This window comes from Tiliqua scincoides, chromosome 4, assembly GCF_035046505.1.
Source record: "Tiliqua scincoides isolate rTilSci1 chromosome 4, rTilSci1.hap2, whole genome shotgun sequence".
In the NCBI taxonomy this organism is placed as follows: domain Eukaryota; kingdom Metazoa; phylum Chordata; class Lepidosauria; order Squamata; family Scincidae; genus Tiliqua; species Tiliqua scincoides.
The window spans coordinates 175,005,732-175,294,089 of NC_089824.1; the positions used below are offsets into that span (position 1 = coordinate 175,005,732).

General features: G+C 44.3%; 3 protein-coding genes across 9 annotated transcripts; all 3 read left to right on the top strand.

The window, feature by feature from the left end:
• The first annotated feature begins 9,336 nt into the window (after positions 1–9,336).
• ATP2B4 (ATPase plasma membrane Ca2+ transporting 4) lies at positions 9,337–196,486 on the top strand. 3 transcript variants are annotated; one of them, XM_066624900.1, is made up of 22 exons: positions 9,337–9,549; positions 96,918–97,510; positions 130,084–130,281; positions 147,082–147,339; positions 148,200–148,325; positions 149,672–149,797; positions 154,590–154,625; positions 157,265–157,426; positions 159,157–159,371; positions 160,058–160,300; positions 161,971–162,212; positions 164,900–165,134; positions 168,208–168,387; positions 168,942–169,029; positions 169,286–169,392; positions 170,175–170,366; positions 172,223–172,436; positions 174,430–174,641; positions 175,591–175,698; positions 177,452–177,634; positions 181,379–181,495; positions 193,657–196,486. In XM_066624900.1, the coding sequence occupies exons 2-22, from the start codon at positions 97,315–97,317 to the stop codon at positions 193,957–193,959; spliced, it is 3,741 nt and encodes a 1,246-aa protein (XP_066480997.1). In that variant the 5' UTR covers positions 9,337–9,549; positions 96,918–97,314; the 3' UTR covers positions 193,960–196,486. The 3 variants fall into 3 exon arrangements, with proteins under 3 accessions (XP_066480997.1, XP_066480996.1, XP_066480995.1); XM_066624899.1 differs by having other exon boundaries at positions 181,379–181,577; positions 193,657–193,776; XM_066624898.1 differs by lacking the exon at positions 181,379–181,495.
• Positions 196,487–220,313: 23,827 nt separating this feature from the next.
• ZC3H11A (zinc finger CCCH-type containing 11A) lies at positions 220,314–249,772 on the top strand. 5 transcript variants are annotated; one of them, XM_066623502.1, is made up of 18 exons: positions 220,314–220,446; positions 227,236–227,289; positions 229,345–229,550; positions 230,700–230,819; positions 231,174–231,297; positions 233,074–233,277; positions 234,799–234,921; positions 237,133–237,213; positions 237,620–237,721; positions 241,535–241,597; positions 242,023–242,118; positions 242,735–242,800; positions 243,207–243,710; positions 244,596–244,672; positions 245,614–245,926; positions 246,716–246,888; positions 247,215–247,279; positions 247,753–249,772. In XM_066623502.1, exons 3-18 carry the CDS (start codon positions 229,497–229,499, stop codon positions 248,009–248,011), a joined length of 2,424 nt encoding a protein of 807 aa, XP_066479599.1. In that variant the 5' UTR covers positions 220,314–220,446; positions 227,236–227,289; positions 229,345–229,496; the 3' UTR covers positions 248,012–249,772. The 5 variants fall into 5 exon arrangements, with proteins under 5 accessions (XP_066479599.1, XP_066479597.1, XP_066479600.1 ...); XM_066623500.1 differs by having other exon boundaries at positions 220,314–220,441; positions 226,900–227,289; XM_066623503.1 differs by having other exon boundaries at positions 220,314–220,441.
• Positions 249,773–255,915: 6,143 nt separating this feature from the next.
• SNRPE (small nuclear ribonucleoprotein polypeptide E) lies at positions 255,916–262,219 on the top strand. The gene is made up of 5 exons (XM_066625421.1): positions 255,916–256,053; positions 257,187–257,213; positions 258,805–258,867; positions 260,877–260,955; positions 261,968–262,219. Exons 1-5 carry the CDS (start codon positions 256,000–256,002, stop codon positions 262,021–262,023), a joined length of 279 nt encoding a protein of 92 aa, XP_066481518.1. The 5' UTR covers positions 255,916–255,999; the 3' UTR covers positions 262,024–262,219.
• Positions 262,220–288,358: the final 26,139 nt, after the last annotated feature.

A 288,358-nucleotide genomic window follows, 5' to 3' on the forward strand; every position in this document is an offset into this window, starting at 1 on the left:
CGTTGGTGCTGAGGTTGGATTTGGCCTCCATAGGCTGGCGTGAGTCCTCACTCCGGCCTAGCAGGCTCTTCTGGAGGTGCAGGCATTCCTTACAGCATGTTTGCAATGCCCCTCAGCCAACAATCCAAGAGACTTTTACCAGGCTGTTAGTGCTTAGGATTGTTTTCTCAATGTAAACGATGATGCTTCGCTACCTTCCAAAATTTTCACTGATCCAGTCTTCCCAGTCCACTTCCTTTTTATTGAATCAGCCCTCCTAGTAGTAGATACTTCATACAGACCTCATGTGGTTCAGAATACATGTACAGTCATATGCATTATACATACTTCAGAACAAACATACTTCAGCCCAGCTACACCCATCCATCCATTCCAGGAACATTTCACTGTCTTCTCTTCTGATGAATAGGTTCAGGTCACATGAAATGTGGATGGCATCACATGAAGTCGCTTTCCACTCTGGCCTTCTGTGTAAAGGTTTTATTCAGAGAGATCACAAGATAGTGAGAGTGTATGACCTTCTGACCTATTACATAAAGTTGACTGAGGAATCAGAGAACCAGTTTGGACCAGCTTGTTCCTTTACATGTGGCTCTGACAAATGGCTGATATTTCTGAGGCAGGTGAGAATCCTCTGCTGTATCCCCTTAGGAACTGCTCCTTCAGGCCCAGGACTGCTGTGAGTCCATCCAGGGACCCTTGATCAGTCTTGATGTGTATTTAAGGCAGACAAAGGGCCATCCTTTGTCTCTGAGCTTCAAAGCACTGCTCCAGCACCAACCTCAGTGGCTCTCCTGAGACTCATAGACATACTATGGAAATAAGTTTGCACTCCTGCCTCTTCCCATTCTGATTTAACGTTATGAAGGCAAGATTTTCACAGGCATAAATGTGGCCCACTCATCATGAAAAGTTCCTTTGTGCCCTTGCCATTTTTCTCTTGGAATTCTCAGCAGTTGGGACCTGCTATTATTGTTATTAACAAATAATTACTGGCTTCATGTGCAGTGATTCCTTATCTGAGATCAGTTTCAGGTGCTACTGTGATTCAAAGGTCAATGGACTATTATATTTACGAAGATTATGGTCCACACATTGCTGTCTGAACCTTTTTCAATCAAATAAGGAATGCAGAATCAAAACTGACCATGAAGTACAGCACTGTTGGCCCATCAGTTTTACAAGGAAAAACTTAATTTTCCCACTGAAATGAATGGGACTTTAGTTTTGATTTTGACCAGAGAGTACCAGAAAGATCTTAAGGTTACAACTGTGATCTTATGCACACTTAAGGGTGGAGGATAGGGGAGCATGTGAGATGGGTAATGAATGAAGAATGGAGCAGCAGTTGAAAGGCATTGCTTAAAATTTACACAGCCTAATGTCCAGTCCTTGAGCCTGTTTACTCTGATAGTTTACTTTAGTTTGTGTTTGCACTAGAGATTTAGTTTAGCTACTAAATTAGAATGTAACATACCAGACAGAGTTTTCAGTTGTTGGGATGTTTTCAGAATGTTATCTGGGGATAGCAAGCTTTCATGGAAAAGAATAGGAAAATAGCACTTTTCCTGCAATCCATTTTAGATTCATTTTATGAAGGAGTGCAGTGTTTTCAATCTCAATGGCTTCATTTACCTACAGATATTTATGTAAAGGCAAATATGTCCTCACCCATGGCATTCATCAGAATGTTACCATTACTTCTTTCAGTATTATATAAAAAATCATGGGTCATCTAAATGGCCCATCATTTCCTTGGGTTCAATTGGAGCAGGCTCCTCTAGCACAGACAATCAGCAGTAAATGCAAGTTCAAAATGTTTTGCACATGTAGTCTATGTTTGTTCTTTTATTTCAGTGATGTTTTAAGCCTATCATGTGGCAATTCTGAACAACTGAAAGGTAGAAGAGGGTAATTTTGAATTGCATCAATAAAGGTGGATTTGCATTCATAGTAAAATCTTGATATGCTTTTTCTGTCATGAACAAAAAATGTGACAGGGCACATTAAGCAGCCAGCTGTCTACTCAAGGAATATAGCCTTGAAAGATATAAAAGATGGGGAGATAGAAATGGGAGACACTGGTACAAGATGTGGAGGGCTTTTGTGTCATAAGGGAGATGAACAAAATTGCTCTTGAGTTTTGGAACTTAACTGCAGTGTGTACACTTGTGCTCATATCTATATGATTGTCTGTGCCTATTAGCTTCATCTAAGTTGGTGGGAAAAGTAAAGGGTGATATAAAAGACTGGAGACCAAACTAGATGAGACAATAGAGATCTCTGGTCAAGTCTCCAGTCACTTAAAATGTTTGAAGAAGGAAGTTGTAGGAGAGGGTGATTTGGTCAAGGTAACCTTGACCAAATCTTGAGCTGTAACCTGTTGACTGGCAACAGGATACAGGTATGTCTTGTGTGCTTCCAGAGATATCTGGTAGGCCACTGTGAGATAGAGGCAGGTGGATTAGATGGGCCCTTGACCTAATTCAGTAGGGCTCTTCTTAGGTTCTTATGAAGGCTGAGAGCGGGAGGATTTAACCCATTTTTCCCATGAAAATTTTTCCCCCTTTGCATCATTAGAGAAATGGTTTTCTCTAAGGGGCAAATAACAGCTTGTGGGAGGGGATTCTCAATGGGGAACAGCACAAGAAAAAGAAGTTAATCCTTCCTCAATTGGCTTTTTGCAAAAAACTAAAGAGACAGGAGATTCTGTCACAGATCTCCCATCATCTCATCTAATTTGGCTTTGATTTAACTATGCCACCACACTACTCCCACTCAGATCCAGACAGACATTCTAAGTAAAATGGAAGCTTTACAGCCAAAACTGAGTGAGGCAGAAAACAAAATAATTCGTATGCATTTTTCTTCTCGTGCGTGCTGTTGCCAACACTGCTCCTCCACATGTACACGTGTGACCTACACGTGTCATGTGCTCATAACTAAAATTGGGGACATTAGCAAGCAAGAGGTCAAATCTAGCAGTGTGACAAGGTTTGGGATCCTTGACATGGATGAGCAGTGCAACCAATCTCAAAGTGCCTCAAAAATTAGGCTAATGGTAACCACAAGACAGAGCTTTTCAAAGAAGATAATGAGTTTATTAAAGAAATAATCTTTTGGGGGAAGAGAGTGAGAGAGAAAAAGAGAGAGATAAAAAAGGGGGGAATCACCTACCCTAGTCTGCCGGTTTGCTTGAGTGTGAAGTCCTTGAACAGCAAGGCAGGGCTGCAAAATTCCCAGGTTGAACAAACTCCGCTCTGTTCCTGTGTCTTGTCTTGGCTCTGTCCTTGTGTCTTGTTCCTTCTTCTTGCTGTGTTGACTAGTCTGTCTCTCTCCTTGTATCTTGTGTTGACTAGTTTTTGTCTTGCCCCTCTCTTCTACCTTGTTCTAATCTGCCTCCAGAGCAGGAAAGTTATATGACTTTTAACAAACTAAACAAATATCTGCAGGACAAAGGAGTTTGGAGAGCTTCTTGGGTGATGTATTTTGGGCTTCCTAGCCTTGATTGAGTCAGAAAAGGGCTTGATGGCCCATCCAGGAAGTTTCTACTGAACAATGGTGTGGCAAGGTGTGTTATCTCAGGAAGAACTTCTTGGCCTAGGGTCTGAAAGGGAACTACCCATTTGGGCCATTGTAATTCAATTTAACATTCCCAAAGGACTTGTTCTTGCTAGCTATCCTTTGCAGACCTCAAGCACCCAGATTTAATCAACCACAGAGGGGCCTTTTCTTGGGAGCCAGCAAAATCTCATCCCTTTTGCACTTCAGGGAGGCCTGCCCTACTCTGAAACCAAGATGGAGTCAGTTTAAACTGGACATGTGTTTGGGGAAAGAGGGTGTCTGTAACACAGGTCATGCTTAGGGCAGTATATGTTCGCCCTTGATTGGTTATGATACCAAGGTTAGTTCCAAGATCTGGCATGGCTGCCAGCAGAAAGGCTCTCTTGCCAGGATCCATCATCAGACAAAGGCCAGTGGCTTCCTGGCTTCTTTTTTCTACCATGAGGACAAAGGAAAAGTTTCTAGATAGAGTCAGAGTGTGTCTGACTCTATGGCTATGTGCCTTTGTGCCTCTTCTGTGAGCTTCCTTATATGGTAAAAACAGCAAAACAGGGGAAAGGAGAAGGCTTTGTCTCCCAGGTCTCTAACCACATTTAAATAAACCATCCTAGCTCCTCATTTCATGCAATGACTTTCTGACACATTAGAGCCCTCTTGGATAGGATAACATTAGAGCCCTCTTGGATAGGAAAATATTGGTGACTGATGTGCAGTTACCCTTTAAGAGTAAAAGAAAGCCAACAATTGCTTTCAGAGGAAAATTTAACAAGTTTTCCCACTCTTGAAAAATTTGCATTTTCACAGCCTTGGCTTGCTCATGTGGGAAGAGAGCAAAAGAGATAATCCAGTCAAGCTGACTTTCCCTACTCCCAATCCAACAAACTAACAGCATCATCATGATGCTGCTCTCTAGTGCTCATTTTGGTCCTACCAGAACTGGGTGGTACAGTGATGGTGGAAATAAGATGCAGCAGCAATGTTGGTATCCTTCAGTCTTGGAAGACTATGGTATCGTGCTCTGAATGGTGGTTCTGGAACAGAGTGTCCTCTCCAGTGTGCAAAGCCTAGGTAAAGTAGATATGGAGGATAGACTGTTTCCCATGCAGCAAATCACGGTTGGTTCCAGCGGCGTCGCAGGAGTTGCCAGAACGTGACTGTGTTCAGCCATGAACTGTCTCAGGGACTCCGGCTCCGGATTTTGCCTCGAGGTTGACTCCTGAAGCCTTTTCCATAACTGGATGTAGCCACAAGGCAGTGGAGGTTTGGGATCAGAGTTTTCTTTCTCTCAGATAAGCTGCCTTCCCAGGCTAAGGTCCCATCTACCCAGTGGCTGTTTAGTAGCCTCTTATGACAAGTACAGCCAAACTGAAGGCCTATTTTTATCCCCAGCCCCCAGGGGATGCAGCAGCAATAGTACCAGGAATTTGCCCTCTTGTTCTGACCAGGAGGAAGAGACAGTAGATGGAGATGTGGAAGGGGGCCCACTGAAGGTATCTTTCCCAAGGTCCTCCAAATCTTAGAGCTGATTTGGCTGTGACTTGAGCAAGGCTCAAACCTCTGGAGGTCCCATTTGATTAGCAAGCTGTACCTCACCTAAAAACCATTTCACACCTCTCATTTAAAGATATACCTGTCCCTTGCTCTTTCCGGGCTCCTAGAGGGTCTTCTTTGGGCTCCAAGAGGGTCTTTTTCGGGGGAGGGGGGAAAGAGGCTGGAATCTAGAACATGGTACATGGTTTTGGCAACATGTTTTCCTTTGGTAACCCAAAGTCTTAGACCAGTGATTCCCAAACTGTGGGTCACAATCTGATTTTTGGTGGGTTGCCAAAGAGAGATGAAAGATCAGATACCTAATTGCCTTAAGTCCTGAGGCTATTCAAATATCTGATACTGTAGCTCAGGGATCTCTAAACTTTTCAGCCAAAGGGCCACATCAAATATCTGGCATGGTGTTGAGGGCGCGGGGGGGGGGAATTAAATATAAAATTTAAATAAATGCATTAGAGATGGAACTCAGATGAATGACTGAAATGAATGAATGAATGGGCTCAAATGTCCAGGATTTCTCCAAGCACCAACACAGCCCAAGAAATAAAGCACACACACTTAAATGGATCCCCATTTCCACACCCCACAAGCACAACTCTGGTTGTGTTTGGTCAACTGGGCTAGAGGCTCTCAGGGGATCAGAGGTTGGCCGTGGGCCGGACGGAAGCTCTCTGTGGGCCGCATTTGCCCCCCCTGGGTTTGGAAACCCCTGCTGTAGCTGCTAATTACCCTGCAAAGAGCTCAGCTCCTGCAGTTTGCAAGCCTACGTAAATATAGGCAGATAAATGTTTGAGGCTCTTTTATCTGGTTATTATTATAAATAAATAAAATATTGTTTTCTAGATCACCTATTTTTTTAAGTCTGTTAAACCTAAGCGGGGCCCAATAGAGTGTTGTTTTTAAAATGAGTCCTGGTGCTAAAAAGTTTGCACTGTGCTAGACATTTGCAGATGGCAGGTCTGCTTCACAGCACAAGTATCTATAGCTGTTTCCAAAGCTTTGTAGAAATATCATTCTGTCTACCTACAGTGTAAAAGGCTCATTTTAATTAATTTTTCAAAATGTTTTTTTAATCTCCCCTCCTCCGCAATCATGTCTTATTTGCTTGCTGCTTTGCCTTAGGTAGGAAGGAACATGGTGGGCTGAAACTAAGCCGGCAGCTCCACCAGCAGCAGACACTGCTGGTCTCCCCCTCCCCCTTTTTTCTAAAGCAGGCTTTCTTCAAAAGCAGCAATGTTTTAATAAAGATGTTTTAATATAATTGCCAACAGGCTCATCCACACACAAGCAGAGAACACCACCAAATAGCCCTCTTACAGTCCAATCCTATGCATGTTTACTCAGAAGTAAGTTCCATTATAGTCAACATTACAGCAACATTAAGGGGAATAATAAAAGCTTCTTCAAATATGTTAGAAGCAGGAAACCCGCCAGAGAAGCGGTTGGCCCTCTGGATGGTGAGGGAGGGAAAGGGGAGATAAAAGGAGACTTAGAGATGGCAGAGAAATTAAATGAGTTCTTTGCATCTGTCTTCACGGCAGAAGACCTCGGGCAGATACCACTGCCCGAACGGCCCCTCCTAACCGAGGAGTTAAGTCAGATAGAGGTTAAAAGAGAAGATGTTTCAGACCTCATTGATAAATTAAAGATCAATAAGTCACCGGGCCCTGATGGCATCCACCCAAGGGTTATTAAGGAATTGAAGAATGAAGTTGCAGATCTCTTGGCTAAGGTATGCAACTTGTCCCTCAAAACGGCCACGGTGCCAGAAGATTGGAGGATAGCAAATGTCACGCCTATTTTTAAAAAGGGAAAGAGGGGGGACCCGGGAAACTATAGGCCGGTCAACCTAACATCCATACCGGGTAAGATGGTGGAATGCCTCATCAAAGATAGGATCTCAAAACACATAGACGAACAGGCCTTGCTGAGGGAGAGTCAGCATGGCTTCTATAAGGGTAAGTCTTGCCTCACGAACCTTATAGAATTCTTTGAAAAGGTCAACAGGCATGTGGATGCGGGAGAACCCGTGGACATTATATATCTGGACTTTCAGAAGGCGTTTGACACGGTCCCTCACCAAAGGCTACTGAAAAAACTCCACAGTCAGGGAATTAGAGGACAGGTCCTCTCGTGGATTGAGAACTGGTTGGAGGCCAGGAAGCAGAGAGTGGGTGTCAATGGGCAATTTTCACAATGGAGAGAGGTGAAAAGCGGTGTCCCCCAAGGATCTGTCCTGGGACCGGTGCTTTTCAACCTCTTCATAAATGACCTGGAGACAGGGTTGAGCAGTGAAGTGGCTAAGTTTGCAGACGACACCAAACTTTTCCGAGTGGTAAAGACCAGAAGTGATTGTGAGGAGCTCCAGAAGGATCTCTCCAGACTGGCAGAATGGGCAGCAAAATGGCAGATGCGCTTCAATGTCAGTAAGTGTAAAGTCATGCACATTGGGGCAAAAAATCAAAACTTTAGATATAGGCTGATGGGTTCTGAGCTGTCTGTGACAGATCAGGAGAGAGATCTTGGGGTGGTGGTGGACAGGTCGATGAAAGTGTCGACCCAATGTGCGGCGGCAGTGAAGAAGGCCAATTCTATGCTTGGGATCATTAGGAAGGGTACTGAGAACAAAACGGTTAGTATTATAATGCCGTTGTACAAATCTATGGTAAGGCCACACCTGGAGTATTGTGTCCAGTTCTGGTCACCGCATCTCAAAAAAGACATAGTGGAAATGGAAAAGGTGCAAAAGAGAGCGACTAAGCTGATTACGGGGCTGGGGCACCTTCCTTATGAGGAAAGGCTACGGCGTTTGGGCCTCTTCAGCCTAGAAAAGAGACGCTTGAGGGGGGACATGATTGAGACATACAAAATTATGCAGGGGATGGACAGAGTGGATAGGGAGATGCTCTTTACACTCTCCCATAATACCAGAACCAGGGGACATCCACTAAAATTGAGTGTTGGGCGGGTTAGGACAGACAAAAGAAAATATTTCTTTACTCAGCGCGTGGTCGGTCTGTGGAACTCCTTGCCACAGGATGTGGTGCTGGCGTCTAGCCTAGACGCCTTTAAAAGGGGATTGGACGAGTTTCTGGAGGAAAAATCCATTATGGGGTACAAGCCATGATGTGTATGCGCAACCTCCTGATTTTAGGAATGGGTTAAGTCAGAATGCCAGATGCAAGGGAGGGCACCAGGACGAGGTCTCTTGTTATCTGGTGTGCTCCCTGGGGCATTTGGTGGGCCGCTGTGAGATACAGGAAGCTGGACTAGATGGGCCTATGGCCTGATCCAGTGGGGCTGTTCTTATGTTCTTATGTCCCAGGTAAGTGTGGCTAGAACTGCAGCCCTAGAGGCCAATCCTTTGCATGTCTACACAGAAGTAATTCCCCTTATAGTCCATTTATATAGTCAAGTCCCTTTATGGGCTTACTCCCAGGTAAGTGGATAGGATTGCAGCCTTAGAGGCCAACCTTTGCCTGTCTACTCAAAAGTAATTCCCCTTTTCGTCCATTTATATAGTCAAGTCCCCTTATGGGCTTACTCCCAGGTAAGTATGGATAGGATTGCAGCCCACAGCAGCCCCTCGTTAGCGCTCCATTGATCATTAGCCCAAAGTTTTCTTTCTTCCCCTCCCTGCATACAAGCAAGCGGGGGAGATCATGCCGAGAGGGCCAACCCCTCCGAGAAGGCAGGCAGGCGCATCTCTCCTTCTCCCCCTTAAAAAAGCCCAAGTAGGCAGGGGCAGGGCCTGCGGAACGCCAGGCCACCTTAAGAGAGTGCCTCCTCCTCCTCCTCCCGCTTCCTCGAACGGGGGTGAGTCTGGCAGGGCTCGGCAGCGTGTTGCCATGACAAGCATTTTCTTAAGCTCGGAGCAGGAGGCACTCAACTTGCAAAGAGCTCGGCTTTGAACGGCGAGGCGGGGCAGGGCAGGGCAGAGCCCTTGCGAGGGGCCCGCGCGCGCGCCTCTGCGGGTGAAGAAAAAGCCCTCTGGCTGCAGAGCTCTGGCGAGAGAAGCCTTGAGCCGGGCAGGGCGGGAGCGAGACGGGCCTCTCCTCCACCATCCCCGCTGCAACTCCCTGCAAACTTTGGGAAGGCTGCGGCGAGGCACGGGCAGGAGCAGCCAGCCAGACGCTCTCGAGGCTTCCCCCACCCCTCCCGTCCTCCTCCTCCTCCTCCCTCCCTCCCATGGAAATCCAGGGGGTTTTCCCGGCCTGTGGAAGACTGGCTCCCAGTGGAGGCGGAGGGAAGGCGGCAGCAGCAGCAGGAGCCGCCGCGGCAGCAGCCCATGAAGCGCAGCTGTAGCGCGCGAAGCCCACCCTCGCCTTCCCCGCCAGCGAAGCGAGAGCTGCCAACTTGGAGCGGCCGGGCGGGCTGCGTATCCGTCGGCGCTCGAGAGCCTCTTGCTTCTCCTCCTCTCCCGCTGGAGGGGCCAAAGTAAGGCGCCTTCCTCTTTCCTCCCTTTGCACGGGCGATGCCGGATTTGTTTGTGCGCTCTTGCCGGGGCTGGAGGCTGCCCTGCCCGCCCTGAAGGATGGGCAGCGCGGGGAAAACGGAGGCCAGCAGAGTTTCCAGGCTGCTCTCCGGGCTCGCTGGGAGCAAACTTGGAGGGAAAGGGCGCAGGAGGGCTGATGGGGGGGGGCGGCTGGAGGCGTCCTCCCTGCTTATCTGGGAATCCACAGGCCACTGGAGTGGGTGTGGAGGTCTTCTGAAATACTCCCGACCTTATTTACTTGCAAGCAACAGCCCTGCGGAGGGAGCGATCTGGAGTCCCCCCCCCAGCTATAATTAGCTATGGAAAATTCAGGGAGTTCCCTGCGTCGAGTCTTTGTAAGACTGGGGCTGCAATCCCAGCCACACTTTCCTGGGAGTAAGCCCCACTGACTATAATGGGACATTTCTGAGTAGACATGCATAGGCTTGGGCTCTAAGGTTGCAATCCCAGCCACACTTTCCTGGGAGTAAGCCCCACTGACTATAATGGGACTTACTTCTGAGTAGGCATGCATAGAATTGGGCTCTTATTTGTTTAGAGGGGTAGAAAAAATAAAACTATTAAAGTATATACTCAGAATTCTGTGTGTGGTTAGATTGTAGGATGAAAGTTGAATTCCTGTTCGTGTGTTTTGACTAATGTCTGCAGTGGTAATATGGTTGTTTCTGGGTAGTTTGTCTTCATCATAAAATTATTATTATTAGTGAGAGAAGAAATAGGCTGTTGAATGACTTGGTTTCCCAGTGTGGATTTCTGTGATCTTTTACTTCCTGATATGAAGTGGAACTTTGAAGAGAGCCTTCCTCCTTGTTGCACGCCCAAAGACTGGGTGGGAGTGTGCCCTGCCCCCTGGGTTCATGGTGGTGAATCGCCGCTTCAAGTCTATACCCCCCCCCCCCATTACAACACTTCTCCGTTAGCAAAGGTGGTTGGGGGGGGAGAGGAGGAGATTCGGATTCCTGGGCAAGGCGATCGTGCCAGTGTGCGGCGATGGCTTCCTAAAACGGAACGGGGGTGGCAAAGGAAGGGGAAGGAGAAGTATTTCAGGTCCGCAGCTGTGCCCGGTGGGGCGGCGGCAGCAGCAGCACGCGGGCTTAGGCGTGGGCAGCTGGCGCTTCAAGGACAGCGCCGAGCACATGGGAGCCTGCTTTAGCGAGGATCTGGGTGGCGGCGTGTTTTGCGTTATGGGGGGGGGGGGAGAACGTGCCTGAACACGCTGCTGGAGTATTTAGCGGGCTGTGCACAGCCTCCTGGGCTCTAGCACAGTAACCTGATTATTTACCGGTCTGGAGCACAATACTGGGTCTGTGTGTCACCCAGAGGGCCGTTGCATTTGCAGAGGGGAAGCTCGATCCCTCCCTCCCTCCCTCCTCTTGGTCGTCCTCCCCTGCAGGGTCTCCTGCTCCGCGCAAAATGCAGAAGAAGGGGAGTGGGTGGACTGGGAGGAAGCTGGAGAAATGCAAGCCGATCAGTCGTCTATAAGGGGCGCGGCAGGATGGGGAGGGTCGAACCACCCAGCCGCCTCTCCCCCTCCCTATTCACGGTCAGCCCCAGGGGAAAGGAAGAGCTTCGGACAACATGGGCGAAGCGGGGTGGGGGGGGGGGTGCGGAGGTCCGTTCCGCCACTGCAGGGATAGGCGAGGGAAGGAGGGGGCTTCTTGCGGAAGAGGAGGGGGGAGCCTGCATAGGGTTGGACAAGGGCGAATTGATCAGATCCTGGCTGGATCTGGCGGGGCCAGTTCTGCTCCAGAGGGCTGTAGTGGGCATGCCTGGGGGGGTAAGTAGGGACAATGCTTGCATAGCGTGAGCAGGTGTGGGGGAAAAAGTAGGAGGGGGGGCAGGCTTGGAAAACTTGTCCTGCTGCCCTGGGCACCCATCTGACTTCCACGCCCTGCCGTGCCCTCATCCACTGATGGCTCTCTCTCTGCCTCCCTTGTGGCTCCTACAGAGTCCCCCACAGACAGCCACAGGGCAGTGCTGATCTTCCCCCCCACCCCCTCAGCCACACAGATGAGAAGAAGGCACCATGTCTCCACTGAGGATGCATTGGAAAGGGAAAAAAATGTGCAATCCAGGTAGCTTTGAGATTTAAAGAGGAAGCAGTCTGCAATGTTCCCCCCCCCCCAGACTTCCTATGCGTGTTTACTGGAGTAGTAGGGGATGTGTGCAGGAGGACATTGTGAGCAAGGCTCTGTGGGTCTGTTATATGCAGGGGTGTGGGACCTGAAAGAGACAAAATGCTCCTGTGCTGCTTTATCAGGTTTTAGGCTACTTTCCTCCTGGTAAAACCACAGAGAATGATATTTGCTACAGCAGCAGCAATGGCCTTTAAGCTACAATTTTGCAGATGTTTTTCCAGCAAGAGTCACTAGACAGGGCAGGAAAAGTTTCTCTAGGGTTGCAAATCCTCTGCATGCTTACTAGGGAGTTGATCCAGGGAGTTTGAAGGCAGCAGCAGGACTCACTACCTCTGAGTAAACATTCCTGAGATGGCGCTGCACATGCTGTTTTCTGCTCACCATAGAGCTCTTCGCCCTATCTCCCTCCCCCTCCCTGACAGCTGACGCCAAGAACCCCTCCTTAGGGAGAAGGTGCAGAAATCCCTGCAGTCTGACACTGCTGATAATCGGAGCTGCCAAATGGCTGCATATCTGTAGCAGATGGAAGCACCCCCCTGTTCTTCCCCCCTCCCCCATTAGCACCAAGGCAATCCTGCCTGACTTCCTGCCAGTCTCCTGACAGGTGGGAGAAAAAAAAGCACAACCTTATTTGGGGGAACTCCCATCTGTTGGTGAATTTGTGCTGGGGAAGGGACAGTGTGCAAAAAGTTTCTTTCCTGTCTCTTGTTGCTACCCTCCCATGTTTAGGGCGTCTACCTACCTTTGCAGTCAAGTGCATACACTCTCTCTCTCTCTCTGAGATGTGGTCTCCTGGTGCCCATCAGTTGATGGCCTGTGTGACAGTCTACCATGACTTGTGCCTGCCTCTCTGGGGCCCAGAGAAGAGTCCATCTCCATGATGTGTTCAGTCACAAAAGGCATGCACCTTTCCTCCTGCAGAGTGCTACAAGAGGAATTTGTAGTGCTGATGCAGGCTAATCCTTAACCACTGCTTCAAATGGTACTATTCAGCCCTGCCTAATATCACTCCTTCAGTGTGCAGTGAGGAAAGGAGGCTGCAGTGCCTCTGTGTTTGTGTAATATACAGTGCAAAGGAAATGATGAACTATCTTCATACACATGTCTCTTGGTGGGTATCATCCGCCCCCAAAGATCATCCCCAGCACTGCTGCTTGACTGAATGCAGCAAGGGGCCTTACACATGCAGGAATGTATGTGTCACTGAGCTATACTCCCTCCTGGTGTGGAGCTGTAGGTTTTGGCACACTTAAGGTGGGGTAGGTCTTGAATGCTGAAAGCTGTTGCAAACCACAATTTGAGATTTTGAATCTAGGTTAAGCCCTTTCTGCCCCATGTTGCATATATGCAACAGGGATCAAATGTGTACACCTGTGGACTGGGCAGAAATTGGTTAAAATGAAAGGGGATGTGGCTGGTCAGATTGAAGGGGCAGAGTCAGTGCCAGGAGGACAGTCAAGAAATACATGGGGCATTTGGGTAGTCGGCTTGTAGTGTGTGGGTAGCATTTAGGATTTGGAAGGCTCTTGGGATGCTGCTGGTGTTCTACTCTGTCGGGGTCGCCAAACTACAGCCCAGGGGCTATATCTGGTCCGCCACAAGATTTTGTCTGGCCTGTAGCAACTTGTTTTTCTGCCAGAGGATTTGCTATGGTTTGACATTTTTACTTGTTATATATCACTTCTCAACTTAAACATGGCATCGTTTCTTTGTAATTGTCACGTTTCTCTTTTGTTCGGAATCATAGCATGATAATTACAAGAAAGATCCAAATAAAACTTATTCATTCATTTAAATTTCATTCATTTATAAAACTGGTTTTTTTGGCCTGCAAAAATGTGTAAGATATATGATGTGGCCCTCTTACTGAAGAGTTTGGAGACCCTTATACTATGTGATGCTCTATATATGGCATAGTGCAGTGGTTTCCAAACTTCTTTGACGGGCAGCTCTCTTGATCTACTTGGTCATTGGCCATGATTCCTTCTTTGGCTACAATCCTATATGTTGTGTAGGGCAGTGGGTTTTTTGTGAGGACTGCACAGCTCTCCTGACTGGTTTCTGTGCCTCCTCTGGGAGCCACGGCTCACATTTTGGGAATCACCGGCCTAATAGGTATCTTGTCAGAGTTGTATTGCAGCTCTCTTGAGGTTTCTTTTGAGTGGGATTTTGCTGTACTTTAGCAATCTTAGGGCCCAATCCTATCCAGCCAATGGGCATACGCTGTATTCTGCAGTGGGGGGCAATCCTGGAGGCTTCCTCTAGGTATGGGAACATTTGTTCTCTTACCTCAGGTATGTGCTGACTACATCAGTGCTGGAAAGTTGAATAGAACTGGACCTTTACTCCTCTGTATGCACCAACCTACAAGATTAAAATGCGGGGGGGGGAACCCCTCAGTAATCCCCAGGGAGTATTGCACTCTAAAGTCCACAAATCTCTTAATTTGAGAGAATGATCTGTTGTTATTTTAACTGGGCATAGCATTTAAGCATTCATCCTGTGTCCTATTGAGTGTCTGGATTCGATTCTGCAGAGGAACCCTGAATGTAACTGTGATATTTTGTTCACAGCTCAAAACAAACAAACAAGCAAACAAAAAGTTCCATGTTGATTTTTAGACATATAGTAGATAAGAGTTGACACAGTAATAAGACTGAATATTTTAAGTTCCACTTGAGAGATACCAGCAGAGCTGCGGGTAATGGGGTGTTCTCTTAATGGCAAGATACAATTTCTTAACTTTGGAGTTGTGGTGAACTGACATTTAGCAGTTCCTTCTTCCTAGCTTTGCCTATTGCCCTCAGTTTCACACTTGATCTTTGATATTCACCCAGTGGCCTGGATGGAAGTGCAGGCTTCCACTTCTCCTTCCCAGGAGGGTATGTCATCCCTCTCCTGAAGGAATTCCACACTCTATTTAAAGAACTGTGGAAACTGCTCAGATCTCCAAGACATTTTTAAAATACTTGTCCTTGATATATACCTAATTTTAAACCACACAGGAAGCAACCAATATATCCAGAAGTGAGAATTACACCTTCCTGGGAAAGGTCTTCCATTCAACAATCACCTAAACCCAATTAGGCTAGTGTGCCTCTGTTTGTATGCAAGAGGATCTGCCACAAGAGTTGCTGCTGTGATGATTTGGAAAGTCCATGTCTTGAATCTTCAGAACAAAGCAGTGTTTTCTGGCTGGCAGTTTGGCTGGCCCCCTGTTTCAAATGTTATGTATTTCCTTGGCTGAGTTGATCATACAATGGGTATCTGTCACTATGGCATCCCTTTGCTAATTCATCATGAAGAAAGGATCAATGGTTATCTCTCTGGCAACAACCAGTGTTGCGGAAAGTGTCACAGCCACAACTGGTGACTTTTTTTTGTTTTTGCTTTTTTGCACAATCTGTTAGTGATTGCTTTACAAGGAGTTGGCACGGTCCACACCACATCCCATGATCTGCCACTCTTTGTTCTGATTAGCTTCCAAAAATCCTCTCCTCTGATGCTTGTACCTCATTCAAGAGATGTAAAGAGTCACAGGCCCAGTTTGGTGAATTACTATTACCCCAGTGGTTGTCTTGCTGCTCTGCCTCCTTGATGATTGAAGGAGGCATCTTTCTTTTTAGATGATGGTGAATTTGCATATGGATTCAGTGTTAATGTTTTTGAAAGCAGCTGTCAAAGCCAGCCACTTTTTGAGCACCTTTCACATTTCAACTCTCCATCGAGTTTTGGAGCACAAGTTTAAAAACTCTGCTTCAAACTGATTGACAATTTGTTTTGTTTGTATCTTGTCCAAAAAGTTCAGAGTGACATTTTAGTCTCGCAACAACCCTCTGGGGTACTTCAGGATGAAAATTACATAGGGTCCAGGAAATGGTCTGAAGGTGTATGAAGTACCTTCTATTCATTGTTGATAGTAAGAGCCATAAATTCGCTGAAGAGACCTGACTGGTGTACTTTCTTGTATTGTATTTACAAGTCTCTTGTTACCTTGTAAGTTTCATTTGTTGAAGGATTTATCTTTACTGCTGTGATAAACCTGTTGTCATTCAATATCTTAATGTTACTGTAGCAAGTGTGATCTCTACTCTTCTGGATGGGAAGATTTCAGACTTTCCTTGGAGGACTGTGTTCAAATAGCATTTAAGTCACAAATGCACTTCCTTCTTTCAATAATAGCTTGCTATGCATTCATAAGGGATAAAAGAAGCCCTGCTGGCTTCTGCCAAAGGCCCACCTAGGTTAGCATCCTATTTTTCACAGTAGGCCACAAACTGCCTCTTAGCAGGAGATGTGACCATATTGCCAAAGAACCTAGAGGTAGTACTTGACATCATAGCTAGCAGCCATTGATAGACTTGTCCTCTGTGACTTTATTAAATCCTCTTTTAAAATCATCAGGATAGCGGCCATTGCTGGTGGCAATAGATTCTGCATACTAATTATGTGCTATATGATGAATTGCCTCCTTTGGTCTATTCCAGGGGTGCCCAAATCCCGGCCCTGGGGCCACTTGCGGCCCTCGAGGACTCCTAATGCAGCCCTCATAGAGCCCCCAGTCTCCAATGAGCCTCTGGCCCTCTGGAGACTTGCTGGAGCCCACACTGGCCTGAGGCAACTGCTCTCAGCATGAGGGCAACTGTTTGACCTCTTGCATGAGCTGTGGAATGAGAGCTCCCTCCACTGTTTGCTGTTTCACCTCTGTGATGCAGTAGCAGCAGCAAAGGAAAGGCCAGCCTTGCTTTGTGCAAAGCCTTTTATAGGCCATGAGCTGTTGCAAGACCTTCATTCATTCATATAAGTTCATCTTTAATATATTCATTTATGTAAACTTATGTAAATTTACTCAAATTTTAAATGTAAATTAATTATTTTCTTCCCCGGCCCCCGACACAGTGTCAGAGAGATGATGTGGCCCTCTTGCCAAAAACTTTGGACACCCCTGGTCTGTTCCATATCTTCCTTCAGAGGCAACCCAATCCTAAACTGGACTGGGCTGCCAGACATAGATCTTCATGAAAATAGAGTTCTAAAGTGGCTGTTAAGGTCTTAGAGCACTGCCTAGAGAGAGTTGGGACCTGTATGAGGGACCTAGCCATGGTGATCCATGCCATAGTGACATCAAAATTAGACTGTTGTAATGTACTCTGCTTGGGGCTGTCCTTGAAGATGGTTTGGAAACTGCAGTTACAGTAGAACCTCCAAAGTTGACCATCTCTCTATATTTACCACCTCCTTAAGTTGACCTAATTTTCACAGTATGGACGACACTGCATATACACTCTGGGAGACCAACCTCTCTATATTGACCACCTTCGTAAGTTATATCTTGACCACTTCGGCCATTGCACAGAATATTAATTTACCCTCCGTAAGTTGCCCAGTGAACGCTAACAAGGAAGCAAGACCACAGTTAGCAACATCAAAAAATGTAAAGATGAGTAGTTTGAGAGATACAGTAAGGAAAACAGAGGCCTACAGCAGAAAAGAAAGAAAACTTCGCTTGATGAAGTAAATGAAGCTACCTTATGCTGGCTGAAACAAATGAGGGCAGTGAACGCCAGAATCTCAGGACCAACAATCCAAGAAATTGCTAAGAAGTTTGCACAGGAATTCAGGGTACAAGATTTCCAAGCATCAAGTGGTTGGCTTGAAAAATTTAAACTGCAACACAAGATCTCCCAGAAAGTCTTGTGTGGTGAGTCAAATGAAGTTCTGGCAGAAGTTGTTGAAGACTTTGCAAGAGGCTTCAGAGATGATGACATTTTTAATGCTGATGAGTGTGGACTCTTTTTCAAAGCAATGCCTGATAGAAGCCTCATCGTGAAAGGTGACAAATGTAAGAGCGGAACCTGCAATGAACCTGATCCGGAAACAATATTCCAAGCAATATTTTCCGAAGTACAGCCCAGCAGAGAAGTGAAGGACACACCTGGGGAAGAAGAAAGTGAGGACGACATGGACGCAGAGATTCCAAAGGAAGGGGATGTTGGGCATCTGATAAAACAGTTGAAGTCATATGCCGTGAATAAATATCCAGGCAAGTTGAACGGGATAGCCAGCATTGATAGTGCATTCTCTTCTTAGCTTTACACAAAAAAGAAGAAGCAAACCAGGATTGACTCTTTAAAAAAATAATAATTCACATACAGTATATGTACTGTATATAATTATAGTACTGTATATAGTATAGTATATAGTACTGTACTGTAGCGTATGTAATTCTGAATGCATTTTTTCTATATCTTCACTGTATATATTTAGGTATGATATCTATAATAAGGACTCTGAAAATATTATAAGTACAGTATTACATAATTTTCCGTATGTTGACCACCTCCCTATGTTGACCAATTGCTCCAGTCCCTTGGGTGGTCAACTTAAAGAGGTTCTACTGTAGTGCAGAATGCGGCAGCCCATGTGCTTGCTCAAGATTGGTGGTTCAACTCTGTTGGGCTGCTGCTCCAGTGACTGCACTGGCTGCCCATTTGTTTCTGGGCCCAATTTAAGGTGTTGGCTTTTACCTATAAAGCTTGGGGCTAGGGTATTTGAGAGACCATTGTATTCTACACGATCTGGCTCTTCCTTTATGGTCGTTGGAGAGGGCACTTTTATGAGTGCTTCTGCCCATGGAGGTGGGAGGGACAGCAGCAAGGAATATGGCCTCAGTGGTGGCACCACTGTGTTTTGCTCCGACCTTGTTTTGGATTTTCTTAGTTGTCCTGCTGAAGCATGCCTTTGGAACTGCAACAGAAGGCATCTGTCTCCGGACCAGATCAGACAGAAAGCTCTTCATCCTCTCCAGACTGAGAGCAAAGTCCAAAGTCCAGCTGAAATGTCCACGTGACTTCCTGTCACTGCCCACTCTGCCAAAGTTTTAGCAAGGCCTGCCAAGCCTTTGGACTGACAATCAGCCTGAAGAAAACACAGGTCATGATTCAGGATGTGAACTCACCCTCCCTGCATTACAATCTCTGCGCATGAACTGGAGGTTGTCCATGACTTCATGTACCTTGGCTCAATAATCTCTGACACTCTCTTGATACTGAGCTAAACAAACGCATCGGTAAAGCAGCTACCATGTTTTCCAGACTCACTATGGTCCAACAAGAAGCTGACGGAACATACCAAGATCCAAGTCTACAGAGCTTGCGTCTTGAATATACTTCTGTGCTGCAGCGTGTCATGGACTCTTTGCTCACAACAGGAGAGGAAACTGAACGCTTTCCACATGCGCTGCCTCCGACGCATCCTTGGTATCACCTGGCAGGACAAAGTTCCAAACAACACAGTCCTGGAACGAGCTGGAATCCCCAGCTTGTATGCACTGCTGAAACGGAGACTCCTGCGTTGGCTCGGTTGTGCCGTGAGAATGGACGATGGCCGGATCCCAAAGGATCTCCTCTATGGAGAACTCGTGCAGGGAAAGCACCCTACAGGTAGACCACAGCTGCACTATAAGGACATCTGCAGGAGGGATCTGAAGGCCTTAGGAATGGACCTCAACAGATGGGAAACCTTGGCCTCTGAGTGTCCCGCTTGGAGGCAGGCTGTGCAGCATGGCCTCTCCCAGTTTGAAGAGGCACTTGCCCAACAGACTGAGGCAAAGAGGCAAAGAAGGAAGGCCCACAGCCAGGGAGACACACCAGGGAGAGACTACATTTGCTCCTAGTGTGGAAGGGATTGTCACGCTGTTCCAGAACCACTTTTCAGAGCGCGATACCATAGTCTCCCGCGACTGCAGGATGCCGATGATGATGGTGCACCAGCTCCATGGAATTCTCTCCCTCTTAGTTTATGAACTGCTCTATCCTGGGAGGCTTTCTGGCATTTACTTTAGCCTTTTAAGTTTTTTATATGGACATTTGGGTTTTTTATGCTGATTAGATTTATGAGAAATTTTTAATTGTCTTCTGCTGGTTTTATCTGCTTTTTATCGCTCTTGGCTTTTAATGAGATTTTTAACTTTCTCATTGGGCGGTTTTAGGAGCTTTTAATATTTTTATATACTGGTTGAGGCTCATTATTTTCGAGGGTTACCTGGATGGCAAAAAATGCACTATAGCACATCAATTTAAAAAACAGCCTTGCTGACCTTTGTGATGTAAGAAAGAGTCATTAAGACGACAATCCAACAATCAGTCTCTCTCAAGCTGCTTAGGATGGCTTCACTCTCTTTGCCTCCCTTCACCAATGCAAAGTATCTTTCTTTCAGTGCTCAGGGGGAAGGGAGGGCTCTTGGACTTAAGCTGCCTGAAGAGAGAATGATTGATGGATTGTCAGCCTGCTGCCCTCCCTCTCTTGCATTCTTAAACACTGTTTTCCTTTAATTTCAGGGGCACTTCTCATTGCATTGACAGAGAAAAATCTATGGATGATTAGGTTATATCTGCAATCACTTGCATGACTGTTTCCCTACAACAATAAAAAGCAGTTTTTTAAAATTGTGATTTTAAAGGGATGCATTTTTCTCCTCCAGGGATCACAACATCCCTTCTCATTTGCAGTGGCCATTGGTGTTGAGCCAAATCTAACAAGGCTAGACCTGTATATTTTTTTAAGAATTACAATGCAAATTTTTAAAAATCATATTTGAAAGATACTTTTAATGCCTTGAGGGAGACAAAGCAGGGTATAAATTTGTAAATAAACTCAGTTGCAAAATGACTGCTGATGAAGTGCAGAGTGCTCCATCAGTGGCCATTTTGGGAATGCTTCCACAAGAAGTGGCAGCGCTCCCTGGGATGTCTCTGGACATCACAGAGCAGGTGGGATGGGGAGGGGAGCAGAACAGGGGTTGGGAGGCTGCAAGAGGGGGTTGATGGTGTGCACCAGATCCTAGCCTCCCTTTTGGCAGCCTCTACACCCCCTTTCTCTCTGGACTTGCAGGTCCAGAGAGACCCATTGCAGAGTGGGAGACTTACAGAGAGGTAAGGGGATTTTATTTCCATTTCCCCTCCAAAGGCTTCTGATCTGACTCCCCTCCCAAGTGGATACAGCATGCAACTGTGCCATCCTGCAGGGGGTTAGGCTGGGAGGGAGAAATAAGATTGGGCTCTTTGTTTCATTGAGCGACCCCAGCTCTAGTATTTTGTGTTTAAGAGAAAAACTTACCTCTTTCCACATCATAATGAATTCTATAAGTCTTTTTCATGTCCCTCCTTCAGTGCCTTTTTCAGCCTAAAAATTCTCCAGTGCTGTAGCCTTTCCTCATAACAAAGGTGCTTCAGCCCCTGATCATTTTGGTTGCTCTCTCTTACATCTTTTCCAGGTCTGCAATAGCCTTCTTAAGGAATGGTAACCAGAACAGTTCCCAGTATTTCACTTGCACCATAGACAGCTGGAAAGTGCCTTACACCTCCGGAATGCTCTTTCCAGTGGTGCAAGCCTCCAGTGGATTGAACCATAAATGTTCTGAAACTCATTCTGGATTATCCAGGATATTTACACCCTTTTGGGATGCTTTGAACTGAATCTGGATGCTGCACAGCTCCTGCCAGCATTCTCCCCTCCGTGATGCTTTTAAATGCAGGAGTATTTAAGATCAGCATGGAGAAACCTGGCTTAGCTTCTTTAGACAGCAAGTCTACGTGTTGAGAATTTCCTTGTCCCTTGTAACATTTTCACAGACCTCATGGGATGTTTCCCTTTGGCTTGTTATTGCTAGCAACGTTTAAAAGGTCAGATCCTCAGAACCTGTTCAGTTCTTTCCCCCTCTTGATCTTCTGTCAGTGGTTGACAGCTTCCATCCTGGGTGTGCATAAGTATGGAGGCACCATAGCATGTTTTTAGGCTTCTTGTCTATTGTTGTGATATGTTTCTCTTTTCTCAAACCCCTTGTCACAGTAATTTATAATTTCCCGATTTCTCATTCTGTGGCTGTCTCCCACAAGGTAGGAAATGGCTATTATCGTCTTGTTTAAAAAATTACAAACAAAAAGAATTTCAGTGGTATAGGAAGGTCTTAGTGGCCTTCATCAGTAAGCCGCCTGGTTGAACTTGAGACTCATTCTATTGCAGCTGAATTGTCTCTTGCAGCCTTTGCGATTATGAAGTTGCATATCAAAATTGGGGTGGAATTTGGATTTATGTCTTAGCTTTTGGAATATTAAGCTCTTTCCTCTGAAGCTCCTGCCTCTTTTCAATTCCAGTCCTTCTGCTTTCAGAAATATCCAGGATGCGGCCCATCAGTGTACTGCCACAGGCTGTTGTTCCCTGTGACAATGAATAGAGGTTGGATAGAGGAGGTCTATCAATGGAGTTGATAGACGGGGCTTGGATCAATTGTTCCTTCCTTCCTGCTGCTTGTCCTCATTTGCACTGAAGGGCTGGAACCATTGACATGATGGGGGGGTCAAACTCTGAGCCAGTTTTTCTGTTTTCAGAAATATTCAATGAATGGAACAAAACTACTTTTGCTTGTACTTCCTAAATCCCTTTTGTCTTTATTGATCTTGTGCGTTGTGGCATTGTCAGAGTTTGAAAGCTTGTTATATTTGAGTCAGACTTCTACAAACTGCAGCACATTAGATAGGTCTTGGCATACCATCCCAGCAAACTGGATTTCTAGAGCAGAAGCACCCAACATTCACAAACCAATTGAAATGTTGGCTGCACTAGGAACCCCACATTACTTTATCATGTTATTCCCGGGCTTTGATTTCAGTGGGTCAGGAGTTGGACTTGGAAGATCCAGTTTCAAATTCCTGCTCAGCCATGAAGCTTCCTGGGTGACCATGGGCCAGTCACTATCTCTCAGCCTAAACCTACTCACAGTGTTGCTGTGAGGGAGGAAGGAGCTATGTATACCATGCTGGGCTCCTTGGAAGAAAGGTGGTACAAAAATGTGTATAAAAACATTTAGCTGTAGTCAGGATAATAATTCAGAGGGGGGGATAAATATGTGTATCCATCTTGTAGGGTTGTGCTGGATCTGGATCTTAATGCTGGTAGGAAAAGTCCCATTTTTTTAAAACATCCCAGCTTTTTTCCTCTCTATACTAGTGCTGGAATCTCTACTGTCCTTTTTTTTTTTCTGGAGCAAAAAAGACCAAACTGCTCATTTATGGAACAGTGTAATTCTTTAGTTTTGTAAAAAGCTTTGTTGCCAAGGTTAGCAGATAAGAAGAGGGTGAGATTTAGAAGGAGGGAGGTTTCAACCACCCTTAAGTTGCAGAGAGGAAGGGATAATATATACTCAGTACCTCTTCTGAATGCCTTAATTGCTACATAGAGAAGACTCAAAAAGAGCCACCCATATAAGCTGGAGATGGATGAAGAGAGACTGGTACCTGCTTGGCTTTTGAGGTCATTTCAAGTACAAAATCAGCCATGACATTTAGAGCTCTCTTTGCTAGGATCTCGGATGGGGGGGGGGAAAACCCCATTAACGTGCCTTATTTATTTTACCCTTCCCATCATTCCTCCAGGTCCAAAACAAGGCCCAAAGATTGTGGAACAAATTTCAAAATGCAAGTCTTAGTTCTGCAGGAATTATAGTCAAAATATTAAAGAGGGAGACCTTTAGAAAATACAGTGTGTGTTAATGTAGACTTGCTTGACAGAAAGGAATTTGTCCACGGCCACCTCCTTGGCAGGGAGGAGGGAGGGTGAAAAAGTGAGACTTTCTAAATAAGGCCCATGTTGACTTTAAGCCATTTCTGCCCAATACTTCATATATGCAACAGGGACCAAATGTGTACACCTGTGGGCTGGGCAGAAATGGGTCACACCTGTTCTCAAGTTTCAAAGTACTATACTTGTGCCTTAGTGTAAAATGCTTCGTATATCAGTCTACAATGTACATACATCAGCATTGCAGGGATGTTGTAACACTGTGATGTGTGACCATTGGCTGAGCCAATGATTCCACTTTCCAGGCAGATACGATACTTGATGCTTAACTTATGGGAAGCAGGAGGGGACCTGGACCCTTACCTTTTTTATACCTCCTCTAGCTACTGTTCTTAAAAGGCTATGGGGGGCATGATTTAACTGAAACTAAGGGGAGATCAGAGATGAGGTTTGTGGATTTCAATAAGGGACCCCTTCCTCTCTCCCCATAATTTGAGCAATGGGTACACTATCCAAAACAAATGGAGAGCTGCAATCCTTTGAACATTTACAAAAGTCAGTCCCAATCAGTGGCGTCACTAGGGTTCGCGTCACCCGGTGCAAGAGGCCAATGCGTCACCCCCATGCAGTGGGCGGGGCAACATTCCAGGTGGTGGGCATGGTGATCTACCATCGCCCTGCCCCCACTGGTTTTCTGTCTGTACCTTTTGATAGAATAAAGATATTTCAGCGCAGTTTGTTTCATTGCATTTTGCATGAAATTACACAGTGATATTTATAACATGATGGTATTATTTTTACAAAACTGTGATTTTGGTCATTAGTAGTGTCACCTCCCCCCCCCCCCCGGTGTCAACTTACTAACACCTTATTGGAGCAGTTTTCAAACTTTTAGCACGGCGACATCCTTCTCGTGTTTTTTGGGCACTACGTTCATTGGATCAGGACCGTTCTGGTGTTGTTGGATTCCTCTTAGCCTGCCCTTTCCCATGGACTAAAGCAAGTTTGCCTACTCAAGACTAACTGCACGATACGGCTAGGTTTCACTTTCCATAGGGCTCCATGCATTTTTGTTTTCCGGTTCTTTGGCCATAACTTTTGATAGAAAGGAGATATTTCACTCTGGTCTTTTGCATTGCATTCTGCTGGAAATTCTGCTTCCAGCGGTATATAACATGATGGGATTGCTCCTAACTACGGCGATTTTAGCACTTCACCCCCCCCCCCAGTGCACATCACCCAGTGCAGCCCACACCCCCCTAGCAATGCCACTAGTCCAAGTAAACTGAATGGGACTTACTTCTGAGTAGACATAGGATTGTGCTCTAACTTAAGTACTTGCAGCACAATCCTATGCATGTCTAGTTAGAAGTAAGTCCCATTTATTTCAGTGGGGCTTTCTCCCAGGTCTGTGTATAGGAGTGCAGCCTTATTTGTGTGGCTGTACTGAAAGACAAAAAGGAATCAAGCCACTTTTGCTTCCAATCCAATAGGTGTGATAGCTGGGGCGATACCCAGAGTCATCTACTATAACTTCAGTGGTGTTCTATATTCAGAGTTGGGCAAATCAGCACTGTTCCTAATACACTGTAGTACCATTCTAAAGCAACACATTTTTATTTAGTATGTGAGGTTGTATTGTCATAGGCTGCTTGGTGGTGGCCCTATTCCTTTTAGATGGTCAGTTCATGATCCACCCACTCCCTTCATCACCCATCCACAGTTCTCATTTACTGTTATCTGTGTACTATGTAGCAGCTCTGGCTGTACTACTCTACGCTTGCAGTAGTGCTAAGTACGCATTCTGTTTTTAACTCTTCAGAGTTAAGAGCTTGAGTAGGGCACCAAGATGCAAGGGGGGGGGCACCAGGATGCAGATCACTTGTTGTTTTGTGTGCTCCCTGAGGCATATGGTAGGCCACTGGAAGCTGGACTAGATATAGATATATATAGGAAGCTGGACTAGATAAGCCTTTGGCATGATCCAGTGGGGCTCTTCTTGCGTTCTTATAGGAGTGGGTGGGCAGAGGCTGAGCAGTTTAAACTGGGGGAAAGGGTGTAGGCAGGAAGGTAGAACACCTTTTTCTCCCCTGTTCATGAGTTCTGATCAGCTTTACAACCTCCTGCGACTGCATTAAAATAAAACTCTCTGAAGAGCCAGTGATGAATCTCCTGCATAACATGTAGTTTGGCTTGTAGTCTGTGGGCCTTGTGATGTAAGGTTTTTCCTTCCAGCACTTCTCAGCAAAGTGTGCCAGCTGATGACACTGCCTGCTGAGATGTTCCAATGTCCATCCATCACTTTGTCTGATTGGTTATGATGAAGCTTTAAATGGATGATGTGTCCTTGGAGAGCCATAGTAATAGCTTATCACTCTTTGCTTCTATTCTTCTGGCAGTGTAACTGAAATGCAGCTGTTGTGCACATGCTCCTTGCCATGAGTGACCTAGCATGACCCAGCAGCGTGGGAGATGTAGTATTAACCTAGTTTTGGCAGATAGGAAAATATACTCCTTTTCATGCACCCACCCAGGTTCATGGCACATAATGTAGGCTTGGTTCGGTCTGGGCTTTGTTGAAAACATGCAGGAGGGGTCTGATCCTGCCTTGAGGGTCTCTCCAGGGGCAGAAAGTTGGTGTTAAAATCTATCAATAAATAAAAGTTCAGTCCACAGCTAAAAATATTTCAAATACCCTGGTTGAAGAAGACCCATATCTGAGATTCTAGCAAGAATAGGTCTAGATCAGTGTTACCTAATTGTGGGTTGTGACCTGACTTATGGTGAGTCACAGCCCTCCAGGAAGCCTGAAGGCATTATGGCATATGATGAGGAAGCTGCTTCTGGGTTGTGCTAGCATATGGCCACTTCATTGGCTGCATCACACTGCATCACATGTTGGATTTCAGGGCAGCTTCCTGGTAACGGTGGACCCACAGCCAACTGAAAATCAGGTTGCAACCCACTGGTGGGTCATGACACACAAACTGGGAATGCATCATGTTACGTGGTGCAACACAGCCAGCGATGCAGGCCACATGCTGGCACAACGTGGAAGTAACTTCTGCGTAACACACCTTACAAACTGCCAGCTTCCTGGACTTGTCGGGCCCGAGACCCACTGCAGACAATGAAGTGGGTTTTGAAGTTAAGAAGTTTGGAAACCCTGGTCTAGATGAATCTATGACCTGATTCACTAAGAGTCAGGTTTGTAAAGCAGGAGAACAGAACTTGGAGTAAGAAAATGCAGACTGATGTTGTGTTAGCTTGGGAAATCATAGGAGGAGTACTGGGAAAAGTATTGCATCAGTGGTGTAGGTATGTGTTGCAGCAGCTTTGAAGTGTTGCCACCTGCTCTGGGCCATTTCCAGTGTACCATTTTTCTTCTATGGATTTTCCTCACAGGATTATGTACCTGTGACAATGTAACACTGGACTGCAAAATGATTTTTTTTTTATTCCAGCAGAAATCTTTCTTTTTTTCCATGGGTGGTGGTCTTTGGAAGAGAAACACTATGCCTGAACTGGTCTTTTTCATCCAAGTCTTTTCAGCAATTGATCATGGATTGCCCCACATGACTATTCAGCTTGCAGAGCATTAACTTTCAGAGAAATGGAGACCTGTTCAACTTGATGAAAGCTTTCGGTATCTGTGCTGTCATCAGAGCAGAGGGGATTGTGTCTGGGAACCATGATGGGAATGATCAGATGGCAGTCTTGAGATGAAATGACAAGCTGTTGGAGCAGCAGCTCTGTGGAACTGAGCACATCAAAAGATGGTCTTTGAGGCATAGGAGGAAGTAACATACTAACTCAACCACCTGAGCTATGGAGTTAAGTATTATTCCAACAGTGGGTAAGAATGGTTACAGCAGAGGACATATGTGGGATAATCAGCATCCTTAACTGTCTTTAAAACTTACTGATAAAGTCTTGTTCAAACCTTGGATGCAGGAGATATTTTCCCTCTATCTTCCCCAACTTGCAATTATCATAAGACTGGAAGCTGCTCAACCTATCATTCCTATAGCAAGCTTGACTAGACCCCCTTTTTGGCTGCCTTCTTGAACATTCACAGGTGATGTACTGATCAGGTAGAGATCAGGTCATGGGAGCTGATTTATTTGGCATACCTGGCCATGGTTTTCCAAAACTGAGCTAATAAAACTTCTGACTTTGATGGTGTTTTAATTAGCTGTGTTTGGCCTTAATGTCAGAGGATAACAAAGTTTCCATAGGTATACAAGCTGCCTGTGTTTTTCTTTCTTTCTCCTGTTCCTACAGTGAACAAGCACTTGGCTAGAACAAAAAAGGAGATTTTTGAGTAAGAGTGAGTGAGTGGCCAACTCTGTCTGACCTCTCATTCTGTTTAGTGCGAAGAAAAGAAGATTCTGTGTGATGGCAGATTAAATATTAATAATATTGATGCCGCCTGAGGTTGTTATGGTCCTTCACTGGCACAAACTACATCTAGTAGCGTTGGGCATCTGTATTGTGGTCCCCAGTTGTCAAGCAGGTACACAGAGGCAGGCAAGTTGATGCTGCTTGCTCCAAGCTAACTGGCAGATCAGTGGGTAAGCTGGAAGTAGACCTCTGGCTCCCTGACCTTGATGCAAAGTAGGATCCCCAAGAACTGCCTGATGTGAATACTTTGGGCCCCCAAATTCTAACTGGTGATTGTGATATTTCAGCTGCATTGACCAGAGTTTGTTTTATCTGGACTATCTCTTCCATACTGAGAAAGGATGGTTGTGTGGAGTAGTTGTGATCCATTGATTTAAAAGATTTATGTCCTGCAATTCCCATGCCGAAACAAATGCCCAATAAGCACAAAATGCTGCTGGTATTTGGTGGACGTTAATCTGTTTTGGAATAAACTATGTACTTATCAATTTCCTGTTAAACATAACTATTCATTCAGATTAGCTACTAAGGGCAGGTATTTGCAGTGAGTAGAATTTGCCATCAGGTGACCAGGTCGAGAAGTTTTTTTGTCACCTAGAAAACGGATATGCCTAGCACAACAATAGACCCCTAAAAGAAGAAACAAAAACCCTTTTTATTAAAAATAACCTTTTATTTATTATTTATAATGTACCTCAGATTGGCATGTGTTGAAAGGTATGCTAGTAAAAATGTTTGTGGGCTAGTAATTTTTGTGGCTTAGTTGCTAGTGTGTTCTAGGGAATGGGAAAGTGATGTCTAGTGCCCTGAGCACAAGGATGATTAATGTTACAGATACATCAGAGATGGGACAGCAATGGTACTATTATGACCAAACTCGCATGTGATGTGGGAAAATGAGTCCCTGGATATTTTTTTAATTATTTAAAAGCATGGCCCTTGAGTTAGATTGGATCAGTAGTTCTGGAAGAGGTTTTGGAAAAGAAAATCTCTTTTCTCTCTGCCATTTAGCTAATCCAGATCCCCCAACTGTGTGTACTTCTCTCCCCCCCCCTCCATGGGACTATCATTAGCTAGGGGCAGCAATGTCAGTAGGGAAAGCAGCATGGTTTTGTAGGATGCTTAATGTTTTGCACCAATGGATTGTGATTTTAATTGGCAAGTTGCAAAGGGAGGGGTTACATCCCTTCCTTTCCCAGTGCTGTGTTCTCAGTCTAAATCAATTATCCACATCTGCTAGTCACATTAAAAAAAAATGGTAAATGCTTTTCACAGATCTTCTGTTGCATCTAAACTGGCCCTTATATAGGAAGGTTGGAAGGTACTTACTGAAGTTGTAAGGCCCTTATATAGTCTGAGCATGACTTGAAGAATGAAGAAGGCATGCTCTGCCAGCAGGGCTTCTTGTCACCACATTAATACAGTAACTAAAGTTTTGTGGTTCGCCTCACAGGATCTTGGACTTTGAAGTCTTGAGATCTCAGTATTGTTGCTAGCTGTGGCACTGAACTATTCCAGCTCATTGGATGAGTCACATCACTTTATCTCTGTGGTCCCAAGACTGCTTCGTGCGCCCCCCCATCATTTTCGTTATTTCTTAGTACAGTATTTATATTGTATTTTTTTCCCGGGGCAGGGACAGTGATGTATGCATAGTGCAGCATAACAAGCCATTCATTAGAAATTATGTATTTTGCAGCTCTATACACTGCCACATTGGGTTTAACAAATTGCCGCACTTCAGAAGAGAGGGAAGGAGCTGTTTGTTCTGAGAATTAATCCCTACTATTGTAAGGCATAATAGGCTAGTGAAGAATAAAGCATCCTTTTGCAAGCTTGTAGTTAGCCACTTGCTTGCTTATCCAGATGAAGGAGCATTTCTTTTTAGTCTACTAGTCTGCCTACCTCCTTTCTGTGCCATACGTGAGTGTGCTGTCATATTAGTGTGTGGTGTGTGGGCTTTAACCCATTTCTGCCCAGCCCACTTGTGTACGCATTTGATCCCTGTTGCATTTATGCAGCATTGGGCAGAAATGGCTTAATACTCACATGTATGTCTGATACAAAAGTGGGACAGATCTAGATGTTTTGATTCATGGCTTACACGTATGCAAGTGATGTGTACTTCTGCTTTCCTGCTTCTGATGTAAGGTGTGAAGGAGAGACTTGTGGAGTTTGCCTATTGCTAAGACCAAGTTCACATCATAGAATTCTTAGCAGCATGAAAAGCTACTACTAACACCACTGAGGAGTACATACAAATGAAACAAACACAGTGCAAAACCAGTATGTCTTCTGCACCTGTTTGTTGGCTTGTACCGGTAGGACTACTTCATTCACACATTTTCTTATAGTGATTGTCAACCAGTGTGATGCTGAACATTGGTGTGTGGTGAATGGTCCGCAGGTGTGCCACGGGAGTTTGGGGGAGGGTCATTTATTAGTAAGGCCAGTGGGGGATATGAGCCCTCTACCGGCAGCATGGCGTGCTCTGTTAATTGTAAAAAAAAAAAACTGATGGTGTGCCATGACATGAGAGAGGTTGAATGTCAGTATTATAGAACAGGTGTGCTCAAGCCCCAGCCCAGGGGCCACATGTGGCCCTCAGTGACTCCCAATCCGGCCTGCAGGGAGCCCTCAGTCTCCAGTGAGACTCTGGCCCTCCAGAGTCTTGCTGGAGCTCGTGCTGGCCCTGTGCAACAGCATGAGAGTGACTGTTGAACCACATGTGTGTGCTGTGGGACAAGGGCTCCCTCCACTGCTTGTTTTATGTCTGTGATGCAGCAGCGGCAGTGAAGGAAAGGCCAGTCTTGCTTTGTGTAAGGTCTTTTATAGGCCTTGAGCTATTGCAAGACCTTTATTCATTTATGTAAATTCATTCAAATTTGAAATGTAAATTAATTCTTCCCCCTTCCCCCAACACAGTGTCAGAGAGATGATGTGGCCCTCCTGCCAAAAAGTTTGGACACCCCTGTTCTAGAATAAAGGAATATGGGTGGAGCCTATTTATCCGCATTAGTTTCATTCCCTGATTTGGCACAATTAACAAAAAATGCGTTGTGCTAAATTACGCAAATACACTGCAGCCTGACACTTCCGGATGAAAGGAAGCTAAGGCAACTGTTATCAATCCCCTCCCCTCCGTACTCAGCCCTCCCCATTGCCAACTGCCTGGCTTCTTTCACAGTTGGGATCTGGATCATAGAGTCCAGCCCTATGCGTTTCTACTCAGAAGTAAGCCCCATTCCAGTCAATGGGGCTTACTCCCAGGAAAGTGTGGAGAGGATTGTAGGCTATACCTCATGCTTTGCTTGGTGGGAAGGCTTGCTTGTGTCATGATTGCCTGCACTATCTCAGTGGGGGGGGGAATTTGGCAAACACCCCCTGGGTTTTTTAAAGCAATCCCCTCTGTTGCTACCACACCTGCCCCTGTGTGTGTGTGAGAGAGAGAGAGAGAGAGAGAGAGCTCCACCTTGCTGCACTGTTCTGGCTGCAGAGATTGCCTCTTTGCTGGCTCAGGGGTTCCAGGGGTGTTACTGTTCCTTTGCAAGGGGAACCTCGTCCAGGGCTATTTCCCTGCCTGGGTGAGGCAGAGCCTTTTTGCAGTGTTTTGGGCTGCCTGGAAATGGAGCGAGATACCAGTGCAGGGCAAAGGAGGCAAAGGTGTGTGTGACCCACCCCATTCCTGTTGAGACAAATCGGCAGATAAACAATCCCTGGGTAAATAGGCTGTACCTGTACTCATTTTGCATCACAGAATAGCAGTCTCCTCCTTGCCCTGTGAAGGGGGTTTAGATCGGAAGTCTCATCTTGAACAACTCTTGGTCATTCATTACAACTGGAATTCTGTCTCCTTGAACAGAATGGTGCTTTTATGAATTTTTTTTCTAGATACTTTTTTTACTAGGCTAGAGAAGGGGAAAAAAGTACATCTGCCCTTCCCAGCACAGGACATGCAGCCTATGCCAACCCCACCAGTTTTATCAGGACCATCTTTGAGTGGCTATATGTTTTTTCCCCTCTGTTGTCTGCCAGTGATGCTTGGTCTATGGAAACAGTGACATTCACAGTATGTTTATTAGGACACTGAGTGATAGCAGCTGCCAGGAATGGTAAGGAGCTTTTTGAATTCTTAATCTATGAGATTCTTTTATGTTCTCCAAACCTCCCCCCCCCCTTCATCTCCTTCTGACGTTTCTTTTAAAAGAGAGATTGGGACAGATTTTTCATATGGTGTAAAATAATGCACCTCTCAAGTCTCCGCTGATTTAAGACTTATGTGATCTAGCCCCTTGATGCCGTGGTGAGCACAGTGTGCATTCTCCTTGAAGTGTTCTTTGTAACTCAACACAGGCTTGCTTTCCTGATGTCAGTATTTGTATTTATTATACAGACTAGAGGGCTCATTGTGCCTTGGTGCTGCAGAAAGTCATAAGGGGAGGGAGGTAAATCTCTTTAACAGCAGATCTAAATAGATAACAGGTGTTCAGAAGAGAGAAGTCTTATCCCTGATTTACATACAGAATAGTTGAATGAGAGGGAGGAAGGTAAGCTAGGTGACCTTCCCAAAGTGTGATTAAGTCACAGATAGGGTAGGAGCTGAGCCTTGAGAATTGTCCTTGCTAACTGGGCAGGGAGGCACCATTTTAAAGTGGCAGATCTCTTATATTTAGCAGAAAGAGAGCAACTATCCCTATTCAGCTCTGTGCAGTGTCTCTTCTAGTGGCTGTAGCTGGCATTTCTTCTGCATCTTTTTAGGTTGTGAGCCCTTTAGGACAGAGCTATTCAAACTGGGGTGTTGTGATGCCCCAGCCTGACAGCTCTGGCCTCTGCCCCCTTAAGGGGTGGGGGTGGAGGGCAGGCAGTGATGTTGCTAAGCAGCCTGTTGGGGGTGCAAGGAGCCCTGTGCGAGCTTCTGCAGGGCTCCCCAGGGTTCCAAAAGTGAAAGTGGAGCGATTGCACTCTACTTCTGCAAAACCGGAAGTGGAGCGTGATCACTCCACTTTCACTTTTAGAAGACTGGGACGTCCTACAGACACTTGCTCAGAGCTCCCTGCGAGGGGAGGGCTGCAGCAGGGACTGGTGAGTACATCCCAGTCCCTGCAGCCCCCTTAGCCATGCAATCCTGGGGATTGTGTCGCTGCCTTCCCCCTGCCTCCCTCCCCTCCCCTGCAAGGACTTACTGTGGTCCTCAAAGTCCCTAAGAGTTTGAAAACTGCAGCCATTAGGAGATAATTTGTTTGTGTTAATTTATTGCTATGTAAACCTCTTTGTGAACAACTTTTTTGTTGAACTGCTTTATATAAATATTTGTAGTAATAGTAATAACCAAAACAGTCTTAAGATTTCAGCATAAATCTGTGGATTAAAGCCCATATCATCAGGTGCATGAAGGGAAGTTCCCAGCCCCTTGAGAATTTCACCTCAGGCACCTGGTGAAGTTGACTGCAGTTCCTGAAAAGTTTGTGAAACTAACACAGCTGCACCCTTGGAAGTTGAGTAATAGTTGAGTAATCATCACTATGGCTTTACTTAACAAAAAAATTCTTTGTTAGCTGCCTTGTGTAGTGAGGCAAAGGCTATCCACAAAGGTGGTAACAATGCAAGTCCCTTAACCATTTAGAAGCCATTCAAAAGCAACAGTGACATGGAACATCTATTAGGGGCCCAAACCTATGCCAACAGAAATGCCTCCTTTGCTGTCCCCACCCCCTCCTGGCCCAGTCTGCCCTTCCTTGCCCAGAAACAGTCCTTCCAGGCTGCCGGCACTCTGAGGCTGCAATCCTAACCACACTTACCTGAGAGTAAGCCCCATTGAACAAAATAGGACTCACTTCTGAGTAGACCTGGTTAGGATTGTGCCCTGAGTTTGTTTGCAGCACACCTGGAGGGTTTTGGAAAGGGAGGGGGGAAGTGATGAATTTGCAAGAGGGGAAGACTTTGTTTTTTGTGTTTCTGCTAATTGCAAACTGATGCAAACTGAGACCCAGAGACTGTTTGGCTGGGATTGTGCCTTTTGTCTTACAATAGCAACCAACAGAGTAGCCCCCCCCCCCAAAAGGAGGCAGGAGAAAAAAGAGGAATGGCTGAAAAGGAATGGGGATTTTTTTATTTTTAATCAATTTTTGGAGACAAAGCCATTAAGAGTAGCTCTTTTTCTTTTTGAAGGGGGAGGAAAAAGAGAAGGGTGGGGATCCTTGGTTAAGCTGACAGACCCCAAGCCTGTGTAGGTCTACTCAGAAGTAAGCCCCATTTGAGTCAATGGGGCTTACTCCCAGGAAAGTGTGGAAAGGATTGCAGCCACACCCAGCAAGATTACAACTCACCCCAAAGTAGATGGGGGGCTGCTCTCTCTCACGCACACGCACACGCACACGCACAGCATGCAGATGCCACCCCTGTTCCCCTCAGGCAAGAAGAAGGGATGCAGGCTGGGGCATTTGGACACCCCCCCCACTAGGAGCAGGCTGGCTCCTTCCTTCCCAAGCAGCCTTGACCAATCCCAGGATGCCCAGGGTGAGGGGCACACTGGGAACTGTAGTCCTTGGGGCGAGGTTGCACATGGGGAGAGCTCCATGATGAGATGCTGCAACCTCTGCCTGCCCAGCCAGCCTTCTCTCCCACCTCCCCCCACCATGTTTCACAAGCCCTCCCAGCCTCACGCTGCCCCACCCACCTCTTCACAGCTGCAGAAAAGCAGCAAGTCAGGAGGCAGCACATGCAGCAGAGCAACTGCAGCCACCTCTCTCCCCAAGATGCCTGGTGACGCCCCTGGAGGCTAACCACACCTCACTAGGGAGGCTGGATGCACAGTTTGAATACCTCAGCCCCAGGGGAATGATGATGGGATGTCTAGATTTCTTCATCTCACCAATTCAAATCTTTCCCTTGTCATTACTCACTTAGTCAGCTGTCTTTTGGCAGCTTCAGCAAAACAAGCCTGGCAGCTGTTGCTGACTTCTCAAGGAACTTCTGGTTTGTTAGCCAAGGGCCAGCTTGTTCTTAGAGATGGACATAACCTCTCACCTTGGGAAGCGTGTCATGCATAAGGGTAGGGAGATCTCTAGCCAGCATCCATTCATGCTCTCACTATTTTTGGAGAGAGGGAGAGACAGAGGTAACTCAGGCTGCTAATTGCTCACTTGTGTATTACATATGTATCTTGTTTTTACTTCCATGATGGAACATAAGACGGATTCTCAAGCAGTTCACCCAGGTACTAGCCAGATGTAGACTTGCTTAGCTTCAGCAAAGTTGGCACATTATGCTTAGGCCATGGACATTTTTGTTTCCCAAATGAATGGAACCCAATATGAATGGGGCCATGGAACAAATGGATGGTCCATTTTCTGAACGCCCCCCTCCACTCATTGCCATTTACTTTTCAGACATATAAAAATAAACACTTTGTTGAACTGGAGTGCTCTGCAAGAGCTTCTGAGGCGAATCTTTCTCAGGAGCTCTTGGTGGTGGCCATTTTTTCACCCTTATACCTCAGGTCATAACATAATCGGGGGCTAATGTGAGTAAAAATAAACATGGCCACTGTCAGGAGCCAGCTGCACCATGTTGCCCATTCATTTGGAAAACAAAACTTGCAGGCCAAAGCACACTCTGAGTTTTATTTTGTGTGCCTGTAACAAAAACAAATGAAAGTAACAATGGAATTAAGATAACTGGAAATTTAAAACAAAGAAAAGGGGGAAACCTTCCCCCCCTTCACATGGTAAACCTTCAGACCATATCTTGGGATCTAGCTTAAAAAGTGTGGAATGGAGAGTCAGAGTGGAACTGGTTTTAAAAATACGTAATGGTGGATTACTTAAGAACATAAGAACAGCCCCACTGGATCAGGTCATAGGCCCATCTAGTCCAGCTTCCTGTATCTCACAGTGGCCCACCAAATGCCCCAGGGAGCACACCAGATAACAAGAGACCTGCATCCTGGTGCCCTCCCTTGCATTGGCATTCTGACATAGCCCATTTCTAAAATCAGGAGGTTGCGCATACACATCATGGCTTGTACCCCATAATGGATTTTTCCTCCAGAAACTCGTCCAATCCCCTTTTAAAGGCATCTAGGCTAGACGCCAGCACCACATCCTGTGGCAAGGAGTTCCACAGACCGACCACGCGCTGATTAAAGAAATATTTTCTTTTGTCTGTCCTAACCCGCCCAACACTCAATTTTAGTGGATGTCCCCTGGTTCTGGTATTATGTGAGAGTGTAAAGAGCATCTCCCTATCCACTCTGTCCATCCCCTGCATAATTTTGTATGTCTCAATCATGTCCCCCCTCAAGCGTCTCTTTTCTAGGCTGAAGAGGCCCAAACGCCGTAGCCTTTCCTCATAAGGAAGGTGCCCCAGCCCCGTAATCATCTTAGTCGCTCTCTTCTGCACCTTTTCCATTTCCACTATGTCTTTTTTGAGATGCGGCGACCAGAACTGGATGTGGTGATCCACATCCTGTGGCAAGGAGTTCCACAGGCACTGGGTGTCCCAGAGGCCACACACACTTCTGCAGAGGGCTCACGCAGTGGCAGGCGCTAGCTTTATACCCCTAGCTAGCTCCTCCTCCCTCCCTTCTTGCTGATTGAAAGGGGACTGGTCTCCCATTCTCGGCATCACCTGGCAGTACAAAGTTCCTAACAACACAGTCCTGGAATGTGCTGGAATCCCTAGCATGTATGCACTGCTGAAACAGAGACGCCTGCGTTGGCTCGGTCATGTCGTGAGAATGATGATGGCCGGATCCCAAAGGATCTCCTCTATGGAGAACCCGTGCAAGGAAAGCACCCTACAGGTAGACCACAGCTGCGATAAATCTGCAAGAGGGATCTGAAGGCCTTAGGGATGGACCTCAACAAGTGGGAAGCCCTGGCCTCTGAGTGTCCCGCTTGGAGGCAGGCTATGCAGCATGGCCTTTCCCAGTTTGAAGAGACACTTGGCCAACAGTCTGAGGCTAAGAGGCAAAGAAGGAAGGCCCATAGCCAGGGAGACAGACCAGGGACAGACTGCACTTGCTCCTGGTGTGGAAGGGATTGTCACTCCCGAATTGGCCTTTTCAGCCACACTAGATGATGTTCCAAAACCAACTTTCAGAGTGCAATACCATAGTCTCTGGAGACTGAAGGTTGCCAACAAATGGAAGAGAAAAGGTTGCTGATGGGCCTAATCTACTCTGTAGGCTCCTGAAAGGGGTGCTTGGATTTGCCTAATGGGGCTCTTATCACCTCCTAAAGGACAATGACTATGCTAATTTGCCTAATTGCTAAGTTTATGACTATGCTAAGCTAAATTGCCCTGGCTGTCTAGGAAGGGGCCCTTCCTAGCCTCCTAATTCTCTTAGGCTGGACTGTTTTTTAACTTCAAGCAGCTTTTTATTTGAGTTTAAACTGCACTGGTTTAAGAGTTTTTTGGGCTTGGCAGAACTTACACACTAAAGGTTTAAATCCTGTTTTGCCCTGTTTATAAAATAGACAGCAAGTGTACTTTCTCTTCCTATTACCCTCTTCTTTGTTTAGTTTGGGCTCTAGCTTCCTATCTAAATTATACCTCCTGCTTTTATTAAGTGTGCATCTTTATTTAAATTATTTAGTTATTGTTCTAACCTACTTCTTTCTGTTTTTCTGTGCTTGCTGTTAGGACATGATCCTTTGGATCAAAAAGCTTTCTTCCTATCTCTTGCCCAAAATGGGAGTATGTGGCATCTTTTAATCTTCCACAGATAGGGGTGCTTGTTGGCTCCTTCAGTTCCCAGATCTAAAAATAAGTCAGCTGTCCTTGGGAGCTAAGGGAGCGGGTATCTGTTACCACCAAGCCAGCCCTGGGGCTGCTTTGCCTTGGGGGTGGAAGCAGCTTTAAAAGTGACTGCATGGAAACGAAACAGTAGGGGTAGGAGGGCTGGAGGGTAAAATCCCTAGTTGAAGGCTGGTGAATATTTTTGTGCTCCACATTTGGTCTTGGATATTTGTTTTCTTTTTAAGCTGTTGATGCTACCTGTGGTGACCTTTGCTCTTTCTTTGAGCCTGGCTTAAATTAAGCAGTCATACTTCCAAGTCCAATCTCCAGTTTCAGGCATGAGGTGGTTCATTTTGGTCAGCAGGACATCTCTGGGCATTTAATGACTCTGTGATCAAGTATTCTTGTACCCAGAGTTCTACCCTAGATCATCCTGTCTAGTTTGGCCCTCGGCTTTGAGAGGCAGTAGATAAAATTTTTGAAAGAAATGTTGGGTGTAATCGTGTGATTGACAAAATTGTTTATGACCGGAACATTTCCAATCCCAAACTGTAAACTGTTATGTTCTAAAATGTATTGTAAAGCTGCCAGGCGTCATTATTAAAATGGGAGGGGTGTAGACTACTTCTTTTTTGCACTGAAAATGGGAATTTTCAAGTTCACGTTTGAAAGAGTTAGTGTTTGCTTCAGATGCTTCCTCCAGTGCCCTTTCTTCTTCTCTAGTTCCGCTGTACGCTTATGTGTGTTCGTGGGCGAATCATTTCCTCTTGCTTCACAGTTGTCAGGACTAATGCCACATGGAATTATTTTTTTGATCCATTTATTTGACTTGCCCATGCAGCATTGGAACCCATGTAAGGCCTTACACAGATTGTCAGATACATGCTCATGGAAAGAATAAGCGCTTTATCTTAGAATTTTGATGAAATGTGCCACCTGAAGTTCTGTGAAGCTTCTTGGTGTTCTGAATTCAGTGATATCTGTGGGGGAAAACTTTGTCAGTAATCCTAATACTACTTAGCATTTGTATGACATCCCGAGATCTTCATGTGAATTTGTAATCCTTACATCAACCAGATAAAGTAAATCAGTATTAGTTGTCTACTACGTCTGTAATATGGGAATAAAGACTGAGGAAGTGGTTTGCATAAGGGCCACCTGTAAGTTCATGGCAGGTGAGATTCAAACCAGGGACTTTCTGATTTCTCACACAGTCGTCTACTCACTCTGCTACATCAGCTCACTATCCAGGTAATCTGGCCATTTTTCCCATTTTCACCATAGTAAGTTGCGTGCAAATCAATTCAAGAACATGTGATTCAGCATGGAAAAATACGGGGCCACCTATGAACCAGGGAGCAAGGTTGATTTTGCCACTTACGTCTAATTTTGCAAGCAAAGTATTCTTGTGTTGACTTCATTTTGCCAGATCTCTTGTCAAAGGTAGGAAAGATGAGCTTCAAGGCATTATCTGAAGGCTAAACTACACATGGCTATAATGGGACTAGCTTCTCTTTAGTCAATAGGAGATATACTAGCCCCCCCCCCCCCACAGTATCAGCACTATGGTGAAGGGCAAAAGAACTTTAAGCTAATCTCAGTCCTAGGCCTTGAAGAACTTGACCTGGTTGCTACCTCAGAAAACACTCCTATACCAGTTTTCACTGGTAAAACAGCTTAATCATCTTAAAGGCTTTCTGAAGAATAATCAGGTTTTTCACTTGATATCTAAATACACAAACAAAATCTAGCCATCATGGGGAGGAAGGTCCAAAGGACTGGCACCACCACTGAAAAAGCCCTGCCCCAGAAATGCTTTCCACTCTGTACTAGATGAAAGTACACAAAGCAAGCACCCAACAAAGTATACAGGAGAATATGGTCCTTTGGATAGCCAGGTACTGATTCACTTAAATCAGGGCTTTGCAAACTGGGGTGCCACGTCGCCCCAGCCTGTGGGCCCTGGCCAGTTTCACCTTAAGGGGCGGGGCAGCCTGGAGGCAGGCAGCCACAGGATCCCCAAGATCGCGCTGCTCAGGGGGGTTGCAGGGGCTTGGCTGCACATACCTGAGCCTCCTACAGCCTCCCAGGGGTGCAGGGAGCCCTGCGCAACCTTCTGCAGGGCTCCCTGCAGCTTTGAAAGAGAAAGCAGAGTCATCACGCCCCACCTCCGCTAAAGCGGAAGTGGAGCGTGATCGCTACACTCTCACTTCTGGGGATCGTGCTGCTGCCTTCCCCCCTTCCTGCAGCCTCCCCCCGCCCCCTCAAGAACTTAGAGTGGCTCAAACTCTCCAAGAGTTTGAAAACCACTGACTTCGATGCAGAACCCAGCTGGGAGAAAGAATGATTGCTCGGGGTTGGCACTATATACTGAACCTGGAAGCCCCAACTATTGGGAGGGTGAAGGGTCTGTCCTTCGAAGCAGTTGGACAGGATCATGAACGCCATGTTGGCAGATAGGTGGGCTTTCGGCAGTCCTGTGGTTATGAGCTATAATACACTGCTCAAAACAATAAAGGGAACACTTAAACAACACATCCGAGATCTGAATGAACGAAATATTCCTATTAAATACTTTGTTCCTGACATAGTTGAATGTGCCAACAACAAAATCACACAACAATCATCAATGGAAATCACATTTGTTAACCCATGGAGGTCTGGGTTTGGTGTCATACTCAAAATTGAAGTGGAAAAACACACTACAGGCTGATCCAACTTCGATATAATGTCCATACAACAAGTCAAAATGAGGCTCAGTAGTGTGTGTGGCCTCCACGTGCCTGTATGACCTCCCTACAATGCCTGGGCATGCTCCTGATGAGGTGGCAGATAGTCTCCTGAGGGATCGCCTCCCAGATCTGGACTAAAGCATCCGCCAACTCCTGGACAGTCTGTGGTGCAACGTGGCGCTGGTGGATGGAGCGAGACATGATGCCCCAGATGTGCTCAATTGGATTCAGGTCTGGGGAACGGGCGGGCCAGTCCATAGCATCAATGCCTTCATCTTGCAGGAACTGCTGACACATTCTAGTCACATGAGGTCTAGCATTGTCCTGCATTAGGAGGAACCCAGGGCCAACCGCGCCAGCATATGGTCTCACAAGGGGTCTGAGGATCTGTGCCACCCCACACCATTACTGACCCACTGCCAAACTGGTCATGCTGGAGGATGTTGCAGGCAGCAGAACGTTCTCCTTGTCGTCTCCAGACTCTGTCACATCTGTCACATGTGCTCACTGTGAACCTACTTTCATCTGTGAAGAGCACAGGGCGCCAGTGGCGAGGTTGCCAATCTTGGTGTTCTCTGGCAAATGCCAAACGTCCTGCACGGTGTCGGGCTGTCAGCAAACCCCCCCCCTTGTGGACGTTGGGCCCTCATACCACCCTCATGGAGTCTGTTTCTGACCGTTTGAGCAGACACATGCACATTTGTGGCCTGCTGGAGGTCATTTTGCAGGACTCTGGCAGTGCTCCTCCTGTTCCTCCTGGCACGAAGACGGAGGTAGTGGTCCTGATGCTGGGTTGTTGCCTTCCTACAGCCTCCTCCACGTCTCCTGGTGTACTGGCCTGTCTCCTGGTAGCGCCTCCATGCTCTGGACACTACACTGACAGACACAGCAAACCTTCTTGCCACAGCTCGCATTCATGTGCCATCCTGGATGAGCTGCTCTACCTGAGCCACTTGTGTGGGTTGCAGACTCTGCTTCATGCTGCCACTAGAGTGACAGCACCGCCAGCATTCCAAGGTCACCCAAACATCAGCCAGAAAGCATAGGGACTGCGAAGTAGTCTGTGGTCACCACCTGCAGAACCACTCCTTTATTGGGGGTGTCTTGTTACTTGCCTATGATTTCCACCTGTTGTCTACTCCATTTGTGCAACAGCATGTGAACTTGATTGTCAATCGGTGTGACTTCCTAGGTGGACAGTTTGATTTCACAGAAGTGTGATTGACTTGGAGTGACATTGTGGTGTTTAAGTGTTCCCTTTATTGTTTTGAGCAGTGTATGTCAGAAGAGTGGCTGCAGAGAAGATTGTGTTGCAGTCATTTGGGAGGTAAAAACAAGGCTTCTATGGGAATTGGATCACTGCAAACCTGCTCTTTGAGCAACATTGTGTATGAACAGATGGCCAGTGTTGCAGAGGCATGTTAGGCTCATGTTAGGGCATGGGTGCGGCCAGAGTCTCAGGAGATGTGCCTGCAAATACTTTTACTTTTGTTTAGAGTCAAAGAACTCTCTGGGGCTTCCTCTCAATCTGACAGATGGAAGGACTCAGCCTTTGTTATGCCTGAAGCTGGTGTGGCCCAGATTTTGATGAAGTAAAGTACTAATGAAACAAACAGAAAAGGACAGGAAAACACTGCCTCTCTTGGATGTCAGCAGTCAGCAACAAAGCCAACATTTCCTTTTGGCTACAGCAAAAACTCCCAATGGCTTTCTCCTTGGGCTAAGAAGAGTGTTTGCAACCTTAGTTGGCTGGGTTTTTGAGCTGTGGCACATAGACCAGCTGTCTCCCTGACTGTGCACCATGTGAAAAGGAAGCACATTTTGATGAGCTCTTGGTGCTGCCACTCATTCACAGCTGTCATCCCCCACCCCTTCCTGCTCATTAGGCCCCAGCTTTGAAGCCTCTGTTGGCTTCTTTAAGACTGGCTTAAACCAAGGCTGATATATATCTTCTTCATTGGTAAGTTTGTCATTGGCTGCATCAGTGTTGTCTTGATGGCAGGGTGGTGGAAGCTCTGCACTGTAGATACCTACCTGACAGAAACATAGTGTTGGAGAGGCTCAGATCTCAGCCCAACTAGTTGCATTGCCTTAAGGGCATGTTTCTAGGCTTTCTGATATTTAGTGCTAGCTTTTTTTCCCAAAACTCGGAGCTTCAACTTTCTCATTGGAGAAGATGGTTATTCTGGAATTAAAATGTAGGGTCCAGAAACCTTCTGACAGATGAAAGGATGATTCCGTATTTTGAATGCAGGGCTTTAGGAGCTGCGGGACCCCTTTAATTTTGCAGGTCCCGCCTCTACTAATTTTTAGCTCTTGAATGGAGCCAGACTAAGAAAAAAAATGTTACTTCTATGCAAGTGGATAGGACTGCTGTACCTTTATGACTGTGCAGAATAGGCACCTTGGAGGTCAGCAGGAGGGAGGGAGCACGTGCCCAGCTCTCAGTGCTCCCTGACTCTCGCCCTTCACCACTACATCCACAGCAGTCTGCTCTGGAGTGAGACAGGGAGAAGGCTGGTGCTTGGAGATGCAAAAGCAGGTAAAGAGAGAGGTGCACAGGCTGCCATCTGCATGACACCAATTCTGGCCCAGTTGCAAGCAGCGGTATGCGGGAGTTGCTTCTGAACGATCCTATTTAGGCCAGTTGGAAGCAGTGATGGGCAGAAGGGCAGTGTGGGGCCCAATTGGGTGAAATTGCCCGTTGTCTAAAAGTCTGCCCTGTTTGTAAGTTAGTGTGGCACATGTAGCAATTCCTTAAAATCATTCTGTGTAGCCTTGATTAAGCGTGGCAAAATGGGAGCTGTAGAAATCCCTGCCACAGGATGATCCTGAATCTCTACAGTTTTAATGTGTTTGTTGAGAAAATGAGGAGGCAAGGCACATGTGATTTGATTTCTATCAGTAACCATGTTTTGAGGGGACCATACTTCTGTTGCACAGATTCTGGGGGTTTAACTGGTTTTGCCAAATTCCCTTTCCACACTTGGTTTAGAGAACTTGTGGTCACTTGAAACTAATAAATTCCCCCTTCTTCACTCAATATAGCACTAATCCTGCAGAAAGCACTGCTGGACCCCACCACTAGGGTAGCTCACCTGTTCAACCTGCAGAGTTCCTTCTTCCTCCACTCTCTCACCAGCAGCTTCTCCAGCTTCATCTTAGTTCCCAGCAGCTCCCGGGTGTGGCAGCCACACACCAGTCTCCAGTAGTCTCAATTCATTCAGTCCATTTGTCAGTATGCCTGCCTGCCTTCCAGTCTCTCCAACCTCCTTCCTATTACAGCCACCAACTCTCACTGCTCCAGGTACTGCTTTTAACCCTGAGGGCCTTGTTACCTCCAAGTGGCTGCAGTTGTGCAGCACACTCACAGCAGTCTAAGGCCCTGGTTTTAACCCTAAACTGCCCAGATCTGCCAGGGCAAGGGGCCACTGTTGACACCTCACCATATCTCCTTGCACAATCTTGTGCATTTCCATCACAAGTGGAATACCTGGTGTATACACAGGGTATTGTTTTGGTAATGTGTAAGTGTTTAGATGTAGACCTGAGCTGGGCCTGAACTCCCAACTGTTTTTGTTAATTGTTTTGTTAATTTCCAGTGTTATTGTTTTAATGACAATTTATAAACCACTTTGGACATTTGCCCTGGGAAGGCAAAGGCAGGATATAATATTTTTAAATAGATCAATAAATATGCTGATAGATCTACTGAGCTACTGCCAGCACAAGGCCCAAAATGCTGTGTGTGGGTGACAGTGGCCCCCAGAACCTCTGTCGCTGCAAGTAAGTTGGCAGTGGGGCACGATCAGTTCAGGGTTTGGGCTGGGCTGAGGCTGGGAGGGGAGTGGATCATGACAGCACATCCTGGGCCCACCTCCAGAGGCTCCTTAGACTTATACCAGCCAAAGAGTTGGCGTAGGTCTTAGGAGACCTATTGGGACCAGGCTGCCTGGTACCCAGCCAGCCCATATCATATAGTGCACACTCTGGGCTGACCCAGATTAGGCTGATTAGGATATAGGATTGGGCTGAAAGATGCTTTTACAATATGCTGTGGGAATATATTAAAATTGAAAAGGCATTAACATACTTATATGCCGCCTTGAGCATTTGCTTCAGCCGGGGAATGACAGAGTAGAAATGTTTTTTTAATAAGTAATAAATCTAGTTAATTCACAGCGAAGCTGGCAGGAACTATTCTGTTAAGTTTAAGGGACTTTTGCCCAGTATTCCTGAAGTGGAGGGACCTCACCCTCTTAACTACTGCCAGCCTCATCGGTCCCACCCTAGCAAGAAGCTCTGTGGAATTATAGTTTCATAATCACTTGGCAATGCCTGAGGTTGGATCAAGGCTTTCTCTGAAAGCTGTGAATTAATGCTTTATAGTTCTAGCTCATTAGTTAAAATGGGTAAGGATAAACCTCAAATTGTATTATAGAGCCAAAAGAGGGACTGAGTGCCTCTGCAGCCAAGTTTTTGCAACTTTATTCACAGATATTAGTAACTTTTTCATGGCAGCCTCTGTTGTGTTTCCTTTTGGAACTGTTAGTTGAAAATATCTGTGTTCTGCAGCACCACCAGATACTTCCATTTCAGGGTCATTTTAGTTTGTTGCCCAACCCAAGTATTTACAGAAGTCTTATTAACTGTGGTTTGGTTTCAGTTATGCTTATTATAATTAGTCTTGTGTCATCTGGATCAGGCATGGGCAGGCTTCAGAACTGTGGGTTCAATTGTGTTTGTGTCTTTTATTAGAACCTTGATGTCCACCAGCCCAGGTAGTTTGTAAAGTAGTTTGGAGCCAGAACTAGATGAAAAACTGTGGCTCGGGAATGGAACCAATATCCTACTATATATTATATGAGTCGTTCTTTGGGTTAATGTGTGTTTTGTACATATCTAGATTTAAATGACTACAAATTGAAGATTCAAATAGCCTAATTCAGTGTTTCTCAAAATGTGGATCAGGACCCTATAGGTGGGTTGTGAGCCATTGGGTCACCATTCATTTTAGTGTGTATTTTTAATATATTAGACTTGATGCTAGCATGGTATGTGGCTGCATTTGGGGAAATGTTACAGATCTGTGCTTTTAACAGGCTGCTATGTATATGCTTTTAACAATAATAGGCAATGGGGCTTAGTCCCAGGTAAGTGTGGATAGGATTACAGCCTTTAGGATGTTTGAGGAATTTTTTTTAAAAACAGATCAGCAACTGCTTGGGAGGGTTAAACGGGCTTTTCTTTAAGTTTAAAAATGTTTTTAAAATATTCTTATTGTAAACTTTTAATTTAAAATATTTACTGAATTGATTTGATTTTGTTGCATGGGGGGGTGTTAAGTTTTCCTGCTTGATGATGCCACTTCTGGCCATGACCATCACTTCCAGATTAATAACATCACTTCCAGTGGATCCAGACAGATTGTCATTCTAAAAAGTGGGTCTTGGTGCTAAAAAGTTTGAGAACCACTGACCTAGTTTTTTAAAGGCTTTTTGGTTGTTGCTACAATTCAACAGTTTGGAATCTGTAATCTTGCCAACTACAAGATTGCGTCAAATTATCCACTGATCTACCCTACACAGTCTATTCTAAACCACAGCATGGGGAGCAAGAGAATCAGGTGCCAGGTACTTCGGTTTGGGTCACTAGTGGGGTATCCATGGTATCACACATGGCCGTATGGTGTATGACATTGCATATGAATATCCTGAAAGTGCATTTAGCAACCTCTTGCAAATTGAATTGCAGTCTGCTCTCAAAGGAAGCCAGATTGGCTTGGCACATCATGGGTGGTGTCTGTAGTACAAAAATGATGGCTGGAAAACTACGTGAGTGTCAAAATGGAACTCTTCCTGTGCCTATACATGTCTTCTGCTTAATTTTCACACTGCAGAGTCTCTTGTGGTGCTTGCTTTGGAACACAAGCTATACAGGTGTACCAGCACCTACGCAGAGGAATACACAACCTAAATAGACAAGACAAACAGGAGTTGTGATGACTTGCTTTCTCCTCCTGAGGCATGGGTTGTGTACCCAGAGGATTTAGTTTATATACTGGAACTTGACACTCAGTTCAGAATTCTGTGGGGGCTGCTGAGTAACAGATGATTATTGGGCGTGTGATGCCCGATGCAAAGGTATTGTCACAAGTTTGAATACAGATTTGGAAAATGGCAAGTGGTCGAATTGCTAAATTTATCTTTCCCAAGGTTCTGCCATCATATCATCATTATTTACAAAGTTCTGTTTTTCACTAGGGAGCAAGAAAGACCGATTTCACATAGGCTGCAATCCTATCCACACTTACCTGGGGGTAAAGCTCCATTGACTATAATAGGTCTACTACTTCTGAGTAGACATGCATAGGATTGGGCTCATATACTATAGTGTGTGTGTGTGCGCGCGTTCTCCTTACTTGGTAATAAAACACCTGTGCTCTTAGGTGGAAAGTGTGAACAAGTGTCAATACTACACATATTGGGAAACCAGTATACAGTCATGTGTCACGTAACGACAGGGATAGGGACTGGCCCCCCATCATCAAGCAAGGCTTGACGCAATGCGAAACCTCTGCAGGCAAGATGTTGCTCTGCTCCCTTCACCTCTGGAGGTTTGTCTGAGCTTCCCGGAGGCAGCATGCGCGTTCTTGCTGCCTCTGCAAAGCTCAGACTGTCAGCATCGCACGAGAGATGTGACTTTCGATTTCACGGGGGGGGATGACTGAAAATTGTGTCTCTCTTGTGAGCAGGGCAGTCCGAGCCTTGCAGAGGCAGCGAGCAGGCGTGTGCTGCCTCTGGGAAGCTCAGACGGGCCTTCGGAGGTGAGCCCTCGGAGACTTGGGGTGTGCGCCCCGCGACGGCCATGTGACCAGCGGTGGTTGTCGCATATGCGATCCAGTGTTGGCTGGAATGTCGTTAAGGAGCACACACTTGTGTCACAGTATGTCAGGGTTGGCCTGAGACCTCCTGGAACCTGTGGTATCATGACACATACTGCCCCCCTTACCTCAGCTTGTCCCACTCCGTGGATGGAAAAAGGAAGAGGAGAATGCAAACAGGATGAGCAAACTGAAGCAGAAGAGGAAGTGCGGAGGAGGAGAGCAACAGGCTAGCTACTGGAGCCTCTTCCAACCCAGGGAGTGGGAGGTGGGGGAATGGAGGCAAGCAGATGGTCACACCCTTGCCCATCTGCTGCCTGAGGCAACTCCCTCAGTTGGAGTCATGGCTGGTCTAGCCCTGCAAATTTGTCCTTAAGCAGGAACAAAATCAGGCGTGAACTGGATTGTTGTGGTTGTCGACAAGTGAGATGATAAAATGTTCCCACTGCCTTGGTGGAGAATGCACAGGGCACATGTGCGCAATTAACTGGGATTTTATTAAGCGCCTTCCTGTCACTGTGAACAGGGCTGGCTTAAGACTTCCGGGAAACCGGAGGTGAGGTGCCACATGTTGCCCCCTTCTTTTACCTGGTGATTTACTAGCCTCTCCTTTGCCTTTCTCTCCTGTTTTGTTCCTCTTCTTTGTTTTTTCCAGTTCAAAGAGTGAGGGGAGCAGCAGCAGCAGCAGCAGCAGTGGGTGGATGTAGTGGGTGCCCCCAGCCGGTCTGCTGCCTGAGGCAACTGAAGCAGCTGCCTCATCAATACAGTACATGCCAGTTTGGACATAATCGCCCAGCCAGTAGGCTAGTGCGCACACTGGGATTTCCTTTTTAAAGACATTGGTCCTAAGACATTGTGGTCCTTGGGCCCAGGTTGCCCTCCTCCTGGCACCCATCCAGTTAACTTTCTGTGATTGCTGAAGGTGTCATTGGACTGGGGAAAATCTCATGTTCCTGGTGCCAGAACCAAAGTTGTTGGAAGATTCAGCACAGACAAGAGGAAGAACTTTTTCACAAAATGTGTAATTCATTCTTGGAATTTGTTGCCACGAGGTATAGTGATTGCTGCTAGCTTTTCCAAAGGGAGGATAGATCTATTAACCACTCTTTGTCATTGCAGCTGAACTGAACCTCCATGTTAAAAGACTTTATACCTCTCAGTACCTGATTCTGGAAAAAAGTTTTGTATGTTAAATTGCTCCATGTGACAGCTATTGCCCGTGCTGCTCTGTTTGAGCAAAGTGACTCACCAGGTACATGGGGTGGGTGAAGATGTTCTTTGTTTTTGCTTTTACTAGATGACTATAAACAGACACAAAGACAGCCTTACAATGGTATTGTGAAAACTGCCCCATCCATGTGATGAGCCTCTTCATGAAAAGAAGCTTATACAACATGTGAACAGCAGCCATATGGAACAGACATAGACTGCATTACTTTTTCGACTTGAAAAATAGCCAGAAGTGGCTAGCGGGCCTCAAGCATGCTAGAAGCACATTTCTAAAACAAATGACAAACTGCACAGAAATACACAGAAAATGGTGTTGAATTCAAAAGCATATAGGTCTTTACCATAGAGATGCAGTGCTGGAGTGGCATCACCTTGTCGCCGTATAGAACCATTACAACGGAGGTGGCCATGTTTTCTAGCACCGAGCTCACAGGAAAGATGCTAAGCGTGGGAAGCATGCTAGAAGGTGAAAACCAAACTCAACCCTAGTGTGCTAGAAGGAGGGGGAAAAAGCTGTCTAGTGTTGGAAGCTGAAAAACAAACCCAGCCGTAATTTGCAACCCAGCCCTCCATCTTTCCCCTCTCTGCTTCCCTGGGCCATCTAGTCACTTTCCTTCCTCCACTTTGTGTTTTGTTTTTGCCCTGTTCTTTCTCCTCTGAGGCCCACCATCTGCTGATGATCATGCTCATCATCTCCAGATGCAGGACTGCTCCTTTGGAGAGGCAGCTTGGATCTGTTGCTAGTATGTGTGGCTACTTTGTGTTACAAAAGGCTTACATTTAGCAACCCTTGAGTCTTGACAAACAAAAAAGGGTGGGGAGGGTCATGGGGGAACATTGGCAACAATTGTCTCTCCTCTTTTCAGCATGTGTTTTCTCTTTCCTTTTTCTGCTGTGCCTCTGCTGGGTTTCAGGCAGTGAGCTTTGAAGTCTTGGTGTCGCTGCCGCAAGCTGCAGTCGAACGTGTAATGCATCAAATCCCTGCAGGATGCTGCAGAATGCACTGACTTGCTGCAGTGCGCAACATCGCAGCACAGGGCGTGTCTGTCTCCTGCATTGCACGAGTTCCCAGTAAGGCTGCAATCTGATAGCTGTAAAATTTCAGTGGTTCTGGTGACAGCCCGTGAAAGGATATGCTCAGAGAATGCCTCTTGCTTTCAATTGGGGGCTCTGGACTGTCAAATTGCTACCACATGTACTCATGATCCTGTTTTCTTCTGTACTTCTGTGGATGGCAGTTTGATTTATGGGAAACCTGTGACTCATGTGTCTCCTTTTTTTGGTCTCAGGTTTATGGCTGCTGTGGGAATGGGCAGGATTGAAATAGCTACAGAACTTTGGGAGCTGTCTTGAGATCTTGCTCCATTGCTTTGAAAGTGGAACTGAAAATAACGCATTGGGAACATCAAGCAGGCATAATGCTGTTTTCACAAAGTGCTTTATGCTAGCCAAGGGAACAGCTTTTCTAATACCTTGTGCCCCTCCTTTCCCCTCTCATTCCCATTAGCTGCGGATCACCATAATAAGCTTATCCATTCATCAGCGTCCTTTTACATGGACATAACATCCGTTTAGCATCATTTCTGGCCCAGCTTGGCTTTACTAGGGGGCCCACGCCAGCAGGGGCTTAGGAATTGCGCACTTTTAGAGTACTTCCTCATGTAGACTGAGTGATGCCTTATCCACTTTCTTACATAGGAGGTGTCATGGATAGAATGCAAATAGATGGAGTGAATTCAAAGGAGGACTTTTCATCTTCTTTGGATGCAGTCTGCTGTTCTCTGTGTTTTGAGTCTGTGCAGCTTTTGAAGTTATATGAATTTTCAGGTTTTGCAAGTCTTCACCCTTTCTGTTCTAAATATAAGAACTGGCATCTTTCTGACATTGTTAGTATTGATGACTTTGAAAACCTCTACAATAGGGTACCTATGATCAATTGATATCATTGTAGGGTCAAAGGCAGGAACTGAGTTTGGAACATCAGATCCAAAATCTCTCTCACTTCTTGAATCAAATGATTTTAGCCTAAAGAGTTTGCATCTTTAGGGGAGCACCATAATGTTCAGGTGTATGCCTTTAAATGATGTATATTTCACCTAAAAATGTAAAGGAATGCAGCAAAGCCATGTCTGAAGAAACAAACACCACCCTGTGTCATACAGGTACACTTTCTCAAGGAGCTGGAATTGGCTGTATATTCACTGTTGAGTGTACATGTCATGTGTGAGAGTGTTCTCAGTTGGATCATGGGATTCAATTAGCTACTGGAGCAGAATAGACTTGCCAAGCTTGTGTCATGTGTGGAATCAGACTTGAGGTTCTTCCAGACAGACCTTTGTTTGTGGTTTTTGTGCAGAAAAGGTATAGTGGTTACTAATTTGTGAAACATGGTCCATAAACCTAGTGCCTGCCACCATGTGAGCCTCTCTGCAGAAGTGCGCATGGCCTCTGTGAAACCCAGTGCCTCGGGAACAAAGTGCCAGGTAAGGCACCGCGAGTTTAGCATCTGTGTGAGTTCAGCAGCAGGGCGAGGAAGCCAGGGCCCCAGTTATCGCCATTTCTCTTCCCTTGAGAAGAGGGCTGCTAACCAGTGTAGGGTTTTTAAGTACCCCTAAACAAAAACAAACAAAATAAAAAAAGCTATGCAGTCAGACAGCCAGCAGCAGGGTGGGGGCTAGCCAGTGTTCTGCATCGAGTGCAACATGTATGACTATATGCCTCTGGGGCATAAATCATGGGTGTGTCCTCAGTGCAAGAAGCTCTAGGGACTCAGGCAACGTGTGCGCTCCCTTGAAGCCTTGGTGGCTGACCTGGAGAAGCAGAGGCAGGCAGAGAAGGACCATGGGAGACTTCTGGGGACAATCAAGCTTCGTCCCAACCTCAGGCGTGCAGCTCCTCAGCTGCCCAGGTGGGAAGTCTCGGGGCTGGAGGACATCATCCTGGAAAGGAGGGAAACAATCCCCTGGGGAGACCCCTTCTCCAGGGGACGGGCCTGTATCTGAACACACTCAGGATACTCCTTGGCGGGAGGGGGGGGGTCGGGCTTCTTGTAGTGGAGGATTCAGTTATTAGAAACATAGAGAGGGGGGTTTGTGGCGGATGTGAGGACCACATGGCGACTTGCCTGCCTGGTGCAAAGGTTGTGGACATCACTTCTTGTCTAGACAGGCTGGTAGATAGTGCTGGGGAGGAGGTAGCGGTTGTGGTGCATGTTGGCACCAACGATGTGGGCAAGTGTAGCCGGGAGGTCCTGGAAGCCAAATTTAGGCTATTAGGTAGGAAGCTGAAAGCCAGGACCTCAAAGGTAGTGTTCTCTGAAGTGCTACCTGTTCCACGTGCCTTTCAGAAGGTGTTCGACACGGTCCCTCACCAAAGGCTACTGAAAAAACTCCACAGTCAGGGAATTAGAGGGCAGGTCCTCTCCTGGATTGAGACCTGGTTGAAGACCAGGAAACAGAGAGTGGGTGTCAATGGGCAATTTTCACAATGGAGAGAGGTGAAAAGCGGTGTGCCCCAAGGATCTGTCCTGGGACCGGTGCTCTTCAACCTCTTCATAAATGACCTGGAGACAGGGTTGAGCAGTGAAGTGGCTAAGTTTGCGGACGACACCAAACTTTTCCAAGTGGTGAAGACCAGAAGTGATTGTGAGGAGCTCCAGAAGGATCTCTCCAAACTGGCAGAATGTGCAGCAAAATGGCAGATGTGTTTCAATGTCAGTAAGTGTAAAGTCATGCACATTGGGGCAAAAAATAAAAACTTCACATATAGGCTAATGGGTTCTAAGCCGTCTATGAGAGATCAGGAGAGAGATCTTGGGGTGGTGGTGGACAAGTCGATGAAAGTGTCGACCCAATGTGTGGCGGCAGTAAAGAAGGACAGTTCTATGCTTGGGATCATTAGGAAAATGTACTGAGAACAAAACAGTTAATATTATAATGCCGTTGTACAAATGTATGGTAAGGCCACACCTGGAGTACTGTGTCCAGTTCTTGTTGCCGCATCTCAAAAAGGATATAGTGGAAATGGAAAAGGTGCAAAAGAGAGCAACTGAGATGATTACTGGGCTGGGGCACCATCCTTATGAGGAAAGGCTATGGTGTTTGGGCCTCTTCAGCCTAGAAAAGAGATGCCTGAGGGGGGCGACATGATTGAGACATACAAAATTATGCATGGGAAGGATAAAGTGGATAGAGAGATGCTCTTTACACTCACATAACACCAGAACCAGGGGACATCCACTAAAATTGAGTGTTGGGAGGGTTAGGACAGACAAAAGAAAAGATTTACTCACTGTGTGGTTGGTCTGTGGAACTCCTGTGGAACTCCTTGCCTCAGGATGTGGTGACGGCATCTGGTTTGGATGCCTTTAAAAGGGGATTGGGCAAGTTTCTGGAGAAAAAATTAATTACGGGTTACAAGCCATGATGTGTATGTGCAACCCCCTGATTTTAGAAATGAGCTATGCCAGATGCAAGGGAGGGCACCAGGATGAGGTCTCTTGTTATCAGGTGTGCTCCTTGGGGCATTTGGTGGGCCGCTGTGAGATACAGGAAGCTGGACTAGATGGGCCTATGGTCTGATCCAGTGGGGCTGTTCTTATGTTCAGATAACATTGCCCCAGCAAGTGCTTCTGTGGCAGGGACATCTCAGTTTCTCAAGGCTCAAAACAGCCTAAAGTCCCATTACTGAGATGCTCCTCTACTTTGGAAGCTCAAAAACATTTACTCCAAAATAAGTACTCCTCCCCAAGTCATCATTAGGATAGGATAAAGAGCTTCTGTAGTGGTTTGTTTTGTTAGGCTTATCAGAATGGAGTAATGCTTCCCCATTATGTCACTATGGAGGAAATTATTCAGGTCCAGGTAGTTTTTTTACAAGACACAAGTAACTTTTTATAGTTGTGCCCCAAAAGATAAATGACCCTGCTCACTTGTTAGTGAGGCCCCTTCTAAACTAGTCTCTTTTACATTTAACAGGAAGAGAGCAACTGTTCCTGATCACCCCACCATGGCTTGATCTCTCCCCTATGGTCCAATGGTGTCTCCCTTGTGTCTTTTTAGATTGTGCCTATCCTTGCTTTATCCCTTTGCCACTGTAAGCCACTTAGTTAACTCTTGTTTTTTGAAAAGCTGTGTCTAAATGTATCTTCTAAGTGATTTTGGTATAATCATAATAAATAATACCTGGGATTTATACAGTGCCTTTTGATGTTTAATGCACTTCAGTTTCATTTCTTCCAACCTGGCAACCTAATTCTCACAACCATCTTGTAAGATAGATCAGTATTACTATCATAGCACAGATGAGAGGAGACTTGGAGTGACCTACCTAAAGTCATTTTGTAGTTTCACAGCTGAGGAGTGAGCTTTGAACCAAGGACTTCTTAGATCACAGCTCAACACCAACTCCTACATGACACCGGTTTCCCCCACTTTTTGATAGAAGTCATGAAATTGCGCCCTATAGGATGAGCAACCCCTTTAAGAGTGAAATGTCTGTCCTTTACCAGTATTGTAAGCACTTGAGATCTTCCAAATAACAAGATGCAGTGGGAACCTCTAAGAAATCTACCAGCGCAGTCACATCATAGTAGCCCTTGGCTGTGACTCTGGCTGTGGATCCCACATAAAAGTGAGTGGGATGATATCTGCCCTACCACTTTCAACAGAATTCTGCCTCATGTGATGTGATGCACCAGTTTTATCATACTGGGTGGCATTTGCAGCTGAAAATGGGAAGGATCACTGCATTGTAAAGCATTGTTGTGCTGCCCACATTGTAGGATGTCTTTTAACACAGCAGGCTGGACATGACAGCAAATTTAGACTTCATTTTGATTATTGATTTATTATTAGATTCCTTTACCTCTAGGACAGGGATGCCCAAACCCCAGCCCAGGGGTCACTTGTGGCCCAGGGGGACTCCCAGTCTGGCCCGCGAGGAGCCCCCAGCCTCCAATGAGCCTCTGGCCCTCCGGAGACTTGCTCGAGCCTGTGGTGGCCTAATGCAGCTGCTCTCAGCATGAGGGTGACAGTTCGACCTCTCACGTGAGCTGTGGGACAAGGGCTCCCTCCACCGCTTGCTGTTTCACGACTGTGATACAGCAGCAGCAGTGAAGGAAAGATCGGCCTTGCTTTGTGCAAGACCTTTTATAGGCCTTAAGCTATTGCAAGACCTTCATTCATTCATATAAGTTCCATCTCTAATATATTCATTTAGGTAAATGTATTCAAATTTGAAATGTAAATTAATTCTTTGTGATGTGACCCTCCTGCCAAAAAGTTTGGACACCCCTGCTCTGGGACTTTGTACCTTGTTTCTGACATAGGCTTAAATGTGCCCTGTGCACTGGATAGCTGCTGTATATGTTCAGGGATTACCATGGACCTGCAGAAGTAGACTTTGTATGAGAGAGCCCCCAGTTGCATGCTTTCCATTCTAAGAAATAAGACCAGTGATATTATGCTTGAAGCAACTTGTTCCTAGAGATTCGTATGGAATATCTGAGAACAGAACTTCCACTTTATACATGGGATTGCTATTACATCTTTTTTTCCAGCTATACTTCCGGCAGTTTTGAAGCTCTTGCTGAGCTTGGTCTGTGCTTTTCTCTGCCCTTCACATTAGATTAGCAGCAGAAATGGGAGAATGTGTCAGAAGAGCATTCTGTTTCCCCACAGCTGTTTGATTGAGATCAGTGGGAATGATGCCAAAGGGCTGTGAATCTTTTCCTTCTAAAGTATTTCATGTTTGTCCCTAGATATGCTTGTGGCATTTCATGTCCAAGGAAAGTGAGACTTCATTTTCTGACCCCCCCCCCCTTTTTACAACCAGTTCTCTGCCCACTAACCTCCTGGAGAATCCATTCATTTGTGTAATTTGTTCAGCTGTCTTGTATTCTGTGACAGTAGAACCATATTTTTCTTGTCATTATATATTCATCTGTCTGGTTTGCTGACTAGGGATAAACTGGGTTTACACTTTTTTTGTTCTCTCCCAAGTATAAAATTTAGACATGAGCATACTAAGGAAAGGAACTCAATTGCACGAGTAGGATGCTCATACCATGTTTGTCCCACCCTTTTCCCAAGCAACAAAGAATACAATGCATGCTTCTACCACCCCTGTTTATATCCTCACAAACTACCTTCTGTGTAGGTTAGGCTGAGTGACTGTCATTAATCATTGAAGTCACTCAGTGATTGCTAAGTGAAGATTTGAACTCATATTTCCCTAAATGAATCTGAGACACTATCAACCATACCACATGGTCTCTCAAATACACAAACCTGGATTGCTGTAGCAGTTCACTTCACAGTCATTGCAATGTCAATAAATACATTTTCTAGAGGGAACTAATATTTTTTTACTGGCAGAAAATGTTACATATTGAGGGCTTGGACAATGCAGAAGTCCTTCTGCAGAAGTGCAGCTAGGAAGAAAGGCTTGTGGACTATGCGGAGTAAATGAGAAACAAATGCACAGTGATTGCACAATAAACTGTCTCTACTGAACAGGCCTGTTTCATTAGGTTTCTGCTTTGCTTCCCCTAGTAACAAGACGAAGAGTATTGGTGCCTGTTTTATGGTTTTTTCCCAATAGTTCTAACTATTGTGTAGTAACTGCTGCCCATAACACTGCCATTGTTGCCCAGTGTCATATTCACAGGTATAAGTATTGGTACAGATCATCAAAAGGCAACAAGAGTGTAATTACAGCTTCATATTGGATGGGTGAGACCACTATCTGTCATGATCTCCATGTGTTGTTACATAAATTCTAGACTCCAGATACAGCACGGCAAACTCCGTTTGCTTCCCTTGAGTAGTATTTTTGGTGCCAATGGTACAGAGGAACAGGCCCATTGCCTCATTTACAGTGCAGTCCTATGCATGTCTACTCAGAACTAAGCTCCATTGTTTTCAGTAGGGCTTACTACCAGGAAAGTGTGCATAGGATTGTAGGGCTTGTCATTTGTATTCTCCCCACAGAGAAATGTGAATCTCTGAATCTTCTGAGAATGCTCTTCTAATTTCTGGGATTTCTTCATTTTACTTACTGTTTAGTTGCTCCTAAGGGGTGGGCAAACTTTGATCTTTATCATGACTGAGCTGCAGTACATTGCTATTCACAACCTAAACCAGTGGTACTCAAACTTTGAGGCAGCTTTACTCCCTCAGTAAGTCTTTGTGGGGGAGGGGCTAGGGCAGCAATGCAATCCCCCCAGGATTGAACTGCTAAGGGGGGGCAAGGGGAGGTGCTTGTCACTTATTTTTTAGAAGGCAGGGCTGTAGCAGGCTGCAGGAGGTGTGGGGAGCCCTGTGCAGGGCTCCCCAAGGCTTGGAACTTTCACTGAAATAGGGTGCAAAGTGTCTCCTGCAAAACGGAAGTGCTTTGCACCCGCTTTCAGGGAAAGTTCCAAGCCTCAGGGAGCACTGCGCAGGGCTCCCCACACCTCCTGCAGCCCTGCCTTCTAAAAGTGAGAAGCACCCCCCCTCGCCCCCCCAAACGGACCTGATCCTGGGGATCGCTTCCATACCTCTCCCCTTCCCCCGCCCCTTAAAGGAACAGGGGAACCTTTACGCTAACTGGTGGGTCACGACCCACCAGTTTGAGAACCACTGACCAAAACTATTGTGATCTCCCTTTACCCAGACAATAATCTCAAGCATTTCACGTGGGCTGTAAAATGTTGACTCAATATTTCATCAAAAGTCAGGAAAGAAAGCCCAGTTTTGATGATACAAGCCAGGCTGGTGCACCAAATTCTGAATAACAGTTCGTGAGTACATAGCCCTGACATTCAGTAACAGCACCATCAGCCCTGATGGTTTGCTAGCAGAGCGACCTGGTTTCGCTTGGGTGGGGTATAGGTCAGAAAGGGAGATAGCAAAGCCTCTTTCTCCTTCCTTGTTCTGTCCAGCTCCTATCACCATACTGCTAATCTGATGGCTAAGTACTATACTGCCAAAAGTTGCAGGTGGGAAGGGTGCTGTAATGCTGCTACAGCTCTCTTTCTCTGCAACAGTCAGTCAAGAAATGACATGTTTCTATACCAGAATAGAGCACTGTGGGACAGGAGAGAAAGACGGATGCAGAGAAAGGTGATGGATAGGCGAAATTTATTTGCAAGTCGGCTGCTCCTAAAATGATACTTGTGCACATCAGGAAGATATGAATCTCAGCTGTCCATGCTGGGTCAGACTGCAGGAGGGACTGAATATACTGAACAACCCCCAGTGTCCTGGAGCAAGTGGTAACTGATAAATGTATGGTTAAGTAAGGGGAAAAAGCTCAACAGGAGCTAGTCAATCCCCCAGAGATAAGTCTACTTCAAGTGCAACATTAATAATCATCCTGAAGCAAAGCTAGTCTGTTTTGCAGTAAATGACAGCCAAGCATAATATGTATACACCTGGACCCTAAGATTAAAATTTCTTTCTATTCACTTAAACAAAAAAAAAAAAAAAACTGGGCATGCCTATTATTTTTCTGTGTATTTTCACAGCCTCAAATGATTGTCTCTTTCTCTTTCTGCCTGGATCTGATCCTCCAGGGCTATCATAAGCTCAGCTTTGCAAGGTTCTAATTTAGCCTTCGTCCCAGGGACTATTCTTCTCATAACTATTGCCTTTCGGTCTTGTACATGCGTCTTTTCTCTCCCGCCCTCCCTTTAATTAGCCTTCTTACTGCATGGAACAGTTTGCAGTTATATATGGAAAACAGCCTACACTTTCCCAGGAGCAGGGCTTGCCGGGAAGGGAAGCGGGACTAGCAACAAGCTGGCTCTCTGGGAGAGGAGAGTTCTTTTTTTCCTATTGCGTTCACTTTTGGCAATTTTGTTTAACCCTTGAGGAGGCTTGAGGAAGAATTTAAAAAAATGCAAGTCTCCCATCTTGCACTGGAGAATTTCAGCAGAGAAGCTGTGAGTTCTAAACAGTGCTTGAGCTGGCTCCCTTTTCCTGATTTAACCACCAGTATTTTGTATTTGCTGTCCAGGATCTGAAGCCTCTGATTAGCCTCCCCCCCCCCCCACACTGCATTTTGTATATTGAATTGAAGGGATTTGGAATGTAGTGACCCAAGGGAATTCACAGTGACAGATATGAGATTTCAGATTGGAGTTTTGTTAATGCATTGAAACCCCAAAGTCACTTTGGACTTGGAAGCTGATGTGTGCCTTTTTATTGTATCCCCTGGAGGTACCCCATATGGAGTAATAAAGATCTCTCTTTGTACCAAAACATTCACCAGTGTGTGAGAGACATTTTGCCGTCTGATCCATGAAGAATATGAATACTACAGACTCCAACACAAAGCTTGGCTTTCTAGAATAAGCTAGAGAGAATCGCAAGAAGAAGCTGAATGTCCCAGATGCTGCTTGTCAGACAGATCTGTGTGCTAGCGGATCCCTAGAGGGTGGCCTGTTATCCATAACAGGACTGTCTTTTAGTAGTAATTAAGGGCTGCTTCATACAGTCCCTTTTCCCCCTACATAAACTGCTTCTGGGTAGGGGGTGGGTGGGAAAAACACAATATCTACACTTAGAAAATTTGCACATGGTGGTTGCAGACATGTAATCCATTAAATATATATGCTCTGCATGTGCATTGGGAAAGCCACAATAGCCAGCTTTCCATTACGCTTAGGAAATGCACAGTATGTACAGTCATCAGATTTGATGACCTGTGGAAACATTTTATGATTTTTCCTTGATAGATGTCTTCTTCCATCTTATTCCCTGTTAGAACTCTAGATAGTGTTCATTAAAGGGCAGTCTTCTAGTAAGGCACTAATCAGATTCAGACCTATGCATAGCTTCAGCAAGGTCCCTCCATCATGTGCTTCCTTTCATCATGTTCTATAGACATGTCCTATGTAGCAAGCATGTGTGAACTAATCTTATACAGTCCCTTAGACTTCAGGATCTTTTCTAATATAATACCATTCCCCCATTTTTTTAAACACACCCACTGCCTTTCTCAAAAACCTTAGAAGCAAAATATGAACTAGAACAGGGGTAAACCAGAATAGGAGCCAGGGCACAGAGTCAGTCTATCTGCTCTTTGGTCAGCAATACATGCAGCCTTTGTGTACAATGCCACCATCCTCTGTTCCCCCTTTCCAGAGTCGAGAGATGGTTCAGATCCCCTTGGTTTCCTACATAGTTCGAAGTACAACTTTGAGGATTGTAGATATAAGTATTGTTATCCAATGGAACTGATTGACATGAAATGTAGGATAGACAAAAGGATGTACTTCTTCATACAATTAGGCTAAGGAATTCATTGTCAGGAGATGTGGTGATGACAGCTAGCTTGAATGGTTTAAAAGGGAATTGGACAAATTCATGAGGACAAGTCTATTGATGGTGAGTAAGCATGATGGCAATACTCTGCCCCCAGGTTCAACAATAGAATGCCTCTGAATGCCAGGTGCAGGGGAGCAGTGGCGGGAGAAATATGCCACTGTTTCTGTTTGTGGGCATCCCAGCTGCATCCCAGTCCCAGGGCTAGTTTTGGAAATAGTATGCTGGACTGAATGGCCCTTTGGTCTGTATCAGAAAAGAGCATTGTGGGGGGGGGGAGAAAGGGATGGGTGGAGTGCAAGTAAAAAGGACTGCCCTTTTTTCCACTTCAAAGAGCGTGAAGGGTGAATAGGGTGAATATAGGGTGAATGTTCCTATATGAACGTTTCCTATGTTCTTATAAAGCAGGATTGGTCTGCAGTTCTGTATGCACTTTCATGGGGTTAAGCCCCATTGGGCACAATAGAACTTACTTCTGAGTAGATGTGAATAGACTTGTGCTGCTAGTAACCTTAATGGTGGGGTAAAGAAACGTACAGCCTCTATGCTTAAGAACCAGTAGTGGACCTCCCATTATGCTTGATGGGGCAAATGCCCCAGATGCAAGCCTTTAGGACCCCGTGGAAGCTTCTCTGAGGCTCCCAATGGAGTCAGAAACTGTGCTTCTGTTTTTCTGGAAGCACAATTTAAAGCCTCAAGAAGCTTCCCTAACACAGTCTATGGCTGTGGGAGGCTCCATGAACCTCAGGTGGGGAACAGATTTACATGCGGGGGGGGGGGCAGCGACATCACGTAGGGGGGCCCCATCACAGACCTCTGCCCCATGGTGTGAGGCTGGGGAGGTCCGCCACTGTTAAGAACCAGCTACTTTAGCTGTAGTGATGACAGAGACGAAAAGGAAACCAGACTTTGAACCACTTGAGTCCCACCTCCAGGATCTCCTACAGGGACTTCAGGCTGTCTTGTGGAGTAGGAAGAAACAAAGTATGAGGGGAGGATGTCCTACTACATCTCACATAATTTTAAAGCCAGTCATGGCATGACACACAAGCAGATCATGCCGGATATGGAATCTCAGCTCATTTAGTTATTCCTAAGGACGGACAACAGGCAGGAAAGACCGACAGCGTGCCACTGTCTCTCCCAGTGGGAGTGCGGCTGGTGGAACTCGACAAAAATAAAAGAATGCCTAAAAGGGTAATTGGACATTGATTACTCCAAGGAAGGAAAACATTTCAAGTGTATCAAAGCCATTGCCAGGGAAACCTTTGATCATGCAAAGCATTTCAGAGAAAGGGGGTTTGGAGCTACATTTTTCCTAGCAGAGCTTTCTCCTATAAGCAAACAGAGCAAGAGTGAACAAAGAGCCATTTTCATTTTTTTGTGCAATCCCATATGACTTTTCCATAGTCGAGAAGGCTATTTTTGTCACAGTTTCCATCTCTAAAATGGGAATAACATTTATTACCTCATTTCTTTTCTCTCTGCAGGCACATGTTCAAGGCAAGTGGCTATCCTAGATCACTTACTCTAAAATAAACATGCTTGGTCTGGTGGATGCGGTGTGTGTCAAAATCCAAGCTGGAATGCCATACAGGATCTCAAAAGCCTTCTGTATTCATCCCAAACAGTCTTTTTTACTCTCTTGATGGCACAGGCCACATTGTGACTCAGGCACAGGCCTGTTCTTTGATGAAACATCTCGAGTCCAGGCGCCTTCCAACTACTGCAGCAGGGTCAAAGCAATTAGTGGGAGGAAATAACACAGCCTGTTTTTAAGCCCCCCAGAGAATTTCAAACTAGGAATCCCCTCACCCTGCTGCCAAAAATAACTTAGATGTGATTGTAGACTGGCAACATCAATTCCACCACCATTCGGAGTGTTTGGCCGTTGTCTTTTTTTTTTCCTTTCCTGCTCCTTACATTTGGCCTCCTTGCAGCATTTGATTCTGTCTCTGTTCCACTCCATGCTTAAGGCTCTGCCCCTATTCAAAGCTGTTGCCTGCTCATCTCTGACCTGAGAGTTGCCAGGTCTTTCCAAAATCACTACACCATCCTAGCTACATAACTTTGAGAGGGCTCACCTTTAAGGGCTGGTGACACTTCCCAAAATACTGCAGACATTCTCCTGTGACTATCCACAGATAAGTCGAGGGCAGGTTTTGGACCAAAAATCATGGAATGTTCTGTGACCCTTAGATAAGTTGGGGGTTAAACTTGGGGGGGGGGGTCTGACTATAGTTTTGTCTGAATTTTGCCAAAGGCCAGACCCTGAAAAATAACCTACCAGTAATTGTTACCTAAGAACTGTATAGTCTCAAATTTATTAAAAATATAGTAAAAGATCATAATATACATTTTTGTTCTTTTTAAATTCTGGTCTGTACAACCTTTTTATAAACACTGTCAGAGTAAGTGCACTGTAAACAGCATATTAGTAGAACAGTAGTTCCCAGCCTGGGGTACATGTACCCCTAGGGGCACTCAAGAGAACCTTTAGGGGTACTTGAAAAATAATTGAATAATGGCAGAAAAAGGCAGGTAGCTCCAGAATGCCTTGCAGGGCCAGCAAGGCAGGAAGGGAGGTAGCTAGTTGATTGTGAAAGCCCCACCATTAGCTAGTTTTTGATCATAAATTCATTTATGAATCAGTGATTGAAAGCCAGCACAGTAAAAAAAAAAGCTGAAATGTAATATGGAAAGTGATCAATCACCAAGAATTTCTCAGGACATTTCTGGTGCAAAACGGTGAAAAGGCAGTCTTCAGTTCTTCAAATAGAAAAGAAGAGAAAATACTGTGATGAATACATGAAATATGGGTTTTCATATAGAAGAGATGATGGCTTTTATTATTCATATTAATTACAAACATTTAGCTAATATAAGGGGTACAGTTATCGAATGGGCTGCCAAGGGGTATGCAAGTGAAAAAAGATTGGGAACCACTGCAGGAGAGCCATTAATCAAATCCTTCTTTAAGGTGCCTGGTTGTTAAGCCAGATGCTCTACATATAACATACAACACATAACTGGGAGTGTGCAGTTCAATTAATAGTAGAGAGACAAGCAACAAGGCATTACAGTGAGCAAGAGCAGCTGCATGTAGTTGCAACCCTGCTTACCCAGATGTAGACCCACTGCTTTCCATGGGTGTTATTCTTAAGTAATGGTGCACTGTATTGTAGCCTGGAACTTTGTTTTCAAATGGAAACGAGGATGACATCCTGGTGTTTTCAAAAAACAGACCTCTGCAAAGTAATTGCAAAATGGAAGGAGGCTTGCTTGATTTAAAAGGAATCCTTTAGCAGGAAAATAAAAGGTTAACTTTGACTGAAGCTTTACCCTGGAGGGTTGCCTAGGAGATTAACAGCCCTCTAATTATCTCTGCATTACTTCTACAGCTTTGCTTGCAGAATTTGCTTGAAAAGTCTTTACAGAAAGCCCTGACCAAGCTGAGATAAGGCAAGATCATGATCTAAGCTTGATTTATTGGCAAAAATTTCTCGGTGAGTGTAGTTGTGTTTTGTTACCATACACAGGCAGTGAAAATTCATAAGAAGCTGCCTTATATTGAGTTAGATTCTTGGTCCATCTAGCTCAGCTTTATCTGCACTGACTAGCAGTGGCTCTTCAGGGTTTCACAGAGGAGTCCTTTCTAGCCCTGCCTATAGAACCCAGGACCTTCTGCATATGTGGCAGGTGCTCTATTGCAGAGCTATGGCTCCTCCTCATGTGGCAGCACAGGGTGGGCATGTGCTAGAAAGAAACGATTGACTGTGACTGCCTGCCGCTTATCTACTGAATGACTGGAGATGTGATTTGGAGTAACTGATTTTATCTTCTTCTGCAGAAATACAGGGTATTTAAAAAAATGTTTCCACATTTTAATGACCTCACTTCTTGTAGAAAACCTGCAACACTTGAGGGAAGCATCTGAGGGAACATCTGAGGGAAGCAATTGGAGTGATGTGAGGAACCATCCCAGCACATATATTGGTGGATGTTTGCAGATCCCTTAGTCAATGATGCCAGCAGTGTATAGACACCAATGGGGACCATTCCAAGCACTCAATCTAATTCATTCAATTAATTAATCAACTAACTGGGTCAGGCAACTTCTTCTGTGTACACACTATGCAGTATATGTGTACGTTACAGCATTATGGATTTGATACTGTAAAGTGTGTGTACATTTTTTTGAAACTCCCTCTAGTTGGTTAAACAAAAGGAAGGCAAAAGAGGTCTACTTATAGCATGGGAGTATCGCCCATGGAATATCAAAATGTATTTTTTCTACAAAGCATGCATTGGGTGCCAGTTGCAACAAACCAAGAATCTCATTCACCAAACCAAGAATCTCTTTAGGCATGCCGAAAAAGAAGAGTAGTAGTAGCAGTAAGTAGCAGTAAGTAGCAGTAGTTGTTGTTGTTGTTACTAACAGTATTTATATACAGCTTTTCAATGGAAAGTTCACAAAGCGGTTTACAAAGAAAATCAAACAACTAATGGCTCCCTGTCCCAAAAAGGCTCACAATCTAAAACAGGGGTGCTCAAACCCCGGCCCAGGGGCCCTTGTGGCCCTTGGGGGGGCTCCCAACCTGGCCCTCAGGGAGCCCCCAGTCTCCAATGAGCCTCTGGCCCTCCAAAGACTTGCTGGAGCCTGTACTGGTCTGATGCAACTGCTCTCAGCATGAGGACAACTGTTTGACCTCTCACCCGAGCTGTGGGACAAGAGCTCCCTCCACTACTTGCTGTTTCACGTCTGTGATGCAGCAGTGGTAGTGAACAAAAGGCTGGTCTTGCTTTGTGCAAGGCCTTTATAAGCCTTGAGCTACCGCAAGACCTTCACTCATTCATATAAGCTACATCTCTTATAAATTCATTTATGTAAATTTATTCAAATTCAAAATGTAAATTAATTTTTCCACAGTATCAGAGAGATGATGTGGCCCTCCTGCCAAAATGTTTGGACACCCCTAATCTAAAAGCATGCAAAAGAGCACCAGTAGACAGCCACTAGAAAAGACAGTGCTGGGGTGAGGAGGGCCAGTTACTCTCCCCCCCCTTCCCGCTAAATAAAAGAAGAGCACCCACTTAAAAAGTGCCTCTTACCCAGTTAGCAGGGGTTCTCCAATAGTTCTTACTGGAGTTACTACTGGAGTAGAATGTAGGCTGAAGATGATTTTTGCAGAGTGCAAAAATGAATGGGCAGGTGGGAAGCTGAATGGAAGATTCTGAATGCAGGTTTTCAAACTGAGCTTGTTAGAACTGTCATCCACTGAGCAAACCGGAGTTCCTGTTTCCAAACGTACAATGAAACTTCATCTAATAACTGCTTCCCCTGGGATTCTTGTTCCTTTCTCCTTCTATGAACGCTCTTCCTTTCCAGCGCTTTGATGGATGCCTTGTGGGGCAGGGCAAGCTCATTTGCAGGATATTGGCTAAGCAGTGTGGAGAAGTTGGAGTGAATTACTTAAACCAACACTTACAGCCCAGTCCTTACTAAATCTCCCCCCCCCCAAACAATGGAGCCGCACCAGTGGAGCGGCAGGGGCAACCCAGAGGTCTCCTCGAAGTTAGAGAATTTTATTTCCATACCTTTGGGCAAGCCTCTGCTACCCCAGTGGGTCTCCTTGGATCTGCACTAGCTATTTTGCTTGTGCAAGTCTGAGGAGAGTAGGGGAGAGGAAAATGGGGCTAGGATCCAGCAGAGCCACTGGAACCCACTCCCCATTCCACCTCCTGTCTGCCTTGTCCCTGCCCAGAAACTTTCCTGTTACTGGTATATGGTTGACTAGTTCTTTGAAACCGTTCCTAGTAGCTCTCAAACAGAGACACTCTCTATTCCACCCACCTCCTACCCCTGCTGCCAGCTTACTTTACCTGCAAGAGGCCTCCAGCATCACTACCATTTGCAGTGACAGATGCAAAACAGCCACTGGCAGCATGCTGTGCACACAGCTGTATGGCCATTTACAACCAGAGCTATGCTCCGCTCTTGTAAAAGGCAGCGCAGCCCTAGGTTGGATTGGGATATTTAATGTATTGGGAGGATGCAGCCATGTTGGCATCCTTCAGTCTCGGAAGACTATGGTATCGCACTCTGAATGGTGGTTCTGGAACAGTGCGTGAAGCCTGGGTAAAGTAGATATGGAGGATAGATTGTTACCCATGCAGCAAATCCCCCCTCTCCACGTTGCTGAAATGGTCCAGTGGAAAGGCAGAGGCCAATACAGTTGGTTCCAGGGGTGTTGCAGGAGTTGCCAGAACGTGACTGTGTTCAGCCATGAACTGCCTCAGGGACTCCGGCTCCAGATTTTGCCTTGAGGTCAACTCCTGAAGAATTTTCCATAACTGGATGTAGCCACAAGGCAGCGGAGGTTTGGGATCAGAGTTTTCCTTCTCTCAGATGAGCTGCCTTCCCAGGCTAAGGAGTCCCATCTATCCCGTGGCTGTTTAGTAGCCTCTTACGACAAGTACAGCCAAACTGAGGGCCTATTCTTATCCCCCAGCCCCCAGGGGTAAAGAACTGTATGCAGTACCGCTACCGCAATACATGCAGTTGCCCATTTGAACCATTTTTAATCCATTAGAGGTGTAGTTCTTGTGTGGTCAGGTCCGTAGGTATTCAGAACCTTCACAAACATGTCACATAAATATGGAATGTGGGTTGTGGTGCAGAATTCAGCAGAGTGAAAACTTTAAACTCTTTTATTATTAAAAAAGTAAGTTTCTAATGCTGATGGTTATGAAGGGCAGCTTGAAAATGTTTAGAGCAGTGGTTCTTACTCCTTTAGCACGGAACCCATTGTTTAGAATGAGATTCTGTCAGGACCCACCAGAAGTGATATCATGATCAGTAGTGACCTCATCAAGCAGAAAAACTTTTAACAATAGGCTGCAATCCTACCCACACTTACCCAGGAGTAAGTCCCATTGACTATCATTGTTAAAAGCATCTTCATAGTAGCCTGTTAAATGTACAGGTCTGTGACATTTCCCCACATCCAGTCACTTACCAGGGTAGCATCAAGTCTAATATATTAAAAATAAAATATTGAAATGTATGGGGACCCACCTGATATTGACTTGTAATTCACCTAGTGGGTCCTGACCCACAGTTTGAGAAACATGGCTTTGGAGCATTTCTAGTGAATTGTCAGTGGGCTAAGCAGGACCTCCTCTGTGTGTGTGTGTGTGTGTGTGTGTGTGTGTGTGTATTTTCCTTAATGTGTCCATTTTGAGCTACAAAGCTTTGTTTTTGTTATCACAGATCTTGATGATTTTTAATCATCTTATAAATACTTGATAAAGAGACAGTGGGAATTTGAATTGTGAATGTGGCAGACTGATTTCCTTTGCCAGTACAAGAACATGATAATGTTTTGGCAGGTTTCCACCATGGTAGCATGGTAGAGTTGAAGTGGCAAGAATGTAAGTATGAGCATGACTGCAACAAAAAATACTTGGCACCAAGGAAATTACAACAGTGTATTGGTTATAGAGAGAGAAGGCTCAATTGCATTGAAATTAATAGATTTTAGAAGGGAAAGACACAAGAGAAGGGTCTTTCTTGGTGCCAGAACCACTCTATGTCTTCTGCTTGGCACTTACATCTTCAGGTGTACAGGCAGATTTACTTTTGGGAAAACTCCTATATTTGAAATCCCAGTAAATTGGCAAGATTATTCCCAATAGGAGGTCATGGAACCAGTTTTTCCTAAAGCTATCCAAGAATTCCTGTGTTGTGTGATTGTTTTTCAAGGGGTAGAGACAAGGCATGCACAATACCTTTCTATGTTGTTGCAAGAGTGTCTGTTCAGTGGAGGTGTAGGGAGAACTGGCTAATTGAGATGGGGGGGTGTTAGGGGTCAGAAAATTGTGTAAGGTCTGAGGCTTAGAATGACAAGAAACCATGTGTCTCTGTGTGAATAGAAACACGTTTTTCTCCCTGTTTCATCATATTAGAATTCAGGATCATCCCATGGCATTGATTGGGAGGAGATCTGGGACAGATAAAAAGAAGTACTTCACACAGTGGATACTGCCATGGGAAGTGGTGAAAGCCACTTTTGTTAGGTGCCTTAAACAGAAAAAATAGACAAAGGCATAAAGGCAAGGCCTGTCAATGGCTGTTAGCTATGATAGCATCTCCAGATTCAGATGCCAGTTGCAGGGGTACTACGTTGCTTGCACCTGAGCTTCCAAAAGGTGCCTCGGTTCTCATGGTGGAAACAGAATGTTGTTCTGGTCCAGCACAGCTCTTCTTATGCAGAGTGGAGACAGGTGGGATAACAGCAGCAGAAGGGCTATGTGGTAGTCAGGGGACCGGAGGTTTCCTGTAGCTCAACCCTCTATTTACAAGCATTAATTGTTTTTAAGGGAAATCTTGATTTCTCTTCTTCAAAGGGATTAGCCAGGTGAAGGCTGCTCTCCCCCTTGGGCAGAGGTAGCAGAAGTGCCTTCCATCCCAGTTATCCTCTTGTGTACATGTGGTGTCTGTGTCTGTCTGTGCCCATGCAGGGTATTTTAGACTACTAAGAACTGCATACATAAATGCAACTATGCATTTTATTTATGTATTTTATTTTCCTTGCTTTCTCTAGTGGTGTCTCACTTCTATTTTGCATTGAATATTTTTAAATGGATACTTGATGGTTGCTCCCATCTGTTGTGGGAATTTTTAAAAATGAGAGGGCAAATTATGGAATCCTAAATAAATAAATCTTCTCCAATGATGTACTTTGTTACATTTAAATCACACCTGGTATATGGTTGACTGGCTCTTTAAAACTATTTCTAGTAGCTGTCAGCCAGAGTCACTTTTCTGTCTCTGTTGAATCAGGATTTCCCTGCTGACCTTATGAATCCAGAGAAGGGCTCACGAGGCTCAGTCCAGGCCTGCCGCAAGAGAGCACGGGATGGCTGAGTGATGGAGGCTGGGGAGACTTTTTTCCCCTTTCCTGAACTGTAAAGCTGTTTCCTAGACTGTCAGTCTTTCCATGTATTTTTAATGCTGTCCTCGCTCTTGTCCTTTTCTCCGATTCACTTGTGATAACTGAGTAATACTGCATGCCAGAGAGCTCACTTGCTGCATCACTTGTGTTCCCAGAAGATAGATCTTCCTGATCCAACATCAAAAGGAGGAGAGGCTGTTTCCTCCCCCCCCCCCAATTCTCATCCCCAGTGACCTAGCAGCTTGCAGATGGCCCCACGTGCTGGCTTGGTGGAAACTGCTGGGAGCAGCCCATCTGTCGGGCTAGGGGAATCTCTCTTCTTGCAGAGCTCACTGCAGCCTGCTGTATGACAATCCCCTTGAGAGAAGGAGAGAACTCCTCGGACTTTGACAGAGTTCCATCTTTGTGCTGTAAAAGGAAGCAAAGAAATGCCCAGTCAGTTTTTCTCCCCTCCCTTTGCATGAGTCAAACATAGGACTAGAAGCAACAAACAGAAATACTTCAGAGCTCTTGTCCAGGGGTTCAAGCACACTTTCCAAAACCCCAGTGGGGAAGACATTGATGACTTCCTTTATTTATTTATAATATTTATGGCCCATCCTTCAAGTAAAACCTCTTAGGCCAGCTTACAGAAATTAGTAAAATCAGCAGCAATAATAAAGAAATCAAAAAAAGATGAACCAATAAAAAAGATTGGCAGCCTAAATTGATCCAGTAAAACAAACACACTGTTATTCCTGGGCAAATAAACTAGTTTCCATCTAGTCCCAGAATGAGTACAGAGTCAGTTTCGGGTGGATCTCCTTGCAGAGAGTACTCCACAGCCAAGGTGCCACCACAGAAATGGACCTTTCATGGAGTAAAACTGGAGCAGGGCCTTGTGGCAGCTCTCAGTGCCTGGCAGGTTGATGACGGGAGTTCCTTATTCCCAAACCTTAGAGCTTTAAATATTATGTCTGACACTTTAAACTGGTGGTGGTGCACAGCTGGGTCTACTGTTTCTCCTTATGAATGGACTTCAAGAAACTTGACCCTTGAAACAACAATTGTCTGTGGCTGTCAGAAGCTTGTTTCTCATTTAGGCCCAAACTGGAGGTGGTAGGTCCAAATCATGTATCAGAAGTGGATTGCTTCCAAATCCCTGCAAAGTGAAGGCAGAGGCAAGGTTAAACTGCAGTGTGAAGGAGCAGGAGAGGTGAGCCAAACAATTAACTTATCTTCTTTCCCTATTATTTTTGTTGCTGTTTTTCTTCCTGTGAGGCTTTGTGACTGGAAGTCATCTTCATGTGGAGAGGAAATGGCTAAAAAGCAGTAGGTTCAGAGAGAAATTCATGGATTTGGGAAGTTTCAACTGTTCCCACATGTGCTGAGCTTGGATCTCATCACTCCTTGGTTCATAGGGCTTTGGTACAACCAGAGTAGATTGTTGGCCCAATCCTGTCCAATTTTCCAGTGCTGATGCAGCTGTGCCAATGGGGTGTGCACTGCATCCTGTGGTGGGGAGGCAGTCACAGAAGCCTCCTCATGATATGGGAACATTTGTTCCATTACTTTGGGGTTACATTGTGACTGCACAGGTGTTGGCAAGTTGGATAGGATTGGGCCCTGTGCTGATTCTAGTTCAGATCTTCACAGCTTTCCAGATAAGCCCCATTTTTTCAAGAGAGGATCACATTGTTACAGTTCCTTTTGATCCTATCTCTGTGACCACCTGTCGAAATAGTATGATGCAACCGGCATCTGTGTTACCTGTCTGAAAAGAAAAGAAAAGTCTACTGCTGCAAGCCCATGTTTGACTTAAAGGTCTTTCAAGCAAGATTGGAAGCCATTTCTGAAAACTTAATCCTTGGTGACCTTCCCAAAGTCACACAGTCAGTTGCAAGAGGTGGAATACAATGTAGTCCTGTGTCTTTACCAAAGGGGTAAACTTTCCTCCCAGATGATAACTGCATAGCTCTCCCTGAACTTTTGGCCTTGGACAGATTCCTGAAATGATACCAGCATTAGGGAAGAGAAGATCACATTCAACTGCCTTTATATGCCTCCTTCTCAGTTACAAAGCATGTGTTTTATTTCTAAACATTGCAGAAAAACCCAACCCCCCCCCCATTGTCATCCTTGCTGGTTATTTGCTCTCCTCGACAGTGCTGCACAGATGAGTCAGTTTTGTGTGTTCCTTACACCCATGTGGTCTGTAATGTCTATATAGCCTGTATTATTTGGTTTAGAAAGATTTGTGTACACTTTCTGGTCTCTCTCTTCTATCCTCTTTGATAGATGGCATATTAGGGCACTTGACTTATTAGGGCACTTGACTTATTAGGGCACTTAGACTTTAGGGCAGGCATCTCTGTGAGTCACCTATGATGGTTTGATCCTCATAACCGAATGATTCCAGACTTGCACCCATTTTACAGAGGTTTGTACAGGATAGCAAAATAATACAATAGGTTGAAGCCTCTCCAAGCGTATTGTCTTTGCTCCCTGTGGGATACTCTCTGGTAGAGAGATAAGAAGATTTTGCCTTATGATTTGGCTGTAACTAAATGACCTGTGAAGTGTGCTTCAGTTTCTTCTGTCTTGAATATGCATTTTGCATCTCTTTTCTCCTTCCCCATTTTCAGATTCCTGCTGTCTCCTTTCACCCTCACACTTGGCCTAACTCACTGCATTGGTTGGATATTAATGCCTGACTTCATTTGAATTTAACATTTGTAGATGAATGGAAGGCATGGAAAAGTAAATGGGTGGACTAGGACTGCACAGGATCATTCTGCATCCCATAAATGTTTCACACTTTTGAATAGATTAGAGCTGTTGGGTGGTTTTCCTGGGAAGTTCTGAAATGTCCTAGTGGCATGGATTCCTTCAACATGTGATAATCTTCAACTTGAAATGTAATTAAATAATACATAGTGTTTACTTTGCACATCTCAAGTGTGCAAGAGACTTCACATACATGATGTCAACAGCCCTGCAAGAGAAGTCAGTATTTTCCCCATCCTGCAGGTACAAACTGTGGGTTGTCTAAGCACAGTCATCATTAACTCTGCATGCTTGGGAAATGAATCCATTCTGGGTGCGGCCAAGGGCAGAGAAGCTAATCTACCAGTCACAGGTTTTTCTCTCAGGGTTGTTTTCAATATGGGCAAAATGGGTGGGGCTCATGCTGTCTGACTACTTGGCCTGTGCCCAGGTTGGCCTTGGATACACTTGGAATTTTGTCTGTTGAAGTCAGAGCTAGTCCTTTAGGCTCTCTTCAGTGTTTGTGCACTAGCAATAAAACTGCTAGGTTTGCTCAACCTGTTGAGTACCTTATGCTGTGTCTTCAAGCAAAGCAGTTTATACAGATGTGAAGGAAGGACAATATCATTAGCCTCGCACCAAGCTAGCAAATACATTGCATTGTTCTTGTAGGATCAGGATAAGAACCAAGAGCTGTCTGGAGTTGGGTTGCCTCTAAGAAGCAATCCCTCTTTGGTGGAGCACATCTCATATATAGGAGTCCCACGTTCAATACTCTAGCAAAAATGCATCCTGGGTAGCAGGACTGGAAAAATGCTCTTGTCTGGGACCTTGGAGAGCCACTGGCAGTAAGAGAAGATATTGCTGGTCTATACAGGTCCAACCTTGTTATACACGGATTTGAATGGCCACTGCAAATGAGAAGGAATGTGCTGATTCCTGGAGAAGGGTAAAAAATGCATCCCTTTAAAATCACAGTTTAAAAAACTGCTTTTCTTACTGTTTTAGAGAGACAGTCATGCAAGGGATCATTCCATTCTTCAGCTGAACCAGGCAAAGGCAGGGTGTCTTTTGCATTTCTAATTGTTGACTGCCGCTCTACAGCAGTAAGAATTGTTCTTCAACCACAATTGTAAAGGGATGCACTTCTTAGTTTTTTAAAACTGCTTTTATTTAACACATTTTATGGTATCAGCAGGGAGTCCCAGAATCAAACCCCTGAGGATGTCAAGATGTTATTCCATTAGGAGCAATGGAGGGGCAAGAAACCTGGAAGTGGGTCTTTAAATCTATTTTTCCACTGATTTTTTTAATCCACTGATGTTTTTTATCCACTCGTGGTTCTAGAATGGAACCCTAGTAGATAACGAGGGGCAACCTGTATAGGCTAATGGTCAGACTTGGGGTTGAACTATACATGGCACAGGAGTTCTATGATTGGCTCTTCTGATTTTCTTACATTAGCTTAAAAGCAATGCCTGGAATATATGTGTATCTGTGTCTGTTGCATTTTCTGTGACAAATCTCAGAGAGTATCCGTGCAAATCCTTATACAAATAGTTATGACTCATGGTACTTCAGCCTGCTCTTCTTCTAGTTAGAATCACTTGACCTGTGTAGTTTGTGGAAGCATGTAATTCCAGGAAGGCCTTTGTGACAGGTTAAACTAGCTGTGTAGCTTCTACTGCACATACAAGAGACCTGTAACTTGCAAAACTAGTTCTTGGTTCTCTAATTGACCCATCTGCTGGTAATTGACCTGTAACAAGGATATTTCAACTTTATCCTAGTCCGCCTCCTTTTGAGAGGAAAATCTCTGAGCTGTTGCTCGGTGATACAGCATCTTTGGTTCTAAAGCAATCTCAAGTGGCAAGGCTGGGGAAGACCAAATGTGAGATCATTGGTAGTGGTGGCAGTAGCTAGACTTCTGCTGCCAATCAACCAAATGATCTCTACATTTTCCCCCCTAACAGTTTGTTTGTTCACACAAAACCGACTTTGTATGTGACTGCAACAGGTTGCAGGAGGTGCGGGCAGCCCTCCGCAGCACTCCCTGGGGCTTGGAATCTATAATAGAAGTGGGTGCAAAGCACTTCTGTTTTGCAGAAGGTGCTCTGCACCTGCTTCTATTGCAGGTTCCAAGCCTCGGGGAGCACTGCGCAGGGCTCCCCACACCTCCTGCAGCCTGATACAGCCCTACACCATGCCAAGTAAGTCACAAGCACCCCCCTCATCCCCCTTAGTGACGCAGTCCTGGGGATTGCGTTGCTGCCCTAGCCCCTCCTCCGCAAGAACTTACTGGGAGGAGTAAAGCTCCCTCAAAGTTTGAGAAATGCTGCAGTAGAGAGAGATGGATAAATGGGACGATAGGGTGGGAAGTGGTTTGCTTGAGACTGCACAGTGATGGGTTAGTCTTAGGTAATCATTGGGTAATTGTGGTAGGAATTGAATCTACATCAGGGGTGCTCACACTTTTTTGGCTTGAGAGCTACTTTGAAACCCAGCAAGGCCCGGAGATCTACCAGAGTTTTTTTTACAATGTTCGTGCCATCATAACATATAACATTTATGTGTACAATGTATGTTGGTGTATCTTGAGCCCCACTGAGTATAACAGAACTTACTCCTGAGTAGACATGCCTAGGATTAGGCTGTGAGGCTGCAATCCTAGCCACACTTACCTGGAAGTAAGCCCCATTGAGTACAATGGGCCTTACTCCCAGCGTTTCCTCCCAGAGGCACCTGAAGGGGGGGTCGGCACTCCGCGATCTCCTCATTTTGCCTCGCGATCTACCGGTAGATCACGATCCACCTATTGAGCACCCCTGATCTACACCATCAGCATATTGGCCTGGTTCCTTTTTCCTTGACCCGTATTCCTTGCCAAAAGCTTGTTCTGAGTGAAGTTCAACTGCTGTCCCCAAACCATCCCTTAGTCCCAAGCTGTTCTGAAGACTAAAGAGTGAGATTTGGATGATTTATGGCAGACACTTGGAGAGACATACCAATGCCTTAGATGGAAAAGTTTTCCCTTACAACCTTCCAGGAGCTCCCCCAACTCCCTCCCCCTCCCACAATTCCTTGGCCTGCTCCATAATGCAATCTCTACCAGGAAAGTACCTTGAGATGAAGAGGCTAAAAATACCCCACACTTAAGAAGAATAAACACTTGGAAGAATAAACCAAGTGGTTTTTTTTGTTTTTGTTTTTTTTGCAGGGGGGGCTGCCTGCACCTGAGTGCATTTGCACCATCTAAGACAGGTGCAGAGAATCTGTCTGATTACACTCTGTTTAAAAGCTGAGTCCATTCTTGGAAACAGGGAACCGTTTGTGAGCATGGGAAACTTGTTGCAGATGGATTTTTTCCCCCAACATGCAAGATCACTAAACCATTGAGCAGAAAGTGTATTTTTATTACTCTGTGCATAAGCACTTGTACTTTGTTACAATTTCAGTCACTGGATTGTTTCTTTGTTTAAAATCCCTTGGGTCACAAAGTAGTGTTACAGGAAAGGTTTGCTTGAAAAATAAAATCCTAAAGCACTTCTGTTTTTTATTATGTGACATCTTGGGACAATCTATTTTTCCCTGTTTCCATATGTGTATGTCATGCTGTTTTTAACAGGTATGATTATAAGGAAATCCATCGTTCAGTATCTCCCTTTGCCATTTTTCCCCTTTCCATCTCCAAGGAGAGCATTGCCTCCACACACACATCCCAGTGGTGTATATTAATGTAATGAGCCTTAGTTCCTGCTTTTGTTGTTAGCTCTGCATCTGCTTGGTATCTTACTGGTTGGAGTGTAGTTCAGCAATTTGTTCCTTTTGCTTGTGAAGCAAAAACTCTGTACTGGGGAAAAGAAAAGAAGCAAAAATCTAGGCTTTTGTGTCTCATAAATGGGTTCAGACAGAAGGGTTATTGTCAATCTGAAACAACTAGGATTGCGTTTGGCTATATACAATGGATCAGCTATAGCAAATGTGGGATCATGCCAGGATCAGGGCCTTTGGCCCTTCCCAGAGAATACATTTACTGGGCAACAGATGTATGTTTGCTTCTCATTTGATGTATGGGATTCTTTGGGGGATATTGTGCATTTGTATGACTTGACTCCATAATATGGTGGGAAAAGATGATATATCAATTTTCCCAGCCAGCAGGGCTGTTATAACTAGAGTGCTGTTTTCTAAGTGTCACAGTATATTGGAATCGCGGAAGATCTGGCGAGGAGGTAGATGTGATGTCAGCAGTGGCCCCTTTAAGGATAAGGCCTGGGCATCCAGCAGAGTGTGCTGTACAGCTGCAGCCACTGGAAGGCAATAGGGCCCTCAGGGATATAAGGAGCACCTGAGGCAGGAAGGGTTTGTGGGTTGTAGAAGGAGTGCAGGTTGGAGAGGAGACTGACTTGGCTTATTGAATTTGGAATCTGACTGTGGACTGTGACTTGGCTTAATGACTTTGGACTTTGTCTTGGATACTCTGACTGATTTGACTGACTAGCTGGAATCTGACCTTGGACTGTACTGTGACTCAGCTGATTGGCTCTGGACTCTGATTTGGCAACTCTAACTGATTGGACTGACTTACTTGGAATCTGTGGACTGGGACTGGACTCTGACTTTTGCTTGCTGTACTTGTGAGATTAACAAGGGAAACTAATCAGCCTTAAGCGGGCACAAGGCCCAGTGGGGAGGAGCTGTGGCAAGACACACAGGCACGCATTGGATAGTGCCCATGACATCCCTAATAGTGAGTGATGCAAATTTCTCTCTCTAATGCTTATGCAACTTTCTGATATTTTGAAGTGTTCATCCTTTTTCTTATGAAATGTGAGTACAAGTGTACTGGTGTCACTTAAGTGCAACAACACTTATGTAGCCCTTTACAATATTCATCAAATAAAGGGAAAACACCAACCTGGCTCTCCTTTCCCTGCATCAAAATTCCCTTCCATTTTGTAAACCATTTTTCTCTTTAAATAATGTTTCATATGAAACATTGTTTGTCCCTAATCTTCAGCATTGCTGCATATATCTCCTTTGTTTTGCTTTTGTTGTTGTGAAAGAGATTATCAGCCCTGCAGTAAATCCATAGTACATCCTATTCGCTATGTAGGAACAGGATTTTATCCTGCGTTTACTCTTGGATCAAGGCTACCATAAATCTAGTACTAAGGGGGAAAGCACTGGAAGCTTTATAGTCTATGTATGCCTTTAAAACAACCCTTAAGGTAGCTGACTTGTAATAATCCTGCATTATAGTTCTAACTGAACCCACACACAGGTGCATCAAACATGCGCATGTCACTATTTGAAGCATTGACTGCTAGTGTCCTCATTGTGCTTGTTTTCTCAGTCCCAGGAAGCTAGTCTTGACCTGCAGTTTCCTCATTTTGCTTCCTCTTCAAGCATTCCAACCATCAGCTTTTCCTTTAGCAAGGAGTGTATCAAAGTGCAGAATTGTTTTTATGACCAAGCCCTGATTGGTCAACAGACTAGGAGGAAGTCCCACCTGGTGCTACCCATTCTCCTATTGGCAGAGAAGCATGCTATTAAGAGGAAGTGCTGCAGGCTGCTGACTGTTGGTGTATCTGCATGGAGTTTGCAACATGTGGGGATTGATGTCATCATACTTGGACTATTATCTGACAAAAAAATTAATTGGTGAGCTAACATGTGTACCTTTACATTTCAGTTACTGTGATGAGATGCACGTCAATGGAGAGAGAGCAGATGCAGGTTGTAGGCAGGGAAACAGGCAGGGATCCAGAAAATAAGTGAATGGGGAAAGGGGTGTGTCTGATTAGTCCGAGCCTTTTCTATGTATCCTTATGCAGACTGTCTAAGGGCAGGTGGGGAGGGGCCAGCTGTCTCTGTGGGTAACTTTCCATCTACTGTAGTTGGCTGGGCTACTTTGTGTTGATATATTTTGGTCCATGTGATTACATGGTGCTTAGAAGTAGAATCTCCCACGTGTCTGTCTGTTCAACTAGATCACAGCAGCATGTTTGGAGTAAGCAGCAGGCTAGCAGAGGCTGATTCACTGACCTGCGAAGCAGACGCCTTGCCCACTTCCTGAGAGTGTTTGATGTATATAGTTTGTGTTCTGTCTCCTTACTACATGTGCATTGAGAAGTGTGTATGTTGCATTGACAGAGTCAGTCTGCACTAATGCAAATTCAGGAGCCAAATGCAAGTATGATATGCTGTGTTTCATTAGTGCTGCGCATGGATGGAATTGGGTTAGGTGCATTGGCAGCTTTGATGTTAGTTTCAGCATTTCCTTCTCCTGCCCATGCTGCGTTGTTAGGGTCAGAGAAGAACATTTGCTTAGCTTTTAGTCCCCCTCCCCAAATCTCTCATTAGAGTTCAGTCAAAACGGGGGGAGCAAGCACCACATTAGCATTGCATTGGTGCAGACCTGATCCAACTCTCACCATGGAGTGGCATTTTATTTAATCCTTGAGTTCGCTCTCTGATGTGTTGGTTAGAATAAGACAAAGGATGAGACATGCTTGCATTTGTGCACTAACTTTAACAATTCCGGAGAGTGTGCATGCACACACACACACTTATAAACCTTAAAGGGGCTTCTGGCACATTAAAGGCAAATAGGCTTATTCTGGTATAAGCTGTGGTGAGCTGGAGCCCACTTTGGCAGGTGTAAACCAGTGGCTTCCTATTTGTGTTGTAGCAGCTGCAGACCCTGCACATTCAGCCAATGCTCCTCCTTTCAGAGCATGGCTACCACTCATCAGTGCATTCCGCAGCAGAAAGATGCACTCGGAATGGGCCCCACCTCCCTCCCACTTGGATGGTAGGCACATATTAGAGTGGCACCAGCCTGAGAATGGTTAACACAGGCACCACAAACTTGCCTGAGTCACACTCCCAACTCCAGAGGACCCAGAAGGGAGAAACGGTTGCTGGTTTCTGGCTGGAGGAGGCGTTGGCAGGAAAACCCATGCAGGGTGGAGTGCTGCACTCCTGGTTTTTTCCAGCTTTCCATCACCACCAATAAACATTCTTAGAGGGAGAGAACGTTGCACTTAAGTGTGCTTCCTATGGTAACAGCTCACCCTTCCCGTTACCGCCTCTCAAGTTGCAGCTCGTCAGAGGAGCTTATGGCTGGCAGGGAGGTGTGTAGGAGTCAGCGCCAAGTGGGAGGTTGGGAATTTTAATTTGATCTGTTTCCTAGCTGCCTTTGTTCCTCCCTCTTGATGCTTTTGCTTTTGAGGGCAGTGGAGGGTGGTGACAGGTCTGAGGCTGGGGAACAAGCAGAAGGGCCAGGGGCTGCTGCTTTCCTTCAGGAAAAAGCACACAGAATATGCTTCTCAGTCTGATCAGTGCAGAGGGGTTTTTTGTAATTAGTGGGAAGTTAATTCAGAGGAAGAATGGCTCGTGACACTGGAGCAAAAGAGGGACAGTAGCGGCTTGAGTTTGGTTCTCCTTAGCATTTGGCAAGTTCTTTAATTCATATACTTCTCTCAGGTTGTCACTGTTTGCCTTTATTCTTCTTTTGATGCTTTATGTTCTTTTGACAGCTGTACATGTTACACAGCTGCAGATAGCCCAGAGATGGGGGTCTTTCCCACTGTGGTTTCTCCAGGCCAGGAGAGGCTGCACTTGCTTTATTTCTGCTTCTCATTCTCTCATAAGGTCTAGAAATCCCACTGGGGAAAATGGTGGTTGTTCTATTTTCTCAGGAGTCAAATAGTGACTTTTAAAACTCTTCCTGATACACTGTAGTGAAATTATTGCCAATGGGTTATTGGCAGGTAAAGGTTATGAAGACACTGCCTTGTGGGAGGTTAATCTTGAATCTAATTTCTAAGGTGTAGAAGGGAGCAAACAAAATTATTAGTGGGCTGGGGCACCTCCCTTTCAAGGAAAGACTAGGACTCTTTGTGGTTCTTCAGACTAGAAAGAAGGCAGCTGAGGTGGGACATGATTGAGACATATACAATTATGCATGGGATTAATAGAAGGAAGTTCTTTCCCCTCTTACACAGCACCAGAACTAGGAAACATCCAATAAAGTGGACTGGTGGGAGAGTTGGAACAAACAAAAAGAAATGTTTTTTAACCCATTGAGTAATCTGTGGGACTCCTTCCCATAGGTTGTTGCCAAGGCAACTGGCCTAGATGCATTTAAAAGGGGATTGGTCAGATTTATGGAAGAAAAGTCCATAGGTTACAGGTTATGTAGGTTATAAGTTATGAGACTGTATGCAACCTTCAGGTTTTAGAGGTAGTCTAAATGCCAAATGCCATTTGCAAGGGAGTGGCAGCAGGATCAGGTATCATGTTGTCTTGAGTCCTCCCAGAGCCTGAACTATATGGGCCCTTGTTATGATCCTGCAAAGTTCTCCTTGTGTTTTTATGTTCTAATTTTAATTGTTAAAAATCTCTACTCTGCTTTTTGACCCTAACAGAGGCCTCCAAGTTGGCTTATAACAGTCAAATAAAGCACATCCTTCCTATAATATCAACTTAAAATAAACACACATGAATGAATTAAAAAAAACAAACCACCATGACAGCATGACAATTCAGTCAATCCAAAAAAGCAGGGCAGGGGTGAAAATTCATGGCTGGGTGAAACTTCATGTCAGATGAAATGCCTAGTGAAACAAAGTTTAACCTGCTGGTGAAAAAAGCAATAGTGAGGGTGCTAGGTGGGCCTTTTGGAATAGGAACAATTTCATAATAAGTGCCACAACTGGAAAAGCGCTGTCAGTAGATATGCTTTGAACACAGTGCTTTTCTTTACTGCTGGGATTATATGAACACTTTTGGAAGTCTTCCCTTGCACCAGAGTAAGGGCAAGTAATGTAGTGTTTGTTGTTTGTGCTTCACGTGCAGCTGTAAGTCACCAGCCTGTCGTGTTCTTGATGATAGTTCTCAGGTCTTGCTTGCTGAACAGGGGTTCAGTTTTTCTGATCTCTCAGTCCTCCTGTGAGGCAGACTGTTTATTTCTATTTTATAGAAAGGGATCTAAAGCTGAGAGAGACTGAATGAGTTGGCCAGTATCAAGGAAGAAAGCTTTAGAAACTTTGGTTTACTTCTTATTCACAGATTACCAGATGAGGTTTCAAGCAGCCCCCCCACCTGCCCTCAAACCTTTCCCTTGCTTATGAATCACATTTAGCTGAATGCACTATATTTTGTGCTGTGAGCAGGGTCTGTAAAAAGGTTTGCTGTTTAGTGGTGGTGGTTTGCAGTGCTTCAGTTGTGGTGTGCCATCGGGCTTTCCTCCATTGCTGACTAAAGAATGATGTCTCTTTAGGCAAGCAAGGTGTGGAAACATGGATCTTTTTCCAAAGGACAAAGGGTGTGGTGGAAACTGAGTTTTGCACAATGGTCAATGGAGAAGCCAACAAGTATGAATAAGGAAAAAGGGGTCAAAGTCCTCTTAGTAGCAGTGAAAAGGATGAGGGAACTGGTTGGCTGTCCTCGTTGCTTCATCTTGTAGCTTGTAGAACGTGCTTAGTCACAGTTTCCTTCCACAGGCACCAGCTCATGACAAGAGGCCCTCTTCGATGTTGCTCCAAGAAAAAAGAGCTCCAAACATTTCTCATTAAGGTCCTGTTGAGGAGGGCATTTGAGCTTCAGCAACCTGCAGGCAATATCAGAATAGAGGGGTGTGTGTGTTGCTTTTGAAGAGAATCCATTTCATTGACAAGAGGAGAGGACAAGAGGAAAACTTTTTTTCCAGTGACTGTAATGGAGCAGCTAAGACTGCAAGCTGCAAAATCCTGCCTTAGGCTACAATCCTATCCGCTTTCCTGGGAGTAAGTCCCATTGACTATAATGGGACTTACTTCTGAGTAGACAGGCATAGGATTGGGGTCTCCATCAGAAAGGTTTAAAAGTAACGTGCTCACTTGGTATCCTGGCAGAATTATACAGGAGGTCCATGATTGGATGTCCTGAAATGTAGTTATGGGGTGGGGGCTCCGAATGTGCTCATAGCAGCAGCATCGAAAGCTGTCTTCTGCCGAGTAAGACTCATGGACTATCTAGGCCAGCACTGTTTATACTGACCAGCAGTAGAGCTCCAGAGTTTCAAATGGGAACCGTTCCCAGCTCTACCTGGAGATACCTGGGATTAAGCCTGATGCCTTCTGAAGGCAAAGGTGAACTTTTTGTTGAAAAAGTGACATATCAATAAATACAGGCGGGCTCCCCCATATCCATGGGGGATCGGTTCCAGGGACCCCCATGGATACAGAAATGGTGGATATGGGGAACCCTATCTCTGTACCCTCCTGCGTGCCACTGTGCACCCTTTAACATAGTTTTAGAAACTTACCATCATGAAAATGATCTTCCTTATACAAGTCGCTATTAGCATTCAAGTTTATAGTGACATTAAGGCATTAGTTTGGTGGATTAAAAGTTAAAAAAAATTGAAATTCATAAATGATTAGAGTTGTCTGTGAACCAGTACAAAGTAAAGAGCTATTTTCTACACCACAGCAGGTGATTGGTACTTAAAGGCATTATGGACTTGTGTGGCATGTTTTAAAATATCAGGCCAAGCTATTTATGGACCAGAAAATTGCAGGTTCCAAACTTGCCATACAGGAGGAAAGTAGAAAAGCTGTCATCACCTCTTTCCTCTTGGTCCTAGGTTGCTTTTTTTATCTGTCCAAATCTACCCCTTTTAAATTCTCTCTGGCAGCTGTATCTTCCTTCCCTTCCTTTCTGCCTGCATTTGAGACGGAAGGCAACTGTCTGTTTCTCCAGGAATTCCACACAATTGCGGGAGACAGACCACTCTTTTTGCTGCCTTCTCTGTGCATTGCTTCAGTTCTGCCCCCCCCCCCCCGGTTGTTCCTTTAGTCAAAAAAGAAAACACGATTTCAGGATGAGGTTTGCGTGCAGTGAAGTGATGTAGGCATCTCTTCATGTTTTTGTCTCAGATGATCCATCCCACCTCTTAGAACCCCCGCCACCCTGAGCCAGGTTCCAGCTGATCCTCCCCTCCAGTCTCTAATTGTGTGGGAACTGTGTGGAACTGTGATGATTCGGCTTCTATGCACCTTCCATTAGTGTCTCTTGACACGTCATAAATAACACATACCTTTCTGGGCCTACTAACCCAGAGTCCCATGCCACTATTAGCCAGCTAGGAGAGGTTAACCTATCTTGGTTAGCAGCACACATGTGCATATATGCACACAGTGTGCCATGACAGGGTATGTGTGTGCTGACTGGGGTGACATGCTTGCTCTGGATGTTGCTTGCTTGCCTGCATGCTTGGATTCAATATGAGAAAAAGAGGTTCTGGTCCCAGGCATTCTTTAAAAAACTTTGAGGTCCAGATGAATCAAACCTTTTCTCCCTCCCTCCCTCCCTCCCTCCCTCGGCTCAGGCAAACATCCCACTCACCTGCTTGGCTGTTCCATCTGAACAGGAAGTGCCTGTGTTCTCAGCTGCGCTGCTGAGTTCCCCTTCCCATTTTGATTTTTTTGAGGAGGTTGGACCTGCTCTCTCTGCTTTGATTACTTCACCTTTTGTGCTCTGAGAACTTAATATGACAGGCAGTTATTAAAATGCAAACACATGGTGGTGTGAGCTGCAAGTGCTGCCAGTCTTGAGTTTTCAGGTGGGTAGTTTTAACTTTAGTTGTGAAGGGAAATGGTTTGTGGGGGGTGCTTGTTCATGAGCATCCCTACCCCTCTGCTGCCCACAAGACCTAAAAAGCTTCAGGATGCTGTTGTGGCTAATGCACTGCCATTGGGCTACTTAAATCAGTTTTCGCTTTGCCCGTAAAAATGTGCGGTGCAGAGGGAAAGCTTGTCCACTGTTTCGTAGCTCAGCCAACTGCTCTCCCCCCACCATCCGCCTTTTCAATTATTCTGCCAAGATAAATTTCTGTCCAAAGCTGTAATCTCTGATATGCAGCTTTATAAACTAACTGCATATGTCAGGACTTTGCTGGCCTCTTATTAAGCTGTGGGGAAAGAGTGTGCAGAGCCGGGAGAGCGTTGGGTTGCCATTTCTCCTTCCATGCTTTCCTAGAATTCTCGCCCTGTCTCTCAGATATGTGCTTGTACACCCACTGTAGTCTGAAAGGTACAAAAATCACAGCAGCTGTATGCCAGAGCCCAGGTTTAGTCTGCAAGTGACATTTCTGTGGTTATGAGCAGGAGTTGGAGTATCCAGCTCAGGGAAGGTGCTGAAATGTAACTCAGGTGGAACAATGTGGAAGGGATGTTTCCTTATCTCTAGTCATAGAAATGTGATGGTGAGCCATGTTTTCTCAGAGCACATGGAGGCACGGCAGTATGTTTCATAGTTTCGCATGAAAGTTTCACTCTCAGTCAGAATAGAAATAAATAGATTGTATTATTGTTGTCAGTAGCAACAATGTACAGAATAAGGAACTAAAGAATGGTGAACTGGGATGGGGCACTTCTCGATCTCTCTTTCAGCAACAACATGTGCACCAAACCAGGAAGGCAGTGCCAAGGAGATTTAGCATTCTGTTGTATATAGATCTGAAGCCCCCCTCCCCCACTGTTTTGAGCATGGTGTGCTCCTGTGTGGACTAGCAGTGATTGGCACTCCTCATATGTAGATTGTGGGTTACCTGTTTTCACTCATAAAACATAGCATCTTGAAAGTAAGCTTGTAGTATGAGTAACTGAGTAAGTGGGGAAAGCTATCATGATTAAAGTTGCATGTATTTTGTGCCTACAGGTTGAATCTCATTATTTGCGAGGGTGTGGTGATGCACCACTGCCCCGCCCACCTTTTTTTTTTTGCTATAACTTTTGATAGAATAGAGATACAGGTTGAGTCTCATTATTCATGAGGGTTCCGTTCCAAGAAGTCAAGGTGGATGGCAGAAAACAAAAATTGATTTGCACTAAAACAAATTTGTTAAAAAAAAAGTCCCTTTGATCTGGTGGTTTAAAACAGCCATGCTAGTGCTGACCTTTTGTAACGCACACAGAGGCAATCAGTCTCTCTCCAGGCGCTTAGGCTTCACTAGGAGGCAGCAATCCCTTCCTTCACCAGGAGCCACAGTGAGGGGGAAAGAATGGAGGAGGTGATAATTGCTGCCATTTAGCCTTCTTTCATGTACTCAGGGGGAAGGGAGAAGTGAATCCTGGAGAGAGAATGATTGATGACTTGTCAGACGGCTGCCTTCTCTCACATTATTAATATTGTTTTCCTTTAATTTAAAGGGTACTTCTCATCAGCGTTGAGACAGAAAAATCTGCAGATTCCCGCCCCATGAAAAATCCGCGGATAATTGACTTATACCTGTAATCACTTATTGCCTTATACCTGTAATCACCATAACTGTCTCTCTACAACAGTAAAAAGCAGTTTTTTTAAACTGTGATTTTAAGAGATGCATTTTCCCCCTTCTCCAGGGATCGGCACATTCCTTCTCATTTGCAGCGGCCATTCCTATTGAGTCAAATTCATGTATAAAAAATCAGTGTATAACAAAGTTGCACCTGTATTTCCCTTTCTTGCCTTGACTGAATTAATAAAAAAGCAAAAATACACCATGAGACAAAAATGGTAATAAAGCAGTACACAATAATTTAGGTAATATGGTGAGAATCTTTCTGGAAAATGATTGAAATGTGCACATTTTGATGTGTGACATTTCATGTTGATTCCAACTGGTGCTTAATCTGAGTCAATAGTCTGTCTTTTAACAATGACCAGGTATATACCACAGGGAAGTTCACATACAAAACATTATATCAAAATACATGCCTTGATATTCCCTATCATTGAGCAGTCCAATCCTAACCTGTACTGGTGCAGCAGAGCTGCATGACCTGTTCCAGCTTAGGAACAGGCTGGAGGTCTCCTTGGTATAAGGGTTATTTTCCCCCTTATTCTGAGTAATACCCCAGCTGCCCAAGGGGGTTATTTGAATCAGCACCAGTTGTTTAGCTGGTGCAAGTCTGTGAAGGGGGCTTCCCGCAAGGCCCAGGCTTCCACTGATTCCACCCCCCCCTCCAATTTTGCATCCCCTGACCAGAAATACTCCCTGCCTCCATTCCCTACCCAACCACGACAAAATTCTGCGCTTTGCTTACCTTTGTCAGCAGCAGGGGGTCAGGATACATTGTCAGTGGAAGGGCGAGGTCTTCCACCGGTGCTGCCTATTCAAGTAATTGAAAAGCACTTAACCGGGCTGTTATGATAGCTAACGCTGGCACGGCAACTGCTATGCCGATGCTGCCAATTGTGCTGTGATTGTCAGAAATCTACTGTCTCTAACATGGAGTCTCTGCCAATATCTACAACAGATGTATACAGTAGTTCAAATATTGTTCAAAAATTATTTTAAAAGTCATTTATGATAATAGCTCTTGTCACATCCTGTGGCAACGAATTCCACAGGCTAATTATACCTTACATCAAGTATTACTTTGTATTGCCAATGCTGGACACAACTGAGAATCTGCCTCCAGTGCTAGTTTCTATTCTAGATAGATCATTAAATTCAAGTCATTGCCTCTTTAAAATAATTAGACGAATGTCAATTCTGTGTCATCCTTATTCATGTCACTTTTGTTCCTGAGACAGGCTGGGACTAAGAATCTCTGAAGTGAAATAGACATGAAATTAACATGCGTTTCAATATACCAGAGAGGTATTGACACAGACCTTCAAACCTTCCGGTTAAATATCTGTGGAAAATAATACTGGAATCATCTTTCCTGTTTCTGACTTTTTAAAAAATTTAGATTGTGCTGCTGAATATATAGACTAGGATTATAAGGCTGATAATCAGTCTGCTGCTGTGAATCTTCCCATATAGAGAGCTGGTGTAGCATAGTGGTTAAGAGACTGAGCTGTGAATTAGAGGTTCACCTGTTAGATTCAAATCTCACCTCTGCCATGAACTTAGTAGGTGTCCTCAGGCAAGCTGCTTTCCCTCAACCACAGATCTTCCCTGACTGGCAGAGGCTTTCCAGGGTCTTTTCCAGCCCAAGGAGGAGATGCCAGAGCCTGAACTTGGGATCTTTTGCATGCAAAACTTGTGTTCTGTCATTGAGCTCTCATCTCTCTCTGATACATTTACAGAGATGTCCAATCATTGCATCTTTATTGGATTTTGTGGATCATTCAAAATGAATGTTGGAGTTCTGTTCCCCATCACCAATCCTGCAACAGGAAGAAATGCATCCAGGACAAAGTGTATGGTGTCTGTCCTTTGCTTCTCATTTGAAAATGAGGCCTCAGCCAAAGAGGAAAAGTTGAGACCCTGTGGTCACAGCCCTTCCCCCTTTTGTTTTTGAAGCCCTTGCATGGCTACTGAATGTGAGGTATATCTTCTGCTAACCCAGCCTGCAGATTCAGTGCAGGCAGAGAAAAAGTGAGAACGGGGCACTTTCTCCCATAACAGTGAAGTCTTCAACACTGCTTCTCCACATGGTGTTTCTCGTATCCAGAAATAACTCTCAGAGGTAGCACTTAACACATCTCTCTCTCTGCTTTTTCCTTTGCTGTGTTGTCTTTGGTGCTTGGCTTTAGGCGCTCTCTCTCTCTCTCTCTCTCTCTCTCTCTCTCTCTCTCTCTCTCTCCTTCCTTCCTTCCCCCCCCCCCCCCAGTTTTTGACAAAATAACTTCTGCAGAGGTGAGTCAACCTTGCTTGGCACTCAGATATGCCGTGCTGAGTGCTAATTAAAAGGTGTGATGGGAGCCTTGTAATCACTCTGTATAAAATACCATGATTTGAACTGGGTAGGAGAGTATCATTGCCCAAGATTTTCTTTTTCTTTTTTAGAAAAGGTCTGTCAGGAAGGTCTCATTTTGTAAACTCTCTTTCAATTCATTTTTTAATAAGTGTTTTGGGTTTTTGGAAGCACCCTTATGTTTAAGTGCATTAACCACAATCTTCAAATCTGCTTCTTGCTGGGGGAATGCATTCACGCAGTAGTTCATGACTCATTATGCTGTTAAGGAAGAAAACATTTGGTCAATGGCAAGGATGCTTCCTTTTTGGGACTTGCTTGCAGCTTGTGTGCAGGTGATTATGTGATTGTTGTGCATGTGCATTTTTGTGGTGGAGTTGCACATAAAGCAAAATACAAGTGTCCAAACAAGGTTATATGTAATGATTTGTATGCAGTTTGCATGGTAGTTCCTTCCTGGAGGTGCTCCTTGCCTAGGAAATGCATGTTTGAATATCTTGTGCTGATATGAGGTAGCTAGAAGAGCAATATGATCACGTGGAGCTGTCCTCTAATGAGTCAGACTTTGTTCCTTCTAGATAAGTATTGTCTCCATTGATTGCCAGGGGCTCTTGAGAATTTCAGATAGAGGTCTGTCCCTTCCCTTCCTGGAAATCCCATGGGCCTGGGACTTTCTGTATGCAAGCTGTCTTTCCCTCCTGTAATAAGTTTGAACCCCCAAACTCCATCTTATGCATGAATGAAACATACAAAAAGTAACAGTTATCTACCACTGTCTCATCAAGCTTGGCCCTCAGTTCCACTATCACGTTCTTGAAGAGTAGCCATGGCTCCCTTTTTTTGAGCTTGCAATTTTAAAAAAAATAGTTGAACTCGAATGTACACTGGTGCAAGTGTTGTCAGGATGAGACCCACTTACTTGGGACACCTGCCAGATCACAGCTTGAGTTTCTGCCTACAGGCTGGTGGTGTTTGACAGGGCACAGAAGTGTCTGGCTAAGTTCCTGAGCTGATCAGATTGCTGAAAGAAGGTACAGAGGGAAAAGAGGTTGTAATATATCTGCTGTCCTGAGCTTTGGCAAGCAAGTGCCAGGAAGGGTGCTAGGCATGGCTACTGAATGAGTCCAGACACATTTCGCTGGAAGCTCCCATTGGGTGCCAAAATGAATAGAATAGTTGTCTGTGCTTGATCTCTGCTCTTTGATCTCTGACTGGTTGTGCCTGTTCTAACCACTTTCATCTCTGAGAACGATTATCTTATCTAATCTGTCTAAAGGTTTGTGTTGTACTGCTTGACACAGCATTTCAGCACCTCCAGTTATTCAGGAAAGTGGCTCGGTTTGATCTGCACAGAGACAACTGAAGAAAGTATATCACTTTCTTAGTGTGGTCTCTTGGGCATGGTCCAGTCCTGGACTTCCAAACTTTCATTCCTTTTGTGTGCATTCTATTGCACATATTTCCTTCTTAGAACTTTTGGCCAGAACAACTTCATCTGTGAATATAATTTAATGAACCCACAAATACCACTTTTAAAAAGTAACATAGCCTGTACAAAAACATGTTCTTATTATGCATGTACTATACTTCAGAGCCCCCCTGCCCATTTGAAAGCACTTTGGACTCTGCATAGTTCCAGAAGTCTATGGACAGGTACTATAGTTTGCCTCTGTCTTGGGCATTGATCCCCTTATAGGAAGCTAGGCAGGGTGCTGCAATTATGGGGTGCCTTTGTGCAGGTTCTAGCAGAGCAATTTGCGCATCTAAGTTCCAGGTGTGTGAGCTAAGCTGATTTTTGGTTGGGTGGACTGAAGTTCTTGCACCTCTCATAACAGGGATTCTCCCTATTTGGCTTGAGCATTGAGCCAAACCAGCCACAAACTAATAGTTTCCTTTCATACTGTTAGCCCGCTATCTGGGCTAAGTCAATTTCCTGGAGCCTCAGTTTCTAGTTCCTCCCTGGCACTTGTCAACAGTGGTTGACAACTCAAAAGTATTGGGTCACACAAACATGATACTAAAGAAAGAAAGCAGCAATCTCTGAAGAAGGCATTGTTCTATCACATTCCTCTTTACTTGCATGAAAGGAATGGTAGAAGAGGAAGCAGAGACCACGGACAAAACTGCAGGGATGCGATGATGGTGTTTGATCGGTGCCTTCAGAAGTGACTATAAATTAGTCAGGTGTGCCAATTTGCTAACCATATGTCAGTTTGGAACTGCCCCATCCCTCTGCTCCCGGACAAGAATAAAAGGTTTTAAGAAAAGGTTGCGAAACCTGTCTTAAGAAGCAGTAAAGTAGATAAATTCTGTGTTCTGTCACCAACATGGACTGAAATGGACATTATATGTGGACGGATGCATTGGTGGGTGTGATCACAAAGATTTGAAACCACTTAGGGAATGTCAAATGTTATAGACAATAGTTACTAGCGTCTAGGTTGCAGATGCTGTAAAGATCCTGTAAAGAGTGTGCCTTTTTTCCCCGTTATTGCCTCTTTTTCCTACTACAGTGACCATGTGCAATCACTACATGCATTGAGGATTTCAGAGGTAGTCAGACATGTTCACTAGTGCAGCTATGGAGATGGAGCCATAACTCAGTGGTAAAGCACATGCTTTGCATGCAGAAGAACCCAGGTTCAGTCCTCTAGGCATCTCTAGGTTCAGCTGCAAAATGCCCCTCCTGAAACTCTGGCGAGCTGTTACCAATCAGCGTGGGTCATAATGAGCTTCATATATTCATAACTTGATTTCCAAGATCTAGGCTACTGCAGTGCTGGGTTATGCCACACCACACTATTTCACATGCCTCACAGATCTGATTCTTGCCTCGTCAGAACAGGAAGAACAATTACTGTTACTGTGAATGTACATATCGAGTGTCAGGAGTGCAGTAGGTCTCCTATCAAACATGAACTGACATAGCCCCTGCCCCATAAAGCTTACATTCTTAAGATGGATGCGCTAAGGCAGTGGGAACAGTCTGTGACTAACAAGTGAAATGGTCTGGGAACAATGACAGAGGAGTGAGATGAAGGTGAAGCTAGATTTCTGTGTAGCAGTGAGCCACCTCTGCCTGTCTTCTCCTTTGTATGTGTGCAGCCTGACCTGCTGCATGTTGATTCAGAAGTAAGTTCCTCTGTACTCAGTAGGATTTCTCCCAAGTCAGCATGCATAAGATTGCAGTATCAGTTGCATGAAGACTTGTGGGAAAATAACTTCTTTATTGTTTAATTTTTATGATTTCTATAGAAATGAACACAAAATCAAACAGAACAGCTCAAAAATAACTTCTGCAACTTCTGTCTTTGTATATTCTCTCACCCTGCAACCCACAATCTTCCCAGGTAGTCATGATGAATGACTTCATCCTAAATCCTTCATCCTAAAACAGCTGAGTTTTCCTTTCTGCCCCTCTGCTTGGCTACTTAGTCCTTCAGTGCAGAATCCGATGCTTTCAAATCTCAACCCTTGCACTAGTCTGCTACTCCTCTTTTCGGACTGAAAAAACGATGGCACCCAGATGTTGTCATTTGTGCTTCGGTTCTGCATATGTTAAGGGACTTCCCATGTTCCAGTGAATGCATGATCTCCGCCTGGCAGGACAGAGGTATAATGCAGCCGTTTATTATTCTGGGCAGGTTCGTCTGCAGCACTGCATCAGCCATCAATTTTCATCAGCTCCTTGCTCCCTCCTCCTCCACACCCCATGGTTGTGTGCTCATTCTCCTCTACACCCCCTCCTTGCTTCCCCTTCTCGTTTCTCACTTGGCTGAACTCAGAAATTGTAAGGAGAAGAGTGTGTTATGTGAGTAGGTGAATGTGCTGTTTGGGGAGAGGCTTTGGCTGCAGTCCTGAAGGGCTCAGTAGAAATGAGGAGACACTGGACAAACAGATGGGCATAACTGGGGGGATTAAGTCTTTGAAATTTCATCTTCCCATTCTTCTCATTGTTTGAAACCTGAGCTTTGCAGAGCCTGATTTTTTGCAGTACCTCCCTTGCTGCATTGTCTGCTTTTCCCTTGTGGGGACCCCGGGCTTGGCCCTTGGAGCTATTCTAGATTTAGGAAGTACCTGAATGGGAGACTGTCTGCAAACTCCATGAATGCCACTTTCAATTTCACTGCAGGAAAAAGGCAGAATGCTAAATGAAATAAAACTAATTCCCCATTTGAAATAACAAAATCCTGTGACAAAATAAAATCCTTTTATTTAAAGAATAAAACCCATTCATTTCAGCATAAGCTTTCATAGCCAACAGTCCACAGGACTCTCTGTTGTGTTTGCTGCTGTAAACTAACATGGAAGAACCCCTCTGGAAGTTGCTTTCATTTTGAAATGAAGCCTTAATGTGTCTTACAGTTCAATCCATTGTAACTGCCCATGCAGCGATGCAGTGTCCACTATTGCATCCTGTGGGGGAGTTTTGGCCTCTGGAGGCCATAGCAGCCCCACCTGCAGAAATACAGATACGACAATCCTGTTAAAGAGACTGTGAAAAGCCAGGCTATGGAGAAACTTGCCTGCGCTTGAATGCTAAAGGTCTTGTGGAGTAAAAGAACATAAGCCTGCGCTGAGTTTAATTGGTTGATTGACAAGAGGCAGAGTAAATGGGCAGAGAGGCCATATCCTTGCATGGTCCCATGGATGAGAGTGCCCAAGGGGAGAGGATTCCCCAGCCTCAGGCAGGGAACAATTGATTAAAAGCAATGTATAGTAATGGGAATATTTTGTATATTTGAAACAATGCTGCCCCCTCTTTCCCATATGCACTGCCCCTCTTTCCCATATGCTGCCCCCTCTTTCCCATATGCACTGGCCTAATTATGGCTTACTGAATTCAGGTCCAATAGAAAGATTGTATATTTCTCTCTCTCTCTCACACACACACACACACACACACACACACACACACACACACACACACACACACACACACACACACACACACACACACACACACAATAAATCAAATCACAGAACTCTGAATTTTCAGTTCGGCTGACTTGCATTTCTATATGTGTGAAGCACCAGGATCACTTTTCTCATTTGTTCTAATTGTGATGGGATTTACAGCCTTAAGAGGTTGGTCCTGCCATTAGATTTGAGTGATCACATTAGAGTACAGAAGGTGCAGGGGTCTCTCTGGTGTGCTGGGCTGTTCTGCCAGCCACTCAGTGATTTTCTGTTATTATGTAAGCCAACTCTTCTGTCTTCCTTTTTAAAAAGTAATCTCTGCTCAGTGCTTTAAATTAGCATGCTAACCTTTGTGCAGCAGAATCTGATACTGTACATTTTTACTTGGAAGTAAATCCACTATGCTCAGTGGGGTTTACTCCCACAAAAATATAGTTGTAAACTTAATTCTAGAAAGTCTAGATTTCAGTCCATGTGAATTCAGTACTGCATTACTTCCAAATTTTTTTTCCTCACATGTATAGAATTCAAACTTATTCAATTGTTGAATCCTCCAGTCCATGCAAAGACCAGAAATTCATGTTGAAATGAATATTATAGCACATTTCCTTATAAACTTAACAGTCAAGAATTCATTGCTTAATCTTGTTTTGAAATACAAACCCAAGCATTTCATAAAGCTTGGTTTTTTCCCTCAGGTTTTCACCAGGTTTCCCCCCCCCCCTCAGTCTCCCGCCTTCCTTTTGTTCATAATTGTCCACAAGTTGGTAAATACCTTGTTTGTAGCAAAGTGCAAGAAATAATGAGAGAAGTAATAATGAGTACATTGGCAAAGGCTGTAAGAGAGGATGGCAGAGAAACTATTCCTCAGAGCTCATTGGGGTGACCTTGGGCCAGCTCCTTTCAGCATAACTAAACTGGTAGGATTCTTGGTAGGATAAAATGGTCCCCATTTCGACCTCCCTAAGCTCCTTGGAGGAAGGGTGACCTAAAACTATAAGGCAAGTATGCTAAACAGGTTTTTAAGTTAGAGCAGAGATTTTGGGGAATCTAAATCCATTCTTCGTTATCTGGCCATAGGTGAAATTATTTGTGTTTGGAGTCTTGGAGGATGGACATCCCTGAATATATTTTATCACGTTACCAAGGCTGACTGGTCTGGATCTGAGATGTGAATGCTTTTGCCCTTTTTCATGCTTCAGGAATGACATATTGAACGATAGGTCTATCAAAGCTAGATTTTTGTACAGAAATCTTCAGGGCCTTAAAAGTTATGCATCAACTTGGGTGTGGTCTTTTACTTCAAGTTCTAGATCCAGAACCTAGCAATTCCTGCATGAATAACTTTTATAGAGTAATTGAGCCTCACATTCTTGGGTTTAGGGGTTCATTAATCAATCTGGCTCTGTGCGCTTAAGTTCCTTGCTGTCTTTTCTCTAATGAGCTTATATTCTAAGAAGCAGGCTCTCAAGTCTTTACTATCCTTTTAGGGATCTAAATAAGATCATGTCAAGTGCCACTTTGGGATTATGTTAACAGAAATAATGTATCTGAGCATGGGCTTGTTTGTTTTGTTACAGACAAAAGTGCTGTGTAGTATGCCAGAGTCTGTGAAATTGCTATGCACAGAATAAGTGCATAAGTGCAGTAAGAAAGAACAGACATTCTGGTCACTGCAACACCCTCTATAGTGGCATCTTGGGCAACCGCTTCAGTGTGCCAAGTGGTATGGCCAGATCCAGCTGGGAATGCTGTCCTGGTGATCTCCTTTTCACCTCCTCTCTGTCTATTAGCTTGCTGCACAGACAGCTGACCCTGAACACTGATGCAAAGGCTAGAAAGCTTTACTTGGAGGCAAACAGAAGTGAATAACTTTTTCTTCCTCTAAAACCTGTTGTTTATATTTCCCTTCTCTCGACCTGTGTCAAAGGAATCCCTGGAGCTCTGGCTCTGAAAGGGAAAGGCATCTTGCTGTTTGGAGCAGGAAGATAATGATAGGTGCCCTGCAGGCTCCTCCAGGGGTAATTATGGATTCCACCATCACAGTATTAATTAGCAGCCTTTTTCTTAACCTCTAAGCTCTCTTCAGAAGATGTTATTTGCTATTAAAGAAGGAAAAAAATGAACAAGGAAAAAAATGAACAAGGAACAATCTCCCACTGCCCCTCCCCAACACTCAATTAAACCCCTGCTGTTTAATAGCATCTGTCTTCTTAGCCTCATACCATGGGAAACTTGGATGCCTTTAAACATAGTTACTACCTGCACTTCCTGGTTTGTTGGCAATGAATCAGCTGGATACAAATGCATGTGCAGTGGAAATCTGTTCCTCCAGTGATCCCTTCAAGAGTCTTAATGGTAGGACAGCTGCACCCATTACATTTTATCCATCTCAAGCAGCTATTAAATGCACCAAAGCCGTGCCAGACCGGGGGGGGGGGGAGGGGAGAGTAGCAACCTCCACCTCTCAGTAGCCTTTGAAAGTTTTCCTAAACAGAGAGGGTATCTTTCTCCTTATATTCACTGCCAGGACTGACCCACCTAGGAGACTGACTGAGGCAGTTAGCTCAGGCACCAAACTGACAGGAAGTACTCATGTTCCTGCTCCTCCACTTCCCCCTCCCCTTTTCTGGATTGGAAAAGGAAGAAGAGGAAGTGTGAAGGAGAGGAGAGTAGGGAAGATCTAGCCCACCACTCCCTCTCCTCCACACCTCCTCTTCTATTCCTTCCCCTCTTCCTTTTCCAATCAAGGGAGTAAGAGGAGCTGGTGCATCTCCAGGAAAGGAAGGGCAGCATTTGGCACACTGCTTCAAGTGCAGGGACCAGCCCTGTGTGCTGCCTTGAAATCTGCTGCCAAGAGATCTGCTGATTTTTTTTTTCCAGTTTGCCAGAGTGTTGCCTCTTAGGGTGAGGCTAAGGTGGGACTCGGGCTGCAGGTAGGGGATCAGGGCACCCCTTGGGAAGTGTGGCAGAGCCTTAAAGGAGGGAAGCCCCTTTGTACCAAAGGCAGGTAAACCCCCAGGTACTTTACCCTGCCAACTGTATGGTTGAAGGGATATCGTGGCCTAGAAAAATTCACTCTCTTCACAGAGATTTGGCTCAGGAGGAGTTTATTCTTATTGAATCTGCTCTGAGCAGGGGATTCTGTCTGAAGGACAGCCCTGCAACTTGCCCTGTTGTTCTCAGGGCTGAGGAGGATGTGACTAGGGAGTGTAACAGTTTGTCTTTTGAACATTTCCTTACCCCCCCCCCCAGTTCCTCCAACATCCATCTGTTGCAGTTTCCCCTTTCTATCTTCCTGCAACTGTCGATTTCCTTTAGGCAGCTTGTCATTTGCCGGTGCTGGGTGCTTTGATATGGGGTGGAAGCTGCTCATTAACTCATGTTTATGTCCCTACCTCTCATCCAAAATAATGACTAGGAGACTGATGCCTTCAAGGCAATGGTACAAGGCAATTTGCTTCCGAGTAAACATACACAGGGTTTCCCTGTCAGCTCGAAGTGTAAAATGTGATGTCAAAGGAATGCATTTGATGTATCTGGAACAATTCCAGAGAAAGTTGCTAGTTCACTTAGAAAGAAAAGCAAGCTGTTCTGGTCCAAACTGTGTAAACTTGGTATACCGATCATGTACAAAGGACTCCCCCCTCCCCCCTTTTTTTAGAGCAAGGAAGACATGAAGGAGTGAAGTGCTGACCTTTCTCCAATGACTTACCACCCCCTCAATCTCTCTCTCTCTCTCCTTCCCCCCCCTCCCCATGTCACATTTTCCCCAGCCGGGTTTTGCTACCAGAAGTGAGACTGACTGGGAGATGAGTAAATGTGGGAAGAGCCTATGGGGAGTTAAACAGCAAGCATGGGGAGGACCTGTCTTCCCTCATATGTCTACCCTCATATGTCTACCCCTTCTGATCTAAAAATTAGACTTATTCACCCCCATTTTATATGAGGTTGAGGCAAATCTCAGTTTAGATAAACAGAGCTGCTAATGTGGAGCTTACAGCATCAGACAAGCTGGATTCCAAACAGGTATTGCCCTGTTAGTTTTTATGAAAATAGGGTTGGAGGACAAGAACGCATGTAGCATTTGGGAATATAGGCTTAGGAACTAGTCATTATGTAGATGAGAATAAAGGAAGGTAATTGCCCAGTAAGCGTGAATGATTATTGCGGGTTGTCTTCCAAGAATGTTGACTTGCAACAGACTTAAATAGGCCCCAAATATTGGGGTCAAAATAATCCCCCTACTTCCTTCAGCTGGCTCTGGCTTTTAGATGTCACCTGGCTTTAGATGAAACCTGACACATCTTTTGCTGGGGAATATCCTTGCTAGGCTACAAGCTGTAGCCTTAAACATGAACAGAGAATTAGTACCGTTGATTGAGACTCTTGCTCATCTCCCTCCCTCCCTCCCTCTCCCCCTCGTCATTGCTTCAAGATTTTTTTCCCCCTCCAAAGTGATCAGGTAGGGATGAAATTGGGCTCGGAGAGACACCCTCTGAAACAGCTGTTAGGATGAATATACCGAACAATTCATCCATCACCACAAATTTTTCAGGGTTATCACTGCTTGTAGCTGTTCAGATTTGGAATGCTGTGCATAATGTCATATAGTGGGAAGAAAACATGGGGTATGCATTTTTAAAAGAAACAAATGTGGGCACACGAGTATTACTGGCATTTCTCAGGATCCTGTGTGAGACATTGCTGGTGAAAATGTGCAGCTGCCTTTGCCATTTGGCCATTGTGTTCACAGATGTTTGTATTTCCTTCCCTGACAAGGTCCTTTCATTAAAACCCACTTTTAAAAAATGGATATAGAAACCAAGATTTCCAAGCAGTTTGTCCTTAAAGATGGCTCCTCCCCCGGCAACTTCCCAGTGTTGATATTTGCACTGTCACTCCTGCAGCCTTTGTACTCTTGTGCATATTAGACTTCCTCTTGGGCCTCTTATTAACTATAATTTTTGTTTCAAATCCTTGTCTTGCAGTTTTGGTTGAAGACGGTATCCAGGGAACCCACCTCTTTCTCTGGGAGATGCTTGCTGGTTGTTGCTAAGGTCGCTTCCATGGTAACATGTGCATCCTGTTTACACCTTCATCTGAAGAAGTTGGACTTGGCTAGTTGCACCAGTTTCACCTGGGGAGCTGCAGAAGGAAGTGTTTTCCCCGCCCCTTCCTGAACCCTGCCATCTTACCTAGGTTCCTCCTCTTTCCCTGGTGTTGCACCTGGCACCCTGCAGGCCGTAGAACTGGGCTGTTTTGTGTATGGAGCTCTGAAGTTTGCACTGCCTGCTGTGATTTCATAGAAGAAAAAGAGAACTGAAAAAAGTAGCATACAGCAATTTCTGTGCTATTCCTACTTGAACACACTTGGTTTTTGTCAAGATGACGAACAACTCTGCAGATCACCATCCTGGGAACTCTGTAGCTGAGGGCAACCATGAGGGGGACTTTGGTTGTTCCGTTATGGACTTGCGGAACCTCATGGAACTTCGCACTGCAGAGGCCGTCAACAGAATAAATGAGACCTATGGGGGAGTGCATAATATTTGCAAAAGATTGAAGACTTCACCGGTGGAAGGTAAGGGGATGCATTGCCTTGGTGGAGAAATAAGATTCCTTGGACTCTGGAGGACTGGACTTTTGCTGTAGTCATGCATGCCACTAATGAATCCTCACTCACATTTTCTTGATCAGTCCTGAGTTTATAAATCTGCTGTCAGGAGCCTGTAACCTGCACAAAAGTTATACGATTTGGCAGCAAAGGCCCTCTTTCTGCCTTGTCACAAAGCTAATTTGTTAGACAAATTCAGAATAGTCATGCAGTGCATGCTGTTGATGAAGAAGGAAAAGCAACTGCTGGAGTAATTTATGTGTAGAATGAACCTTCACTGTGTTGCTTAGGGCCCAGTTCAACTCCCACACCCACCTATGCAGCTTTGTGAAATGATTACCTGCATCCTGCAAAGGGGGGGGCTGTTATGGAAGTCTCCTCTAGGTAAGGGAATATGCATTCCTTTACCCAGGGTAAACCTCTGTGGTGCAGGAGCATCTTCTCAAACCAGTGTCAGCAAAATCACTAGTGCAAGTCCTCATGGTCCCATGCTGCAAGATTGGGGCCTGGGAAGAGGGTTAGGATTCAGAGGCCGCTGCTGCTGAACCCACCCTCTTCTCAGGCCTGATCTGCCCATTTCCCCACACCATTGCCTCCATGCCCTGCCAGAGTGAGCCTTTCAGCTGCCATAAGGCAGCCCGTGCTGGCAGAGCACTAGTTGGGATGGCTAGTCAATAGGATTAGGCTGTCCTTTTAATGCATGTGTGTCTTTTAGGTTCACTCTGAATCTCTGCTCTCAGGAACAAGAACAAGCCAATTCAATTCATGGCAGTTGCTTTTTTCCCTTTAATCCATCACATCTTTTTACTTGCAACAAGCAAGTTGTATGACACTTTGTTGTGAAGTGTGACTGCCAGTGTTTTGCATGCCATGTGGATTCAGGTGATAGTGCAAAATCAGCAGATTCTGCTCATGCTGAAGAAATTGCATCATCACCACCTTGAGCAGAGAGCAGTCAGGGGCTCTGAGAGGAATTTTATCAGGGTACAAAGTTTCTTTTAGGCCCTTTTGCAGAGGGGGAGGGGTGAAACAGAGCAGTGGAGGGTGGTGACAGGCAAGCAGAATGGGGGCAGGGAGGGGCAAAACAGGATAGAGGAGGGTGCAGACAGCTGGAAAAGTTTTTGGAGCCCAGGTCTACCCACCCATGTGGCATTGGCAGCTATATACTGTAATTTGGAAAACCAAACACACTCCTAAAGTCTCTTTAAAATCTTTTAAATATAGAAAATTAGCATCATCATATTTAGGCTCACACTAGAATGGAAAGTATCCTGTGTGTACCAAAACTTGCTTCTGCAGCAGCTGTAGTCCTGCAGCTGTGTTCCTGAGCTCCTATACACTTCTTCGTGGTAAGCAGATCAGCAAGCCAAACAGCTACTGTAGCCTACCAGTTTCCTTTCAGATTTGACACTGTATTGAGGAGTGTCATGTATGCATTCCTTGGCCTGGCACATGTGGTTTGCCAGTAGCTATAGCCGAATGCTCGTGGAGTGTCCCCAGCATCCCATGCGGGCAACAAGTCTGAGTAGATTGGAAAAAGTAAGATCCCAAGAACTTTCTGGGCCCCCTCCTTTGGCTCCTGGGCCCCCCTTTATACCCTGGGCCTGGGTACAAATTACCCCCTTGACCCCCCTCTCCTAGGCCCTGGGAGCAGCCCAAAGATTGAAATAATGAAGAGGCTGCCAGAAACTAAGTGAGTTATGTGAATGAGACTACAGTCACAGAGTCAAAATGTTTCTTGGGTTTATTGCTGTTCTTGGGATAAGAAATGGAAATGGTAAGGCTGAGACTTCCGTAACACCTTAAAGAGCTGCATGCAGTATAAACCTGTGACCAACACTGTTTTATGCAGACCTTTAAGATACCTTGCTTGGTACTTTTAATTGCATGCTTTGCCTTTTTAACATTCTTCTGCCATGCACTAAAACTGGAGCATGCAAATTAAGAGCACCAGAAGATTATTTTAAATAAATAAATCAAGGCCCATCTAGTCTAGTATTCTGTGACCCACAGTCGCCCACCAGCTGCCTCTAGGAAGCCCACAGGCAGGAGAGAAAGGCAGCTTCTCTTCTGCCATTGCTCCCTTACAATTGGTATTCAGAGGCATACCGCTACTGAACTCTCAGTAGCTTATAGCCTTCATGACTAGTTGACATTGATAAATTCTTATCAGTCCAATCCGAACCTGCACTGGTGTAACAGGCCACACGCCCACACTGTCTCCAGCACTGGAATTGAACAGGCTGGAGGTCTCATTGGGTAAGGGAACTTTTGTTTCCCTTACCATGTGTCAATCCCCAGCCTGCCCAAATGGAACTACTCGATTCTGTGCCAGCAAAATCACTGGCGCAGTCTGAGAAGCCCCATGTAAGGCATCCAGGCCCAGGAAGGGGTCAGGATATGGTGGAGACCTCCTCCGCCAATCTTGCCCCCTCCCGGGCCTGATCTGCCCCTGTTCTTCCCTCCCCTGCCCAGGAACACCTCCTCCCTGCCTCTGCTCTGTGTTTCCACTGCACAGCACTATTCTTACCAACTCCTGTGGTCCCAGCTCTAGATCCAGCACTGATGGAACAATGCAGGCTTTCCTGTTGGCATTCCCTACTCCCATGTTGTCGCAAATGTGCGTTATGGCATGTTTGCGGCAGTGTCGCTAGCCCCGAATAGGGTTGCACCATAGTTCTCTTTTCCAGACTTTGAAAAGCCCTTTTGAAGTCAAATTTGAAAACCAAACTAGTGGGTGAAAATTTTTAGAGGAACATGGAAGGTTGCAGTATTTCTTTCTTTAACCTGAGTGATATGCCTGAGCCTTAATCCCCAGGATCTTTGATGCTTTGAACAATTTATGTTGTTTAAACTGGTGGTAGGTTACCAACCTGAGTAACCTGTGGGATAGTCCCAAAGTGGGCAAAGCATTCATGTTTTCTCTGTAATCGAGCTGCCAGAATTCAAATGCACACCATTTCCACAGGCAAACTTGTACAGAGTTCTGTTTCTCCATCTCTGACCTCAGAGATCTAATTTTAAAAGTGTTAATGCATCTGGGGAAAAGTATGTTCATCTGGGCTGTGATTAATGATCGTCAGCAATACTGACAAATGCCCTCCTCCTTTGCTTTGTGGTGCTGCACAGGAAACCTGTAACTGAAGATCCTAACAGATTGTAAATGTTCATGCAAGCAGTAGGTTGGTGGCATTATTGGTGCACTGCATAGTAGCTATACTTTTAATGCAAAAGAATGTTTTGTGCACCTGTAGTACAGTTGTCCAATTTGATTGTGCTGATTTGAGCCTTCCAGCCATGTACATCTGACTTAAATTGGCATAGATATTATAGCATAGACTGTACTGTAAACTGTACCAGTTTGGAAAAGGTCAAGAGTCTCTACTTCAGCATACCGTGCTCCAAAAATGCAGATGATGATGATGATGATGATGATTAACAGTATTTATATACTGCTTTTCAACAAAAGTTCACAAAGCAGTTTACAGAGAAAAATCAAATAAGTAATGGCTCCCTGTCCCAAAAGGGCTCACAATCTAAAAGATGCAAAACACCAGCAGACAGCCACTAGAAAAGACACTGCTGGGGTGAGGAGGGCCAGTTACTCTCCCCCTGCTAAATAAAAGAGGAGCATCCACTTGAAAAAGTACCTCTTACCCAATTAGCAAGGGTGATTAGCAAGGCTAACCTGGTGGATCACCAGATGGTAATCTGAATCAGAGATTGTATTTATCCTTTCTCACAGCAGCTTGTAAAATCTTCATGTCTTATATGAATGCATATAGGCACAAGGTAGCTTTTGCAGTGAGGTTTAATTATATTTTGTACTGTTCTGCAAATTCACAAATCCTTATCAGGAGGAGAGAGAATAGAAAATACAATCCTTGCTTATTTGTGGGCCAATGCAATGGGTACTGAGAACATGCAATTGTGAAGTTCTCAGCAAGAGAACAGTTTGATGGGAGGCAAGAGGGAACACACAACGGTGTTGTAACTAGCATGGAAGGACGTGATGGGGATAAATCTCATATGCACGCTGAGTTGACTGGGTTTGGGTTTCCTCTTCAAAGCTGAAATTTTGTAAAATGTGGAAAGTTGGGTCTACCTCTTGCATGTTGAGAAATGCAGAGCAGATGATAAAGGACCTTTTTTCAATTGGACTAACGAGTGCTGAAAATGCTAAATTTATGCCTTTCAGTTATGCAGAGTTGTTCATCAGTCTGGAATGAAAAATCTGCAGGCAGGCAGTAGTTAGGGAAACATCATGACAGGTCCAGGAAGGCTCAAGCACTGCCTTAAAGACCCTGGATAAAATGCGCCTCCATGTTTTTTGTGGGAACATGATGCCTATCACTATGGACATTCCCCTTACTTCCTCTCCCACTGCCAAATCTGCAGTCATGGGAAGGATCCTCCTGCACTGACATATTTTAATTGAGTGTTGGCAGGAGAGGAGGTAAGGAGAGACCAGTCATATTCCTGATCAGAAACAGGATGGTCACTACCTTCATTTCTAGCTCTGTGGCCTGGATTCTCCACAGAAGCGCCAGAAGATAAACCATATTTCCATCTTCTTGCTCACTGTCCAAGGAGAGTGAATGAAAAGAGGACAGGGCAATGACTGGGTAGTGCAGTTGGAGGAGGTGACCTGTATGCACAGGGTGCAAACCACCACCAACTTACCAGTTTGCTGCTTGCCACCTGAAGTGTGTGCTCTGGTCAGCCTCATGACTGGACTGCCTTTGCATGATGGCCTGGCTCAGAAGCACTGAAATGTTTTTCCTGCCTTTTTCCTTTGTTCTTTGTCTTGAGCAGCTTGTCTGACAAAGAATCCTATTAATTGTGAGACGTGTGAAATCCTTCAGCAAGAGGGAACCCAAAAGGAAAGCGGTGACCTTGCTCATCTGTGCTTCTTGAGGGAAAGGATGGCACTTACCCTTCTAGGAGAGCACTCAAGAATTCCTAGGAGGGGAGGCCACAATTGCATTCAGAGGAAGCTGGCTAGCCCTTGCCAGTTGTCATGCAGCAAAAGGAGTCAACCAGTGTGGGATGGCAGCTGCACTAGGATGGGTGAGACGCCGACATCCACCCTTTTATGTGCTTTGAAACTTGTAGGTTATTATTAGCTCCCTTGTTTCATGGTGTAAGCAGTGGATTAGCATATTTCACAGCTGCAGTTGGGAACAGGAAGTGGCAAGGGAAAGACAATCTAAAGTTGTAATTAGAGAAGGGGGGCTAACCTGGTGGAAATGCCAAATGTGGATTACAGAGGCATGTGTTTCCTCTGCCAAGTGGTGAGCACATCCAGCTGGGGGTGGCCCATTTGATGAGCCACGGTCCAGTAGGGCTGCCTCATCACAAGAGCAATCCAGGACCCCCTAATTCTATTCAAATGAATAATCACTTTGCATTTCTCTCTATTATTGCTTTAGAAAGCTCTTGTTCCAGGCTGGGGCCGAAAGAACTGTCTGGCCAAGTATGACATGGGTACAGGTCAGATAGGAAATGGTCAGACCCACAAAGAGCCTAGGACATGAGAAGATGTAAAAATAGGCTGGAATCCTAAGGCACAAGGCTCATTGAGGGCCAAGCTAGATGAACATGATGCTAATCATATCGTTTGACCTTTAATTTTTTTTAACTTGTGGCAGGGGGACCCAACTGGAACTATGGTAGGGAAAGAGGTATTTTACCCCATGCTACCGACCCCATAGTTGTTACTTGTATTGGGAAGGAAGCTGATATTGCTGCCAAATGGTCATCTGGGCTGCAGAGGAAAAGGGTTAAGAATCCCTGACCACAGTCTTGGTCAGCCCCATCCGAGTGCAGCTTCTAATTAAAGTTTAAAAAATGGAATGGAAAGGAAGTGTATCTGGAATGACCCTGATAAGCAAAGAATTTGGAGTGTTCCAGAACTAGTATGAATCTGTGACTGTGGTTCTCACACTTTTAGCACTAGGACCCACTTTTTAGAATGAGAATCTGTCAGGACTCACTGGAAATTATGTTGTGACTGGAAGTGGCATCATCAAGCAGGAACGTTTTTAACAATCCTAAGCTACCATCCTAACAATGCTTACCCAGAGTAAGTCCCATTTACTATCATTGTTGAAAGAATATTTATAGTAGCTTGTTAAAAGTACAGGTCTGTAACATTTCCTCAAATGCAGTCAACATACCAGGGTAGCATCAAGTCTAATATATTGAAATGAATGGGGACCTATCTGAAATTGGCTCACGACCCACCGAGTGGGTCCCGACCCACCATTTGAGAAACACTGGTCTATGGTATTAAGTTTAAGCAATCCCATAGAAAGAGGTGTGTGTGCCAACCCACCTCCCTGAAGGCTGCCTCCCCTGGAGTTAAAGGGGCAACTTATTTGCTACGCAGGACATGCACTCCGAGAAGGGCTGGAATGCTTTCTCCCACCTTGGGCTTTGTGTGGTTACGGAGAGCTTCCCCCTGGATGACTTGTCAAAGAATGGGGCAGACCTTCCTCCTCAGGACCACTGGTTGGAGGCCTATCTGGCCCCCTAGATTCCCCTCCTCTGTAGAAGTCTTTAGCAGGACAGCTGCTTCACTGACAGCCTCCTGTGGTTGGTCAGAATTCGCTTTAAGGGAAGACTCTTTCTTATTAAACTTTGTACTGTGGCTTTTCTTAAGGGAATCAGATCTGGAAAAAGAAAGGCACAAGGGGAGCTCAGTGGATCGCAATTGCCCTGACAGTTCCCTCTATTTGCCCTGCAGCTGCTTGTCCTTGTCTCAGATGCAACTTCAAGAGTCTGGGTCCTCTGCAAAGGAACTTCATTGGACTGTGCTGGAGCTCTTTGCTGTTTGTGCCAGCTTGCTCAGGAGAAATGGCAACTGGGCCAGGCAAAAAGCTTAGGAAGAGTGTGAAGGGAAAGAAGTGACAGAAGACCAATTTTCATGTTGTGGCTCCTATGCGGAAGCTGCTTAAAACACTCCCAGTTGCCTGCTTTTCCGTGTTGCAGTTAGTACAAACTGGTTGCTGCCTTTGTATGAAGAATCTCCACAACACTTCTAGATATTTCTGGGAGTTGGGTGAAAACTTTTGGTATCACAGCGGTGCTCAACACCAAGCTGTTAGGTTGCAACCAACATGCAGAGGCTCTTTTAGGCTATTTATGACCTCCAATGGAGGCTGTTTATGACCTCAGTTGTGGCAGGTCATAACATGTAGAGAAAGAAGAGGGGTCAAGTTGCCCAGCAGGAAATCCTGGGGACACCTTCCTTTATGACCACCCCCTCCATCAGCTTCCTGCTTTTGTAGCTCCATTGCAAATCTCTTCACATAGCCTACACTCCAGAAGGGACTCTGACCAGCTCGGAAGGGTCTCCATCATCTGTCTCCAAAGCTTAAACTAGACTGGGATCTTTTCTTAGACTTGGTAAGTGGAGATGAATAAGCCACAAAACATTTGCTAGGCAATCACTGATGCGTTCTCTCCCTCATTGCTGGGGTCTGTCCAAAGTGAGACTAGATTGTGACATTAGTCCTCTCTAGTTGGGCAGTGGGGACCAATGCAGGATAAGAAACTAAGGGTGCAATCCTAACCCCTTATGTCAGTGCTTTCCAGCACTGGCATAGCAGTGCCAATGGGGCATGTGCTGCATCCTGCAGTTGGATGTCACTCACGGAGGCCTCCTCAAAGTAAGGGAATGTTTGTTCCCTTACCTCAGAGCTACATTGGCCTTATGTCCATGCTGGAAAGCATGGAGAAGGGGTTAGGTTTGCACCCTAAGTTGCCTAGACCTGGCCAGTATTCTAACCATTAATTCAGTCACCCATGCATGTTTGTACTATTCACCTCTCATAGACACTGTCACTGGTTTGTTTCTTGCTGTTAGCTGGTCTCCATATATTTGAGGCTGCTGCAAATTGACTCCCTAGGTTAAGGTCACACATGCCAAGGGCTTTTATGTGCTTCCTGAATTCTGTCATTCCCCTTCCATGTGTCCCTCTTATTTCTCTATTGACCTTTTTATTCTTTTTGATCTTGGCAGGTTGAGATGATGTTGTTGACTGTAATGAGGCATTTTGCATCATCAATGGCCTGATGTACTTGGGGGTTTCCTATGAGCTGGGCAAAGAATCTGCAAAATATACAGAACAAATTGCATTAATCCAGACCTTCGGCTTTTTGCTTTTCCCCCAGGAGTCCTTTTTCTTACCTTCCAAAGAGTGTGATTTTGCATGCAGCTTGTATGGAAGCCTGTGGAAGTGAGAGATTGCTTGACTCATCTAGATAAGTTGCTGGAGAAATTGCCAGAGAGGGGAGGATGCTGACCATGGGTGGGATGGAATTGGATTTGCTTTAGGCATGCACATTCAGCAGTGGGGCAGCTGTTTCACTGTGGTGGTGTATTCCCATGCACCTGCAAGGCATATGAATATTACAACCATGTGGGCAGGGCTTATTCCGTGGGTATTTCCCTCTCAGCTAGTATCTTTCCTCCCAGCAGGGTGTTGATCGAGGGTGAGTGGGTAGGCTGCACAGTCTGTGCCAAAACTTTGGCAGCATGTGCAGCTGCTAAGGCTTGGGGCTTCAGGGTGGATGCCTGACTGAGAACACACTCTGACTAGGAGTTATAGCACAAATAGTATTTCTTGCTATTGGTAGGGTGCAAATCTGATACTTCCCTCTCTGCTCGAGTTGCTGTGTATAGAATATAAGCTCTGGCAGTGAAAATACATTGTGAAGTGGGCCCCAGGGAGAACCGAACCCTGATTGCAGCTTTAGCATGCAGAGGCAACTGTAGAGAGTTCCCACAGTTATTCTGGGTGTGTATATATGTCAGCAGCAGTGGGAAGAATGGAATATGTCAGCTAAGTGCTCCACTGATGATTACAGGATGAAATCAAGCTGGCCTGAACTACTGTCTGCAGGCGTAAATACTGAACTATTCCAGTTTGGGACCTGAGACCCCAACTTAAAACATGGAACCCACATGGATTTTTTAAGCCTGTGTGTCAGATTCCCTGACCCAATCAAGTGATTTTCCTTCTCTGTTCCTTTTCTTGCCCTTCCTGTTTCAAGAGTAATGCTGACCCTGATGCAGCACACCTTAGATTCAGTTGTGACCCACTTTCAGCTCTCCAGTTACGAGTAAGGCACTATACCAGCCATTTTCAGCCACTAGGCTGTGGCACATTGGTGTGCTGTGGATGGTCCACAGGTGTGTTGTGGGAGTTTGGGGAAGGGTCATTTATTAGTAGGGCCATTGGGGATGTGAACCCCCTCACCAGTAGTGCAGTGTGCCATGTCACGTTGATTCACGTGCACGTTGGGGGAAGAATACCAGGTAAATCTCTAACAAAAACCCTTGACTTCCGACGGGCGGACTTCCCTCAAATGAGGAGGCTGGTTAGAAGGAGGTTGAAAGGGAGGGTAAAAAGAGTCCAGTCTCTCCAGAGTGCATGGAGGCTGCTTAAAACAACAGTAATAGAGGCCCAGCAGAGGTGTATACCACAAAGAAAGAAGGGTTCCACTAAATCCAGGAGAGTGCCCGCATGGCTAACCAGCCAAGTTAGAGAGGCTGTGAAGGGCAAGGAAGCTTCCTTCCGTAAATGGAAGTCTTGCCCTAATGAAGAGAATAAAAAGGAACATAAACTGTGGCAAAAGAAATGTAAGAAGGTGATAGGGGAGGCCAAGCGAGACTATGAGGAACGCATGGCCAGCAACATTAAGGGGAATAATAAAAGCTTCTTCAAATATGTTAGAAGCAGGAAACCTGCCAGAGAAGCGGTTGGCCCTCTGGATGGTGAGGGAGGGAAAGGGGAGATAAAAGGAGACTTAGAGATGGCAGAGAAATTAAATGAGTTCTTTGCATCTGTCTTCACGGCAGAAGACCTCGGGCAGATACCGCTGCCCGAACGGCCCCTCCTGACCGAGGAGTTAAGTCAGATAGAGGTTAAAAGAGAAGATGTTTCAGACCTCATTGATAAATTAAAGATCAATAAGTCACCGGGCCCTGATGGCATACACCCAAGGGTTATTAAGGAATTGAAGAATGAAGTTGCAGATCTCTTGACTAAGGTATGCAACTTGTCCCTCAAAACAGCCACAGTACCAGAAGATTGGAGGATAGCAAATGTCACGCCTATTTTTAAAAAGGGAAAGAGGGGGGACCCAGGAAACTATAGGCCGGTCAGCCTAACATCCATACCGGGTAAGATGGTGGAATGCCTCATCAAAGATAGGATCTCAAAACACATAGACGAACAGGCCTTGCTGAGGGAGAGTCAGCATGGCTTCTGTAAGGGTAAGTCTTGCCTCACCAACCTTATAGAATTCTTTGAAAAGGTCAACAGGCATGTGGATGCGGGAGAACCCGTGGACATTATATATCTGGACTTTCAGAAGGCATTTGACACGGTCCCTCACCAAAGGCTACTGAAAAAAACTCCACAGTCAGGGAATTAGAGGACAGGTCCTCTCGTGGATTGAGAACTGGTTGGAGGCCAGGAAGCAGAGAGTGGGTGTCAATGGGCAATTTTCACAATGGAGAGAGGTGAAAAGCGGTGTGCCCCAAGGATCTGTCCTGGGACCGGTGCTTTTCAACCTCTTCATAAATGACCTGGAGACAGGGTTGAGCAGTGAAGTGGCTAAGTTTGCAGACGACACCAAACTTTTCCGAGTGGTGAAGACCAGAAGTGATTGTGAGGAGCTCCAAAAGGATCTCTCCAGACTGGCAGAATGGGCAGCAAAATGGCAGATGCGCTTCAATGTCAGTAAGTGTAAAGTCATGCACATTGGGGCAAAAAATCAAAACTTTAGATATAGGCTGATGGGTTCTGAGCTGTCTGTGACAGATCAGGAGAGAGATCTTGGGGTGGTAGTGGACAGGTCGATGAAAGTGTCGACCCAATGTGCGGCGGCAGTGAAGAAGGCCAATTCTATGCTTGGGATCATTAGGAAGGGTATTGAGAACAAAACGGCTAATATTATAATGCCGTTGTACAAATCGATGGTAAGGCCACACCTGGAGTATTGTGTCCAGTTCTGGTCGCCGCATCTCAAAAAAGACATAGTGGAAATGGAAAAGGTGCAAAAGAGAGCGACTAAGCTGATTACGGGGCTGGGGCACCTTCCTTATGAGGAAAGGCTACGGCGTTTGGGCCTCTTCAGCCTAGAAAAGAGACGCTTGAGGGGGGACATGATTGAGACATACAAAATTATGCAGGGGATGGACAGAGTGGATAGGAAGATGCTCTTTACACTCTCACATAATACCAGAACCAGGGGACATCCACTAAAATTGAGTGTTGGGCGGGTTAGGACAGACAAAAGAAAATATTTCTTTACTCAGCGCGTGGTCAGTCTGTGGAACTCCTTGCCACAGGATGTGGTGCTGGCGTCTAGCCTAGACGCCTTTAAAAGGGGATTGGACGAGTTTCTGGAGGAAAAATCCATTATGGGGTACAAGCCATGATGTGTATGCGCAACCTCCTGATTTTAGGAATGGGTTAAGTCAGAATGCCAGATGTAGGGGAGAGCACCAGGACGAGGTCTCTTGTTATCTGGTGTGCTCCCTGGGGCATTTGGTGGGCCGCTGTGAGATACAGGAAGCTGGACTAGATGGGCCTATGGCCTGATCCAGTGGGGCTGTTCTTATGTTCTTATGTTCTTATGATTCCATATCCCAGCTACACTGGCCTTGTGATAATCACTTCTAATTCAAAGAGCAGACTGGGAGGAGGGGCTAACAGGATCAATAGGGATGGCAAAGAGAATCAAAAGCAGGGACATCAAACCTCATGCTGGCTGTTACCTTTTCCTTGTTAGGAGGGACCACTTCCAGTGTAGTGTTACATCAATAAGTCGTTTCAAGGGAGGCTGCTATCTGGATATTGCCTTACAGTTCAGCTATCATGAGGGTTGAATGCAGCTGTCTTAGATACTTCTCATCATTGTTGCTCAGCAAGCACAGGATCCACCACAGAAACTTCTATGTGAGTAATGAGGAAATTATTGAATCCATTTTGCTGATTCAAGTTGTCTACTGAGACTCTCTGTCTTTCTCTATTAAAATAAGGAGTCCTTTGTGGGCAACTAATGCTGCTGAATCCCAACCAAGCAGCACCTGCTGCCAGGAATATGCGTGCCCAGTTCCCATCAGTCCAACTTTGCTTCTTTTGCCCTTTCTTCCTACATAGTAACAGCCTCGCTGAAGGCTAATATCCTGTTCAGGAGCTGAGCAGAAGCTCAAGTTTTGGTTGCATTTAGCTTACATAAAGGGCACTGTCACAAATGTGATGTTATCTTAAGCAAATTCTCATAAATTCTCATCTCATATGGATGATCAGGGTGCACTCCTAGACACATTGGCTAGTTAGTAGGCTCCATAGAGGAATTTGGAAACAGTTATTATTATTATTATTATTATTATTATTATTATTATTATTACTCAGAGGTAAGTTCATGGTGTTCCATAGGCTGTAATACTATCGTACCAGAAACAGTCTTCTCTGCTGGAACTCAGTAGGACTTACTTGTGAGTAAACACGCACAGGCTTTCTCTATGAGAGCATTTAACTGACATCAACGGCAAATTATTTTAGTCCTTTACGGTTTCCATTGATTCTTTCAAACTGGTACAAAGTTACCCATTTACAGCCCAATTCAGGGCTGCTGCATATGGTTGTGTAGGTTGTGCACTGCACAAGGGTGCCACATCTAAGGAGATGCCATTCACATCAGAAGGAGGAAGAATGCTGGTAGAATGTCACTTCCAGTAGGGAGAGAGGAGCACCTTATTCTAATTTTTACAAAGGTTGAGCTGGGCTAACGGTGGCTCTGGCGCAATTCTGTGCATGTTTACATGGAAGTAAGTTACACTGAGTTCTGTGGAGCTAATTTCCAAGTAGATATGCATAGAAGCACCTTTCTGATTTAAGAAAGTGCAGTATCTACAGTTTAATAATCACTATCGAGGAGAAAACACATCACTCAGAATTGCCCCATTCTCAAGAACCAGCGATTTGACTGAATAATCTCCTGTACATAAGAACATAAGAAGAGCCCTGCTGGATCAGGTCCAGGGCCCATCTAATCCAACTTCCTGTATCTCACAGCGGCCCACCAGATGCCTCAGGGAGCATACACAAGATACTTTCATCTTGTTGCCACCTTCCTGCATCTAGCATTCTATTTATGCTCACACACCCCCAGTGAAGACACCAGATTGCAATTGGGTTTGACTTGTGTTACTTTATTAAACACAGTGTCCAGTTTTTAAAGCAGCCATTTTCAACCACTGTGCTGTGGCACAGTGGTGTGCTGCGAGTGGTCCACAGGTGTGCCCAGGAATTTGGGGGAAGGTCATTTATCAATAGGGCCAATGGGAGATGTGAGCCCCCCACTGGCAGCATGGTGTGCCTTGTCAATTGTCAAAAACCTGGTGGTGTGCCTTGACCATTTTTAGTGCCTTGACAGTGTGCCATGAGATGAAAAAGGTTGAAAATCACTGTTTTAAAGCATGAAACCTATTGAATATACCTTCCCTCCCTCACCAGTCTGGGACGCCAGTCAGTAGATTAGTCCATTATCACTAAGTTCATTTTAGTATTTGCCACAAAGTTGACCAGTATTTGACCAGAAGCTGGGAAATTGGAGATATTTCAGTGTCTGTACTCTGCAGACACCGAATCCTTTGTAATCCTTTGTAAAGGATTATGAACTCATAGACAGAGGTGTGTGAAAAACGGTTTTGCTTTTTTGTGGATTTTGGTGTTTTCCAAAGTTAGAATTGCAGAAAGTGGTGTTATGTTTTATTCAAAATTTACTTTATAATTATAAATTATAATTCTTTTAAAAGTGTACTAGGTAGGTGATAAAGGTGGTATGGTGTCAGCAAATACAGCCACAGTCATTACCCATGCCCACACATCCCATTAAATGATAAATAAAAACTAAATAAAACAGTTTTTCACAGATTTAGGTTTGTTTTTTACAAAATTAAGAAGTGCATAAATGCTTAATAAATATTAGATTTTAAAAAGTAGATCAGAAAAATATAGAGTGGGTTTGTTTTTTTTTAATGAGGCTTAAGATTGTTATTCAGTGGAAAAAGATTCAGATGGCTAACATTAATAGTACAAATGCTGGACTAAATATATATAGTAGAATAGAATTGATCCACTTGGCTGTTTTTGAGCAAGGCTGACTTGGTGACAGTGCATGGAAGGGGAGGACATTATGAGTGGAGGGGACTTCAGAGATGGCTGCTGCTGTGAAGCTAAATCTTGTGCTGTGATTCACTCTAATGTGAAAGCCTCTCTTGTCTCCTCTCCCCTGGGTGAAGCAAGTGTCAGCAAATATAGCCTTGACTCACTGGCAATAACTACCAGAGCAACTTCACTCCTCTGGCTTTTTAGTCACCCGCCCACCCCAATCTCCTCCACCTCCTCTCTTTCTATCCTTCCTAGATTTGCCATTCTTTTTTCCTTGCAGAGTTCCTGTGCCTTTAACTGTTTGAATCCACGCATACAACTTTACTAATTGTGATATCCCTGTGCTGGGGAAAGATGATGCATGTTGACTGGGGGGGGGGGGTGGATGGGACCAGTTGCTTATTCCATCACTTCAGCTTACAGGGAGGAGAAAAAAATAGGAAACAAGCATGTCAGGGAGAACCATTCTTGCTTGGCCACCTAGTTTCCTGTGTGGGAGGGGTTTTTGTTTTGTTTTTAAAATGGGGAAACATTCATTCATATGATTCTTCCTCCTGCAACTGAAAGTATGTAGTCCAGGAACAGTTTTACCCTCTGATGAACTGCTTGTCTGGACAGAGTTGTGCCAAAACTGCTTCTTCTTTCATAAACTTCCTCAAGTGAATAATTCCTCTGGAATAATGGTAATAATAGAATATGGTGTTCCAGAGCAGAGATGGCATTGGTGGATTAAAGAGTGAAGCCAGTGCACCCTGCCTACTCTCCTCTTGGCTCACCAGAGGGGAAAAGTTATGCTCACATCTAATCTGCTGACCTTGATAAAACGAGAAAGTGGCTCCTAATGCAATTCTGAGCAGTTATTTTTCCTTAGAGGTAAATGTGTTTATTCTCTGTCTTTGAAACACAAACCTATGTGCCCATGCATGCATACACACATGCACACATATTTCTTTCCTCCTATGAGCAGATATGTTCCCACCCCATAACCTTTAAGCTTCCCCTTTCCTGAACTTCTCCATGTTTTCTTCTACATAGTCACCTCTCTACTGCTTCACAGTTGACTTCCTTCTCATCATTTTCCATGACATTGAAAGAAGATTTACAGTACACACATAGTAGCAGACAGGCAACTGATAAAACTCTGTTATTTAAAGCGGGGGAAAAACCCACACATTTCTTCGTCCTTGTAATAAACTTTGGCTTCCTTGCTGCAGATTAAAATGAGCTCAGTGATTCCTTATCTGATAATGTTTGTTCTATAAATGTTCCAGCTGAGAGAACAACAGACACAATCTATGTGCTTTGGGATGGTTTCAGGCTCAGGAAGTTAGTGTCTGTCCAAGGCTGACAAAGGAGGGGAGGAAGGAAAGATGACTTCCACTTCCTTTGAAGCAAGTTGAAGCCCAGGCAGCCCTAAGGGTCAGTTTTCCAAAAGCACCTGTAATTGACATGCAGTTCTCCAAATATGCACTTACAAAGCTTTGTGTGCCATCCTGCCTTGCTCTTCACTATCACATTTCCACAGTGCGGAATCCAAAATCAATGTAATTACTTGACTTTGTTAAAAACTCTCTTAGAATGAAGAACAATGACATTTCAGCTGTACAATGTTCTATCTGCCCCCATCAGCCTGAGTCCTCCTTTTTATTAGCTTCTCATCTTAAGTTCAATCCTGGATTGATAGAAGCAGTTTGCATATATTACAAATAGTTGCATTGATGTTAGTTTGAGAAATGGAGTCTATAGTGATGGCTCTACAACATGTCCTCTTACTGTATAGAGAGGCTGCAGTGTAAAGGGCAACAAATTATGATGCATGCAGTAATTTTGGATGAACCTGGAAATCCACTGCTTGTTGACAAGGTTGGGCATGTCCTTCTGCCTGGTTTTGGTTATCCCTGTACTGCTTTTTGTCCATGATGCAAATGTGATAGAATAGATCATCCAGCAGAGCTGCCATTTCACCCAGAATGTTTGTTTTATTCCTTGGTGGCTGCCTCAGCAGTTGATGGCCGTTGCCGTTCTGGTTCTCTCTCTCTGTGCATGCATGCAGAACTTTTGCATGAGATCTGATGCTCTCCTCAATCAAATTTTTCCTCTTTTGTTATAAAGAGCAAAAATTTGATTGAGAGCATCAGATAAGCAAATTCCAACAGACCGTGCGAACTTATGGACAGTGAAAAACGGAGGCGCATAGAATACAGGAGCCTACAAAGGACCAGTCGGCAGAAGAAAATGTTTATCAGCAAGACAAACTACAGTGTCACAAAGAAATAGCAGCTTACTGCTCCATACTTTTATCAATGTAGGCATGAATTTATCCTCCTGCCTCTGCAGTTCCTAAGAGCCTTCTAGATGTTAATACATTTTTTACAGTACACCTGGGGACCATATAGTGAAAATTGATACACTATGGTGCCTCCTTGACTAAAAATCATGTATCTTTGCATCTCTTCACAGACTTAGGGATCCTCTGTGAAGAGGACAAAAAGGAAGACACTTAACTATCACATCTTATGTGATAATTCACTTTTCAAGTAGGAGAAAAGTGGGCATAAGTGGTGAAGTGCATAAGTCGAATTCCATTTTCAGTTCTTTTTGCCAGACCAGAGCAGATTTCCATGGAAAATCCATATGCTTATTCAGATTTTGATTGGTTCCATTTCTTCAGAATTGTCAGTTCCTTCTTCACTTAGAGGGTCCTGATGCATTTTCTGCATACAGATTGTAATTTGTGTGGAGTTTCTTCTTATCTGGAGGCCTCCTGTTCCAAGGCTAATCTACTAGGTAAGCACTTCAGAGGTTTTCAGGGCTGAGGATAGACCCTGGGCAAGGGGCAGCCATACCATGCTGAATGGGCACTAACCTACTTGAAGAATAAATGGGACTGACCAGTCCTGGATGTGACACCATCTGAAAATCTCAAGGACTTGGCACTCATTTCTAACAGGCAAACATTACTTAACAGGTCCAGAGGTGCAATTTCTCAAGAGAGGTGTAGAGTATGGGATTACCCACTTCCCTCTTTCCAGGTAGAGATGGTGGGTGCACCCCCCATTTCAAAGGCTAGGTCTCCTGTTCTTGCACAATTCTTGCAATGGTCTGGGCAGTTGTTGCAGAATTTTTTCAACCATTGCTCTCTCAGGACATGAAAGTCTGGGAAAGTTAACTCTGCCTATATCAAGACTACCACTACCAGTGACTCCTGGCTTCCAGAGCATTTTTGTGGCAAATGTACTTGTTGATTACAATCAATATGGTGATTGTTTATACTTGTTTCGAGAGAGGGTGCAGTAAGGAAAAGAACTTGCATTCAGTCTCTGATTTGTACCTGATGTGACTGCAAAAAGAAGATGATGAAGGAGCCAGGATTAGAACAGTGTGATCGTCGAGTGGAATGGCCTGAGCAGTGCTTGGGACACTCTGTCTCTGTATTTTCATTCGCAGGGACCATGCACCAGACTGGGAGGTAAATCGGTTTGGATGATTTTTAGGAGGCTGTTTGCATATTTTGTAATTGACTAGAATCTGGAAAGACAGTGAATCCGATCTGCTGTGGCCCAAAGGCTGGAAGCTGTCCTGTATACAAGAAAAAATAGATCATGATAGGGAGAAACATGAGTTGCAAGATGTACTTGCATTAAATGCTGACAGGAACTGCAGGGCTCGTTGTTGCTGCTCTGTGCCTTGGAGCAAGACTTGTGAGAACATTGTCTGGATGGTGGTGGTGGATTCAGAGACAAACTACTTCATCAGAGCATTACTTGAATCATGCCCTGTGGAGGAATATGTGCAGGGACGGCCTTGCCTTTCAATGACTTGAAATGCTTGTGGAGCAGCACCCTTGGAGGGGTGGTTAATGGATCATTCCTCAGCCCATCTGTCTGCTGCCCTGTCCAAGCTGCTGCTCTGCTGGGGGCTCTGATCCTCTTCCAACTCAGCACGTTGGAAGAGGATGGCAGCAGCTGCAGTGCTGCTGGTAGGGAGGGGAAAGCTGCTCACAAAGCACTAAGTAGGCAGGGAAAGGCAATTTGGAGCTGACTCTGCTTCCCTTTACTTGTGATGAGCAACCTCCCTGCTCCATGCTACTTTCAGTTGCTGGGTTCCCAGCATCCCCTATTCAGAGTCAGGAGGCTGCCCATGGTGCTTGTTGTAAGTGAAAGGAAGGGGGGACAGGGCCACCTGTCTTCCTTCCATATCCCCATGGTGCACACACATGAGTGTATGTGCATGCAGAGGCAGTATTCAGGGTGGCATTCAGATGGCACAGAGGCACGTGTCACTCCTGAATACAATGAAGACCCCTGCCTTAGTCCTGAACATTAACAGAAAAGAGATGGGAGCAGGAGATGTAGGAACTTGCTCCTAGGTCTGTCCTGTAAAATCCGTGGGGATTTTTACTTCTATATGCATTCCTCCATAGAAATTATTGCAAAAAAGCACTCTCATGGATGAAGCTGTTGCAACAGGCTTATTGGTTTAAAAATACAATTTGGGGCTCAGTCTTTGTACAAAATTATGCTTTATTTTTAAAAACTTATTTCTGTTTAACACAAACATCATATGTGGTCATCGGGGGGCAGGGGTATAAGCAGAGTGGGAAGAGGAGGATGAACGCCTCCTTAAAAGCAAGTCAGGTTTGATACTCCTAAGATATTTTTTCATGTTAATGTATTAGAGTGAGGCTGTTGTTTCCAGGATGTCTGTCTCTATTTCTTTTGTGGAAACCAGAGCGCACACAAAAAAATAAGCTCTGGGAAATCTGTGCATGTCACTGCTGAACATCACTGGTGTAGTGTTTGGGCCAAGAGACTGAGCTGGAAGCGGACTTCCCGTGGTTCTGATTTTACCTCTGTCATGACCTTGTTAGGTGGCTTCAGGCAAGCCACTCCCTCTCAGTTTCTGTTCCCCACCTAGTATAGATACTAATACAGACTTACAACCTTGCAGGGTTGTTGTAAGGATTACATCAAGAAAAGACTTGTGAAGTTTTATTGGAAAACACCATCCAAATATTATTATTTGTAGAGGGAAAGTGGGGGCTGTAGTCCTGTACATAAAAAGTGTGTAAACAATACAAAGTAAGAGATACCACGGCACCTCCTTACCAAGGAATTAAGTCGGATAGAGGTGAAAAGAGAAGATGTTTCAGGCCTAATTGACAAATTAAAGATCAGTAAGTCACCGGGCCCAGATGGCATCCACCCAAGTGTTGCTGATCTCTTGACTAAAATATGCAAATATAAATATACCAATATAAAATATGTGGCCATCTCTTAAAACGGCCACAGTGCCAGAGGATAGCAAATGTCACACCGATCTTTAAAAAGGGAAGGAGAGGGGACCTGGGAAACTATAGGCCAATCAGCCTAACATCTATTCCAGGTAAGATGGTGGAATGCCAAATCAAAGATAAAATCTTATGATGAACAAGTCTTACTGAGGGAGAATCAGCATGGCTTCTGTAAGGGTAAGTCTTGCCTCACTAACCTTTAGTATTCTTTGAAAAGGTCATGTGAACACGGGAGAACCCGTGGACATTATATATATCTGGACTTTCTGAAGGCGTTCTACACGGTCCCTCACCAAAGGCTACTGAAAAAAACTCCACAGTCAGGGAATTACAGGGCAGGTCCTCTCATGGATTGGGATCTGGTTGAAAACCAGGAAACAAGAGTGGGTGCCAATGGACAATTTTCACAATGGAGAGAAGTGAAAAGCGGTGTGCCCCCAGACAAAATTATGCACAGGAAGGATAGAGTGGATAGAGAGATGTCCTTTACACTCTCACATAACACCAGAATCAGGATACAGCCAATAAAATTGAGTGTTGGGAGAGTTAAGACTGACAAAAGAAAATATTTCTTTACTCAGTGTGTGGTTGGTCTGTGGAACTCCTTACCGCAGGATGTGGTGATGGCATCTGGCCTAGATGCCTTTAAAAGGGGATTGGACCAATTTCTGGAGAAAAAAGTCCATTATGGATTTTTTGAAGCCATGATATGTGTGTGTGTGTGTGTGTGTGTGTGTGTGTACAACCTCCTGATTTTAGAAATGGGCTATGTCAGAATGCCAGATGCAGGGGAGGGCACCAGGATGCAGGTATCTTGTTATCTGGTGTGCTCCCTGGGGCATTTGGTGGGCTGCTGTGAGATACAGAAAGGACTGTTCTTATATTCTTATGACACCTAACAGGACTGTGCTGACCTCTGTGTGGACAGAACCATAGAGATGTTTGTACTGGCCTTTTTTACTCCCGTCCCCCTGTTCACTCAATGAAAACATAAAAATGTGCCAACCAATGAAAACATAAAAATGCAATAATATCTTCCATAAAAATACAATAATATCTTCCATAAGAATACAATAAACTCTTACTTTCTTTAGCAGTGCTTTGCCACAGTTCTTTTCATTTTGATTTATTGGTAGGTTTTGTATCCAGTGGGAGCAATCAGCACCACTTTCCTACCTTGTCTCCTATAGCACTGTTTCTAGGAACATATGTTCCATGACCTTGGAGGTATTACTGTAACACAGCATTTCTCAAACTCTCAGAAAGTTTGAGCCTTGCTGTAAGTTCTTGCGGGGGAGGGCGGGAGGCGACGACGTGATTGCCAGATTTGTGTTGCTGTCGAAGGGCACAAGGGCTTACTTTGACTTACCAGAGCCTGCAGCAGGTTCCTGGGGGTGCGGGCAGCCCCATGCCAGCCTGCTCAGGGCTCGCCTCCGCATGCTGGAGAGTCCTGTGGACCCTAGTGTGGGGCTCTCTGCACCTTTGGGAGCCTGCTGCTGTCTCTGGTAAGTCTAAATAAGCCCTTGCACCCTTCAACAGCATCACTGCCTTCTGCCTTCCCAGTCCCTTAAAGGGGCAGAGGCCAGGGCTCTCAGGCTGGGGTGTTGTGATGTGATAGTTTGAGAACCACTGATGTAACACCATACATCCCAACTCATGCTCCATAATGACATGCAGAAGTGGAGATTAGAGGTAAGAAAATAGTATCCTCTCTGAAATAGCCAGCTAAAGTAGGCTGCTACATGTTGCTTCATGTTGCTTCAAATCAAATGATTTGATTTCACTGTGTCTCCTTTCTGCAGATCTGGTATTCACCCACTCTTCTCTCCCCTAGAGCTAGGAAGATGAACTAGCTTGTGCTGTGCAATGTCCAGTCTTTTTTCTTTGCAGGTGCTGCACTTCCTGTTCCTCAGTCACTCTGATCCGTTTGCTTTTGGAAAAAGGCAAAATTGATTTCTCTTTTCTTACTGGACATTTGTTCAGGCCAGCAGGTTCCAGTAGCTCAAGATGAGTCTTCCTTCCCTTTTTCCTTCCTCCACAGGGGGAAGGGGAGAGAGATGCAAGTCTGGCAAGTTTTCCAGAGCTTATGTACCTACTGGGAACCCCTAGCAGCATCCCACATGTCAAAGGAAAACAGCATCCAGATTCTGACTGTGCAAGGGCATTATGTTGACCTTCCCTGCTCAAATAAAGCATTATAGGAGCTGGCAAAACTCTGGCTCTGAGTGTCTTAAGGGGCAGCTGGAAAATGTTAGGAACTATCACAGTGGCAAGGCTTGATGAGCCAGAATGATAGCCTTGAGTGAATGAGTCTTTATAGCTCTAGGCCTCTCAAGGCTTTGTTGCAGTTCAAGCCGTAGTAAAGCACTCAAGAAATACGCACAGTTCCCTCTACATCCCAAGTTTTATTGTTTAGCCTTGGGAAAATTATTTGCCGTTTATTTTTTCCTTATTATATCTGCCACTATTCTTGTAATACGCTCAAGATTATTCATAGTTTAATGGATTTCCAGCTTAATATGCACAGTACAAAAGGTATGGGGGGGTGGCAAGGAGAGACATAAGAAAATACGTCCATACAAGTATTGTGGCCATGGCATAAAAGTGTTTCAGAAGGGAGGAGCCAATTGGCCAGGGATGGGCCAACATTTTGGCAGGAGGGCCACATCATCTCTCTGACACTGTGTTTGGGACCAGGAAAAAAAGAAAAAAAAATTTTTGCATTTCAAATTTGAATAAATTACATAAATGATTACATTAGAGACAGAACTTATATGAATGAATGAATTTTACTGAACTTATTTATAATACGCATGAGAACTATAATACAGGCATGTAGAACCACATGAGAACTATGAACTGTTTGCCACGCACCTCTTGCATGGTGTAAACATACAGACCAAGTCAGAAACATATGGAGACATAAGTTGTTCAGAGGCAGTGGGGGGAGGGGTTAAAATAATACCCAGGGAAAAGCAGAAAACACATGGAGCCTATAGAAGGCCTTGCCCTAACTCAGCCTGCAGCTTGCATCTGGCAATCGCAACTGGCAATCGTGGGCCAGCATGGACTCCAACAGTCTCTGATGGGTCAGAGGCTCATTAGAGACTGGGGGCTCCCTGTGAGCCATATTGGGGGACCCGAGGGCTGCAAATGACCCCCAGGCTAGGGCTTGTCCACCCCTGCAATTGATGGTTGGTCCCACTGTCTTCCCACGTAGTTGTTTTTTATGTAAGAAAACATACAAGGTGGTCTTATGACAGCTGAAATGCAATCCTATGCACACTTCCCCAGGAATAAGCCCAGTTGAACACAAGGGGACATACTTCTGAGTATATGTCATTGGAGTGCATTACAAAACAATGTGTGTGTTCCTTGGGAGATTTATTTTGTTTCCAGCTTAAAATTTTTTATTTTTTTTTTGCTTCAGCCTCGGCTTGAAAAGATTTTGCATGTACAGCACTAGGAAAGTAGTGGCAAATCTCAAATGTCAACAAGATGAAATCTAACACAACAGAACAAAATATGTCATTTGAAATTAATAATTAACATTTGTTTTGTGCTTTGTGAGTGTGCAAAGTGCTTTACTTTGTCTTTCCAACAACCCTGTAAGGTAGATGAGTGTTAGTATCCCCATATTGCAGCTGAGAGGGAAGGGTTTGCCTCAGACTTCCTGACAAGGGATGTGATTTGAACAGTAGAAGGTAGGATTTACAGTTCAGTCTCTTAGTCACTACAGTACTTTATGTTTCCTTGTAACTCTTAAGCATAATTTTGAATTATGAATTAGATATAAAAATTTATATGGAACATTTTAAACTACGTTTTCCTCATTCACCTTTTCCCTCATGTTTACTATTCTGTGGAGAACCACTGCGTTTTGATTAACTGTTGGGAGCTGTAAAGATCGAAATTTTCTGAGTAAGAAGCTTCATAGAGGTTATGTAGTTACACTACAGAAACAAAGACCTGGGAAATATAAGGCCATTGAGTTGTCTTGATGATTCCTGCTCCTTTTTTCAGAAGGACACAGGAACAAAGCGATGGGACATAAGCGGGAAGAAATATTTGAGATTCCTAAATGTCCCCAGTATCACATTTTAGGGTCCTTTCAGCAAAGAATTCTGATATGACACATAAAAAGGAAAATGTTAATGGACATGCTATCTTCACCCTTTAGATATTCCCAATGGCTGAGAGATAGAGGAAGTCTTGGGCAAGGAAAGAAACTTCAGGCCTATAGCTAAAATTAAGCCTGCATCCCTCACTTCAGGGTTGTAAAGGGCATGGTCAGTGCCTATTCAAGGGTGAAGGTAGTTTCCTCATGGTCTACATTTACTGGGAAGGTTATTAGAAAATACTATATGGTTCATGAAATGGGCATAAGCGATTTATACAGATTTTGAGGGGGTTCCCTGTATCTGTGGATTCACTTTATCCACAGATTGGGTCTGCCCTTCCTCGCCTCTTCAGGGTCCTCTGAGCTCAGCAGAGGCCACATCTGTCCGTCGCCAGCTTAGGCCAGGCTCAGACTGAACTCAGTAATGAAAAAGTCACTTACAGTTTTTCCATGAAACCAGAATTGACATATTCAATACCTTATAAGGCATTTGGAAGCCTGAACCTGGCCTCCCAATGCTTTATAAGACATTAAAAACATCATTTCCGGTTCACGAAGAAACTGGAAGTGACTTTTTTCACTGTTGGGCTCAAAGGACCCTCTAGAGACAAGGGGAGCAGAGCTTCTCTCACATCCAGAGGGTGGGGGGGGGGAGGTGCTCAATCATATCTGCAGTTTCATTTAGCTATGGGGGGGGGTTCCAGAACATAACCCCCATAGATATGAGGGCATGCCTGTAGTTAGTTCTGTTGCATCCAGTTCTGGTCACCACATCTCAAAAAAGGGTATCGTGGAGATGGAGAAGGTGCAAAAGAGAGCGAGCGAAATGATTACAAGGCTGGGGCACCTCTCTTATGAGGAAAGGATACAGCGTTTGGGTCTCTTCAGTCTAGAAAAGAGGCACCTGAGGAGAGACATGATTGAGGCATACAAAATCATGCAGGGGATGGACAGAGTGGATAGAGAGATGCTCTTTTCCCTCTCGCGTTATATCAGAACCAGGGGACATCCACGAAAGTTCAGTGTTGGGAGAGTTAGGACAGACAGAAGAAAATATTTCTTTACCCAGCGTGTAATTAGTTTGTGGAACACTTTGCCACAAGAAGTAGTGATGGCATTTTACCTGGATGCCTTTAAGAGGGGATTGGACAAATTTCTGGAGGATAAGTTCATTACGCGTTACAAGTCATAGTAGGTATATGCAAGCTCTTGGTTTTAGAGGCAGGCAGGTTTTAGACTACCAGATGCAGGGGAGGGCACCAGGATGCAGGTTGTGTCTATTGTCTTGTGTGCTCCCCTGGGGCATTTGGTGGGCCACTATGAGATACAGAAAGCTGGATTAGATTACCCTTTGGCCTGATCCTACGGGGCTCTTCTTATGTTCTTAGACTGGTATTGTATTGTATTGGCAACCTTCAGTCTCGAAAGACTATGGTATCGCGCTCTGAAAGGTGGTTCTGGCACAGCGTCTAGTGTGGCTGAAAAGGCCAATCCGGGAGTGACAATCCCTTCCACACCGGGAGCAAGTGCAGTCTGTCCCTGGTCTGTCTCCCTGGCTATGGGCCTTCCTTCTTTGCCTCTTAGCCTCAGACTGTTGGCAAAGTGTCTCTTCAAACTGGGAAAGGCCATGCTGCACAGCCTGCCTCCAAGCGGGCCGCTCAGAGGCCAGGGTTTCCCACTTGTTGAGGTCCATCCCTAAGGCCTTCAGATCCCTCTTGCAGATGTCCTTGTATCGCAGCTGTGGTCTACCTGTAGGGCGCTTTCCTTGCACGAGTTCTCCATAGAGGAGATCCTTTGGGATCCGGCCATCATCCATTCTCACAACATGACCAAGCCAACGCAGGCGTCTCTGTTTCAGCAGTGATTTATCACAAAAGAGACTTTTTATGTACAGTTATTTATTTGTACCTCATGTTTATGCTATGATATACAGTATTCTTAGTGAGTTTTTTTAAGTTTTTAAATTTTAAAAAAGCTAAGGGTAATTTCCAAGGCAGAAAAGGAAAGGCACTGACTTGGGAAAAGAAATGGAATTTCCGATAACAAAGAAGCCATGTGATTCAGCGGCCAGAGTATTGAGCTTTAACCATGAATCTCATTGGATGGCCTTGGCCCGCACGCTAGCTGTCAGCCCAACCTGCCTCACACAGTTTTTGTGATATTGAAATGATGCTGTGAACTCTGTGGAGGAAGGGCAAGGTACCAGTGTGACTCATAAGATCATGAGTTTGTACTGAAAGTGGATTTGTCCCTCAGTGTTTGTGTGACCATGCATCTATGTGAGGGTATTTTCACGTCTCATAAATTTTGTGTGAAACAGAATATTCAAGTTCAGATGGGTTTGTAGCAGTAGCTGCTCTTTCTGCAAAAATGTGTTATCTGGCACAGGCCACAGATTAATTTAAAATTGTTAATGACAATATTCCTCTCACCAGAAAAATTGACCCCCTTTTTGTTCTACACAGTGTCCTCTAGACAACCTTGTGACTCTTCATTCCTCTCATGGATTGAGAACTGATTGAAGACCAGGAAACAGAGAGTGGGTGTCAATGGGCAATTTTCACAATGGAGAGAGGTGAAAAGCGGTGTGCCCCAAGGATCTGTCCTGGGACCGGTGCTTTTCAACCTCTGCATAAATGACCTGGAAACAGGGGTGAGCAGTGAGGTGGCTAAGTTTGCAGACAACACCACACTTTTCCGAGAGGTGAAGACCAGACGAGATTATGAGGAGCTCCAGAAAGATCTCTCCAAACTGGTAGAATGGGCAGCAAAATGGCAGATGCGCTTCAGTGTCAGCAAGTGTAAGGTCATGCACATTGGGGCAAAAAATCAAAACTTCACATATAGGCTGATGGGTTCTGAGCTGTCTATGACAGATCAGGAGAGAGATCTTGGGATGGTAGTGGACAGGTCGATGAAAGTGTCAACTCAATGTGCAGCGGCAGTAAAGAAGGCCAATTCTATGTTTGGGATCATTAGAAAAGGTATTGAGAACAAAATGGCTAATATTATAATGCTGTTGTACAAATCGATGGTAAGGCCACACCTGAAGTATTGTATCCAGTTCTGGTCTCCGCATCTCAAAAAGGACATAGTGGAAATGGAAAGGGTGCAAAAGAGAGCGGCTAAGATGAATACTGGGATGGGGCACCTTCCTTATGAGGAAAGGTTATGGAGTTTGGGCCTCTTCATCCTAGAAAAGAGGCGCCTGAGGGGTGTCATGATTGAGACATAAAAAATTATGCAGGGGATGGACAGGGTGGATAGAGAGATGCTCTTTACACTCTCACACAACACCAGAACCAGGGGACATGCACTCAAATTGAGTGTTGGGAGAGTTAGAACAGACAAAAGAAAATATTTCTTTACTCAGCGTGTGGTCGGTCTGTAGAACTCCTTGCCACAGGATATGGTGATGGCGTCTGGCCTGGACGCCTTTAAAAGGGGATTGGACAAGTTTCTGGAGGAAAAATCCATTATGGCTTTACAAGCCATGATGTGCATGTGCAACCTCGTGATTTTAGAAATGGGCTATGTCAGAAGGCCAGATGCAAGGGAGGGCACCAGAATGAGGTCTCTTGTTATCTGGTGTGCTCCCTGGGGCATTTGGTGGGCCACTGTAAGATACAGGAGGCTGGACTAGATGGGCCTATGGCCTGATCCACTGGGGCTGTTCTTATGATCTTATTCCTACCACTGAGGTAATGGTGCTGCAGTGGCAGCTGCCTCCTGTTCCCAGGTGCCTAAGGGGACTGGTCAATATATAGCTAACTCTGTTTTCCTGGCTCTGTGTAAAAGAGGCCATCCTGAGGCATCATGACTTGTTATGATTGATGCATGATTGATGGGTTGCTTGACCCAAGAAAGGATGGGGATGAGGAAGAGAAGAGGCAAGATGAGATGTGTCACTACAGTTTGCGTCACCTGGTATGACAGATCATTGCATTACCCCATGATGAACCTTCTCCTGTATCAGACCATACAGAATAAATTATAATATCATACACACAGTCTAAATGCAGTGGCATTAGTAGGGTTGGTGTCTCCCCCCATGAATTTTACTTGTTTGTTTATTTAAATATATAACCATACAAGTCACCCAACAAATCAGTAAACGCTTGCATCCTTGAGACATTCAAGATAGAGCAGCTATACAGTCTCAGCTGATGTTCCTACATGGTTCCCGATGATAGCTCTGATAACAGCAATCTGCTGCACGAAATAGTATGATCTAACTGAAATGAATGACAGAGCCTTCTGTACACAACTGGTTCCATTTGTGGGAAGCATGGAGAAATCACTCCCATGATGTGAATGCTAATATGGGAAGAATGAATATGTTTTCCTATTCATGTGTCAAACATGAAGAAACTGAGCTTTTCTTTGGATTCATTTGAAGTTTAGAAGTTTATGTGGGGGGGGGGAACCAAAACCACTACACCAGTGGTTCTTAAACTTTTGGTACCATGACCCACTTTTTAGATTGAGAATCTGTTAGTACCCACTGGAAGTGATGTCATAACCAGACGTGATGTTGTCTAGCAGAAAGAGTTTTTACAATCTTAGGCTGCAGTCCTACCCACACTTACCCAGGAGTAAGTTCCATTTACTATCATTGTTAAAAGCATATACACAGGAGCCTGATAAAAGTACATATCTGTAACATTTCCCCAAATGCAGTCACATGCCATGGTAGCAGCAAGTCTAATGTATTAAAATATAATATTGAAATGAATGGAGACCCACCTGAAATTGGCTCACAACCTACCTGGTGGGTCCTGACCCATAATTTGAGAAGCACTGCACTACACCATCTTAGCAAGGCACTACACCCTTCCCAAGAAGCCTCCCTCCTCCTCACTGATGCTTTGCCATGCTTTGCACCACGCCCTCTCTTATTGTTTGAGAAAGAAAAACTAATCGTCCACCTAGCCATGTTGCATGATCATGAAGTCTAGTTTGGTCCTTCCAAGCAGTTGCAGATTAACCAAAGCATTAACCAAAGCAGATAAATGCAGAGCTACTTACTTTGCATAATGCATTTATTTGGTCAAAGAAATTGTATTTTTAAAATGCTGAATATGCAGTCCCTGTCTTAAAGTCAAGGTTTCCGAGGGGTACTTCCAGTGCCATAATTTTTGTTCAGTGGTTTGCAGCCCAAATCGTTCCTCTGACACACATGCTTCATGTTGGCTGGTGTTCCAGTGTTGGATTCGACATGTTGGCTAGTGCTCCACTGCGCCAGCGATGGGAACTCGACTCAGGTGACCCAAGTCTGAGTCTCAAAATCATGTTTTTTTGCTGACCCGTGTACGCTCGAGTCACCTGCATTGATGACTCCAGCACTGACTCAAGTCTAAAGCCACTGATTCCCCCTGCATGCAGACTTGAGTTTGTCTGTGTCTGGGTGTGTTTGCTTACCTTTTCTGGTGCATGAAAGACCTTGTGGGGCCATCATTCAGAGTGGGAGAGCAGTCAGGAAGTTTCAACCAGGAGAAAGAGAAGGGTTAATGTTTTGTTTTTGCATTGAGCAGGAGGGGGGCTCAGGCTGCCTTGTCCATCTCTAAAGGAACTGATTATCATTGGATGAAGGATGGGTGGTCTGATTTTTTTCTTTGGATGGCATAAGGCTAAAGGAAGAGCCCAAGGGGGTTCATGCCTTAGGATTGGCTGGAGAGGGACAAAGGAGGGGCTCCATTGTTACTTGGGTGGAGGAATCCTAATTGAATGACTGTCGCAAATGGGACTACTTCTGAGTAGAGCTGCAAAGATTGGGTGATACTGGTTAGCCTCCCAGCTGCTGTGTGTGACCCTTCTTCCTTTTGCCATTTCTGTCCCTGTTCTCAAGCAGTTCATCCTACCCCCTCCTCCCTTGTTTACAGCTGGAATGGGAACATCAGGGGAGTGTTTAAAGAGAACTCCCACACACACACACACACACACACACACACCCTGGCAGCAACTCTGTTTTTTTCCCATGGAGCCCCAGCTGCCTTTATAAAGGGCAAGACTTATGACTCAAGTCTTTTTGAGTCCCAGTATTCTCTGGACAACTTGGAAAGTCCATCCATTAGGACTCTTTTTTTAGTTGAGTCATGGGGGCGGAGACTCGTGACTCAAGTCAAGTCATGCTGGATTCGTCCATCCATGACCAGCATTGGGTAGGATTGGGCTGCCCTTTGTGGTTTTCACATATTCTCAAATACTACCCTACTTTTTTTTCCTCCAACCACAAAAGATTGAAATCTGTGTATCTTTCAAACAAAAACAAACAAAAAAACAGACTTAAGTTTCTTGGAATGCCAAAGTTCCATGGGAAATGCTGTCATTATTATATTTCATCACAACCTCTGCTGGTCTGGTTATATTCTGCATTTCAGGATCTAGCCAAGATCTTGGGAATTGCAGAGGAACCTTTGTAGAATTTTTGCTGTTCCTGACAACATTATTTTCTAGAGCTGAGTTAGTGTAATTTGCTCAACACCAAGAATGCTGAGGTGATTATTATTATTATATTATTCCCATTTATACCCCACTCTTTCTCCAAGGTTCTCAGGGCAGCATACATTCCTTGTATCCTCACCCCAGCCCTCTGAGGTAGCTTAGACCAGGAGATGGTGACCAGCTTGGAAACAGATGAGCTTCATGACTGAGCAGAATCTGAGCCCTTGTCTTCTTGGTCCTAGTTCAACACTCTCACCATCGGTGGCATAGCTGGAGGGGGGCAGAGCACTCAGGCTGGCAGGGCCATAGGGCTCCGTTTTGCTCCCCCCGCCAGGAATGGCACAGAAGGGAGGGGCCGCTTGCCTGCCCTGCCAGCCTGAGTGCTCTGCCCCCCTCCAGCTACACCACCACTCACCATTATCTCACACAAGGTCCTACTGGACTTCCTGCCTGCTTAGAACAATGGCAGATTCAGTGATTCTTAGAACAACCAAAGTTCCCCCTCTAAAGCATGATCCAGAGTCAGTGGTCTTGCTTCTCTTATCCTAGAGCAGGGGTCGGCAACCTTAAACATTCAAAGAGCCATTTGGACCCGTTTTCCGGAGAAAAGAAAACCTCGGGAGCCACAAAACCCTTTTGACATCTAAAATTAAGATAACACTGCATATATAGTTTTTTTTACCTTTATGATCTGCTGCAAGCTCCCCTTCCTGTGCTAACCAGACAATATACTTATTGTCAAGATAGATATATCTTGACTGAGGGCCCAATCCTATCTAACTTTCCAGCACTGAGGCAGCCCAGACGTAAGGAAACAAATGTTCCCATACCTTGAGGAGGCCTCTGTGACTGACTCCCCACTACAAGATGCAGTGCATGCCCCATTAGAATGGCTGCACCGACACTGGAAAACTGGATAGGATTGGGCCCTGAGACGGCACTCTGAGGCACACACAGGGTGACCAGATTTCATAACAATAAAAGAGGACAAGTCACCCCAAAATGTAGGATATTGAAGAAAAATGTAGGACCACAAAATAAAAGCTAAAAACACTCATCTATATTGATTATATATTGATCAATATATAGATTATATATTTATTATATATTGTATTATTGATCTCATGTGCCTAATTTAAAATTACTTATTATTGAATTTAAAACTGTATTACATATAATTTATTAATTACAAGAGGGGATGCGTTGCCTGCTCACAGGGAAAAGCAGGACATTTAAGTTCTTTTCCAGGACATGGGGCTAAAAAATAGGACATGTCCTGGAAAAAGAGAACCTCTGGTCACCCTGGGCACACACTGGGACGGTGCATGCTAAGACGGCACCCTTGAATTTAGCACTCTTCATTTTCCCCAGGTCAACCCCCATCTTTCTTGCTCCTGAAAGAGCACCCCTTTCTAAGGCTCCCACAGCCCCATCTCTGCCCTCCTGCTCCCCATGGCACCCCAGAAAAGCAAGATAAAGATGGAGTTACACAGGCAGCCCTTCCACAGCCTCCCTCTTCCCCACCCACGCACCCTTGCAAAGTCAACACTCCCCCCCCCTCCCACTGCTCTGCCTCACCTATTGCCCTACAAGACAAAAGTGAGGTCATCCCCATTGACTCACTGTGCCAAGCCCCACCCCACAGCTGAGTGCACAGGAGATGCCCACAAGGGGACTGCAGGCGCCTTCTGCCCTCTCCTGGGAGCTGTCCCTGCCTCCCCCACCCAGGCAGCCCTGCCTGGACTCCCCCTCCTGCCTCTGCACCCACCACCGACCCCCCACTGGAAGCCCACCCGCCTGGCACCCCCACCCCTTGCCATCCACACTCAGGGTGGCAGGAAGCCAGGAAGGGAGCCTGGCTGCTGTCAGCCACACTCACCATATACACGACGTAGAGGGCGCACAGCGCATTAGCGCCCTCTACGCACATTCGCCTGCTCCCTGTGCGTAGAGGGTGCACAGGGAGCAGGCAAAGCCCCAGTACACCATCTTCCCAGGCAGGAGTGGCCAAGTCCCCCTTTCCCTCCCCTGCAGCACAAAACAATCTACTGCTCCCCCCACGGGGAAAGCAGCAGCAGCCCGTCATGCACAAAACAATCTCCCCCTCCGCCCAAGGGGAAAGCAGCAGCCACCTGTCCTGCCCTTTAAATCCCAGCCTGCAGGAGCCAGAGCAGCAGCTGCCCATCCTGCCCCTTTAAATCCCAGCCTGCAGGAGCCAGAGCAGATGGCTGAAAGAGCCGCATGCGGCTCTAAAAACACAGGTTGCCGATCCCAGTCCTAGAGTCACCTTTCATTTTTCCTGCCCTTCATCTATGTTAGATCACTGTCTGCTCCAAGTGTGTTTTTACAGGCAGTGTTTACCAGGAGAAGATTGATTTTTGGTTGGGTGGAAAGCATGTCTAGTATGGGAGATGATGGAGACCAACTCTAAAGAGTGGGATCAGAGCTACTGTGCTTTCTTAACACTGCTTTTCTCCCTTATTTTCAGGCCTTTCTGGAAACCCCGCAGATCTGGAGAAACGGAGGCAAGCATTTGGCCAGAACTTCATCCCACCCAAAAAGGCCAAAACTTTCCTGCAGTTAGTCTGGGAAGCACTTCAGGATGTCACACTAATCATCTTGGAAATTGCAGCCATAATCTCCTTAGGCCTGTCATTTTACCACCCTCCTGGCGGAGACAATGAAAGTGAGTAACCTGTGGCTTTTCTGTGTATGACGGGGGGGGGGGGGAGAAAGGAGGTCAAAATGGTCACAGCAGTCCAATCAGGTCTCCTGTGCCTGTATCAAGGCACAACTGCTTCAGTCCTATCCAGTTATTACAGCAATCTTCCTGCCTGCTCTTCTCTTTGATATAGTACATGAGGCTTCATTGGGGCAGATAATATAGACAAGCAGTGCTGAGGTAGGGGAAAGCTAGACCTTCTGTCCTAGAGCGTCAAACGGAGACCTTTTCTGTCTGAGAGATTTCTCTCCCTTGTCCAAAGGTGGGTTATTGCTTTAAAATGAATAGCTTACTTCAGCTGCAGTCCTGTGCTCATTTACTTGGGGGTAAGCCCCGTTGAACCTAATGGGGTTTACTCTTGGGTAAACATAAACAGGCTTGTGCTGCATATTACATAAAGTGGATCCATCACCTTTGAAAAAGCAGTTCCTTATGCTTTCAAAAAATGACTATCCAGATGTTGTCTGGGCCAGACCTTTGCTGAGTGTAATTTTGTGTTAACCATTAATCTGTGCCGATTTTTCCCTGGCTGAAAATTTAATTTTCTGTTCTCCTTTCTTTGTTCCCTCACCTGATTGACTGTTAAACAGAGATTTTATTTCCCCTCCAGTTGAATTCCACAGCTGGCAGCATGACTGTTTTCCTGCCCACTTTCTCACTCGCCCTCGCACAGCGTTGGCACACTAGGCCCACCGCTCTTCAGCTTAACGTAGCGATACAGAGTGTACTAAAACACAAAGATACAGCTTGAGCAAAAAAAATTATCTCAGTTGAAGGAGTTGCTCCTGCTGGCTTTAATACACTCTGGATAGAGAGTACCTTCTTTTGACTTGGCCAAATCTCAACAACTAGATAATTCTAGTGTACGAACAAAGTGTGGCTTGCTATAGATTCAAGATTTTTAGTTCTTCTCTGTAATGTTGTGCAGTATAGCAGAGTTCTAGTAAACAAATTAGACTGAATCTCAGTGATGATGCCAGCAATTTATTTCTTACTTAAACAGTACCTAAATATTACCTCAGTGACATATGTTATAAAACGGAAAGCGCCATCACCTGTGGCTGTAGCTTATCAAGCATGCTGTTGCAAATATAGCACCATTTTGTGGGTGATCAAATAATTATATGGACTGAATAAGGATCAGTGGCTGAGAAATGAGACAATGGCTGAGGTAGAGAAGAAGGCAATACCGTCCTATCAAGCTTTTACACAAAGAAAAGAGAATGTCATTTACTCCTGTCTTGCTGCAATAAACAGCGAGCCGACAGTTCAAATCGAACCACAGGCCTGACAGAATGGAGACTATGATGGCTGATAGCTCTGAACATGAAAGAGGGGCAAGTGAGGTAAAATCCTCTTTGGGCATCTTGCTTCTTGGGGACCAGATCTCAAATTCTGCTTGAAAGATTTATTTAGCAGTCTTCCAGTGTAGAATTATAGGCCCCATAACAGAGAAATTAGCCTAGCTAGGGTTCTGATCAGAATCTCTGCCTGAAAAGCATGTCCACCATGTTTGTTGATGTGACAGGCAATCAGTACAGCATGCCTTTGCTTCTCTCCCTGGAACATGTTCCTTCATGGAACATGTTCCAGCTAGGCAGGCGGAGATCAGGGGTCTCAATGCGTGGATGAGACGGTGGTGTAGGGAGGAGGGGTTTAGATTCGTCAGGCACTGGGGAACGTTTTGGGTACAAGAGGGACGGGCTCCATTTGAACCAGAATGGAACCAGACTGCTGGCGCATAACATTAAAAAGGTGGCAGAGCAGCTTTTAAACTGATCCCTGGGGGAAGGCCGACAGGAGCCGAGGGGCATCCGGTTCGGGACTCCTCATCACTATGGGATGAGGATGGGGAGGTTAGAGAACAACAAGACAAAGGCAGGGTAGGAGAAGAAATTGGCAAAGGTAGCGTGATGGGATGTGATAGACGGTTTGGCACAATGAGAGGATGCGGGGACAAAGGAGCGAATAAGCAGCCCATCCTGGGGCATTCCGTGTATAAATGCTTTTATGTGACTGCCCGAAGTCTACGAGCAAAGGTGGGAGAACTGGAATGTCTGGTGACAAGGGAAAATATTGACATAGTGGGCATAACGGAAACCTGGTGGAATGCGGAGAATCAGTGGGATACCGCAATCCCGGGCTATAAACTCTACAGGAGGGACAGGCAGGGGCGTGTTGGAGGTGGGGTGCCCCTTTATGTTAAGGAAGGGATAGAATCCAGCAAAGTAGAGATTGAAGGTGGGTCCGACTCCACCGTAGAATCTCTGTGGGTTAAATTACCAGGCTTGTGCAGCAATGTAATACTGGGGGCGTGCTATCGTCCTCCAGACCAGAAATCGGATGGGGACCTTGAAATGAGGAAACAGATCAGGGAGGTGACAAGGAGGGACAGGGTTGTAATCATGGGGGACTTCAATTATCCTCATATTGACTGGGTCAATTTGTGTTCTGGTCACGATAAGGAAACCGGATTTCTTGACGTGCTAAATGACTGTGGCTTAGATCAGCTAGTCACGGAGCCCACCAGAGGACAGGTGACTCTGGATTTAATTTTGTGCGGTACGCAGGACCTGGTTAGAGATGTAAACGTTACTGAGCCATTGGGGAACAGTGATCATGCTGCGATCCGTTTTGACGTGCACGTTGGGGGAAGAATACCAGGCAAATCTCTAACAAAAACCCTTGACTTCCTACGGGCGGACTTCCCTCAAATGAGGAGGCTGGTTAGAAGGAGGTTGAAAGGGAGGGTAAAAAGAGTCCAATCTCTCCAGAGTGCATGGAGGCTGCTTAAAACAACAGTAATAGAGGCCCAGCAGAGGTGTATACCGCAAAGAAAGAAGGGTTCCACTAAATCCAGGAGAGTGCCCGCATGGCTAACCAGCCAAGTTAGAGAGGCTGTGAAGGGCAAGGAAGCTTCCTTCCGTAAATGGAAGTCTTGCCCTAATGAGGAGAATAAAAAGGAACATAAACTGTGGCAAAAGAAATGTAAGAAGGTGATATGGGAGGCCAAGCGAGACTATGAGGAACGCATGGCCAGTAACATTAAGGGGAATAATAAAAGCTTCTTCAAATATGTTAGAAGCAGGAAACCCGCCAGAGAAGCGGTTGGCCCTCTGGATGGTAAGGGAGGGAAAGGGGAGATAAAAGGAGACTTAGAGATGGCAGAGAAATTAAATGAGTTCTTTGCATCTGTCTTCATGGCAGAAGACCTCGGGCAGATACCGCTGCCCCTCCTAACCAAGGAGGGCCCCTCCTAACCAAGGAGTTAAGTCAGATAGAGGTTAAAAGAGAAGATGTTTCAGACCTCATTGATAAATTAAAGATCAATAAGTCACTGGGCCCTGATGGCATCCACCCAAGGGTTATTAAGGAATTGAAGAATGAAGTTGCAGATCTCTTGACTAAGGTATGCAACTTGTCTCTCAAAACGGCCACGGTGCCAGAAGATTGGAGGATAGCAAATGTCACGCCTATTTTTAAAAAGGGAAAGAGTGGGGACCCGGGAAACTATAGGCCGGTCAGCCTAACATCCATACCAGGTAAGATGGTGGAATGCCTCATCAAAGATAGGATCTCAAAACACATAGACGAACAGGCCTTTCTGAGGGAGAGTCAGCATGGCTTCTGTAAGGGTAAGTCTTGCCTCACAAACCTTATAGAATTCTTTGAAGAGGTCAACAGGCATGTGGATGCGGGAGAACCCGTGGACATTATATATCTGGACTTTCAGAAGGCGTTTGACACGGTCCCTCACCAAAGGCTACTGAAAAAACTCCACAGTCAGGGAATTAGAGGACAGGTCCTCTCGTGGATTGAGAACTGGTTGGAGGCCAGGAAGCAGAGAGTGGGTGTCAATGGGCAATTTTCACAATGGAGAGAGGTGAAAAGCGGTGTGCCCCAAGGATCTGTCCTGGGACCGGTGCTTTTCAACCTCTTCATAAATGACCTGGAGACAGGGTTGAGCAGTGAAGTGGCTAAGTTTGCAGACGACACCAAACTTTTCCGAGTGGTAAAGACCAGAAGTGATTGTGAGGAGCTCCAGAAGGATCTCTCCAGACTGGCAGAATGGGCAGCAAAATGGCAGATGCGCTTCAATGTCAGTAAGTGTAAAGTCATGCACATTGGGGCAAAAAATCAAAACTTTAGATATAGGCTGATGGGTTCTGAGCTGTCTGTGACAGATCAGGAGAGAGATCTTGGGGTGGTGGTGGACAGGTCGATGAAAGTGTCGACCCAATGTGCGGCGGCAGTGAAGAAGGCCAATTCTATGCTTGGGATCATTAGGAAGGGTATTGAGAACAAAACGGCTAGTATTATAATGCCGTTGTACAAATCTATGGTAAGGCCACACCTGGAGTATTGTGTCCAGTTCTGGTTGCCGCATCTCAAAAAAGACATAGTGGAAATGGAAAAGGTGCAAAAGAGAGCGACTAAGATGATTACGGGGCTGGGGCACCTTCCTTATGAGGAAAGGCTACGGCGTTTGGGCCTCTTCAGCCTAGAAAAGAGACGCTTGAGGGGGGACATGATTGAGACATACAAAATTATGCAGGGGATGGACAGAGTGGATAGGGAGATGCTCTTTACACTCTCACATAACACCAGAACCAGGGGACATCCACTAAAATTGAGTGTTGGGCGGGTTAGGACAGACAAAAGAAAATATTTCTTTACTCAGCGCGTGGTCGGTCTGTGGAACTCCTTGCCACAGGATGTCTAGCCTAGACGCCTTTAAAAGGGGATTGGACGAGTTTCTGGAGGAAAAATCCATTATGGGGTACAAGCCATGATGTGTATGCGCAATCTCCTGATTTTAGGAATGGGTTAAGTCAGAATGCCAGATGTAGGGGAGGGCACCAGGATGCGGTCTCTTGTTATCTGGTGTGCTCCCTGGGACATTTGGTGGGCTGCTGTGAGATACAGGAAGCTGGACTAGATGGGCCTATGGCCTGATCCAGTGGGGCTGTTCTTATGTTCTTATGTTCTTCCAGAGCACTTGAGTTACAAAAGGTTGGTTTAAAAATTGCCCATTGGAAATCAAGCCAGCTGCCATCTTTTCCAAAAAAATAACTTTCTGTAGGCTTTGGTAGGAAGAAGCAAAGAGGAAGCATTGTGAGCTAACTCACAAGCTCAAATACTGTAATAACAGACACCTGAACCTAGAGAAAAATCCAAGTTCCTACCCAGTGGTGATATTTACTATTAGGGCACCTCCGTACCGGTTGCTTTTCTAGAGGTATGTGCTGAGAATAGCTGTGTGTGCGAGAACAGGCGTAACTGTGTCACCTTGATACTCAGTTATGCAATCCTCTAACTTCACATAAATTGATATTTAAAAGAAGGGCATGAAATTGTCTTATTGGCATTCTCTCACTCTTTAGCCGAAGGGTTAGGTGAAACCATGAAGACTATTCAAAATATTTAAACATAACATAACTTGCACAGTTGGCCAAAGAAGACATTTTAAAAGCTCATGAAGAGTTATGAATTCTTGGGATTAAGCTGTTGATGCAAAGCTGCTAAGTGTGCACTTAGAAATTTCATGCTGCAGTGTGTTTAGGCCCCTAGGTAATTCTGAAATATTCTATAGTATCCTGAGGAAAGGATCTACTGATTTTGGTAAGTTTATGGTGACATGTCTTGTCTATCCACAGATTGGTTCTCATACTTGATGGTATCTACAATGGTATCAGGGCGCAATCCTACCTTCTGCTGGAATAGGCAAACCAGGAGGCTTGTGCTGTATCCAGCATGAGATAGGGCACCACAGTGGCTCAGCTGAAGGTAAGGGGAAACTGTTCCCCTTACCCCCAGGTAAGCTACTGCAGTCCCTATGGGTTTCCTTGGACTTGCGCCACCTCTTGAGGTGGCATAAGTCCTAGGAGAGTGGAGCAACTTGAAGCCACTCCACGCTGCTCGGGGGACGGGATCCAGCATAACTGCTGGGTCCCAGCCCCACCTCCTGCTTCCCTTCCACCCTCCCCCTACCCTGGAACACCTTCCTTTCACCTTCTCCCTGCCCACTCCAGAGTCTTGTGTTGGCCAAGCTCAGCCAATGCAAGGCTCAGTCCCTCTGTAGGTGCAGAGGCTTAATTCAGCCTCCATGGACTGGTGCACTTCCGTGTGCCGACCTAACTGACTCATGATTAGGCGCAAACGTACCTTATAGGACGGCGCAAGGGACCTGCCTTGGCCCAAGGGGACCTCAGGATTGCACCCTCAGAGAGTTAAGAAGTGCCAATTTGGAAAAGACCAATGATTAATTCAACTCAGAATCCTGTGACTGACAGTGATAAGATTGAATCCAGCAGAGACCACAATTATGTACTCATAGTGTCATGGCTAGTGGGACCCTTCATAGAAGATATCTGTTGATACTTTCCCCCAGCTGACAAGTCATAATGTAGTAAACCTTTATAACATTTTGTAATAATGGGGATTGTCAATGCCTATGTTTTGTTTGTCTTGAAACTACAGGATGTCTCAAGAAAATGTACACACACTTCATAGTGTCAAATCTATTGTACTTTAATTCACACCTACTCTCATATGGTGTGAACAGAAGCAGTTCCATGACCCAGTCAAGGACCTTAATTCATGAATCCGAACAAGTGCTCAAAATGTTCCCCACTGACTGCTATACACCGCTAATATCATTGACTAAGGGTCTAATCCTATCCTCCCGCCCCCCCCCCCCCCCCCCCACTGATGCAACTGAGCTGGAAAGGTGAACTCTGTACTAGCAGGAGGGGGGCAGATTGGGAGGCTTTTTGAGGGGAAAGGAGAATTATTTCCCCTTTCCCCTCTGTAATTCCTATACTTGCCTATGGGTCTCCTTGGACCTGTACCAGCTGGCACAGGTCTGAGGAGAAGAAAGACACAGGCAGTCTCGAGGGGGGGGGGTAGAATCCAGTGCGCACCACTGCTGCCAGATCTACCCCTTCCTCCACCACCCCTCCTATTTTCACCACTACACCCCACCCTCACCATTTACCTGCAGGTGGCAGCCACTGCTCAGGATCCCTCCACCATGCACGACAACTTCCTGGTGGCAGAATGAAAGTCTGCAGCTCTGCATGTTTCCATAAGTCGATTTACCTAAAGCAAATCCCACCTCCAGAGCACTAGTTGGAGGATTGAGTCATGGATTTTCCTAGGATTGAGTCATGAGGGATCTGCAGACAGCCACGAATGGATGTGCTGGGATAGTTCCATACTGCTATGGTGCTTTTGTACTACTGTTTACTTCAGCAGTGCACAAGTATTCCAAAAATCTGTTTTCTTAAGTGGCAATGTAGTTCAATATTCTATATATAATATTAAAAGTTGTTTCCGTTGTGAAATTCAATGCACTGAGTGTAAAGTAATCTTTACACTCAGTGCATTGAATTTCATTTGCCATTTCACTGCTAAGTCATTTAGTTTTGTGAGATTGTCCTGATTGTCCAGTTCATATCTACCCTGTCTACCCTGTCACCCTAAACATTTTCATTTAGGATGAAATTAAACATCATTCAGTGATGTTTGCCTGCAACATCAGAATTATGTCTCTTTCTCTCGCTCCACTTTCACTTCTTAAGCTTCAGGGAGCCCTGCAGACAGTCACACAGGGCTCCCCGCACCTCCCGGGAGGCTGCAGGAGGCTCTGGTAAGTACAACCAAGCCCTTGCAGCCACCTGAGCGATGCTATCCTGGGGTTCATGTTGCTGCCTTCTCCCTGCCTGCTTGCCGCCCCCGCCCCTTAAGGGGGCAGAGACCAGAGCCCACAGGCTGGGGTGTCATGATGCCCCAGTTTGAAAACCCCTGCTGTAATATATAAAGCAGTCTTATACTGAAATGAACTGTTGGTCCATCTAGCTCAGAATTTTTTACTTTCAGTGACTGGCAGTGGATTTTGGATGAGTCTTTCCCTACCCTTGCCTAGAGATGCCAGGGATTGAATCTGGGACTGTTTGCAAGCAAAACATATGTTGAGAGGTGTTTCAAAACAGTCTTATTTATTTTACACAGAAGTAAGCCCATTGTGTTCAGTAAGACTTTGGCTGTAATCCTATCTTACTCACTGGAAACTAAACACCTCTACATATGTTCTACCTCTGAGCCACATAACAACCTGAGTCTGGATCTTAAATGTATTATTTCCCAGGGCTATATAGGAACTCTGTTTTTAGTGTAACTACTGTATTATGTACAGTCCATTCTGTGGGTGGACTGGATCAATTCACTCCTACTACAATTTTTACTGAATTTTCCTAGGACTAAATGACTCACAATCCTATAGCTCCAAAACAGCCCTACAGCCTTTTAAAGCATGTGTGTGTGCGCGCGCGCCTGCACACGCACTGAGCTGTATTCCAGATCTCTGGCCCATAAATTGATTTTATATAGTTAGTAGCTTTTTATTTCATTTTTTGAAATTCTTCACCACTTCTGAGTGAACACCATCTGTTCTTTATAACTTATCTCTGTCTTGCTTATCAGTTTTCTCTTAAATGTCTCTTATTGAACGTTAATTTGTGACAGCTCTTTAGATTTATTACCTAAAATGTGCCAGGGTGAGTATTATTTCTTAATTTAGTGCCCGGAATCTCTGCACCCAAGGGGTTTGCAAAGCCCCTGAATAAATTAACTGATTATGTCCTGTTATCAAAACTGAATTGGGGGAAACGTTAAACTTGTATATTAGCTTACAATTCCAACGGGATTGCCATGTTAATTCGTTGTAGCAAAAAGCAGCAAAGAATCCTCCAGCACTTTAAAGGCTGATAAATTGTTGTCACATAACTTTTCAAGGGGCAGAGACCACTTTAACATTCATTGTGTCCGTTCGAGAGTAGAAGGGACAGTGCGCATACAGCTCTATCCAACAAGGAATGGTGGTTGTGGATCAGAAGGCTTAGAAGAGTAATGGGGCAATATTTCACCTTACAGCTCCATAAGCCCCTCAGTTGCCAATGGGTCTCCTTGGACCTGTGCCACCTCTGTAGCTGGTGCAAATCTAAGGAGAAGAAAGGGGCAGGGAGCCTCCGATCAAATGGGATAGGATCTGGTGTGTGCCATTGCTGCCTGATCAACCCCCTCTTTGCCTAGTTTTGCCCCCTGTCCTTCCCCCCACCCCCTCGCCACTCTCCCGCTGCCTTAACTGGTCCGGTTGGCACGATGGAGTTCGTTGGCCGAGTTGCGATGCTGCTGTAGCCCTCATTATTGTAGACAAACTTCAGGTGGCCACTTCACATATTATTATAATTTTAAATCATATAATTGCCGTCTAGTTACCTTTTTTGTGTTTCAGCTTGAAAAGTTGTTTAACATGCATCTAAACAGTAGGGGCATTGGCTTGCAATTAAGGTACAGTGGGGAGAAATGCTTTATCTGCTGAATCTCTATGTGTCATGCAGCTGTTAAATGCACAGGAGCTCTAGTTATCTGGATTGCTTCAACAAATCATTCTTATGCCTAAACATCTCTTGTGGGAACGGATTATATGCATCTATTTGCCATAGATAGATGGCATATTCTGGTCTCTGATTCTGTTACAACTAATCCACCAGCAGATTATATATGATCTTTTCTCTCTTATCAGTTTTAGACAAGGGATAAGCTATGTAGCTGTGTATATTCTTTCTTTTTTTGCTTCCTTTCCCACGTCTTCCTTTTTTATAGTAATTTTTATTTATTTACAACAAATATACAAAATCAGCATACAATACATAAAACAACTGAAGTCACAATTGCATGAAATCTACTAATAATTTTTTTTAAAAAACCCTTAAGTGGCATTGTAAGTATGGAGAGTATCATAATTCACTATGAATTCCCTACATCTAATCTGAATGTCAAGAAATATAATACTCATCTCTGTCTGCACTCCTTATAGAATTCTTTTCTTCTTAACTTATCAGCTAGATGTTTAGACTCTTCTCTATAGTTGAAGCTGTATATATTCCTTGATTCCATGAATGCACAGATTTTGATGCTCAGGATTCATGTGAATGTCTGCTTTCATTGAGTATGTGTGTTTTAAGCACATGTGCACATGCACACACATGAGCTTCTAAAAGTTATAGTTATAAGGACAGGCTTGAAAGTGTGTGGACAATGCAACACACACACCATTTTTTAGATGGTGAGCCCTTTGGGGACAGGGAACCCTTTTTTGATTTAGGGTCCAATCCTATCCAATTTTCCAGGGCCGGTGTAGTGGTGCCAATGGGGCGTGTGCTACATCCTTGGGTGGGGAGGCAGTCAATGAGGCCTCCTCAAGGTATGGGAACGTTTGGTCCCTTACCTCAGAGCTGCATTCCGGCTGCTAGAAATTTGAATAGGATTGGACCCTGGAAAATTGGATAGGATTGGACCCTTGGTCTCCCATCCAAGCAACTGATCCTGCTTAGTTTTTTCAGGCAAGGCAACTACTCAGCCTCTAAGCCACATCTCCTGCCCAGCACATGGAAGTTATAATACTTAATCATAAGCTGGAAATTAAAAGAATGCTGCTACCTGTAGCATGCTAATGTTTTGAAGCCTCGCCCCCCCCCCCCCCGATTGTGCTGAGTAGTGCCCCAGAATACCTTGTGGCTTCCAGAAGTGCCCCAGAATGCCTTGTGACATCACAGTAAATATAGAGTTTGCTGCTGTCCATGGTTTCAGGTATCTGCAATAGCAGTAGAAAGGTATGCCCCATGGATATGGGATGGCTACTGTGTTCTGTACCCAATATGTGGAAAGGACTCTAGAACCCTATAGCTCTCTTTTCCCCTCAAGCTATGTGACTTTAAACTTTTCAATACTTGGGGCTGTCATGTATAAGTACATGTTAGGCCTAGGTTGGCATGTGAAACTTGAACCAAACTAAGACAGTGTAACTGAGAAGTTGCTAACAGTTCCTAGCTGCAGGAATGTGAGTAAATAAACAGAAGGATTGTTTTCTCTCCTTTGCTGGCCAGGAAGGACAGATAACAAGAATTACAACCAATTGGAATGTTTAGCACCTTAGCAGACAGAGAGGCGCCTTATCAAGCGTGATGGAGTGCAGCTGTGGATCTCCAGTTGGGAGGGGTAAAGAACTATGAGGGGTTAGCAACCAGGCCAACTTCGAGAAGGTTCTGTTCCTCAAGGGTTCTGATTGGACAGGCTAATAAGTATGAAGTCACCTCAGTACTATTAGCATAAGAAGTATAATAATGAGTGCCCAGGGGATGGGAGTCCTTCTTGAACAGAGTTTTGGGTGCAACATCCTGCATGCGTGTGAGCTCCATTGTCCATCATGGGCACCTGGCCTCATAGGTAGCCCTGGAGCTAAGAGATCTACAAGAGTAACTGACCCAGGTGAGAGATAGGTATTAATGGAGATAAGCCAGCTAGCTTTATTATTTTATTGCTGATATGTTTCCTAGATGTTTATGCCTCTGGCATTTGCTGCCTTATGTAACCTTATGTACTTAATGAACTAAAATATCTTTTACTGAGTTGTTTCATTGTCTGTTGGGGTCAAAGGTTCAGAATCCTGCCTAGCCGTTCAGCAAGCTACCAAGTGCTCATTGAGGTCTAGTAACTTGAGGACTGAGGCTTTAACTGGAGAAAGAGCTCAGTGCCTGCAAAGGATAGAATTAAACCTAAAGGGTCTCAGTGTCCCTGGACTGAGGCACTGGCACATACAGGGTGGTGGCAAGGGGCCTTGAGGGCTTTAGGGTTCGAAAACCCTAAGCACCCAAACCCCCCTTTGTTTACGATAGGGGCTAGCGTCAAAATTATCTGGATGGCTGAAGGATGCACCTGGCACTGGTAAGCAAACTCGCAATAGGCTGTTGTCTGCCATTGTCATTCACCTCTGAATAAATGAAAAAACTAGCTGTAGCCTTGTGGCACGCAGTGAGTTTCCAGTGTGGCCCTTTATGCCCAGCTAGCTGCTTCTTATATTACCGGTAACTTTACCTTGACCAGCTAATATGCTTATAATTGTAACACTTAGTCCTACTGTGTAGCTGAACCACTGTAGATATTTTGAAAAGCTTTGTACTAAGCCTTTAGCAACATCCATCAGTCTCACAGATGAATGGAAGCTGATCAGATAATGTCTAATCATTGCCTAGAACAGTGATTTTCAACCTTTTTCATCTCATGGCACACTGATAAGGCACTAAAATGGTCAAGGCACATCACCAGGTTTTTGTCAATTGACAAGGCACACCATGCTGCCAGTGGGGGTTCACATCTCCCATTGGCCCTATTAATAAATGACCTTCCCCCAAATTCCTGTGGCACACCTGTGGACCACTCGCGGCACACCAGTGTGCCACGGCACAGTGGTTGAAAATGGCTGGTCTAGAAAAGATATTGTCTCTGCAGATTGGGGATACAGCTATCAGTCTCTCCTTCTACATGCTACATACTGTATTTCTAGTAATGATCAAGCCAATTTTTCCTAGAATGTAATGAAAGAGAAAGGGCTTCGCTCTGGAGAATGCTTCCTTTGAAACTCTCACAAGTTCACAAGAACTTGTAAGAAACTGAAATTCACAAAACGGTGATTATAGTAAGATGGCTTACAGGTGGCATTATTTTGTGGCTCTGGTGTACAGTAAACACACACAAAATGGATTGCTTTTCATTAGCTGAGGCCATTTAGAACTGTCATCCAATGGCTTCCTTTAAAAAAAGGAGTCTCTTGTTTTTGTTTTGCTAGTTATAAAGCAGGTGTCCTCAACAGATCGAGTTTACATTCCTGCCTGATGCCTTTTCCTCCTGAAGCATTAACTTCTGGTACAGCTAGAATAGGCTGAAAGTGATGTAGGCTTTCAGTACAGTATTTGCTGCTCACAGTTCAGGCAAAACCATCCTGAGTATGCTTTGTGCTTTTCTAAAAAATAAGAACGTTCTGTGGCATGGTCATCCTCTATACACTAAGAAAAGCTAGATTCTATATGGGGCTTCAAAAGATAATAATAATAATAATAATACAGGTATTTATATACCGCCTTTCTGGGTCCTCAGATTTCTCCTCAGACTTTATTCAAGGTGGTTTACATAGGCAGGCTAATTTAAATCCCCATAGGGATTTTTACAATTGAAAGAAGGCTCTATCTTTCAAGAGCTACAACAATTCAGATGTTTCCTTCTGATCCACCTCAGTAAACTCTTGTTTTTACAAGTTGCTTGCTTGTTTCTTTCTGTTCAAAGTTACTGCCCCCCCCCCCCGTCCCTGACAATTCAGGGTTCCTGCTACCCAGGACAACTGGGGGGCTAGGCTTCGTTGGTGGTATGCGTGTCAGTTTTTGTGGTAAGGGACTCTGACAGAAGCAGAGTTACTAGACAGAAGGAGGGGTGGAGAAGGGCACACACATCTCCCCCCCCCCTTCATTCTGGGTATTTTCCTTTCCTGATGGCAGAAAACCCAGTTTCATTGGGTTTTAGGCTACTGTTTTTCCATATATTTTAGAGTGCTTTATTTTTAAAGCACTGTATTTTAATTTTTGTGAGCCATGTCAAGTAGAATAGCAATATGGGGTAAAAAAAATCTAAATAAAAGAAAGATGCCCAGTGCTAATTTCCATGCTGGCAATTCCTGAATTATACAGATCACTGGGTGTAATTTATTGCCATGTGCCACAACTCGTCTTGACACAGAATTGTTCCCAGGACAGATTAGCTGGTGGTCTTGGTGGGTTTCTGCCTCAACCTGTAACATCAGGTTCCTTGTGTCAGTTACCTGGAACCATTTGAACTGTAAGTATCACCTGTCAACTTCTGGTGCTGTCTCTGACTCATGGATGGTTTATTATTTCATTTGTATCTTACCAGTCTTCAAATCATCCTGGCTTCAAACAGACTACTACCATGGTGTGCTTACAACACACCAAACTACTTTCAAACATAATTAAAATGTAGAATCCTCAAAGTCAGCAGACAAGGATAGTGTAGGTAAAATTCCAATACTGAGGGATATTAAAAGCCTGTCTGAATAAATATAGTTGACCCACTTCCTCCAAAGCAGGCTAACATGAGCTTTGGTGAGTTTCTCTAAGAAACAAGTTTTAAAGAATGAGAGTCACTACCGCTTCTGCTTTCTAGGAGGATGTTGAACCTGAAGCTTGCTGATCCTCTGCAACATTTTGATCAAAAGTCTGGTTCATGATGTTGCAGTCAGCAAATGATGACTATGCAAGCAAGTTATTTGCTCAGGGGAATGGTTTGTTACACATCTAACACCACTGATAGAATTGTCACATTCTCTGGCATCGTTTCCAGCACAATGTCTTTCTCTTGAGCCACTATCGCACATCTATCTGCAAAGAAATCAAGGGATGTGTATGTATGTGTGAGTGCAGCCTCCATGACTTGGGGAGCTACGATCTGAGAAAGACCCCTACCTGAGAACTTGGAGAGCTGTCAGAATAGGCAAACCTAGACTGACCATGTATAAATGCAGCTTCGTGTATTAATTTCATAGCAAATGGCCCAGGAGCAACTTCTAGACAATGTGACTTTTAAAATGTGACTTTAAAGCAGTTTTTTTTTTTCCTGCATCCTTAAATAAGCAGCTGTTTCGCTTGGAAAAATCTGTCTCTGCCAGGAATCTTCACATTGAACAGACTTTCAAAAATATAACTTAATTCCTTTAACTGGGCAGATGTCACCAAGCTATAGAGGGGCCACAAGAAATCTGTTTTACCTTTAAAGATGCTGAAACCTGATGTTCTTCATGTCCAGTTTAAGATGATACCTGTTTTTATTGTCTCGGGTGTGAAATGCATGCAATTAATAGGAGCTTGACTGCATGGGTCATGTATCTAGTGATGGTCCAATAGAATGAGAGTTCTATTCCTTTTCTCCCAACAGTAGCATTGACCTTTTGCTACAGAATAGTTCCTCTGTAGCAAACATGGCAATATTGACAAGAGTGCAAACTCTTGGGATCGGACAGTGTATCTCGGTTGCTAGCTGTGACCATGTTTTTGCTGGTCTGCATCCAGGGCCATTTTTCCCAGTCTTCCTTCCAATATTACAATTTTGTCTAGTTTTTAATCATTTCAGTCCCAAGACCCCAACAAGTTTTACCCCACCTTGCAACATGGGACTCATTTTTGTGTTGTTTCCTATCCCTGTATGCCCATCTTTTCCTAAACTTTAGATGCAAAGGAGATAGGGCTTCAGCACCTTGAATAACTGTGCAGAAGTAGGAATTTGAGGTGCTGCTTGTTGAGAAGGTTGTACCTGCCAAAGTTCTCTCCTGTACACAAGCGAGTGTGCAGGACTCTGCAACTCCATCCTCTGTGACTCATTTTTTGTTATTTTACTTTCTTCCTGTCTCTTTTAAAGCAAGAAAAGGTGGTATACTACTGGGTTAGCTCAACATAAACTGGGTGCACTGGATCCACTGGATGAAGGCAAAGGGGAAGTTTAACAGACACTATGGGAGTGTGACAAGCAATCCAAGTGGTATTGAAAAGTACTAGACTGCAAACATGCTGCAGAAATCTACCAGAGATTAAGGAAGGAGATTTAACTTGACCAGAAAGTGCCAGTTTCCATAATTGGGATCTGAATTGTTTACAGCATTCAGTGCTTCCCATTCCTGGCCCTGTGGTTTTATAGCACAATGCTGCTGTCATACGTTTGTTGCCTTCAGTGTGGAAAAGCTGTACCTATTTGATGGATTGCATCAGTGTACGTCCTTTGATGAGAGAGGAGCATGGAGAAGCTTGTTCATGTGTTTGCTACCAATCTCCTGTTTGCTCTGAGAACAGGACACATTTCACATCAACTGTGGAAAGGAGCAGTTCCCCCCCCCCCCAATGGTTTGTAGGCATTTTAAGAAAAATGCTGATCATTCAAGCAAAAATGGCTTAGAATTGCTGACTTGAGGAAAATGATAGGGCCAGGCTGCCAGGAAAAAAGACGCAAGTCCTACTTTGTAGTATTTTATGTTTCTCAAATGCCCTCCATCAGTATCCTAGACACATTTTGATGCCTTGTGAATGGACTCCCCTTGAGGGTTCTCTCCTTTGGATGAATGAATTATCCTTCAGCCATGCAGTTTTCGCAGGCTGACCTTGCTGCTGTGTGATCCGTGTGGGCTTAATTTAGGCTTTTAACATATTTCATTATTATATCTAGTTTTAGTGTATTTTATTGCATATTATAAAGAACACGAGTTCTTCCTTTTGTCTCTTGGTCACTCTGAGCTTCTGATACACTGTGCCTTGCTCTCTTCAAAGGGGCTTATCACAAAACCGAATTATAGGTCTACACATCCTTTGCACTTCATGGATGCAGTGGTGTAGCTAAGGTATCTGGTACCCAGGGGCACAAAAATTTTTAACACTTCCTCTCCTGGGTGCCAGATGCGTTTTAGAAAGTGCCTTTCTAAGACCTCCTGGAGGCCTTAAATTGCTTTTTCCCACCTCCAATCTGCTATCTGGGGTGTGGATTGGCACCACCTCAAGTCGTGGTAGCTGGGGCAATGTATCCCCTTGCCCCCCTAGCTGGGCCACTACATGGATGGTCTAGATAACATTCTCCCTCCCCTCTCCCTCCCTTACTCATCATAATGATGGGTATGTAGCAAGTGGTATGTATAATGATGGGTATGGGTACTCATCATAATGATGGGTATGTAGCAAGATGGGTATTGTATAAGTGTTTGGAGCAATAATTCTGATTGTTTGTATTTTGTGAAGTACTCCAAGAATCAACTGACAGGAGGAGTTACACAAACAAAAGTCTTATTGACAACCATTCTCTCTCTTCACCCCATGGCAGTGTGTGGGCAAGCAACTGGTGGTGCGGAGGATGAGGGTGAGGCTCAGGCTGGATGGATCGAGGGGGCAGCCATCCTCTTCTCGGTCATTATTGTGGTGCTGGTCACAGCTTTCAATGACTGGAGCAAAGAGAAGCAGTTCCGAGGCCTCCAAAGCCGCATCGAACAGGAGCAGAAGTTCACAGTCATCCGCAAGGGGCAAGTTATCCAAATCCCTGTTGCTGAGATCGTGGTGGGGGACATCGCTCAGATTAAATACGGTAAGTGGGCAATGGTAACTGGCCTAACAGTTCGTTCTTTCCCTGCAGGAATCACTGTGTTTTGTAACCAAGGCTCACAAACATTGGTGTGCCTACCTTGCTTCTTTGTTGCCAGTTGTTAACACTAAGCTATTTGGATAGCTATTTGGATAAGCTGTATTGGCAGTGCAGATGTTTTCCTTCCACAGAGATGCTTGTTTCTAAGGAAGAAGGTGGCTGAGGTCTGGGGTACAAGAGTAGCAGGAACAGTATTGGTTTGGTTTTAGTGTAGGAGGAAAGAGATAAAGCAGATGGGAGAACTTGATGGACAAATGGTAAGGCTAAGGCTGGAACAGTTGTGTAAGACAGGAAATTAAAGAACTAATAAATATGTGGAAAACTGCAGAGAACAAGTTGGTCAGGGGTAGTGATGTTGGTGTTGGTGGACTGGCATTATGGAAAGATCTAACAGGCAGGAGAGCAGTCGTGCCACGTTTGCATTGTGAGGGATCCGGCAATTTGGCCTCTTATTAGTTCAGTTCTTGTATAAGTGGCAATTTTTTGAGCCCCAAAATAAGAAGGTTGAAGGGGGGGGGGGGAATCAGATTTTTTTTTTAATTCACATTTTTGCATCCTGATTGCTAGCCTTGCCTCAAACACACCACCCATGTACCTGTCTGCTTGGAACTAGGTTTGTTCTTTCTTGTGGTCACACCAACTGCATAACTCAACTGTCTGTGGGATTGCAAGTACCATCCTTAGAAGGAAACCTGCCCTTCTTTTTTGAATGGATCTTGGATACTACAGAAGGGAAATGAGTTTTATGTTTCACAGAGAGAAGGTGAAAACTCTGCTGATCTGTTGCTTTCTGCTTCTTCCAGGTGACTTGTTGCCAGCAGATGGGATCCTGATCCAAGGCAATGATCTGAAAATTGATGAGAGCTCTCTGACTGGGGAGTCAGACCAAGTGAAGAAGTCTCTGGATAAAGACCCCATGCTGCTTTCTGGTAAGTGTACCAGGAGATGATCTTCAGCTCTTAGCCCTATACATGTGAGAGACAGGAAGTTCAACAGACCCATTTCATGTTAAGAGTGGTATTGTTTTAGTTTGGTGGCCCCTGGCTTGAATAGCCCATGGCTTGGTGGCCATCCTTAGTGGAGATGCCAGAAGCTTTGAGGAAAAGAAGCTGCTTCAAGATGAGGTAGGCAGGATGTTTCTTTCTCCTTTTTAGAGAAGTGAAGCACTATCTTGATCAGCCTAGACGTTGATCCTCTGAAGAACATGTATAACATGAACTATCAGCATAACAAGCTACCTCCAGCTGTTTCTAGCTCACTGTGACAGGTGCATGAAGCTAAACTGGCAGACCAAAGGATAGTTCAAACTCTGTAGTTGCCACATACAGCCCACATTTGCAAGAACTTCTCCATTCATTTTAGGAGAGAGACAGCTCTATGTACGACTCCTTTGCATGCACAATACTGCCATTTCCACTGAAATGCTTGGGAAACCCTGAAAACAGGGCCTAGGAGAGGGGTATAAAGGGGGTAATTTATATCTGGGACCAGGGTCAAAAAGGGGGCTTAGGAACCAAAGAAGGGGCCCCAGAAATTTCTGGGATCTTACATTTTCCTCTCTAATCAGACTTATTGCCCACACGGGATACTAGGGACACAACCACAAGTGTGTGGCTGCTGCTGTCGGCACACCATATATGCTAGGCCAAGGAATGTATACATGACACTTCTTAAAACAGTGTCAAATCTGGGAGGAAACTGGCCTGCTACAGTAGCTCTTTGGCTTATGGGAGCTCAGGGACACAGCTGTGGGGCTACAGTTGCTGGAGAAACAAGTTTTAGTGTGCACAGGACATTTTCCATTCTAGTGTGAGCCTTAATATAATTATGCTAATTTTCTGCATGATTTTCTATATTTAAAATTTTTTACAGAGACTTAGGAGTGTGTTTGGTTTTCTGTATTTCTGAATCTTGCAGCCAGTGCCACATGGGTGGGTGGACCTGGGCTCCAAAGACTTTTCCAGCTGTCTCCACCCTCCCCTCTACCCTGTTTCTCCCCTTCCTGTCCCCATTCTGCTCGCCTGTCGTCACCCTCCCCTGCTCTGTTTCACCCTTCCCCCTTTGCAAAGGGACCCAAAAGAAATTTTGCACCCCCTGATAAAATTCCTCTCAGAGGCCCTGCCTTAAAACACAAATCGGTGCACATATGGAGCTATAGAAATCTAGGTTTTACTGTCAGAACTGCTTTTGTGGAATGAATTATACTTTATCCAATCCTTCTGGTTCCTCTCCCCCACCCCCCCCCCCACCCCACTCTGCTGACTCCTTTCAACAGGCACTCATGTGATGGAGGGATCTGGTCGAATGGTGGTCACAGCTGTGGGTATCAACTCACAAACTGGAATCATTTTCACTCTTTTGGGAGCTGGAGAAGGGGATGAGGAAAAGAAAGTCAAGAAAGGTAAGAAGACACAGGAACCAGGCTTTCTGCGGGAAGCATCTTCTGAGATATTGTTAGCTATGTTGACACGTGGTTGCTGGAGCAGAGCACATGTTCCCCCTTAGTTTGAATAGTGAAACTTCTGAGCTTTAGGAGGAGGAGATGTTCAGCATCTGGTGCTATCAGCTCAAAATTTAGTCATCAAAGTTGTGCCGACAAAGGATACCAGGGGGCTGTTGCCAGCTCTCATGTTGCCTGATCGGCTACTGTTCAGTGAGGTGAAAAATGAGGAGGGGAGACAAGATTCCTTAGGGCCTGCCATCTGCAAGCTGGTTTAGGAAACACTATGCAGATGAACCCCCCTGGGCCAATTGTTTTCCACTAGTGTAAATGGCTTTTAAAAAGATATTAAGGCAAGTATAAGGTGTAGAGGTCTATCAGTGGTTACAAGCAATGATAACATTATGCCTCTGAATGGCAGGTGTTGAGAACTAGGGGCATTGCCTCCATGACCTCCTTGTGGGCTTCCCAGAGACATCAGGTTGATCTGTGTTGAGAACCCAGGAGGCTGGACAGACGTTTGCTCAGATCCAGCAAGGCCCTGCTTACGTTCTTAGAGCCCACCAAGGGCAATCGATCCAGGACTAGAATACTCCACAAAGCCCCGACCCAAAGTTTTCACCAGCAAGTACATGCTTCTTCTCTTCTGCTTTGTTTTGTTCTTAAATTGACCTGCAAATATGGAACTTCTGCCTGCCTAACTGAAATTGGGATAGAGAAAAATGGTGTGATGCTTTTGTTGTGGCGTCATCCTTGGATAGTTTGAACAGGAGATGCATTTTGTGAGAGAATTCTGTTCTTTCTACCAGCAGAGAGAGATTCCATGGTCTTTTATTAAAATTAGTTAAATAATAGTATACTACAGTGGTTTTCAGTAGTTGTCACTACGCCCCAGCCTGAGGGCCCTGGCTCTTTCCCCTTAACGGGCAGGGGCAGGGGGAGAGGCAGTGACGCGATCCCCAGGATCCTGCCACTCAGGAGGGCTGCAGGGACTGGGATGCACTCACCAGTCCCTGCACCAGCCTGTCCGGGGTGTGGGGAGCCTTGCGCTAGCGTCTGCAGGGCTCCCCAGGTCATCAGAAGTGAAAGTGGAGCAATCACGCAAAACCGGAAGTGGAGTGCGGTCGCTCCACTTTCACTTCTAACTAGCTGGAGCGCCCTGCAGACGCTCGCGCAAGGCTCCCCACACCCCCGACAGGCTGCTGCAGGGACTGGTGAGTGGATCCCAGTCCCTGCAGCCCTCCTGAGCGACCCTGGGGATCACTGCCTTTCCCCTCGCCCCCGCTGCCTCCCCTTACAGCAAGGACTTACAGCAGTGCAAACTCTCCTAGAGAGTTTGAAAACCGCTGTTATACTATTAATAATATTTTTGCTAAAAACAGTAGTAAGTAGTTCCAGTTATCATGTTTAATGTGCAAAGGGCTTCACAGTTCTCAAAGCCCTAGTACAACCCAGTGAAGTATATCAGCTTGTTCCCATTTTACAGAATAATAAACCGAAGCTGAACAAAAGGTTGAATGTGATCAGAGTAAGTTTAGGGCAAAGCTGTCAGTTTGAATATGTGCCAGTCCAACAGTATGGCTGTATTATGCTGGCTCTCCGTCTCATAGGCTACGCTAATTCACACTGAGTTTCGCACAGTTACTTTAGTTTCCAATTAAGGCTCTGATGCTTTCTTTCTGAAGGCAGGGCAAAGAGCATGTTGGTATGTGGTTTACAAAAGCAGAACTCTGCCCACAGGTCTGACTTGCTTGCAGTTAGCAGAAGCATCTGTACTTTAAATCCATCCTGGCAAGCCATGCAGTGCTAAATAAAAGTGACCGGATCATGGGATATCCAGCATCTTTTCTTCTGAAACGATGCTAACGGACAGGGCTTGTCAGAAGCATTAAAGAGACTGAGCCAGAGTGAACGGAGAAATGGCTGTGCTGTTTCCCCAACAGACAGAGTTGGTCCCATCTCTCCAGGGAATTTTTCATCTTTTTATCCAGGACTAAAAATGTTTCTTGAAGAAATTTGGGGTGAAGGTCAGGAAGGTGAATGGAAGGCAACTAATTGTCTCTGTTTAATGCAAAAAAACTGGAGGAAATTGCAATATCCATTACAGCCACTTTTCAAGCATTACTGTTCCTTGCTTCATTCACCATGCAAAATATATTACCCACCACTCAGGGTTCTGTGGGACTCCAATGCGCACACACACACACATACACACAGTTCTGCAGAAAAAGAATGCCCCTTTCTCCTTGATGTTAGGTAATAACTGTGCATACAAAGCCTTTATGGCTCGGAGGAGAACAGAACAGATCTAGCAGAGAGCTAGAATATTGCAGCCCCCTGTGTGCACCCGCACACTGGAGCTGCAGAATTAAGGCAATCAGTTAGTCTGGCACAGTTAAGCAGAGGATGTTTTCTTTTTCCAGGCATGAGCAATATATTCAGTATGTGCCCCAGTTGCATACTGGAAGTAGTTATGGGAGGGGTGTGTGTGTGTGTGTGTGTGTGTGTTCCATTCTCACTCTCTGTTTGGGCAAAAATGGAACTAAACTCGCACATTTTAAAATAAAAATATCAGTATCACTATAGCTGTTCCTCAAATTCTGGCTACAGTACTGTATGTAGATAAGTACAGGCATGCCTTGGTATCGGCGGAGGTTCCATTTACGAACTCCCATGGTTACCTGAAACCGTGGATACTAGGGAACTCCCCCCCCCACCTCTGGGAAATGAGGCTTCCCCGGGCCTCCTAATGCCTTCTAACGCATTAAAAAGTCCCTTCTGGTTTAGAACACATTAAAAAGTCATGGAGAAACCATAAGTGGTAGGTTTTTTAAAACTGTTGGCTCACTCTGAGCCCAGCAGAGGCCAAGGATTTATGTCCGCAGCCTCTGCTGGGCTCCGAGGACCCTCCTGAGGGTCCCCTTGCCACCGGAGGGGACACGTGGTGCGGCCTCATGGGCCCAATCTGCCTCACAGGCCCAATCTGCAGTTCTGAATCCGCAGATACGCCCCCCTCCCATGTATATAAAACTCTCACTGAATTCCCTGAACTGTATGCATGGATATGCATGTGTACTGAGCTACATGTTGATGACCATTTAATGCAAAGTTGTTGCCTCAACATACTTGCATTCACCTTTCAAACTTTCTAATAGGACTACAAATGTTAAAAGGATGGACTTTTCCTAACGTAAATTCATATTCAATGGAGGAAAGAATAATTAGTATGAGTGAGCAATATGTACAGAACTAGAAGGTGATAGCTATTCTGGGTTAATGCATTCCAAAAAAAAGGATGCAACCTTATTTACATGGCAAAAGGTCTAATGCCAAAGTTGACTCTGAAAATATAAGGAAGTGATCCAGAGCTTTTTTCTAGAGGAGAGATCTTTCTGATCTTTAGGCATTTATATAGCACTGTGGGCCACCCAACTTATATCGCTATGGCTGTATGAATTGGGCAGCCCTAACCTGGGCTGGCACCGCCAGGCTGCATGGCCTGCGGTGTATCCTATACAGGTTAGGAGGTGGTTGGAGGTCACCTTGTGGTAAGGGGATATCTTTTCCTGTTACCTCAAGTAAAGCCCTAGCCACCACATGGAACTTTTCAGATCTGTACCAGCTATTTAGCTGGCATAAACACGGGAAGCCTGTGTAGAACTGTCCAGTCTGGGAGCAGGGTTTAGGATGAGGCGTGAACCACAGCTGCAAACCTCATGTTCTTCTGGACCCAGTCCTCCCCCTGTTCCACCCTCCTACTGCCCAAAAATGCTGCTTTCCAAATGCACTCCTGCCACCCTCTCCCACCCACTGCGGCACAAACGTACTTGTGCCAGCTGGTGTGTGGAGTGGATCAGGCAGGTCAGGGCACACCTTTGTGCCAGTGCTGCTGGCTCCCAAGTAAGTGCAAAGGTGTTTTACGGCACATTTGCAACACTGAGCCAGCACAGGAAGGCTTGTGCTGGCCCAACAGTAACATAAGATTGTGCTGTTAATTGCTCACGTCTGCTAGTGCTGTTCATAAACTGTTCTTCAATCCAGAGCCCACCAAAAAAAGATTCAGACCTCCCTAGAAGCAGTTATGGGAAAGGTTTTTCCCCCTCTCCTTGTATAAAGATCTTGTTCCTGGGGAAAGGGAGCTGCAAAGCTTTTTATTTCTTATTTGGAAGGCATGGAATGTAACCTGAGTTGCCTGGGGTTGCAGGTAGTAAGGAAGCTGCATTATAATGCGGGTGACCCAAGCACATGAAAACACTTTTGATTTAGAGAGTCTTGCTAGGACACCTTTAAATCTGCAAATCTTGAGATCAAAACCTCCATTTAGAATGGAGGCCCAAAGGCAAAAGCTGTGTTATATGTTTATGGCAGCGCTGGAAGCTCTCCCTTAGATATCCATAGTTCTCAGATGTCTGCCCATTATCCATCCTTCCAGTATCTATTAGTTTCAATAACATAGTTCATTCATTAAAGTTAATGTTTGTTTCTGTAGCTGCTTCCAACAGAGTGAAGGCCAAGGGTTGGCAAGTAGGGATTTACCTAGCCTTGAGTAGGGAGGCATGCTGAACTTCTCCAGCACACTTGCAATGGTGCTCAGCCCAGATGGCAGCTGTGTCATACATAGCTTTCCTCCCGTGTCCAGCAGCCTCCCCAAGAGAGCACTGAGCTCCCGCATACGGGTGTCCTCATCAGCAGGGACATCGATGTCAAGAACCGTGTGCTCAGTGCTCCACCCTTTCTCTCTTTGTCTGAACAGGTAAAAAACCAGGAGCCCCTGAAAATCGCAACAAAGGTAACCAGCCTCTCCATCCTTTGAACCAGCACCACACTAACTACTGAGCATTCCTCCTTCCTTCTTCCCATGAGTCTGTGCTCTTTGTCGCTACGGCGGGAATCTCGCCTTGTTGTTCTAGAAGAGGGTGTAATGATTACCACAGTGCTCACCACCCACCTTACCTTTTCAGTTACCTGGGTCTTTGCCCTGGAATGGAACATATCTGGTGCCACAGCACCCCCTAGTAGTGGAGGACTTCATTTCAGGGCTGATTAAGTTTTCTTTTTCCACCCCATCAAAGTTTCTTAAGTGCAAATTACTTCCTGAAGAACAACTAGGTTTGCATACACAGAATGAAAAACAAACACAAACCATTCTGAAGGGGAAAAAAGACTTTTTTCCCCGCAGCTATTTCCCCACAGTTTTGTCCACACATTTATGTTAAATCTACACTCAAGGACTTATATTGTGGATGTGATAATATTTTAGCTTTGTGCAATTGGGCTAGAGATGTTTTTGCCCAAGGCCATATAGATCAATGTCACCATACCCCCAAATCTGAGGCTCCTGAGGTGGGTTCGGCATGTGAAGTCATTACACTCTGTTCTTCTCATGGCCTTTGGAATCCAAGTGAGTGTCTATTTTCTGATATGTTTCACCCCCTGTTCTTTCCAGGCTATGGTGAAGAAGCCCATTTCTGCACCTGTCTGTTCTCCCTCCCACACTTTCTCCTTTCTCTTTCTCTTCCTTTTCTCAGCAGTTTTGAGTTTTCCCTCCTTCTGAACTGAACACTTGGGTTATTTTGGGATTGAGTTTTTTTTTTTACTCCCCTGTCATGCCCCAAAGTCCTAACTGTGCAGATCAGTTAAAAGCAGCCACACACACACGCCTCTGAACTCCACACCACTTTGGGAAGAGTTGGCACCTTATGTTTGCTTATGATGTGAGATCTGTATTCCAGTCTGGGTATAAAATACTTACTTGTATGTACAGATATCCAAATGAACAGTAAACAAGAGATGAGAAGCAGCACATAGCACAAAAGCCTGCAGCATTTGACTTTGTTAAAAAAGCTGTTTATTTGGGGGCCTTTAGGTATTGACCTACCTCTGGTAGGTGATGTAGGTTGCTGCAGTTATGCTGATATGCACCAGTTGAGGATTTGCCTCTTGCATTTTGTAAAACTTCCAAAGACATTGTGCGCTGGATCACTAAGAGGGTGGGAGTGGGGAAGGAAATGGACATCACTAACAAATTCACTTCTCATTAGTTGACTCAGTCCTTTCCCCCTTATAATTAACCATCAATCCCCTAACCCCACAAATGTTGCTTATGTGCCTTTAAAAAAAACACGCACACAGTGGCTCACAGTGATGCTCAGGAGAAATAACATATCTGATTGGGGTGAAAATTCTAGCTAAGACAAACCTAGCTGTTGGAACTCATTACCACAACAGACTGCTGGTTTCACAGCTTAAAATAAGTGCTAATCTTATTTGCTGTTTTAAGAGACATTTATGATCAAGACATCTGAGTAGCTTATTAAGCATTTTTGAGGTGCTAAGTCCTTCCACTGTAGGCCATCAGAAAGATTAGATAGAACCTCCCTCACTTTTTCTGTCTGTCTAAGCGGGTATATTAAATGCATCCTGGCTGTTAGGCTGCTTGCACCTGCTTCTAAAATAGCTGGTTCTGGCTGCTACAGAAGACCAGAAAGTTAGCTTTAGGAATCTAATTGGGCATAGTAACTGTTCAGAAATTAGGTTTCACACCCTTCCATCTTGCTACCTCAGTGAGGTAAATACTGATACCTCCATCTTACAGAAATACTCATGGAAGAGATGCCTGACACGGGGATACAGCAAGTCAGCCAGCAGAGCTGAGCTGAGACTCCTCCTGTGCCTTCCTTGCAAGGCTGTCCTTCCTTCTAGGTGTGGAAATGTATTTGCTTGAAGGGGGAAGGATTTTCACAAACTGTTTCACTTATTCGCTCCAGAGGAATGTGGAGCAGAATAATAATAATAATAATAATAATAATAATAATAATAATAAATAACTAGGTATTTATATACCGCCTTTCTGGTCATTGGATTACTCCTCTGACTTTATTCAAAGTGGTTTACATAGGCAGACATTTCTAAATTCCTCTAGGGGATTTTAAAAACATAGAGGTTCTCTCTCTCAAAAACCAACAACATTTCAGAATTGATCTTCTTGGTCTGGTCTCACTTCTGGCCTCCAGTTCTCCCACGCAAGCTGACATGCAGCTCCATCTTTCACATGGAGGGCAGCCAAGACGCTTCTTGCTCACACCAAGAGCAGGTGGAATCACTCAGCTGGGCTTGTCAGCTGCTTCAAGGTCTCGCCATTCTCAGCCGTTCAGGGAGCTGCCGGTGTCCTCGAACTGGCAACCTTCTGATGTTATCTTCAGGCTAACGGAGGCTCTACCCTCTAGACCAGACCTCCTGCCCTGCAGAACTCCCTGGACTGTGTAGATGTCCATATTGCCAAGTGTCCATGTGTGCTGTTGGGCTTCCTGTGCACTGGGATTTTCTCTCTCTCTCTCTTTCCGCCATCTTTCCCTCTCTTTCTGTTGCGTCTAAAGCATTTCCTTGCTGCTTTTCCCACTCACCTGCTCTTTTTCACCTTGGATCCAGCAAAAACTCAGGATGGTGTAGCCCTGGAGATCCAGCCACTGAAAAGCCAAGAAGGGGTGGAAAACGAGGATAAAGAGAAGAAGAAAGTGAAGGTCCCAAAGAAGGAGAAGTCTGTTTTGCAAGGGAAGCTCACCCGCTTGGCAGTTCAGATTGGAAAAGCAGGTGAGTGGGTGGTTGAGGCAGGGCTTGGTTGCACAGCATCCTGCAAGGGCTGGCCTACTGATTGTGTCAGGTACTAATAATATAGAATTTGGGCTTAGGCAAGGAAGACAGATCCAAAGCAAGGATCACACGAGTGCTGTGCAATTCTATCAAGTGTCCCTGTGTTCACGATGTGGCATAGCAAATTCCAGTCCTCCCATGGTTTCTTTCTGCTACATATGAAACTGCTGTATACAGTACCCTTGGTCCATTTGGCCTCATACGGCCTATTCTGATTAGCACCATCTCTCCAAGATCTCAGGCAGGGATCTTTATGAAAACTGCTCCCCAAGATCTTTTAAACTCAAGATACCAGGGATTTGAACCCGAAACTTTAAATGTAAAGCATGTGCTCTTCTGCAGCCATAATTTGTACATGGAAGGTTCCAGGTTCAATCTCACCAGTTAAAGGATCTCAGATAGCAGGACTGGAACTGACCCCTGTCTTAAAATCGGGGTAGACAATTCTACTCTGGGCTTACTCTAGATAAGATAGCCTGCTGTTCTCTGTTGCTGTTATGTAGACCCCCAACAGACTGTTGTTAAGCAGAATAGCTTTTGATTAAATTTGTTGCCTTAGGACCTAATTAAAACAAGTGCATGCAACAAAACTAGACTGTCCTGAAAACAATTTCTGAAGAGAGAAAAAATTACCCACTTCATGAGAGGCAATTTGGAACATAGAAGTTGGGTATATGTGCTTAACTTGCCCCATCCTTCCCCAGTTTTGCCAGCCTCACTCTTCTGAAAAATACTGAATTGTGGCTCCCCCCAAAAAGGAAGAGAACAAATCTAACTGTAGAGACAATTCACTTTGATTTGCCTTTGAGTTGTTTGCCATTCAAGCAGATGCAGGCATAACCAGTTTCAGCTGTTTCTTTGCAACTCTAAGATGAGAAGCAGCACTTTAGCAAAAACCAAAATTCTTTCCCAGCCCAAGTAATTTTTATAATATATATCCCAACTTCCCCCCACTAAAGTAGGCTCTCAAGGTAGTTCACATAAAATATGCATAGTAAATAATAAAACTGCATAAAAATTAAAAAAAAAATAGCAGTAAGGTAGGAATAAACAGTGGAAAACAACTAATCATCTCAACAGAAATGCTGAATGAAAAACAATTATTTCCAACCGTGCTGGAACACCTCATGCACTCTACCAGTGCAGACTGTTGCAAACGTGCCATAAAACACATGCAACAGCATGGGAGTTAGTGCCAGTGGGAAGGCCTTCTCTGCTTCACTGGCACAAGTGCAGGACCCAGTGTCACCCAGGGGGAGGGTGGGGGAAGGCAAGGAGAGGCCTTGCGAGAGGGCGGGATTGATGGCACTGGTTGTGTGCCTTATCCTATCTCCCTTCCCAGATCAGATTTGCTCACGTGGATCCACTTGGACTTGCACCAGCAATTAAGCAGGCATAGGTCCAAGTAGACCCATTGCCATGGATAAGGCTTTCCCCAGTGCAAATGTCCTCTTAACTCATGGAGACCTCCAGATGGCAAAATTCTCCTGCCAGATACAGCACAAGCCTTGCTGGGCTCGCTGCATCAGCTTGGTGGAATTTAAATATGATTGGACTGCCAATCTCAACCTACTGATACCCTTCCAGGTCTGGCTTCAGTGCTGTGTAGGATCTGCTGGAGATCTGCTTAGTCTCATCTAGTTTCTTCTCTTCCTCTCCCTCCTCCCCAGGACTGATCATGTCAGCCATCACAGTCATTATCCTGGTGCTGTATTTTGTGATCGACACTTTCGGAATCCAAAGAAAACAATGGCTGGCTGAATGTACCCCCATCTACATCCAGTATTTTGTCAAGTTCTTCATCATTGGTGTCACAGTTTTAGTTGTTGCTGTGCCTGAGGGCTTGCCCCTGGCTGTCACAATCTCCCTGGCTTACTCTGTGAAGGTGAGATGGTAGACTCTGGCCATATAAACAGACATGGCAGAAGGGTGTGTTAGCGGTTTATGTGGGATTGCCTTTGTTTCCATTCAGAAAATAATGTCAAGTTTGAGTTTGCAGTGAGAGCAGACAGTAGATGCCATTTTCTTTGCAGCTTATGAAAGGAACTTTGTTGTGTGTTCTTTAGTGGCTAGAGGCATCTGAGGATAGGGAGTTCGGATGTGTTAAAACTGGCAGTGAGAGATTTATTAACCCTCATGTTTTTTAAAAAATGTCAACCTTCACCTTCAAACATTGAGTACTTCCTGTGTGTGTGTGTGTGTGTGTGTTTAACTTTTCAGCATAACTTCTGAGGGCCAAAGTACATGTAAGGCTAAGTACTTTACATAAAGATGAATAAGTGTGTAGTAACCCTGAAAGTGCCATTGTAGCATTTAGCATTGCTTGTAACTTGACCTTAAGCTGTTCTGTTGTAGGGATCAGGTTTCAAGATTTTTTGGTGCAGCAGTTTCAAAGACAGAAACTCAGGGTTTTTTAGTTAAACCATTTCCTAATGAGGCAGTTTTGTAAAGAGACCACGACTCCCTTTGATTCCCTTCCTGCTCTAGGATGTCTCATGTTCGTGCAGTGATCAGGCTGCACGGTTAGCCTTCTAACCTCTTCCACTAATGGCTGCGCTTTTCCTCACGCAGAAAATGATGAAGGATAACAATCTGGTTAGGCATCTGGATGCTTGTGAGACAATGGGCAATGCCACCGCCATCTGCTCAGACAAGACAGGAACGCTCACCATGAATCGTATGACTGTGGTGCAAGCTTATGTGGGAGACACTCACTACCGACAGATTCCTGATCCTGAAGCCATCCTGCCCAAGGTCCTGGACCTCATTGTTAATGGGGTCGCAATCAACTCTGCTTATACCTCCAAAATCTTGGTGAGTCCTAATTTATGTTGTTGGACGAGAGTTTGCGTCTGCACTACTACCAGGGATTCTTAACTGTGGGGTATGGAAACCAAATGATGAGGGTATGGGACTTGATCTCCAAACAATTAACAAGAATCGTTAGATTACAACAGTGGTTCTCAAACTGGTGGGTCCTTTTGAGGCATGGGAAGGGGAGGGAGGCAGCGACACAATCCCCAGGATCATGCTGCTAAGGGGGCGAGGGGGGTGGTTTGCACTTACTTTGAATGATGTAGGGCTGCAGGAGGTGCGGGGAGCCCTCCACAGTGCTCCCCGAGGCTTGGAACATTCACTAAAAGCGGGCGCAAAGCACTTCTGTTTTGCAAGAAGTGCTCTGCGCCCTCTTTTAGTGAACGTTCCAAACCTCGGGGAGGACTGCGCAGGGCTCCCCGCACCTCTTGCAGCCTGCTGCAGCCCTACATCATTAAAAGGGCTCCCCGCACCTGCTGCAGCCTGACATCATTCAAAGTAAGTGCAAAGCGCCACCCCCGCCCCTCTTAGCAACATGATCCTAAGGATCATGTCGCTGCCCTAGCCCCTCCCCTGCAAGAACTTACTGAGGGAGTAAAGCTCCCTCAAAGTTTGAGAAACGCTGGGTTAGAGTATTAACTCTCACCATTATCAGTATGGATTGAGGTGGTGAGGCTGTTAACTATGTATCCCAGCATCCTGTGCCTCACAGTGGCCAGCCTCATGGCTCCAGGAACCTCCCCAAGTGGAGCATGGAGGCAAGGGCCCTCTCCTACTGCTGTCCCCCTACCTTGCAGCAACTGACATGAGTGTGGTCCAGCAAGTCTCCTCTCATGTTCTTAGGACAGTACTGGTTCCAAAACATAGAGAGCTTTAACACTTAAAACCAGCATTTGGATTCTGGCCAGAACATTTCATATGTTACAAATGCATATTTCTTTTTCCAAATGCAGAAATAATCTTATCTGTCAAAAAAAAATAGTGTGAAGATTTTCTCATACTCTTGAATATATAAACCTTCCAGACTCTCCTGTGAGGGAAGGATGTGTTGAACAGGTGGCTTCTCTGATCGAGGACTGACAAGGAGGATGATGAATACCCACCAGTCAGTCTGAGATCAGAAGAGCCTCTGCTGCACCAATCTGACAGGTAAGGGAATTCTGCTAATACCCCCTTTTTCCACAGATAGCAACTGAAGCCTGAAGAGATTAAGGGCTTGACTTTTGAAAGGTAAAAAATAACACCCATCTAGCTAACCAGCTTTGGACTTTTTACATAGCGTTATTTTTTACCTTTGAAATGCTGCTCATTAGTGATAGGCATCCACCTTTGATGAATCCAAATGTTTTCCACATTACATACTATTACACGTGATCTTGCAAGGAGCTCAGAGCAGAAAACATGAACTAACCGTCCCCACCATGTGATTGTTCACTCACAATGACCTTGTCAGGTAGGCCAGGCTGGAAGTGCAGCATCACCAAGGTTGCCTCATGGCCTAGCAAGTTTTCCCCCAGCAAGTCCAGTGTTCCATTCTGGCATGCATTGCTGGTTTCCGTGATTCTTATTTCCTTACCAGGCATCTGACTCTGATAGATTGCATTGATCACAATTATTTAAATATGGCTGAGCACTTATTTTTCCTCTTCTACTTGTTTTGGGTAATGCAGCCGCCTGAGAAAGAAGGGGGTCTCCCACGTCAAGTTGGAAACAAAACTGAGTGTGCGCTTCTGGGCTTTGTGCTGGACTTGAAGCAGGATTATCAAGCTGTGCGCAGCGAGGTGCCTGAGGAGAAGCTCTATAAAGTCTACACCTTCAATTCAGTCCGCAAGTCCATGAGTACTGTGCTGAAGAACCCAGATGGAAACTTTCGCATGTACAGCAAAGGAGCCTCTGAGATCATCCTCCGAAAGTAACTATACTCTCTCCCACATTGCTTCACTCTTAATGTCTCTGCTGGGGACCTCTGGTAATTCTGTCTTGCACCTGTATCCCTGTTGTACCACTAAGAGCCTACGAAGCCCATTCCAGATAATCTATATCCAGACTCCAGGGAGCTCTGACTGTAAACAGCACAAGTTCTCCATAAGAAATGGCCAGTTTGTCTTACTAAGAATGTGCAGAATGATGAGCCTCTGGCACCTTCACTACAGAAGTGAAAGGTTACTGGCCATTTTTGCTCTGTTTCATTGTGTGCTGATTTTCTCAGAGCATTTCCTCTGCTTTCATTTTCTGTAGAAAAGTGCAAGCGTATTATACAGGGAAAGGCAAAGCCTTCGGTTAAACTGAGGACATGTTCAGGAGGTGTAGAGACATCTCTTGTGTACTTTACCATTGTATTTACTTTTAATGGCTCCCTCTGCACTGAAGATGGAAAAGAAAAATGGAAATGGGTATGAGTGCGAAAACCAATGAATTTAAAAATCCCAGAGCTGAGCACAGTTCCCTGCCCCCAGACTTCACCTGAGTTCATAATGAATGGCCTAGCACCAGCCTTCATTTTCCAGTTGTCTCGAACTGTCTCCTACCTTATCACGGGTTTACCAAATTGTTAGTAGGAAAAAAGGAGGGAAAACAGCAACCAAGGGCTGCCTCTAAGCTCTTCTTACACTGCCAACAATCTCTGTGAAGTGCAGTCCTTCTCCCAACTCATTTAACAGGAGAATTAAAAAAAAAAAAAGTTTCCCAAGTTCATAATGAATTCCTTCAGTGAAGAAGACTTCACTGAACAAAACTGGAAATTTACAGAAGGAATTTAGGGCCCAGTCCTATCCAACTTTTCAGTGCTGATGCAGTGGTGCCAGTGGGGTGTATGCTGCATACTACGATGGAGCAGCAGGCATGGAGGCCTCCTCGATATAAGGGAAAATTTGTTCCCTTACCTCAGGGCTACATTGCAGCTGCATCAGTGCAGGAAAGTTGGACAGGACTGGGCCCTTAGTCAGATGTCTCTGCTGTTGTTTTTTCCCTTCTTTCCCATCCCCATAAGTGGATAAATTTGAGAAAGAGCCAGAGGAGAAAAACTGGCAGAGAAGAGGGCTAGTTACAGTGGGAAAGAAGCTGCCCTGGAAGAGAATTTTCCAAGAAAACTCAAAACTTTTCCAGGAACTCTCTCTCTCTCTCTCTTAGCCTTAACTCTGCACTGATGTCATAGTAAAAGTAAAAGGAGCATCTATTTCTATAGCTGTCTCCATAAAACTTAATAGAACACAAGAATTAAAGCTCGCAAGGGATAAATTCAATCATGGTCTTAAAGGTATGCAATTTCTTCTCTGTTTCCTCACACAATGTATTAATTGCCTTGTTTTTAGCACAATTAAGTGCACGTGCTTTCTTTTTGCACTCTCATGTTTCTCAGGGGCAGAATATTCTCTCTTAATTTTTCTTCCTCTTATCATTAGGTACCTACGTGCTAAGGGAAAGAATTCTTTGCCTTTTTGCTGTTTACATTGGCCAAACCTTCAGTCTTAATTCTGCACTAAGGAGAGTTCTTAACCACTGGAGTTTTTGAAGTGGCAGATACTAATTACACGCGTTCTGTCTGTAGTTTGGCATATTCAGTGATGTGTGCTACTTAAGAAATTGAAACATGCTATTAGTTTCTTTCCTTTTACTCTCCAGCACTTTTTTCACAATGCACTCTTCCCTGCTCATGTTTTCTTCCATAAAAGACATTCTTACCCATCTCCCACTGTCCATCAAGAAACTTATCTACTCCATCCAGCTCACAGAGCTGGAAAAAGCAAAAATCTTTGATGTTGGAGATGCAAAGTCAGGCTGAGAGCCCCTAAGGTACGGGTGGAAACTCCATGGGTTACCTAAAAAAGACTTGTTCTTATCTATTTTCTGAGACTTGATAAGACATTGTTCATATGTTTCCAAGCTTTTGACTGCAAGCGTGGGTTATAGAAATTTGTGACTTTAAAAGAAGAAGCTAGGATTTTTAATATAATAATAATATAATATACAGTATTTATATACCGCCTTTCTTGGTCTTTATTCAAGACTTTATTCAAGGCGGTTTACACAGGCAGGCTTATTAAATCCACGCAGGGATTTTTACAAATTGAAAGAAGGTTCTCTCTTTCAAGAACCACCACATTCAAGATGTTACACTCCGATCTGGTTTAACATTCTGGCCTCCATCCTCCCACGCTCCGAGCAGACGGAACAGCTCAGCTGCAGCTTGCCAGCTGCTTCAAGGTCGCACGGTGCCGGTGGCCTCGAACTGCCGACCTTGTGGATGTTAATCTTCAGGCAAATGGAGGCTCTACCCTCTAGACCAGACCTCCTGCCCATTTTTAGAATCTGTGCCAGATACAAAACAGTTGGGCATCACCTTGTAACACGGCTCTCAGCAAAATACATGTTATTGTTTATTTAGGTTAGTCTAGCTGTGTTAATGCAGTATGATTTATGTATTATGTATTAAAATGTTTAGAAACCACCTCTCTTGGGTGGTGCACATCTATATAAAACACAATATAAATCAGTAAAAGTAATCAGAATAAACTTTTCAAAATTGCCTCTTTGCCTTTGCTTGTGTAAGAACAGCCTCTGAAATGTGTACTCACTCTTTTTGATTTTCTTTTGCTGCAGATGCACAAAGATCTTGGACAAGAATGGGGAACCCCGAATATTTAAGGTGAAGGATCGGGATGAGATGGTGAAAAAAGTGATCGAGCCAATGGCTTGTCATGGGCTGCGCACCATTTGTCTAGCCTACCGGGATTTCCCTGCTGGTGTTGAACCTGACTGGGATGCTGAAAATGAGATCCTGTCTGATCTTACCTGCATCACTGTGGTTGGCATTGAGGATCCTGTTCGGCCAGAGGTATTAGGATGGCTGTTTTCTTTTTTTCTTCTTCCTGTACATCTATCCTATTGCTAGCAGTGCTAGATCACTTTTTTTTCTGAATTTCCAACAATTTTCCTTCAAGTCATTTTTGACTCCTATTTCCTGCTATAGCCCGATTCCTTTCCCTTGCCACTCCTTCGCTCCAGCTTTGGTCTCTCCCCCACTTTCTCTGCTGGGTATACCCTTGATATGTTTTTCCAAATCATGGTCTATTTTATTTTTCCACCAAAACCCTTCCTCTCTCTGACTACCCTCTGTTTGACTGTCTGCCATTTCATCTTTTATTTTCCTCATTTGCCTCTCCTCCTTGGATCACCTCTTGAGTCCTTCCCTATGTTGGACTCCTTCACCCTTTCCTTTTTTTTCTTTCCCATCTTTATCTCTTTGCCCTTTGCTTTTTCCTCCTTCATTTCTTCTCTCTCTTGCATCTGTGGCTTCTTTGCAATTCCTTTGATCAGCTGGTTTTCAGATTCTTATTCTTCTGATTATTTTCTCTGCCTCTACTGTTGTGCCAGTTGAGGACTTTGGAGGAAGTCTCATATACTTCCTAACTAGCACCATAATGGTGCTGTCTGATCCTTTCCCAGAAATACGAGGTAACTATACACTCCAGCTGCAGTCAAGTCTCCATTGTGTGGCTGTGTTACCAGTAAGGTTGCCAGACTCTGCATAGCACAAAGTCCCTGTGTGTTTGTGCTTGCCAATTCCTTTTGTACTTAAAAATGGGTCAAAAGACAACAGGTGCAACTTTCTCCACATGGATTTGCAGTAGCTGTACCTGTTGAATATCATCTTATCATGCTATTGTTGAAGGTACTGGGAACTTCCCAGGCAAGATACTGTCCGCCATATTTATGAATTGCATCAAAGAGAATTTTGACAAATGCCGCTTCCCCTTCCCTAGTGCTAAGACATCAGGAGACATGGCAAATGCCAGCATTCTTTCTTCTGTGCAGCTATTAGAGAGCATAGGAGTCATGTCCCGTTCTAAACATGGCAGCTTTAATTTGCAAATTTCAACACAAGCGGCCACAGGGATTCTGACAGGTAATGAAGGTTACTGAAGGATGAGAGGAATTTATTATATTCCAGCAGCCGCTCCCCCAACTGTTCCTTCCTACCTCCTACGTTCTGTTTTCTCTCTCAGCTTACTGCAGGGGTGACAGGCAGACAGCTGACCTAACACAATAAACCCTCCCATGCCTACCTCTTGATTACATTTCCAGGCTGGCCCCCCTGCGCACGTCTTTCCTTAATTAGATGTTGAAGTATCTGGGGTTGGGAATGGCTTCACAGATGCCCTGCATGCGCTCACTCTGGAGGCAGTGATTCAATTTGCTGATTTCTTGGTAATGTCTCCCTCCCTCCCTGCTCAGTCTTGTTCTGTGTGAGATAAACCTATTAGGGCTGTGATGTGCCAGTGCAGTTGGCGGCACAGGGCAAGGCAGGAGGCTGACCCACAGTTAAGTCCTCCCATAGTGCAAGTGGTTAAAAAAAAGTTCCCATCATTGACCCATATCTTGGTGCCAGAGGTTCCCAGGCGGTGCTGCCTCATTTCAAGAAGACAACAGGGTTATATTTCCCTCAAGGCCAGAGTGTTGCCCATTCCAGAAACTGCTCAGAACAGACTTGTTGACTGGGCTACAAGAGTACATGTGCTGGGAAACTACAGTTGGCTTTGTTTCTCAGCATGTCTATATTGCATGCATTATGCAGCAAAATACATGCGTACAGTCATCATCTGTGACACTCTGTGTGTGGGTTCCATGGAATTCCTTCTGCAGAAGGAAATCTGGAATTTATCAGGTAGTCCATATCAGAGCTGGATAGATGAGGGGAGGTAGTAGGGATGTGTATTATAACTTTATTTATGATGAATGGCTTGTAGCATTTTTACCAAATGAAAGAGAGCTTCTTATGGCCTTAACCCTTAAAATCCTTAAAGGTGAAGTATTCAAGGGGCAAACAAGTCCATGATGGGGCTGTTATAGACATATTCAAGCACTAGGGCAAAATACAGGGCTACAGCCTAGTGGCCTGTTGGAATGAATGAAGCAAGAACAAGCCATTTTTGGTTGAAGTTCCAGGTAACACCATGTGATCATTTAGCAGCTAACTGTGCTTGTAGTTCCAGTTGTAACCCCTCCTACAGGAAGCATCAATGTTGTGCTGTCATGTCCTATACAGTGTGAGCAAAGCCATATTAATGCGTTTATGGGCACACTTGTTGTGTGATGTTAGCCCAACCATTATAGAGAACAGGGGAGAATACTATGATAGCAACTTTTTTTTCCACAAGCTTACAGGTGCAAGATTTATATTAGTATCCTGAGGCAACTCAGAATGCCCTACTCTTTAGAATGCAATCCAATGACAGTTCTATTAATTATTTGGATCATTTTGGGTTATTATGTAACTGCTTTGAGGGTCTAATGGAACACACATTTTAAAACAAATAGTTAAATAAACAATAATCGTAGGTAAAATAATGACCATTTAGAAGTTAGGGATTTGTTTTCAGTGTAGCCCAAAAAGGATCGAAAGGGCTGGAAGTGGTTGGAAATGGGCAGAAGAAACCAGGTTATGGAGCAGGTAGGGGCAGAAAATGAGAGAGGCTATGACACAAGGAATTTGTGCATCAGCTTCTCCCAACAATAAATTGCTCAAACTGAGTAGCTAGTCTGGAGATTTAAAAAAAAAATTATTTGCTGAATTTTTATCTTGCCTTTCTCCCTGTGACAGCACCCAAGAGAGCTTGCAATATTTAAAAACAATAGCAATCACAACGAAACAATAAAAACCAGAGAAGCCCAATGGATCACAACAATTAACAATCAACTGTTAAAAACTGAAAAGTAATTTAAATGGCATGTCAGTCATTTAATGCTATTCTAAACAAAAATGCCTTAAGATCAGGGCTTTTTAGGACCTGCTATGTCTAGATTGGCCTGTGACGTAAGGTGACAGTAATCAGGCTGGTCCTGGAGCTTTAGGTGGTACATTCACACTGTCCAGCTTACTGACTCTACATGTTGTTGCTGTCCAATAGGTACCTGAGGCTATCCTGAAGTGCCAACGTGCTGGTATTACTGTCCGAATGGTTACAGGTGATAATATCAACACAGCACGTGCCATTGCAACCAAGTGTGGGATCTTGCTACCCGGGGAGGACTTCCTGTGCCTGGAAGGAAAGGAATTCAACCGACTCATTCGCAATGAGAAAGGAGAGGTTAGATGACTAAAGTGTGCAGGGGTGGGGGTCGAAGCTGCTTTAGGTCATATCAGTTTTCCCAAAGGAGTGTTCTCACAGTTCTTTCTGAAAAGCGCCTCATCATGTGTAGTGCATTCATCTTGTAATCTCTGAAGAATCATGAGCTGGTTCACAGTGGTTTAGCATCTGGGAAAAGGGGCACTCAGCTTCGAAGCACAGACTTGGCAATGCTGGAATACAGCTATAGAAAGAGCTTCTCTCTCCCCAACATTGCAGGTAATGCAGTGCAGTGTAAATCGTAGGCAATGTGATTCCAGCCATATGCCACTAAGTAAGAAATACATTGGCCGCAGTAACTTGGCTAGTTTTGTCCAGCAATTAATCTGGCACTCTGTAGGTCCATGTTAACACTAATTAAATTTTGATTCCACTCTTAGGCTATCAGATGACATTAGCCTATCCTTGGGTAGCCTGATGTTCCATATGAGTTCTCAGAACTGTCTGTTGTGCTGTTGTCTAAAGGTTCTGTACAGGGCCAACCTACTTTGTGTGTTCATGGTTTTGCCCCACAGGTGGAACAAGAACAACTGGACAAGATCTGGCCCAAGCTTCGAGTCTTGGCCCGTTCTTCCCCCACTGATAAACACACACTTGTGAAAGGTAAGGTCAAGACAGGGGCACTTGCTTTAGAAAAAAAAAAATCTTCAGGAAAGTGAATGGGAGATCAGGGACAACACAAACTCCCTTGGTCATTAAGGATGCCTCCTTGGTGAGGAGCAGAGCATTAAGGGGAAGAGCATTGCTCTTCAAAGCTGAAGTAACTAAGATGCTTTTCAGCCTACTGCTTTGCTGCCCAGTGGACCTCTTTGCTCTGCCCCCCTGCTGATATCTATGCTCTTTTAATCCCCTCTTTCAGGAATTATTGACAGCACCATTGGAGACCGGAGGCAGGTGGTAGCTGTGACTGGGGATGGTACCAACGACGGCCCAGCCTTGAAGAAAGCGGATGTGGGATTTGCTATGGTATGGACTGACATTCTTCAGAGCTGTCTTGCAAACTCAAAGCAGCAGCATGTGGGAAGAGTGATTTGCCTGTGTGTGCCATGGCATCGTGAAGCCGATAAGTACTGATTTTAGAGTCTGGGGTATGGAGGATGTGTGTGTCTGTCGACGCTCTATTTTTATTCTGCTCTATTTTCTGTTTCAGTCTTTGCACTTTGCAGAAGTCAGGAATGTTACAGCTCAGGACAGAATCTCACAGTCCCTGGGCTCAGTAGGACACAGCAGGCAAGCATTAGGGAAAATTGGTCACCACAGGGCACCCGCTTAATGCTTCTGAAGCTTGCCGGGATTGTTCTGGCAGTGGCAGATTCTGTAGACGTTGACTGCCACCATGTGTCTGTAACTGAGTTTTGCAATAAGCCTAATCGCCCCTTTTGCTCCTTGGTCTGCTGCCATGGTTCTTCACTGAGGAGGAGTCTGAGCAGATTACTTTCATCACAGTTTTGGGTTTGCAAGGGGAAGCATATTCAAAATATTGAAACAATTTACATAGGCTGGGTGATTCACTTCTGAAACGGTCATTGTGCTTATTATATGCAAAACAACTGGCACTTACAGACTTGGTGGGGTAGGGGGAGATTACCGGATGATTCACATGAGTCCAACTCACATCTGAAATTTGGGTGATATTTGTCATTTTGAGTGCTGGCCCATCTCTGTGGAGAACCAGTTAAAGCAGCAAAAAATGAAAAATCAGCTTGATGTCACTGATTAACCACCCTTCCTCCTCCTCTCTTCCTCAGGGCATTGCTGGCACAGATGTAGCTAAAGAGGCCTCAGACATCATCCTGACAGATGACAACTTTACAAGCATTGTCAAGGCAGTGATGTGGGGCCGCAATGTGTATGACAGCATCTCCAAATTCCTGCAGTTTCAACTAACAGTCAATGTAGTGGCTGTGATTGTGGCTTTCACGGGTGCCTGCATCACACAGGTAACATCATTGGGGGGGTATGACCTTCTTTATAAGGTAGTGATTGGAGGCCATAGGAGTGAATTAAAATGGGGTGTTGGTGATTCTGTTTCTAGTTCAGCTACAAGAACAATGGCCCTGTCTAAAAGTTGGGTGTCTATTTGTGAGCTTTCAAATAGTGCAATCAAAAGTTCTGAATTTGATACAGATTCAGATCTGTGTAATGGAAAGAGTGGTATCCAATTAAGTGATAAGAATTTCATTGATGAATTAGCATTGATGGATAAGATCTTTGAAATCTCTGGGCTAGCACATGGTAGACACTAGATAAATATTTAGTTAAGAACATAAGAACATAAGAACAGCCCCACTGGATCAGGCCATAGGCCCATCTAGTCCAGCTTCCTGTATCTCACAGCGGCCCACCAAATGCCCCAGGGAGCACACCAGATAACAAGAGACCTCATCCTGGTGCTCTCCCCTACATCTGGCATTCTGACTTAACCCATTCCTAAAATCAGGAGGTTGCGCATACACATCATGGCTTGTACCCCATAATGGATTTTTCCTCCAGAAACTCGTCCAATCCCCTTTTAAAGGCGTCTAGGCTAGACGCCAGCACCACATCCTGTGGCAAGGAGTTCCACAGACCGACCACGCGCTGAGTAAAGAAATATTTTCTTTTGTCTGTCCTAACCCGCCCAACACTCAATTTTAGTGGATGTCCCCTGGTTCTGGTATTATGTGAGAGTGTAAAGAGCATCTCCCTATCCACTCTGTCCATCCCCTGCATAATTTTGTATGTCTCAATCATGTCCCCCCTCAAGCGTCTCTTTTCTAGGCTGAAGAGGCCCAAACGCCGTAGCCTTTCCTCATAAGGAAGGTGCCCCAGCCCCGTAATCATCTTAGTCGCTCTCTTTTGCACCTTTTCCATTTCCACTATGTCTTTTTTGAGATGCGGCGACCAGAACTGGACACAATACTCCAGGTGTGGCCTTACCATAGATTTGTACAACGGCATTATAATACTAACCGTTTTGTTCTCAATACCCTTCCTAATGATCCCAAGCATAGAATTGGCCTTCTTCACTGCCACCGCACATTGGGTCGACACTTTCATCGGCCTGTCCACCACCACCCCAAGATCTCTCTCCTGATCTGTCACAGACAGCTCAGAACCCATCAGCCTATATCTAAAGTTTTGATTTTTTGCCCCAATGTGCATGACTTTACACTTACTGACATTGAAGCGCATCTGCCATTTTGCTGCCCATTCTGCCAGTCTGGAGAGATCCTTCTGGAGCTCCTCACAATCACTTCTGGTCTTTACCACTCAGAAAAGTTTGGTGTCGTCTGCAAACTTAGCCACTTCACTGCTCAACCCTGTCTCCAGGTCATTTATGAAGAGGTTGAAAAGCACTGGTCCCAGGACAGATCCTTGGGGCACACTGCTTTTCACCTCTCTCCATTGTGAAAATTGCCCATTGACACCCACTCTCTGCTTCCTGGCCTCCAACCAGTTCTCAATCCACGAGAGGACCTGTCCTCTAATAGTTAATATTAATATCACTGGCCTGCAAACTGACCAGGCTTACTGTAATAATCCCTTTGGAATTTGAACCCATCCCTTTTCAAGTTCAAATGAGAAACAAGACAGGACTGGGGTTGTGGCAAAGCCCTACTGTGTTGTTCCTGTCCTCACCAGTGATGGTCTGGATGCTACCACTGCACCAGTACTGAAAGTTCAGAAAGGCCCTCAGGCAGTGTCCAGCCTGGCTGACCTCTGATGTTACCCCTGGGCTAGAGAAATGAGGAGGAATACTCATGGACAGTATGTAATGTGCACACCATGCTAACTGATGTTTCTCCCTTTGTAGGACTCTCCTCTGAAGGCTGTCCAGATGTTGTGGGTCAACCTGATTATGGATACCTTTGCTTCACTAGCACTTGCCACAGAACCCCCATCAGAATCCTTGCTCCTACGTAAGCCATATGGTCGCAACAAGCCACTCATTTCCCGTACCATGATGAAAAACATCCTTGGGCATGGTGTGTATCAGCTAACGATTATCTTCACGCTGCTCTTTGCTGGTGAGTGTCGTCTTTAGATGTCAGCATATAGAACCATAAGGATGGATTTTGGAAGCCTTGATTCTTCCAACTTTGACAGTTGTCTGGTTGTTTATGACATATCTCTGTGACAGCTGTCGGTAGAGTGATTGAGCACAAAATACTAAAGCGCAAAAATGAATGCATGAGTTAAAATTGGACTTTTTTTCTTATATCACGAAACTGGTCATGCAGACTGCTTAGCTGATGCTAATAACTGGCTGATGATATAATGTGGCCTGCCATAAGTGCCTCCATTTGCAGTACCACAGAACTAAGAGCTGCATCCACTGCATTTCTCACCATTTTCAAAGAATCCCTGCAGGTGTGCTCTGGATCTCTCTGCACCACTGTGTCCCCACTTGCAAACGTGGGTAAATTATGTCTCATTTTCAAAGGACAATTAACAGTTACCAATGAAGAACATAAGCTAAGAAGCAGGCATTGTTGGACCACACAGTTTTAGTTGGACATCAGGTGCCACACAGGAAGAACGCAACCTGACAAAGTGTGCATTGCTATAGTAATAGTCCCTGGCGGTGTGGGTTCGTTTCTCCTCCCCTGTATCTCTGATTCACACTGTCTACATGGATCTAATTGCTCAGCTGCAGAGAAATTAACTGCAAAGAAAATATTGCTTTACCCAGTGTGTAAATAGTCTGTGGAACTCTTTGCCACAGGATGTGGTGATGGCATCTGGCCTAGATGCCTTTAAAAGGGGATTGGTCAGATTTCTGGAGCAAAAGTCCATCATGGATAACAAGCCATGGTTGAATATGTGTAACCCCCTGGTTTTAGAAGTAGGCTACCTCAGAATGCCAGATTCAAGGAGTGGCACCAGGATGCAGGTCTCTTGTTTGTCTTGGGTGCTCCCTGAGGCATCTGGTGGGCCATTGTGAGACAGAAGAAACTGGACTAGATGGACCTTTGGCCTGATCCTGCAGGGCTCTACTTATGATCTTAAGTTGGTTGTAACACTTTAGCTCAGACTGCAGACACACTTCAGCTCTGGACCATGCTGGTTTGTTCCCCCACAATATTAGCCAAAATGGTAAATGTCTGTTTTATTTGTACCAGTGAGGTGATGCCAGTCCTGCAAATTACATAACTGGATGTTTGCAGAAGGCACACTTGGTGTAACCTGGAAGCAAACTCTCAACAGTTATATTTTAGTGTTTTTAGGGGATTTTATTTCTTTTGTTGTTGGGAAGACAGACGTAGGATTTGTAATGATACGTTATAAAAGTCAAGTGTCATTCAACTCCAGGCTAGGTGGGATAGATTTAAGACAACTGGTTCTGTTCTGTGGCTTCAGATCTCTTGTAGAACAATTTGATTGTATGTATGAACAAACAGTATGTCTTGGGGAGCCACTTGGGGAGCCAAAAGGGTTCTAAAAACAGGAACTATTTTTGTGCATTAGGAGCAATCCTAGGCAAATTTAAATTGTCCTTCCCCTTTTTTCCTTCCCTCCACTTGTGTTTTATTGTATCTTATATTAAATTATCACAATTTGACCAAAATAGTATTTTCATTTTTAACGTAACATTTTAATTTCCTCTCCTTTATAATTGTATGTATGTGCCTGGCCATCTGATGGAGATCAGAAAGCTCAGCCCTGCTCTCTGGAATACCCAGCCAATGAGCTACTAAACTGTCTCTGTGCATTACATCCAAAAATGCAGATAGAAGAGTATGAAGTTATGAGATTTACATAGCTGAGGCAGACACTTCTGAAATGCTACTACAGGTGGCTGCTGGTTTGCTTCTATAGTTGGGCCATCCTTGTCTTCATTTCCTACTCTCTGTAGGTATCATGCACAACTTTTTTTCATATTGAGGGCTGGAAACCTATAAAAGCTGAAATTCTCAGGAAGCCTTGTGTTGCTAATTGCATCACAAATGATGATATCTCCAGAATATGTCTTATGTGGGAAGAAATATTTTATTTTCTTTTGAAACTCTTTTCTGATAGGTGAGAAGTTTTTTGACATTGACAGCGGCCGGAATGTTCCCCTCCACTCCCCACCCTCTGAGCACTACACCATTGTCTTCAACACTTTTGTCATGATGCAGCTTTTCAACGAGATCAATGCTCGCAAGATCCATGGAGAGAGGAATGTTTTTGAGGCCATTTTCCGGAACCCAATCTTCTGCACAGTTGTGCTAGGAACCTTTGTTGCTCAGGTAAATGAAATGGGCTGGGAGGTGAGGGCAGAACAGGTGATTAAAACTGAAGAGACTTTAACCTTCTCAGAAGTTTTGCCCACATATTCCTGTATACGTTGGAAAGAGAGAGTGGTAGCATGGCAGCAAGCCCTGCCACACTGACGATTCCCATGAGTCCCACTGTAACCCCAGCCCCTGCCTTCCCGCTGTCCCGGGGGAAAGTCAGTGTCCTGGAGTTCAGGGAAAGACACCTCCCGCCCAAGCCCCACAGAGGCGTCAGATCACCTGGACACCTTTCCATTTATTCACACACTGAGAGGCTTTGCACCCCCGCCCCCCGCCTTTCTCTTTGTCCTCACTGAATGGTAGGCCCAGTGGTTATTGTCTCACCTTTGGACTTTCATTATTCTTGTGAGGTCACCTTCCACTCCTTTAATGCATTGAAAATTCTGCCATATTGTGTGTGGGATGTCATGGAGCACCACGCTAGCACAAGTGCTGCTCAGTTTGCTTATCATTGAGACTTAACAACTCATATAGACACCAGCTGTCTTGCATGTTAATGAGTGGCAGAGGGGAACATAATCCCATGCATATTTAAAAATACTTTGCACATGGGAATCGCATGTAGGAATCCACTGTTAGCTGATAAGCGCCACCAGCATACGGTTGAAAGCTCCATTTGCAGTTTTAAAATATCAAAGGGCACTTTGTTACATAATGCATAACTTGGAAGCCTCTATGCATTCCTGGGCTAGGTCTAAAAAATAACTTGTACCTGTCTTCTAATACTTATCCAAAGCATACCTTGCATGAATCTCATTAACTAGAATGTGACTTGCAGGTTGTTGACTTGGGTGACTGGCTTGCCTGGTAACGTGTCTAAGTTTTGTAAAGAATATGTAAAATGTGTTGTTTCACAAGCTTACTAAAACCTACCTGACTCTTTTCCCCTCTTGTGCTGCAGATCTTCATTGTGGAGTTTGGTGGGAAGCCGTTCAGCTGTTCTGGGCTCACCTTGAGCCAGTGGTTCTGGTGTGTTTTCATTGGCGTAGGCGAACTCCTTTGGGGACAGGTGAGAGCTGGAACTCTGTGGTCCACTCTGGGCTGTGTGAAAGCCAGGATATAAGTTGAAAAATATATATTGTCATAAGATGCATAATACAAGCCTATGCATGCCTACTCAGAAGTAAGCCCTACTGAATTCAGTGGGACTTACTCTCCGGTAAGTGAGAGTAGGAGCATAGCCTCAGTCTGCTTTAACTGTGTAAAGAGCAACAACACCACCATTATGTTTCAAGCACAATTAATGCCAATTCAGACAGAAAGATAAGGTGTACCTGCCAGAACCTAGCTAGACTTTTGAGGAAGCCTCCTCTGTGGAAGAAGGGGAACTCTCCCTGAAGGCAGTCTGGGCACCAGCCAAAATCCAGTGGCAGTGATGGCTCTTCAAGGACCACTGGCGTTCCCCCCCCATCCCATGGAGAATAGATAATCCTCTCAAGTCCCCTGTTTGGACCCACTCCATTGCCCACAGGGCCCCCAAAGCAGTGGCACTGCAAGATCAAGACTGAGGCCTCACTTACCTTGGTCCCATTCAGGAGGAGGATGCAGATTGAAATGCAAGATGTGGATTAAAACCCAGTTTGATCCAGGAAAGTGTGGGACTTTCTGGTCCCCTTCTAAGCTCTTCAGTCTAGACCAGTCAATGCAGTCTCTCTGTATTGTGGCCTGTGGGCTGGAACTGGTACCCTGCCTTTTTCCTCTCCCATGTGAACAGTACTTACTGTTCTGTGGGGGAGCCTTCATTCCTCGCCACCGATCTCCCCCGAACTGCGGTCCAGCCTCCCTCTTCTGGGTTCTGTTGCCCCAGCAACCACTGTGTCTGGATTTCCAGGCAAATGTGGCTGGAGCAAAGTGTGGCCCATTAGTGTGGCTGTCAGTTGATTGAACTATGTCAGTATGGGTGTCATTTATGAGTTGACTCACCACGAAGCATTTGCATTGAGAATTCTGGTACACTAGGATCTTGCTTGTGCCACTGGACAGAGTACAGAGGAAAATAATCTCAAAACAACCCTTCTTTTTCCTTCAGTCAAATTTATATTCTCATCAAACCTCTCTCTCAGATAAATAACGCAGGCCAACACACATTTTGCTTCCTTAAACGTTACCCCAATTCCTGGTTATATTTGGGGTGCTGATTCAAAAAATGGCATCTGTTTTGCCCTATCGTGTCTAGTTTTGGAGACACAGCATAACCTCTTCAGTGAATGTTTCAAGCAGCTTCTTCATGAGGAAGCCTACACCATGGCTTCCTTGTGAGGAAGCTGCTTGAAGCATTCACAGATGAGGCTATACTTTATCTCCAAAACTAGACATGATAGGACAAAACAAATGCCATTTTTGGAATCGGCACCCCAAATTCATATCAAACCACCATAAAGTTTGGGAAAAACTTTTCTGACCCTCAGGTTTGTAGGCCTGTGTAATTGTTGCTCTCCTTCCCTATTTACTTCTTTCTTAGCTCCTTCTGAAAATGAAATCCTTTACAGCCAGAAAGACAATGGCCAGTCACTTTGTCAGCTGCAACAGGCTTGGTGACAGAATGTTATTTATTCTGTGAGTCACCTTGAGGGCTGAAGCAGGTCAAAGGGGAGAGTAGGAATAAATTGAAATAAGTAAATGAAATGGTCGTGACAGTTCCTGGCAGTGCTGGGAAGCCATGGTCAGAATGCACTGAACAAATATTGGGATACACCATCTGATTCAGAAACAAGCCTCATGGTAGAGAGGAATTGTCCTAAACTGTCCCCATGCTTCCACAGCTTATCTGCACGGTTCCAACCAGTCAGCTGAAGTTCTTGAAGGAGGCAGGACATGGCATTACCAAGGAGGATATTCCAGAGGAGGAGCTGACTGAGGATCTAGATGAAATTGACCATGCTGAAATGGAGCTCCGGCGGGGACAGATCCTGTGGTTCCGGGGCCTCAACAGAATACAGACTCAGGTATAGTGCTCATTTCTTCTCCCTTAGGAATTTAGGACTGCCCCAACTGCTAGCAGAGTCCTAATTAGAGTCCATCCCAGTGAGATCAGGATTGCATGTCTATAAAGAGGGATATGACATTCATGTTACTAAAGGGCCTTTTAAGTGCCAGAACTAGCCTCTGAGGCAGATCTCCCTATGGAGGTCTTCCCCTCTGCATGTTCACTGAAAGATGGATTATCTGATGCCAAAATTCTCTCCTTGCCTCTGTGATGCAGGTGTGGCGAGCCTGACTTCCAGCCAAATTAGAGTCCTAGGCTTGGACTGTTCATGGAATTACTCAGGGTCTCGCAGTTTGCCTCTAAGTATTTGCAGCCCAAGGGAGCATTCTAACAAGAACAGACTCTGCTGCTCTGGCTTTGCTCAGTATGCACATCCCAGCCACTCTGGTTGTGGCCATGAATAGTGGCTCCAATCAAATTCTTAGATTTTTGGATTCAAATCAAGCAGCTATTTTTTTACCAACCTGAAGTTAGTTGGCGTGTCTGTTAATCTAAAGGTCATGCCCACAGCACCAACAGATCAACTTTATACTTCAGAATGATAGGCTGATAAAACACAAGCACTACCACCACCTCTCCAGGTACTTCAGACTATAGCTGTATTCTTTTTAGATAACTGGCTTTTTTTTTTCCTGTTGTGGCACCATTCAGTCAGGACACTTTGGGAATTCCACAGGGCTCAAGCCAATCCAGAGCATTACGGAGGAACCCCTTCCTAGTTCTGAAGTTCAGTTTTGTTTGATGCCTGCCCAGCTTAGGGTATAGTGAGAGTGAAATGGCACTCATTTCAGATTTCACTTGTCTTCGAAAGGCTTCCAGGCAGCTGGAATGTTTAGTCATCAGGATTGAAGGTCTCCCTTTGCCCTAATATAACAACCTAATTTGCTTATCCTTGCTTCCCTCATTGATGCCATCAATCTGAAATCAACAATGAGTAGAGAGGTTTGAAAACAGTGTTATTTTACTCAGAAGTAAACCTTTTGTGTTCAGTAAGAGTAGGCTGTAAACCTACCTTACTCACCAGAAACAAACACCTCTATGAGGTTTTATTCCTGGGATCTTGCTGTCCATTGCCCATCTCTTTGTTCCATGATAGTTTTCAGTATTTTTTCCTGGCCAGTTTCTTTCCCTTTGAGATGACACCTGGAAATAAGATGTTAGCCATTCTCCCGCAGGATCAGAGTCCTCCTGTAATTCCATACTGAAATTCATCCCAAGGAAAGGAGAGAATGTGAGCACTGGTGGTATGCTGCCCCAGCACATGCGGTTTACTGATGCAGGGCCACACACTTTTTGCAAGATGTCTTGAGAGCTACTCCAGGTAGTAGCTTTCTGCTCAGCCACTGCTCTGCTTCATTGGCCCTCCTTCCCATTCTGCCTGATTCCAGATGAGGATATACTAACTGGATCCTTTTAAAAAATTTTCTGCCTGCTAGGAAACATGCTTGGGACCACATGTTTAAAAAACAAATCCAATATGTGATTAGAAACACTAGAAAGATTGATGGGGATAGTAGATTCAAAGAAGCCTGAGCATATGGGGCAAGTTTAGGTTTGAGGAGCACAAGAGCTCTGTGAAGGATAGTGTAAAGTACAAATCGCAGTCCTTTTCCATTGTCTTAATCAAGGTGCTTGACACTATGACAGAAAACTGCCCCCCCCCCCCAAGGAAAAAATATAGTCTTGAATTAATGCCTGCATGGGGCCTGGAAGTGAGCTGTATTTTGCATATGGGAATTGTAATCTCTGCCACCCCAAAGATTGACTCTTATTCAGTGCATGATTTTAAAAATTGTGATCCACACAAACATCACACGCAAAAAGTTTGAAACAAAGACTGTGAACCCCGCTGAGGTTGTCACAGGCTGCGTGTGAACGTGCAGTTTGAAGCAGGGTATGGTTTTATTAAAGTCTGCTGCTGCCTTGTCTCAGCCAGGAAGGGTCACTGCTGCATGTTGGTCACTGCCTGAAATGTGCCACTGAGGTAGGTTTCTGAGACATGCAAAGAGCTTCTCAGGGTCAGAGATCGTTCACATCACTCAGAGAGTTGGCTGTGTTTCATTTCTTAAGCTGACGTGTTGCAAAACCTTTGGAGGGAGAGATGTTCTGTATCAAGGGTGTTCCTCTATCCCACACTTGGCAAAGGATGGACATGATATGGTGTTGCAGAATTACTCGACCTTGTAAGAAACCCCCATCGAGCCAGGAAGAAGAATGAAGTGGTCAGCTTGTGAAAGAACTGTTTCACTGGTGGAGCTTTGCATGCTCACTGAGATCAGCAGTGCTACCAACTACAGCAAACACTGTGCAAATATGAGACACCTTAGGTTTGGTTTGGGCATGTGTGGGTGTGTGTTAGTGTGTCTGTGTAATGTAAAGTAAAGCTAAGAAAACCAGCCTTGACTCAGGAAATCCAAACTCCTGGAAGTGCAGGTTTCCCAGAGCACCTTATGTACCTTCAGGAAAACAGTGGGAGTTATTTTTACTGCTTGCATGATTAACCACAGAAATAATCTGCATTGTGAAAAAATAGCCATGGTCCTTGTCTCCTTAACAAAGAGCCTCTCCTCTGAGATATAGGACTTGCCAGTGGCCAAAGAAGCACAAAGTTGTATCAGTACAGCAGGTTACCGTTTTCCTATGCCTGCGTGTGTGCAAAGTCAGGGCCAGTATAGAGAAAACTATCTGCTATACCTCTGCATGCTGCGATACCCTTTCTGCTTTGGGATGAATTGACAATCTGCTGTTGCAATTAATTCCAGCTTGGTTATTTTGTGACTAGTTTGCTAATGTTGGCCAAACAAAATAACTCCATGTCTTTGAAGAGGAGGTTGGTATATGCCACACCTGTTGTGCGCTCTTAGTGACTTGTGTGTCAGAACAAGCATTTAGAAACACAGCACTGTCATGGAAGTTTCTCGATGCACAGATGATACTTTTGGGCCGTTCAGACTTTCTCTTGCACTTACGTCTACACAGGCTCGGGCTTCCCACTGCACTTATGGCATGCCTTCATCCCAGATTCCTACCACTTGCTGTCTCACCCCACATTCTTTGTAACCTTAAGGTCTATCTACAGTATACAGGTAAAGACAGATAATGAAATCCCTGTGGCCTGCTTTAAAGCACCATTGGGAGGGAGTGATTCATAGCAGAGAAGTAGTGAAATGAAGCTCCCCACTCCGCCGCCCCCCCCCCGATAAACTAGACTATAGATTGCTTTTGCAAATATACATCTGAAACTTTGTGGGGAAAGTGGTTTGGGGGGGGGAGTTGCAGTAGACAAGCAGAGGGTGGGGAAGAATTAAGCATCCATTTTTCCTTCTGCCACTTCTGCATTACGAGTGCCTCATCCTGACAGTGCTTTACAACAAAGGCGGTGGCCAACAAGGGTCCATTTGCAGGTGTTCTTCTGTCACTGGTCGTTGGACCCTAAAATACTGCACTTGTTGCAAACCCAAGAACACATGGAGTAGAGGAGAGAAAAAGCTGGCAGCTCCTTGTTCAGTGGCTCTCCCTTTGGATTACCTGCTGAAAGTGTTTACAGAAATGTACTGGGTTTTTCCTCTTTCCCCTTCCACTTTTGTTCCTTCCTGTTTGTACCTGTACCCTTTGTCTGCCCGGCCCCCCCCTTCCGCTCTCCCAGCTCCTTTTCCTCTTTTGATTGTGGGACAAAGCTATCTCACTCTCTGATTCTTTGCAGATGGACGTAGTTTACACATTCCAGACCGGCGCCTCCTCTTTACAGGGAGCCCTCAGGAGACAGCCTTCCATCGTGAGCCAACACCACGATGTAAAAAATGTTTCTAGCCCAACCCATGTAGCTCTTTCCTCCGTCAATTCCACTCCCACCACTTCTGCTGCTGCTGCTGCTGCTGCTGCTGCATCTCCTCCTGCGGGCAGTGAGTGATAGTCTATTCAATGCATGACTTCCTAATAACCACCAAAGGGCACTCGCACAGACCTAACCAAACCTGTTCTCTTTCCCTTTTCTTTTAACCCATAACTTGATTCATGGTTTCTTGTCTTGAGAATTGGGAGGAAGTGCGGGGGAAAGCAATCTGTATATATACATACATATACAGTATATATATACCACTTATTCGTTTGTTGTTTTGAGCTCTTGCATCTTTAACTTTGTTTTTAAAAACTTCCTGGTTCTTTTTCTGTTTCTGTTCCTTCTCTATTGCAACTTTTCTTTTTCTCCTCTTGCAGGACTGAATTATGATTCCCATATTCCCAAAGGGTCACAAAATGTTTGATGCTCTTATTAGGGAGAAAGGTGGAGACATGGAATTGACAGCCACTGAGAAATATGGAAATTGGAAACTCTTGCTATTCAGGAAGCAGATTTCCCCCTGAAGTTCTTTGTTTTACAGGAACTATTTTTGTGTCCTTCTAGTCATAATTGAAGACCAAGTTTGTTCTTAAAGGGCCTCTAGAAGCCTCATGCTGCAATCTTATGCACACATAGGGCCAAACTGCATGAGCATGGAAATGCATATTCCAGAGGCCATCTTCCAGCTGGAAATGCCTCTTTTTTTCTGTCTTTAAAACAGCCTGATGAGACAGCAATCGCAATCTTGGTTAGAACCTAGATGCAGGAGAAGGGGGAGGAAGAAGAAAAACAGTGCATGGGGGAGAATGTATCTCCCTTCCCTACGCACCCCAGCTCTGCCTGGGATTGATGCCCTGTGCAGCTGTTTTGAAAAGAAAAGAAGACACTTCCAATTGGAAGCATGTCTTTGGGCATATGTTTCCATGCTCCTTTAGTTTGACTTTTAACTAGGCTCTAAACCTCATCAAATGCAGTAGAACGTTGTTTTTGAATAAACGTTCATAGGGTCAGGCTGTCAAAGTAACACTTTTTGAAAACAGCTGAAAACCCATATTTGACTCTCGCTCTGACAAGAAGAAGGTTCTGGGATATCACATGCAGGAACTTCTATTTCAGTACTTTGCATATTCCACATCAAGGCCAAATACTAGCAGGTAGCACTGGGAAAGGCTGCGTGTGTTGATGAGTCCTTGATCTGATATTAACTTACCTCCCTTTTCTTGCAGCCATCTCAGCCCTAATAAACTAGAGGATGCAATTGTAACATGGTTTACTGCAGTGCTATGCTGGTCTTAATGTGGAAAAAGCTCCCACAATCCATACTAATTTTAAATTGAAGAAAAAAAATTATTGAAGGTTGGCAGCATGTCAGTTAATGTAGGAAACTTGCAGCTTTTTTGAGTTTAAATCAGCGTACTAGTTTACAAAATATTGTATAAATTAGTCTTGAGACTTTATTTCAACTGACTGGCAGCATGTCAGTTAATGTAAGAAACTTGCAACTTTTTAAAGCTTAAATCAGTATACTGGTTTACAGAATATTACATAGATTAGTCTTGGGACTTTATTTCAATCAAGCTTCCAGACCAGGTTTAAGCACTCCTTAAATTTGGGCATGCACTTACTCTTAAACTTAGTCTTCTGCAGCTATACAAGAGAAGATTTTGCCTGTGTGTGTAAAATCAGAAGGCAGAGTGGTCTAACTGTGGAATTATAAATCTGCAGGCATTTACAACATGTACAAATCCCTACTGGGAAGTCTTATGTATCTTAGTGCAGCAGGCCTGACACCGCAATGGCATGTAATTTACTAGCCAGGGCTTCAAGCCAACCCACCCAGAAACACTGGCTGGCAGCAAAATGGGTCCTGAGGTATCTGAAGCAAACTATAGACATGGCCTTATACCTAGAGCCAATGGATGAGCTGCAGCTTACAGCTTATGTTGACAGGAGCTTTGCCTCAGATACGGAGACAAGAAAGTCTACCTCAGGTGTAACAGTATTCCTAGCAGGATCTTGATTGGGTGGAAGACTGTAAAACAGAGACACGTGTCACTATCTACCTGCGAATCTGAATTCGCAGCATTAAGTTTACTGTGCTCAGAACTTGTCTGGTACAAGCAGTTAATGATTGATGGGGGGGCAAATGTCAAAACCAATCACTGTAATGGAGGGCAATCAGGCTGCCATTCAAATGGCATCAGCTCCTGCTGTTCGGAGGAGATCAAAGCACACAGATGTACATTTCCAGAATGTGAAACAATGTGTGTCAGATGGTTTGATCACTCTACAGTTTTGTAAATCAAACAAAAATGTGGCAGATGCACTGACGAAAGTGCAAGGTGTAACCAGGCATGTAGAAAACTGCAAGACGCTTGGATTAAGAGTATGAGAAACGTATGGATGTCAACTTACCCTAAACCAAGAAGGAGAATGTTAGCTCTCTGCCCATGCTGAGCCAGAGACAAAGCTAACCATTTGGTTTATGGAAAGTTGCAGGCAGCTGAGTCACACTGAGTCAGCAGAATGACTCTGCACCTGAGCCTGCCACACCCTAGTTAAGGTGTAGGCCTAGTTAAGGTCTAGTTAGGTTTTTCAGTTACTGTTAGCTGGACCCCTCCTCCTTTGCCAGAACACAGGGGTTATTTTCCCTTCCTGGATCTACAGTCCTGGATCAAGTGAGAAGTGCTATTACAAGGAAAGCACCTCCTCACAGTGTAAGCCTTTGCAGACTCATCAACAGGGTGATTTGTGAATTCCACAGCTGTTCACTCTTTGCGTTTATCTCTTTGAGGCGTGCCCTGAGCAATTTTTGCATGAGATGTATTGGTGCACCAACACTGTCCCGTACATATATTGCTCTTAGGGCATCCCAACATTCTTTTGTTGAGACCAATCCATCAATGTGGACCAGTTGCTGGTCCTCTAGGGTTAGGCCTATAAGGCACAGAGCCTTTTCATTGTCCCTGTGGTAGGCCTGAATAAGCTCAGCACCATCATCCTCATCAAGAGCCCTCAGGTCAGGTGGATCAATTAGTATTTTCCATAGGGATTCGTGCTTCAGCAGCAGGGAGACTTTTCTAGACCAGGTTGCATAATTAAGTTCATTCAGTCGGGTGATAAAAAACCCGGTAGCTGAAACTGTACTCATCTCCATGCTCTCATTATAGCCACCTGCAGCTTTAACAAACAGCAATAGCTGCTCTTTTGCAGCACACCAGCTCACAGGATCAATGCAGCAGTTCCAGGGACCAATTCAGCAGTTCCTGGGCCCATAACCAATGTTAAGGATTGGAGAGGAACCCTGGGTGTGCAGAGCAGGGTGCAAAAAAGGCAGGCGCAGCAGAGTCCTTAGAAGTAGCTGATGTATATTAGAGCAAGGGGTTTCTCATACAGAGTAGTCAAATACAGAGTAGTCATACACAAAGAGTACTGCAGTCCAGTTTTTACCTTATCTAAATCAGTATCCACAAATCACAGTCAGTAGTCAGTCCAAGGTAAGTCACAGCATATACACACACAGTTATCAGTTCGTCAAAGTCTCTGGCAGCAGTATCTCAGTTTAACACCTACTGCACTGGTGGAGCTGCAGACTGGGGTTTTAGTAGTCTGAGCACCCAATCACATCCTGCTCTCTTAACTAGGGTGTGGCAGGCTCAGGTGCAGAGTCATTCTGCTGACTCAGTGTGACTCAGCTGCCTGCAACGTTCCATAAACCATATGGTTAGCTTTGTCTCTGGCTCAGCATGGGCAGAGAGCTAACAACATTTTCAACCACATGTGGAAATGTACATTATTCTCCATGAAGCTATGTCAAGTGTCAGAATATGCAATGGAGAATTACATATATGTGTGTGTGTATACACCCTAGATCTTACTAATCTTTCCCTTTCCATTGAGGGCTGCATTGTCAATCTGCAGAGATGTAGCTGTCTTTATATTTATTTAAAACATCTTTGTACTGCTCTTCAATCAACATTTTTGTGTTGTACCACACTATAAATAATAGGCGTTTTTATCCAACAAGTTGACTTAAAAAAAAAAAAAATTCCTTGCATCTAGAGTCAGATTTTTTTTTCTTCATCAGTTGCTAACTTGTTCAAGCACAGCTGTTCAATATTCATGTTGCGGTCTCCAGCATTTGTTTGTTTTACTCTCCTTTCTGTGACCAGTGTTTCAAGGGGGAGTTGTTTTTTTTAAAGAATTTGAATTTTGTGCTTGGCCAGTACTGACACTTTATAGATACACACACCCAGAGTTTATGAAGGTGTGCAGGTGTTGGTGTTTTCTCTGTCTATGCATCTTTATTATCACAGTTTATCAAAAGAAATGTACTGCATTCAAATTGACTGATTTTTTTTAATTATTATTTTTTGCATCACATTCAGCAAAGGAGCCCCAAAACAGAAAAGTTTTCATGGCTCGCACGAGTTTGAGCTATCAATTTTTATTCCACTGAAGTAAACTGGGTAGGACAAAGAAAACAGCATAATTTTCCCCTTCCATAATAACTGCATCAAAAACTAGTCTCTTACCTTTTTTTGGTCTCTCTATGCAGTTTTCTCCTTCTTTTCTGCTTCTCTTTCAAGCTACCTCTCTGTCTCTCCTTCCTTCTCAATACCTGGTGGAAAGTTCTACAGTGTTAAAAAAAATCTCATCGGCCCTTAATGCTGTGTCCATGAGGGCTGTTTGAAAAGGAAGGGCTTATGAGTAAAGTGCAAGAGGGCAATGTAACATGATACGGGCTGTCAACAACTATCCTACCTGTTAATTATGAACTTTAAAACTGAATATGTCTAGTTCATTCTGAGGTAAGTTTCTGAAGGAATGATAATACGTCTGTTGCATGGAGGAAAACTAGGAATGCCCTATTTCGTTCCACCCACAAAAAAGGTTCATCTATGCCAAAGATGCAGATGGTACAGGTGAATAATAGGTACATATAGCCTGTCAAGGAGCACAGACTGAGAGCATGCCAGTACTCATCTATGTCTATGCCAGCCTTCCATGATTTCGCTCACCGTGGTGAGTATTCCATCATCTTCTGGTGATGCTGAAAAGTGGAGCCACCTCCTCAACTTGGAGTTGGGGAAGGGACAGAGCTATCCCCCTTGTTGCATTGAGCTTCAGAGTTTTCCAAAGCTCAATGCACTTGTGGAGAAGATCCCCATGCACCACTCTCACTGGATCTAAATGCTCAAGTTTTGGATTCACAAGCAAGTCTCAACCTTTTCCTTTGATTCCAGGAAGGATGGCTAGAACTGACCATTTGCGCAGTAGGCAACAGGTACTTAGAGAAGCAGCACTACATCCCATTGTCAGAACAAGTCCCAGGCCTTCCCTCCAGTTCCAGTAGGGACAGCTGAATGAGGAATGGGTGGCAGAAACACTCCCAAGTCTGCCTCTACAAGCCCCAGTCTTTCAGTGGCAGAGGTGTTCCGAATGCTTCAGCTGTCTTATGCCAAAGCAAGCTCCATTGTCCCTGTAATGCCCCTACAATTCTGCATTTGGAGCAGGAGTCATTAGGTGGGCATGCTTCCAGTTGGGTTTTTGAGATGTTCAGGTGCCCAAAAGAACTGTAGGGAAACTGTCCATTCCCTTTTTCAGTCCAGTATTGGAAGCTGGAAAACTATTCCCAGCTTGGAAATACTTGGAAAACTGTAGGAGGGGAACAGGAGATTGTCCCCAGCATCAGACAAAAAGGTACAGCATGAGATTGGGAACCAATAGCTCAAACTGTGTAACAGCCCAGTCCACTACCTGGGCAGTGCCACTCACTCGTGTGCGGGCAATGACCATTGTAAACATGCTGTAAGGCACATTGCTGTAGGTGCCAGCAGGGAAGCAGGTGCCAGTTGCTGCTGGGCCTCCTCACCAGTGGGATGACAAGGAGTAGTGCTGGGTGGTATCCCTCCAAGCTGCAGAAAAGCATTTCAGGGTGAAGGGTGTTTCTGGGCAGGGGAAGGGTGGCCCATGGATTTCAGGCCCAGGAGGGCAGTGGGGGGGGGGCAGCAGTCTCTGCCATTGTATCCTATCGCCCCCTCCTGAGCCTGAAAGACTGACACAGGCTACTCAAATCCACACCATCGATTTTACTGGTGCAGATCTGAATAGACCCATAGGGGCTGCGGGGGTGCAACATCCATCTGCTGCTCTGGTCCCGCAGGATACAGTAGCAGTTGTTTTGGTGCCACTGTAACATGTGGGACCAAGGCAGCATAGAATTTGACCTTAAGACTACTTGGAAATAAGCCTCACTGAGTTTGATGGGACAATTACACTTAATGTAAAAACCGGTGGTGGTGGGTGAGCTATCTTGTAAGGAAGTTTATCCTCCAGTACTGATTGTCTAATTGCAATACAACCAGTCAGCATCTGAATCCAGTTCAAAAGCTATTGTTCTGTGCACAATCAGGGCACAACTTTGATGTTGCCTTTGTACAAACACTCTGGCAGGTGGAATCAAGGCAAAAAACATGCAGCCAAAAATGGGTCATGCCAGCTAAGAAGATACAGGTGTGGATCCTGAGTTTCACTCAAGTCACTTGAATGTTGAATGAAGTTAACTTATTCACACAGGTTCTTGGACAGAAATGGATTTTTTTTTTCCCAACCACTTTGAAAGATTTCTTTTTCTTTTTTTCCTGTTTTTGGGGGCACTTTTGTAAGGAAAAGGAATCTGCAGTCAAAATGCAGAGGAGTATTGAGATGAAGTCCATGGAACTCAGTTTTTACAAGCATCATTGGTTATGCTATCCGACTCTCAAAATGTGTGTTGAGACCAATTCTCAAAGTGGCCTCAACACACCTTTTGAGAGTGGGCAAGCATCCCCAATGCTCTCTCAGTCTAAGCAGAAGTTTAACTGGAGCTGCTACAATGAATGAATAGCTTTAACATTCTTATTTTGAAAGCCTGCAAACCCAAGAGTGACCAGTACTGTCCTTCTGGCAGCATTTTCCAGCTTTAAATAGTCCTTGACTTTGTTGGGTTTGTGCTGCTCCTCAGCATCAAGAATGTTAAAAGAATTTGGTTTCTAAGGTTGGCTTCAGCTCTTCATTCCTTGCCCAATACATGTTCTCTAGAGTTTGCATTGTTTTATACTTCAAAACAATGTTTAATTTCAGCACCTCAGTACTGCCCACCTTTCCAAAGTGCCTTTCCAGGCAGAGCCATTCGGCTATATAATGAAGGCATTGCTGTTGTGTTCCACTGTTCCCTAAACTTGGGAGTCTAGACTCTCTAGCACTGCATATCAATATGCCAATGTATCTGATAAGATTCATTTATGTGCAGAACAAGATGAAATGCTTTTTGGAGTTCAAAGGCTGGGTCATATTGATGTCTTCAGAGAAGTTTACTAGTATCCACAAAAGTTATTGGCTGACCTCTCAGGTCATTAGCTACCCACCCTAACCTTTATCAAATGAACCTGTGGGCTGAGTTACCATACTATGATTTTCAAATAATGCTTTACCTTTTTGTGTTTCTGTATATGCCAATACTCTGAAACCAAAGATCTCTGGGGAGTTCCATTGTGTTTTTGGAGGTGGACTGGGGTGTTGAATTTGCTTCCTTTTAGCCTGCCAGCTTTATGATAACCAAATCAAATGATTAAGGCAAGGAAATCACACAAAGTATAATTATCTGCAGAAATTTGCCTTTTTTAACCAGAACTTTCACCCAAGGTATAAAATGACAAAATTCCTTTTCACAGCTTGTGAACATAAGATCATTTATCATTATGAAGAGAAACCAGAAGTTGGTCTGGCAACATAGGTTAATAGGAATTGAAACATTATGAAGCTTACAATTAAATGAACTTGAAGAATATGCCCACAACCTGGTACTTTCTGGGAATGGAAGAATAATATTGCAGTTATTGTGGCTCTGGAGAAAGTATCTACTAGTGCAATCCTATGCATGTCTACTCCAAAGTCAGTCCCATTGACTTCAGTTGGGCTTACTCTCAGGTAAATGTGTATAGAATTAGAGTCTGAGGCTGTGTTCGTTTTTCAGAATGGAGATAGGAGAAAGTGACGATTCTAGCATGCCTCAAGCTTGCTTCTAGAGCTGTTCAATTTAAAAAATGGCAAAATAGTGTCCAGTCATACAGGAGTCATTGAAAGTTATTGCATGGAGGCTGCAACTCTAATGTATGGAGACCACCATTCCTGACACAGAAATAAAATGCATGGCAGCAGCCATCTTTTTCAGTTCCGAGCTTGCATTTCAAATTGCTAGTGTGGTTAGCGTGCTAGAATCTGAAAAATGAACGTGACTTAAGTGTGCTGGAATGAGAAAAAAGACTAGCTCTCTAGTGCTTTTGGTGCAGGGGTGTCAAACATAAGGCCCATGGGACCCGCGGAAGATCTTTATCAGCTCCTTATGCTCTCAGCACCACCATCAGCTGCTCTTATTGAGCTCTTCCATATTTTAAAATATGATCAAGATATGCGTATTTTCTCTTTTGTCATTTGCACCTAATGAATTCCTCAGTGAGAAAAATGTGCTTATTTCCAGTCATGATCCACTCAGTAACATAACTTCCTGCTTTAAGGCATCACTTCTGGCCCTCAGCAGACATCATGAATGCTATTTGGCCCACTGTAGGAAGTGGGTTTGACACCCCTGTCCTAGCGCTAGAAGCTGAAAAACAAATGCAGCAGCAAAAGCAAGAAAAAAGAAAGAAAAATATTGAGGTGGAACATGAAAGAGTATAATAACAGTGTGAAGAGAGTGGACAGCGATTTTTCTCCCACTCTTCTAGTACTAGAACTTGAGTCAGCCAATGAAATTGATTATAAAAGTGTAGCAAGACAGGGTAAGGACCATTAGTTTAGGTGGCTTTCAGAAAAAAGCCTCAAATAGAGAATGTCAGAGTATTAACCTTGACAGTTGAATAGAGTCTTCATGTATAAGAAAGAGTTCGAGAACCTTTATTGGCATTAACATAAAGAGAGATGACAAGATTCCCTGAGGACAAATGACTAGAGACTGGTATTACCCATCTGGATGCTGTGAACTTTCCAGAAGGATCCTGATGGCCACTGTTGACAACTGCATGCTGCCAGCTAGACTAGGTCTGATTCAATCAGGCAGTTCATATGTTCTTACCAACAGGAACTGGAGTACAGTATTGCTCTCAGGTGAGTGAGCAAAGTGTATTCACAAGCTAAGACCTTGCAGATAGCAAGCTATGGACAGCCTCTTCCACCAACAGATAGAATGGTTGGCATGTTATCTCCTATAGGGATTATGTTATCACTTTGAACAGCAGTCAATTTCTGGATCTCAGCATGGTTCAGAGATTTGTTGTGAAGCAAGCTTGAAGCTGGTTCTGATAAACATTCTTTCAACTGCAATATAGTGCAGAGAGCCATGCTGGTAAGATAGGACTTCACAAGGAATGCATGGAGAAAATGAAGGCAGTAATATGGGTGAATATAGAGGATTCTGCCTTTGTTCCTATCACTTTGGGACTAATTAAAAGAAACATGAGTCAGGCTGGATTAGCAGGGTAGGATTGTTGGTCGGCCCTGTGCCACTGTGAGCCCTTGACGATCCCCATCCATCCCCTGATAACACATTGATGTGGCCTACCAGCACTTGAGGGTTCCAGTATTGGTCTGGAAGGTTGGTCCTTTGATGCGTTAGGATCCTTGGCCAGTGCCTGACCTGCCAACCCCTGATGCCAGTGCTGTGGATTAAGATGCCAGACTGAGCAAAGGAACTGGGATCAAACATTCTGCCAGGATAAAGACCTGCCAACAGAACTTCACCAGTATACTTGTGCAAAAGCAGTGTAAGCCAGACAATGTGGAAAGAGTTGTTTGTAAGGTGCAAGTCAGACCCTTAGAATCATCTTAAAAAAAAACATGTTGGCAAGAACTTCAGGTGAGAAATGAGAGTTTAAAACCTCTGGATTCCATTCCCAGCCCTCTCTTGTGTGGCTTAAGTGCAAACTGCACATTAGGCAGGCACTTCTGATGCTGAAACCTGGCCATCACCTCTCCTCTGCAAAATGACATAGATGGGAGTGATATGCTGAGAAGAAGCAGGAAGGGGGAAGGTGCTTCCTTCCCAACCTACTGCTTCTTCCTGCACTTCTCCATCAGTACCCCAGACCAATGTTTGCATCACACACTTGGATCTGGAACTTGGCAAGGGAGAATGGAGAGAGTAAGAATGGAATCCAGTGGGGAAGAGGTGGATATAGGGAAGACCATGTGCTGTCCCTCCAACAACTGCTTTTCAATTGGACACCATCTCTTCCCAAAGCCAGTTTTCAAATCACATGACTCCCATGTAACTCAAGACCATTGAGGCCTGTGGATTTAAAAAGAAGTAATGTACTCATTCAAAACTGGTTTACAACAAGAAGTACTTACTGGCGTGTCATTACATAATACAGGCAATATGAAGTTTTGGCAATAGTGCAAGTCACATGAATCCCATGAAGCTCAGAATTCCCATCTTTTAAGATGGGGGTAGTGACAGTTTCAGAATAATGTTGAGACCTACGGATTCTAAAAGAAATAATGTGTTCATACAGTGGGCTGTCAGAAGGGATTCAGAATGCTCTGCAAGTTTTGTTTTGCTTTATCCAAACTCAGAAGAAGAATGTATAGGTGCAGAGACCCCATTGTGAGAACTGGAAACCTGAGGACATGATACCCTTGATACCATACAAGTGTTCTTACCATTGTTATGGATAACAGGATACTCAAAAGGAAATGAATTCCCTCCCCCCATAAATGCATCTAAAGAGTTGGGCCTAAAGTTCAGTAGATCTAAAAAATGGTAATAGGGTTGCACCATCTCTACATAAAATATGAATGGCATTGTGATTCATGATAGTAATTTTGCTTTTGGAATGTGTTTCTGTGAATTACATATTGCATACAAGTCTCTGCAGAAAGCTGACACGCTATCTCTTCACCTGACAAATAAACAATTAGGCTGGACAAGCTGTGATCCACTGTACTTTCATGTTTGTTGCATTGGTTTGTCTGGGTGAGCATGACTTTTGCAGAAATTTGCTGCATCCTGTAAAGGGAAGATGCCTCAATTCCAGTGTCCACAATGACTTTGCATTCTGGAAACGTGATTTGCTCTTTACCCCCATGACCGAGCAAACTGTGATTTATACGGAGGCTGGAGGAATATCATTGTCCTGAGTTTCACTTTGAGGTTTGACCATTTTTTACCAAATGCATTTAGAGCTTTAGGCAGAGCTGCTCAACAGCCATTGGTGTAGGGGGTGTCTTTGCAAACCCGGGCCTCCATTTCTAACTCTATGGAGACTTCTCTGTGCCTGCAATCATGCTTATGTGGCTACTAATTGAGATCCTGCCCCTAAAGCACATGGAGCCTTATTCTCACGGGTCAAGAGCACTGATCAGCTTCTGCCCAGAGCAGTGATGAGTGCTTAGCATACTTATAGATCAAGATCTGAAGTTAGTAACTTCTCTTAGGAAATGTTGGCCAGTTTCCAAGCATGAGTGGAAGGTGGCCCTGGAGCTCCAGTTTAGCATCTGTCATCTAGTTTATTCTTGCATACTTTTGCATGGTCCGTACGCTATTACTGGCATCTGCTTGAAACTGGTGCAGTCTCACCCTTTTTTGTATGCGATTTATGCAGCCAATTAATCTTTTCATTGAGTTCAACATTTAAAAACTGACACAGCCACTTTCTACCCTAATTTTGCCTTGAAGAAAATCACACATTGTGAGGCTGTTTGTTTAACTCACCACTTTGATCTGTCTCATGGTATTTTTTGTTGTTGATCACACAGACACACATTTGAGATCAACTGTGCTCTGAATGTTCATACATTTCAAAGCTATTATCTTAAAAGTGTTATATGTCTTTTCTTGCAGCTTCTGAAGCCTCCTCATAGTTGGTTGCCCATCACACATGTAGTGCCTGACCTTTGACCCATGTGACCATTCTGGTTCTCCATAGGTCCACTTTTTATATTGATTTTAGTTTGTCTAAAACTACTTTTGTTGCTGCTGCCGCCACTGTTATTGTTTTGTACTTCTTTGCGTTCTTCTCTCCCCTGAACTCCTTAAGGGCTCCCTCTGGCCACCACTTACTTTTGTGTTTGCTTGTTTTTCCCCCCATTCCTCTTTGGTACAGATCAAAGTGGTGAATGCGTTCCGTAGCTCTCTGTATGAAGGCCTCGAGAAATCCAAATCCAGAAGCTCCATCCATAACTTCATGAGTCATCCAGAGTTCATCCTGGAGGAAGATGAGCCTCAGACCCCATACCCTGACGGCGCTGATGAAGACCCAGAAGTTGAAGGACTAAAGCAAAGTGGGGAGAATCCAGGCGAGTCCTCACCCCTCAACCAAAATAACAATGCAGCGTATGGCGATCGAGCTGAGGACGTCAGTCCGGAGCCAGAAGGCCATCTGGAAAGCTTCGAAACATCGGTTTGACCTCTGAACTTTTATCATCCTGATTTTTCCTCCCATGCAACTTAGACACCAACATCTGACCACACACTGCGGCCACTTCCTGTCCTCATATATATGCCTATATTTTCTACCCTTTTTTTCCCCTGCCCTTTTATGATTATTTAGCTGCAGGAACCACAGTACCACATGGTTGGAAATTTACTTCTAAGCAACAGTTTTGGGGGCAGAGGTGCCTTCCTCAAGTGAGAAACTGCCACGTTGATATATCTTCTCCTTGAGTTGGGTTCCACTTGTCTGTACTAGTGGCTTTTCCCTCTTTGAAGTGGCAAGCTTAAAGAAACAAGGTTCAAGATCTCTTAAGGAGTTGTGTTTTAACATTTGAAGCTGCATTTGTAGGAGTAGCTCCTTTTTAACTTGTGGAATCCAAATCCACATGTTCTTAGGGAGATTGGGATGAACACCAAGGAGATGTAATTTCTTTATACAGGAAATGGGATTCTGAATTAGGTATTGGATATGAAAATTAATCCAGTCTTCCATCTGTGTTGGGGGGGTGGATGTAGGGGAATGGTACCTTTTATTTTTCTGTTTATGTATCTCTTCCTTCCTCTCTCTGTTTCCATGGTAGTATTGCTCAGACAGGAGAGGAGGGTGATTAAAAAGTCTTACAATGTTTCTCAAGTGATGTGATTTGAGGTGAGGCCAAAGCAACAAGAAGATATGATAGCAACATTTTCTCTGAGAGAGTTAAGAGTGAAGTACTTCTGAACAGTGTTTTATTGGAGGTCTAGGAGTGTCCTTTAGTTGTTGTTTTTAATCCTTGTTTTGATTCAGGTTTTTGCAGTTTTGCCTGTCTGGCAAATACATTATTGGCTCAGAAAGACCAACATCCCAACCTCAATCTTGGTAAAAACCAACCCCAGAGAATGCTACATAAGTCTCAGCTGTTCTCCCAGTAGTTTTCAGAAGGCTTGTCCTAGGGAAGGAGTGTTCAAAGATCAGCCATTCTGCATAAAATAGGATAGCACAGACCACTCTGGTAATAAGCTACTAGTCTCTACAAGTGCTGTTGCACTGAAGAAAGAAGGGGTCTTGGGTACAAAAACGTTCATTAGATGCTGTTTCATGGGGGAAATGGTTAATGAGTTGACTCTGTACAGTTGGGACATGTTATCTATCAGCTATGGCGCAGAGCCCCATCCTCAATTACCTAAAATAAGGTGTAACAAAATCGCTCACCTGTGTTCCTTGTTTGGAGTGCCTTCCCTTCACATTGTACCCAAACTACCCTCCATCTCTTGCCAAAGTAGTTACCTCTTGTTGGCTTAAGTAGAATGCCAGAGACAGTGGGTGGCAGTGGTGCCACCCTCATCTTAGAATGCATTTCTGAATACCAGGATTGTAGTGGGTGAGAGAAATTGTATCAGTCTTGCAGTTCATAGCCACATGGGTGGAGAAGCCTCCTGCTGAAATAGTGCATCTTTAACTGAGAGAAAGGTGGGGCATCCAGTTTTGTAACTGGGAACAGAGCAGTTCTCACAGCTTGGCACTGTTGGCTTGTCTCACCTCCCAATGCTTTCCTTCCCTCTCTCTTGTCACTATCTCTCAAACTTCTCAAAGGCACTATAGGGAAGGAAAAGAGAGAACCTTGTTGTTAGTAGCCATAATGAAGGTTTTGTTGCCTGGCCAACATTCAAATGTATACTGCTCTCCTTTGATAGTGATTATTTTATTTTATTTTTGAAGAACGCACAGCAGAAATTCCTGTGCCTTGTCTAAGCACTGCCCAAAGCACCGCCTACCATATGGGAGCCTGGTGCTTTGCCAAGAGATAAGTGTTCCTTAAACCAAAAAAGTAAAGAAACTTAAAATTGAGTATTTTGATTTCATTTTTGATCTCAAACCCTTTCGCCTTGTGGATTCATCACTGAATTCCATCACATGTTCAAGGTAGACCGATGAAAGTTCCTTCTCAGTAGGTCTTCTATTCCAGTGCTGACGTAAAGAGAACTTGAATGCTAGGCTCAATCAACTGCCAATATCCAGGAAAGCAAAATATATCCATCATCAACCATCTTAATTGCAAATAAGGCATCATACCATCCCCTCCTTTGCTTGTTTTCCTTCCAGAGAAATTCACTTCGCTCCTTTCATCTGTACAGATTGGGAGGAATTACGGGAGTGGGGTGGGCTGGGCACTGTCATCTCTTTGGCTACATGACCTATCTGATGACAAAGAAGTAAAACACAGTTTATTTAGTTCTGTTCTAAAGGATTGCTTCAAAGGTCATTTTTATATTTTAAATACTTGCAAAAAAAGGGGGCGATGTTAGGCGCTTGCATAAATATTTATGAAATATTTTGGGGAGTGGTCACTGATTTGTTTTTTGTTTGATATTTTTTATTACCTCAGATAAGTTGTGGGGGAAAGAAATGGTGGCATTTACAAAGCCACTCCCAGAAATCTGTAATTGACAGGTTGCAGTGAAGAGTCTGGCCTTCATTTTAGTACTTTTTTTTTTCCTTGTGTTTAGCTTCCTCAGTAAAAGCGTGGGGTGGGTGGGAGAGGGAAAATTATATAAATATTATGCAAAAAATATATAGTTTTCATTAGATCAGAAACAGATATTTTTAAGTCAGCCATATGTATTTTGTTTAAAGGAAACAAAGCTGTGAGTTATGTAACTGCAGTGGACTGGCTGGCAGTTGAAACCTAGTGATTGGTCAGACTCCAATCGGCTTCCTTTCTCTGAACAGCCATCTTTGTACTAAAGTCAGTTGTGTTATACAGATATGTTTTTTATATAAATTATGTTGATATGGCTGGTTGCTTAAAGTGTAAGTGTTAGTTGTGCATACATTTTTTTAAATGTAAAATGGGTTTTTTTTCTATTTTAGTTTCAATGATAAACTGGCAGCAGTTGACTGGCTTAAATTATTAAGGAACTGCTAAAAAATATACAGCAGAGAAACAGTGCTTCAGATAACACGGCATGGGCCCCAATCCACAGATTCATGCATGTGCACACTTGCTAAGCAAATGACTGGCATTGTTGGGTTGCACAGCACTGATGACCTGCTTAGGGAGTGGAGGGGAAAGGGGGACGTCAGTTCAGTGCCCCCACATTTTGCCTAACAGGTGAACAACACTATCAAAAGTTTACTGCACCAGCCATCTTTTTTGGGGGGGTGGAGAGGGTAGGGACACAATTTCAGTCCAGCAGGGATCAGCACAGAGTCACTTCAAAGTACAGGATGTAGGGATTTTACCCCACACCGCATCCTTTTGTGTGCTTTTTTATGACATTTGTGGAAGATGAGCCACATAGAGAAACATGCTCCTGTGCACGCTCTGCCCTTGCTGGATGGGGATGATGATAGATTGTAATTTCTCTGAAATGTACCTGGAAGGATCTTACTGACAACAGAATGATATGGGGATGGGGGGTGGGGGAATCATTCAAGGTCGTGCCATGCCGGACAGGAAATGAGGTCCTGTGTTGTTTGTTACTTTGCTTTGGAATGCTGTGTGTTTTAAAACAAAACAAAACACCCTGATCTGATCATAATAGTAGGAATTTATTCTTTTTGTTAAATAAATTGGCAGATTGGTACCAAAGACATTACATCACTTCCTGTGTGCAATGAAGAATATCCATTTTTAGGAGTTATAATTATGTAATTGGTTCTTTTTATTGTTTTGCACAGGGATCTGATTTAATTTTTCAAAGTTTTGTGCAATAAGTTTTAAGAAAATATTATTTTAAAAAACAACAATTCCAGGAGGAAAACAAATCTATTGGTCGTTTTAGCCATGGGCAAAATAGGAACAAAAATGTGTATGCCCTTAAGGGGTACAGTAAAAACCTCTGCATGTAAGGCTCCGTTTTGCCCCCCCTGCCCGGAATGGCTCTGAAGAGAGGGGCCGCTCGCCCACCTCCCTGCCAGGCTGAGTGCTCTGCCCCCCTCCAGCTATGCCACCGACCTGCACCACTGAGGGGATACTATGGATCGAGCTCTGTCTCGTGTCCATGATACCACTGGAACACCTACAATATTTTATCACAGCCATTGCCACTGTAACCTGTTAACTCTATCCCCACTCTTTGGCTGTGCTCTATAATGGCAATATCCTTACTAACCAATACCCTTCACCTGCAGTTGCCTCAGGTAGCAGATTGGTAAGGGGTATCCTCCTCCCATTAGATTGGAAAAAAGAAAGATGGAGCAGGAGAGGAAATGTGGAGGAATGTGGTGGGCTAGAGCATGGCTCCACCCAGTGAGTGGCATGAGCACAGACTGGCACATCATCAGATGGGAGGCAGCATTGGCACACTCCCAGGAAATATTGGGCTGGCCCTGCTTAAATGCAAATTCATGTGCCCTTTGAGGACCCCCTGGCTAAGACTACTTGTTTAAGATTTTTTTCTGCCCACAAATAAATATATATACAGTATTAAAATAAATATTTGTATATATATTTATCTGATTTAACAAACTTTTCTAAAGAAGCATGCAGATAAGAATTTAATTTTTCCTTTTTTCAGTAACTAGTATAATAAGCACTGGTATTTTTGTATTAAAAAAAAGACAAAACAAATGACTGAATATTATGTGGTATGCATGACATTAAAAACAAAAATGGTGGTTTCAAAGCAATATGTACCCTGGTGTGTTTGCCATATTCTAGAGTCCAGCTTAAAGTGCACCTGATCTGTAATTGCATTTTGATATTATTTAATCTCTATGTACAATGTTTTGCATGTATTTATATGGTTCTTGGGAAGAATTTTTGGGAGGGGTTGGGGGGGTAATGAGAAGGACAGAGTTGGAATGATTGACTACACGCTTCTTCTGGAACATTTGTAAGTCCCAAGCATAGATGATGCTCTGATAGGAAACAGATCAGGGAAATCAAGCCAATTTTCTTTTTGTTTTTTTAAGGTGCAATGGGGGGAGGGATAATGTTTTGAACTAATAAAGCTTTTTTGCTGTTGAGCAGAAATAATGCGCGAGTGCGTTGAGAGAATAAACTGTGCCCACTTGTAACCGTGATGTCTTCAATATGTGTCCCACCAGTTTATAAAGTCACTGATCATCTACTGAAGCTGACATGAAGGATAATCTGCTTGACTAGAAGTCCAGTTTGGAGTAAAGTCATAGTGCGAGAACTATGCTAAAGTTTGGCGGTGGGGAGGAATGTAACTAAAGTCTAAGCAGTTCTGATCCAAAGTTTCCAATATTCAAAAATGTTTTGTGCCACTTCTGTCTTCTGCCATCTCTGAGCAAGGTCCAGAAAGAGCCATCAAATACTAGCCAAGGCTAAAGATGCATATATAAGACCAATGCATATATAAGACCAATCTATAAGATAACTCATGTTAGGGGGCAGTGAAGCAGTATGCTGTACATTCCACAAATAAGAAAACCCCACCCCCCACCCCAAGAAAACTAGGAGGAAAAAGAATCTGTATTTTTAGTATAAAACCTGTGCAGTTCTAGTCACTAAGACCATACACAAATTATTATTACTGTGTTTTCTTTAAAATCTGGCTTCCTTGTCTAATAATGGAAATATCTGGCGTGCATAGTTCAGTGATTATATGGAATATTATGTTTTATTTGAGTAGAACCTACATGGGTGTACAGAGTGCAATATTAAGTACTAAAGACTTGTTCATATATTATGCTTTCAGTATAAACAGAGCAAGGATTGAGCATGGTTTTGAATCCAGCAAAGTATGAGATGAATACATGCACTTATCACACTGTGTGCACTGAATGCAACTCTGGTGAAAGGAGTCATGATGAATCATGCCACTCCATGCACGGTTTCACAGTGCACTTGCATTGAAATAAATGCATTTATCTGCCTCTTGTATCAGGATACCTGTTAAAAGTGTGATCATCTCACCACTAAACATGAAATATAAAACAAATGAAGCTTTGATATAGCAAACATCTGCAGCTTTCTGATCTCAAACACGATTTCTTGTTCAAATTGAAAGAGAATAGCAGCCTAATCCTGAACTTCCCAGTGCGTGCTGGGGCCGTGGCGCCAAAGCAGCTACTGCTGTATCTAGCAGGTGTCAGGAAGTAACCAGAAGTCTCCTCGGGGAGAAAGGGACTTGCATCTCCTACCCTCAGGGAAAGTCCCAAGCCTGCAATGGGGCTTCTCAAGTCTGAGCTGGTTATTTTGCCTGTGCAGACTTGAGAGACTCAGTGTTGGGCCTTCTGACCCAGCATGGAATTCAGGATCTTGCGGAGCAGGGCTCCACTGGTCCCATCCCCTTCCCACCCAGGTTCCTTCCCCCACTCCACCCTTCCCCTATCCCCCAGAAACCACATCACCACCCGGCAGTTGCACTTACCCCTGGTGGTGGCGCATCCTGCCAGTGTTGGGCCCCGTGCCTGACTGGCTTGAGCCCAGCGCCAATGCTCCTTACTCGCCAGGTGCTGTAAACATGCTTTACGATACATTTACCATACCCAGCACCAGCACTAAGGCTTAGCGCCAGCACTGGCTGAGTTCGGGATTGGGCCCTAGTGTACTACTGCAAGGCAATACAACAGAAATTAGAAATTCACTTTTGTTCAACAGAACATCTAAACACGTCATTGAATTCAGTGTGTGTTTCAAGTTCAACCCTCTTGAGAAAAAAGGTAAACCATGCCCTTACATCATTAAACATAGTGATGAGACGGGTATAAGTAATTTATTCAGCAGCAGTGGCCAATGAATAACAAAGGCTGTTAAACTCAATGAGCAGGACCTAGTCTGTACACTGTTAGAGGGATGTCATTGGGAAGGAATTCTGCATATAGCACATGTTCAGCATTTTTATGATGAAACTTTTTCCAAGTATAAAAATGCTGTTTTGAAATACAGCATATCCCAATTTATTCTGAAACTTGTTTCTTAATGAGTATACATTATTGTTAAATAAAGAAGGAGGCTTTATTAAAGGTCATGGGATCATGACCTTTCCATCTCACTTGATTTGCCATCAAGTGAGGATGGCAAATACTGTCATGGGATCATAACCTTTCCATCTCACTTGATTTGCCATCAAGTGAGGATGGCAAATACTGTCGTCTTGAACAGCTGCACAGAAGGAGAATATTTAGTCGGTGCAGATTCTCCCTTCATTGCAGCACTGTGGCAGAGGTATCTACACCTCCTGACTTAGAGTACAACTATTAAAGAACAGAAGCCTCATTCCTGTACTAGAAGCCAGTTCTGCTTCCCAGAAATTGGGTAATTCTAGTCTCTTAAACTCTGACAAATGATCTGATTCCTGAAGCTCCTCTATGACACAATTTAAGTGACTCTGGGTGCATTAAAAGTGTTCACTCATGCAGTTTTATTAGGTCTAGTATCACATTTAAAAGGGGTCTTAACCCATATATCACATTTGGCAAGTGTAGTATTTACATGGCAATGCAGTTTCCTTGTGGGCCACAGATCACTAGTATGTAAATACTGCATGCAAATGTGCTTGGGTTTAAAAACAATGCTGTATGGAACCCTGCAAAGTTAAATGCTTTTCAGCTTTTCTTTTTTGTACCCAGGGTCGCCCTGTCTCATGTTTAAGTAAGTTATACAAGGCTGTATTGTACAATTCTAGTTCGGAAACTAGCATAGATGGAAACTCTAATCTCTGGCAGGAGAAACAAACCATCCTGTGAATGTCCAAATCCCCACTGTTTTCTTCACATGGAATTCTTTACAATATTGCACATTTGCTTATGACAAATTTAGGATTAAACACGTGAATGTGCCAGAGTACAGGATAATTATAGATCATACCAAAGTCATCTTGAATTTTTAAGAATTGTTATAAGATATAGATTTTAAAGGGAACTAGGAGATTAACTTGCTATGTAGCTAAGCATTTTTCTAATGTGGTCGTCTTTTTTTTATGCTGCCACACCGAAACATTCAAAGTATGAGTGAATGACTCCCATGAGCCTTGTCTGATTTCTGTGGCCCTTGTGGTTCTTGTTACTGTGTGACCTGTGCTCCTTTTGTGCCATAATTTGATAGTTGTAAAAGCTGCCATCTTTGTGCCTTTCAACCAGCCCACCACTGCCCAAGCTCACTGTTCTGTCTTTTGCTGAATTGACAGTGCTGGTTCTTTGCAGTTGTTGCTGCTTCTTAAGACTTGAAGTATGAGTGATAGAGAAATGTTTGGGACCAGGTTGTAGCCAATCCTAGCCATTCCATATTGGCAAGTCAGGGCGTAGTTTTGATGGAAAGGTTAGGGGTGTATTCTGAGTAATTCCTCATGGGTAACTGGGCATATGTTAAGGGTATCTTCAAATGTTACAGATTGTGGGGGTACATAATTGCACTATACAGCTCCCAAAGCTATAATATTTGAGGTGCTTTCATTGGATAAGTAAGATAGGCCAGAGGCCTCCATAATCCACATTTTTTGATGCCAGGTGATGAAAGCCAAATGTAGAAGTAAATTTCAAGTAAGCCTTCCTCCTCCTCCCATCACCCTAGAGAACCATTCAAATTCAGGTTAGGTAACTCATTATATCAGGAGCTGTGCCAACATGTTAATAACAAGCACAAAGCCCCCAAACAGGCAGATTTCATTCACCTTACTGGCTAGACAGCCAGTGGATTTAAAAATAGTTAGAGGTTACACAGTAGCCTGGCTTGGTGATCTGTGCTGGTTATTAGGAAGATGTTCATAACTTCTGATATCCAGGGACATGCATTCAGGGGTGGCAGAGAATCACCTGAGTTCCCGCACACAACCAGAGATGTTCTTCAGTTGCATCCAGGAGCCTTTCTGAGATCCACAGAGACCATGTGCAGCCTCTGCCAGACTCAGAAAAGCTCCCAATGCTACCAGAATGAGGTTCCAGTCATGTTCAGTGGCTAGGGCCCAGAAAGTTTGTGTTCTGGAAGTGTTACATCATTTCCAGGTCACTGGGCTCTGTTGCACTGTGCTTCACCAGGACAGAACACCACAGCACATCACTACTAATATCACTGGAACCATTTATTTACTCCTGATCATCTGAATATGTACATAATTAGAAGCTCTAGAAACCAAAGATTTAGAATAGAAGCAGCCCCCCTCCAGTCTCCTACAAAATCAAGTCTTTATATGCCCAAAGTATACCTGCCTGGGAAAGCACATTTTGTTAACTATCACACTTGTGCGTTTTTCCCCACTTAGAAAACGATATCACTACAAATCTTTAAATAGGGAAAAAGATCAACATTTTTTGCAGCAAAATACAGGAAAGATAATTCTTGCTTAAAAACAAAATGTGGAAGTTTCTTTGTATTCCCTTCAAAACCTCTTCCTCACATATTATGTTTTGATAGGGAAAAGAGAACAAAAGTGGGAGAGTATGGAATGTCAGAACCTAAGTGTCACTGAGCTCTTTAAGGATTTCAGATCCAGTTCTAAGGAGACAACTGGCGATCATAAGTAGAAACAGATCCAAATCAACATCTCCTTTGCAGTTACACCTCTGCTCAAGTTCATAAGTGATGATGCCTTTTTTTCACCAACATGAGTGAAGGAAGGAATAGGATCAAATTATACTGACATCAGTCAATAAATGTTTGTCCTTATCTGTAAAAAAGAATTGGCCTCCATTCTTGTTACAAGCCACATAAAAATTTGTAGACCCTTTGGCTAGTTTGTTAGCTACTTTTGGGCCTTGCCATTACCTGAACCAGGCTGTTGGCTTCTCAACCTGCTTCACATACAGACCAAATATTGTGATTTCTAGAAAACTGCTTTGGAATTGTTGTACAGATAATTTGTTTTGCTGCTTTTAAACAGAGAAATTGGATCCAGCAGATCACTGCCTTATTCTATGGCATAAAAAATAAAAGTGTAAGCCAAGCAAAGCCTCACTAGATATCAGTGCCGAATATTTACTGCCTCTGTCCTGTATGTCTGTCACCGTCTATGGTCCTCCACAGTGTGTCGCTGACAAATCCAGGCTGAACATGTGAGGCCATGTGTTGTCCATGGGCAAGCATTTTTTTAATCTAATTGTAAATAAAAAGATACAAAAATGTCGCCCATTTCTTTCTCTCTTCCTGGTATGTTTTGGTCTCTAGTCATGCAAGTCATGGACTTTGAGGTGTATAGGGAAATTGACTGTGTGTACGTGATTGGTTGTATGCTTGACTCTCAGTCCTGAAGATGTGGATACTTGTGGTCCAAGTTTGTGGATTCCCACTTGTAAGTAGTTGCTTGCAGGCCTTTCATTATATCAGCCTTGCTTCCTCTAACTTCACATAATGTTAGTTATCTGTGTGTGTGTGTGTGTGTTTCTGGACCCATGTACGATGCGAGGCTGTCTTGCCTATGTGGCTGGTACGATAGAGCATATGGCAAGTCTGAGACATTTGCCCAATTTAACATCAGTGTAATGCGTTCATGGACTGCATCAACAGAGGCATAGGATCCAGATAACAAGAAGAAATAGTTCTGCTCTACTCTGCACTAGTTCTCATTTGAATACTGGGTCCAGTTCTGAGCACCACATTTTAAGATGAACATCAAGAAATTGGAACGAGTTCGGAGGTGGGCAGCAAAGATGACCAGGGGTCTGGAAATGAAATTGTATGCAGAATAGTTAAAAGAGCTTGGTATGTTTAGCCTGTACAAGAGAAGGTGCAGGCAAGATGCAGAAGTCATCTTTTAAGTATATGAACAGTTGTTATACAAATGAAGGGAAGAACGTATGCTCTGGCTCAAAGGCAGGATTAGAACCAATGGGTTGCAAGAGCTGTCTGGCACTTACCTGCCATGCTGTCCCAGACTTACAGTGTACTCCTATGCATGTCGACCCTAAAGAAAGCTTCAATGAGTTCAGTTCCACGGGACTCCCACATAATTGTGTATGGGATTGCAGCCTCTCCATTCTGAAGAATCAACACAGGTATCAAAGCTCACTCCTCAGGACTGGCTCAGAATGTCTTGGCATGGATTCCTATCCCAGATAACAACAATGTATATGTTACCAAAAATGCTTTTGAAACCAATTTTTAAACTGATCTAGAAACTCATGAAAATTACACTGCTGTCATGGTCTGATTGTGACCTTCTAAAGATTCAGATCCTTACCCCCTGAGCTATCTTGGGGTGTAGTGGAACATCAGGCTATTCAAAAGATGGACAGCCCAATCCTAAGCTCTGCCACAGCTGTGAGGTACAGCAATGATGGAATGGCAGCCACTGTATCCTGCAGGGCCAGTGCAGCCACTGGAGTCTTTTTGGGGTGTAAGATAAGATGGGATGGGCAATCATTTTGACAGGAGGGCCACATCATCTCTCTGACAGTGTGTCAGGGCTGGGAAAAAAGAATTCATTTACATTTCAAATTTGAATAAATTGACATAAATGAATACTTTAGAGACAGAACTTAGATGAATGAATGAATTTTACTGAGCTTATTTATAATACACATGAGGAATGTAATACAGGCATTTAGAACCACATGAGAACTATGAGCTGTTTGCTACACAGCTCTTGCACAGTGAAAACATACAGACCAAGGCAGAAACACATGGAGACATAAGTTGTTCAGAGGCAGTGGGGGGAGGGGTTAAAATAATGCCCAAGGAAAAGCAGAAAACACATGGAGACTATAAAGGCCCTTACTCTAACTTGGCGTGCAGCTCGCATCTGGCAGGTCGCAGCTGGCAGTCGCAGGCCAGTATGGGCTTCAACAGTCTCCGATGGGCCAGAGGCTCATTGGAGACTGGGGCTCCTGTGGGCTGGATTGGGGGACCCTGAGGGTCACAAATGGCCCCTGGGCCAGGGTTTTTTTTCCACTCCTGGGGTAAGAGAACATTTGTTACCCTGGGTAGAGTGCTGTTGGCTCCAATGGGTCACCTCAGATCTGTGTCAGCTCTTGAACTGGTGCAAAACCAAGGAGGCCCTTCACCTTAATCATGATGACTAAGTACCATTGAAATTAATGGGACTTAGGTTGTAACTAACATGTCTCATTGATTTCTGTGGCACTTAGTCACAACTGACTTTCTCTCCTATTCATATCTACTCAGAAGTAGGTCTCATTCAGTTCAGTGAGGCTTACTTCCAGATAAGAATGATTAGGATTGCAGCCTTTGTTGCTTTCTGCTCCCCTCATATTTGCAAAGTGTTGTTGACAGAGTTATTCCAGTTGGTAAATGGTGTTCAGTACGATTTACAGGCCATTTTCTGAACAGGCAAAAACTCTTTGGATACAACTTGACTTGGGGATTCTGCTTTTAATGCAAGCTCAGGTTTTGGGATATTAGAAGATCAAAGTCATTTCAAACATTTATTGCATATATTGCATTGCCTTGGCAAAGGCACTCAAAGCAGTTTACAATATAAATATACATAACTGAGCATTTAAAAAGCAGCATTGCCTCACCTCGATAGTTTCTCCAGAGCTGGTGACAAGAATTCCATATCCTGGACTTCTCCGTTCTTTTTCCCCAGTATATACAGGTGTGCCCTGGTATTCACTGGAGCTCCATTCTGGACTCCCCTGTGGATACCTGAAACCATGAATACTGGGGACACCTTTAAAAAGATTGGGGAAAGTTTTAAAAATCTTATTGTTTTAAGAGGTGTCCCTGGTATCCATGGCATCCGTGGATAATTGAAACTGTGGGTACCAGGACATGCCTGTAACATCTCTCTGTAGCCCCTGACAAGATGAGGGAGAGGCTTGATAGGTTATCAAGATCTGGCAACAACAACTCAGTGGCTTGGGCTTTTCTCCATAGGTGCTTCTGTTCTGAAGCAGAACAGAAATGCTTCTATTTCACATGTACCATTCTAGGCCTGTAATATTAGAACACTGCTTATCAGTCTCCAGTAGCCACTAGGAATCTGTGGGGCTCAAATGGACACTTTCCATGCAATCAAGGCCCTACATGTGGTTAATGGATTTCAGACACAAGTATGGCCATAGAGTAGCATTTTTTGAGGACTCCATGTGTGTCTCTTTGGTTTATTCCAGTCTCATTAGTTAATACAAGAGACACATACGTAGGCCTGAGGGACCACTTGTGCATTGGACCTTTCCTCATCCTGGCTGGTAAAAGACAGGAAAAGGTAGTTCCTTTGCCAGTTGGGATGATTAATGCATTTTATTCCTGATTAGGTGTCAGATGGTTCCCCAAATTGCTAATCACTTGATCCCTGCTCCATAACTAGAGGTGGGAGAAAACCGTGATAATGAAATAAAAACACATAACACCACTTTCTGCACGTATCATTTTTGTAAAAAAACAAAAACTGATATCTGCCAAAATAAAACCATTTTATTTGGTTTTTATTATTTAATGGAGGATTCATGGGTAATGACTAGCTTCATCTGCTGCCACTACCACCTATATCACCTCCTAGTACACTTTTAAAGCTATTATAATTTATAATGAAAATTTTAAATAAAAACACAACACTTGCTGCACTTCTGCCTTTGGAAAACACCAAAATCACAACAAACAAACAAAACCAGTTTTCTCCCACTTCTCTCTATAACCAAACATGGATGTAGATGCTCCAGGGCGCAATCCTACCCTGTGCTGGAACTGGCAAGCCAGGAGGCTTACGCTGTATCCAGCGCATGATAGGGACCAAAAGCAGCTCAGCCAGAGGCAAGGGGAAACTTTTCCCCTTACCTCTGGGCAAGGCACCCTTGCCCCTATGGGTCTCCTCCAACTTGTGCCACCTCAAGAGCCACTCCAGTCTCCCCAGGAATGGGGGTTGGGATCCAGCATTACAGCCAGATCCCAGCCCTGCCCCAGGGGCCGCCCACTACCCACCCTTCCCCACCTAGGATTGCCTCCCTCCTACCCCCTTCCCAGCCCCTCCCTGTAGCTTTCATTACTTTGTCAGTCATTTCTATGGCACAGTTGACTGACAATCACAACAGTAGACTGTGGAGGTGGCTAGCAAGTCTGCATGTATTACATAGTGGGTCGCAGGAATCAAATCAGTTTGCATTGCAAATGCAAGCCACGGAACATATCTGATTATGGGTACAGATGAGTCAAAGTTAAAACACTTTAATATTCAATAGTTTTCAACAGGAGAGTGAAGCTTAAGCAAAATCATTTTCATTACTGTCATCAGTACAATTTTGAAATGCTTGCATAAGAAAAGATCTGAATTAACTTCTATTGCTTTGCACACTGTGAACAGTATAAGAGACATTTCTATATCCTGAGCATATGCATGACTGCTTCCAACACCCTTCCTTGGAAACTGCTGTAGGAAACAACTTGACAGCACAGGAAGCAGTCCCGGGAACAGGAAGTCACTCTTTGCTTTGGCTTCAGAACATCCCGAACAGCAGCTTGTAATGCAGTCTACACAGCCGTGGTGTTGGTCCCATTCCAGACAAAATAAACCCTTATTCCAACCCAAAGGTCTTCTGGAATAGAATTGTTTTTGCATAGCCACAGAAAGCCAAGAGCGGGGCAGGGACAAGGCAGCAACGCGATCCCCAGGATTGCGTCGCTCAGGGGGCTGCAGAGACTGAGATGCACTCACCAGTCCCTGCAGCAGTGTCCTGGGGGTGCGGGGAGCCCTGCATGAGCGCCTTCTGGGGTCCCCAGGTCAGGGAAAGTGAAAGCTGATCGATCGCACCCCACTCCGCTAAACCTGAAGTGGGGCATGATCGCTTCACTCTCACTTTCCCTGACCTGGGGACCCCGGAAGGTGCTCACGCAGGGCTCCCCGCACCCCCAGGACGCTGCAGGAGGCTCAGGTAAGTGCAGCCAAACCCCTGCAGCCCCCCTGAGCGGCGTGATCCTGGGGATCGCGTCACTGCCTCCTCGTTATCCCCGCCCCTTAAGGAGAAAGAGGCCAGGGCCCTTAGGCTGGGGTGTCATGGTGCCCCAGTCTGAAAACCACTGGCCAACCGGATGGGCATCTGGAGAGAAGCCCTATCCCAAGAACCCAGCTGAGCTGTAGCTGAAGACCTAAGAGACCAAGGGCACAATCCTAATCAGGTCTACTCAGAAGTAAGTCCTATTTTGTTCAATGGGGCTTACTCTCAGGAAAGTGTGGTTAGGATTGCAGCCCTAGTAGCTTTGTATAGAGGAGGCAGGCCTCAACACACCTTGCTCCCAAGCCACTGAGAACATTAAATATCCAATGTGAATTGGGCCTGGAAACAAATAGGGAGCCAGTGAAGGTGAGACAGGCCAGACTTGAACAGGCTGGAGCAAATAAGGAGACAAATTTTGCTGAGAGCTGATGTAGCTTCATGGCTGAAAAGTGACCTATGAATCTGGAAGCCCCCAGGTTGAATCCATCTCTGCCAAGATTGGTCTCAGGCAAGTCCTTCTGCTTCTGCCCCTTCCTCTCACCCCAATCTGCAGTAGAGGAAGACTAATATTTGTTTCTTGACAGCGTTCTAAACATTATAACATGACAATACATGCCAAGCACTTCTAGTGTTTACTAGAAGTCTACTTTGTCTACTATACAAAGAAGGCATGTTGTTGTTTTGTTCCCTGTGGCAGGGCCTAGTTAGAATGCTGCTACATTTTATTTATTCATTTATTATTATTATTATTAACAGTATTTATAAACCGCTTTTCAACTAAAAGTTCACAAAGCGGTTTACAGAGAAAAATCAAATAACTAAATGGCTCCCTGTCCCAAAAGGGCTCACAATCTAAAAAGATGCAAATGAATACCAGCAGACAGCCACTAGAACAGACAGTGCTGGGGTGCAGTGGGCCAGTTACTCTCCCCCTGCTAAAAAAAGAGGAGCACCCACTTGGAAAAGTGCCTCTTACCCAATTAGCAGGGGTATTTATTTAAATATTTGTATCTCATCGGGGGATACACTCAGTGGAAATAATGCAGCAGAGCACAGTAAAAGCAATAGAAAGAGGAGACAATAAAGTATCATAACTAATGAGCAATCAGATCATGGCAACACCAACAGAAAGCCAATCCAAATAAGTGCATTTTCACCTTGTGGCATTGTGAAATGGGCCTCCCAGGAGAGAGAGCTCCACACTCTGGGCATTACCACTGAGAAGGCCTCATCTCTCATTCCTGTCAACCAAATCCCCCTAGGCATCAGGACTCTGATGTAGAATGCAATGTTTGGGCAGGTTCACCCAGGAGACAATTTCTACCAATTGAAGCTTCCAGCACCTTTCAAAGGTAGACCCATTAAAGTGTATTACAGTAATCAAGCCTGGATGTATACTTGAAGACAATTGCTGTGCTGGATCTGCAGAGTATCCAGTAGTTGCTCCATACTCAGACCACAATATTTTCATAAGAAAAGAAGATTCAAAGTGGCTAACAATATAAACTAAATATAAGCAAAGAATAAACACAACAGCATCAATAATCAATTTTAATCTTACCATCAATATAAGAGATGCAATCCAACACAAAATTAGTAAACTGGACCAAGAGTATCTGTAACAAATGCCAACAATACGTGAATTAGAAATACAATTTCAAATATCTGTATAGGCACAACAAGCAAAAGTACAAGGGGCAGATCAATAGTAATAACAACTATCACATCACCTCTTCAAAACCACATAAAACCACCTCCGCACAAGATAATTGAGGGCCCAATCCTATCCAACTTTCCAGCACTGGTGCAGCTGCAATGCAGCCCCTAGGCAACAGAACAAATGTGCCCTTACCTTGTGGAGGCCTCCATATCTACCCTCCCATTACAGGATGCAGCGCACACCCCATTGGCAAGGCTACACCAGGCTGGAAAGTTGTATAGGTTTGGGCCCTGAACACATGTTCCTGTACCTTGAGGAGGCCCCAGTGACTGCCCCTCTACCACAGGAGGCAGTGCACACCTAGGCCGTATGCTTTAAGACCTTCAAACCATAATTATTCAGTGTTAACCTCCCTCCCATATCGATGCAACAAATCGGGTGTCGGCATGTTGACTTTTTGTCAGGCCTTTGGCGTCACTCAGGCCTTGAAATTGTTGTTAGCCAGGATGTGGCAGAGGGTCCTTGACGTCCAGGTCTGTGAATGTAGACAAATGTAACTTCAGCACCTGTGTATGTAATCAGTTGCACCTGTGTATGGAATCAGTAGCACCTGTGTGAGGCGGGAGCAGTGTGACTCTGGGTACATATAAAGAGTTACACGTGGCAATGGAGGAGGTCACAAGACTGTGTTGAGGTCGCCTACTCTGATTGGCTGGCCCTGGTATAAAAGGGGGCAAGTGCAGACTCCAAGTGTGGGTTGCTGGGGTGGAGTTTCTGCATGAAGTGCTGCTGGTTTGTGTTCTGATTTGAACTGCTAATCATGACTGTGCCTTCTGTATCCCTGACTTCTGGACCGTCTGACTGACTACTCTTTTGCCTGCTTCTTTTGCCAATACATGCTTCTACATCCAACAAGCCTGTGTCTATGTCTGTGGGTTTGTTTGGGACCATTCGATTCCTGTGCTGCCTCTCCACACTCCCGTGCCACTCTGCTATTGGGAAGGCAAAGGCCATTCTCCTCTGCCGATCTGGCACTTTTCAACAACACCATAAAATGATCTCAGTGAGGAAATAGCATCATTTTTGCATGCGTGTAAAGAAATAATAACAAACTGGATTTCAGCCGGAGACAGTGTGCCATGTGTCACTTGCCTCTGACCTATAGAAAACTGATTTTTTTATTGCCATGTTTTTATTTTATTAAACACAAATACAAACAAAAAGAAAAAATTTAAAAAATAAAGATATTACAAGTTGTGTGGCAAATGCAGAAATCTCAAACTACATTTCTTTGTTCTACTACAAAATCATACAAAAAATTATTTATCAATTCTTAAACAGTCTACACTTATTGAAAAATACATTTTCAATACAAAACAAAAAGAAAAACATAAAGGTTAAATTCCCTATCTACTCATAAGAACATAAGAACATAAGAACAGCCCCACTGGATCAGGCCATAGGCCCATCTAGTCCAGCTTCCTGTATCTCACAGCGGCCCACCAAATGCCCCAGGGAGCACACCAGATAACAAGAGACCTCATCCTGGTGCTCTCCCCTACATCTGGCATTCTGAATTAACCCATTCCTAAAATCAGGAGGTTGCGCATACACATCATGGCTTGTACCCCATAATGGATTTTTCCTCCAGAAACTCGTCCAATCCCCTTTTAAAGGCGTCTAGGCTAGACGCCAGCACCACATCCTGTGGCAAGGAGTTCCACAGACCGACCACACGCTGAGTAAAGAAATATTTTCTTTTGTCTGTCCTAACCCGCCCAACACTCAATTTTAGTGGATCATCATCAAATCGATAGTTTATTTGGCCCATTATATCGAACTACATTTCTTTATTCTACTACATTCTACTACAAAATCATACAAAAAATTAGTTATCAGATCTTAAACAGTCTAGACTTATTTAAAATTACATTGTCCACACAAGAAGAAAAATGAGAAACATAAAAATTAACTCCCCTAGCTACTCATCAAATTCATAGGTTATTTGTGCACACAAAGTCCATGAATGGTTTCCAATTATCCATAAAAGTTTTTACTGACTTGTCTTTAATAACAATTGTAAGTTTATCCATTATCCATTAAAACCTCTTCCTCCTAACATTGATCCTGTTGTATATCTTCTAATCTTCCCTCTTGTCCTCCTAAATCCTCCTGTTTAAATTTCTGCATAAAGTCTCTTGCCTTTTGAACCATAACCAGCCAGTAGTTTTTTTGTTGTCTATAAACCTGGTCAACCTCTGATTCAATGATTTGTTCATCTCTTTGTAAATAACGAGCTAGGACCTGTACCATTTGCTGTACCACAGCGACGTGAAAATCACCCACCTACACCTGAACAAAGCCTGCGACCGAGAGAAATGGCGACTCTGATCCAAAAGTGCGGACCCCACCCCCACACGGGACAAACACTAAAGAAGAAGATAACATTTAAAATTATATGACATATAATTTATTAATTACAAGAAGGCTATGAGCTGCCTGCTCACAGGGGAAAGGAGGACATTAAGTTCTTTCCCAGGACATGAGGCTAAAAAAGAGGACATGTCCTGGAAAAAGAGGACATGTTCTGGTCACCCTAGACCTGAGCTGCTGCATGTGCTGGCTCCATGCACTGCACACCCTTCTCTCCCTCCTTTGGAGACATGTCCACAGCTAAGACAGGAACCCTTGAATTCTGGTACCCCAAACAAGCCTCTGCTTGTGTCCTTTAGACCCTGCAGGGGGACCTGGCTGACTCTGCAGGGGGACTCCTCAGCCCTTGGGGGGTCTACACAGGTGGCACAGGGTCCCTTGGACCTGGCCAGGTCAGAGCATCTCTGACAGGGGAGGCTTCACAAGAGCCATGATATGTGCAGAACTTGGGCTCAGTTGACTGCTGTAAATTGGCCTGAGGGGATCATAGCCTATGCCTTTCATGAGCCAATAGGCAGTCAGTCTGAGTTTGTCTGAGCCAATCATTATAAAGTTTTGTTTGAGCCAATGGGCTCACTGTTAAGGAAAGTCAATTGAGTACTTTGTAACAAGCCCTTGAGGGTTGAAGGACCAAATGGAAAACTGCTGCAGGAGAGAAGGCTGCAGTACCAGTGGAGAAAAGGTAGAGGCTGCTGTGTGCAGAGCCACTGAGGCTATAAAAGGGGCTGCACCAGCACAGAGAGCTGAGACCACCAGGGAAGAGATGCCAATAGGAGCTTCAAGCTGCAGGATGAGAGTACCAGGGAAGAGCTGCAGAGAGGATCTGAACTCTGAGCTCTGCAAGAGAGCTGCTGGAAGGAGCCCTGGGAGAGAGAGCCTCTTGCTGGAGCTGAGAGCCAGAGGGGAACTTCCATCAAGCCTCTAGCCTTTGGCCTGCCTCAAGTCTTGCTGCCTTCTGCCTGCCTAGTGCCTGCTTGCCTGCCTCAGGTCCTTTCTCAATAGGGGGAATTTGAAATAAGGTCTTTCCATTTGTTTGGTTCAGGTTCCATTCCTCCTAATAAAAAACCTTAAACTTAGCTTGGTGTCAGTGGTCTCTTTCGATTCTGCAGAACAGCCAGGAGGGAAAAGGAAAGCACCTGGTGCTACCAGAGTCCAGGGGTCGTTTCCTAGGGTGCCCATATCTGGGCAGTCTAGGAACCAGCCAGGTCTGCCCTGCCCCACCCAAGGAAGGAGGAGGGGTCTGCGGGCGGAGGAAGGGCTCAAGGAGCAGGGCCCCACTTGAAGGCCCCCCTGCACACAGTGGGCCCAGGACTCAACCTGCTCTCAGTATCTGTAGGCTCCCAGCAGACTGGGCTACACCCTCGAACCCAGCTGCTGGTATTCCCAGCACTGGAAACAGGTAGAACCTGGCAGTGCCACTCAGACCTGGTGCTCAGAGCCCTTCCAGAAGCCTCCTAGAGGCAGGGCCCCTGTGTGGAACTCTCATTCACTGCCTCCACCACAGCACAGGATGGTTTGTGGGGGCGCCAGAGGGCTTCTCTGGGAAAACAGGCTCCGTTATGGAGGAGGAACCTCCCAGCAGTGGCTGTTCTAGACTGCTGTAAGAACCTCCAGCTGCAGGGGTAGTCTCTCTGAGTGCTGGTAGCTGAGGGGCAGCCTTAGGGAAGAGCAGCTGTGGCCTCTGGTTCCCTCTTGCCGGGCCTCTAGATGCTCCTCCCCCAGACACTGCAAGAGCCACGTGGAGCCTGCACATGCAGGAGCAGTCTGCCTCTGGGGGTGCCAACTGCAAGGTGACTGCCTTCGAAGCCTTCCTGGCAGCATTTTCCAGAAACAACTGGCCAGGGCCTCTGAGAAAAATGTTATCAAGGGTACAAAGTTACTTTTGATCCCGTACCCAAAGGAGGAGGGTGCAAAACAAGGTGGGGGGAAGTGTCAACAGCTGGAAAAGTCTTTGGAGCCCAGGTCTACTGGGCTTCCCAATGCAGAGCCCAGGTCTACCTGCTTGTGCAGTGCTGGCAGCTAGATACAGTAATACAGAAAACCAAACACCACCCCTAAGTCTCCCTGAAATATAGGAAATCATTGCAGAAAGTTAGCATTGTATTTAGGCTCACATGAGAATGGAAAGTGTCCTGTGCACATCAAAACTTACTTCTGCAGCCACGAACATAAGAACAGCCCCACTGGATCAGGCCATAGGCCCATCTAGTCCAGCTTCCTGTATCTCACAGCGGCCCACCAAATGCCCCAGGGAGCACACCAGATAACAAGAGACCTCATCCTGGTGCCCTCCCCTGCATCTGGCATTCTGACATAACCCATTTCTAAAATCAGGAGGTTGCGCATACACATCATGGCTTGTACCCCATAATGGATTTTTCCTCCAGAAACTTGTCCAATCCCCTTTTAAAGGCGTCTAGGCTAGATGCCAGCACCACATCCTGTGGCAAGGAGTTCCACAGACCGACCACAAGCTGAGTAAAGAAATATTTTCTTTTGTCTGTCCTAACCCACCCAACACTCAATTTTAGTGGATGTCCCCTGGTTCTGGTATTATGTGAGAGTGTAAAGAGCATCTCCCTATCCACTCTGTCCATTCCCTGCATAATTTTGTATGTCTCAATCATGTCCCCCCTCAAGCGTCTCTTTTCTAGGCTGAAGAGGCCCGAATGCCGTAGCCTTTCCTCATAAGGAAGGTGCCCCAGCCCCGTAATCATCTTAGTCCCTCTCTTTTGCACCTTTTCCATTTCCACTATGTCCTTTTTGAGATGCGGTGACCAGAACGGGACACAATACTCCAGGTGTGGCCTTACCATAGATTTGTACAACGGCATTATAATACTAGCCGTTTTGTTCTCAATACCCTTCCTAATGATCCCAAGCATAGAATTGGCCTTCTTCACTGCCGCCGCACATTGGGTTGACACTTTCATCGACCTGTCCACCACCACCCCAAGATCTCTCTCCTGATCTGTCACAGACAGCTCAGAACCCATCAGCCTATATCTAAAGTTTTGATTTTTTGCCCCAATGTGCATGACTTTACACTTACTGACATTGAAGCGCATCTGCCATTTTGCTGCCCATTCTGCCAGTCTGGAGAGATCCTTCTGGAGCTCCTCACAATCACTTCTGGTCTTTACCACTCGGAAAAGTTTGGTGTCGTCTGCAAACTTAGCCACTTCACTGCTCAACCCTGTCTCCAGGTCATTTATGAAGAGGTTGAAAAGCACCGGTCCCAGGGCAGATCCTTGGGGCACACCGCTTTTCACCTCTCTCCATTGTGAAAATTGCCCATTGACACCCACTCTCTGCTTCCTGGCCTCCAGCCAGTTCTCAATCCAGGAGAGGACCTGTCCTCTAATTCCCTGACTGTGGAGTTTTTTCAGTAGCCTTTGGTGAGGGACCGTGTCAAACGCCTTCTGAAAGTCCAGATATATAATGTCCACGGGTTCTCCCGCATCCACATGCCTGTTGACCTTTTCAAAGAATTCTATAAGGTTTGTGAGGCAAGACTTACCCTTTCAGAAGCTTTACACTGTAGCTTCACAGCTGTGTCCATGAGCTCCTTCATGCAAAGCAGATCCACAAGCCAAAGAGCTATTGTAGCAGGCCAGTTTTCCTCAGCCCAGCGCATATGGCTTGCGGCAGCAGCTGTTGCCACTGAATGCCCAGCATCCCATGCAGTCAGCGGGTTTGGGTGAGATCGGAAAATGTAAGATCCTAGGAAATTTATGGGGCCCCTCCTTTGGCTCTTTTTGACCCTGGCCTTGGTACAAATTACCCCCTTAACCCCCCTCTCAGTTGTCTGGCCACTGATGGCTAAGTCAGGAAGCAGGAGGGAAAGATGCCTCTCTCTGAGGCCAGTGCTCCTTTGGCACTAAAATGGCTGCCGCCGCATCCTGCACCCCTCAGGCAACTGCCAGTGGCTTCTCAGGAGAAGGCGACTTTTGTCCCCTTCCCCAGGGTAAAGAGAGTAGCCCACAATGGGGATATTCGAATCACCTCCGTAGAGGCTCTGTATTCAAGAGCCTCTGTATAAGGCAGTGAGCCCAACACAGAGGCTCTGGATCTCTCCCTCCCATAATCGCAAAGGTTGGGTGCCTACCCAGGGGTAGCCCAGCACTAGCCAGCTGGACAACCACCAGCGCTCGCCCCTCCTTTGCAAACTTGACTTATGGTGCTGAGCTAGCGTGCAAAGCCCAGGATTGTGCTCTAAGCCTCAATTCTGATTTTTAAAAGACCAAGGGACGGACTTAGAAATATTTTGCCTCTGGAATTTATTTTATCATCAAGCATGCCCATTGAGCTGTGTGGAAAGTGGCTCCATAAGCATCATTGTGAGCGCACATTGGCTAGTGCATGTGGCGTCATCAGTGACATGTAGAGGTGTCTGAAAACTGTTATTTATTTTACTCAGAATTAAAGTGTTGTGTTCAGTAAAACAGCCTAAAGGGGATATTTTTCCCCTTACCCCATGTCAAGTCCCAGACTGTCCTATGGGGTTTTTCAGATCTGTGCTAGCTATACAGCTGGTACAGATCTGGTGTGCTCCCTGGGCCTGGGGCATTTGGTGGGCCGCTGTGAGATACAGGAAGCTGGACTAGATGGGCCTATGGCGTGATCCAGTGGGGCTGTTCTTATGTTCTTTTGGAAAGCCCAGTGTAATGCTGAGAAGGCTAGGAAGGGAGTTAGGATTTGGCCGAGGAGGCCTCTGTCAATCCCAGCCCCCTCGCAGACCTGATCTGACCTCCTGCTGCCCAGAAACACCCCTGGGACCTCATGGACCACGTCTCAGGTTCTCGTGGATCACATGGTTATGGAGCCAGAGCCCTAGATCAGGGGTCTACAAACTTTTCAGTAGGAGGACCACATTGTACGTATATTTTACACATTTTTGCAGGTCAAAAAAATCAGTTTTCTACAGGTCAGAGGCAAGTGACACATGCACACTGTCTCCGGCTGAAACCCAGTTTGTTATGATTTCTTTACACATGTGCAAAAACGATGCTATTTCCTCACTGCGGTCATTTTATGGCGTTGTTGAAAAGTCAACATGCCGACACCCGATTTATTTTATCGATATGGGAGGGAGGTTAACACTGAATAATTATGGTTTGAGGGTCTTAAAGCATACGGCCTAGGTGTGCACTGCCTCCTGTGGTAGAGGGGCAGTCACTGGGGCCTTCTCAAGGTACAGGAACATGTGTTCAGGGCCCAATCCTATACAACTTTCCAACCTGGTGTAGCCTTGCCAATGGGGTGTGCGCTGCATCCTGTAATGGGAGGGTAGATATGGAGGCCTCCACAAGGTAAGGGCACATTTGTTCTGTTGCCTAGGGGCTGCATTGCAGCTGCACCAGTGCTGGAAAGTTGGATAGGATTGGGCCCTCAATTATCTTGTGCGGAGGTGGTTTTATGTGGTTTTGAAGAGGTGATGTGATAGTTGTTATTACTATTGATCTGCCCCTTGTACTTTTGCTTGTTGTGCCTATACAGATATTTGAAATTGTATTTCTAATTCATGTATTGTTGGCATTTGTCACAGATACTCTTGGTCCAGCTTACTAATTTTGTGTTGGATTGCATCTCTTATATTGATGGTAAGATTAAAATTGCTTATTGATGCTGTTGTGTTTATTCTTTGCTTATATATTGTTTAGTTTATATTGTTAGTCACTTTGAATCTTCTTTTCTTATGAAAATATTGTGGTCTGAGTATGGAGCAACTAGAGATGGATACTCTGCAGATCCAGCACAGCAATTGTCTTCAGGTATACATTAATCCAGGCTTGATTACCGTAATACACTTTAATGCAGTGTTTCTCAAACTGTGGATCAAGACCCACTAGGTGGGTCGTGAGCCCATTTCAGGTAGGTCCCCATTCATTTCAATATTTTATTTGTAATATATTAGACTTGATGCTACCATGGTATGTGACTACATTTGGGGAAATGTTACAGACCAGTACTTTTAACCAGCTACTCTGTATATTCTTTTAACAATGACAGTAAATGGGACTTACTCCTGGGTAAGTGTGGGTAGAATTGCAGCTTAGGATTGTTAAAAAATTTTGTGCTTGATGATGTCACTTCCAAAAATGATATCACTTCTGGTGGGTCCTGACAGATTCTCATTCTAAAAAGTGGGTCCTGGTGCTAAATGTGTGAGAACCACTGCTTTAATGGGTCTACCTTTGAAAGGTGCTGGAAGCTTCAATTGGTAGAAATTGTCTCCTGTGTGAACCTGCCCAAACATTGCATTCTACATCAGAGTCCTGATGCTTAGGGGGATTTGGTTGACAGGAATGAGATGAGGCCTTCTCAGTGGTAATGCCCAGAGTGTGGAGCTCTCTCACCTGGGAGGCCCATTTCACAATGCCACAAGGTGAAAATGCACTTATTTTGATTGGCTTTCTGTTGATGTTGCCATGATCTGATTGCTCATTAGTTATGATACTTTATTGTCCTGTTTCTACTGGCCTGCAACTGCCAGTTGCCACCCACCAGATGCCACTGGTGGGCCACTGTGAGATACAGGAAGCTAGACTAGATGGGCCTTTGGCAGCAGGGCTCTTCTTATGTTCTTATGATGCGACCTATGGGCCAAATTAGAGTAAAGTCTTTTAGAGCCCAATCCTGGGCTCAGTGCCACCGCGTGCCATAAGGTGGTGCCATGTGAAGCACCCAAGCACCCACAACGCACGCGCGGCGCACCCGTTCCGCGCTAGCGCATGCCATAAGGTACATTTGCAAGCCTCACCGCCTGGCTACCGCCTGTGCTAGCCCAGCGCCAGCCGGTGCTGGGCTAGCGCGGGGCGGGCACTCCGTGCGTGGGTTGTGGGTGCTTGGGAGCCTCACGCGGCAGCGGCGCTTTTCGAAGGACTCTGGTGGGGAGGCTCTGCCTCCCCTGCCTCCCTACCCACCGCAGATCCCTGGTTTGCAAAGGCAGTGAGATGATGCCATAGAACTCAGGGGTAGGAAAATGGACACTGCCATCTCACAACGTGGGGGGGACAATAACGGTTTTCAACGGTTTCCTGCGTTTGAAACTCCAGCCAGACACCGACCCAGGGAAGCAGTGCAAGGGCTGGACCAGCCTCGCTCCCCTTCCCTGGCTGGCTCCCCCCTCGGGGCTGTGCTTTCTCCATTCACTTCCCACTCAGGGGTGGTGCCCTCCACCCCCATGTCGTTGATGGTACGGCTCGTTCCACAGCTCCAGCATTCTGCCGCCGCACTGTGGTGGGAGCGGACGCGCCTGAGTTCGCCGCGCAGCCCCGAAACCACAAACCTCCCACAAGAGTGTCTCGGAGAGGGGGTTGGAAACTACATCTCCCAGCGTGCACTGCCCTCTCGCCTTCTCGAGGTAACTAATCCCGAGGCCCGGTGCGCCCTACGTGAGAGCAACCCCGCCCCTTCCCACTGTTGTGCTTCCGGGCAGAGGTTGATGACGGGAGCCATTTTGGAGGCTGGCAGCGGTGGCGCTAACGGCTGCGGCTCGCGCGCTCTCTCTGAGGGGAAGGGCCTCCGACGTGTGTGGACGGAGCGCTCGACGAGAGTTGGCGGCGGCGGCTCCTTCTCGGGGTTCGGTAAAGTCCGTGCGCGCGGGTGACGAGGGCCCCCTTGCCCGCCCCTCTCCTGCGTAGGGGCCTCCGTGCCCGCGCTTGACGGCAGGCAGCCATTCGCGAGGCCTGGGGGCCGCAGCCAGCCGCCGCTGGGCTCTGCGCCATGTCCGCGGTGGCGGCGGCGACTCCTCAGCCGCCTTCTCCCCGCCCCCGGCCCAGGGAACGGGCAGGCGGGGGGTGACTGCTGCCTCCAACTGTTGGCTGCCCCCGCAGACTGGGGAAGGGCGACAGCGAGCGCGGATAGGCCTAGTGGCCAGTAACAGAAGTGCCTCCCCCCCTTTCTGCCAGGGGCGCGCAGTGACAAAGCCCATCGCGGGCGAGGAAGGAAGTGGCGCTTCAGTCGCCACACTCCCTTCTCGCAGTGTGGGGGAGGCTGGCAAACAGAGGCTGCCGCTGCTTCTGAGCATGACGCTTCTCCAGGAAGTGGTTCATCAGAGGGGTTGGCCAGACCTCCGGGAGAGGGCACACTGGGGTGGGGCCGGGGTCTCTCAGGCTCACTGGGTGTAGGGCTCAGTTCTCCCCACCATGCCAATAGAGGCTTGGCCAAACCTCCCAGCTAGGCTGCCCAGAGAGGGCACACTGGGATGGGGGGGGTGCTGTCTCTCAGGCTCCCTGGGCGTTGCTGTAGGGTTTGATCCTTCCCCACCACGCCACCAGAGAGAGAGAATGAATGTATGCAGCCCGTTGTCTCTGACCAGTTGCCCACCTTTTCTGCCTTGCAGAGTGTTGGGCAGGATTGAGTTGACTGGGGGTTGAGACAGAGGGGTATGAGGGACCTGCCACTTGCTAAGAGCATTCTTCTAAAGACTCCCATGACCCTTTGCAGCTGTATAAAATGTCTCTCAGTGGGATGGGAGTGGCTTCCTTTAGGCCCCTAGCCCAGTTTTTGGCTTACCTATATAGATTTCTGAAGCCTTTTTTAACCCTCTACCTGCCTTTCTCATGTTCTGATTATATATGTTGTTAATCAGCCTTTTTTACTCTCTGTAATATTGTTATTCCCTTTTAATCTACCCCCTCTCCAACATTTTTGCTTTTCATACAAGTGGTATCCATAGTACCACTCACTCTTTGGCTACCTTGTCCGTAGACCAACTGTTTGCCATCATGTTCCTGTTCTTCAAGATTTGTTTAAAGTATCTTCCCTTTCCTCCCATTCCTCAGATCCTTGTGGGCATCTGGAAAGGAGTTAAATTTACTGGCCTAACCCAAAGGTGATAAAAGTAGGATAAAGATTTAGAGTATGTAATTGTGTGGGTTAAAAAAAAATGTATCCAACATGGAGTAATATCTTAAGCATACAATTTATAGCATCACTAGGTGATTATAATTAAGAAATTCTGTGTTGTATTTAGTACTACCTTGAAAGTTGCAATCATAATTAACTCTAGCTCCTGATTTTGTCTCAGTGGTTGATTTAATTCCTGTACTGTAAGAACCCATCTAGAAAACAGTTCTGAGTGGCATCTTGCTGTTACTGTGCAAAAATATTTTTGAAGTATATGACCACCCTATTTACAAAAATACAATCTCCAATCATGGTTTTTTATTTGTGGCATTTGAGGTTCATTTCAAAAACAAATTGCTATCATTGGTGCATGCTACACTCAAAGATCGGAAGATTTTTCATGGGTCATGTTTAGAAGTGAAATGTCCTAGGACAAGTGATGTATAATTCTATCATCATTAAAAAATAGAACTGCTATTCTGTGGTTTTAATGACCTGGACAGAAGAATAAACAATGATAAATATAAATTATAATTGCATTTCTAATAAAATCATAGAACTCATTTCACATTCATTTTGGATACAGAAAGAAAATAAGCACCTGCTAACATAGTGTGCCAATATCTCCTGGTTGGAGAAGGTGCAGCACTTTTGTGGTAGGAGTCTATAGTTTCTTCCCAGGGCACAGAGAGCAATGAGAGGGACAAAGTAGCTTGCTGAAATAAGTGAAAAGAAGGGGTTAAGGACTGAGCAGCTCTCTGTTGTTGTTGCTTATGGTACTTATGTTTAGGTGTTTTTTGCAGCAAACACAGGAAGTGTAGATGAAAGACCTGCATCTTTAAATACGCATGTACATGTGTCTGGGAATTCTGACTGAATAGGGACACATGCCTGTCATTCATACATTACATGTTTGCTTCAGGAAATATCTGAGTGCCTGCAGGATACACAATTGCTTTACAAAGTGCAGAGCTACTCTAACAGGAAGCCATGCCACAAAATACTAGTTCTTCCAGGAAATGCATTGGAATTGAGACCTACAAGTTTAGGCACCACTCCAGCTGCTTTGCCTGCTTCTCTGGTGCAAGATAGTAAGAGTTTGTTTGTAGAGAGCAATACAGTCAAATGAGTGAGTTTTTCTGATATCAAAGACTTCTGTAGTCTAGCATTTATTACCAGTTGACCCTGCAGTCTGCCTGATGAGTCATATGCAATGGAAAATGTGCAAGGCGGACACTGCCTCTGGAAAATCACCATGTCAGTATCGTCTTGAAGCAAACCATGCTTCACATTAGGATGTGGCAGAACACCAAATGAGCAGTACTGAAGATAACTGTGCCCTCTTTCACCCACCTCTCTGGACAGTAGAAGAGTAGCTACTTGGAACACATTCCCAGTATGCCTGTTTCACATGGGGACCTATGTTAGTATGTTGCAACAAAACAACAGAACTTTGTGGTATTAAAGACTGACTAATCTATTGTGGAATAAACTTTGATGAGATGGAGCCCATTTCTTGATATTTCTACTGGTGGTTTTGAAGAGTTGCTGGGCTTGTTTCCAAGCTGTATCAAAAAGTAGAAAGATGTGAGTGAATTCTACCTTGGGAAACCAGAGCTGTCTAAGACTTTGGCTAAAAATACTGATCCAGTTACTACAACTTTTGCAATTTTAATAGATTCTCACTTGTTTGGAGAAAACAAAACTTACAGATGACAATACTGACTTGGACATCCAGATATAAGAACTGCAGGAGAGGAAATGTGCTATATGGAACCATTACTACAAAAAAGTACGAGACCACCACCCCCATGAGGTGCAACATCTACATGCTGTACTTAGAAAAAAAACCCATGAAATTCAGTCAAGGGACTAAGTTTGGTACCTCTGCATTATGCACCTGCTTCCCATACATCTTATCCAGTAGACTGTGGCCACCAAACCTGATAGTGACAATGAGATGAATGACATAACAGTGGGCTTTTGTGTTGACACAAATGAAATTCCAGCTATGACTTGATGTCTCGGAATGTACGTTTTACAATCCCAGATCCCCATTTTTAGCACCTTCGCCTAAAAAGAATGGATATTGATTCAATTGGTTTGTCCTAGTGGAATGGTCTAGCAACTCATCTTTGAAAGAATTGTGTTTCATTAAAAGGTTGCATAGGTTGCTGACAAAAGAAACTGGCTGCTGAAGACACACCACTTTTTGTTTTTTTGTTCCATTTGTTTTGTTTTTTAATTTTTGCTAATAGTTGCACCAGGATATCTGCTGTGTGACTCTGAAAAAGGTGCTCTCAGCTCTAGAGAAAGTTGTTGGGGGTGTGGGAGGAGAGTTCATTTACTCTTTTACATGTGTACTTTGGACACAGCCATTGACTTTCTGGTAGTGATGGTCCACCAGGAATAATTTGAAAAATCTCCTTTTCTCTGTCAGAGAAGTATAGTCTCCAGTCTCAGAAAGCAGGCAGTATTGTAAACATTGCAAAATTGTTCAGCAGCTAGTATTTTGTGAGGTTTAACATACCAAGTTGACTTTCTTGCAACTTTTGCTCTGTTACCTCACCCCTTATTTCATTGTTTCTATGGCTAGAGTTGAAGAAGTACGTACAGTAAGAGGTGTCAATCTCATGTATGTATTAAATACACTGCTGAAATGAACAATGCAGAAAAACTCAGGAAGTTGTACTGCTTTTGCTTCATATGTTATTACTGTAAATTGTAAAGAATTATTGAATCTATCAACTTCAGCAGTAAGAGCATTTCAAAGAGCAGTTTTTAGGTAGTTAACATAAATATGCCTATATATTGGCAGAGGAATTATTAGCCCAGGCAGCCATAAATATCCTCATCTGACCTTCCTGTAGCTTGCAGTTAATGTCAGTACAACAGATTTCATCTCTTAACGTCAAGTCTTTTCAGGTTTTGACAGTATTAAGCAGTTAATGTTTCTTCTTAAGATTTAGTTAACTGTAACATTAACTTAAGTTAAATGTTTAAGTTTCAAATTTACATATTATATATACCGCCATTTAGACCTTTGATTTTGGCATGCATCAGTTTACTCACTGCCATGAAATGGAGAGGTGATTAAACAGAACAGTGGCTATAGCCTTCCTGTGCTTCAGGACAGCTTGAAGCACAGAAACAGATGCTGCTCTTTACTGTTTTCCCCCCATCATTAACACCAACTGCTCTAAGACCTTTAAAGCATTTTACAAACATATTAGTAACATCCCCAGTGAGACAGGCATGTTAATTGTCTGCATGCTCGATGGCCAAATAAAGCAGGTGAGTTGATGTGACATAGTAGGAGCAGAGGGATTACAATGTGGCAGTTACTGTTCATTGTACCAAGTGCATTCTCATTGATTCTCAATGCATCCTTGAGAATCTAAAAGTGCAATCCTATGCATGCCTACACAGAAGTCAGTCCCCACTGTGCTCAATAAGGCTTACTTGCAGGAAAGTGTGCATAGGATTGCAGCCTAAGTGGTTTTTAAATACTACTACTAAAACTATCAGAGTACACCAGAGTTACTTCATTGTTTTTAAAATTAAAGGTAGGAATGTTATTCATCCAACTTTAATTTTAGTTAGGTTATTATTTGAATGCTTATTTTTTTAAACAGCGAAGATTTATAATTTTTAAATCAAGATTTCTAGGTCTTGCTTCAGTAACAATAAAAAAGATCAGAGTTATAAATATACATACTTTAAAACTTGAGAGATAATATGCAAAATGTTTTATAACTAGTATGAAAATCACTGAGTGCAGTTGTATGAGCTAACATTGGTACAATAAAATTTCATACAGTAAGGTGTACAAAAATGTACCATAAAAAATCTACAAAAAGGAAATGCTTTAGAATAATGTGCTGCTTATGGCAGGACTACTGTATTTGAACCCCTTTTTTGTTGTTGTTGAGGTTATTCATTATATATTTTGGTTGTTACTGAGGCAGTCTACAGGAGTAATATGGAATAACTGGAAAATAGTAGTAATGTGAATTTCACAGAATCCTCCTCTTTTACCTTATGGAGCACTAGTATCACCTAGTGCAAGTCCATCAAGCCTCCCAAAAGGGGCAGGATGGGGACAAACATAAAAAATAAATTGTTGTTGATGACTGATTTCTTAAGCTTAGACAACCCCTTTGTGTAAGGATCAACATGGATGACTAAATTAAAACACAAAACAAATATATTCTCCTCACTTGATTTTAGATGGGAGAAGGCCCCCTCTCAAAAATTATCCCAAAAATTATACTATTTGTGTGTGTGGGGGGGGGGGGGGGAAATAAGATTCCAGCCTTTTAGTATTCAGTTGTAAGGAATTGTCTATATAGTCAAAATAACATTTCAAACAAATGTTTTTCATTATCATTTTAATTTGGTCACTCTCTCTCTCAGAAAAATCATTGGGTCCTGCAGTGTTGGACCTGTATTATGTTTTTAGTCATTGTCCGTCAAAAGCAGTGACTGATTGTGCACTTGTGCTGGGCTGTTTTCAATGACAAAACAAAACCAAGAGCTGAAAAAAAAGAAAGTGGTAATCTTGACAGAAAAACTAAGCAATTAAATTCCTAGATTTCATATAGCCAAGACAGTTGATTTTAAGATGCTGTATTATGCAACCCGATGTGACTAAAAAATACTTATTCTGAAATACTGTGTTTGTGTCGGTACCTATTTTTGTTCTACAGCAGCCATTCTCAACCTTTGGGAGGGGCTACGGGCCCTTAGGAGCTCAGGTTCCAAAAGGGCGCCCCCTCCCCCCGGTCAAACAAAGATACAACACAGATAAACATAATATATTTCATTGTTGAACCCCCAGTAACTTTGAACCTTCCAATGTACTGGGCTCACAAGAAGGCCATATGGCTCCCGTTGAGAATGGTGTTCCAGAACAAAAGGTACTTGTGATGTTAAAAATTGACCTGAAAGTGTATTTGGATGAAAAATTATCTTAAGTTCTCCAAATCTCTTTGAACACTTTCATTTGCAAAAGATCCAAAATATAACTTTTACCGTCATGCTGGCTATATATACATTGTTGCATATATACACACGTGTGTTTACAAGTATACATATATGTATACACATATGTAAGTTTATATATAACAAGTATTTTTTTACTATACCGTTAATAAAGATGGGGGAAGATTTTTCCTTTTTTCCAATAGGTGAAGAGAATCTTGAAGACCAGAAATTGAAACATTGTTTTTAATTAAAAAAAAAAAATTAAATTGTCCGGCTGTGGAAGATGGATCTTCTTCTTTGCAGCCACATTGAAACGCAAGTTCATCTTTAAATGAACTGTTTATTTTGAAGAGTCAATTAACCCTTCGCTATCTCCAGTCTTCCTGAGTGTTCAAATGGACTTACTTTCTCCAGTAGTTGTAATTCCCTCTGTCTGAATTGTGAATGTGGATGAGATATTTCCTTGGAAGTGTGAGGAAGAAAAGTCTTTCTACCCCATTATGATCAATTCATGGATTGAGTGTTGATTCGACCTACAGGAAAAAAATAACTGGAAGTCTTTGAAGACGGCATAACCTGCTGAACTTATCCAGGTATATCAGTGAAAAGTGATACTTTATTTATGAAACTGGTGGTGCTAACATGTAAAATTCAGTCTGTATATTTAAAATGAATCTCAGTAGTCAATTATCGTCAAGGGCAGTTCAAGGCCCAGTGATTTTCTTGCATTGTTCATACCGACTTGAACTACATATGTAAGTTCAGCCTAGTTCAGCAACATAGAAGAAAGACAGGCTGATACAAGGTAAACTTGAGGACTTCATTTAACATTCAGTGAAGCAGGACTGGAGTCCACAATGGTGTTAAAATACAATTTTGTAGGATTTTGACCTTGCACCTTTGTTCCTGTTGCTGAAATCAACAAAATAGCATCCTTGAAACCTTGCTGTTCTTGCTTGTACACCAAGGATGTTCTTGAACAGAAATTGGTAATGTAACAAAAGTTTTGATTCCATTGTTATCTATAGAGAGTTGCCTCTTTAGTCAGCAAAGCTAGTAGTTGGACTGTAAGCGAAAGATTGCCTTGAACGTTTAGAAATATAGGACAGACCGTGTACACATGAGTATTTATAGCAGATTAAGTAATAGGGTCATTACATAAATAATGGCTCTAAACATGTAAAGTTACATCAGTACATCAGTAGTATAGTAATTAGTATTTCTATACTAATTAACCCTGCTGTTGTTTACATATATTCCTTAATCCCCATGCCTCAATATTTGTGTGTGTGTGTCAGAGAGAGAGAGAGATACCTACCTACTGTAAAGACTAGTTCTATGTATTTATAGACTAGTGCAGCTAATGCTATTCTTGCGCTATATGCTGATGTAGAAGTATGCATCAGGATTGCCAACGGTTACATTATGATTTAAAATTTTGAAACCATGGAAAAATAATAGAATTGTGTGTATGTTCTGTTTCTGGAAAACATGGATTTTGGGGTAAAAACTGAAATATATGCAATATCAGATTGAGATTTTGATGCTTTAAGAGCATAAAACATATTCTATATAATTTAACACAATCACCCTGTTTGGTATACTTATGAAATTGAATAATACCTGAAAATATTTATTTTTAGTCAAAAAGTATATTTGTCATTCTTATCAGATGGAGCAACAAGCTGCTGCAGCCAAATGCATTAGTCTTTTTCTGATTGTAAAATGGGAGGGTAGTTGAACACAGAAATAATACTGATGATATTATCTTCCCCCTACCAGGCCCAATCCTCCCCAATCCTCCCCCATTCCACTCTCCACCTGCTTGGAACCCCTCTCCCTGCCTCCAAAACGCCTCCTGCCACCCTATCAACCCCCATGCCACCTTGTGCAACCTTATCTGTGCCAGCTGGGATGGGATGTGGTGCTGCCAGGCACCAGCCAAGCCAACTCACAAGTTTTCGCAAACATGCTTTGCTATACATTAGTGAGCAGGCATGGGGATGGCTGCACTGGCTTAAGAAAAGGTTTGGATTGTGCTCTGAATGGGGGAAAATTGTTCAAATAGGGTTTTTTTCTTTCCCAAAACCATTGACAGGCAGAAATAGGAAACAAATTACCTACAGGGCAAGATAAATGACCCCTCCTTTTTTTTTGTTTTGTTTGTTTGTTTGTTTGTTTTTTGTTATGTCACCACATCTTTAGAACCACATGTCTGGAGAAGGAAAACTGAAGTAAAGGGTCACAGACATGAGGAAGAAAGATAAAGCTTTTGATTGTTTGCCCTTTCCTTACCATGTTAATAAGAAACTGCAGTTTACACTCTCCCCATATGCTTAAATTTAAGAACAGAGCTTATAGGGAGATTGTATATTTCCCATACCAAGAAGCCTCCGTTTTTCTCTCATTATGATTGATAACACTCCTCCTTTCTGTCAATATTTTGTTTTGTGCCAAAAAAGTCCTAGTTTTTTTTTTTTCTTAAAGGGTGGTTTTAATTAAGAACTATAACAAACCTATAAGGAAGAAAGATGTTTTTACCTGCCTGCTAGATGTTAAAACTCAGTGCCATTGTAGCCGAAAAGAGTAGTGAAACTTTCGATCATTCATGTGCAGGTTTCCTTTTTTCTCCATCTGCTCTTTCTAAGATTATATTTTAAAGAAAATACAAGAAAATTCAGCCTGGAGGAGATTTTGCCAATTTAAACCAAGTTGTGACCAGTCTTTACTGAGAGAAGATTCAACCTGTGATCAGCCATTAGTCTTTCTACCATCAGCTTGTAGTAAAGATCAGCCCAGCATGTCTAACCAAGGCGACGATTGTTACTTTTATTTCTATTCTACATGTACCAAGGTTTGTATGTTTCTTTTTGCATACTTTTAATGATTACTAAGTAATTCGTTAGTTGTCATATGAGAAAAATATGCAGAATTGTAGTAAAACCAGTTTGTATATGGAAAAACCTTTTTGAAGCACATCAGTGAAACTTTGGTTATGTTAGGCAGGTTTTAAGGCAGATACTATTTTTTTAATGTGTGACTGAGAGCTGGACCATAAGGAGGGCTGAGCACCGAAGAATAGATGTTTTTGAAATATGGTGTTGGAGAAAACTTTTGAGAGTCTCCTGAACTGCAAGGAGATCAACTCAGTCAATCCTACAGGAAACCAACCCTGACTGTTCATTGGAAGGACAGATGATGAAACTGAAGCTTAAATACTTTGGTCATCTCATGAGAAGGGAGGACTCTTTAGAAAAGACTCTGATGCTGGGAAAAAATTGAAGGCAAAAGGAGAAGGGGACAGCAGAGGATAAGATGGTTAGTGTCACAGAGGCAATGAACATGAGTTTGGACACACTCCGGAAGTTAGCAGTAGACACGGGCCTGGTGTGCTGTGGTTCATGGGGTCACAAAGAGGCAAACATGACAATGACTGAAAAACAAAATTTTTTTGTCTTACTTATTCAGACTGCAATCCTGTACACACTTACTTGGAAGTAAGCCGCATTGAACATAGTATGAATTATTTCTGAGTAAACATGCATAGGATTGCACTGTTGTATGTTGACACTAGGCTTCTGCTCAGTTTTTCTGACTAATTTCTTACTAATTTGGGGCAATTTACATAGCACAGTCAATGAAAGGTTCAGTCCCTGTCCCAAGTGGATTCACAGTCTCTTAATCCCTCTCTCTGGCATTGGATCGCCAGAGGGGAGAGGACATCTTAACCTTTATTTCTCTCCCCCCCCCCCCCCGTGAATGCCTGCTATTTGCTCCTTTGAGTAAGAGTAAATCACTGCACCTGGTCACATCCTTGGAGTTGAAGCAAAACACTCTCCCAAATAGCATGCTTGTCATAATGACTGCTATTTTGCTAGTTAGTAGAGGAGATATTGTGTGTATGTGTGTGTGTGTAGTTCCCCCCATCCTTTTTTCCTGGTTGGCTCATTTTTTCTAATTGTTACTTTGGTTGGGTGATACCTGATTTTTTTTTCCTCCGTAGGGGGACAGTTGCCCCTTCCGTCACTGTGAAGCTGCCCTGGGAAATGAAACTGTCTGTACACTCTGGCAGGAGAGGCGATGCTTCAGGAGTGTCTGCAGGTTTAGACACATGGAGATTGATGTGAGTGTCTTGCATGTGTGTTCCAGGAGTGTGGTAAATCTGACTACAATCTGAGTTGTAAAAGCAAAACTTTTGTTGTTGAGACTGTATTGTTGGCAAGAGGTCTTTTGCTAAACATGAATTATAAAGAGATGATTAAGGTTTAATGTTACAAGTTCTTGTGGCTAAAGTGAAAATATGCAGAGTTCTTGCTTTGTAAGGTTACTTTGTATTTTAATTCAAAACAAGATAGGAGTTATCAAGGAGTGTGCTGTCATGCATTAAAGAAGGAATTTTCAATAGGTTGCTACTTTATGAAGTTGTGGACTTTCAGGTTGTCCTTTTGTAAATGTATAACTTTTATTCTGTCTTCAGAAAAAACGCAGTGAGATTCCATGCTATTGGGAGAATCAGCCTGTGGGCTGTCAGAAGCTGAACTGTGCTTTCCACCACAACAAAGGGCGCTTTGTTGATGGGCTTTTCTTACCTCCAAGCAAGAGTGAGTTGTATTTTCACCATTGGGTCCTGATAATTTAATGCTTTGCATCCCATCACCAGATTTTTATACTGCTTTAGATTCTGTAAGAAAAGGCACTTGAGTTTCTTCTGGAAAGTGATAGTGAGTAACATTTACACAGGAGTAAGTTATTTATGAAGTGCCAGAAATACCTAAGAGTTGTACAGAGAGTAAAAACAAAACAACCTAGACCTACCTGCAGCTGAAACACAATCACAAGGAGTTGTCTTCTGCTGGCAAGCTGTTTTGTGTTTTTGAAATGATTCTTCATGTCCTTCCTATAACTTTAACCATAGCCATACCACGCTTTCTGTAGTTTTTAGAGTTGCAGTTGAAATTGTCACACAAAATACTTTCCAGATGTTGCTGTGTGTTGAGCAATCCCCTGAATGTTGCTGTCAAGAACTAGAGATGATCATCACCTTGTTCGGTTTCACCATTGTTCTCTGTGAATTCCAAGTAGTACCTTGGCTGTTCACTGTGTCAGACAGAATGTTTTGCTAGAGGAACCTTTGATCTGATTTAGCAAGACAATTCTTACATGTGTGCTTATGCAGGCAGTGTTGAGATTAACATCAAAATGTATTCTTAACGAATAGGGCCTTCTAGCCTTCGTTGTTTGGTACTTTCTCTCAGATAGAAACTATGAGACCTTCATAGTCATTAACTTTCTGAATTGTATCCCCCGCAACACTGACATATGCACCCGCACTATGGAGGTGCATGCTATATGCTTTGGTGGGGAGGGCAGTCAGGAGACTTGCGAGAGAATAAGGGAAAATATTTTCTCTCCTACCTTTGCATAAGGCCTTGCGATGGCCTATGGCAGCAGTTCCCAAAGTCTCTCGTAGAGTTGGGGCCACTGTAAGTGTGTGTGGGGGCGGGGCAACTGTGCTCTCAGGCTTGTGCCATTGCCGGGGGGGGGGGGGCGGATGATGACGACGACTATTTTTAAATTTACCGGTTGCAGCACCAGCTCTCTGGAGGATGTGGAGAACCCATGGCCCCCTCGGCATGTCTCCCTGCAGTTCAGAAATGCATTACAAACCGGGAGTGGGTTACCATTGCCATTTTGAGCTGAGGTGTGGGCAGTCCACAGAGAGGGCAGCAGGTTCCTCGCACCCTCCAGAGGGCTGGCACTGCCCCGGTAAGTTTAAAAATCACCCTTTCCCCCTAGTGATGGCATGATCCTGGGAGCACCGTCGCCCTGCCTCTTAAGGGGGGGAGCAACAGGGCTTCTCTAGCTGGGGCATTGTGATGCACCAGTTCAAGAACCTCTGGCCTATGGGCTTCCTCAGACCTATGGCAGCTATAAAGCTGGCATAAGTTCAAGAAGAGCCAAGGGATGAGCAAGCACAAAATTGGGAATAAGATCCAGCGTACACAGTTGCTTCCAAATCCACCCCAACGCACTTCCCCGGTTTCTCCCCTGAAACACCCTGTTACTCCCCCATCCCATCCACTATCCACCTGGACTGCCAACATTATCTCCTACGGTAGTGGCTGGTGCTCTTATGATGCACTGGCAACCGTGCATCTTCAGCACCAACAGAGAGGGCTTTCTACAGGCAGAATGCTAGTTCTGTTACCATAGAAGTTGACCCTAAAATACCTAGTGAGATTAATGTTGCTCCAGTTCATTGCTGATTGGGATCCTAATATCAGGGAAGGGGGTTCATACATTGTGGCTTGAATATTCATATCTCATGTCATCTTTTTCAACTGATAGTTTATAGGTCTTCCTGTATTTTATTTCAGCTGTTCTTCTAAATGTTTCTGAATCTGCAGAAGAGGAGATTAAATCAGCACAGATTTCACTGCAGCAGAATAAGCTCTCTGTGCAGTCCAATCCATCCCCTCAGCTGCGTGGGGTAATGAAGGTGGAAAACTCTGAAAATGTCCCCAGCCCCACTCATCCACCAGTTGTAATCAATGCTGCAGATGATGATGAAGATGATGATGGTGAGGAAAATAAAGTTTTCTAAGGCATTTCATGTATTTCATATACCTCACTAAGGTATTAAGAGCTTTCTCAAATAGAAAGGTATATTTAAATTTAAAATCAAAATTTTAAAATGACAAAAGCAAGAAATGATCTCAAGGTTTTCAAAGTTAGCAGTGTCCCCAAGAGGTTGTGTATTAAGTGCTGCAAAGCTGAAATCCTGGGTGTTAGCAAGAAAAATGACTTTAATCTTGTCACTGATGCTTGTTGAGCTTTCACGTGGCTGAGATGGGTTTTCTTATTTCTCTTGCTTTCATGAGTACTGTGTCCTGGAAAGGTAGGTAGCACTCTCATGACTGCATTATATTTTCAGGACACAGGAGGATGAATGAGGCCTAAGGACTGAAGTGCAGCACACTAGTAACAGTATGTCAGGCGCACCTTGGTCCTTCTCTTCCCCTCATCAGGCTACAACAGGGTGACCAACCCTTGGTGTGTGTGCAACTAGTGTCACATGGACACTCTCTGAGTGGCACGCACAAAGTTGCTTAGAAAAACATTTAAATAATAACAAAGTTCCACAGCAGTTTACGGTCTGCTTGATTTCTTTGCTACTCCTTTCATAGCATGCTGCCAAGTTTCTAACACTGCAGTGGGTACCTTCAGGACAGCCATGCTTACTTTGCCTGATTTTGCTCTGCTTGGAAAACAGGGAGAAAGGTGGAAAAAGAATGATGGACAGGGGAGATGTCAATAGGGCAGATGCTAGAGAGCTGAATTCTGCTAATTGGTGGGTCACTTGCTTACCCAAGAAGGCCTGGGGTGGGCTGTGGAAAGTGATGGGTGCCGAGCAGGGCAGAGAGGTCTGATGAGATCAGCAAAGCCCAGATGGCCCAGACAGGTGGAGATACCATCTTTGGGGAAATAATCCGCAACAATATCTAAGATAATCTCTGAGGATGAGGAGGGCAGGCAGAGGTGGGCTGAGCTATGCAGAAGTACAGTGAACACACCTTGTATGGGGTTTGGAACAGGTCCTGCAGGACTGGTCTAAAGGTCCCTGCAGGCCACCCTTCTGCCCTCATCAGCAGTCAGCCAGGTGTGGATTCTTTGGAAAGCCCCAAATAGGCAACAGTACTCCTGTGTTTCTTGCCCTGTACCTTCTGGCACTCGGAGGTATACCGCCCTTGGACGTGGAGGCTCTAATTAGCTATTGTGATAATCACTAAAAGCAATGTTATGATGCAGTGATATGTTCAAGATTCTCTACATAAAAAGTGGCACATGGTGTGCTGCACATTGACCATCCCTGGGGTACAGCATCCTTTCAAGGTCCAGGAATAGCTTGAAATGTAGGTGCTTGGCTCATCCAAGCCACAGTTCATGCCTGTTACTGAAGATACCTTAGGCTGGCCTGGGTACTATCTTATCTAATAAAAAGCCTGTACATAATTCTTACCATGTGCCATCAAACTAAAGTGGAATGTATATCTGAGTAAATGTTGATATGCTTAAACTACCAATGCATTCATTCTTTTCAGATCAATTATCTGAAGAAGGTGATGAATCTAAAATACCTGTGCAGCAACCATCTACAGACCCTACTAATGGACTGCGTGTAATTTCCACCCGGAAATTGGCAATCAACACAAAGCAAGACAAAGGTAGACACAAATGTATTTGACAAAAATTGTAACTGAGTAGGGTATCCTGGGCCTTCAGCAAGGTGTTGTGTAGTTTGTGCTACCTAGCATTTGAAGTATACTGAGCTACTTAAGTTTATTTGCTTGAACATAGTTAAATTTCAGTTCTTATACTTTAGGTTTTACAGATATTCTGTATATTTTTATTTTTAAATCAAATGGGGGGGATGGGGTATCAAGGTAGGGAGATAGAAGGGGGCAGGGTGTGTAGGAGATATGTAAAGGTGACCTTTTCTGACGGGCTTCAGACGGGCTTCATTTTTAAGCCTTGCATTGCTTTCATGGGTTTTCCTTTTAAGGCTTAAAAATACTTCTAGAAGATAAACAAATCAACAAAGTAACTCACAAGATTAATGCATATTACAGACTAATAAAATTCATACCAAGAGAGATTATTGTCTGTTAGAGCCAAGCAGCCCATCAGCAGATTTGAGAACACCAAGGTTCACTGGGCTTATAAGATTGAAACCACCCTTGCACATGTTTTTATTGGTTTTAGTATAAGATAATAAGTGGGAACTGGAGTTGTGTCTGATGCATACTAGTGATAGCAGGGGGGAAAAACCTCTAAGGATATGATTTTTCTGTATGAAGAACCTGCAAGATTGCAATGCACAAGCATTCCTTAAACTCTTACTTAAAGAAAATCACTAGAATAGGGAAATTATGACATAGCAAGCACAAAAAGTAACATATTTTTAGTTGTGTGATGTTACACTCCAGGGTTGGCAGGCACCACCCCAAAGGGGATGGGTCTGGCCAGGTGGTCAGGGGTGTGCCTATAGAGAGCCCAGAGGGGCCATTGTGGTTTGCTCTTGGTCATCAGCTGCAGGAGAAGCCTCAGACTAGCCCAGGGGAAAGGGGTATCAGCACTCTTGTCTTCCCCCCTAGCTGCAAGGCTTTCTCAGGGCTCACAAGCAGACCAGCTTAGGCTGCAGCTGGCAGCCTGATGGTGAGGTCACCATCCATCCAGGCTGTCATCACAGACCACCCTGCGCTTTATGTGGGACCACAGTCCTGCTCTTCTCTCTCCTTCCTCCCAAGGGACCTTAAAAGGGCCATCTGTGCATCTTGCTTGTTTTCACCCTGGTGGCTACTTGTGACCCTGTCCAGTCCAGCCTCCTGCCCTGCATGCCCCGCTTCCTCTCTGCCCTCCATGCACCTTGAGAGGGAGAGGCTGTGGGGCTGGCTCCCCCAGCAGCATCCTCCCCATTGCTGGCACTGGGAGGGCAAGTTACTGGCCACTGACATCAGGACCAAGCAATGCCCCAGAAGGCTCAGGGGCCTCACAGCAGCCCCCCCCCCCCCGGTCCTGGTGCCAGGTCTCTCTGGGCAGTTGGGTGGCAGCTGCCAGTTCCTGTTCTCAACCAGCTGCTTCTCCGCAGAATCTGGAGCCTGATGGAGACCTGTTGTGGCCAGCTGCATCATCCACTGGACTGTGGCAGCAAGGCCCTACCAGGGGCAACCTGGTCCACCCATCTGTGTGCAGGCCCCCTTCAGGCTTCTGGAGGCCCGATAGGTCAGAACAGACTTGTTCTGTTTTGTTTCTTCTTTACTTACCAATTAGTTTTAGGGCTTTGAAAGATTCCTTTGTTCCTTCAGAACCCAAATGTATGTCACAGGAAAATAAAAAAAGGAGAGTATATTTTTAGTGCTCAGAATCAATCAGTGGCAGTTTTAGTTTGGTCTGGTGATTGGAGTAAATCTGTCCACTCTTTCACCCTGTTAAAATTGTCTGAACCAATACAGTGGACAGTGTGTTGAGTGAGTCTAAGGGTAGGAGGCTCAAACCACTTCTTGACCATAAAGCTTTGTTGGTTGTCCTGAGTGTCATAGTCACTTTGGGTCTCCTTCCAGGGGAGAAAGACAGAATAGAAATACAATAGATAGATAGTTGGTCAACCTAATCTACTTTACAGGGTGGTTGTGAATTTATATAAGGTAAGGACTGCATAGTACTTACACACCAGCAATGGATTATTATAATTGTTTCAAACAAGCATAAAAGTAAATGGAATAAAGAGCATAGTGAAATCAACCTTTTAGAGAGGCTGGAGTGCCATAGATACCTTGCATTAAGTTTTTTATTTTCTCCTATTTAAGAGAAACTGTAAATACTAAATCTCTGATCATAGGTATACATTTGTGATTCAAACATGTACATTTTTTTAGATGATACTTTGAATTTTGGAATCAAAACTCTTGAAGAAATCAAGTCAAAGAAAATAAAGGAAAAATCAAAAAAGCAAAGTGGTGAGTTGGTTGGTTTTTTCCTGAAATTTTCTTGGGTTTTTTATGGGGCTTCTGGTAGACAAAGCATAAAGGGTTTTTCCCCCACTCAAAATACGTGATTGGCAAGCTATTTTATTATCATTCTTGAAGACAATGGGTGTCAAAGTGGAGCAAAGCTTCTGGATATCTTGATTGTTGTGCTTCTATATTGATGTGAAATCAAGAATGGGATGTTAGTTTTTTGTCAAGTTGTTAAAAAGCGACTGTCCTCTGTAATAAGGGAGCTATAGTTCTTATCTTACTGGGGAGAGGGGCTGTTAAGAATCACTAATATATGTGAAGTGCTTTGAACACTACAAAAGCACTGTATGAGTGCTAAATTGTAATAGTGGATGAGCTTAATATTGCACTGTATTTCTCCCCTCAGACAAACCCTCTGAAGTTGCGGCTGAAACCCAGACCCATCCAGGTCCAGAGAAAGAAAATGTACGAACCGTAGTTAGAACTGTAACTTTGTCTACAAAACCAGGTAATTCTGACTCTTTCAATTTACTTGTGGCATTAGTGCTTCTGCAGGCATCTTTCCTTTCCACTAATTTTGCGAGTGTTATGGAAATATACCAGGCAAAGCATGGCAGCAGTGTTTTCAATATGTAATAGCACCTAGCTACTTCACGAAGTAAAAAAGTGAAGGGCTCAAACTGACCTTTTTTAAGTCAACTGAGATTTATCATGTTTATGAGTCACTAACAGCGCAATCCTAACTGGCCCCTGAGCTGGCCCAGCCATCCCTGCGCTGGCTCCAAGTGTCACAAGTGTCTGTGACTTCTTGTGAGCTAGCAACACTGACACAAGGGCTTGTGCTGGCTGGCTGTGCATTTTGGAGCAGTGTTGGCTGGCACAGGTAAGGTTGCACTGGGCGTGCAAGGGGTGGGTAAGGGTGATGGGAGGGCATTCTGGATGTGGAGAGGGAGTGTTTTTGGGTGCGGGGAGGGCAGAACAGTGGTGGATCAGGCCTGGGAGTGTAGAACCAGTGGAGTTGCACTCCACCATAGCCTAACCCCTCTCCTGATCCACTTGGCATTACACCAGGGTTCCCAGATTTGAGCCAGCTGAATGGCTGGGGCTTTAATAGGGCTCAGGGGAAATAAATCCCCTTACCCTGACAAGAACTCCAACTGCATTCTGAGCTGCACTGGGTGCAGCATAGGCCATGCAGCGCTGCTGCACCAGCACAATTTAGGATTGGGCTGTCACTAAATCAAATAGAAATTATTAATACAGATAAGCCACTGAAGGGATTTTTTCAAGATAGAATTACATATATGTGCAATTGAAGAATTATAATTATCCAAATAGCAGACACTACAACTGTTGTTGTAATTTTTGGGATGGGGCCTGCATCCGTGGATCTCATACCTGTGGATTCACTTATCTGCGGATGCAGGAGGGGCCTCCTGCACCCACCTCTGCAGTCCAAGGGTGAAGAGAGCTGTGCTCTCCTTGCCTCCAGAGGGGCCCACGGCCCCTGTGAGCCTCAGAACGATGGTTTCAAGAAAAAAAATGACTTCAGTTTTTTGTCAAAACTGGAAGCGACACTTTTAATGCCTTATAAGGCATTGGGAGGCCCTTACAAGGCATTAAAAATGTCACTTCCAATTTTGACAAAAAACTGGAAATTGTGTTTTTTTTGCTTTTTCTGAGGCCGCAGAGGCTGTGGGCAGATGCACACAGGGCTCAGAATACTCTCCGGAGTCGAGGGGAGCCTCGGAGGGTATCCATGGATTCACGTATCCTGGTGGGGGGTGGGGTTCAGAACACAATGCCAGTGGATAAGGGGCGCGCCTGTACTTACGAATGTCAAACATTTTATAAAATGGTACTTTCAGCTTATTGTTTAGTCAAGAAGCTAATCATTAGAAGAAGCTAATAACTATACACAATACTACTAGTTATATGAGTCTCGTTATTCGCGAGCGTTTTGTTCCCAGAAGTTGTGTGGATGGCAAAAATTACATTAAAGCAAATCCATTTTAAAAAAACAACAATGTCCCTTTGATAGGTGATTTAAAAACAGCCTTACTGCCCTTTGAGATGTAAGACAGTCAGTTCAGTAAGACCTTTATTGGCATAAAATATAGAGAAAGAACAAAACAAAAATATACAAAGTCAACACTACATAGACATCGGTCTTTTGCTCACACACTGCCCAGAGTCTCAGAGCTCTGCCTGGCAATTACCCCAGATAAAAAGGAAGTGACCTTATCAAGGGTCTCAGAGTCAGGTATGGAAAGGAGAGACTGAAGCATGATTGTGTCCTCCCAGCCCTGCATCCTAGTTAACAATGGGCCTAGATATTTCTTGCGTGAAACATCATGTAGTAGGCAGTAGAAAAAGGTATGTGTTATAGTCTCACTACAGTCCCTACCACACTTTCATTTCCTCTCCGAGTAGGGAATACCACTGAACCTGCCTGATAACAAGGCTGATGGAAGAGCATTACATCTTGCAAGTGTGAATGCTCTCTGAGCCTGCGGGCACTCCAGGTGATAAAAGGAGACTGGTTTCCCAAAACTGACTGGAACATGGAGATAGAGTGGAGAGCATGTGGTTCTGCCGGCACTAAACAGCTCTTGTTGTTCAATATCAAGAATTCTTTCTTTGATAATTCTGTAAGCAGCATCGCAGCCAATCATGCCTAGCTCTGCAGTGTCCAGCCCTATTGACTTAAATTTGGTTAGAAGATCAGTGATCTCTAATGGCAGGACTGAATCTGACAATAATTGGTGCATTGGACCAGAGGAGGTAGGGTTAAATAAAATCCTAAACCAAAATTTCAGTAATCTTAGCCATGCAGTCGTCCTTAGCCGAATTAACCCCACCTCGAGACACAGAACCGAGTACGGAACGCACCTGGGTAAACCCAAAATCTTCCATAAAAAGGAGGTTTGAATGCATTCTAGTGGTTGGTTAATAGCCTTATACCAGACGGGAGAGCCATAAAGAACCTGGGAAAGAACCTTTCCTTTAAACGCCTCCAGAGTGGCTGGAACATAACCATTGCCGCAGGTGAAAAAGAAACGGGAAATAGCTGAGGATGCTAGTTTGGATGCATTCTGCACTGCCTTACGATGAAAAGCCCAAGTGAGCCTGTAATGGAAGTTGATTTCCAGGTACTTGAAATGCTTAACCTGCTCCATTTTATTGCCATTACAAGACCATTTAAAAGCCTTCCATCTGTTGGCAAATATCATTATCTTAGATTTAGCATAATTGATTTGCAATTTGTTGGACAAAAAATACTCTTCAGTGTGATTCAGCAGACGTTTTAGGCCAATCCTAGTATGTGATATCAGTACTGCATCATAAGACAGTCATTAGGCAGAAAATCCATCAATCAGTCTCTCTCCAGGCACTTAGAAAGGCTTCACTCTGAACCAGCGACCCCTCCCTTCACACAGAGCGCAGCACTGGGAAAGAATGCAAAGTGATTATCTTTCTTGTGCTCAGGGGGAAGAGAGGGGTCACTTGCCTTGGAGTGAAGCTGTTCTAACTGCGTGGAGAGGGTATGATTGACGGATTGTCAGCCAGCATTCCCCCTCACATTAATGAGGCTATTGATAAATGATTTTTTCATTAATTTAAAGGACCCTTCTCATTGCTTTAAGATAAAACCACATGTGAAAAATCCATGGATAATTAGTAATACCTGTACTCTCAAAAACATGCATAGCAAACTTGACCTAAAGTCATTACTGTGATTAGTCAATTCTGTGTTATCTAATCAAAATAAATTTTGCTGTAGCTATTGCAGGTTGAACAGTTTTAAAAAGCATTTATCAGTTACAGTAATTTGTTCATGTAGTTATAGCTGCTACTAGTTTTTAATTGGTGGAAAAGCATTATATACATATTAAATATAAATGTACAGTGCAGTCCTAAGCATATTTACTCAGAAGTAGCTTCCAATGTATTTAATTAATCTCAGGTAAGTGTATTTAGGGTTACAGCCCTTGTTTTGTACAAAGCACTTTATCAGTAACCAGATTTTTTCAGCCTCGTAGTGTAGATGTGCTTTGTTCAGTACCTTGTAACACAGCATGCTCTTATTATCTGAAATGTTCTCTTTCCATTCTGCGTACCTGATAAAAAGATCTGAGTCTCTCCAAGTGTGTATACTACATCACTATGCTTCTGCTTTGATTCAGCATTTTCATTTTACTCTTTTCAGAAAAGGTGCCTTTTTATGATGTGCTGTTCTTTGTTTATATTTTGAGTACATCAGACATGTTTGGGGTTTTCTTAGAACAGAAGTTAAATTACTTGCATTTTTCTGTCTCAGGTGAGGAGCCTCGGATTCGATTATGTCTTGCAGAGAGACTGGGAAAAAGGAAACCTTTCATAGGTGAGACTTTGCACATGGAGCAAAGTATTGCACTTGCGCTTTCTCTGCTATTATACATCTGTCTTACCTATCTTCTGTTGCTGCATACACGCAAGTTCTAATGATAACGTATCAGACTTTTAAAACCAGAATACTTATTTAATAAAGTGCATAAAAGCAGGTACCATTTATGGCACAGGGGACAATCTTTAACCAGGAGGGTTTTCATTGTACCTGACATCTTAGTAGAAGAACTGCACAGAAGCAGTTGTGTTGTTCACCTATGCCCCATTCATTTGCTACTTGCATTTCAACACCTTTTTGAATCAAAAGTGTCAGATGAGTGAAGAAGCCATAATTCATATTGGAATTAGCAGGGTGTTCTTTGCTAGAAGCCAATAAGATACAAACATGAAAATAAACTATAGTCTGTTTTTTATCATAAGCTATGGAGAGTGAGGTTCCCCTGAAACGCAGCCTTGCTGAGAGACTGGGAAAGAAAATGGACTCCCCAGAGAATACAGACAAATCAACAAAGAGAGGTATGGCTGTTTTAATCAATAAAATTTTTCATTGCAGCTTGAGGGGGTGTTTGTATTCCCAGTGTTTGTGTTTTTAACCACCTTATAGCCTTAAACGATAGAGGAAAGAGAGCTGGAAAAGAGCTAGAAATGCGATTGACTACCTTTCTAGTTTTTCTTATAATTCAGGGTCTGTTTTAAGTAAAATTGTTTTAAAATGTCTGCAGGTGTTGAGTGAATATCAGAGATGAGGAATCTAGCATGATGGGAAGGTCACATTAATGATGATTATGCCCACAATTGTGAAAATGAATGTTCTGTGCTAGCCCCCAAAAAGATAAGCTTCAGAACTCTAGATTCTGCAATTTGCGTGATTTGATGTGTATAATATGCACATTTTTCAAAGCACTTGAATTTTTTTTTCTTCAAAAGCTAGGGGATGGATGGAAAGAAGATTATAAAGAATGAAGAGGCTGCTAACTACAAGACTAGAGAATGATAAATACCTCATTAGTGTTTTTTCCTGTACATTATAGGAAGCAAGATGTTTGTGTAACTACTTAGTGAAGCATTGATATAACATATGAATCTCCTATGTAACTTTCTTTATCTTTATATTATCTCTCTTTTTATGCAGTACAAGTTCCCAGATCCCTTAAGGAGAGACTAGGATTGCCAGCTGAGCAGAACAATGTGGAAACAGGTAAACATTGATACTGTTTGAAGATTTGAGTCCCTTTCAGTGCTTTCTGTTGATGAATCTCTGCATTAGTTACATCAAGTTCAGTCTACTGCGGTTTGCCCTTGATTTTAGGATTCCTGTGCTTGCTATTATTAGAAATCTTGTCATCGGGAATCTGTTCTTGAGTGTACCTTATATGCCTTTCATTTCCATGTATCTTGTATGCCTGTCCATGTGTCAATAAATGCAGATCTGGTGAGGATTAACGAGCATGGTGCATCTTGAAAGAGAGCCTATTTTAGAATGTTGATCAAACATTTTTAATTAACATTCATCTTTTAGAAGCAAAATGTATAGATAGCATAAAATTTAGAGACTGTGCCTGAATAAATTTAAGTTCTAATGATTCTCTGTTCTGGTTGTGTAGAGAATGCTACTAAACCAGCAGGTGAAATTCATGTGAAAACGCTTGAAGAAATCCGTTTGGAGAAAGCTAGCCAAAGAAAAGAAGAAGCTCAGCCCAAACCCAAGGTTGAAGCAGTTTGTACCACAGATGATTCCAGTTCAGTGGCAAAAGCCTCCCCTGCCATCAGGATCAAAACCTTTTCTGAAGTCATAGCTGAGAAGAAACAAAGGCAACTGGAAGAGGAGCGAATAAGATCTGAAAAAGAGAGTCTTATCAAGCCAAAGCGTGAGGCTGAGCCTCAGAAGCAGGGCTCTCCAGTTCTTGCCATATCCGGCAGAAGAAAACTGGAGGAGCCATCTGGCAAAGTTAAGGACTTTGGGGAGGTTCGCATCAAAACATTGGAAGAAATTAAGCAGGAGAAAGCCCTCCGAATGCAACAGAGTGGAGAGAACACCTCAAAGGCACAAAAGCAACCTGAGCGAAGTCCAACTGGGAGAAAACTATTATGCATTTCAAAGCCAACAGGTACTACTTATGCCCTGCCTATGGCAGCTTTTAACTTAATACACTAGATCCCCATGTTAGACATCAATGCTTTCACAACATCAATGCTTTCACACAGGTGCAAGTCCATCCATAGTGCAGGTGCAAAAACACTGGGCTGGTAAGAGCCAGCTGTTTCAAATTACATACGTCCCAACATCTAGACCAGCCTTGGGGACTTAGGGTGCAATCCTAACCCCTTATGTCAGTACATTCCAGCACTGACTTAAGAGCAATGCAGCTCTGAGTTAAGGGAACAAACATTCCCTTACTTTGAGGATGCCTCCTTGAGTGACGCCCAACTGCAGGATGCAGCACACGTCCCATTGGCACTGCTATGCCAGTGCTGGAAAGTAGTGACATAAGGGGTTAGGATTGTGCTCTTAGTGTAACCCTAGTCAGAGTGTGTTGTAATCAGTTTACCTAAGTACATGTTGAAGCAAATCACTGTTGATACAGAAGTACAAGTGTGCAAACAGACTTGCTGCTGGAACATAGGATAGATAAAGTTCAGGAACTTTATCTTGGCATTTTGACTATAATGGAATGCCAAGAGTTGAGATGAAGGAACCTTGCCATGTTCCCTTTCTGTTTGTCAGCAATCTTTTTGTCTGGTTAGTCAACTTCATATTACAAGGGAAATATAAAATTCCAACTTATTTTTCCTTGTAAAACTAGTTTTCATCTATCAATTTTCCACTGCAGTTGTGCTTCTCCCCAGCCATTTTAAATTTTGTTTTCCCTTTTGCTGAGCTACAAAACCAGAAGTGAATTCAACTGGAAGCAGACCACTTCTCCCCACCCATCTATCTTCTTCGCTTCCTCCCCAGTTTTTCTGTTGGAATTAACAATGCGCCTTTTTAACAGCCCTAGGAAGAGAAGAAAAAAAGCTGTTGGAGCTGAAGGCTTTACCTAGAACTTCCCCAGTAGATGCTGCTACAAAGGTGAGTGTTTGTTAAATTGCATATTGGAAAGGGGTCCTTGATAATGTCACTTGATAACTGTTACTGGTTTACCTAGCATCCAATCTGCATCTAAGCTAGTAGTGGCCGCTGTATGATTCCCAAAGCCCAGCATAATTTACAATACCCTATTGTGAATGACCTGGAATGCAACCAAATATACCATTGGACTTCATTTTTCTGTCAAACTATCCTAGGAATGTTTCACAGATACAAACAAAAGTAGGAAATTCTGCTCTAAAGTCCAGTGCCAGGGTGTCAAATTCATTTCATATGGGCTGAATGGCATTCATAATGCCTGCTGATGGCCGGAAGTTGTATCATTAAGTAGGAAGTGATGTCATTAAGTAGGTCATGACAAGAAATAACCAGAAATAACACCTCAGCACAGCTCAGCAGCTGAGAACAGCTGATGGTAGTGCTGGGAGAGCCCAAGGGCTGAATACAGAGCTTCCATGGGCTACATTCAGCCCACAGGCCTTATGAAGAGTATGGCCACCTGTCTTGCAATCTGCTTTCTCTATATTCCTCTTTATAAACGCTAGTGAAACTTTATTAATATACAGGTATGCCAGTTTTAATATTTTACATTATTAATATACAAGTACACTAGTAGGCTGTGGTTTAACTGTATCCAGAGTGAAAAGTGAGTATGTTGCACTCTGGAGGGGAGAGCAACTGTCAGTCTTCACCCCAACATGGTATCTTTTCCTGTGTCTGTTGCTGGTTTCTCTTATGTATTTTGTTAAAGATTATGAGTCCTTTGGGGACAGGGAACAATTTATTGATTTATTTTACTATGGAAACTGTTTTGTGAACTACTTTTGTTGAAAAGCAATATATAAATATTTTCAATAACAATTGAGATTTTAACTGAAGTTTCTCTGTGTTCTTAACCTTTTATTTTTCTGGTTTATACTCAGCCTTTGGATGACAGTGTGAGCAATTCACACTCTAAAGTCCATGTGAAGAGCTTAGAAGAGATAAGGAAGGAAAAACAGCTAAAACAGCAAGAGAGGAAGCCTCAGGAGGAACAAACATCTGTGCCACCTGCTGAGGAAAAGAAAACGCAAGGGAAGGGCCCATTGACGGCAAATCCTGAATTGCTGGCAACAACAGGGAAAACTCATCCACTTACAAAAAGATCGTTGGTGAGATCCCAGGAAACAGTGCCAGAGAACATGGGATCAGAGGATTTGGGGCTTTCAGCTCAGCCTATTGAACGAAGGGCTAAAGGTAAGACATCTTGACCTGATCAGCTGTTCACAAGAGGTAGAAAGGAAACTAAGTACTGACATCAGGGTGGTTTATATTGCTTTGGTTAGAGAAATGTTTCAAATGAGAGCTGAACCACAAATATGGTTTTGGTATTCATCACTCTATAAGCTAAATGACAGACTATATGTTTTAGTAAGATTTGTGCAGCCTCCTAACAAGTCTCAGACACAAAGAAGAAGGCACAGTAACATCCTGGCAAATGCCAACCATCACTTGACTTGCAGCTGCTTTCCAAATATATTTGAAAATCCATGTAATATTGGACACAAATACTGGAATTGATTTCAGTTTTTTTTGCTGCCATCTCTCAGAGAGAGAGAGAGAGAGACATGTCCATGTGTTTCTTTTACTGTATTCTTGGATCTTGGGCATGGATGTACCCTCCTAAGCACACTGCTTCAGAAACACTAAGGAATACTAACAGCCCTAGCTATCCATTTTGCTGCCTCTAGTAAAACTTATTCTGTCTTGGATGTTGTCATCCTGTCTGCTACTCAGCTTCCGGGTTAGGGACTTTCATGCCTAGTTTCACTAGGTTAAACAGCCTTTTCTCCAAGATGCTGTAACTAAGGACTGCAGTTTTCATCTAGGCCAAGAACCAGAATTGATATGTGAAAATTGCCTTAAACACAAAGTGTTTGTAAAAATGGCTCATTAAAGAGCTTTTCATAGATAGTCTATTCTAAAAATTAAATTAAATTAAAAAGACTGTTCTCTATTAACTTATTGATTGCTGTTCTATTGCAGCCAAACCCAAGGTGAATGTGAAACCATCTGGAGTGAAGCCCATGTCACCAGCAAAGCAGGCACTGAGGCGTAAGGCTTCAGACAGTCATTCCTCTGCTATTGCAGCAGTGAAGCCTCTTAGCCTCATCTCTAGTGCAGACATGAAGAACCTCCCATCTGAAAACACAGCTGTGGTAAGAGAATTGATTCATGTTCGAAGATCATTTCTACTGAAAGCTTCTGATACCTGTGAAGGCATTAGATTGTCTTAAAACGTGCTCCTTGGAGTGTACTTTCACCCTTTATGAGATGCGTAGCATTCATGGGGGAAGTAATGGGACTGGAGAAAGTAATACTTTCAGTTCAAAATAGCTTGAGAAAGTATCCATTTATATTTATCAAGAACAGCTTACATCTCCTTTTGAATACATTGAATGTGTAGAAATTATATGGCACAATTACAGGTGTAGAGGAACTGACTGAAGAGTGGGTTTGTGATTATTTTTATCTGTTTTCTCAGATGTGTGTTCCAGGCCTTCCAGAGGGCACTGTAGCTACTGTTCCTGAAAGAGTGAATTGTAACAGGTAACTTCATTTCTTTATCACCATGCTGTAAATCTCTGACTGTCATGTTTTGTCCTGACACCACTGGAAATATGGAGGCAGGCATCAGGGACAAGAGGCTTCCTGGTGATGACTGACTTCACCCATATAGGAAACTCATTCACTTCTAGTATTTAGATGGGTTCTGGAAATGTATTTATTTAGACTTGCATTTAATATGTAAATGCCTCTACTGTTTTTGTAGTCTGCCTCTGTCTTGATTTTGATGCATCTGGCTGATAATGTGTGAATGAAGGAGTGATATTATATGATTGCTTAGTTTGGTCATACTCTATTTTGAATGTAATTTATTGTCAAAGTAGGATAGAAATGAAATATATATTGCATATTAATAAAAAATAATTCCATTCCACTGACACTTAAGTTTATAGACAAGGTGTCTGTTTTCTTCTCAAAGATGCATAACTTCTTCCTTATCTCTTCTCTTTTTGAAGCTCCGAGTTGAATGTGGATAGTAAAGTAGCTCCCATGCTGGAGGCAGAGATAGCAACCCCAACCTCTTCCCATGCGGCAGCAAAGACACGCAGACTGAGTTCAACAGGAGCTGGAAAAACACCTGCATGCGTTGAAGATGACTTTGAGAAGCTGATCTGGGAGATCTCAGGAGGCAAACTGGAAGCTGAGATTGACCTAGACCCAGGAAAAGATGAGGATGACCTCCTGCTCGAACTTTCTGAAATGATTGACAGTTGATTCTTGCATATAGTTCTTCTGCTCTTCTTTTTTTCTTTTTTTTTTAAGGAGAAGGTTTAAGCTGTATATTTTGTTGAATAACTAAGATTAGCCCTTCCTAGCTGAGGAGTTATGACAAGTCTTAAAGCACACTTGAACTGATTGAAGATATTGGCTGCATTAGATTGTCCTGCTGGTCAGATGCATCCCTATATGGCCATCCTATTAGCATCATGCCTACATTAAATACTTTGAGACGAAAACCATGCACATCTCAGCTTGGGAAGATCAGAGAACGTTCATAATCCCATAGAGAATCCACATCCAGTTCAGTACTTCATGAAGATTTCTATTGAACTGTCATACAGTATTTGTTTTGCAGTCGCATGTGCAGAACTACTTGTCCATTTGTTTCAGACCTTCCTCCTGCTTTGTGACGTTGAGGGCAATTTCTTAATTCAGGAGTTACTATGTCAACTCTTAATTATGCAATTTATTTTTTAGTAATACATGTTAGATCAGCATTATCATTCAAAATGTTGGGGGTTGAAGGGAAGGTAAATAGTTGTCATCTTGGACCAACCTTTGCTGGCATGGTACAGGTAGGACTTTAATCCTCATCACTGAAGATAATGTAATATGTAAAAGATGTATAGTAAAAGACACGTTTTGTCCTCCCCCCAATAATTCTGTACTAACTTGAGTAGTTTCATCACCTGGTAAGCAGAAACTTGTGAGACAAGTGACAGAAGTCCTGTATATTCTTGGATTCATTCAGCAAATAATTTTAAAAAGTCCCAAAAGGGTATGCAAAATTATGCTCAGGTTCTCTTCTTTTTTCCTACATCATGAACATGATGGCCCACATTGCTGGCATTGCATTGGTCAACATAAGCAAAGCTGTGGATTGCTTTCTTCTGGTAGATAAACCTGTTGGAAGGCTTGATCCTATGTATGCAACCTTTCCTGCCAAATCTGTACAGTTCTCAGCAGTGGTATTGAAATTGCTCAGCCTGTGAACTGGCCTTGGCACCCATCTTCAGCACTCTGTGGTCTGTACATCGAACTTACGTGTGTGGATTTTCAGTAGACTCCTGCAGTGCAATTTTGGAAATATGGGCATATTGTGTACTTTGCCATTCTTGTTCATTCTTACCTCTGTATTTTGTATAATTTCATTATTTGTTGTTGTTGCTACTTTTAATTAGTTCAGTCCTGCTACTAGAACCTATCAAGGAAAGGAATGGTGCAGGATATGTTTTGTGTTCCTAGCCAAAAAAAAAAAAAAACTATTGTAAATATTTTGAATTTGACAGGGAAAAACCTCTGCTTTGCAAATTCACCTTGAAACTTTGACTCTAGGGGGAAGGTTGAAAAGAGACTTGTTTTTAAATTTATTTTAAAATGGTGGCCCTGAAGGAACTGTGTTTAGATATTTCTCCAAAGAAGTTGGAAACCATGATCCTCCACTGTACTGAAGAACTCCTCACAATAGAAGTTCTGGCTGAGTGTGTATGAAAGTAAATGGCAGATAATTGAGACTGTGAAAGACTTTTCAGTGTTGCTTGCAGTAGTTCCTGTCTGGTTAAACAGAATGTTCTGTCGTCAGTTTTCTTCTCTCTTCTGCGCAAGAGATCTCTTCTCAGATGGCTTTTTATGTACGCCTATTATTTCTGTACACTTTATTATTTTCATTTTCTATTTAAAACACTATCTGAATCAGATATGTTTATCATTACTTTAAGTAGTTCTACAAAAGTATTTGTTTTTAAATAAATATACCAGAAGAAAATGTGTGTTTTTCTCCCGACATGTGCTACAGAGTAGGAGAGGACTTCATCTCAGTTTAGCAGCCTCCTTTTAGCCCAACAATGGGATGTCAGTAAAAGGGCCAAAGAACGAGAACCCCTCCATCCCAATTGCTCTAAGGATATTTATCAGGTTACGTAGTTCTGTGAATTGAGGATTAGTTTAGCCCTAGAACTATAAGATTTTCACTATCTTTTAACTTGGAGGTTCTGATTTAATCTTAATTATCCCATCCATTCCTGTGGCCATCTTTCTACCTTCTATAAAATTAGGAATGGTCTTCCTATTTTATGAATTTATAACCTCACCTTTCCAGTTAAACTGCACCAGGCAACTTACAATAAAATCCAACATAAGGCAGTATTTACAAATTAAAACAAGAAAATAGAAATAAAACAAGCAGTAAAATATCAGTAAGAGATTTATACCCTGCCTTTCCACCTTGCTTTTAAGGGGCCAAAAGGCTGCTTACAAACAGTATTTCAATACAATAAACAGTACTAACTGCACTTGCTCCCAGCGTGGAAGGGATTGTCACTCCCGAATTGGCCTTTTCAGCCACACTAGGCGCTGTTCCAGAACCACCATTCAGAGTGCGATACCATAGTCTTTCGAGACTGAAGGTTGCCTACATACTAAAAACATTAATAGAAAACAAAACCATGAAAACAAATAAAATTGATCACAAATTAAAAGATGTTTCATAAAAAGTGCCAGCCCCCGATGTCGACATTTAAAAGCTTCCCTAAATAAAAAGGTCTTGAGCCCCTGCTGAAAGGACTCCAACGAGGGACCTGTTCTCGATGCCACCAGGAGAGAATTCCATAAATGGGGTGCCGAAACCGAGAAGGCCCTATTTCTTGCTGCCATCTCCTTCACCTCAACTGGTGGCAGCACAACTAGAAGGGCCCCTCTCATGAGCTGAGGGGACAGATAGGATTATATGGAAGGAGTCAGTCCCTCAAATACTCTGGACCTGAGCCATAAAGGGTTTTAAAAATCAAGCCTAGCACTATGTATTCAGCCCTAAACGATCCAGAAGCCAGTGTAGTCACTGAAGCAATGACATGACAGAGTTCAACCGACAAGCCCCAGCAACCACACAGGCAGTCGCATTCTGCACTAATTGCAGTTTCTGAACCATTTTCAGAGGCAACCCCATGTAAAGTACATTGTAGTAATCTAATCAAGACGAGGGCATGGGTCACTGTGGCCAAGTCTGAGCGACCCAGGTATGGTTGCAGCTGGCAAATAGATAAAACAATCCCCACTAAAAACCAGGAGGGGCAAGAGAGCTGTTTGGTCATAAGATGGCAGTGAAGCAGCCCCCTATCCCTCCCCTATCCATTAACTATTTCAATGCTAGTTGAAATAGAAACTTTTTAAGCCTTGTCAGAACTGTTCTAGACAGGGAGCTGATCATAGATCCTGTGGAATCAAGTACCAGTAGTGCCACAACAGAGAAGGCCCTGTTTCTTGTCAGCATTCCCTTTACCTTGGATGGCAATGGAACTCTTAGCAGGGCCCTGCCAGATGGCCTAAGGCAGCAGTTCACAAACTCTAGGATAGATTTTTATAGATTTCTTTCTGTCAATAGATTTTTATAAAATCTAAACTGAATTACTTCATTTTGCATATGCTAACATTAGCTCACTCCTAGAATGCCAAATTAAATTAGTTAGGGTTTTTTTTTTTTTGGGGGGGGGGGGCTTTTTCTGTGCTGAGTTTTCTCTGTTGATGATGTGCCATTGAGAGGTTTAAGCACAGCAGGATGATGCCTACTTGCTCCCTGTATGCAGTAAAGAAGTGGATCAAGTTTGATCTGTGAAGGTAGGAATCAAAGAATTTGGGGAAGGACAGTGGCCCAGTGTATGCTTTTCATGCAGAAGGTCCTAAATTCAATCCCTGCCATCTTCGGTAGGGCAGAGAGAAAAATCCTGTTGGGAGGAAAACTAAGAGTGCAATCCTAACCAACTTTAGCACGCTGACCTAGCTGCAATGCAGCCCCAAAAGGTAACAAACTTTTTTTGAGAAACCTTTATTGGCATAAAATAAAACATAAGACAATATATTTAAATCTAAATATCTAAATCACCTAAAACAGCCTGTAAACCCAACCAATACTTCGCCCTTACTTACACCATGCCTCCTCAAGATTGCGTAAAGAAATTTTGCAACCTGGCGTGTACATGCCTCATCCTTTCCTAATAGTAACTGATGAAGCACAAAGTCCCCCGGCCCACGTACGGAAGACAAAATTGGCCTGAGAAACTACAAACGCAGATCGTCAAACCATTTGCAAGTTAAAACCATATGTGAAAGAGATTCAATGTCCAGGGAGTTGCAGCTACACAACCTTGCTTGCACACTCAGGCCATTGTATCTCCCCAATGTAAAATTAGATGGCATAACATTGTAACACGCCAGGGAGAAGGCTCTCCATTCCTGTGAATTAAATAGGAAATGTAAATATGTGGGCTGTTTATCCGGGATTGGGAAAAGCGAAAACCTGAGGGGAGAACAGGTCGTGGTTGCAGCTGCAAACACCTCTTGACGCTCTATATTCTCAAACTGGGTTTTCAGAGTTTTAAATGCCAACTCTGGTGAGAGGGCTCCTAGCAGATCTGCTGAGGGACCTATGGCCTGAACCTTATTTAGGAACAATAACAGACCTGGGGAGAATGTTGGTTCAGTTAATAGGTTTCTGAGCAGAATAGGTTTCTGGCCAAGAGGTCTGGCTCAGTTGGTAGAGCTGCTGCCTTATGCCTGAAGATCTGAGGCTGCCAGTTCAAAACAACTGGAAGTACCCGAGAACTGACGATATACTGATGAGCTGACCTTAGGTGGCAGAGAGGAGCTGTGGTCAAGTGGAGTGTGGGAGGCGAAGGGCCAGAGAGAGGCCAGACCAGGAAGGAATCCAGTTGGAATGAGGAGTTCTATGAAAGACTAGAACTATTCAATTGCAAAAATCCCTACGGGGGTTTAGAACAGCCTGCCTATGTAAACCGCCTTGGATTAAAGTCTGAGGAGAAATCTGAGTGACGACCAAAGAAAGGCAGTATATAAGTACCTGTATAAATATCTTGCTCAGACACGTAACAAACCCTTAGCCAAAATTTGCAGAAACTCCCCCAGGCCATGGTTTCTAACTTGTGTTGGCCCTCTTCCAAACATAATACTGCATATGGGACACAGTGGAGTACAGCAAATATTTTATATAGGAACCATGACTATCCTCTCAATGCTGGCACCAAATGCAGACAATCAAATAGGTATTCCATACAAAATTTGGGCCTTAACTTTAGCATTGAAAATTTGCAGGGCAGAAGGGATATAAGAATTACCCACGCATAGAAAAAACGTACAATGGCCTGCATAGACAGTTTTGAAGCCTGGATCCTCACCTGTGGATTCCAGGAGAGTCTGTAATGATACAGAATACCCAAATGCTTGAATTCCTTGACCTGCCTGATCGTTTTGCCATTGAAAGTCCATAGGTCACAAACATGCCCTTATCTTGAGGAGGCCTCCTTGACTCACCACTGCTCCCTCTTCAATTTCCTGATACCCACAAACCCCTCTTCCCCCTCCCCCCTGCATCCCGTTTGTCTCTCCACTGCTCCCTCCCCAATTTCTTGATACCCACAAACCCCTCTTGCCCCTCCCCCCTGCATCATAGAGGAGGTTCCTCTATGCAGATCCCCCTGATGCAGATGATATGCAGATGATATGATGCAGATCCCCCCTGCATCAACTGGAGGTTGTCCATGACTTTGTGTACCTTGCCTCAACGATCTCTGACACTCTTTCTCTTGATACCGAGCTAAACAAATGCATTGGTAAAGCAGCTACCACGTTTTCCAGACTCACAAAGAGAGTCTGGTCCAACAAGAAGCTGACAGAACATACCAAGATCCAGGTCTACGGAGCTTGCGTCCTGAGTACACTTCTGTAGTGCAGCGAGTCATGGACTCTTCACTCACAGCAGGAGAGGAAATTGAACGCTTTCCACATGCGCTGCCTCTGACGCATCCTCGGCATCACCTGGCAGGACAAAGTTCCAAACAACACAGTCCTGGAACGTGCTGGAATCCCTAACATGTATGCACTGCTGAAACAAGAGACGCCTGCGTTGGCTCGGTCATGTCGTGAGAATGGATGATGGCCGGATCCCAAAGGATCTCCTCTATGGAGAACTCGTGCAAGGAAAGCGCCCTACAGGTAGACCACAGCTGCGATACAAGGACATCTGCAAGAGGGATCTGAAGGCCTTAGGAGTGGACCTCAACAAGTGGGAAACCCTGGCCTCTGAGCGGCCCGCTTGGAGGCAGGCTGTGCAGCATGGCCTTTCCCAGTTTGAAGAGACACTTGGCCAACAGTCTGAGGCTAAGAGGCAAAGAAGGAAGGCCCATAGCCAGGGAGACAGACTGCACTTGCTCCCAGCGTGGAAGGGATTGTCACTCCCGAACTGGCCTTTTCAGCCACACTAGACGCTGTTCCAGAACCACCTTTCAGAGCGCGATACCATAGTCTTTCGAGACTGAAGGTTGCCAACACCTCCTTGACTGTCTCCCCAATACAGGATGCAGTGCATGCCACATTGGCCCAGCTATGTCAGTGGTGGGAAGTTGGTTAGGATTGCACCCTAAGTTAGATGTACCAAGAATTGGAGTCTGTATCGGGCAGATTCCTGTGAAGAATAATTGATATAGTTGTGGCTTTACATGTAACACTGGTTTCTTATTTTGAAAGCATTCCTGCCCTCCTTGTTTGCTTGCAGTGTGATGGATAAGCTGCAAGGAAAGACAGTGTGTGCTAAGTATACAGTTGCGCTAAAACAGAAGAAGCTCTAAGAGTGAATTACATTCACATGTGATGTCTGGCTTTCCTACCCTAATAAACCAAAGTCTGGCTGCCATAATGGCTGAGTTGCACGTATAGTATGTATGTATTTATTTGCAGTATTATCCTGCCTTTCTCTCACATAGAAAGGGATTCAAGGTGGCTAACAAAGCAAGAACATAAAACCAGTACAATTCAGTCTACATTAAAGACATAAATCTTAAAAAATGATTAAAACATTGAGGGCACTATCCTAACCAGATCTACTCAGAAGTAAGTTCTATTTTGTTCAATGGGGCTTACTCTCAGCAAAGTGTGGTTAGGATTGCAGCCTAAACCCAGGATCACAACTATAAAATATATATCTCTTTAAAGGCATCAGCCCCCCAGTATCGGTTTAAAGCCTTCTTAAATAATGTCTCCAGAGAGGGAGACATTCTTAATTACAGGAAGGGAATTCCAGAAGTGAGGTGCCACCACCACCACCAGAAGGCTCTGCGGCAGTGGTTCTCACACATTTAGCACCAGGACCCACTTTTAGGAATGAGAATCTGTCAGGACCCACCAGAAGTGATGTTATGACCAGAAGTGACATCATCAGACACAAAAATTTTTAACCATCCTAGGCTGCAATCCTACCCACGCTTACCCAGGAGTAAGTCCCATTTAGTACCTTTGTTAAAATAATATATATAGTAGCCTGCTAAAAGTACAGTGCTCCCTGGGGCATTTGGTGGGCCGCTGTGAGATACAGGAAGCTGGACTAGATGGGCCTATGGCCTGATCCAGTGGGGCTGTTCTTATGTACAGCTCTGGAACACGTCCCCAAAGGCAGTCACAGACCGTGGCAGCATCAAGTCTAATAGATTAAAAATGAAATATTGCAATGAATGGGGACCCATATGAAATGGGCTCGCGACCCACCTAGTGGGTCCCGACCCACCGTTTGAGAAACACTTCTACAGTATGATCAAATCCTGTAGAATGGGCTCTGCTGGTGCTCCTGGGCGCCCTCGCTCATCTCTGGCAGCCTTTCTCAGTGTTCGCCCCCTGCTGTATCTCTCCACGTGGTCCACCTGTCTGAAGTCCAACTGGAAGGCACTGTTAATGACGTCATCATTGAACCACCATCAGCTCCTCTTAAGGACGAGCTGGTAGCCAGACTATCCCTCAGGCGAGGCTCTGTGGTCTTCTCCCTGCCGTCTCTATGGTCAGAAAGGACCGTGACGCGCAGTTTCCGGTCTGCGCCGGAAGTTCCTCTCCTACGTCGCCGGAGCGTCAGTCTGCGCGCGCGTGTGTGAGCGAGGGAGCGACGAGTCTGCGGGCGGCCGTGCGGTGTCCTCCTCTTGCTCTCGGCCATGGCGTACCGCGGGCAGGGCCAGAAGGTGCAGAAGGTGATGGTGCAGCCCATCGTATCCTTCCGCGGGCGCGTGAGAAGCGAAGTGGGGCGGGGCAAGCGTGGGCTGAGCGGTGTGGCCGTTGGCGGAGGGAGGGGGAACGGTGTGGCCGCGGGAGGAGGGGCTCGGGAGAGGGAGGGGGATGGTGTGGCCGCGGGAGGGGGGGCTCGGGAGAGGGAGGGGGGACGGTGTGGCTGTTGGCGGGGGGGCTCAGGAGAGGGGGGGACCAGGCCCTGGAGGAGGAGGAACACCTGAAGCTGTCGCGCCAAGAGGGGAACTTCAGTGGGCAGTGAAAGCTTGAGAGGCTCCTTCATCTGATCTACAGGTCACCTTTCAGTGTAGGAGAATTCGCAGGGCAGCTTATTCAACATGGTAATTCTTTAGAAGGAAGAGGCAGGTTCCTGCTCCAGGGGCTTACAGGCTCAATGACTTCTTCAGCAGAAGAAGGGATGGACGGGACAGAGGCTGTGGCAAACAGCTGACGGGAAGATCTAACTAACTGTGACTTGCATCAGTGGTTCCCAACCTTTTTTTTCCACTTGTGTGTCCCTTGGCAGCCCATTTCCATTAATTGTACCCCTTGTATTTAGCAAAATGTTTGCAATTCATATCGTTACTGTTTCAAATTTATATGTTTTCAGCTACTGATCCATACCTGATCATATTCAAATGGATGACCGAAACACTGATCCATTTTGCATAATATGCAAATCGATGACCAGAAAATGATTCCTGTCTGATAATGTGCAATTTGATGAGTAAAAGCTAGCAGTTGGTGGGACTTTAGCAGCAAAGTAGCTGCCTTCCTTCCTGCATTGCCAGCCCCACAAGGCATTCTAATACAGACCTGCCTTTTTCCACCATTGTTCAGTTCTTTTTTGAGTACCCCTAAAGGTCCTGGCAAGTATCCCTGGAGATACATGTACCCCAGATTGGGAACCACTGAGTTAGATGGACCTGTATTTATTGTATATGTATGTAGATAATGAGGATTAAGATATGATGCCAGAGGCTTGGTGGAAAGGTGTGGTGCACAAGGCTTGGTGGTATAGTATTGGGAGGTGGGGGTGATTGTTCAATGCTGTTGTCAAAACCTGTTTGCTCGGTACTTCCTGTGTGTGTTTTTTTCCTCAAGTCACTTGTTCCAGAACCTCATCTTCAGATACCTACAGAATGTAAGTAAACACAATTTGCATTAACACTTAATTTGAACAAGCAGTGAGATTCAGGATATCTAAATTGATTTTTTTTCCCCAGAAAAAGTGCATTAATTATGTCTGAAGTTATAAATGTGAAGGGAAAGTAGCAAATGCTATATGACGTGATTAGAGTCTTGCAGGTGTGCTGTATTTCTGTATAATCTTCTTTATATTTCTGTATAATCTTTTCTGACACTTAAGTTCTTGAAAATATACTTCAGTATTTCTTAAAGTCAGTTGAAAGATTGGCAGGTTTCAAGATGATGTCTGTGGTGTTCACTTTGCAAGACTAGTGCACAGATCAGGCAAGCTCTTTGTCATAGTTCTCCATGCCTCTTTCAGGCTTTCGAAATGTTTATAACAGTGGTTAAAAACCAAATGATTTTTAGTCATTTTTTCTACTAGCGCATTAGTTGTTTTTAGGTGTTATTATTTTAGTCTATACTAAAATACTGAATGTAAAGGAAGTGCTAACCACTTTGTTTGATTTAGCTTTCTGACCATGAATACTGTACTACAGAACCCAACAGAACACCTATGTGATATTTGATAGATCCCTTTGGGTGCCTGTCTACTGATGCAATTATGAGCAAGGCTCTGGAATTGGTCTTTCTGAACACAGTTCAAAGTTCTAATTTTTGACATGGTTGCTCTTCTCATATCTGTTCATAATAGCCCTAATGTTAAACATTCTATTTTTATCAGTCATTACTTTTGTCATTTTTCCTCATTTTTTATGGAAGAGAGATTGAAACTCTAAAATAGTGACTTGTGAATGGCAGCAATTTCATGCCTCATGTAGTTTTAATGTATGACTTCCATGTCAGCACTTGCATTATTCTACCATAATAGGAGATTGAAGATAATTTTTCCATTTCAAAGTAGTGCCAACCTGCCCCCTTGATTCTAAGATAGATTTTTCCATTATTGTGTCAAGGAACAATATTTACATGTACTAAAAGTTTAACTGAAGTTCTGGTGTTCTTATACCATTATATGAAATGTATGAGGAACTGATTTCTACTCTAAACTGGGAGGATTAATACCAATACTCATTACTTCTGTGCTTGTCTAAAATGAACTGCAATGAGGTATTGACAAATTTTGGCTTAAGTTAGTAATTATTGGTTGTGCCACCAATCCTGTATCATGCCCACCTGTGTCATGCGTCTGCCAGAGGAGGGCAAGTGTGTCTCTTATTGCACTGGGCTTCAGAGCAGGCAGAAGTGGTGAAAGTTTCATTCACAGCTGTTGCCTGCTCTAAATCTCAACAAAAGTGAGATCTAAATCTCAACAAAATCTCCTGAGTGCTGTTAAGAGGGCACATATAGCTATCACATTGAGTTTTGGTCTGCCTGCTTCCAAACTCAGCATGATAAAGTGAAATGCCCCCACTCATTCCTGTATACAGGAGAGGAGGAGACAGTTCTCTTTGTCATGTGGGCTTTACAGTGGGCAGACAAAGATCTGTCTGTCCTTGGATGTCCTGCCATACCAGGGTCTGTAAGCAGCTCTGTGAAGGTTTGTTTTTCAACAGTTTAATGTTTTCTTCATTATTCATTTGCAGAGGTCCAGGATTCAGGTGTGGCTTTATGAACAGGTGAACATGAGGATAGAAGGTTGTATTATTGTGAGTATTACAACTTCCATTTTTTCTTTCTCTCCTAATCAGAATAATGCTCCCAAATGTTTCACTTGGAACTAGGTCCCATTTCACTTTCAAGGGAGTAAGTTTAGTATTCTAGTCTAAAGGCCAGTTCAGATGGCCGAACAGACCATGGTTTGTTAGATTATGAATGTGGTGGCAACAAACACCGACCCCATGCATCGTGGCTGCGATGGAGGATTTCTGCTTTGGTAAACCTTGGCTCTTCATGCCACCCAAACTCAGAAACTGTAAGCATTTGCTTCATAGATTCATGCCCAGGAGAGGAGGAAAGAACAAATTTGGCATTAGTTCCTGCTACATTCATGATCCAACCGGTTTGTTGTAACAGGCCTTAAATGTGGAGTTCTATTAGGAAAGAAAAATCAAGTAATGAAGTAAGCAAGCATGTCTTTTCTGGTTCACATCCATTTAGGATTGCCTAATCCATTTAGGATTAGATGTTCTCATGTGACAATCTCATTATTTGGGAGCTTCCCACTGATACTGGCTGCTCTTACAAAATGAACATATTGAGTTAACAAGTGGGTGTCAATGGGCAATTTTCACAATGGAGAGAGGTGAAAAGCATTGTGGCCCAAGGATCTGTCCTGGGACCGGTGGTTTTCAACCTCTTCATAAATGACCTGGAGATAGGGTTGAGCAGTGAGGTGGCTAAGTTTGCAGACGACACCAAACTTTTCCGAGTGGTGAAGACCAGAAGTGATTGTGAGGTGCTCCAGAAGGATCTCTCCAAACTGGCAGAATGGGCAGCAAAATGGCAGATGCATTTCAATGTAAGTAAGTGTAAAGTCATGCACATTGGGGCAAAAAATCAAAACTTCACATATAGGCTAATGGGTTCTGAGCTGTCTGTGACAGATCAGGAGAGAGATCTTGGGGTGGTGGTGGACAGGTCAATGAAAGTGTTGACCCAATGTGCAGTGGCAGTAAAGAAGGCCAATTCTATGCTTGGGATCATTAGAAAAGGTATTGAGAACAAAACATCTAATATTATAATGCCATTGTACAAATCAATGGTAAGGCCACACCTGGAGTATTGTGTCCAGTTCTGGTCACCGCATCTCAAAAAGGACATAGTGGAAATAGAAAAGGTGCCAGGGTGGTGTAGTGGTTTGGGAGGTGGACTTAGACCTAGATGATCCAGGTTCAAATCCCCCCCCCTCAGCCACAAAGCTTCCTGGGTGACCTTGGGCCAGTCACTTTTTCTCAGCCTCACCTACCTCACAGGGTTGTTGTGAGGACAAGAAAGAGGGGAGGAGCAGCTGTGTAAACTGCCCATAAAAATGTGAAAAATAAATAAATAAAAGGTGCAAAGGAGAGTGACTAAGATGATTACTGGGCTGGGGCACCTTCCTTATGAGGAAAGGCTACGGCATTCGGGCCTCTTTAGCCTAGAAAAGAGACGCCTGAGGGGGGACATGATTGAGACATACAAAATTATGCATGGGAAGGATAAAGTGGATAGAGAGATGCTCTTTACACTCTCGCATAACACCAGAACCAGGGGACATCCACTAAAATTGAGTGTTGGGAGAGTTAGGACAGACAAAAGGAAATATATCTTTACTCAGCGTGTGGTTGGTCTGTGAAACTCCTTGCCACAGGATGTGGTGATGGCATCTGACCTGGATGCCTTTAAAAGGGAATTGGACAAGTTTCTGGAGGAAAAATTCATTATGGGTTACAAGCCATAATGTGCATGTACAACCTCCTGATTTTAGAAATGGGCTATGTCAGAATGCCATATGCAAGGGAGGGCACAGGATGCTGGTCTCTTTTTATCTGGTGTGCTCCCTGGGGCATTTGATGGGCTGCTGTGCGATACAGGAAGCTGGACTAGATGGGCCTATGGCCTGATCCAGTGGAGCTGTTCTTATGTAAATACATCATTGGTATATCTTTCACCACTTTCCTCCACCACTTACATGCCTGAGCACCTTGAGAATTACTGAATAATGTTTGGCTTGCAGGGGTTTGATGAATATATGAACCTGGTACTGGATGATGCTGAGGAGATTCACTCCAAGACAAAATCAAGGAAACAGCTGGGTGAGTGTAGGTTGTCTGATAGGTGGCATCAAATCTTGACTCATTGGCAAAAAGTTGGGCATGGTCTTCATAATTTGCCCCGAAGCAGTTCCTAGCTGCCTTGCTTATACAAGTCCATGATCAACTATAAAAGTGCCAGCTGGGAATCAGCGCAAAATAGGACTCTGCCAAATGTATTTCTTTGGACTGCTTCTCTCATGGCGAAAAGTTGTGGTGATAAAGAATTGATTAGTTGGTTCGTCTACTTTCTTTTTGTATGTTTCTTTTTATTGTAAAAGTTCTGGTTCCCTGTGAAGGTTCAGAAAGTCGCAAATATAAATAAGACTGATAATTGGCAATTCAGGCTCATAGGGAGGGGATATTTGCAAATGAGTGATAGTGTCCCATTCCCTTGTAATGCTCCTGAGTCCTTGTGATACATAGGCTGTGACTATTTGAGATTCACACTTGACTACTATGCTATGCATGGCTGTTTGCAGGCTGCCCCATATAGAATGAAGTGTTTCTCTTCCTGATGGGTTTTGGCCGCTGGGACTGTGTTTTGGTACTGTATCAAGATCTGTACTGGTTTAATGCAGACTTCCAATTCATTGACCTGGATTTGACCCACAGAACACTGAAAAGTGTTGGATCATGCATAACAAAGGGACTTTTTCCTTGTGTTTTGATTAGCTTTACTTTATAGGTGATAAAGAACAACCTCCTATGCTTATGATGTCTTTAGCAAAGATGCAGGTTGGAGGATAAGAGGAGAGGGGGAGTACATGAGCTTGCTTGCCTCATTAATTGTTCTTGTAGTGAGAAATCTTGATTGCCCATTATGACTGAACCCAGCTGTTGTCTGTTCAGTATGTGGCTGTGTAAGACATGAATTTATTTCCAAAATGTTTATGCTGTCCTTCACTATTTCTTGTCCCTTAGATAATGCATGTAACCGAAACATGAATAAAAATATTAATAGAAAAAAAGATACTTTGCGCTCTAGGTCTAACAGTGTTCCTTTCTGTTCCAGGTCGAATCATGTTAAAGGGGGACAATATTACTCTTCTACAAAGTGTTTCTAACTAGAATTGCTCTCCAGTGTTTTCTGATTATTGTTGTAGTCTTTAAACCTCTACAAGAAAGTGTGTGCTTAACACCCTCGTTCCCATTTCTGCCTTGAAGAATGAAGCCAGTTATGTGGTTTGTGCTTGCTTAGTTTTCAATAACTTTTTTACACTGCAGTGGTATTGTAGTTCTTTATAAATAAACTTTTTCATGTTAACTAATATCTCTATCTTCCTTATTATCCAGAGCGACTTGTGTAGTAATTTTTAAAAATTATATAATGACAGAGAGGAAAGCAATTATTCAGCAGAGATACAGGGTGTGTTAGCTATAAAACGTTGACTTGTATACTTTGATACAAAGACTACATCTTTGTTTTTTGTAAAATTCCAAATCTTATTCAGAATAAAGGAAGAAAGTTATGACTGACTAATCACTACTTAAATTAGTGAGTTAAATGTGACTTGCACAAGTCTTACCAATTACAGTGGGATGTGGGAATCCTAACTTGCTTAGGACACAACCCAGAGGACAGAGTTCATATGCACCTGCATCTTCCAGTGTAAAATGTGTCAGTTGGTGCAATACACTGAATATAAAGCATGAAGCCTTATTTGAGTTTCTTCCTACGAACAAGATATTTAGTATTTTGCACACACTTCTGTCAGTGCCCATCTTTTCCAATGGTATTCTGTATTGGTGACTTTTTCCTGATAAAAGGGAGCGTGAGAATTAGACAAAGTTACTGCTTAGGGGAAACTATTGTACTTTTTTGTTGCCCTTCTGTGCCTTCATGGTGGGTGGGGTATGCAACATTGACTGTATTGTCTGCATTTTATGTTGGTATGGATGGTATCTGTGTACTAAAAATCAAAACTCTGTTCCAAGAAGTTGAATATATGACCTCAATGAAATGCTGATGTGGCTGTTGGTGCCTGATTGCTTGAATTTTGTTTCTGCTGTTTGTTGGAGGGCACAGTGTGTGGTGCAGGGCACTGACGCTAGGTCCAGTTACTTGAAAACTTGATCACAACCCATTCATCTGCTGGTTATTACAGTGTCCGATAGCAAGAGAAATCTCTGAATATTTTACTGTGTTCAAAACAGCAATCTTGGTTGGTTTCCTAAGAACCAGGTTCTGAAATGTGTATATCACTTAAGGCAGTGTTTCTCAGACTGTGGCTCGGGACCCACGAGGTGGGTCGCAAGCCCATTTCATGTGGGTCCCCATTTATTTCAAGATTTTATTTTTAATATGTTAGACTTGATGCTACCATGGTATGTGACTGCATTTGGGGAAATGTTACAGACCTGTACTTTGAACAAGCTACTATGTATATTCTTTTCCCAAAGATAGTCAATGGGACTTACTCTTTGATAAGTGTGGGTACGATTGCAGCCTAGGATTGTAAAATATTTTCCTGCTTGATGTCACTTCTGGTCATGACATCATTTCTGGTGAGTCTTGGCAGATTCTCATTCTAAAAAGTGGGTCCCGGTGCTAAATGTGTGAGAACCACTAACTTAAGGAACTGAGAAAAAGGTTACGCAAGAGTAAAAACCAAATTTGGAGACTTTTTAAGAGCACAAAATAAAACTTTAAAAATCCACAGATACATATCTAGATGCTGGTGCAGTGTTGCGTAGCATCATGTTTGCAATCAATCACAGAAAATGTCTTAAGTGCGGGATGATAAAAGGAGCAGCATGTTTGTCCCAGCATTTATCTCTCCTGGCCTCTTGCTTCTTAGTTCCTCTATTGGTCTGATGGTATCAGAACTGATCTTCATGTTAATTTGTAAGGAAGGAAGTGCAGGCTAATCATATGTGAAGGTCATTTTGTGTTGATACTGGGTCTGTTTGTGCAGTGTTTGTGTAGATGACAGGATAAGCATGCAGGCACTCAGTTTTGGGAATTTGACAAGGAAGACAGAGAAATCTGGCTTATTCAAAACCACCTTCTCATCAGACATTAGTTTACTCATGTAAGAACCTCTGAACGTCTGACTGCATGTGCAGGGAGATGTTTTCTTTCCAACAGTAGTCTTTTCATCTTGCTTGTGATGGATTACAAATACAATTTTTTGTGGAAGAAACTTGAACAAAATTATTACTGTGCAACTGCATTTTTGCTCATTTCTTTACAAATACACTGCGTATGACTGACTAAATCTTTATGCTTCCCTGTTATTTCATAGATTAGAGTAGTTCCATCATTAAGAGCATCATTATGCTCTTTGCTGTGGAATGTTCCTGTTTGACCATCATTTTCCCCCTTGTTTTTGCGGATCACTCAAAAAGAGGAAGTAAAAGATTCCACTGGGAATGCCCAAGACAACAGATCCAAGCCAGTTGTCCCTTGTCACTTCTGCCTGTTTAGATTCTGATTGTTACCTTCAACTCATCCTTGGTCTCAACTTTTAAATTGTTTTGCCCTGCTTACCCAACACATCATTTGACACTTTGATGTTCTGCCATGGCTCATCTCCTATTGATATCTCTGTTCAGCTGCATGAGAGCATGACATCGGTGGAGGAGATAAAATTAATTGGCTGGGTTTCACCATAATATATATATCCATTTCCTCTGCCATCTTCTTGGCTAAGAAACACTACCACCCTAATGAGCAACAACTGTAGCAATTGTTGAATTCTCTTTTCTGCCTTTGATAGAGGCAGAACGTCACCCTAGCAGGAGCTAGAACTTCACCCAGCAAGAGCCCTATGGTCTGGAGTTTGAGCTGTCACCTTGCCTGAAAAAGCTAAGCAGAATTGGTTGCTTGGATAGGAGATCAAGAGACTGAGTGGAGTGTGGAGGATTCTGCTGGCAAAAAATAGGATAGCATTCTTGAGAAGCCGATCTGAAGCTTGGTTGCTACTACCTGCAAGAGCTTGGAAAGTGCAAGAGCCATTAGCCAGGATGACAACTGCACAGTGAAAGAGAATACCTGGAGAAACGGAGATTCAAGAGGTTGTCTCATGGAACAATTCTTGTTAAAATACCATATAAAAATGGCTTTATGTTCAGCCTGCCTATGTAAGTGGCCTTTAGTCTATTGAGAAATCTGTTATATAAATATTGTAATAAATTTTACAGTGGTTCACCAGATGCCTTGGGAGCATACAAGGCAACAAGAGACCTGTATCCTGTTGCCATTCCCTTGCATCTGGCATTCAGAAATAGACTACCTCTAAACCTGGAGGTGGCATATAGTCATCATGGCCTGTAACTTGTGATGGCTTGTTTCCATAAGTCTGTCCAGTCCTTCTTTAAAAACCTCTAGGCCAGATGCCATCACAACATCCTGTGGGAAGGATTAACAGATCAGTTTTGCTCTGGGTTAAAAAAAATTCATTTTGTCCTGACTCTCCCAGCAGTCAATTTGAATGGCTGTCCCCTGGTCCTGGGGTTGTGCAAGAGGCAAAAGCTCTTCCTTCTTTCCTCTCTGTCCCATGCATAATTTTATACAGTATGTCTCAATCATGTCCCCACCTCAGCTGTCTTATTTATTTATTTAAAAGATTTCTACCCCAGCTTTTCTCCACTAAAAGCAGATGCCCAGACTGAAGAGCCCCAAATGCTGTAGCCTTTCCTCTTAACAGCCCACTCTCTTCTGCACTTTTCGAGTTCCTCAATATCCTTTTTGAGATGTGGTGACTTCTCAGCTGGATGCAATGCTCAGGGTGCAGTCTTACCATTGATTTTTTACAATGGCATAATATCAACCATTTTATTCCTTTTTAAATGTTTTCAATAATTGAGTCGGCTCTCTGCCATGCACTGGGTAGACAAGTTTCATCAAGCTGTCCACCAGCACACAAGATCCATCTCCTGATCTGTTGCAGGTAGCTCAGAACCCATTAGCATCTATGTGTAATTTTGTTTTTGCTTGCTCCAGTGTGCATTACTTTACACTTCTTTGAATGATGCTCATAGCCATCCACTGATTTCTTTGTCACCCTACCCAAATCTCTCTTCTTCTACACTTCCTTCAATACTTTCCACCTTCCCTGATCAAAATGTCATATCTCACTTTAATCCTTTTTCCAAATTCACCCTTTTCCCTGTAACTTTTGGTTTTACCTTATAGTCCTTAACCCCATCACAAATAAGTGTAAGTACATGTAATAAACATCCTTTCCTTGTTTAGCTTCCTTTTTTCTTTTACTCAGTTGTCTCCCTCGCTGCCAGATTTTTGTTTGAAAGCTCAGGGACTTGTTTCTTTGTTACTCCTTCAAACATACACCTTAATTTAATTGTACTATGTTGATTAGTAGTAATGTGCCATTACTAAATCTAGCTGGTCCATGTGTCTGACCCTGTTGAATCAATTCCTGTTGCCTAGTAATAGCTCTGAGCAAGATGCATTTTTTTCTGTCTTCTTTTTTATATTGAAGGGCTGTTCATTGTTGCAAGAACAGAATTGGGGATAAATGTGTTTTGTTCTCCAAACCGGGTGGACAAGTCTCTTGACTTGTTCAGTCCCTTGAGCAGCAGAGGGCGCAGCCACACTTGGCAAGAAGGGCCATCCGTGTTGCAAAGTGCCAAAAGTCTCTCTCTGTTTGGAGCATAGTTCCTCCAGCATTCATTCTTGCTGCGTTATTGGCTTTGCAACAACCTGGAAGGAGGATGAATTGGAGTTGCAGAGTCTAGGGCTGTTCTCAACCACTGCAGTAGCCAGAGAGCACGCACGCCTGTCTCTTTCTAGGCTCTGCTCTGTATCCCGAGAGATTTCTCTTGCTGAATGGGAGGAGGAAAAGGCTCTTTTTCTAAGTGACAGCAGGAACAAATAAGGTAGAGTGAACTCCAGTATATTTTTTTAAAGTTCTTGTTTGCTTGACTGTCTGCTTCATTAAAGCCTGTTGTGTTTGCTTTGCAAGTTGTACTTTTCCATAACATGTGAGCCTGTTTTTTTTTTGTTTGCTTGTTTTTCTGGGTCTTTTTCTGTTGCGAAGAAGCAAGTGATGATAGAGGTTAGCAGCCTCCTCTAAATTTGCTGGATTACTGTGGTGCAATGCCCCTCGTAGGGACCCATCACAGTGTGCAAGCCTGTCCCTTATCCTTAATGGGAAACCATGTTAATATGTTTGCAGGAGCTGTCCATCCACAGTCAGCATTTTACTATAGACAGAATCAATCCATAGGAGGATTAGTACTCACCAATGTCTTGACACTTCAGAAATGCACTGCTAGCTTGTATGGCAGTTAATGGGGGGGGGGGTTTTCTCAAATTCTAAGCATGTCTGAATCTGATATATGCAGCAGCTACAGTGGCGAACATCCCATGAACGTACAAAATTCTCCTGGAGCAAGTCAGACTATTGGTCCATCTGTCTTGAAAGTGAAAACAAAACAGGTGGGTGAGAAACAAAATACGAGAGTGTCAAGAATTGTCTGTCAGGGAGGTTCCTCTGCACCCAGGTGGAAAGAGACAGAGGAGTCTTTGCCTTGTTACCCTCAACCTGAGAGATGGAATCTGTGTACAGGCCAAGCCTCCGTCAACCCCAGTTAGCACTGCAACATTCACTCATTGCGTGTATGCTAACTTGTCCATCCTACAGCTCATGGAAGTGAGTTTCAGGTCAAATTACACCCAGTCTCTGTAAAGTGGATAATTCTATAATAAATAGAATATGCAATTTATTTGCATACCTGAAACAAAAGCATCCAAATGTCTGAACTGATAGACAGATCTGAATAGCTGATAGACTGAACTGATAGCATCTGATAGTGCCATCTGTGGCCTGATGTTGATTGAAGCAATTTCTGCCAATGTTGCATATACGCAACAGAGATCAAATGTGTACATTTCTGGGCTGGGCAGAAATGGGTAATGTACTGAAGGGAACTTTCTCACGCAGCACATTTTGTAAAGTGCCCCTGGTATGCAACATACCAGGCTGGACATTGGGTCCTGCCACATGTTGAATAATCTGCCTTTTTTGTGACCTAGCAGATCATTGAAGATGAAAAATAAACGAATGGTGTTGGCCAGTGGTTTAATTTTTGTTCCAAAATAAAAGAAGCTATTAAACTTTCTATGTAGTGATAATATCCCAAGGCAAAATATATTTTTGGAGTGAACCTGCATTACTGCCAGCAGCATCCACTGTGGTTGGATAGTGAAATTACCAGGTGTTGAGGATGGCTAGTTTTAGAATGTTAAGAGTTGGAAAAGGTACCTTTGCAGTCATCTAGTCCAACCCCCTGCTCAGGTGACTGTGGCATCCCTGACAAGTGGCCGCAGTCTCAGCTTGAAAATTTCAAACGAACGACTGCTCACAACTATGTGAGGCAGAGTGTTCCAGTACCAGACAACTCTTAGAGTTAGGAAATCCTTCCCCATGTCCAGCCTAAATTTACTTCCTTATAGTTTGGACCCATTGGTTCTAATCCTGCTTTCAGGAACCACACAGTCCTCTTGTGTGACAGCTCTTCATATACTTGAAGATGGCTATCATGATTATCATAACCACTATTCATGGATTTCCTGCAGCAACACACAGTGATCCTGGAAGCTGTATCTAGTGAAATTTTTTTCTCCAGGAATGTGATCTGGCAACTCTGGAAATTACTGGACAATTGTTCTATAACTTTTTTTCTGTTAAGTAATTGTTCTATTGTTAAGTAATTGTTCAATTGTTAAGACAATTGTTCTATAACTTTTTTCTGTTAAGTAGAAAAGAATTTTCTTGAAATCTTCCAAAATGGCCCAACAAAGATTGATGTTCAGTGATGTCCCAGACCTGTGAAATGTTGAGGGCAGTTGACTCATCAAAAATTGAAGGCAACAGTTGAAGAAAAAGGAAAATGGAGGCATTTAGCTTTCTGGAGCCCATTAATAGTTTATCTTGGGGAAGTATTCAGGATTGGGTGGGTATATGACATGAAGTTAAATTCTTTCCCCTACACAGTATGGAGAGCTTTTTAGGAGAGGGGAGGGATGCCTATTCCTTTTCCTACTTGCAAGAAACTTCCCCCAATATACTATATAACAAAGTGCTCAGGTTTGGGATGGGTGCTCAATCCACAACCCAAACCCTTTAGAGCTGTTTATAGTGGAGTAGTGTGAATTCTCAAGAGGGAGAGGAAAAGGAAACAGTGATTTTAACCCCCCCCCCCCCCGGCAAAGGATAAGATTTCTGTCCCTTTATTCTATAGTGAGGGAAATTGCATGTAATGTTAAGAATAACTGAATCCTGTTGAGAGTTTTGTCAGGCAAATATTCTGCAAGGGGAAAGCGAAGAGTTGCTCCAGGCTCTCTGTGTTGCATGCTTTACATAGGACCTGGATTTTTAACTAGGAAAGAAATGCAAATAACTTTCGCTGAGGGGGTGTCCTGCAAATAGGATGAAAGTAAGTTGAAACAGGTTGGAGTGTAGTGGCTGCTGCTGAGCTTAGAGGTGTTGACTAGCTAGCCCTAGGGACTTGAACTTCTTATGTTGATGATCTTCCAAATGATCAGCACTTCTAGTCTAAGCTTCCAGGAAGGGGGGGATGGCAACCAGTGCACAAAAGCAGTGATGATAATCACTCCAGGCCTTCATCATGGAAAGGTACCTCTTTCATAAGGCACTTGTGATTTCCCATTGGATTTGGCACTACAGTTGTTGGCAGCTGAAAATGCTTGTTGGGGATAAGGATTGTGGAAATAATACCTGTATTGCACTTTCTGGGTGTGCAGTGATTCATGCGTATTACCTTGATGAGCAATTCAGTGTCTTGCCCATGATACTACATGAGGTCTTATAAAGAGACAGTTCATCAGTGCTAACAAATCCAGTGGTACATGCAGTCAGTTCACCTCTTGCATGCGACTGACTTGAGCGAATTCAACTATTTGTGCTCCCCCCCCAAGAAAGGCAGAGAAAAGAACAGTTTAAATAGCACAGGTGATTCCACCCATGATTTCACTTGCTCTGTTTATGCCCTGGAACAAGCCTGAAATGAGAGAATGAAGCTGCTGCTCCCTCATTTGTCTCAGTTTTGTCTCTTTATAGTTCTTAAAAAGACAGTAGGTGTTTGTTGGATTTTTAAGCTACTCACTGTTTTGGCGTTATGCGCCATTCTTTGAACATAGGATATGGTACGACTGTACATGTCTGAATTATCCCTTCCAGATTTCCAGAAATACCTTGTTCCCTAAACTTTTAATATATTTGCAATAGAATGTTCTTCCTTTGGCATTCATGAGATTTGGGGACAGAAACTGACTTGCAGTGCCAAATGAAATACAGCCGCATGCTTCCCTTTGATCTGGAAATGCAGTGAGGAACAAGGCCAGCTTCAGTCTCGTGGGCCCTTCTTGTTAAAGCCATGCACTGAATCTTAAGAGCTGGTTCAGCTGCTAGCTAAGCCACCGCTGCCAGTGGGGCCTACAGAAAGTCTCCTAATGCCTTAACTTTGCACCTGTAAAGTGAGACCAGCAGCTCTTTGTCCCAGCCACATGAATTCAACTTGTTGGAGGGTAGAACTGCTTGTTCCCTGGAAGGAAATGCTTCCAATCCCATGTTTCCTGAGATACCCACAACATGCAGGATTGCGAAGGGGTCATATGTAGGGAAGAATAAGCAGGTAATAGCTGTGTAGGTCCAACAGTAAATCCGTGTTATCCCAGCTACACCATATCTGGTATATGTAGCCTCCTCAATGTTTTGGGTTGTTTAAAAAATGGATTAAAAGTTGAATTGTTACACAATTGTTAAAAAACATAAAAAGCTCACTGCGACAGTTGAAGCTATGTGCAATTGCCTAATGTTGATAGCAGATAACACCTTTGGTTTTGTAGATGAGTTGGAGGATATGATAAATGTTTTTAAAGCCAATCTCTCATTCTTAGCCACTGTTTGCCCATGTATAGCTGGTTCCAACCAAAGGCTCTACAGAAGAGGAAATGGGCCTCAGGCATTGGGCTCACCTCATTGCCAGCTGTGCAGCAGCTCCCACCCATTAGGCCCACAGATAACAACGCTGTGCCACTTTTTGCCTTCCTGCCGCCTTGCTGTTTTCCACCGCTGCATGCTTCTGTTTTCTTTCCAGGTGGAACCAGCCAGAGGACAACCTGGTTTATGTCAGCCTCAGCCTTTGCTAAGAATGACAGCCAGAGAGGTTCACACCCTCCTCGCTTAGAACATCTTCCTTCCTGACAGGGATTTCCTCCTGCAGCTGTGTCCCTTACCATCTCTGGGGGCCAAAAGCGCAGCAAAAACTAGAGTTGAAGCGAATGTGCCCACAAATACTTTCCTTAAAATTATGTGTACAAAATATTGATGACAAATATTCTGACATTCCTCTGTGTATGTTGCATATTTGGCAAACATCTGAAGAAGAGGCAGTCAGTATCTAGCAGGTAGTGTGTAGTCTCAATAAATTCACTAGGAACAGGAGAGGGGAGTTTTCAGCCATCTTCCCCATCTCTGTGTGTTTCAGGAGTTCCTAGCTCTCTGCTTTTGTGTCACTTTAGCGCTGATTTTTTTTAATGTGTCTTTTGTGGCAGACGAATTGCAAACTGCATTCAGGGAATATCACACTTTGTTCTTGAGCACATCTGAGGCCTTGACAAAAAGCAGGTGTCTGGTCTCATTGAATTGGTTCCGTTAGACAGTTTGCTTCTTGGTCACCTCTCTCTAGGTCTGTCCTTTCCATTGCTTGTGTGAACCCAAATACACATTGCATGTTATGTCCTGAACAATATGCCTTTCTAATTACTGGATTCCCCTTATGGAGAAGCCTACCTGGGTTACTTGAAAAGTCTCTTTGGCGGCTGCTCTTTGCCAAGAATTCAAGTGCAACCCCCCCCCCTCAACAATAGCTTATTGTTCTCTGATGCCATAACAATGGGGAAAACAAAGGCCACAACCCACTTTATCCATTTCTAAGAGCAACCACTATGGGCTCTTATGGGCTTTCCCCTTAACCAGCAGAATTTCCAAATTCAGCTTTAGCCCAGGATGCTTCCCTGTGGCTGCCTCTCAGTCAAGCAGGATGTGCCCTGCGGCAGCAGCAGAAGGAAGTGGCTTTGAGCTGCTCTTTTGTTAACTGTGACTTTTCAGGCACTGGAATGGAAAAGGCAGCATAGGACAATGGGCTATTGTCGTCTCTGGGGATGGTCATTGTTTGGTTTTGTTCGTGTCACAGTCTGTAGTTTTCCTGTGGCCTTGTGTTTTCTGAGGCTGGGAATGCCAATAGCTAACAGAGTCTTCTTTCTATCCCCCAAGCCACAGAGGGCACAGAATGGTGGTGTGAAAAAAGGAAAATTGGAGAGGGGGCAGGATGCATAGTCCATAGACTCTACAGCAGCCATTTTCAACCAGTGTGCCACGGCACATTGGTGTGCTGTGAACAGCCTGCAGGTGTGCCTTGGAAGTTTGGGGGAGGGTCATTTATTAGTAGGGCCCTTTGGGGATGTGAGCCCCCTACCAGCAGCATGGTGCTCCTTGATAATTTAGGCACCTTGTCAGTGTGCTGTGAGATGAAAAGGATTGAAAATTGCTGCTCGACAATAGTCTATTGTGTTCCAAATCATCTTTTGCATACAAGTCTGGAGAATTTCTGTGCATCGAACAGTACAGATGCAAACAGATGAAGCTTCTGCTTAGGTCTGACATGTCTCCATCTCTCTACCTGTATTACCCTAAACTTCGTGCCCTTGTGGGTAGTGGCTCTGGGGCTATTCATGCAGGACTGCTTGCATTTTTGGTATGCAAACAGTCCTAAAGTCCTGAGTACTCCCTTGGAGAAAGGTAACATGCAAATCAGTGGAGCCTGATTTTGCCGCCATTGTGCTCATGATGACTGGAACAAGGGTGGCTACATCTGGTAAGTGCCCTGCCAGCTCTTTTCATAACCCTCTGGTTCATATGTTTATCGGCCTAATTGTGGGCATGCATGTGGTCATCCCAGATGGATGAAAACTGCCTGTGTGCAAAAGAACATTCCTGTACCAATTTTTGCTTGCAGGGACAAAGCTCTATAACTGGAACATATTATGTGCCAGCAGAGAGGGGATTACTTTTCAGCAGTGCTTCCAGTGTCTCTTCACCACTGAGTAGCAACCTGCACACATTGGTGTCAGGAGTTGGACGTTGCTTTTCAAGTGGACTTATGCCCAAGGCTTCTCTCTCCAGCAACAGGGGTTCTTTTCTCTCTTACTATCCATCCAGCAATATCACTATCATTGTATTATGCAAGGCTTGCTACTGCCAGGGTGTATGCAGTTCCCGAGTGAGATCTCTCCTCCCCTTCCATTCCCTGTGTTGCTTTGTCCACCACATCAGGGCTGCCAAGCACACCGGGTTGACTGGGTAACGTGGCAGGAAGAATTTGCATGTGCAAATACCCAAGTTAAGCTGGCGTTGTTTTCTGTCCCTATGGAAATGCCAGGCTAGTCAGAAGAAGAGTGTGTGGCTCCAGTAAACAAAACTGAATGTCCCAGATTTCTCCGATGACACTAGAGCAGGGCAAGCATGTTTATGCCAGTCCTGCCACCCACAGCAGCCCTGAGTTGATGCAGCATTGGCTTTCCACCAACCTGATTGGAAGAATGGGGGCTATAGCAGAGCCAACTTGGCCAGAATTGTCCTTTGGGCTGAGGGTACGTCACCAGCATGGGATGTTCCTTTGGCATGTCTTGCCTTCTAAGGAGCTAAGCAGAAAGTGGAAAGAATTGAGAGAAAAGATCAAAAGTGCAGCCTGCAGCAGGGGATGGCAGTGCTGGGGAAGGTGGTGTCATCTGGCCTCTTTCTGATGGTGTGCTGAGGCTGAGTGGAACTGCAGAACCACAGGAGACCAGAAGGGAGCTCCACTTCAGAAGGTCAGGGCACCATCCAGGCACTTGCAGCCCCCTTTGGAGAGGGAGGGCTCTTCTGTAGATCCTCTGCTGGGCAGTTGATTATCACCAAATGGGGGGACAACACGTAAGGGGAGTTGCCTTGGGGGGGGGGTTACACCTGAGGGTGATCTCTTCCTTCTTTTTCTTTAGGATCTCTAGTGAGGGGGTGCTCCCAATTGGGCAGAAGGTGTTCAGCATCACTTGGTTACTGCAGGGTTGTTGGATTTCTTGGTGGACATTCTGGGTTCTGGTGAGAGTCCCAGAGTTGACCAACCAGCCAGTTCGCTGTTCTTCTTAGTTGTCAGAAGGGGTGAAATAGCAGATGAGAATTCTTCTACCATTGTCTCTTGGGCTGCAAACCTATACGTACTTTCATGGGAGTAAGCCTCAATGAACTTAAATCCATGTAAACATGCATAGGATTGGACTGATTCTGGATGGTTGATTTAAGGGTCATCTAACTTATTGGGTTGTTATTTTGCATCTTTTCTTGTAACTTGTATTTTTATGGGGAGGGTGAGTGGTTTGCAGGAGGTTATGTGTTTTGATTACCTTTAGGGGACGGAGAGGGATTGGGTGCTGTGATCAGTTGTGTGGTGGACAAGAATGGACACAGGTATGGTAGTGCGCACAGAGCAAGCTGTAATGGGGAAGAGTCACAAGATACCCAAGGTTTTCTTCTCCCAGCTCCATCCTGCACTATCCTGGTACTTGAAGCAACAGTCCTCTGGACTGCTTAATGTCAGGTCAGAAAATGAGCTTCATTATTTTCCAATGAAGCTCATAAAGTCAGGATTTAATTATGGATGAACAAGCTGACCTGTTTGCATGAGGATAGGGGTGTTAATCTGTTCCTGCTGGATTTCCTGCTGCAACAGAAAGCAAGGTCCAAAAGTAGGGGGAGAAGGAGTTGCAGAAATCTTATTTTGAATGCATGCATGTGGTTGTGGGTGAATGAAGCATAATAGGGATTCTGCTTGCATATTGCCCATCTCATTTCTCAACACTCTTTCTTTCTAAACTGTAGGAAATGATCTTGGAGATGGTGTTAATCTTCCCGTGGTCCTAGGACAGTGTTTCTCAACTAGTGGTACAGTTGCCACCAGTGGTACTTGAGGTGGTGTCCAGTGGTACTCATGGGACCCCTGAACACCTGCTGCCCGGCAGCAAGACCAGGAACTTGACACAACAAACAGCAGTAGGCGGCTCAGTCAGTGGGTAGAGCTCCAAATCATGCTTTTCCATACTCAAAATCAGAGATCTCCAAACCCCAGCCCGGGGACCAGATGCGGCCCGCAGCCAGCCTCTTTCCGACCCGCGGCCAACCTCTTGTCTCCTGAAAGCCTCTGGCCCACTCAGCTGAACATGACCAGAACTGTGCTCTGATTGTGTCTGGAGGGTGTTCTGAGGGCCAGAGAGGTTGAATGAATGAGCCCATTCGTTCATTTGTTCACTTATCTAAGTTCCACCTCTAATTTATTTATTTAAATTTTATATTTAAATTTTTTTTCTGGCCCTCCACAGCATGCCAGATACTTGATGTGGCCCTCTGGCCCAAAAGTTTGGAGAGCCCTGCTCAAAATAATCCTCCCGTTCACCCTGAGCCTCTTACTGGTGTTTGTTGTGTTGCATCTAACTGCAGGGCAGGGTACATGCTTGATTTGGTGTTTGTGAGTAGAACATCTGTAGGTGGAGGATGATACATTAACTACATTCTAATGGACAGACCTGGAAGAGTTTAGTTTTCCGTTCCTTCAAACCTCTGTTGGGGGGCATGTTAAGGCCCACTCACAGAGACTGCCAGTTCCTGAATGATTCCTTAATGCTCTGAGAGTTTCCTATGGCAGTGACTGACCTAGTCCTGGCCTAACTCCTGCTTAGACAGTTGCTACATGATCTTGTTATGTGTAATCAAGTGCAAGTCATAGATGAATCCATAATGGCCATGATAGGAGGTCAGGAGACCCTGTGTATAATTATTATCAAGACTTCAGAACTGGTAATCAACAAACTTTTACTACAGTTATGCAAAAATACTGATAAAAGACTGTCGCTAAAAAATTGCAGTAAAAAGAAATAGCAGGTCATGTATTATTCCCATTGCACAGAAAGAGCTTTAGTATAACAACATCAACTGTTTTGGTTCCTCAAGACAACTGTGGTAGAACAAGAGGCCTACACCAGGTCTGGGGTGCCCCAGTTCATGACTGCATCTCTTCTCTTGCCAATGTCATTGCTGAGTGCTGTTTCAGGGCCCAATCCTATCCACTTTTCCAGTGCTGGTGCAACCATGCCAGTGGGGTGTGCACTGCCTCTTTTGGTGGGGAGGCAGTCACAGAGGCCTCCTCAAGGTATGGGAACATTTGTTCCCTTATCTCGGGGCTGCATTGTGTCTGCAGCGGTGCTGGAAATTTGGATAGGATGGGGTCCTCAGTCAGCTCCATTCCTATCTCCCAGTTTTCTCATCTCCAGAATAAGGATTGGACTCCCCATCCAGCTGCTGTAGAGACTGGAATACATAAATACTAAGCCTCATGGGGTAGATTTGCCAGTGAGCTCAGTTTCCATACAGACATCAAAACGAAGATCAAAGTCTCAAAAGATTTGAGCTTCCAGACACTTTCCTTGTATGCATATTGGAGAGACATGTTCTCTGGAAATACTGTTTCCGAATGTTCACCAAACCACGTTGGCCAGACATGATGGTGGGAGGAATATTGGCTTGGATGGTTTGGAAATGAATTTTTCCAGCAGAACTAGCTGCTTCTTAAAAGTGTTATGTCCGCCCTTCTCTCCCATGTGTAAGTCTTCCTGTCCTTGAATCTTGATGCTTCCTCTTTCCTTGCAAACCTCCCTACCTGAATAGGTAAGGGATGAAGAGAGGGAGAGAGACAGAGGTGCCCCTGGCTACATTGTTTTTCCAAGGGGCCTGGAACAATTGCAAAATACAAATCCCAAAGAGAAAGGCAAGAGAGAGAGAGAGCCGGAGACAAAAGAGGGAACCTGAGCACAAAGGGGAGGAATGAAATGGTAAGTAAAGTCAAACAAAAAGGAGCTGGGCTCAGACAAAAGAGGGAACAATATCCCTGAGGCAATAGGCTCTTGAACAATAGGGATAGTGACAGCAGCACAAAGGCACCAGTGTTTGCAAGTAGACATTATCTCACACAGCCACTGGCAGGCTCAGCCCGGTGCTTCTATTTTCAGGGATGCTTTTTGTGCAGTGTTGAACAATATTCCTTGCATGGTTGCAGATAGAAGAGATGGAGTGGGAGGTGGGATCCTCATGTGTCTCCCCTTTCTCTGGGTCAACTCTGTAGTGTAAACACCCACCGCCTTTGGACAAAGGCAGGGCAGGGGAGGTGAGTTGGCTCTCCTTGGCAAAGTCTTTGTTTCTCTTGGAGGCTTTGTTTTTGGAACAGACAGGAAGCCTTCAGTGTGGAACCAGGTAGGCCTCGGAGCAGGTTTTACTCGAACTCCAGAGAGGTTGCGTAGGACTGACCTGACTAGGGAAGGCTTCGGCCATCCAACACATTACCTGCATGGGCTAGTTCCTTTGGTACTATTTTTAATTCTGGGGAAATAGACTGTTATGCGCTTGCATCACACTTGCCCAAGTGGCAGGAAGTCCCACTGATGTGGCACCATATGGGTTCTGGTTTCTTTTGGGGGGGGGGACAGCACTGGAGTGGAGACTTAATGGCAACCTTGTAATAGTGGTTTTACTAACATATATACAGGTGTGATCATTTGGATGTAATTGGGTAGCACACTCTGGCAAGCAGCATCGCCTGGTTCCTAGCTGGTAGTCTTGGGGTCTGATGCATCTGGTTGTTGACTTGGTATCTCCCACTTCTCCACTCCAAACTGTTACCTGTCATAGAGACCAAAAATCTGTCTTTCCTAGGGGTGGCGTGTTTCCCTGCAGTGCCTGAATCCCCCTCCCGCTGGCTTCCACTTGGCACACATAGGTTGGCCATGAAGGTCAGGCAGGCAAACAACTGACCAATTGAGCACACCCCACTCCCCAATTTCTTTTACTTACAAAAATCTTGCTGTGCAGTCTGCCCCTTCTGTGCTTCTGTTTGAAATGAACAGGGACAGGGAATGCTGGGAACCCAGCACCCCTGTTCATATTTCCACATATACTTGGAAGTGAATCTCAATGATTTCTAGTATGGGCATGTAGAATAGTAGCCTTAGGCTACAAGCTATATTCATTTACCCTGGGAATAAGTCTCCTTGGACTCAGTGGGACTTACTTCTGAGTAGACATGCCTAGGCTTGCACTGTAACTTTTTGTCTTTTTAAAATCGGGTTCAGATGTAGCCAGATGTGGAACACTTTTATTGGGGGTCAATATATTGCCAGTTGTATTCATGCCCCAGCCATCTGAACTGTTAGTGGGCTGCTGCTTAAATGTGTATGTTAAGTAAGTCATCTGCTTCTTTGTACACTAACGTATTTTCAGAAGTGTGCAAAAGAAGAGATGGTCATGGAAGGGACATCCCTGAAATAAAAGTTGGGAAAAAGTGTGCACACAGTCAGAGAAACAGAAAGCAAAGCTGTGAAGAGAGCTCTTTTGACAAAGATTACTGAGTAGGTGGATGTGAGCATGATCAAATTTTTTTTAAACGTTTAAGAAAGATAAATAAAACACCCTGGCAGGATGGAAGGAGTTATGAAACTCCTTCAAAGAATTGCTAGCTTGAATGGCAGTCGTGGTCAAGTTGTTCCTGTCTCTGCAAAGTCTGATCATGTTAAACATCCTGGTAATAAAATAGAACAGGGTACAGTATTAGATGTCACCAGCACCAACTCCAGGCAGCAGATATTAGAACCTGGTCAAGGCAATTGACCTTGTCATTGCCATCTGTATAGCAAGTGATGTCCAAATTTTGTTCAAAATGTAAAGCCACTCACAGTAAGGTCAGAATGGTACAAGTGCAGTCTATGGAGTTAACATTAGACTAGTATGCTGTGTGCCAACCTAAAGTTCCCTTTTTAATTCTTCAGTTAAGCAGTAAATGGACAGATCTCACTGTTGGTTCTCCTTTTCATCCAACCCAGCAAACAAAAGCCTGCAATAATGGCCCTTCCTACCCTACCTCTCAATTCAAAAGCTCTTTATTGATAGATGCACTGGGCATTTTCACTCTTCCTCTGGCTTTGCAGACTGGGGTCAGGAAGGAAGGCTCCTCAAGCCCCTTGTACACACTCCTCAAAGTGGGGAAGGAGAATACAGGCTGTGAACAGAGATGGCCCATATCATTGCTAATCTCCTAAAACAACCCAGATTGTTCAGATGGGTTTAAACTTGCAAGATGAACTGGTTCTTTTCTGATCTTGATGTCTTATCATGAAGGTACATCCTGTTGCTAAAACTGGTTGTTTCCTCCACTTGTCAAAATGAGCTTGTTGAGGGACAAAAGTGTGAATTATGCCTGCGACTGAAACTTTAATCACGTATTACTATTCCTTATTTTAAAATATTGAGGCTGATCACATACTAGGGTATGGTCAGGAAATAAAATGTGATAGCTGACCCCCTAAAGGGCTGTTCACATGTTAAACTGTACATGGGTGCAACTGTAGTTAGTCTGTATCTGAGGATAGTTATTCATATGCTCCATTCAAGGCAGGTCCAGACTACAAATGTATAGTCATTCACCTGGAAATGTGAACCTGTGTATAGCATGTGAACAATCCTGCAGTTTAAGCTTAACTTTTATCAGTGGATGTTTCTGGGACAATATGGACAATATGGTTGCATACCTAGGAAAGTCACGGGAAGTTACCATTGCATCATGTGCATTGTGGTATATGAATTTTTTCTGGGATGAGTTAGAGTCAGTCAGCAAAGTGTTCAAAGTTCAGAAAGCAGAGCAGGGCTTCTCTTATTTAATTTCATTGAAGGCTGTGGACCCCCCCCCCCCCAAACACAACCAGCACCAAACTATAAGAAATAAATGCAGGCAGAGAGCTATGTCACTTGCAGGCACCTGAGTGACTTTAAGCGCTATAAAGAAGCCCTGCCAGCTGAAGGGGAACTTATGAAGGCGATACACAGCTTTCACCTTTCACGTATCCTCTGCACACCCAGTTCCCCTTGGGGTGTAAAACCAAAACAAAACACTTCACTAGCCAAATAAGTATGTGACTGTATGTTTAACTGGTACCACTTCTTTAGAATGGAATATAGCTGATGCATTTTGGCAAGGAAAATCCATAAAGCCAGTTTCTTTGCAAATTCCCTTGCACACTCTAAAAATTCTGCATAGGTGATAGTGCAACTTTGAGGAGTATATCTATGTCAGCAAGGTTATACTGTATACTGGGGAGATTATTGGGGGGGGGGGTTTTCCTCCATTCACATGTGTTGTTCTGAATGTCTGGCCTAAGATTTATGTGGACATTTCTAAAATTATTGAACAGGTGTGACACCTCCTGATCACAATATCTCTCTGTGAATAATGTTTGATGGCCCCTACCAGGATTTGCTGCATAGGATCCTGATTCATTTTTCGTGACTGCTAGTCTGGTCCTTCACCTCTGGCTATGATAGACTATGGCACATAACTTTGGCTGCAATCCTATCCACGCTTTCTCGAGAGTAAGCTCTAATGACAATAATGACTATAATCTGATTATGCATAGGGTTGGGCTCTTTGTCTGAAAAAATTTATGCACAAGAATCACCTCTCCAAAGGACATGTCAAACCAGTTTCTATTCAACATGTATCTACTTATTAATTTTGTTAATGGACACCCAACTGATCAATTAGTTTGGAAGGACTTGTTGGGTTTATTTCACCTTGTCTCTACTCTGTTCAGAGGCTTCTCTGTAGTCCTTGCTGACTTGAACTCTCCCACTCATTCTTTTGTATTTTTCTTTTCTTTTTTTGAATGATTTATTTCTTGCCCACATTGTGTCACCTGATGTGCATGTTATTGTTTGGTTATATACAATTAAAAACTTAAACAAAGAATGTCTAAATGCTCCCACAGTCAGAAAACTATAGTGATGATCAAAGGGTGAAGAGCAACCTAAACTCAACCAGTGTATCTGAGAAGAAGCTCACACATGCAGTGGCTTAGCTAAGGGGAGGCAGGGGGTACATTGCACCAGGTTATTAATCCTTGAAGTGATGTCAAGGCAGCTTGACACTAGTGGCCCAAATTGTGAAAACCTTGGCATTTATGAGCACCATCATGCTAGATATCATCTGATAGGTAATTTAATACAGAATGCAATGGAACACACTGCATTGAATTAGCTGTAGTCTAACAAATGTTATAGCTAAAAAACAAGAAAAGGAAAACACAACTACCTTATGTAACAAAAAGTGGATTTCTTTAACTCAAAATGAAACTGACTGTTCCAAGAGCCAATGTGGTGATTTGGTAAACAGGACTGCTGCTTTTCCCATTTTCTCTTGGCATAGCTCAACTTCCCTGCTCAGAGCCCACAGGGCTAAAATGCAGGTGAAAAGCAATGAAGAAGCTGTTGTGCCAATACTGGTGCCTGAGCAGAGTTGTCCACTTGAGCCCTCCAGGCTTGATTGTATGAACTTCTTTCTGTGTTCAATGGGTTAGGACAGGGCTTTTCAGACTGGGGTGTTGCAACAGCTCAGTCTGTGGGCCCTGGCCTGTTTCCCCTTAAGGGACAGGGCAGCCAGGAGGCAGGCAGGAGGCAGCGCCACAATCCCCAGCATCGCGCTGCTCAGGGGGGCTGCAGGGGCTTGGGTACACTTACCAGAGCCTCCTGCAGCCACCCGGGGATGCGGGGAGCCCTGTGTGACTGTCCGCAGGGCTCCCGAAGCTTCGCAAGTGAAAGTGGAGCAATCGCACTCCGCTTCCGCTAAACGAAGTGGAGTGCAATTGCTCCACTTTCACTTGCGAAGCTTCGGGAGCCCTGCAGGCAGCTGTGCAGGACTCCCTGCACCCCCGGGAGGCTACAGGAGGCTCTGGTAAGTGTACCCAAGCCCCCCACAGCCCCCCTGAGCAGCGCGATACTGGGGATGGCACTGCTGACCCCCCCCCGCCGCCTCCCACCACCCCCGCAAGAACTTACTGTGGCTTTCAAACTCCCTGGGAGTTTGAAAACTGCAGGGTTAGGACAAGGATGTCAAACTCATTACATATAGTGGACCAAGTAGCATTCACAGCACCTGCTGAGGGCCAGAAGTGACATCATTAAGCAGGAAGTGACAGCATTAAGCAGTTGGTGGTCAGAAATAAATACTTTGTTCTCATGTAGGAACTAATTGGCTGCAAATGACAGAAGAGAAAATGTGCAAACATTGATCATATTTTCAGGGTATGGGAGATCCAAACTGTCACATGGGTTGCCTTTGCAGTAGTGCTGCTTCATCTGCAATATCAGTTCACAGCTCAGCAACTGAGAGGTGTTCTGTGAAGTGACACCTCAGCAGAAGTAGTGGTGCTGCCCAAAAGCCAGCCCGTGTAGTAATTGGACTCTCCCAGCATCTTGACAGTATCTGCATCTCTCACCCCTCTAGATCTACCCTTATCCCATAGCCAGCTTTTTGTTGCCTTCTGAGGCTACCTCCTATCTCTCTCTCCCAGAGCCTCAGCAGAAGCAGTGCTGCTGAAAGGGTGGCACTGGGATAAGACCAATTATCATTATAAACAACTTCTGGGGGGGCTCTATCCAGCCTATGGGTTGTTTGACATCCCTGGATTAGGAGAATGAGGAAGCTGTGAAGTTAGGATTTGAAACTAGATTCCCCACAATCTCACTTCTCTGCACTAATCCTTGTGTTTTAATAATGGTGAGATCTGTTGACAACCACATTTTCTCCCCAAGCCCATTCATGTCCTTTGCTTCTTGCCCACATTGGGTACCACAAAGACTTCCACGCAAGAAGATAAGCAGAATCGACCCATTCCTCCTAGTCCTTGCCACCTATGCATCCTTAGACCTCTTCTGTGAATACCTCCTCTGCTCAGGAGGAGATGTGTGGGTGGAGCTTGTCCCATCTTTTTGTGTTCAAAGCAGTGCTTTTTGTTCTACATTCTGCCTCTCTCTCTCTCTCTCTCTCTCTCTCTATGTGTGTGTGTCTCTCTCTCTCTCTATGTCTGTCTTTTGTTCCAGTGTAGTCTTTGTTGAGCCTTTTAGCCATTTCTCCTTTTGAAGCTTTGTTAGGCTCTTCATCACCATGCTTTTCTTTCCTGGATTTTGAAAGCTTTCGGTTATTTCTCCTGGGTTTTATCTTTCCTTCTACATTGTCCACTTGTTGGTGCCAAATGACATGTTCATGGGCCTGCTTGTCATTAAATCCTCATTTGTCCTGTTTCAGAGGCTGGTTTTGCAGGGCTTCTATGTCTTTTCTTAAGGCTCCTCTTTGCAATTATTGCCTTCCCCCCTGAAGTTGGTAGTGCTGATTGTTTGCAAAGTGGGAGGTGAGAGGGGACTGAACTGAAGGGTACTTGCAAAGAATAATAATTGGTACAAAGGACAGCAATACCAGCCTTTGTGTTCCTAAGGAAGCAGGGTGATATCAGAAAAACCCAGGTGTTCTTTCACCATTTTGGAAGACAAGCCCCACTTTGTGAATGTAGAAACCAGGTCTACTAAAAGTATGCCTGCTTATGAAATCTTTCTTCCCCATATTGTAAGATTAAGGTACCTACCTTAAAAAGAGAAGACAGAAAACTGCCCCTCCTCTCAAATTTAACCCCTATTGAAATTAATTCACACATAGAAAAAAAACTACTATAAGCTGCTGTGAGCCCATGGGATAGGGTGGGTACAAATTGAAACACCGTAATTGTTTTTGTTGTGAATTGACCCTGTAAGGGTCCATTGGGTTGGAATAAAAAATAAAATTAATTTTCAAGTTGTTCTGCCTATAGAAGGTAAGGAAGATGGCAAAAGGTTTTTTTCTGCTTTTGAAATCTAGGGTTTTCTGATGCAAATCGATTCAAAATTGCTTAGACCTCATATGTATCCAATAGCTGCTCTTCTAATGTCTGATCTGCTCATGCCCCTTTCAGTCAAACAGGCTGGATCATTTCAAAGTGCAGGGGAAGGATCACATTTCTGAATGCCCCTGCATTCATAGCTCAAAACCTGCAGAAAAGACAAAGGGCGAGTCTCGAATATTTCTTCTTGTGCTAGTTTTTTAATTGCAAAGAGTATTTTTCATGTGGAAGCAGTCAAATGGTGTGCCCCACCTGTATCTTGAAGTTGTATAGTGACTATACTACACTATAGTCCATCCTGACACCCACTGCACCTGTAGACCTTTAAAAGCATGAAACAAAACCTCTTCAAGAGAAAATATTATGTTCTCCTTCAGCATGTTCAACTTGGACAACATGCACCATCTTCAGCTGAGATATCCAAGGCAGGAAAAGCAATGGACACCAACCCCAATTTCACTCCCCCTTACTCTTTATCCTGCTTGTCTTTTCAGAACTAGGAGGTTAACCAGCTACAAACAGTATGTATGCATCAGTTACCTTTCATAGCAAATAAAATTATTTAGGCTACAGATTCCCACATTGCTTGGCAAGGAGGAAGGCCCATGCCCACTTCTAAACAATAGTTTGTTTCCTCACAGGAAGCAAAAGCTGGCATGTTCTCTTCCATGTGTTCCCTCCAATCAACCATAAAAGGAACAGGTCATTGTCTGGTTCATTTCCAGGGTTCAGTTGAATGTAAGTGGTGATTGGGTTGCTGGAATTCTGCAGCCAGCCCAGCTGTGTCAGGGTTTGATAGAAAGAGAAATCAGTCTGACCAAAGGGAGTTGCAGCCTAGTGGTTAGCACTCATGCCCCCCTTCTTGCTCCCTGATCCTTGCTTTCCCTTTTTACTGGGTCAGCAGCTGGATGGGAGAGTGTACTGGTAGTTTCTATCCATTGTCACTATCTTGGGCTACAGCCAACCCTAGGAAAATCTCCCTCCATGATGAGTACTGAACACCTAGGATTCTTATTAAAAATCAAAACCACAGCAGCACCTACAAAGAGCCATCAGATGTGACAACACACTGCATTACACATGAACTTGGACTAGATAGGCAAAACTCAAAAGTTATGTAGTTTATTAAAAATCCAAAAGAAAGAGAATTAAACCAAGTGGGGAAAGGGGGAACAGAAAAAGTACAAGCAGGCTGATGGCACATGCCTGGACTTTGCTGGATGGACCCAGAAAAACTTGACCCCATTAGGTGCAGTAACTAGTGCTGCCCAGAAGATGGAGCTGGGAAGCTACTCAAGAACAAACCATACAACGCACCCACCACACTACACCTGAGAAGTAGTCTTGGAGTAGAAGGGAAAACAAAACAAAAAATAATAATTCCTGAACATATCTAGCTAGGATTATGCTAGCTAGCAAGCTACTAGCATTGTTCAAGAAATCCTTGTCCCTGCACTTACCGGAGAGTAAGTAGGTCTGTCTTCCACAAACCCACATGGCATTTCATGGCAGACTGGGCAGCAACAACCAGAGCATCCTTGTGCTTGACCTTAAGTAATCTAGGTTTGATGATGTCATGGACTTACTTGATTAGAGAAGTGGAACCCACCTGCCCTCTCCATACGTAGATAGGCAGGTTTGGCTGCCCAATTAGCAGGACATGCCAATCTCTAGGAAGGCTAGCTACTCTGTATTGGGGGGGGGGAAGAGAGAATGCTTCAGATGCACCTGGCACAATGACAAAAGACATAGTCAAAGTGGGAACTCCCAACTCTTCAGTAGAGAAGTCACAAGCATTCTGACTTTATTTTCCATTTTGGAGACAGTATTGGCATTTCACACACTCCAGCCTTCTGTCCCCCAGTTCTGAAAGAACTGGATTTTTGGGGGGGGGGAGAGATTGCTCTTGACTGACTAAATTCTGAATTCCTTTCCCTACCTGTCCCATGGGGGGAGGGGCTTGATCCTTTTATGTTTTTCCCCATGGAGACAAGTAGCAACTTTGAACAGGAGGGTGGGATTTTAATGGGGAATATGGCATGGTATAAAAGGGTTCATTCCCCTTTTCCCACTGCCATGGCTTCAATCTGATTCCCCACTCTCCCCCCCCCCCCCCACGGCTGCTACTGATTTTGTTTAAAAAAAATAACAGATCCTATCATAATCCTGCACTGCATCTACGTAATTAGTCCCCTATAGCCTAAAAGAGAAGGGAACGTAAGCCTTTGCCTAGTGTTTGATCCAATGAAAGTTTGGCTGTGGGCTCTCCTATTCTTCCCCTCCTACCTGAGGTTTGAAATCATGCTTGTAAGACTGGTTGCAGAGTGTGATTTTTATGCCAATTGTGGTTTCTCTGGTATGGCCAGCGGAGAGGTAGCACCAACCACAACTGCCTTACTCCATATGAAACCGCCGGCCTTCAGAGATCAACTGTTGAGGCTGTGCCTCTGCTTCAGGTTCTGTCATCAGCTGAGGTGAATTGATGGGGGACCTGGAATACAGCCTTCTCCACAGCCATGCTAAGGCGGTGGAGGGCCCACACTTGTGAGGCCCACCTGGCCTCCTCTCTTGTACCCTTCAGTAGGAGTGTGAAGATGATGCTTGCCAGTTCTATGTGCAGTGGCCAAGGAGGCTTGTTCTGACTGCTTATTTGGGGTCTCCTGTCACTACCAAATTTTACTGGCAATTTGGCTTTAAAAAAATCTTCTTTAAATTCGATTCCGTTTTCAAAATGATTTGCAACCTGTTGTCTTCATTTTGATTTTGGATGTTCTGCGGTGAGAATGAGGAAAAGCCCCCACCACCACCCATTTCTGGCCAGGATCTTGCTCCACCCAGGTCCCCAGCGAGCTCTACCTATGTTTGCCATATTTGCCAATCTGTCGGCAAGGCCCTGAGTGGATGAATGCAATTCTGAGTGTATGTATGTGGCTTGGGCGTCTCCATCTCTGCTTCTGCCTCCAGGACATACAAGCTGCTGCCATCACTGTCAACTGGGGAGGATGGGGCAAGGCTGAAAGGAAAGTGAAAGTGTTCAATGATGATGCTCACTCCTTTCTCTTCTGGCCCCAGCGGTTGCTATAGCGACCAGAACAAAGCCTTTTCTCTTCCCTCCTTTGGGATTGTTAATTGTTTTTGTTCTCCCCTCAGGCCCCTGTTTTTAATTGTCCAGTTGTTTCTGGATGGGTGTGCCCCTCTGCCCCCCCCAGCGCTTTCTGCTTTTATTACAGGCAGCCAGGAGAAATCCAGGGGGGTGGTTTGGAAAGGTCTGCAACATGGTGGAGTAATTAACAGGGTTCTCCAGGGTTAAAAACAAAAAGCCCCAAAGAATGCTTAGAAGAGGAAGACCCTTGAGATAAAGGCCTTTGATGGGTGATCTCACAACAAAGCAATCAGCCGCCTTTGACCTCCTGGGGCTTGTCTCCCACGGCTAAGCCGGGCCCCCTTGTCCTGGCATCTCTCAGGAAATCTCCCACACTTGTGCTCTCACTGGGGCTGCTCTGTGGAGAGTAAGAATAGCATCGATCAAAGCCATGTTTGGCACTGCATCTATTTCCTCACAATGCCAGCATGTGCTCAGTCCATGCGACATGCATTAAAAACACCCGTCTCTTCTTTCCCATTTTTCTTCTGTGGGATGGAAACTGAAGGTGTTAGAATGGGGTGCGCCTGGTTTGGGAAGGTTGCGTGTGACATTTATTTGCTGCAGTTTTGTCTCCCCCCCCCTTCTTTCATGCAGCACACATGTCATTCCCCTCCCCCACCCTATCCTCACAACAAACCCATGAGAGAGACTGGGCAGAGAGAGAGCCGCTGGCCCAAGGCCAATTGCCATCAATGAATGGCTATTTGAACCCAGATCTTCAAAGCCCGACACTGGACCCACGACAAGAAGTTAGCTCTTTTTTTGTTTTACTGATAAATACTAGCTCCATTTTCATAAAGTCCCAATAGATCATATACTCCATTCCCATCCCCAACACTTGACATCTGATCTTGTATTAAAAACCTCCAAAGCAAGCGAATTATTTCTCAGTTTCTCTAAGCAGCCTGCTGAACTAGTATGTTCTTCCAAACCTTTACTGTTAATCCACTTTTCTGCTGTTATTTTCCATGGCATTTTGGTTCATAAATATACAAATGGGGTCATTTTAGATATAGATATAGGAATAATATGTGAAATCTATTCTTCACCGCTTTAAAACAAACTATTCTTTTATCTCTCTCCCCTTTTATCTTTTAATTGAGGAGCTACTCATGCTGTTTCATCTCAATGACCATTCATTACCAAAACCAGAAAGGTTTTCTAAATCCTGGATATTAGATGTGGTTAGTAGTGGTGTGATTTGATTTTTTTTTTAGTTTAGCTAGTTTTCATAGGCTGGGAGAGCAGAAATGGGAGAAACATCCTCATTGCCAAGATAACTGGGAATATCCACACCCTCATGGCACTCTAGTTGTGTACAATTGGGCAAAATGTGGCTAGGAATGTATGCTGGGATGTGCATCTTAATGTACATCTCATTGAAAGCAATGCAACATGGACACATGATATACACATCTTGGTGCAGATCTAAA

Bases quoted from the DNA above. Each gene is read 5' to 3' on its own strand.
- SNRPE (XM_066625421.1), top strand. From the start codon at position 256,000: ATGGCGTACCGCGGGCAGGGCCAGAAGGTGCAGAAGGTGATGGTGCAG. The intron at 257,214-258,804 runs GTAAGTAAACAC...ATTCATTTGCAG, and splicing joins TCTTCAGATACCTACAGAAT to AGGTCCAGGATTCAGGTGTG. The intron at 258,868-260,876 runs GTGAGTATTACA...TTTGGCTTGCAG, and splicing joins GGATAGAAGGTTGTATTATT to GGGTTTGATGAATATATGAA.
- ATP2B4 (XM_066624900.1), top strand. From the start codon at position 97,315: ATGACGAACAACTCTGCAGATCACCATCCTGGGAACTCTGTAGCTGAG. The intron at 172,437-174,429 runs GTGAGTGTCGTC...CTTTTCTGATAG, and splicing joins CTTCACGCTGCTCTTTGCTG to GTGAGAAGTTTTTTGACATT. The intron at 174,642-175,590 runs GTAAATGAAATG...CTTGTGCTGCAG, and splicing joins TAGGAACCTTTGTTGCTCAG to ATCTTCATTGTGGAGTTTGG.
- ZC3H11A (XM_066623501.1), top strand. From the start codon at position 229,497: ATGTCTAACCAAGGCGACGATTGTTACTTTTATTTCTATTCTACATGT. The intron at 234,922-237,132 runs GTAGACACAAAT...ACATTTTTTTAG, and splicing joins CAACACAAAGCAAGACAAAG to ATGATACTTTGAATTTTGGA. The intron at 247,280-247,752 runs GTAACTTCATTT...CTCTTTTTGAAG, and splicing joins GAAAGAGTGAATTGTAACAG to CTCCGAGTTGAATGTGGATA.